We start from the raw sequence: 288358 nt of genomic DNA, 5'->3' as shown, positions 1-288358 counted from the left end.
CAAACATGCAGAGGTTTAAATGAAGGAGCCTGAGGTTAAAGGCTGAGAGCGCTGTGGATCCCAGATGCACCTCTATGCTGTGCTGCAAAGCTCTTCATGCACTCCAACACTGGCATGTCAGAGGGCATTAACAAGGCTCTGAGAAATGTACAGAGAAGCATTTATTTCAGGATTAGTGAAAAGAGCATGAAAATTTGTTTTTAAAAATTGTTAGTGTGTTTAGATACATAAACTTCAATAATTTGGGCATGCAGGTACAGTTTACCACTACTTCTCTTCTCCCCTGAGGTGCAACATTTCTTCAGCATAAAGGACATTCGCTGAGCTTGTTTGCTCTCTGCCATCTATGACTTTGAGTATTTACTGTCTTTCTCCTGTTGTTGTCCCTGTCCCTTCTTCCCATCCTTCTGTATTCACCAGCAGATATTCACCCTCCTCTGTGTTCCACAGTGTGGCCACATCCTTGGGTGGTCCAGCTTCCTTCAAGGAAACCAAAACCCCTTGAAAAAGAAAATGGAAGCTGCAGGAAGGCAGATAAAGCATCTTTCTTCCTCTTACTTAAAAGCCCAACAGCACTGGCATATTTTCCTTTCTTTAAACAATCTGGGGATGGCGACGCCTCTTCCAGCAACTGCACCTTTCTCTCTGATACTAGTCTGGTCTGGGTGCCCATGCCTGAAAAGTAGAGACCTGCACTATGACAAGAGCAGTGAGTAAAACAGCAGGAGAACAGTCTTTGCTGGTGGTGCCATTCTTGGGGACAGCAGGCATTTAAATGAGGGGAGAGGGGCATTATGCGCAGGTCAATGGGAAAAGAACCCACAGCCAGGAAAATAATGGAGCTGGACAATGAATGACCCATCTTGCAGGGGACCATTCCCATGGTGAGCAGTTCAGCTGCACTGGATGACACAACCTCATGTCATGCCTCTCTGGATCACATAACTGTTGTCTTCATCCAAGCCCAGGGAAAAACAGTGAGGTACATTTACATGAGTCTTTAATTCCAGGAAAAGAGCAAACATCTGTGCTGGATTAATTAAGAACCTGCTATCCAGGTACAATAATTTGCTGGCCTGAGAACTGGGAGATGCTACTCTGCTATTATGAGCTAAATTTCAGTTTTGTAATCTGAGGCTATTAAGCATGGCTTGTGACATAAGCTCTTGCTGTACTGATGGCATCATCCTGGGAAATGATGCATCTGGGTCAATGGCTGTGCCTGCATTTGCTTTCTCAGGACTGCTGCCAAGTGGTCTGAGAGTCCCAAGATCAGAGAACCAGCATGGAGAGATGGAAGGAAATGTAATCCCAGGGGTACAGCTGTCGTAGAGGCAGAGCATTTCTCTACCTCAGGTCCAGGCTGGACTGTGGAATGTGTGAAAGAGCCTGGTGTCATGTCCAGAACAAAACAAACAAAACTTGAACTGGAAGAATCAAACAGCCTACCAGACAGCTAGGTTAGGGACTAGGACAGGACTAAAGGATCTCCTCTCCTGTGCCTTCCAATGTCCTTCATTACTAGAGTGCCCTTAGCCCTCCTCTTCTTGCTTAGAAGCAGACAATGATTTTCAAATCTTCAGTACTCAGAAAGCCAAAATCCCCCAGAGAGTCAAGTTGTATTGTTAGCATCCATATCCTGTTTGAAATGCAGTCAAGCTCACAGCAGGATATTTCTGTCACTCTGGTGCTTCTGTCGCTTGTGACTGTCTGCAGCCACTCTTCAAATGCCCAGTTTCAGCCTTGGCCTCAGCCATGTCTGTGGTGAGGCATTTGCAGGGAACTTACATTTCAGGGCATGGCAGGGATCGCTAAAGGCACAGGGTGATGGTCCAAGGAGGCTCTTGTGGCTTTTCTGGGTGTCCCAGTGGGAGTGCCTGTGACCAGAATGGTTCAGGATGGGGGTTGCTCTTGCAGGTGATTTGTGTGCAGGGTGAGCCAGGTCCCTGGAGGTGCTGGTTTAGTGGGTAGACGTGGATGTCACTGAAGGTCATGGTGAGCTTCGCAGTAGGCAAAGAGAAGCCCAAATCCAGTGAGCATCAAAGTAAAGGAAAAAGCACGTGAGTTTAAGACAGTTCATAGTAGAGAGTAGAGGCTTCTGAGGGACATTCAGGAATGATTTCCACGAGTTAATGTAGGCCAGGAGTGAAAGCATCTGATCTAGAGCCCCACAGGTCCTTGGAGGATGGTAGAGAAGTGCTGAGAGCGCAGGAAATCCAGCAATTCTGCTGAAGTATTTCCCATGCTGTCAAAGGATTTCCCATTCAACCTTCCCATTTCAGTTTTGAGCAACAGTGATGGGAAAAACTCAGAGAAGCAAGTGGGAGCAAGATGTCCACATGACTGATGTCCTGTCAAATCTCTAGTGTTAAAAATCCCTTCCTCTTTATGCCTTCCTGCAGCTGGGATTATCTTTCTCACATTAGTATGGCAGTCCTGCTCTCTCCTTCTCTATCTCCAACAATAGCTGTAGGTAGAATCTGCCACCCAGCTGTGCTAATCCAGCTGTGCCTTGCAGAGCAGTCCTGGGCAGTGGGAGTCTGCAGCAGGGTGCCACTGCTGTGGATAAGCCTGTGAGCCAGGCAGCGCCCTCCACACTGCTCTGCTAAGCAGAGCATCCACCGGCTGCAGAGTGTACAGCTCTTCTCTCCTTTCCACAGTTTGTCAGGATGCGTCAGACAGCACTCCAAGCCACATCATCTCACTCTCTTGGAGAGAGGTTAGCACTGGAGATGTCTGCTCTGGGGACCTGGGTTGTAGCGCTTCCCAATGACTCACTCTGTAGAGATAAAGTGGAGTGCATTGTTACTAAAGCGATATATGAGAGGCTTTTGTAAATTACCATACACACCTGGTCTGTGCCTATCTGAGGTATGGATATGTTACAAGCTTAAGCCAGGACTGTGCTTCTGTCCTCATGGAATTTGCTAGACATTCAGCTCTCATGCAGAATATGTTCTTCAGAATCTAGCTTCATTTCTGTGTACTGCACCCATTTTTAGCCATGATGGGCAGAAAAAAATATTAGAAGGGTAACCAAGTGTAAATCTTTGTCATGTTTGCATGTTTGCAGGCAGCCTGGGAAAGAGCTCTGAAGTGGCTGAACTGTCTTGTTCATCTCAACAGGTTATTAACTTTGAGGCTTTCAGTCTGAAAGCATAAAAGCCAATGCTATTAATGGTTTACTTCCTGCCTATTGCTAGAAGGGAGGCTGTAGTGAACACAGCCTAAAATCACCCTGTTCATTGCTCAGAGAGCAGTCATGGCATTGGGCCCATCTCTGTATCTCAGCTTTTGCTTTAAATTCTGGGCCTTCTATGCAGCTAATGCACTGTTTTCCATTCCAGCATCTACCAAGCACAGACCAGACCACCAGAAGAGAGTCCAATTTCCTACACAAAGCTTATGTCTCCTCTGTTAGGTGGTTAGCTGCACAGAAACTTCACCAGCTGGACGCTGAGGGGTAAAAGATGCACACAGGTTTAAGGTAACCCTCTTCGGGTTTTGGTGTGACAGACAAGGAGTTGCTCACACCTTCAAGGCCAGTGAAGATGTGAATGGAGGAAAATTCCATTTTCCTCACTGCCTCTTGGATGCTGCCTAGGTGTGCACCTAACCAACATGAGCACGGCAGCAGGAGAGTAGGCCTGCTGCAACAGGGGCCTGACCTGTAATGCAGAGGTTTCTCTAGAAATACTATACTACCCCTCCAAGGTAGTTGTTGTATATCTCTGCCAACATATTTTGGTGCTGCAGTACAGTTCCTATACTCAGACCTTCAGCACTTTGATCTTCTGATGGAACTTGATGGAGGAATTGCATGTTAGTCCATTGACAAGGGATGCTGCTGTTTATGCTCCTAACATAAGTCACCCCTCTCCACTTCCCAAATTTCGAGCTGCAAAGCTGCCATGGCATTTCTGATCTGTTCTTCTTACAGTGCTGGAAACTTCTGGGTCTGTGCTGTGACACTTTAACACCTTCTTTGGGAGCAGGGAGAGAGGGATCAGTGAAGGATAGCAGAAGGCAGGGGACAGAGCAAGGCTGCACTCTGGAGAGGTGATAAGGGGTGAAAGAAGACTATTAAAGATCAAGTAGTGCATGTTGAGCAGAATACATAAGATACAGGAGAGTGGCAGTGGAAAAGGAGAAGAGCCATCAGGGCACACATAGCTGGGGTTTGCTTAATACTTTGCTTTCCACCCCAACCACAGGTATAATTAAAAGCACAGTTTGCTTCTGGCTTCCTTTTGCTCATTTTCTTTTTCTAGACCTGTTGCACAAGTTACACATGCAAAGCATTTGAAATAACAAGGCATAAGATCATCAAAGAGGCTCATGCCTACAAGGGGGTGCAGAGGATTTCAGCTGAGGGCTCCCCACCTCCAGGAAGCCCTGGGTTACAGATTGGCCAGCGCTGTGTGTGAGGCCCCAAGCAAAAGCGGCTCTTGCAGACAGCTGGGGACTGGAATCAAGCTGTGATAGGCCCCCCCCTGTGCTTGCTCTGCTGGAGACAGGAACAGCCTGCGTGGAGCGGGGTTTTCACAGGATGCTAGACCTCAAGGAGCTGCTGTGTTTTAGGGTCCCTCTGTCTGTCGTTTATGTTGCGGGATTAGACCACGGTGGATAATCAACACACAGAGAGAAAATAGTCATGCCGTGACTTATCAAACACACATGCAAGAACAAGCATGAAGTACTTTAGGCTTAACAGTGGAGTGGATGCTGTTTGAAATGTAGGCACTTGGCTAAGGAAACACATGGGCACAAAGGGGCAATACTGACTGCTGACTAATTACATTGTAAGAACCACATGCAGGGCAAGAAGAGCTTCTCAGAGTCTGAGGCTTTTTGATTTGCTTCCCCTGTCTTGTGATTCACAAGCCACAAAGGCTGCAAGCATCATTCAAATCATGGTGATAACTATCACCACAGGAAAGCTGCAAACGTTCTTGCTACATGAGAAGTTGCTGGTGATGATGGCATGAGTTAAACCAAGGATGACCTCAGAGTTACTGTAGGGCTCACCATCCTTCCTCCAATGCTCCCAATCGGCAGTGAAGACACTGACTAAAATACATGGAAAGGAGCAGGTGAGGAAATGGCATGCACTGTTGCCAAAAAAATAGCGTTTTTTTTTAATTTCTGCATCTGGCAGTGACATGATTTCTTAACAGAGGAGCATAATGTTTTTGCTCCTTATTCAAACAACTGTGGAGCCTTTCCCAATGACTTGTAACAGCTGAACTTAAGCATGGTCAAATAATTTGCTTATCAGAGACATTAATTTTCTACTTACTGAGTACAATCCTGTTATGGGCCGCATTACAGCAGGCTTTCTTTGGATCCTAGCATCTAGGAACTTGAGAGCGCAAAAATTTTTTTTCTGTTTGTTTCACAACAAGACTGTATCAGAATTTAGCATGTTGTGACTTTAATTTATTTCAGTTTTACTGTAAGGAATATTCCTGATGAGAGTAAACTTCAGATCTTGATGTCAGGAGTTGGTCTCCCAGGGGTTACATTGTGAAGTGGGGGCAGCAGTAGTGTTTCACCCTTCTGGCTATTAACAGCAACTGCGTTGTCTAGTCCTGTGCTGAGCAGCAGATTGGGGGTGTCTCATGGGCAGCACAGGTTAGGACAAGCTTTTCAACAAAAGGAAAAACCCACTCAAAAGAAACAAATCATGTAAAAGCCAATGTCTTCTCGCTTCCTTGCTCACTCCCCCTCTGTTCAGCTTTCATGTCGTTGGCTCAGTTAATTAAAATTGCAGTAATGGGGAGACTGGATGGTTTAGCAGATTGGTAATGGGATATACAGCCTTTCACCTCTAGGTCAGTGGTTCGATTGCAGCCCAAGTTGGTAGTGACCAAAAGTTGTTAGCATCGAATGGCTGCTCGGTGACCTCTCTGAGATGCGTGGGTGATTTCAGTGCTCTCCCACCCAGGCAGGTGTCCATCGGGCAGGAGCTGGTTCCATGCCTGGCACTAATTGGCACCCCAGCAGTGCTGGAGACAGCCTGGGCACAGAAGTGGCATCCATCCTCTCCATAGTGGTCCTGTCCCCTGGGCTGCTGTGGAGCTGCTTGCCTTGCTCATGCATTGCTGTGTGGATAGAGACACAGTGTTGTTGTCGCCCAGGCTGCCTAGGGATTACCTCTGTTCAGGAGAAGAGTGAGTGTGAGTCTGACTAATATAATATTTGAAACAAACAGATTGTGGGGAATGGTTACCATTTGCTACTCAGTTCTTACTAAGGGTAAGCAATCTGGGGCAGGGCACCTAGTTTTCTACATAGTAGAAAAGGCGGATGTGTAAGCACGAGGCAGAAGATAGGGTAGCACAGGTGACATGAATGACAGGTGAAAACAAGACAGCTGCAAGCCAGCAGGACCTGCCAGCATTCAAAATGGCCATCATGATGCTTGATTTGCTTTGGGGAGGGCACAAAGCTCTACAAAGACAAGGCTGGCCTGGGCAGCCTATACTGAAGAAGAGCAGACACAAAGATTTACAAGCTATTGCCATTCAGAGCTCCACAGTCCCTTGGGAGGAAGGGAGAACAGAGGCAGGCTGGTCAACCATGCCAAATTCAGCTCTCTCAGTTTTCTGACCAAATTGTTATTATCTAATTAGTCTCTCATTTAAAATATTAGTATGGCCAAGGCTTCTGTGGGTGTGAGTCACCAGAGCTTCAGGATGATTACACCAGCTGGCACTTTTCCTCTCAATATTGGTGACTCTTGCAGTAGTCAGGAAAAATGCAATCCATGTTTCTATTTTTCATAGCTGTGGCATGTCAGTTGAGAGAGGGAGGAGAAGAGCAATGTTTTTTCCAGCTTTCCTCAGCACAGTATTTGAGTTCCTTATTTTCAGGCCATTTCAATCCCCACAACTACACTTACAAAAGACTTCTTTAACAGATATGACACGCAAAATTACACAGAAAATACAGACTGGCATGACTCTTCTGAGTCTTCTTGCCCCTCAGTTGTCTGGGAAAAGCCTTTTCCAGTGTTATCAGGAATCTTGTGAGGCAGTTGTTTCAATACACAAGCACAAATCTTCAGTAGTTTGGTAGTCATTTAGTTGTAGCAGTGCTTGCAGTACTATTTCTGGTCAGAAGTGACCTTACACAGCAGTATCTGCTAAGTAGTTTACTGAGAAGGCAATACTTTTGGCCTTCTGCATCCAGAAGACTCTGCCAAAGCCCTGCCAAGGCAACAAATTTGCTTAGGAATTTGGCTCTCTCCCCCAGCACACATGTTGTTACTTGCAAGAAAGTGGAAATGTTTCCTTTTAATGTTCTTGCTCAGCTTCTTGAGGTCAGTGCAGAGTCTGAGTCTGTCCTCTTCCTTCCTCACAGTTTTTAGGGCCTCAGCTCAGACTGCTGGTTCTTTGATTCTACAAACAATGCCATCTGCTGTCACATTTTATAGTTCCTCTGCTGGTCTGTTTTCTCTTCAAAAGATGGTCCAGCATAGTGTGTTGCCTGACAGACTCTGTCTCCTTCCACCACCTCGCCAGCGAGTCTGTGTCCTAAAGCAATCCCGTTCTTGTGAGCTTGCCTGACAAGTGGTAGCCACTGGGCCACCAGCGAAGCTGCTTTGTTTAACAGCAATGAGAGGCGGCATGATCCTGCAAGCTCTCATTCCAGCCCGGTGATTGACCCAGTTTGTGCTTCTGGAAGTGTGGGATTTGAGCCTTGCCAGGGACAAACAGTCTCACCTTGAACTCATCATCACCTTTCCATTGTAGAAATCCAGTTCTTTCATCTGCATCCCTGAGTGTTTTCCAAAGTATTTTTTAACCATCGGTATTTTTCTTTTGCAGCTTCATCCTTTACCATGTGGTTTGAAAACCAGTTTTTCTTCACCACTTAGAACTCTGAACTCGGAGTGCAACCCATGCCTTTCCCTTGCTGGTACATCTCAGTGGAAGGTTTGCAAATAAATGGACGTTTCACATTCCTCAATTAGATGCCACATCAGTGACATTGTTCTTTGGTTGACATCAGTTTTCTTCTCCCTGTTCAATTTCTGTAAAAGATTTTCTTCTGTGTTTAGCTGTGGAGTTTATGGTTGTCTGTTGCAATTCATCTGTTCCTACTCTTTGGCATGAAATCGTTGCCTCTGAATCTTGGGTTGATGTCTCTGAAAAGTCTTTCAAGAGCTCTCTATTGATGAACTCCAAAACTATTTGCTTCTTCACAACTGACTCATATTTCAGATACACAAAAATAACTTTTTGATTTGAGGCTAAGGAAACACTGACTCAGTTTTTTTTGCTCTTGAGACCTTATTTGAAAAAAATACATTCCAGTTTTCAGTGTGATTTTCAGTTGTATTGTAGTAATTTACAGGTGTGAAAAATCTTCAAACACTTCAAATAACAGGCTTAAATACACACAGTGGTGAAGGAGGATAGTTTTTCTGCTTGAAGAAGTTAAATTTGAGCTATTATTTGTCATTGCAGAGCTTCAGCTGTCCACAAGGATTGCCTCACAGTACACAGAGGACTCTGCATGCAGTTTTCTCTGTAGCGAGCATGTTAGTGCTTTACTGACCACACATCCAATATTACCATATGGAGATCCTTTATTCTTCCCTTCAGAGATCAGTCATGCTACTAAGCTTCAATTTGATTATTAATACTTCAGCCTACATATGATGTACATTGCTGAAAAATGGCCTATAAACAGTACACATAGCTAAAAAGAGCCCATCTACGTATGATGTGTGTAAAACTAAGGAGTGAATTGCCAGAATTAGGTAGAGTACACAAACTAGTAGAGTAAGAAATATTTCTTTCACCTTTCAAAAATGTAAACCAAAATGTTCCAACAGGTGATGTATTGATCTTCAGTGTTAGTGGGCTAAAAAACCATTAAACAATGGAAACCCATAAAGATTTCCAAACTTTTTAGGCCAACAGGTCACTATAGCTCTTAGTGATAAGGGACCACTCTGCCTGCTTGTCATCAAACTTTTACATGAATATTTCTTTCTCCAAAACATTGCAGAGTATTGTATTTCCAAAGACTATATATCATGGACTCACTGTTTGTTGGCGATCCATAAATGTCAGTATGGAAATCACTGCTTTGTGCATAAAGTCTGACCAAAAACCGTATAACTACAAGGAACTAGAAGAATCCCCGTGTCCTTCCCAGATCTCTGTCCAATAGAGATGCAGCTCAGATGCAATTAGTCACTTTTCATTCATTCTGTTTAAATTCATCTTATTTAGTGGTCACTTTGTCTAGCCTTCAGGTTCTATTACAAGCCCTTCAGTCAAGAGCTTTTCTGGCACTGTACAACGCTGAGCACAATGTGATGCTGATTGATGAGCACATCAGTAACAGGGAATGCTGGCAAATTTCTGCTGTCTGTGTTACAGCCCCACAAGTCTATTATATTTATGTCAAAGATTTGTGTTTCCTTGAACCCAGTGCCTTTTCATCCATGCTTAATGCTTCTCAGAGTTGGACTCCCTACTGGAAGCTGTGGAAGGTACATGCCTGACATGACCAGGCCAGTGCTGTTTCACAGTTTCTTCTAAGCAGTCCTGGGGAGATTAAGGCAGGGACCCTGTACTCCATTTTCACAAGCTGTATGTACCTAAAAATAAACATCCTATTGTAGTTTTGCCTGTTGTACACAAGTGTTTAGTGGAAGGCCAGTCAATGTAACGGTACCCCTCCCCAAATAAAGAAAGAAAAAAAAAGATAATAAATAAAATACTTTGCTTCATGATGTTTAAGAACAGCATTCCACCAAGCCACAATATAGGTATTTCAATCTGTACAATCTTATTCAAGGAGTACAAATATTTTAAACATGACACACTCCTTCAAAACTAGGCAAATTGCAGTATTCTTTATTTTTGTAGTCTGCAAGAGAACTTGGAAAAAAGCCCGCCTAATGCCAGTATGATTTTTAGCACCCATTAAAAAAAATATTTTGTTAAAGTATCATGATTAACAGCAAACTCAGTGTAAACCACCAAAAACTTACATAATGAATGTAGGGATGATCAAACTTCATATTACTGATATTGCAAAGGTAATGAGTGTACAGAAATGATATTTCAAAAGGTTTTCTCAGGTTTTTTTGATGCACCATAATGAAATAAAATAGCATTGGACCATTTTTAAAACATTTTTTTTTTAATTGTCTTCCACCCAAAATGTTCATAGCTTCTAAACTGCCCAGCTACTCCAAATTCATTTGAATCCAGAGGCATAGGATTCCCTGGTCCTTCTTTTGTCCCACTGTGACATACCTGCAACTGATTTGTTCTCCTTCTATGCTGCACAGTGAACTGAAAGACAGGCAGAATTTCCATTTTTGCAAAGACAGAGGAAAATAAAGAAGAAATATTTTCTAAATCCAAATTTATTTAAATTAATTCATAGAAGTGGAAATCCTGGTAACCACTAATAGTTGGAAGGGAAAGGGTCAGCTAACATCAAGTGTAGGCAGTATACATTTAAGCTAGTTTTCTATAAAGAAAAACATTATTTTAAGTATGTTTTCTGCCAACTGGTGGTCACACACAACAGAAGTGGTCACTTAGCTGAGTCTTCTGTTCTGCCTGAGCTACTCCTCTGTGTCTCTGACCTACTTACTCTTTCATCCAGGGCTTGAAACAAAAATTAGCTGCAAACATTTTCTGTCTGTAGGCACATCCAGCAAAACATTTCATCATTTCCTACAGGCTGTTCCTTACGTTCCTGTGGGAAAACTGGAAAAATCCTCTTGCACCCAGAGTTGTGTTGATGTTAACCAAAGGTTAATTTGTGCCACAGTTGGAATCCATTGGATAGCTCAGTGCCCGCTCCCTCCTACAGCTCCCCTTCTCAGCAGCATCAGTGCAGCTCTGCTAATCAGCAAAAACATACCATCCTCCTTTGACTGCGCAGAGTCATGGTGCCAAAATACACTTTAATGTACCCTAGAATTCCAGTAACGTCACTGGCATAGTGAAATTGCAGCGTAGAAAATGAGAGCAGAGCCTGGCCCCTGGCTGAGGTCTCATATTGGGGCAGACGACAGCTGTGGGGTTTGGAGCATCAAGTTACTCAGAGGCTGAGCTGAAAGCTGAGACAGACAAAGTACTGACTGTGATTTCTACATTTCAGTTTTTCATAATAAACATAGACACCTGCAAAACAACACACAGTCTGCACATACTGCTAATAACCTCTCAGCAAGTTACATTACTAAGATTTTAGATATGTCTTCAGAGGAAAGATGGAATAATAATCATGATCTTAAGCAGGAAGCAGAGTATATAACAGGATGGATACATTAGTCCCCAAAAGGGGAGCCATTCATCTTTTTCCACTCTTTTTTTCCCCTTTTTTTTTCAAAATTGGATACAAACTGAGCAGCAAAAGCCTGAGATCAAACAATAGAATTTTTACACCAAAAGAAAACCAAAACCAAAACCAAACAAAACCAAAACAAACCTCTTTGTGTGCATTGTTCCTTAATATGCTGGATGGAATTTGTGACACTTGGGAGAAAAAAATAATGTTCAGTTCATGACAGTTTTGAATCTAGCTGCCTGATGAAAGGCAACATGTATGAACATCTGATATTTTACTATTTCTTAAAATATTTAGTCAAGTGTGCTAACTTCAAATACTAAGCCAGCATTTACAAAGAAATACTTGGGAGTGTAAAATCACTGCTAATAACAAAAAAAATGCCGTAATATACACCTTGTACCACTTGTAGCTTACTTATTTCAATAAACATTGTTCAATAAGTAAGTGAACTTCCATTAAAGATGGAAGAAGAAAGAAAAGTTGGTCCTTCTTGGGATGAAAACATTGCAAAAGATGGTTCTTGGGAATTCATTAACTCAGTCTGTTTTGTAATTTGCATTACTTATGATTTGCTGCGAGTAAATAGATTTTTCATTTTAAGAAAGTTGAGTTAGATTAATTGAGTCCAGCCCACCTGGACTTTCAGCAAATTAAAATCTGGCACAGATGCAGATTTAATTCTTAATCCAGTCCTGCCTAAATTCAAACACGGATTAGCATACCCCAGGCTTGGTAGCAACATCTATTGTGGACCAGATAGACACCTCTTATTGTAAAGTACAGTAATCTCACACTTGTATCATATTGTCGAATCATCTTCCTACATCAGTAACGTGTACCTCATAAATTATTTTTTGAATCTGAGTGGCTTCAAATAATGGCAAAAATCAGGGTTATGCTGTTGCTTATTAAAAGCATAGTTAAGATCTCATACAAATATACCTGTCTATTGGGTCTGCCTGTTTATTTTTAATAACTGTACTTTTAGTATGTATCTGTTTTTATGCGTGCCCCTTTATGGAAGGTTAGCTATCATAACAGGTTTTCTGTTTTAAAATGTGAACAGTCTGCCTCATCCTTGTGCTAATCTTCCATTGCAATGGGTACTTGTAAGCCTGGTGGGAATGCTGCAGAAGGGAAAAATGAGGATCCGAGTTACATGTTCCCACCCCAGAAACTACTACACAATGGTCAAATACAGGAGTGGGAGACAGGCAGAAGCACAGGACAAAGAAGCTCGTTTGAAGAACAGATGATGGGTGCTAGTGCAGTTTCAAAGTGAAACTGAAGCCCAAAGCAGAATGTTTTTCATTTCTGTATAATAAAAATGACCACTAAGACCTTGCAGATCCTTGCTTGCAAATCGTTTAAATAACTGACACTTGAGTTAAACCAGTTTGTATCTAAGACAATTGTGTTTGGGGGGAGGGGGGTGGAAAAAATTGTTTTACAGAAGTAGTTTTATGTACCCTATATCATTTCTGGCTGAGTTGGTTTAGCACAGTCATGAGAGAAGGCAAATGGTGCTAGAAATCATCTGAATCTGAGGATATTTTAATAGCAGAACAGTAATAAAAGACAACCATGAGACCACTGAAGCACATGACTGTAGATTTAGTCTAATTTTTAACTCCTTTTTACGCTTCTTAAAATTGAGCAGTTATAGAAAATGTTGCCAGATCATGATAGATCCACCTCCAACTGGATATCTGGTTTGATTTAAAGAGTTAAATAATGATCCTCTGCCATATGTTGAGTATAACTTGAGGTTTTTAGCAGAGTATGTCTTAGATTAAGCCTACAGTATGTGCCACAGCACCCTTGAGTTGTTTCTCTGAAGAGAAACAGCATTGCTTCTGCTCACCAGTTGAGAGGACTTTCCCTTCAGGCTAAATGAGACAACAAATTAGGGGTGGGCCCTTCAGTGTGGTCTTTTGCAAATGGAAGGTACTGCACTGTCTAACCAGGGAGGTTTCTGACTGGGGAGGTGTAATAAGATTAGACAAAAACCAGTTGAAAGAACTGAATTCAGTCATACAGATGCAGCTGCAGACTGTTCCAGTCCTGTGGGAAAGGGGAGTCTGGGCACATCCTGAAATGTGCATATCAGCAAAGAGGAACTGCTAACATCTATGTACATACGTACATCATACATGGTAAATAAAATAGCTATGAAAATAATATTTCCATAATAATTATGCTTGGTACTGCTTGGGATTTGAAATTTTTATGCAACAATTAACATGTAACAATTGTAAAGATGTAACAATTGCTTAAAATCTTAGAAAACCCCAATAAGTTACTACAGTTTCTTAAGCAGGCATTATGCAGACAATTTGGAAAAAGCATGTGAATTCCTCTGTTGGTTGTAGCGTCTCCAAAGGAAAGATTATTTGCATGTTTTATGTTATTTTATGTATTTTGAAAACCAGCTAACAACTTCTATTACTCCAAATAGCATAATATATATTTACTATACATGTCTGGAACTCATCTTGCTGTTGCTTATTTCTAATGTCGTGCCAAGGTACAACTACCTAAAAATGTTTGTTTTAATTAATTCAAACATATCTTCTTACAGTCTTAGCTAGCTGGATCATGTCTCTCTAGTGATTTCAGGTGGACGAAGTGAAATCCACTGGCAAGAGTAGGGCAGATCCAATGTGATCTTCATGCCTCTGTCATCCAAAAAAGGCTCCTCTCATTACTTCAGTGTGTTTTAATGAGAGGAGAATGTCTCTATGAACTTTTAATTTTTATTGTGTGTCTTTGTCCAACAACAGATAACCTAAAATCAAGTGTGGCTATTGTCTCAAATACTCTCAAGTGTGTCCTTCTGGATGCTGGTAGGAAAATGTTTTCAGCCTCTTACACAGCGACATGTTTTATCACTGCTGCTATCTTTCATCAACACATTTCATAGATATTTCAGCATTTCTGCATGCAAACATGAGCATTGCTGCAGTCTGTAGCCATCTCACTATACCGTCAGCAAGTAGCAGTGGTTATCAAGGATGTTTTGATTGAGCAGAGGAGTGATGGGTCTAGAAAACGACAAGCTAGATGCATTAGTGTGTCTAAACATCAGGCAACACTGAAGGTCACTGGGAGGACGCTGAAATGGATTCTTGGCATCCTGAGCAGTACAGCCTCAGAATAGCAGTGACAGCACAGATGTATGAAATGTGTCTGTGCCAATTAAAAGAGATGTGTATATGTTATATGTGGCACCGGAGGTGGCGGCAGAGTGAAGATATTTTTTCATGCATATGCATTACTGTACAAAGAACTACCTCCAAAATGTCTATACACTCTTCATTTAGGATTGTAATATGCAAGGGCAGCAGATTCTTGCTGCTGTAAATTTTGATGGCAAAGTCATAGGGGACACAAAAGATAAACAAAGAAGCCCTTTAAAACATCATGCTTCCACTGAATTTGTCCACTTAAAATCTACTCGGTAATCAGAACAAGAAGGTTTCAAGCCTTTTTGTGGTTATCAGAGGACTACTGGCACATTAGACATGAAATACCATCTGCAATTCTGTTTCTAAGAGCATCTTGTTGCTTTAGGTTATCCAAGGATAGCAATAGCTCAGCATGTGATGCTACATAAAGTGACGCAAGATGCCCTCATCACACTGCGCAAAAAGCACAAAGAAACCAGGTTTTATGTTTGACTGTTTGTTCTGAAAGTGAGTGAAAAAAAAGATAGGTTCTAACCATGACTCAGAAAACTCATATCCTTGTATGAACCCTTCCTTTCCTTTTTCTTAGCCTCCTGCTCCTAACTATTTCTCTACAATGAACAGGAAAAGGTAGCCTGTTTCAGGTGGCATAAATACCTGATAGACTGAAGATTAGAAAGGACTTTCACAATTTAAAGCTAAAACATGTTTAAAAAAAAGGAAGGTAAAATATGGTATTACCTATTATTCATTAGCTATTATTCCCAATTCAGAGGAAGGCTATCCTTTATTAAAATGGACACTAATTGCTTGATTGCTTGAGATAGTGATAATAATCATCATCACACCAATGCCACTATTACTAAGACATGATAGGGCACCACATTTGGTGTGTATTATAACTGTGCGTTCTGTTTCATGGGTAAGTCAAAGACAACATCCATATCTTGAAGAACTTAAAATCCTGTGGAGGATGGGAAAGGTCCTGCTAACTGTTATTTCCAGATTAAGTCCTTACAGGGTCATGTATCAGGCACTCTATATAGATCCTAGGAGATACTTGGATGTGAAATGATGACAAATAGAAAAATTATTTGTTTGTTTTGTTGGGACTTCACAGTGAAACCTTCCTTCCTTATTTTATTTTTTTTTTTAAGTTGCTTTGTCCAAAGAGAAGAGCAGGAATTGTTTATTGGTTTGCTTGATGAATTGCATGTTTACAGGGAGGGTTAGAGGAAACTCTGCAGGTAAAGGGCAGATGGAAGATATGGACTGATGGGAAACCTGACTAGGAGAGAGATAGAGGAGGGTGTAGTGGAATGTGCAGAGTCCAGAGACCAGCTGGTACAGGACATGAAATGCAACAAGAAAAAAAGCAGGCAGAAGTGATTAAGCATGGAACATGGATAAGACATGAAATTAGAATGTCATGTGAAAAGCCAAAGAAGCACACTAACAGAAGATGAAGAGGGCTGGCCAGAGATTAGGCATGTGGTCCCAGGTGATACAGATGAAAATACTGGAGAGTTATAAAGCAAGAGGACTGGTAACTGTGGGTTGTCAAGGAATGAAGTAATAAGGCTTTGAGGCTAGGGGAATAAAAATTGTGATGAATATGGAAAGGGAACAATAAGTCCCAGGGGATATGTGTAAAGTGAGGGCAACAAGGCTACCAGGGTCATAATAACAGCAATAGGCAGCAGGATGAAGGGAAAATAGAAAGGGAGAAAAGGGACAAGGGATGGGCCTCAGAACGAAAGGGAAAAGAGCTGAAAGACATGGGTGTGACCCCCAAGTCTGTTGTCAGTGTGGTTTCAAAGGAAGGTTGCAGGCAGCAAGAAGATAGTGGCTACCTATCACCTGAAGCAAGCCACTGACCAATGTAGGCACACAGGCTGCATGAGGGATGAAGGTTAAGCAAAGGTAGACATGAGATTCACAAAAGAGAAGAGGCTTAATAACAAATCCTCTAAGCATCTGCAGCAGAAAACCTGAACACATCTCACCACTCCTGCTCTGATTTCTTGGGGAGCACAATCAGTCCTTTAGTAGCAGACAGATGGAAATGAAAAGAGGTCTCTTTTTTTGGTTGTATCCTCAGCCCAGCAGATGGAACAAAGGGGATAGACAGAGGGGATTCCATATAATATCCTATGTCTGTGATATATGTTGAAATATCTATGAAATGTGTTGATGAAAGATAGCAGCAGTGATAGAACATGTCCCTGTGTAAGAGGCTGAAAACATTTTCCTACCAGCATCCAGAAGGACACACTTGGGAGTATTTGAGACAATAGCCACACTTGATTTTAGGTTATCTGTTGTTCGACAAAGACATACGATAAAAATTAAAAGTTCATAAAGACATTCTACCCTAGTCCATCAAAACCAATACCACCTAAGAATATCAGTGCTGATGATAACAAGAATATAAATTCACCATCAGCTTGTTGTCATAATTTTGAGTGCCTTGAATATACACACCAAACCAGCACTTAGAATTAGCAACAGAAAGAAATGATTGTGATGCTGATCAGCTCCTTTACTTTTTTTATGCCTATTGCATTACAAAATCACTTCCTTTATAAGTATACAAAGTGAGGTTTCTGTACTAGTACTGTGAGGCTTTATCCTACAAAGGAAAGCAGATATGTTTTCAAAACATGAACCACTGCCTGTTTTTCCTTGAGAGGAAAATCATCCCTGAAGAGGATGGTCCTATCTTTTTCTTTAAGGACATGCAAATGTTTAGTTTTAACACTTCTCTGTAAGGAAGGCAAATGGGGGCACCTTGCAAAACTTAAGACAGTCAGACATAAATAAATTTATGAACAGGATCCCTTTACAGTTCATAAACCTCTGGCTTGCTCCCCCTTTTATGCAAAGGGTCGAGCATAGTATAATTAATATCCTATGCCATAAATCTCACTAGACCACAAGAGGGAGCAGCTTTCAGCGGTGCAGGCAGACAGGCATAGAGGAAGAAACTCCAATTAACAAAAATAACCATAAAGAAGATGCTCTGTCTCAGAAAAGTAAAAAGAACTAGTGGCACTCTCCCAACCAGCTGGGTGGTATTTAAAATTTTGTAGCACATAACCAGCAGGCGCATCCTTCAGGCTGAAGTAGATAATAGGTAGATATTTGCTCTTCACAAATTACTCAGTTTAACAGATGTGTTCATTTTCAAACCTTTTCCTGGACTGATCTAAACACTTTCTCACAGTGGAAGACAGAAGTTACAGCCTTAACATCTCAAGCTAGGTAAGTGTAGGGTCACATATCTGAAAAATAAGTACTCTTTTGGAGAATAATGCCAAGTCAAAACAATGTCGTAAGAAATATCTGACATACAAAATTTCTGTCCATATTTCCAATTCATCTGCTTTATTTCAGCACTTTCTATAGAACCCATACTTCAGGGTTGGTTTTCCTCATTTTTTTTAAGGAAAAGCATAGAAACAAACACGACATGCCTCACTGGCTTTCTCTAATCTTAGTGAATAAATCTATTCACTTAAGCAAATTGCTGTGAATTCAAGCCTATTGCAATGGATCTCATCTCTTGCAAGAGCCATTAACACAGAAAGCTGGATTTTCTGCATCAGGTGAATATGTGTGCCCAAGCAGCCACTGCCCCCTTCACCCCAATCACATGATGAAGCAACATTTCTGGGTCAGAGAGGTAAAGGCATTATGTTGTGCAGTACCTTGAGAGCCACAGACTTAACAAGTGGAAGCACATATTTGTCTCCCCTCAAATCTTTACTGGTTTAGACAGTTCTAATGGGATGGAGTTACAACACTGTTTAGTCCTAATTTAGTTAATAATGTGGTTTCAGGTAGAATTTATCTTTCTGAACTTTGGCTTTCTTTATAAAACACGACAGTGTCAACATAAATGGGTTTTTTCCCTCTTGATTACCCATAAAGCACAGGAAAGATTCTGTTGGACATTCTTTTCTTAATGAATATAGTATCATTGCATTTGTAAACAGTGTGGCCCATGACATAAAACCAAGATGTGTCTTGGTTTGAAAAAAGGCTCCTGCTAAGGAAGGCAGGAGCCTTTTTTGAAATGGAAAATGTAAACCCCCTCCCTCCTGAATTATTATCATTTTGAAATTAAGGGGATCTCAGGCAAAGAGATGGGAGTAGGAATAACAGTTCTTTACTAAGTAAAAAAAATTGAAGAAAAATTTGCAGTAATACAAAACAGCACTGACAGAGTCAGAATATGACCTCATACCCTGTTGGTCAGGGTGCTGGTAGCAGTCCCATTAAGTGGTGGTTGCAGTGCCAGGTGCGGTTCTGTTGAAGCAGCGATCCTGTAGAAGGGTGCAGTTTTCCTCTGAAGGTCCAGCAGCAGTGTAGATGGCCCTGGTCTTCCTCTGGGAATCCAGTGGGAAAAAGCTGCTCTGGTGTTCCAAGTCTCAGATTATATCCAGGTAGGAATGCCTGGCTCCTCCCTATGGGCGGAGCATCTCACAATGGGATGATGTAATTTTATCAGTCATGCAGTGACACTCAATGGGCCATTAACAGAAGATATTTCCCAGAGGGAGGATTGGTTGTGGAAGAGATAAAGAAAACAGCCCCAGCTGGTTTTAACAGGTGGCCCAATTAACAGAGGATAACTGCCCCACCTCTAAGAGATGGCAATAGAATACACACCCCTGGCCAATCCTGCATTTGCAGCCTAAGACAACATGTCAGACTGGCGTCCCTGTCTCCTGCAAGGCTGTAATGCCTGATTTCACACTGGATCACACCCATCCACTGTCAGTCTGAACAGGGGCTCTATGTTTGCCTGGGATCCCTGACTCCTATGAAGAAAGGCACCAAGAGACAGACGTACCCAATGCACACTGGCATCCCACCCTTATTTGCAGTTCTTACTGCAACATCTGAAAGAAATGCAAAAGCCTAGGCAGTAGAGAGGCAGCCAAAGAACACTGATTCAGGTGAAGGATTCAAGCTCACATCAGGTATTAAATGTAATGATAGCATCTAAAGGCAGTTATCATTTTCTGGAACCCCTGTGGTCAATTTATAGAGTAAGAACAAGGATAGAGACAACAAATGTGTAACACTAAGGCTTGTGGTCCCTTTGGAGGCCCTTCTCACTTCCTATACACACCGTAGGAAAGTTTTATTAAATAAGAGAAACACTTTCATGGTGGGAAATGCTGGGGACAGCAATGTCTAAGGTATGCAATTGCATGACTCCCAGCTACATGCAGCCAGGATTCTCAACTACTGCCCCTTTTTTGAGAGAAGACAGCGAGTCTTCATTGCTACAGTATTTCATGGAGGAAGGTTTTTCCCTGCGCCCATTTGCATGCACAACCAGACTTAATGCCATGGTCCCAAGAGCAAAAGCTTACCTGGAGACAGAAACTAACTTTCAAATTCTCTATTGGCTTGATTCAGAGCAAGGAGTTTGATTCATGTCTCCCCTTCCCCAGGCTATCCCCAAATGAGCCTTTCTTCTCTTTAAGCTTCATAAATCCCTTAATATAAATAATTAAATGTTCAGTGAGCCACACAGGGGAATGGGAAATGTAAGGGAGTGTTTCTCCATCCTGCTAGTTGGCATGTTCATGTGGGAAGTGGGCAAGTCAGGTTCAAACCACTGCTGCAATGACTAGTTAATTATTCATACAGAACAGCTTCAATGGGAGTGAGGCAGCGCAATTATCCAACAGACTGGCAGTGGATCTACTCTCCTGGGATGTGGGAAAGCTTAGTCCAATCCCCACTCAAAATCAAGGTGAGGGGATGGTTTCGGGAATGGCCTGCTACTTTGGAATTGTCCCTGGGAGTACCCACTTGAGAGTACTCACCTGATGAAAGTGTGATGTTAATAACACCAAGGTTGTGGGTTCAGTCCCTGAATGGACCATTCACTCGAGAGTGGGATTGATCTTTGTAAGTGCCTTCTAACTTGGAATATTCTGTGATCTGGAAATAAAGTTAGCGCTAACAATTTGGCTGTTAGATGAAGTGCATGCATGCAGGTAATTCTGGTAAACTCCAATTCTCCTCCCCTTAGTGCACATGCTGCCCTAACATGAAAACACAACAGCTGATGGTAAGCTTCATTTGCTGTATAAAAATACTTTGTACATCAAGTACAATAATCTGTATTACCTTTACAGTAACGGTGAAAAAGAAGATCAAGGACATTTTTCTGCATGGAATTAATCTCACTAACCTAAAATCAGTGAAGTAATATCTTCTCCAGAAGCTTTTGGAGATGCTTTTTGTCCAGTTCGGATGCAGATGTCTGTCAGGGAGGCATTCAAAGCCAGCTGAGAGTAGACCCACTCAGGTTCCCATGATGCACCTTGCATCATGATGCAGCCAGCCATGCATCAGGGGGAGTGTCCTGATGCACAGCACTAAAGCAGCAGCAGAACCTCCCCTGGGGCCATGAGAGCCCCAGGCCTTGCTAAGTGGCACATGCTCTCCTTGCAGAGCTCTCTCCATTAGTCATCTAAAATTGCCCTTTCCTCTTTGCTGCCTTATTTACTTTGGTTGAAATACACATCGCAATACATGCCCTTTTTCCTAGGGCTTAAACACAAAACTCTAAAACATTGTTATCCTGCAAGGAGGTGGTGTAACTTAGCAGCATGTGATTTGATTTTGGTTTTAATCAGTTTACAAATTCTAAACACTGGGATACCCTAATTCGTTTGGGAATGTCAGTCAATGGAAGGGCATAGTCTCTCTTTGGTGCTGTACTAAAAATACCAGTAGTGTGCACATCCCACTGACACAGGCAGGGATCTGATCCATCCAGTATGCCTGTCAGAGCTCTCCTTAAGACTAGCTCAATGCCCTCCAGATGGGGAAGCCACAAGTGAGTAGAATGAATTTTTTTTTCATATTAAACAAGTAATAAAGTTACATGACTCTAGCCTGCATCATGCCTTTAAATGTGAAATTAAAATGTCATTGTCACCTCCCAACAGATGGGGCAAGGGTTTCCTCTTCACAGTAAAATTTCCTAGTGTAGCATGCTAGGGAGAACATTCTGTCAGGAAAACCCCTGCAGAAAATGTCATCCAAATGTGGAGGTGTTTCTGGGTGAGAAAGAGTGTGAGTCTCATTGGTGAGATTATGGGCATAGTACCTAGATCAGAAAACATAATAGGTTTTGGGTTGTTGCTCTGGCTGACCTTCAAGAGACAGTGCACATGGAGGTGGAAGAATGGGAAGGAATTAGAAACTTTGACATGTAAAAACACTCTTAGAAGTACTCAAATTCAATAAAATAATCCAGAAAAAGCCCACTGCATTAGCTGCAAAGTTTTGCTGCACTTTGAGTATTTATGCACCAACTTCTACATAAAAATCTTGTCCATGTCCAGTTGCCAGTGTGCATATAATCTCATGGTTTTGGCTGTAGGAGGGCTGCACAGTGGCTATGCAGGCTGTATTCTTCTGCAGCAGAGGTTGTGGCACTTTTCTGCACCAAAGTCTAAGAGATGTGCCTCTCTCTTCACAGGCAGTGTGTGAGTATCTCATTCTATATTTTGATTAACAGATTTGAAGGCTACCAAAGACAGCAGGCTTTGGTGGTTGTGTTTTAAAGAGAAGGATCCTGGCCGAGCTTGGCAGCCAAAGATTAAATCCCAAGCAATGAAAGTACTCCAGAAGGAATGGAAGCTTAGACACAGCTTTGCTCTACACTTGATGCTGGTGACCTCTCTGTAAGGACCTCCTCAGCATTTGTGTGTCATTGTGGCTCAGTTCCCTGTTATGTCTCACTCTTCACAGACATTGGGTCTAGACTTTCACTGTGAGTCTCTGATTGACACTGCTGAGGAAACTGATGCCTTTAGCTTTTATATTTTTAGGTTTTATATTTTTCATATATTCCTAATCCTGCAATTCTTTGGTGTGTAACTCTAAACTCCATATAGAGTGCTAGTTACTGCTTTCCCATTTTGGTCAGACAAAACAATTCCTCTCCAGGCCTGGTATCAAGGACTCCTCACTGTCTCAGGCCCTGAGAAATGTAGCCAAAAATGAGTTAGGGGTGGGAGCAAACTTGGGGTAAATGACTTCATTATCTGCAGCTATAATCGGAAGATTAACTCCCAAAATGCAAACAGACCAAATTTATATAAGTACAAAAACCCGTGACCCATCGTCCATTTTGGATGTAGTCCCTGGGGAGGCTTTGTCTGCCCTAAAAGTACCTGAAGGACCTTCAATATATATAATTGCTTTTTGTTCCCTTAATTTTTTCTGGTCTCTGTTTTTAGGTAGCCAAAAAGAGCATCAAAACAAGTTTCAGGAACCAAGAAAAAAATGCCTTGCCTTGTCTTTGGTGATTTCTCTTCATCCATAGGATGCAAGAAGTCATGGAGCACATCCATGTCTCTGATGCCCATTAGGATCCCACAGAGAAGTGCACACTCCTTCAGCTACTAACATACAAATGGGTGCTATGGCAACTTTACTTCCTTCTTTTGTACATATTTCTCCTCTAAAAATAGTACACAGTAGAAAGGCACAATACATACTTTTTTTTCTTTTTTTTTTCTTTTTCTTTTTTTCGTCCTTTGGAGCTGGATAACATAGGCTGTGCAGCAGATGTGTTCAGGAAAAAGTTTGCAACTTTGCTTAACCTAAAATTTATGAACATGGCTGCACAATTTTAGTGACAATAAATAGTTAATATGAAAATGAACTACACAAATGCAGGAATATGTGTACTTGAGTTCCAAAACTAGTACACATCTCTTTTTCTGTTTCAAGCTAAACACATTCAATTATCAGTGTAATTACAGGGCAATTCTCTCTCTTCCACATCATGCAATTTTATTTTAGATTTGAACAATACATATGTATAGTTTGTCTGGTTTTTAATAGCTACCATATTGCTCATCCATTCTGTTAGTTGTATAACTTAATTTAAAATTCCCTCTCTCTGCATGATTCTCAAGTTTGGATTTTTTTAAAGTTTCCTCTTGAAAGGATTTGCTACTTATTGGTAGCAATTGTATTTGTTTAAACACAGAGATGTTTTCCAGCTGTTGTTCTTCAAGCAGGTAGGAATTACCTCCAAAACCATCTTTATATGAATGACGTATCTCTTCTTTCATGGAATGCAAGATGGAAGTGAGCCTGGAATCACCTTACCATTATGTTACATTATTAACAGTGCTTTATTCCATTCACTCTATTCCTTGCCTTCAAACAGCAGATAAGGGGGTCTCCGCTCTTCCCAGCTGTCCTGTGAAGATATCCTCTCTGAGACCCACTTTTTGCTAGATATCATCCCAAAACACCCACACTCAAAACCCATTACATAATGTTTGTCCAGAGCATCTTACTAGGTTGTCTTGCAAATTCTTCCTGCTTTTACTTTTAATTAAAGCTTGCTGCACTATGGTTCTGAGCTACTTCCCTTGGTCATGGCTAAAATTGTATATAATATTCAATTTTCATAATGCTGTGAATCTCCTAGCAAGTGTTAGTGAATGCAAACCCACAAAAAAGATTGTCAGCCCTCACCATCCACTAAGATGGGGATGGTTCTAGCATTACCTGTATATTTTTGCACAGTGATTTCTTTTCTGGACACAAAATCTTGAAAGAAGAGACCATTAAATGCTCTCCCATAATTTCTATAGTGCTTATCCTTTTGTGCACAAAAGCTGCTCTGGTTTGTTTCAGTCTGTGTTTATGTCTTTACTTGATCTCATGTGAATCATCTGTTATTGCAGCTAGTTCTGTCCTAGGCTTATTTGTCTATTTGCTGTTCAACAGCACTGATGCAACTGAGCCCAGTGCCAATGCCATGACAGTATCAGCTTGGTAGCTGTGTGATTAATGGTTCTTAGCACTCCACAGTATATGAGAAGAATAGAATAGTTAATAGAAACATAATTCTTCCATCTTATTTCAATTGTATTGCCAGTGGATGTAATAAGAATTATGGCATTTTTCTTAGGTACTTATTACTTTTCCAAACTATACAAGATTTTTTAAATCTTTCATTAATTTAGCTCTAAAGACAGATGTCAAAAAGCCTCCTTTGCCATATGTTCTATGTTAAATGTGGCATCCTGATAACTGTCCTTCCTTCACCTATTTTGCACTGTTTTCCATGCTTCCCTGGTAAAAATTAATTTTTCACAAATAAGCCATATTGCACCAGAGACTGAAGTATTGCTCACAGACATGCCTGAAGTCATTCAGTCAGCCACAGCAAAGAAGTTGAGCAGTGAAATTTATTTCACTTCTGGCGCCACTCTAAGAGACATGCTCAAAATACATTTGCATGAAATAACATCAGCTTTAACAAATCTACTAAATTATGAGTAATTCTGCATATGCTAGTAGACATTGCCATTTATGATAATAAATAATAATGCACACACAAAGCTTACACCAATGCATGTATCTGGAACTCAGAAGACTACTGTTTCTTCCATGGTTATTGGTGAGAGGTTTTTGGTTGCTTGCTCAAATTATTTAAAAATATAGAGGTCAAAGAGAAAAACAGTGCAAAGTGGCAAGACAAATAACTGTGCTTCCTCAGAAGGCAGAAAATTTTCGCAAAATTTATAATTTGCTCAAAACAGAGCTATTTTTAAGCAAATATTAATCTTGAGGTGATAATATCAACCTTGCAATGCCAAGTGGCTTTGAAGCCAACTTCTCGCTTAGTCCACCACTGCTTACCCACTGGGCTTTTTGAGAATTTTGAGGCCATTCAACTAGCTTTTTCTGGGAAAAGCTAATGTGCACACCAAGTATTTAAACATTCTCTAGGATATGCTCTGCTGCAATGTGGATGAGCTTTGGAAGAATCTGCCAAGCCACATTACCTCCATGTGCCCCATTTGCCACTGAGACATTGTCATGACCTGGGACAGCAAAAAGTCTCTTGTTGAGTGGGCCACAGAAGGAGGAGCTTGCGCTTACACTGAGCTTATGATGTCTTTCAGAACATTATGAGGACACAACAGGATTTAGGAATGTTTCATGGTTACTCCGGGATCAGACAAATTCAGGCATGGATAACAAAACACTTTGTTTTCAGGACTTGCCTCCTCCTCATATTGACCAAGAAAAATCCCTTACATTTATGTTGGATTACTATGCATAAAATAATATTCCCTGCTCTGTGGAGGATTTTGGAACAAATGCATCATTGTTTCCTATTTTAGAAAGTATTAGCAGCAAGCAAAGATGGAGGTTCCTGGCACATGCCCAGGGCTCTGCTAACTTCATGAGCCCACTTGCATACACTCACACTCCCTAGACACCATCCAAACTCAGCCTGGTGGTAAAGAGTGACAAGAGACACGTCTACTCCATAGGCACAATTTCATCTTTCAATGCAAAATATTAGCAGTTATAGACTTCAAAGACACAAGTCATGAGGTGACTTCTCCCAAGCATAAACGTGGCTGAGCCTGGGGAAACAGCCCACAGTCCTATGAACTGACAAAAGAGCAGAATTAATCTTCAAAGCAATTCTATTATTCTCCTAGGGTTTAAGTTATATGAAAATAATTTCAGAAAAAGAAAACATTCAAAATTTACCAAATTTAGTATTATTATGATTGCTTCTTACAATTCAGTATTGACTCCATGACTGACACCTTTTTCCACAGTCATTCTTGATCGTGAGGAATATTTTGATAGAGGGAATGGAAGATCTGACTCTGGTGTCCAAGGTCTAAGAAAAGTAATCTAAGAAAAGTAATAAAAAAATAAGAATGTTATTCACCTCATGCTAGCCTACCAATCTATTATTGCAGTATTACTCACCTATCATTATCTTATTACTAGAAATGTTGAACCTTCGTGCCAAGTTGCTCAGGAGGCTATTGAAAACAGAAATCACTTTGGTTAATATTTTATATCATCTCTGTTCAGCATGGTCAGGCCTGAATTTTTTTTCACTGAACTTTTTCTCCTTAGAAATTCCTTCAGGTATTACAATGACACACTGAAAGTTTGAGCAGAGAATTTAGTGATCCTTTTATGTACAAGGAAACAGAAAGTTTTATATATCCTATGCAGCCAGTTGTTACAATTAACATTTGTGACTGACTGGAAGTAATCCTCTGAAGATATTAAAAAATCACAGCTCCACTGTCAATACTGGTTGAACATATGGACAATTACAATTGGAAGTTTGGTTCCGGGTCAGTCCAGAAAAATACCTAGAATGCCAAGGAGATGAGAAGTGATCTCAAGCAGTCATGACTAGGCAGAACAAATTGTCTTAATTATAGATGTCTCTAAAACTAGAAGTCACAAAGAAAAATACAAAATCAAGAAGTGGGCCTTGCATGGGCAAAACTCTCATTTGTTTCAGCAACTGCTTCTTAATATAAACCATTTCCACACATGGACCTCTCTCTCTGCATCTGTGTTTTTAATACCTTGCCACTTACACTCATGTTCCTTAAGGCAAAGCTCTGGTTTAGGTTACACAAGTAGAAATGCAGTAGCTTTCCTCTGTATTAATATTAGCATAGTGAAGAGCAAAAATTTGACCTAAAACTCTGAAACAGTTTTTATATGTATTTTTACTGGTGTGTCAGCAAAGTATAATAAATACCCTGCCAGCAGTTTCAAAATTCCCATGGAAAGAACAAGAATACAAAGCCTGTGCTGAAAGGGATTGTTTCCAGCACTGTAACCAATTTCACAGCTGATAACACACAACTACCAGCAGATAAGCAAAGAAAATACGTTTGTACAATTAAGTACGTCTCTGATGTACTGCACAGAGAATAAGTTGCAATTTTCTTCTCTTAGCTTTAAAGCTACTTAGAAGCTCAACGATGTTGTTCCCACATTATTGAACAAATTTCTACTGTCTTAGTGTGAGTATGTCTCATGCGACTAAGAATTTCAGATTGAGGAATGTCAGAAGTGATGTCAGAAAATCCAAGGGGAGACTACACAAGCCTTTAACATTAAATGTTTTTCTTCTATATTCCTAGCCTGGAGTCTTCCCTAAGTGAAGTGGTGCCATCATAAGGAAGGTTTTGGTCACCTAGCTCAAAATAAGCAACTTTCCAACACCATAAAGATCTGCATGGTTAATACTGACACAACACAGTAGAACTAAGGTACAGCATCTTTCCTGTGTGGAAAGGCCAGAAGAATTGGGATTGTTCAGGCCTTGGAGTGACCTAACTGCAGCCATCAATACACTACTTGATGCGATTCTACAAGAAGCACAGAGACTTGTTATAAGGTGACAGGACAAGACACAATGGATTCAAACTCAAAGGAAGTAGGTTTAGATTAGATATTAGGAAAAATTTCTTTACCATAAGGGTGGTGAGGTGGTGAACAAGTTGCTCGGACAAGCTGTGGATGTCCCATCTGAGGAAGTGCTCAAGGTGATGTTGGATGGGGCTCTGAACAAACTTGTCTAATGAAGGGTGTCTTTGCAGACAACAGGGAGGTTGGAACTAGATGATCCTTGAGGTCCCTTCTGCAAAACCATTCTATGATCCTATGACATTCCCAAGGATCGTTTAAAGTTTTCTCTTGAATTTCAGGAACATCACAAAACCCACTTAATTTTATTTTAAACTTTTAATTTAACTTCAAGTAGCAAATTTTCTATGAAGGTATATAAAGTTTTCATAATAAAGAAAATTAGTTTCAATCTCTATGTATTCCCATAGGTTCTGTTAGTTTGCATATATATCCATCAGATAATATAAAACAAAACTATCAGTCAAAATAAGGAAGGGACAATAAAAAGAAAGTAAACAGCTTTATGAATCTAATCTAAGAACCTCTTGCGGAACAAGGGAGAACATGCAGCTGAACATACTGCTCTGATTTAAGACCAATTCTAATAACAATGACTCTGGAAATTTTCTGATTTCATATGATCTCCAAATGAGCGTTTTCAATGAAGCTGAAATTGTTCATACTGAAAAGAAGCCCAAAGAACAAAAGATCAGAAATTTTGTGCTGCATCCCATGGCTTATATGGGACTTTTGGCTAGGGATAGTGGTAAATAATATGAAAACAGTTGTTGAATGTATTTCTCACAAATAATGTAATTCTCTGAATATACTATCTGGACTCTGTAGGACATCTTCCAATGAGAAAAACTAACAATGTTAGCACTAATTTCTGCTGGATTAAACTATGTTCATGGTTTGTTCTTTTTTTCAACACCGCGCTTTGGAAAATATTCAAACAATGTTTTGGTAACTAAGGCAAATTATTTCTAGTGTGGAGTAAGGTATGCCAGTCAACCAGTATCTTCCTGATAAAGGCTATTTTGGTCATGGCGTTTAACATGTACAATTACAGTAAAAGTGCCTGTTGGTGGTTTAGGTTACATCCAATAGCCCATTGTCAGTGATACATCTTCCCCACTATTCTTCTGTGCTGACTTGTGGCCACTCCAGGTCTTCAGCAACGCTTTCCTAGCACACACTGCTGTTCACCAGCAGTGTCCCTCTCCAGGGAAATCCCTTGCAGATTTCAGGAGCACTTCCCTCTTGCAATCCAGTGAGCCCCCGGTTGCTGTGGACTGCTAAGCAGGAAGAAAAAATATTAAACAGGCCTATATTGATGTTCCAATAGAAGGTACTTTATTAATCATCTCATGACCAACATTCTTAACTGTATATCATGCAAGAAGTATGCCAGATATCTGACTTTATGATTAAGTAGAACTGGGAGTGGTTAGGACAAAGTCCTGAGAAGCCCTAGATTTTCCTGAATTTAGGCCAAGTCAGATTTTCTGTCCATGATGGGCAATGCAATATATGCAAAAAAGCTTGTCTTTTTTTGAATTTTCCCTATTAACGCTCCCTGTCCTAAACAGTATTACAAAGTGGAAAAAAAAAAAAGATGGAAGGACCATTATCCCTGTCTTCAGGGTGAAGCAAAGTTCACTGTCCATGATTCCTGCAAATGTTTCCAGTTAATGTAATCAATGATACAGAGACTGAGAGGTATATTTGATTCTGGAAATAAAAGAGTGAAACATATAATTAGCTGCCTCAGATAACAGTTTCAGCAGATGGGTAGGAGAGCAATGCTTCTAATGGGCCTTTTTTTGACCCAAGGGAGGTTGTCAATTGCTTTTGCTGACTGCATGCAAAATTGAGGACATCTGGGAGATGAGTCCTTAACAAATGTGTTTATACATTTTGTCAAACAAGCACATTTGTGAGCAACACTACTTTTGTGATTATTCCCAGAATAGAATCAAAAAGTTCATTAATTGCTGTAAGTCACCACTCATGATCTGCCAAAGACATACAGGTGTATGAAATCTTCCTTTAATTCTCAAATAAATGCTGTACACATCTTCTGCAACAACATATAGACCTTTAGATGTCACCTTCTCCCTCCCTATTTTCTGTGCTCTTTCCCCTCGTCTCTTTGTTCAGTTATGGTACTGTTGCTCATATGATCCCTTTTCATTTCACAGATGCATTTTGAAAGTTCCTTACATTTTCTCTATCTTGCATCTTACTTTTAATACTTATCTTCAAGGTTTCCAAGGGTCCAAGCAACATTTTATGCCTGTGAGCACTCTGAATTCTCTTTCACCTTACAGATTGTAGTAAAACTTTGAATTTTGTTTCCATGGAATTAGGAAAAAAAATACAGATTTTTAATTCCCTGAGAATCCAAAATGGAAAACCACTTAAACTAAAATTGTTTCTGAAAATGCATTTTCTATTTAATTTCAAAATAATTTCTTGATTCAAAATTATTTTGTGAAGGTCCTATCTTGCTTTATTTCACTTTAATTCATGTTTTTCATATTGTAACAGAATAATTTTTTTAAAAATTTTGTTTTAAAATATTCTAAGGGTAGCTGTTACATAATATTGACTGAACCATTTTATCTCTAGATCAAAGTATCTCCAGTTCATTTAAAATAGTAAATTTTGACACTGATATTTTGATATAGAGAACAAGGAGATAAGCATCCGGTGCACTAACAGGAAAAGCAGCTGTTTTCAATATCTTTTTTCCAGGATACCAAAAACGAACACAGCAACATCTGTGGGCTGAGCGTGCCTGTAATACTCTGTTTTCTAGGTTATAATATCCAGCACATCATCACTGGAGCTGATCATAAACTACTTCAGGTTCAACAATTATTTCAGAATACAGGCTCCAACTGCAGTTAAGATGCTGACATCTGCTAAAGTAAATCCAATGGGATTGAGATAAAAGAGCAAAATTTATCATATTAATTACTTTTTAAAAATATTAATGCAGTTAGCTATATACCAGTGTTCCTTTGTCATGCTTCTACAAAACCATTTGTTGGAAATTAAGTTGAAGACAGAAAGATTTTAATAAAAGTAAGACAATTGTGTTAATCACTTCTTACTGTCTACCAAGACAAATTTTGCTTTACTGCTGCTCTAGGTTAATCCACACTGATTTTGAAGTCTTAAAACTTTGTTATCCATGCACTTGAGCATTTCTTTTTAGAAACAAAAAAAAGTGTTCTCTCACCTCAAGGTAAATGAAAGGGTTAGGGTTAGGGTTAGGGTTAGGGAGCTGTGGGGAGTAGATCCTGGCTGGACACTAGTCCCCACCAAAGCCTCCCTGTCACTCCCCTCCTCAGCTGGACAGAGTATTCTGAGAAGGCAGAGGAGACAGAGTATAACAAAAGGCTCATAAGCTGAGATAAGGACACTCACCAGTTACTGTCACAAGCAAAACAGACTTGACTGGGGGAAATGAATTTATTACCAATTAAACCAGAATAGGATAATGAGAAATAAAATCAAACCTTAAAATGCCTTGCCCCACCCCTCCATACTTCCTGGGTTCAACTTTAGTCCCAGCAGTGAAGAGGAATGAGGGTTGAGCACTGGGGGTTGTGGTCAGTTCAACACACATTGTCTCTGCCTCTCCTTCCCTTGTAGGAGGACCCTCACACTCTTCCACTACTCCAGTATGGGTCTCTTCCATGGAGTGCAGTCCTTCAGGATCTGATTGCCCTAGCGAGGGTACCCCATGTGGTCACAAGTTCTGCCAACAAACTTGCTACATAGTCTGGTCTCTCGCCAGTGGGCACAGGTCCTTTTGTCCAGCAGCACAGGCTTCCCATAGGGTCACAGCCTCCTTTGAAGGCATCCACCTCCTCTGGTGTGGGGTCCTGCACAGGCTGTGGGATCTCTGCTCCACTGTGGTCCTCCAGGGTCTTCAGGGGCATGGCTGTCTCACCATGATCTGCACCATGGGCTACAGGAGACAGAATCTCAGCTCTGGCACATGGAGCACCTCTTTCCTGTCCTCCACTGACCATAGTTTTGCTTTACATAATTTCACTCCTTTCTTCTCTGGCTGAAATTTGATCCTGCACAGTTGACTTCCCCCACTTTTTAAATATATTATCCCATAGGTTCTACCACCATCACTGACAGTGTCAGCCTTGCAGTGGCAGGTCCATCTTGGAGCCAGCTGGCATGGCCTTGGTTGAGGCAGAAGCTTCTGATAGCTTCTGACAGAAGCTGCATCTGTAACCAAACCCCCCACACTACGAAAAACTTGCCACACAAGCCCAAAGAAATGACACACACAAAATACAGATGTGCATCATGGTTAAAACTTAAGTATAGAAGTATTTCTTTGTAATTATGTATCAATTTATTCTTGAGTCATGTATTCAGTGTTTCAACTCAAAGTATATCATATGTACAGTTTATTGAAAAGATTCGACCAAACTCAACAAAAGAAAAGCATGTTGTGTTATGGCTTCAGCTAGAAGTTTGCAAAGGGAGTATAAGGTATTTTTCCCTCTAGCACATGTTGCAGTGATTTATTCTAGTTAGGAGGGTTGTCTTTTCCACTTGGCTCTAAGACTGGTTACAAGTAGAGGCTGGAGGAAAGTCTGGACTGGCACTATTAAAGTAGCACAGAGAATATCCTTTTCCTTTTTCTCCATGCTGTTAGATTTTGATTATATGCCACCATTTCAGATTCAGAGGGAACCATCAGGGTAATTTGTCAGGGATATTATCCATCCCTTGCTTTTCTGCAGGGACTTCAGACTGCCATGTTTATGTCAAAGCCCCCAAGCCCTGAACCTGACGCCAGGCATGAGCATCACCTCATATAACACAAACTGTGTGCCAGAAACTTTAGGGACTGAGAAATGAAAGACATGTATCACATAGTTCTGAAAAGAGGGAAACAGAGAGCACCTGAGATATGAGAAAGGCCAGCTGAAGTCCCACTGCTCCACTAGGAGACATGTCTGGGCAGCATTTGAAGATATGTCTCAAGATAAATCTGGTGTCTTTAGGATCTCCACTGTCTATTGTCTTGTATTTCATGGGGAATTTGGCCACAGCCAGCCACAAAACATCAGGCAGAAGAGCTGCACTTGTTGCTTAGACTATATGATTTGTGACACACAGATTTGAATATTCTGTTATATAATCTCTATTTCCAAGATCTCTTGGTGTTTTCTCAAGAGACATTATAATCAGAGAGAATTTGATGTCAGTGATTTCTTCCTGTGTTTCTAAATTCTCATTTCTGTGGGTATGGAAGCCCTCATGCAGACACTGTCCTGATTCCAAAGTTCCATCAGGATATTTGCATACATATATTTGCCTAACTCAGATAGCTACATTAGACTGTGAATTTCAACAGCACTTGCTGTCGCTCAGCCCTTGCTGCCACTCCTTTCTCAAGTCACTAATGCTTGGAGACCTCTTGCATCCCATTCTGCTCTCACTTGTGTCCAGGGAAATTTGCACAGGTATGTTTTGAGGATGTGTTGTGAGAGAAGGGTGTGCTATCAAAGCAAAAGAACACGAAAAAAAGGCAGAATTCAGTCAAACACAACAACAGATATGACAGCCATTCAAACAAATCTCAAATCAAAAAAATCAAACAAGCAAACAATACCAAAATCAACCCAAGACCACAACAACAAGAAAAAAAACAACCAAACAAAAACAGGGGAAAAATGTCTCCTATAGTCCTGATGTTTAATTTGAAAGTGCTTGTCATCTGCCCAAGCTTTAAAAAGGAAAAGGCTCTTTCTCCCTGTGAGTCACTGAACAGGTCAGAATGAATCTCTAAACAAGCTGAAACCCTCAAGGTGACAAAGTATTCAAAACTTTAAATAAATCCTTTAAACCTGTGTCCCTGATCACATCTGTGTCCATTTGTGCATGGCCAGTAGAGACAGTATGTTTGCAGCTGAAATGGAGGCTGTGAGTGGACAGGAATTGGGCAGCTGAACATACAGGGGTGTCTGGGGAATCTGCACAGGCAAGATATAGTATTGCATTTGGGGTAAAAGGCAGACTTTGACCAAGATCTATAGCTTTGTACTGGGAAATGACCAGTAATGTTCTTTTGAATCTGGAAGGGGAAAAGATTTTATTTTTATGAAATATGTAGTTAGTTATTTTTTTAAATGTACTATTTCAAACAGAACAACAGTGGAAAAATAAGTGAAACATTTGGTAAACATAATAATTTAAATAATACAATGGATTTACTAAGGCACATTGAGAAAAATATTCTGTACTAAGATTCCCTTCTGATATGGTTATAGAAAACACAATAGCAAAAGTGAGTTAATCCAAGATTTTTCATCTATGACGAATACCAGATTTTTCACATATTACTCTGTATCTTAGACATGTATCTTGTGGACAGTCTGCCAGAATGAACATGCCAGAATAACATCATGTCAGCAAAGCATCTCTTAACAACTGAGTAATGTCTGAGCCCATTGTTGTGTGTCTTATCTTACCTTTCTATTGTTTTTATTTAAAGAAATTTTACTGGCTAGAATTTCTTTCCCTTGTTATATTTGCATATAATTCATCTTTGTAGTTTCTTCTCTGTGGCCTGTGGCACCTGCTACAGCTAGAATATTTTTTCTTTTAGATCTCATAAGCCATAAAGACTGATTCTTCTTTTAAGTGTTTGCAGATTTTCTTGGGCTCATTTTTTCCAAATCCCGCTACATTATATGAAGATATACAGAAATACAATTATCTTACCTAGGCAAATTTTTGCTTCATGAGGATAACATTTATCTTTTACTCTAAAAAAACACCTTATTATTATAAAACTAGTGGAAGTTGAAAATAGAGTTGAAAAAGATTCACTTTGATCTCAAAATTATTTAATGCTTGGCAACTAGATTCCAGATACAAATACTGCTCTCTCTCTCTGTAATACCATATATTAAGTACTTGGCACAGGATGTGTGGTACCTATTCCCACTATTTTTTGTCCTTCAATGATAATAAGTGTTTAAAACAATTGCAGACACCAATAGAAATATTCACAAGAAAGTAGCATGTAGAAAGAATAAGGACAATGATATTTGGGCTACACAGTACTTTCACATAAGATCTCCCCTTTGTTCCTGCTAAGCAACAACTGAATTTTAATTCTAAATGGTCTAGCTATTGCTTTGAAGAATGGAGCATTTACTGAACTATGGCAAAGAGAAATGTGCTGCATGGGACTGTACTGTGTAGCTATTTGTATGTGATTAGATGGCAAATCTCTATGAGTAGAGCAAATAATTATAGCAACACTCTCTCACTCTCTCTGGATTGGTTAACCAGTCTATGTGACCAGTAGTGATCCTGCAACATATGGAGTTTGTCCATGAAATATCTCAATAGAAAATACTAATAGGGCCTCCTTTCTCTAGGAAACAAGGACTCTTATGTTGAGTCAAGAGACTGACAGCTAAGATACTGGAAATCCTGGCATGAATGGGATGGAGAACTACAAACAGTAAAGTTACTTATTTTTATATCAAGAATTTGATCAGAGGCTGTTAGGGCCAAAACGGTTTCAATATGTCAAGTCCATGGAAATTCCCAACCCAAAATAACTTCCTGATCCCAAGAACCTCAGGGGCTCTGTTACTGTATTATGTGCTGTCAGCCTTTCTATTTGGCGACAAAGACTGCATCTGTCTGGGATGTTGGTCTGTGAGCTGCTGTGCTGCAGCTGCTAATAAGGGTATTGTTGTTATACCACATTACCACCACCTCCTTGTTGGATCCAAGTGCTGCTTCTCACTGAGTATAAAATTTTAAAGTCTTTGGGGCTGAACCCACATCTTTAACTTTACAAGCTGGACACATACTATTTCAAGTGGCAAACTTTTTAACTATTTGGGGCTTGTAGGCATTTCCAAAGTAACAGTAAAACAGTCTTAGCCTTAGATGTCTCTTCAGAATTGCCAAATATTTACACAGCTACTTTATCTATTCTACTACAGGCTTGTCTTCTATTTTATTACAGATTCCTTTCATCCTATGGTTGCTGTAAAATCCACATTGCATTTGCTTACTTCTATGAAGAGTATAAACTCTGCAAGTACATTCTTACCAATAAGCTTTGCAATGGTTTTGCGATAATTTAGGCACTTCACCAAAGAAGACTCTTTCCAATGTATAGCTTCCCAAAGATCCTGCACAGCCTATGAACTCTGTAGGATGCCTTGGCAGAACACTTCAACAACCAAAACAAGTAAAGCTATTATTATTCTCCACAGAATCTCCACAAAAATCACAGGCCTAGTCAACTGTAAGAAGTGAGTTAGCCAAAATTTTCATTCTGTAATTCCAGTTGTTAAGATGCTGTTTGACAAAAGCAAACAAACAAGCAAATAAACTCTACAAATTTTCAACTTAAAAGCCTATTTTGCAATTGCTATCAAAGCTCTCACTGAAAGATCTCTGGCAAGAAATTTCCATGATAAAATACAAGCTGAAGGGAACCCAAATGACTTGGATTTTTGTGGCAATTTAATGCCAAAAGCAAATTTAATCTTAAAAACAAAGGTTACTGTTCTGGCATTTGTACTGCCTATGCACAGGTAATTCCAGTTTAGTTATATTATTTAACTGTTATGGCTTAAGCTTCCAAATGAAGGAAAGAAAAATGTTGCATGTTTGTGTTCTGGCAAACACCAAGGATTATAAAAGGGCTGATCGCAAGCTCATTTCAGTAAATTACTGAGGCTAGAACTTGGATCAGGATCTGGGAAGACAAGGCATACCAGTATTCAGTAGAGCATTCTAAACCCAAATATGTTCCCTCATAAGGAAATATTTTAAACATAGAGCTCTAAAAAATATGAGTGTTATTAGAGAGAAAAAGCAAATGCCATAAACAGTAAATTTTAAAAACTGATGGTCTGGGTAGTATGACTACCAGCCTGCAGCACACACTTTGAACAGCTTGGAACCTAGGCCTCCTCCTTTGGCTGGAGCGTCAGCTGAGGCAGCTGGCTCTAATACCTCCACAGGTTGTTGTCTGGGTTTACAGCACTCCAGCTCCTGCCCGTGCTGATGTCCTCTCTCTAAGGCAGTTTCCAGATATCTTATCCATCAAACTGTTTGTCTATCTTCATATTGCCACTGCTTCCACTACCTTCTCACTACTACTACAGCCTAACCTAGTGAAGAAGGTAATATTTTACTGTCAGTAGCATTCCAAAAATTCTTTCATTTATTTATTTATTTATTTGTTTGTTTATATGTTTCTGGTCTTGGATATCAATGCTTTCTTTTTCTCATCAACCAATCAGCACATCAATGTAATAACACGGTCCCATGGTCCTGCATAGTAAGTAAACATGATCTGGGCCATCAAAACATCTCTCCTCATCTGCCACCAGATTTTTTTTCTCCAGCTCAACACTTTTCTGCAGTGGCTGCCTTGTTGGCATTTATCTTGAAGTAGACCGTCTTTCCAATGGAAAATCCTTATCTCCACCTCTATTTCCTGGAAGATTTTCTTCTGTTAGACCTTAATCTTTTACTGTTAAAATAAGAATCACATCCATTACCCCAGATCTGCCTCTGAACAAACACACATTCATTTACAAAAGCTAGGATGCATCAAATGAAGATTCTCTAAGTCATAAGAGTGGTGGAAGCAAACAACTTTCAGTTTTGCATGCAGGCTTTTTCAAAGTTCCCATTCTGGAGATAGTGGAAGAAAGAGTATTCAACAAAATATGACCCAGATTTCATAAATATGGTAATTTTTACCAATATGTGTAATTCCAGAGTCCAGGACACACACTTTGTACAGGTGAGGAAGAGGTAAACTTGGAAAATAAGTATCTCTCCTTTAAAAAGGACTCATCATGATTTTTCATTTTCGAAAATATTACCTAGGTTTTCACAGATATGCGTGGCTGAAAGATCCTCATAGCTTCTAGCTTTTTTGGGGGGGTTTTCCTATTTTCTATTTCTTTTCCATACATTTAAGAGGATGAATTATTGAGGAAGTAACACAGAAGCATGATTCCTTGGAATGCTATTGCAACCTTACAAAATCATGGGGAAGACATACGAGAGGAGACTGCAGCACAAAAGGATCAGCCTTGCACTGGCTTGTTTATAGAACTATCCTCCATGGAATTAAGATATTTTCCTCTGTCTTCCTCGTAGTTCTCTGACTGATGTTGCCCATCACCTTTCTGCGCATGTGTGTGTACCTTCGAGGGGGTTTTCTGTTTTCCTTCTGCCACCCCTGCCAGTAATTACCAACACACAGTACCGGGGAATGAAGAAGGAGGGAGAGCTCTGAGGGGCCTACCAGCAATTCAATAGGGCTTTGATTTAACAGCTCCGAGCCCTTTGAAAACATTTTGCCAAGAAAAGCTTGCCATCAACACGTATAATCTCTTATCAGGGGCCATTGAAAGCCTGGGCTCCGAGGTTAATTCTTCCATCGCAATGAGTTTCAATCAGTTCAAAACTCACATCGAGATGAAAGCTACGAAGCCTTCTCGCCCGGTTTGTCCCGCAAAACCCACTGAGATCAACCGACTGGGGAGGATTAGGGCATGCTCATCTGCTGGCTCTCCAGCAGGACGGGCAGGCTCAAAAGAAAAACAATAATTAGGGATAATTGCTTGTGTCCAAACACAGGCATTAAAGCCCCTTTCCCCTTTGGTACTTTGTGAGCTGGAATGAAAAAGACACCCCCTGTTTTGACAGCTGGGCAGGCGAACAGAGCTGGTGACAGATGAAGCGAGACGTCCCCGGGCGCCCGCGGCGCGGCGGGGCGGGCCCGGGCGGGCCGGGGCCAGAGGGCCGGGCGGCCCCGCCTCAGGCCCTGCCCCGGAGGGCCGGGCGCTGCTGGCCGCGCCCCGGGACGGCTCCAACCCGCGGGGCTGCCGGGCCCGCGTGGCCGCGGGGCTCGGGGGACCGGCGTGTGCTTCGGGCCCGGGCATCGGGACCGCGGGAGGGACGGCGGGAGGCGGCGCGGCGAGCCCCGCTGCGGGCGGCCCCAGCCCCACCGGGACAGGCCCCGGCCCCGCTGCGGGCGGCCCCAGCCCCACCGGGACAGACCCCGGCCCCGCTCCGGGCGGCCCCAGCCCTGCTGCGGGAGGCCCCAGCCCCGCCGGGACAGGCCCCGAGCGGCGGCGGGGTCGGGCGGGTGCCGCGGGGAGCCCGTATCGGGACTCCTATCTACAAGTGTTACGTTCCTTGTACGCTTAATCGACAAATGCGGATCAGATGGGAATAGTAACGCGCTTCAAAACAACTGACTAAAATTACACTCTTGAGCTGTAATGTATACAACGGCATGAGTGATTAATTAGGGAAACCCACATCCGACTAGAATGATTTCTGAAAGGAATCTTGGAAAACACTGCAGATACAGCTGGGATCCAGATTAATACATTTATCTAATAAAGCTATTCCCGGTCGCCTTCTGTCTCTCGCCCAGTCCTGTCTACTTCTGGCTCGCATCAGGATCGGCTCAGCCAGCACTCTGCTGGCCTAATCGCGCCAGATGAACTTCTGAACAGATTATATTTGTGTGTTAATGGTCTATACACCAGATTAGGGCGTTCAACAATAAAAGAACAGGCAAATGCTTTGCTTTTCCACTGGGGAAGTAAAGCAAAGTTATGATTTCTCGTCTGTGAAGCAGAAATGAGAATGGAGCTATATTCCTTCAGAATCAAAATGAGGCACCTCAAGAGTGTTTTGTAAACTAGGTTTTAAGCAGCAGCACTACTGCTGTGGCAGAGCCATTTGCAGACTGCAAAAAGATACATTTTTTAGAACTATCATAGATTAGGTAGTGGGTACTACTGCTAGCTGAATTGGAACCCAGATTATCGTACAAAACTGGTCTAAAGGGTGACGGGAAAAAAAAGGCAAAGATGGAAAATGGTAACATATCTAATTCCAGCAGAGCAGACTCCACTGCTAGAGGTCAGCTCCGTTAAAAAAAAAAAAAAAAAAGAGAGAGAAAAGAAAGTAAATCTTGCTACTTCTTTGCAAAATCCCAAACACGCGGAACCTGGGAGACTTCAGAATACATCGAGAAATAACGTGAATAACAGGGGTTTTAATTCCCGATCTTATTTTACAGTGTTAAGACAAATTTACAAACGATACCAGATTTTCTTTCTATTTATCCCGGATTTTATGCATTCTTAGGAGATAATCCAGATCTGTCTTCATAGATAGACAGTCTATATTTGACAAAAAAAAAAAGTCATATATAAAAGTGTTAAGGACATATAAAATTACAGTCTGTTTCCAGAGCTCCAAAACAAGTAGGCATGTAAATTGCCCACATCCGTGCTCCCATTTCCCCCAAGCAGAGGCAGGCGCAGCACCACGCTGGGCAGGCTGCCTCTGCCTCTGCCTCTGCCTCTGCCTCTGCCGTGCCTTCGCCTACGCTGTCCACACCGGCAACACCGCAGCCCCACGCAAGAGTCAGGATAGCAAACTCTGTAGGGAAATATAGTTTATCAATACGGCACTGCTAGTGAGGGCATCCTCGGGTTTTTTTAAATTTGTTGCTTTCTTTCTTCAGCTGCACAAAAATAATGAGTGGAAGTTCGAATGAAGAAGCATTAAAATAAGTACATTACAGCACAAAATGCAAGCCCGGTCTCACGGGGAGAGATGCAGCACGTCTCCGTAGTTTTTTTATATCGGCTGCAGATATCTATAGATGGGAAAATGAAACAATTATTAAACCAAAGAATATTTAATTTTAAAGTATCTCTAAATTGTTTTAAGTGTACGAGACACCTCTTCGAGAGTCCTGGATCACATAACAGGTCGCTATTTATATGCAGTACTGTGTGGGTGTGTGGCGTGTGGTTTCTTTTTTCTTTCCCCAGGGGTAAAATCTTGACAGCTGTTTCTCACAAGAATCTTTTGGGTGATTTCTATGGAGAAAAATTAACAGCTTACCGGTGTTACTTCCTAGCCCAAATACCCACTGCAATCTCACAGGCGTGATTCTATCCCTAACCCATCTCCCATCTCCAAAGTTACATGGCGAAATCCCAACTCTTTTCTTCCTCACTTTCGTTTCCTTTGATTAGACAAGTTTTGACAAGCTGAAGAGCCCTGATAGAGACCCTGTTCTGACTCCCGGGAATCGGAGAAGTCTACCCGAATCTTCTATTATGCCGCCGTAATACTGTGTTCTCTGCTGCTGGATCGATACATTTTATTGGTAGTCGGTGCAATATTCGTGGTTGTGATTATAAGGGTAACAGTCATCAGTGTCTTGCTAAACGCCATAGTTCGTTCTGAAAAATAATTAGAAATCATAACCATAGGTATGAAAACACTGGCACTAAATAATGCACGGAGCTACCCTTCTCCAGATATTGCTGGGCAATCTTCCTACCTAGTGCACGATCAAACCCCAAATAAGAAACACTGAACTTTGGTGTAAATGGTACTCTGCATTTTAGGGGAGGAACAACAGTCCTCTCAATCTACTGCAAATCAGCATCAGAGCACAAACGAGAGGACACCACGGGTTTGTTCCTTCAGCTTCTCTGCTCCTAAGAAGCTCTAGAATAAATCAGTAAGAAACTAAAAGCAAGGAGGAGATAAGACTGCCATAAGTATGCCATTTCTCTTGTGCGGGCATACTTCCGATCTTCTTGTGCTTATTGCAAAGATAGAGAGGGAGGAAAGTGGCCTTAAAAAAACGAAATTTGGACCGATACTTTTACGTATCCTTTTAAAACGAGGTCACTTATTCTTTGACTATCACTGCGTGACAGTGTGTTACGGTCAGGCTCCTGCACACATCTGATTACAAATATGTGGATCTGAGCCGTAGGCTGTATTAGTACCTGGGGTTTTTATTCTAAACATTACACTGCGAGGTTTAGTTTTTAACTGGTTTTTTTTTTTTGTCTGTTTGTCTAATGCAATTTATGCCAGGTGGTATTCCATCAAATTAAGAAAGATGCGCTGGTAACTGTAAGAATTAGCTTATGTCAAGTTTTAGGTGGAAAAGGGAATTTGACAAGGTCACAGTCGAATATTTCAACAGCCATTCGCCACCAAAAAAGTTCAGCTTCCAGAGTTATATACCTTGTACTACAGTTCATAAACTTGATTTATGATGAAACAGAATTGCTGGATTTTACTGCTCTGGCCCTCCCAGCTGGTAAGAATTTGACTGCAACATGTGGGATTTACAGTGAGCGAAAGCAGCATTATATCGAAAGCTTCCCCTATATGCGTGATCCCAGTCAACAGGTAACAGAAGACTCAAAACGAAATTTTCGTCATCAGATGCCACGCAGGAGGTTTGCCTGCCTCGCTGCTTTCCTGTCTGCCCGGTGCCGCACGTACAGCAGGAGCGCCCCGGCGGTGCCTGTCAGGAAGCAGAGGAAGCTCACCCCGAGGACGCGGCTCTCGGGCTCGGAGGCTGCCGGCGGGGAGCCGATGGGAGTCGCAGCAGTGCTGGAGCAAGGCGGAGAGCCGAGGTGGCGGTGCCACGCTCCCCGCTCTCGGGTGCTCACACGCAGCCGGCGGAGGTCGAGGGGAAAGTGCGGGCGATGAATTTCCAGGAACAAATATTTTCCCGAGCATCCGCCGTTGTCCCAGTGCGATAGCATGGACGCAGGTCAGAGAAGGGGATGGAATTTGTGACAGCTTGACATCCCAATATTTGTGCCTGAAACGAGTGGTCGATGTAGCCATGAAACTTGGCGTGTTTTAATACATCAGACTGGACAATAAGAACTATTCAGTGTAAATCCCCGTGTCGCGGTTCAGTCCCTCATAAAATCAGCCCAGCGCAAGATACCGTGAAGGATGAGTGTGCTGTAACCAAAGCATTAAAGCGTTCTTATTAACAAAACGGCTGAGAAATCGGAACGCCGCCCCTCCGCAACCCCCCACCCTCCCGAGGGGCGCACGGAGCTCTCTTTGCTGTCACTGCCCCCGCGGAGCCGCTCGCATCCTCAGCGCGCCGCTACCGGCGCTCCGCCAGCCCCTCGGGGACACCGGTGCCGGTGGCTCGGGGACAGAGACCCTCAGCCCCGAGCGCTCCGCCTCCACCCGGACTCTGCGGCGGCGGATGCTGGAGGGGACCTCGCCTCTGCGGGACTTCAGCTATGTCCGCTCTGGGGTCAGCGGACTTCTGAGGGTATCCGCAGGGGTCCCAATGGGCACACCCCTGCTTTTTGTCCTCCTCCGACCCTCTCCTTTCTCCCCGCCGACCGCTCTGCGGCTCAGTCCTAAAATGTGCGGCGTCTTACCGAGGAACCTGGCAGAGGGCTACCTATGAACAGGAAGAAGAAAAAAGGTGTTTCAAGCCTGTGTGGAGGACATGGCATGGCCCAGAAAGAGCGAGTTTTGCTGTCTGTGCCACGAAGGAGCCGTGGCCCAGCGGCGGGAGCGGGTACCTCCCGTACAGCCCCCTTCGCCCGCCGGCTCCGAGCACCGCGAAGCGACACCCGGGGGCATTTTTGTGGGTGATCTGTACAAACCCGTGGAAAGATCGGAGAGGAAGGGAGGGAGAAAGGGAGGGAGGGAGGGAGGAAAGTAGGGAGGGAGCGAGAGAGGAAGGGACAGAAGAGGAGAACATTTGTGAGAGTGCAAAACCCGTGCTGGTGAGGGAGAACTTGGCTTTGGAAGCACGGAACAATATCTTGCCAAGGTGATAATTAGAAAAATATCCCTGCAAGGCGGAGTTTCTATAGGTTTAGGGGGGTTTTTTGGGCTTGTTTTTGTTTTTAATTTCCCTTACCCACCGCTCCCCTTTTCACCCCGCTCCCCCCGCACCATCCCCATACAGTACTAGCTCATGTAAGATTTCGACAGCTGAACTCGCCAGAGTTTCCATCCCTCATCCAGAAAACCCACTAATCCGAGCTGCTTTTGCAGTGGCTATTTACAGGCAATTATAGGATAGGCATATGTTACCAAAACCAGGAATGAACGTAGTCTTTAGTCTTCTTTCATGCTTTTAATTAAATGGTTCTCTCTGTTCGTGCACACTTAAACACTTCTTTTTTACTTGCCTCCAAAGCCGTTCACTTAAAAAATGCTGCCAAACCATAAATTTTAAAGATCTTGTTTTTCTTTTGCTGCAGTCCTCTCAGGGCTCAGTGAAAGGTGATGGTTTCACTTCAGATCATTCATATGCTGATAAAAAAGAGCCAAATAATGATTAATGACCATATTTCACTGCAGGGGTTCATAGGGAGGGGGTGAATATTCCGTGTGGCCAGCCACTGGTTGTGCTCCCCCTCCACAGCCCGGCTCTCTGGGTGAATGCTTGTAGACCATGGGAGTGTCACAAGGGGCAGAAGGTGCTGTAGAAACAGAATGTGAATCATTCTTCTTCTTCTTCTTCTTCTTCTTCTTCTTCTTCTTCTTCGTCTTCGTCTTCTTCGTCTTCGTCTTCTTCTTCTTCTTCTTCTATGTAAACAGGCATTTGGAGACTGAAGCGAGCAACTTCTGTGGTTTTGCAGGATTTATGGCTTCTCATGGACTCAGTATTTAGTTGTTTGTCTCTCTGTAGAGTTGTGGATATAACTGGGTAAAGTCAAGAAGCCAGTGAGAGACAATCACAGGCAGGACTGTCTTTTTCGCTGAGAAATAATAAAGGAAAACATTGCAAAGCCAGTGTTATAGTTTCAGCAGAAGTTTAACTCTTGCTCACCTGTGCTTTTACCATATAAGATACTATTTGTAAAAACTTCTCATATTAAAATGGTTATTTTTCATCTGAGGTCTCTATACGTGGTATTTCATGATTTTCTGCTGTGCACATTCTTTGTTTGGAATTCATAAAATTAATAAAACTGGATTTAAAAATAATCCCTTGCTGAGAATAAGTGTTGCATTCTCAGAATAAAATCTGCTATTGAATAATATCATCTCTCCTCCAGATGCACTGTTCAGAAGCATAGTATGAGGCAACTACTCTTTTGCAGCAACATGGGAAAGAGGAGAACACCCCCTCCCGCTAACTCTACTGCAAGTGATCAGGACTTGGAGAAATCTTCATGCTGCAAATGTGTTCTAGTAGTTGGTTGGGGTGTTTTTTGTTATTGTTTTTGTCTATTTGTTTTGTTTTGTTTTTAATCCAAATCTCAGTAATGGTGTCATTCCATCCCATTTCGCCACACCTTAGTTTTCATTCTATTCTCAGCTAAACCCAGCCCTCCCTTCTCTGGATGAAAATGTTTCTTTTCTCTTAAGCTCTTCAAAGCACACCTTTCTTCTTTCTACACACCTTTAAGACCCTCTCTGTCATTTCTGAGACCCACTTGCTATTAGGAGACATCCTTTCAGGGCTGTGCCTTCAGCCTTGACCACAGTCTGTACATGTCCAGTCTGACATACTGAGGATTCAAGGGGCACACTGTATGAAGATCCAGACAAGGAGGAGTCAATCCAAATGACACTGAAATTTAAATTGTAGTATTGTGTCTAAAATATTTATTGAAGGCAACATTTCATTAATTGGAGTAAGATAGGGTAACTATTAATGCAAGTGGCATACCACAATTTATAGCAATTACAGATCAGTGTCATAGCCAAATGTCAACTTAACAGAAACAGACATTTCAGCAAAGAAGAAAGTCTGTTATAGGATTGGAGAAGAAGGGAAAAGAGCTAGAGTTAGGGGGCAGATCTGATTGCATTTGAGATTTTGCCATTTCTTATTTTATCCTTGTGGTTTCCCAATTCCTCACTAAACAATAATAGACATTCCTTCATAATTTGATATTTAGCTCTTGAAACAATGCAACATGTCCTAGATATAAGTTAATTAAGGCCCCACCTTAAATCAAATGCTCATTTCTAACAAGCCCAAGTCCAGCATGGGACAATTTCTCTGCTGCTCTGAAACACTGGTGTGGTGTGTTTGCCCACATAACATGGGGCAATTCCTTGACTCTTTGTAGACAGTCCCTGCAGATCTGGGCCTTTCCCTTTGTTAGGCACTTGCCATCTGATCCTTGTGGAGGACTGGAAAGGGCAGCCTTGTAACAACATTATTTCAGGAGGATAATAAGTAGCCATCATAAATTCCTTTTTTAATAGTTTATTGCCGGTTGTAGTCTATTGACAGTGCCTGCTTTATAGCATGGAGGAAAACAGTTCCTTGTTGGCACTAGTCACTAAAACTGTTTGATAGCTGTGGCCCTTTTTAGTGCCTTTAGAGAAAACCTAGTGGCTCATGAAATGAATCATAAATAGCTGAGCTGAAGTTGAACAAAAGACAGAAAGAGGAAGGAAAAAACAGTCTTGCACTTAGTGAAATATGTTTATTTTGGACAATAATCTATTAACTAGTTTAACAAAGATATTTTAAAGCTCAATCCTGCTGTCTTAGCTGGAAGAAGAAAATAAGTTCTCTGATGATTGTATCTTGGGTCTTTATAAGGAGACTGTTTAGCAAAGACTGCTTTTCTTCTAGCTCAGAAATAGTACATACAAAACCTCTTATGTCCCAGACTTCACCTTTTTGAAAGAAGAAGCAACATATGCTAATGCTTAGAATTGTCTTACCATCACTGTCCTGTTGTGTAACATTGGACAATTTATGCAATCTCTTGGGGTAGTATACAATGCTATTTAGACAGGGCTGAGAAAGAACTCAATGCCCACTGGGTCTCACAAAATTCTAGACTAGGCTGCTGTACAACATCTGTAGAAATTTACATGCCTACTATAAATCATTTTACTCTAACCCCTAAGACCATCACTCTTACATAAGTTTGTTGAAAATCCAGAAACCAGAGTGTCCAGGCCAATACCAGGCTTCCCTGGATGTGTAGGAGGGCTTGCTGTCTTTAAGGGTGCCTCTGTATAATTTTGCTTAAGGTTACTACCCAGTCTTTCTTCTTTCCCTTCCCAAGGGCTAATGAATGCAATCCTGAGACTTCAGTTTCACTCTGAAATATTAATATAAATTCTTGTCAGTTTTGTCCCTAACCAGCACCTTCCTATGTGACCTATGAGAGCAGGGGAATTCTAAGCTCATCTAGGAGACACGAGGAAGATCTGACTTTGGATCTATTTATTTTGGATTAAGTATATTGCCAGATGCCAGCTTGAAACACAGGACTGAATGATGTAACTCATTATATATATGCAACAATGTGACAGAAGTGAGATACCTGAGTTCAATGTCCTTCTCAGTCTCAGAGGCTGAAAATTTTAAAATTAAATCTATGTTTCCCATTTGTCATGAGAATATCTAAGCCATTGCCCTCCTTAATGTGACCTGCACGGCCGTGCAAGGGGAGTACAGCTCTGGATCCTTTATTTTCAGGTACTCAATTATGCTTCTGGTACCTGCTTCCTATTCTGCTAATATTTCTAACTTAATGCTTTTGGTTTTAATATCTCAGAAGAGGACTCAAAGCCCCAGAGCTCCTATGCCTTCCAAGTGATGCTATTCATGAGGGTTCAGCAGGGCTTACTCACTGTGTTAACCTACATTCTTCACTCCACATAGCTAGAATAAGGAATGTTGATGCTTTTATGGATAAGGCAGATGCAGGTTAGAGCCAACAGTCACTGTGCTCAGGAAATGAAGCCATCCTTCCTACTTCCAGAAAAAATGCTGCAATCTGTTTCTTTAGAATTTTTTTAAACTATATAGCTAATGATAAGATTTTCTTCATCTGAGGTAACCTCATATTCTGTGTAGGTACAACATGATCCATAGGAGGTATTAAGTATTAGGCCATATTGCCCATGCAGTAAAGCCAGTTTCCTACAGATATATCCATCAGGTGCTTAAACAGCAAAAGGCTTGATAGGATTTTGGGTGCTCCCCTGTCCCTAGCATTCTTTGTAAGCCCCTTCAGTGTTCTCATCTTGTAACTGCTTAGACCCTCCTCTTATTCCTCTTGTTAGGTGTGCATGCACTGTAGAGGAAACCTGGAAAATTTAGGCTGAATTTTGGATTTCAGTCCAGAGAGACTGGTGTTTCCCTCGTTTCTGTCAGCTTTCATTTTTAATTGTGTTGCAGTCTCAAGATTTTGTTGGGTGAGAATCTGTGATTTTTATTTACCCCAAGTAGGCTGCCCATTGCTATATATCCCTGCACACTGATCACTTCAGGATTAGATTTCTCTTGAATCCTCTTCCTGGACACGTGTCCCAAACATCATACATTTCGATCTACTTCTCCACCAAAAAACTTTGTGCCTATGATTTATGATTGACAGTGGTTGTCAGTTTTGTCCTAAGGCCAACAGGTAGCATTGACTTTGTGTGATGAGTTGAAATCATGTCCCAGATTCTCATGTCACCTCTTGAGCATTGGCATTGGCTGAGGAAGAAGACCCAACATCTTTATGTTTGGTGCAAGGAAAGAGAGGTACCTTTCTTTAGAAACTTTTAGTGAAGAATCGTGATGGCAGAAATTGCCCTCGTGGTGCCCCCTAGGTAGACTTCTCTGAGAAGTGTATGGAGCCTGATCTGTTACAGAATGTGTTGGAAACTTGAGGATTGGCTAGGGAAATCCAAGCAGAAGTTGATAATGAATATCAGATCACTCCTTCATGTCTGGCAGGTTTTTTTATTCCCTATATGCTTTTGAGACCTCAGGGCATTAATAAATTCAATAAATATTGCAATAATCCTGTTTGCTATTTGTCAGCAATCTGAAAGTGCAGATGAAAGATGTGATGGATGGCAAAATGAGCATGCAATGCCTATTTGGCCTGGTTTTGCTGTGCCAAGAACAAGGCTCATATGAATGAATGAACCACTGCAGCCCCACACAGCAACAGCGAAACCAGCAGGGCAGCTGTTTGCATGCAACCGACCAGAGGGTGATAGCCATGAGTCCTAATTTGCACACACAAGTAACTTTGCACTGGTGAATGGTTCCTTTATTTTTATTACCCCTGGAGCAGAGGGAATTGTCTTCCTTATTTCATATATGTTGTAAATGCAAAGTTGCTTGTTATCTTTCAGCACTGGCAGGATCCTGGCCCCCAGCAATAAATTAAACAAATAATTTATTGTATGTCACAGTTTCTTTTTAAGAATTCCAGTCACCTGTGAGCATCTGGTGTAACAGCCCATGTTTTATTGGTGTGTTCTGCCTTTCTTTCTCTTGGGTTTCAAAGTCCACTTGCTAGACAGAGTCAGCAAATCCCTTTTTTTCCACATAGGATCCCTACAATTTTTAGAACTCCACAGAAATGCCTGTGCATGGAGAATGAGTACAGGTTTTTTTGTTTGTTGTTTTTGTTGGTGGTGGGTTTGTTTGCTTTGTTTTGTCCTGTTCTGGTTTTCCTGTGAGATAGTTTTTATATTCTGCCACCACATCTTGTCTTTGTAGATGGTTCATTCACTTTTCCATTTGATATAAAGTCTTAATAGTTCTCTATCCAGCTTTTCCTCCTCTCACTGGGACACAATAGGGCAAGGAAATGCTGTGCAATACTGACACCTGCCAATATCTGTCTGAAGAGCACTAATCAACTTACTACTGCTTCCTCATGACCTAACCCTTCTGTAGGGACAAAATTCCTCTTGACTTTATCAATAGTTTAAGAAGACAGGCAGAAATGTTAGATTCTTCTACTCTTTTCTCCTTTTTTTCCCCTTCAGCTGGGGAAAATAAGTTCAAGGAAGTCTTCCAAACAAAAGAGAAATTTAGAATCATAGAAGCTAAATACATATGCACCCAATCATTTTAGTGATATATTACTTTGCCTAATCACTAACTTAAAATGCTGTATAAGAATTTGTAATCCACAGTAAATCATTTAGTAAGAATGATTTAAATGTACTTCTGGCTAATGTAAAACAGTCTAGTTTCCACATTCAGTTGGCTGCCAAACATTGTTTAAGAAAGAGGGGGTGTGTGATCCAAGTTGACATAAGTTATAGCAGATATAATGCTCCAATATAGTGGTGGTTTGCACATTACTGGGTTTAAGAGATAGGAAGAAGATGACATATTAAGTACTATAAAGATTTCCAGACCTATTTTGTGCCTTAATTAGGATGCTTTGCAACTCTATGTTTAATTCTTCTCAAAGCCTGCTTGAAAATGCCTTTATGACTATCTTATCTGCAATGGCATTGGAAAAGTGAAATGCTGGTTGATTTACTAACACAGCAGAAAAATAAAGAGACTACTATTATGGTAGATACACAAAGTTGCTCTCTTCTGTGTGATGGTGGAGGAGTTAATGTTTAAAAAACAGTTGAACCAAGCATGCTCTGTGCTGGAGTTCAGAAGGAAACAGGGAGCAGTGAGAGGTGATATGTGAAGCGAATGCGTGGTTGAGGAGGAGACAGGGAATGGCCTTGGGTTTAAAGAACAGTAGTATGTGACACACAGTAATTAGCAGTAAACAGTGAGGGGGAGGAAGACACCTCCTGCATTCACAAGTTTTTTAGTTTAGATTTTTATTTGAAAGTAAAGGAGAAACCAGGGATATGTAAATACTGATTTTAATGTAGAGAACAGTCCCTTCTGTGAAGTGCTTGCTACTCACTATCTTGTAACAGATATATTATTTCTTCTGTTGCAATAATAATCTTCTGGAAAATGAGACACTTTTGGACTGGCCAGCATTTTATATCTTTGTATCTTTTCATAGACTAAGATTATATTTGCACCATATTGGTGCAAAAAGCCAGGGGAGATGTATTTAATAGCCACTGCAACATGATGCAGCACAGCCAAAAAATTCTGTGCCACTTTTCATAGTCCAGCTGTAGCACCATGGGTGAGCTGCTTGAATATTTACCTAGCTTTTCAAACAGTTTGATCATCCCTCCATGCTGCTCCCTCTACATGATTTCAGTACCTGAGGCAACTAGCTCTAGCCTTGCTGGAACTTCTCCCTCTTATAATGCAGTCACAGAGACCAGCAGCCTGGACGGGTTACTTATGATCTCAGATCGCTCTCATGCATTGGAAAACGCCTTGCCTGTCAGCAAATCACCCTGTCACAACTTTCCTTTTGTGAGGTCTGAGGGCACGTTCCCAGCAGAGGAATGATACGGAAACCAGCTCATTCTGCACAGTCTTATGCAGCTCCTGCAGACATTCCCCTGTCCCACCCCCTCCAACGCTCTTTTTAAAAATACATCACAGTCAAGTGGGTGTAAACACTGTGCTGGGAACAGCCTTTGCAAACTCAAGTGTTAATACAAGAGAATCAGTGGGTTTACAGAAAAGCAGATTTTAACAGCATGGAGAACACTGCATGTGAGGGTATGAAAAGCAAGACTGTTCCTTAGGAACTTAAAAATATCCATTTAATTGATATATTATATAGCTCAAATGGTCAAAAGTGACTAATGCCTTTTAAATTAATATTTTTTTGAGTACCCAGCTGGAAGACCTTAAAACTATGTATTTTTAGAGTGTTATTGAGCATTTTCTGACAGCTTTTCTGCTTGCAGCAGAGGTACTGAAAAAGCAGATGCATTTAAAATTAGTGTTAGGAGGCAGACACTAAAGAGAGGAGGAGACTTGTTAGTATCTGTTTGAGGGTAGGTGATGTTGCAAGGAGTGGGAAGGTTTTGTGCAGCAAGAAACAAGACATCCAGGCAATTAAAATGAAACTAAGATAAACAGTTTTAAGAGGGCTATTTGACCTGTTTGGACCTACTTTCTCCTGCCATCATCATTGATCAGCATCTGTACACCTAGTGGTAACTTACCTTCTGCATGGTGCATCATCTATTTATGTGGAGCTTTATCCAGCTGCTTGTGGGTCAGAAACCCCCAGCCAGCCTTACTTGATGCAAGGTTGTTTATGGCCATGGCTGGAGTAGCAGAGCAGAGCCCTGGGGAAGAAGACACAAACATGAGTCTAGCTGCAAACATCAAGAGTACTACGTGGACACTGGTACAAAGTATTAGTGCAGATCCAAAGGAGAGAGCACAGACAGAGGAAGCCAGACTAAGGCAGAGGACAGACAAGCCTGCCTTTGTGGCATTTATGTGTCAGGTCAGACACTGGTGGATGTGGGCACTACTCACATGGAGTGGGGAGGCTCAGCAAGGACATTTCTGGGGAGTCAGTCATCTTTGGGGAGGAGTAAGTCACTTTTTCCTCTGCTCTGGGCACTGGATAAGCACCTGACCAGGTCACTGCAAAGCTCCTGGCTCACATACATCATGGATTGTGAACTTGGTGAGTTTTGGTGCCACTGCCTCTCTTCCTTCTCTTCTACCCTCCACATGTGATGATGCAGCAGAGCTCTCATCTTGGCTTAGCTAAATCTAATAGGACCTTGAAGGTCAGGAGTTGGGCAGTGTCTCTGTAACTCCTGACAGACGGTGTCTGTTGGGCATGCCAGATTTACCTGCAGCAGAAGAGCAGAAATTGTTCTGCTCTGGTGCTTCAGCTCCCCCTAGGAGGATTCAGGGATTCAGGAGCTCTCTGTTAGGAGTCCAGGTCTGCAGCTGTCTTCCACACCATTCCTTCAGCACTATTTTTCAACAGTTCCTGGCTCAAAAGAAAGCCATCTATACAAGACATCTTCAAGGTCCCTCTGCCTGAAATTCTTGCTGGTCATTTTCTACTGTTTCCTTTAATCCTGTGTCTGAACCTGCCACAAGATCTAGCAGCAGAGGATTGTCCTTCCATCCCAGCATCCCGAACCTGTCATGCCCTAACTGCTTGGCCTGTCCCTATAGTTTGCACCGCCCCCCCCCCCCGACTGCAGGCAGGAAACCCTGCAAAAAGGCATTCCGGGCCATAGCTTTTCTTTGGCTGCCTCCTAATGTCTTACCTGCTCAGCTGATAACCTTGTTAGCTAGCTGTGAAAAAATTAACGTGTGAAAGGACTCATATCAGCAAAGGACTCATATCAGTACGTACACAACACTATTTCGTCTAAACAGCGACACCTCCTGATACCCGAGCTGCAGCTGTGCTAGGGAGTTACTGCTCCAACAAAGTTGTTGTTGTTGTTACACGCAGTAAATGACCTCCCGAAGGCCACCCTTAACAAGAACCATGTCTGCTCCTGCGTTTCATTCAGTGCCAAGCATGCTGTCAGCACTTAACAGCTATTAATAATAACAGAAGGAATTACAAAGCTTCATGGGATAGAATAAAGCCCGCTTAAAGGCAGTTCTTTGAGGGCTGTCCTACATTGCTTGTATTCATACATCCAAACTGGATCTATTTAAGATGACAAAGTTAAAATTACCAATGTAATGTGATTCTAAGTTTGAAGTCTTGCCAACCATTAACTGCTATGACTATTTCTATAAACAAAGAGCACTTTCTAAAGGAACATTCACTTCAGCTTTTAACTGTGATTTCCTGGGGGAAACAGTTGTGTTGGTGAAAATTCAAATATGCAGTTTATTCATATGTTAATTTAAAAGTGTTTATAAAAGCAGTGAAGATTTCTGTTTTGGGCATTTTCTGACAGCCATTTGATTAAAACGGGCTTGAAGCATTCATCCTATTCTTCAGATCCTATAGCTGGCTGGCAAATGACAACAAATACCTGATACGAAGGTAATTATTTTTCAGATGTCTTGCATCAGCTTGGTGCAATGTCACTGTGGGCAAATGACATTATTTTAATTGTCTGCACCTATGGAACAACGGCTGAATTTATTCCCATTTTGCTGATAATGAGCATCTTAAAAGTTTCTACAGAGGGCTGAAAAAGCATATTAATGCATGAAACATGAAAAGCAGTGTGTAATTTGTCACTTTTGAAACAGATGGATTTTTCTCAGTTTTCTGTGGCAGGTCAGGCAGAGTTTATTCTCACAATGGTGAGAGCAAGGAGAGCTGTGTAACATAATATTCTGTCACTGAAGGGTGTCAAATTAGGATTAGGTGGTTCTTTAGTAAGTGAAAAATGGGAAATTCAACTGCAAGGTACAAGTTATGAAATATTTTTACACATACTATTATAAAATGTATTGTGACACCAATTAAATGAACAATGAAAATAATTTTTCCTCTGATAATGAACAACGAACAATAACATCACCTCCTGAAAAACACCAAAGGATACTATTCCCTAGTATTTCCTCTCTTGCTTTTCAGTCTTCAGTGACTTAATACAGACCTGTGTCAATAGGTTAAATCAAGAGGTGAGCATTTGAGGCATGTCCGCATGTGATTATCAATTACATGCAATCACACAACCCAAGATGTTCCAAATGGGCTCGTGACACGACTCTGCAATCACACACTTTCTTCTGACCTCATTGTTTGTGTATTTAACTTGACTAAAATATGTGTCCAGTGCAGCAGAGAAAAATACAAGCAGAGATCCTGCGCTGTGTTCAGGAGTTTACTATCACTTGTATGCCTTTGACAGTGAGTTCTTCAGGCTACCCTACTTACATTTTCACATAGATTTTCATACACTATTGAAACAAGAGCAAAAATAGTAGCCAGAGAAAAAGGGTTATAATCAGTTCTGTTTGCTGGATGTATAAAAGCACACAGTGAATCTGGCAACCATAACATTTTTGTCAGTTGTTTTATGGGGTCTAAGGAAAATCTCTGATTTATGTTACTCTGTGACAGTTTAATGGTGTTGCTCATTATGAAAAATTGGGGGACCTAATGCTGCCAACACCAATATAAGCAACTAAATGCCAGATAAAATGAGCCTGAATTCATTAAGTTACACCTGCACCAACAATACTTATGCTGATGTTCATTCTGAGCTGATGATATTAGTGAGTGAATTATTATCCAGTTAGATCACAAACACAGCTTTGATTATGATGGCATGTTTACTCACATTAAAGTTTCACTAATTGTTTGGAAGCAGGGACATAGTTTTGCAGCTCATTTGGATTATTTTTTCCTAAACAGAAGGAGGAGAGGCTGTTTTTTGTGAAAATAACAGGAAGGTAACATAAAATACTTGAACATGTAATGTAAAAAAAACCATCTCAGTAATGCTACCCAAGGTGCTGGGTCACCACCTTGGACTGTATGGCTAAATAAACATAAAAGATTAAGACATTTGTTGCTTGATTTTGATTAACTGTCAAGAGCAACATACAGAGCACGGACTGAGAAGGCAAAGGCAATAAAACAGGTATCATAATATGTAAAAGGAGTTTATTTTTTCCCCCATAACCATAATCTGCCTGCCTCTCTCCTCTCCTCTCCTCTCCTCTCCTCTCCTCTCCTCTCCTCTCCTCTCCTCTCTCCTCTCCTCTCCTCTCCCTCCTCTCCTCTCCTCTCCTCTCCTCTCCTCTCCTCTCCTCTCCCTCCTCCCTCTCCTCCTCTCCTCTCCCTCTCCTCCTCCTCTCCTCTCCTCTCCTCTCCTCTCCTCTCCTCTCCCTCTCTCCTCTCCTCTCCTCTCCTCTCTCTCCTCTCCTCCTCTCCTCTCCTCTCCTCTCCTCCTCTCCTCTCCTCTCCTCTCCTCTCCCTCCTCTCCTCTCCTCTCCTCTCCTCTCCTCTCCTCTCCTCTCCTCTCCTCTCCTCTCCTCTCCTCTCCTCTCCTCTCCTCTCCTCTCCTCTCCCATGTTGAGTCTTTCTTTCTCTTTTTAACTTTCTCCTACCTTCCATTAAAAGCAGGACCAAATACTAACTAACTCTAAAATGGAGCTTGAACAATTTAGCTTGTGTAGTTGCCTACCACAGCAGGAGTCGTACAAATCTTTTCCACTTTGATGCTCCCAGTGCTGCACTCTCTCATCAACTTGCACATTAGTCCAGTTCCCACTGACACAGCCCTACAAAAGTTGATTTTAAACAAGTCATTCTACTCTTTGCATGTGTGTGCTGGGTTAATGTATATCTATGTTTGCTCTTTTGGCAGCACAGTGCTGATCAGTCCCTGTCCAGTCAGTGTGGAGGGCAAGAGGACAAAGCACCTGTCAGTCTGCAAAAGACCAAAACAACATAGAAAGTTCTACAATAGTGCAGTGTTGGCACATTGCAAAACACTCAAGTACCTCTGGTTTGAGAGCAAAATCTGGGGAAGTGGAATAGAGTAAGAATAATGCCTTATTTGGACTGATACAGGAAAAATAATAATCTTCTCTTAATATTTTATAAAAATAAGTAAGATCACATGTTGGTGGATTATGTATATATATTTCCAATAATTTATCCTTCCTTACATTTTCATGGAAGATTTTGCAGGGAACTGCTGTTTTGTAGCAAAAAAAAAAAAACTCCTACAGCACCTCTAGAGTTCAGAAGAGATTAATTTTTGCTGAAGTCTTAGTTTATTTTCTTCCCTCCCTTAATAGGGTTTAAGCAGAATGAGGCCAAATGGTTATCTAATGCATGTGTTTTTTGAAAAAATAATGAAACTGTTTTCATGATGCATGTGCTGTGGCAATTGTGGTTCTGCTCTACATAAATCCAGAAGGTGGCATGTTAAATGGTGAAAAACAAATGGGGACAAACAAAAATAGCAAAGAGGTGCAAATCACAGCCTTCTCTAACTGCCAGCTTTTGCGAGGCCTCTGTGTAAGGCAAAGCTCTGTCAGCTGACCACAGAGATGTGTGGCAGGTGCCTAGGGACAAAAGGCAATGTGAGAAGTCACTGCTGCTTTGAACACCACTGTTTCTGGCTGGGTTTGCCTTGCAGAGCAGCAGAGAAACAAGAAGGTTACCCCAAACAGTGCCCATTAACATGAAAGCTACAGCCACTTTCATGGTTAGAAATTTAAAAAGCACACCTCTTTGTTTTGGGTTTGATTGTTTGTCAGTTTGTTTTGAAAGTCATGACCTTGGACAGCATTATTGCTCTGTATTTCTTTAGGTATATCTTCAGCTGACAGAGCATGAAGCTTTACCTTAGAGCTAAGCTCTTGAGCAGACTCGCTGAACTGCAAGTAAAGAGGATGCTGCAGCTATGCAAAACATGAAATTATTGGGTCATCTACCCAGGGCTGTTAAATAGAATGCCCTGTTCCCTAAGAACCAAGCACAGCATCTTACATATAGAGTGATGATTTAGCTACAAAAATAAACACATTTTTAGAAATCTGACATGATATAACCCAAACAGGAGAGCATTAATCTCATCCTAGGATTTTATAAGAGATATACTGCAGCTACTCTGCTAGACCATGTCCCATGGTGTTTGCTAAATAGCGTGTGTAGATATAATCAATTGCTCATTAGAGATGCCACACACGACACAGATACAATCGTGCCACTACTGATTTACCCTTGACCCTTTGCTGTTATCACATCAGGAATGAGGTACAAGACCACAAGAGCTAGGGAGTAATTTTTCCTGTTCCCCCTGGGAAAACTTCTTCATCACTTTGAAATTATTGTTCAGGTAGGCACAAACCTGCTACATCTCAAAATTAGACTATATGTACCTTTGAAGGTGTCAAGAGTACACTGTGAGATCCCTCAAAGTAACCTCTGTCAGTACTGGGAAAGGCTCTCCCACGAGCTCACTGCTGTCAGGAAGCTGAGAGAAGCCTCTCTGCTCTACAACATGCAACTCCTGCAATTGCTGCAAGTCATCCCAGTCTGCAGGGCAACAAGTGCCTCTAAATCAGGTGCTATTTAAGAGATTCCCTACACTCCTCACCTGCTCTGTGAAGCTTTTCATCATATCATATCATATCATATCATCATATCATATCATATCATATCATATCATATCATATCATATCATATCATATCATATCATATCATATCATATCAATCATATCATCATATCACATTGCAGGTGTGAGATGAATAATTTCTATTGGATAAATCTGTACCAGAAAATACACCATAGGAGAACAACGTGTATTTCAACTGCTAATTAGTAGCATCAAGTCCAAAGGAATAAGTCTGATATAAACCTCTCCAACATGCAGTGCATGTGGTTACCGGCCTCTCTGCACCTGCTGTTTCCCTCTTCAGCCCCTCTCCCGCTGAGCAGCGCTGCCCAGCTAATGCAGGCACAGCCCATGGGATCCCACCTGGCTCTGCTGTACGCTTCTCTGACAGACACACTGATTCACAATGGGGATGGGGCAGCAACACCGACGTTCAGCACGTCCGGTTGATGTCTATTCACCCTGACGGCTAAAGTGGAGCCAGTAATGATACTTGGAGTAGGCACAGATTATCGTAGGTGCTGTATACAAACAGCATGCCCTAGTTCTTTGCAAATGACCCTTGGACTTCCCCCTGCTCCTTCATGCAGACAGAAGCCTGTCCCATTAGGTCACAGCGGAGAGGAGGAGGAGACGGGGGGGCATGTGAGTGCACTGTGCAGCGCCTACCCCCAAGCCGCAGTCCTTCCAGATGTCTCCAGCCCAGCGTCTCACACAGGGAGGGGTGTGAGAGCTGCTGTGAGGGCGGGCATGGTACCCTGCTTTTCGGCGATTTCACTGGGTCTGTCACCACGAGTATTTTGTTCCTGAGTAAGCCAGCTCTCGGTTGTGAGAGAGCACAGGATACTTTTCAACGGCATCTTGAGTATTCGAAGCTAAGAACAAAAGCTTCGGCTCCCCGGGTTGAAATGCCGAGTGTCTCACAACGAGGGGCCGCCGGGTCTGCGCCTCTGACACCCGCCGGGTCAGTGGGGGAAGAAATCTCCTTAAACCCGCACAGTTTTAGCTCGGGCGGGTAAGCAGAGGAGGGCACCGGGGCGCCTGCGGAGCCGCCCGCCGGCACAGCACCTCCGCGGCCGCGGCTGCTCCCGGGCGGCCCGGCGCCCTCTGGCGCTACCGGCGCGGCGGGACAGCCGGGCCAGCCCCGCTCCGGCCCGCGGGGGAGCGCCTCGGCCGCGCTCCGGCCCGGACGCGGCCCCGGGGCAGGGGGCTCGGTCTCCCCGCGGGATGGAGGCCGCAGCACCCTCCCCGCGGGGAGGGGCCCCGTGCTGAGGGCTCGCCGTGTGCGTCACTAGGGCTCTCTGGAGACGAACGAGCCCTACTTACAGGTTTGGTTTTTTGTTTTTTTTTTTTTTTTTCCCGAGACCCAGATTTCCTAAATCCCGATTCAGTTTAAAAATAGCTCTCAGAAGGATTTCAGCGCCCCCGCCCGTGCGTGCTCTGCGCTGGGGAACGTCCCTGGCGCGGGAGCATCGGCGCTGGGCACGGCAGCAGCCGGGGAAACTCGGCTGCGGGGGGAAGGTGCTGCTAAAGCACCGCGCCCCAAACCCTCCTGCTGGACCCCCGCACTGACCGCAGATACCGCAGCGCCCGTGTGAAACAGCAGACTTCCGATTTAATCCGAGAAGAAATTCGCACGCTGCACCATGTGGCATTCAAAGTCTGGAAATAGCTCCTCGATCTTAGAGAAGCTCTGTGCAGAGTTTTTACTGAAATTAATAGATCATGCTCAGTTTCATATCAATAGACATGCCTCTACTGATTTCATACATTAACTAGTTTATGATCAAAATCTTATAAATAGCATTATATTAGGAAAAATCCCAAGAGCCCACGCAGGGTTACATAGCTGAAAGTACAGACAAGATTCTATCACTATGACTAGAATGCAAGACACCTTAAACTATTAAATCCCCAATATTCTGCAGGTCTGCAATGTGGGAGAATGCAATTTTGCTTAAAGAGCACAATCTTAAATTAAAAAAAGATTGAGCAAAATCTCAAATACAGTCTTCCAGGTGTTTTCTGAAGTTACATCAGTATAATCTAGAAGGGCTCTGACAGCTGACCTTGGTTGAAGGCCAAAAAGATTTGTTCTTTCACTCATCATGGCACAGAAAGAATTCTTAATGCTAAGAAGTGAGTTCATGTGATGGTTATATATCACAGTAAAAACAAACAAACAAACAAAACCTCCAAAATACAAAGAAACAAAGAAAACACACATACAGAGCAACCCCCCACAAACTCTGAGGTTAAAAAGACTTAAAAAATAAAAAAAAGATGAAAGTTGAAGATGGAAAGAAGAGAAGCAGGAGGAACAGCAGCAGGAAAAATATCTGTGGTGTCTGACTGAAGGAATTTTCTTGGGGTGGGGGAGGGTGACCAGGCAGAAATGTTGACCCTAGTCTTGCAATTGGATCCATCAAGCCTGACCTCTGTGCAACTGCAGTGCCTGCTGGGTTCAGCACAACTATGTGCTAAGTTCAGGGCTCTGTACATGTGGAACTACCTGGGGATTTGGGACCATCCAGTTTCCTGCTGTGGAGGGAGGATGAATTCACCTCTGTGTAAATTCCAGAAAAGAAGTAAGACACTTCCGTGAGAGAAACTTGCATTTATTTTTAGATTCTCTGTTCTCTCACTCACTCCCATAGAGATCACAGTATGTGTCCCCTTCTCCAACTACACGTGCCTCCCCTTCTCCAACTACCGGCTAACACCAGGCCATCACTGCTGAAAAAGTGTGTTCCAGACTTGTCTAATGAGAAAAACTTCACACAAAGTTTGCAGTCACTGATCAGTAGCTGCTGCTGTCGTTGCTAATCCAGCTTTGAGTCTGTTTAAATGTTGCATCCCAAATATGATCTCTGTCAGTGTCCTGTCCATCACCATGGAGCACAGCGGTTGTCTTGTGTCCCTCCCATGCTTTATTTCTTGGCGACCTCTAAGTGTACAGGACAGGGGGCGTGCACCTGCAGGTCCAGGCAGCTGGACAATGTTCTGAATGCACATCTCCATCCAGAGCTATGTCTCCTGATTGCTAGAGCAGCTGCACAGAAACTCTGAGACTTTCAGCCAGCTGTCAGGTACATCAGGTTGGTGTGCAACTGTCTGTGCTCAAATGCCAAGCTTCTCCAGCTCCCAGGAATGAGCTCAGTCACAGGTGGATGAAATCTGGCAAGAGCCAAGACAGCTGCATCGACAAGTAAGAGAAAGTTGGTGCATTCCATAATGGATGCCTGCTTTTAGCTGTGCTGTGTCAGGAGACTGACCCGCAGGTACACCAGCAGTGCATTGCTTGGTTACCTGGGACAGTGACCATTGCCCTCCAGTGCGTTTTGTGTGGTGCTCACTCCAGCAGGTGAGAGCTGAGATCAGCTTTTGCTTTGAGGGAGATAAGCAAACCTAATGGGATCATCATAGGGAAATACTGGCTTGTTGCACTTCTTGGCACATTCAAAAGCAGAGCTTTAAATATATGTGGAAAAACAAAATAAAAATGTAGGGACTTGTAGCATTGTCATCGCTCTGAGGTTTAAAAAGCTCTTGAGCAAAGCCTCTTTGGATCTTCATTCTGGATTGCAAAATTTTAGAGCTAATACACTTTATCTTTTGTTAAATACAGCTGTAAATATATTTCACAGAATCACAGAATATTGTTAATTGAAAGGGACCTACAAGGATCATCAAGTCCAAATCTTAAGTGAATGGCCCATACAGGGATCAAACCCACAGTCTGGGTGTTCAGCAACGCCATTCTCTAACCAAATGAGCTTATCTCAAATTGTTGTGGATTCAATGCATGGAACCAAGCTGAACTTGAGCAAGAAAGTTTACTACAGGCCACAGTTGCCTAGATACTCTGGAGGCAACCTGCAGCCTGGGTTGTGTGCCTAAGATCAGATTCAAGTAAGAAGGGACCTCCGAGGTGTTTCACCACAGCCCTCCCACAGAGTGGGGTGCAGCAACTGTGATTGTCAAAGTCCTTAACAGTGGCAGGATCACACATCTTCGTCGAGGCTTCAGAAAGATGCCATTTTTTTTAGTGACACTAACTTCATAGTTATTAGGACTCCTGGTGGGAGACTGTGCTTTGCCTCCCATCAGGTTGGGAAGGGGACTGAATTTGATACATGCAGGATGTCTTAGATATCTTATGTAAAAGGTGTCATAAGTCACTATTTGTTTCCTCTGTTCTGAGATGCTGTGGTTCAAGCAGGATGCTCCAAAAAAAATGCCTACAGGACTGGGCTGTGCAATAGGACTGGTTGTCCAGGTAAAGCAAGCTGAGAAACTCTAATCTGTAGACTGGACTTATTAATGAGTAAGGTCTTCTAAAGAATCAAACAAAATTAAGACATAAAATGGACTTTCATGGATCAGACACTTGAGAACTTTTGAAGTTTCCCAAGCAATCAAGAATGAAAATACCTCAAGAAAAAATCAAGTATTTTCTAAAGATGCTGAATGTCCAGGAGCAATCATGATCTTCCACAAACATCTTACGCAGTCACAGCTCTCCCTGGTTTCATCAAGTCTGAAAATCAAGCTTCTTGTTGGGGAATCCTAATATGGATTTGGATCCTTGAGTTTAATAGCTTTGCTATTAATAGTTTAGCCACTGAATAATTAATAGCTCTGCTATTAAGCTGCACTGCAAAGGGCTAACAAATTTTGACAGAGAAAAAGGAAGGGGTCAGTTAAATATCTTCAGTGATACTGTGTATGAATATCAAGAACTTGTTCACACTATCTTATCACACAAGTGTTTAATAAAAAGATTTTCTGGGATTTTTGCTAGCATCTCTTAGGATTGTTGTCTCTTGTCCATGATGATTTTATGAAGAAAAAGGGTATATTTCCTCATAACGTGGAGGTGACAAGTTATTACGGGCATAGTCTTCCAGCAGTCCTTCTGGTTCATCAGAACTGTCTTCTGACCTGAAAAGAGGAAGAGGAGAAGATACAAAAAGAATTTACCAGACCATTCACGTAATTTCAGTGTTTCATCCTCCCAGCCTTATCTGGGAAAAGTACTCCCCAGCTTATGGAGAAAATGCTGTGAGATGAAGTTTTACTGAGATTCAGCTGTTTGCTGTGGTTTTTTCATGAAGTTTAGAAGTGTCAGGAGGTGACCTTTGTCTCCACCCTGCCTATGCCTGTCACTCATATTTGCGGAGAACAATAGGTTAGTCAGCACTTTTTTAAAAAGACTGTGATAAATGAACTAACAGTGACTTGTGTTGCACAAAGGATATAATTATGAGTAATTCCTATAATTGGAATATTTTTCCTTGGAGGAAAGAACTATATAAAATAATTTTGTGTACAATTTGAGCAGCTCCATACTGCTGTGCAACATGACCAATATTGTTTATGCCTCAAAACTAGGAAAAAAGGAGGGGGGAGGTTGTTACAGTGGGACAGCAGCATGTTGTGACCAGGTGTATTTAGGAGGGAGAGCATCTGGTACCAGACTGATTCTTGCATTGTTGCAGAAATGCTGTTTGTGTGCTGACTCATGTGTTGTGATTGCATTTGAGCGGAAGCCTCTGGCTCTACATGATGCCTTTTCCGGGTCTTAAAAATGGAGAGCCAGACACAGTTACGGGACAAGGGGTTTTACCTCAGTATTTAGTAAAGATCCTTATGGTGCACCACTTCACCAAGGTGGGATGTGCTGCAATGCACCCCCACAATAGATGGTGTATACAATTTATAGACCTTGAAAATCAGCATATCTAACAGGGGTGCCCCAATGGGAGGCCTGGATGGATGGTGTGATATTCCCCTATCTGTGGAATTCCCCCTGCATGGGCTGAATCTCTGGTTTACAGGATGTGTTCTAGAGAGGACCTTGGTTTCCCAAGACAGTGGAGGGTTTTCTGGCCTCCTGCCACAAGGCCTTTAGGATGTTTGGTCTCCTGGCCTAACAGAATACTCGGGCTATGCTAAGTTATCAGACTTAAGGAATTACAAGCATGCATGCTAAGAATACTGAGGATATATAAAAGTTCTATATATATATATATAAACGTATATCTTTATATATATATACGGTATATTAAAAAAAAGGCAAAAAATCATCTTGGTATCATACACATAATAACCAAAAGGTGGCAAGATAAACATAAGAAAACCTCCATAAACAGGAGCACATATATCTTAAAAAGTAACAAGAGGTTTAGTTTACTGAAAACCAAAAGGCATTTATAAGTGAATTTAAATTGTATAAAAGCACTTTGCAGGAAAAGTATGTTTCGTCACTCAAGAAAAATTCCTAACAAAGACAAAAAAAAGTCTGAGAAGGATAATATCCTGGACCAGCTGCAGTTTCTTACAAAAACCACACATTGTACTTAAAATATTCAGAAGCCTGTGTTCAAACACACTAAGGCATTTCAGAAGATGTACCTCTGACTCCTGGAATTCTCTGCAGGATAAGCAGTGTAGCTCTCATCTCCAGTAAAAGCCAGGTTGTCCAGGGCGTAGGCAGGGCAGAAGTGAGGAGAGCCCGTGGCGAGAAGTGGCGAGGTGCTGGGGGGAGCAGCAGCGCAGCAGCTGAGCCCTGGGTGAAGGTGGCCGGGACTGACGGCAGCACCTTCCTGGGACGGGTACGGCGGAGGGATGTACTGTACCACTGTGGCACCGTGGAAAGTTATAGGCTGGTTAATGCCAGTGAAGACAAAGGACTGTCCGCTTGCAGCCTGGTCAAGTTCCGACGTATTTTCCTCTCTTTCTTTACAAGGCTTGCACGTAAGCATGTTAAATTTACAAACAGCAATCAGAATAAAAGTCACCCCGACAGACAGCAGAATAGGCCCTAGTAACTGAGTCCACTCCAGGTGAGTAATGCCATCGTATTTTATCCATCCCATCACAGTGAAAGTGATCCCCACCAGTCCCAAAAACACACCTGAAAAGAGCAGAGTGGTGCCAGCTTTATCCCCATCTGACACCAGGGCATCAGATCTGTTTGGCTGACAAGGAGTGACAGAAAAAACATTCAAGGAGAAATCTTCTACACTGTTGTTGTTTTGCTCCATTACTGACTATAACGTATCCTCTCCTTCAAGAGAAAGGGGGCTTGTAAAGGACTTGGCAGAGCATTTAAAGTCGAAGGTTTCAGGTTAGTTATACAAGAACTTTGTGTGTGTATGGTTAACAGAGTCCATCACGTGAAAGAATAAACTTTGCTTGAAAGAACAAAGGTCTGGGAAGTGAAGCCTGAAGCCATCACTAAAGATTTCTTGAATTACCACCATCACTTCCGAAATGGATTCACCCCTGCATGACTGCCTCCTTGTGTTTCTTCTTTAATTTAGCACCCATGATACTGCGCTCATTCTGGATAGCAGAAAAAGCAAGCTGAAGCTATTGCAGCTTTTCCTTGGCCCCAGCTAGCTGATGCGTCCAACATACGGACAGCATATGTTTAGTCAACAGCAGCAAGAGATCCTTGCTCTTCACTTCCTGCTCAATTTTCTGCAGGAAAATTCCTCATGGCCATTGCTAGGACTGCTTTTCCATGCTCTGAAGCGTGACATTTATAGTCATGCCTGGACCTCTGTTGCAGCTCATTTTGCAGCTCATGGTTTAAAAAAAATATAAAAGTACACTTTCTGATAATTTTCTGGGGCAACCAGTAGGTGAGCAGGAGGGTAAGTGGCAACAGGATGGTGAGTGCTGAGAAGCCTGGGAGAACTGTTGGCTGTGGGAGAAACATTATTTCAAGGCAGCCAAAGCTTTCCAGCTGGTTGAAGTAATAAAATTACCCTATAATTTCCCCTTAATTTGGGACATATTTTGTTGTAGGTTTTAAGGTTTATAGAGAATAATGCCCAAATACCCTGAATAGCACATCACTGCAGGAAAGAGAAAGCACCTCCTGTAACGCTAAACTTGACAGAGTGAGGAATCTTATCCTGTACTCACAGATATCTAGGATACTTCATATCACAATGAATTGTTCTGCTGAACTCATGTCGCATATATTAAACAGACTATTGAATTTTGAAATTTTCTGTTTCCTAACAGTTTCAGACTAAAGCAATTGCTATTGAAAGGTTCTGGTAGAATGTCTTTGTATAATTCCTTAAGGAGGAAAAATCTCCAACTACTCTGCCTGTTTTGACTAGCATCGCAGGATACTACACACAGGACACTGATTACTGCTCAGGCAGTAGAACATATAATGCTATTTCCTGCTACCAGCAGCTCTGGGGAAGCAAGCTAATCCTGAGATTTGTAAAATTAAAAATAACTCTAGAACTAGAAAATTTATCTTTAAGATTGCTTCTTCAAAGTCAGTAAAAGTGCCTTTAGTCTACTGTGCATTCACATCACACTGCATGACAACAGTTCTTTCCTGGAAAGCGCTATTCACCAAATTTGGCACCTTTAAACTGATGCTGAATGCAATTGCAGATGTATTTCTCATTTTTTAGTGCATATACCTTGAGGAATATTAGTGTTGGATTCCTTAAAAAAAAAAAAAAAGCTGTGAAGCTTCCAAATGCAGCATTAATAAGTTACCCCTGTTACCCAGGGTGTCAACAAATTTTCTGACAAATACACTCAAGATTAGCCTTTCCCACAACACTAAGTCTGGTCAGGATTCTCTGCACCTCTTGAGCAAAGAGATCAGTCTTGCAATGCAGTGGTTTTGTATGATGACAACAAAACTAGACAGTGCTGAAATACTAGATAAACTGTCCTTGCACTGGCAATTATAGCCAAAGTCTACATCACCTTTAACCTTATATTTGTTAAACTTAATGGAATGAACTGTTACTGCTCTTTACAAGTCAGGTTTTTCCATACTATGAATCATCCTTGCCACTGCTGAATCTTTCAGGCTTTCCAACATGCTTTTAAAAGCAGCACTATATTATAATAGCTGTCTAGCTAATAGTTTATACAGATGTAGTGTCACCTTGCTCCTTTCATTCATTCAAGAACTCTGCAACTGCTATTTGCAATGGGATTGTGCTGGAGCACTTCCTCAATCCCACAGAGTGGTCCTTAGATCCTGTCTGGAATCAGAATTTTCCAAGTTGGGTGTTGTGTCATCCCACAGCCGCCTCTTCCTCTGGTCTAGGACATGACTTAATGTGTTGAGCAAGTGCACAGTAGAGCTGGAGAACACAGGATTCTTTTTTTCCTTCCAAACCCACATGCCACTTGAACTTTTAAAATAGGATGGAAAACACTCTCTGTTTGCTGTGCTGGGATCTACATTAAAATTAGTCCTTTCTCTGTAAACTGTCCCCTCTCTGTAAGACAGTTTCCTCTATGCATCCCCATATTTCTCCAATTATTTTCCCAGAGAGTGGTAATGCTGCGGTCAGGCAGCTGCCAAGGTCTTAAGAGACTACTGGATCACACTGATTTTTTTAAGACCAGTGCTTTTCTTTGCAAATAAGTGTGTGTTCCGGGGACTCACTTAAAAATGTCAATTTACCAAATGCATCCCTTTTACCTGGTATGACTCCTAAGCACAAGATTTTTGTGAAACCAAGGAAAATTGGTTGGAGTGAGTTGTTTTAGAATGAGTGCTGTTTTCAGATCTCAATACAGTTTTGTTCTCATCTGCTTCAGACCTTACCCTTGAACACAAGCACTGCTTTGCTTTCTGTTCTTCCACCTAATTTTCTATTACCAGGTGAAGTGGTAATAGAAAATATTGCCTGCAGTGCTTGCTGCTGGAAGCAGGTGCTCTGCACCCCCTCAGTTCTCTAACCTGTTTGATGAGTCATCCTAGTGAACACTGACAGGTTATCACTTAGCCCTTTTTTCTTCTCCTTATGTTACCTATTTTTACACAGTTGTCCACATTATCAGCCTCTTGTAGGAAGGTTTTATTTTCTTACACACCAGTTATATAAGCAGGGACTTAGTCAAAGAACATGCGAAAGAAGCTGCACAACACAGGGTATTGCACATTGATTAGCTTTAAAATAAGTAAGAACAAATTATCAGTCCATAGTTTAGGGAGATTAAGGAATCAGTGGTTTGAGTTAGTGGGACCTTTTCCTAGAGAAAGGTAACTGTCTTTAGTGGAAAACATTAATTACACGTGTATGAGCAGTACATGAAGAACCACTGTGAGTGGGCCTTTCACCCCTGAACTCCTGCACTGCCAGCCTCAAAGCACAAATAAATTGTGAGGAGCAGGTTCAGCCAGCTGTCCACAACTGCATTTACCAGCAAGGTGGCTTTATATGCTCCGGAAAATGTTGTCTTGTGAGCAGGCCCACCAAGATGAAGGTTTTTCCATGCCTAATTGTTGAGATGCATGCATGCGTGATAGAGGGGGGAAGCATGAAATCTGGCATGTTCAGTGGAAAAAGTGGGGTTATTGGCACTACAAGCCATGACTCTGAAAAGATATGATAGAAAAGGCATAAATGAATACAGCAACACAAACCACAAAGGTCAAAGATGGAGTGGGTACAATCACCCCCTTGCGATATCAAGTGCTGCTATCACAAAAACGTAGCAACATTGCAAAGACCTGTGCAATCTCAGTTTTTCAGATGAGTTAACTGTTGATTTTTTTAGCTGCTGTTGATGTAGGAAGGACTTTTCCTAGAGAAAAGGTATTAATTTATATTTTTGTGAATCTCTCATATGCAAAGGATTGCAGTGTTGCAGTTAGAAGCAGAGCAGTGTCAGTGCAGGCAGCGAGGAAGAAAGACCTTCACTTAGAGAGGGCAAGCAACCCTTACCTCCCACTTTGCCTGTTTAAGTAAGTGTGAATCAGTAACCAACTTGCTTTGCTCACTAGCATTTGTATGTCAAACACTTAAGCTAACCTTAGAGTAGAAAGAGGGTTATAGCACCATTAGTGGGACAGTAAAGTATCTCACTTCCTCAATAAAAATACTATTCCGTATTATTTTAAGCTACTTTTATAGTTTTACAAGGTGTTGCTTCCTTTCTAATGCAGACATTTCACTCCTACTCCCCACATCAAAAATTCCTCCCTCTACTGCCATTCACCCAGTGGTAGCCTTCAGTGGTGAGGGCAGACTTGCTAGCCTCTTACTCACATTTTCTGACCCTGCTACAACAGATTTCAACAGCACAGTCGGCAAATACTGTGGCACGGGCTATGTTAACTACTTCAGTGCTGAGCACTTCACGGAGAGGCACCCAGCACATCCACTGAGTTTTCAAGTAATGATTTTCTAAGTCAAAAATAGAAGATGCTAATACAGTTGTAAACAGATCTATCTCCTAAGCATCTTCTCAAAATCACAGAGAGAGAAATTCCATTTTCAATTCTTGTTTTCAGAGGTTACACCTTCTCAGGATGCCAAATCTGAGTCAGGTCAGCAGCTTTCTGAACCACATGAAGACTGCTTTTTTAGAAATAAAGTGACCCACACTGAAGACTCTGGAGTAGATGATCAAAATACAATAACCTTGAAGGAAAACAAGATTATGTTTCTGTTACAGAGAACTCAGATGAATCAACATATTCTGCTTGATTTGTCTGGTCTCTTGGGTACATTCTTGGGAACAACCAACTGAGCAAATTGAAGGCAGCAGAAGAGGTTGATACTTTTTCACTTTACCACCACATGCAAATATTCCAGATTTGTAAAAACATGTTTTGATATTTAGCCTTTTCAGAAAATGAGTGTTCTGGAAAAAGAACAGGATAAAGCTAACGTGGGCTTTGTTGCATGGGATATTTCCAGTAAAATAACCCAGCTTCTGTTCTTGTTATATGATAGATGGATAATTTGAGAGAGAAACAGGCCCCTTAGACACATGCAAAGCTATGTATGCACAAATGATACACAGCAGTGGGCCCCACTGTTTAAAGAGTAGGAGCAAAAGCTTAAAAAATAATCACAAAGATGGCAAACTACAGCTTGTATTGCAGATTGCGTATAAGGAGAAACATCTTTGAAAAACTTACTAGGTAAAAAATGTTTGAGAGAAGACAAAATGCCTACTGGCTTTTGTGGATTCCCTTTCTTCATACAGACATTTCCAGTGGCTGAGTCATGCCAGTTTAATCAGCTCCTACATACTAAATCCCCCTCTGTGCCGTGTTTGCTCATTACTCTGCATGCATAAGCCCCTCAGCTCTACTGCTGGCTAAATATACTTCCCTCACTGGCTGGTTTGTATTTGTGTGGCTGCACAAAGAACTGTCCTGGCGTAACTGAGGGAATGACACAGAATAGGAAATAAAATGGCAAACACAGGAGCTCCTGAACATTTCTCTGAAGCAGTCAGCACGTGAGAGGCACGTTCATAGCAAGATGACAAAAAGGCAATCACCTTTCCCTAGGCACAGGAGGGAATTTAAGTTCTTAATTCATAGTCCAGCATCCTGTTACACTCAAGTTCTCTGAAATTCAGCATAGTAGATGACAAGTGGAGATGTAACTGGGGTCCCAAGGCACACAGCTGTTCAGAGACTCAGCTGAACAATTCAGAGATCACTCTTGCAAAGTTTTAATGCTGGCAAATACACCAGGCCGAACCAAGCCTAAAGCCCTGCCACTTTTCTGAGCACAGAATCCTATTTGTTTTTCTCAAACAGCATTCAGAGTAAGTTGTAAGATGTCAAAGACAGCAGCAACCCAGTTCTTCCTAATTATCTTTACCTACTACAAGCTAATCCTTCAATTTGGGAACAGATGCAAACAAACACAAAATAGAATGAGAACCTCAACCCTGAAGGCAGGCCACTACCACTACCCTAGGGTTGCAGCAGGATGGAAGAGCTAAGAGGGTTGTATTTCTGAAGGGTCTGTGAAGTGTTATGTCAGTGAAAAACATTTGTTGCATGGGTTTCCATGAAACTGCCTCTCCCGCATCTGCTGGTAAGTAATGTCTGCACTTCAAAGATAGCACTGCTTTGTGGCACTCACTCTCACACAATAACCACTGCTTGTATAATCCATGAATAATGATATAAAACAGCAGAATAATCCCCCTGAAACCAGTGGTTACCACAGTTAAACTGTTAGCCTATTATCTATCCTCAGGGCTGCCTTTGGGCTCAACTGCAGCTAAAACTGATTTTCCTAGGGATTATACTTACATAAGGACCAGAGATAGCCTAAATTTGGAGTGTTTGTTACCAGGCAGACCAAAAGGTAACCATTGAAGCTCTTCATAGCATCATGGCATCTTCGTAGCAACCTTAACATCCCTATATGTGAATGCTCCTTGAATACTTGTAAAGGCCATAACTTTGCAAACAAGTATTTTTCACAAAAGTCATGCAAAAACAGAAATAAAAACACTTCCTAATTATTTCTTTCTTTCAAGGTCCAAAGAGATTTAATTAAAATAATCAAAAAAGTTGGTTTCTACTTAGTGGCTTCATTATAAAAAGAACAGCTATAAATAGAAACTGAACAGAACAAGACGAGCATTTAATGTTCTTGCAGTGAACTCCCTTCAGAATACTTTAGCAGAGCCCCAGGCTTCTCTAATATTTCTTGAAATCCAGGTTCATTGTTTATTCTTCCTGATGAAAAATTAGACACAGCCAACATTATTGCTTTTATTACAAAATGTAAATAAATTCAAAAATTGTAAATCTGTGTATATTTTATTAAAAATTAAGTGAACTGTCAGTCCTTTAGAAGCTGGTATCAGATGTGGCTAAGGAAACAGATGAAAAAGAAAAGGAAGATGGTGAATATTCATTATTTGTTATTGATGCTTTCTCTTCATATTTTGGTGGTGATTCAGAAGAAAGGTATAGCATTGGCAAAATATCTGAAGGTGAGCTGCTTCCAGAAATTGTATATACGGATTCATAGTCTCTAACAGCAACTGTTCTTTCATCATCACCAAGCTGTGCTCTATAAAACACAAAACTATATGTTAGCATAATTCATTTATCTACAGCGAGTGAAATTTGACTTGATTTATATAAACATGCACACACTTCCTAAAAATCCCTGAAGCAAAGAACTTGCATAAGCATTAGGATTTCATTCTGTGGGCTACATTATGACTCTTCATATAAAGAGTCTACAATTTCAGAGGGGAAGGGCAAAACAAGTTCCCTTCTAATCTTTCAGATTACCAGCCTGGCTTATGGGTATTAGCTACTTTTGGCTGCGCTGTTTCACAATCTTACTAAATCTTCTGATCCCTAGCTCCTAATGTATCTTCCCTTTTGTAGTTTATCACGTACACAGTCCCTCCCCTTCCATTATGAAAGACAGTTACTAGACTTAGAACTGCATCCAAAAAAAATCACCATCCCTAGCCTTTTGAGATCTTACATGAAAGGCAATCAAACTTTTACTAGGCATTCCAGCAATCCATGGCAGACTGAACATGACCATATTGCAAAGTTCCCAGTGACATTCAAGGTGAACAGCCAAGTACTCCATCCTCCTCTAACAATCATAACTGTATCAAAATTGGTTGAACCCACATTGTTCTGGTACTTTGCACATCTCACCCCGGACCTGGCACTCAGCATATTGCCTCAGTTGCTTCCTAAGGAAAGGGAAGACCTGCTTGGTCCTCATGATTCACTCCCAGAGCTGATTCATACATCTGTATGCATATAAATACTGAGTGAGAAGCACAAATACAGAGAACAGTCACCTCATCTTCAATGCTGTTACTGGTCTATGAGGGTTTTCAAAGGAGAGAGAAATACTACAAGACAAGTGCTGAGGTGCTACGTAACAGATTGCAGGAAAAATGCAAACAGTTCTGGGATGAGACCATGACTCAGCTTACTAACAGCTTTCATCCAGCACCGGCTACAGCACAGTGTTTGCTGACACTGAGCAAGGGCTTGAAGAGGCAAACCACCTTTGTCCAGCAGACACCAACATGAGAACTGTGTAACCCCTGCCATATCTGGGATCTTCAACCATGGCATTGTTATGAACAACGAGGCCATTGCTCCTCTTCCATGAAAGTGCTCAGGAAGCAACTTGCACAAGTCAAGATGCCCTAACTGCCAACAAGTGCTGAGCCATGAGAGAGCAGGATTGAGTGAAACACTCAGAGGTGGTATCAGCTCAGCAGGTCTCTGTGAGGATGCTGGGAAGCATGGAAGGGCACCAGCTAGAGCATCCCCATCAGAAAACACCACAGGGCAAGGTCAGGCATTCTGGGCTTGGTATCCAAGCCTGAGGTGTTTTATCCACTCCACTAGATACTATCCCAAAAAACTGCTTCTTTGTGTACATATGTTCACAAGACAAAGAAATCCACACAAGATTAAACTATATCCACATGATGTTCCAACAGGATGGTGACTCCACCACTTCTCCTGAGCAGCCTATTCCAATGCTTTACAAACCTTCCCACAAAAAAAACCTCTCCTAATAGCTAAGAAACCTTTCCTGGCACAGCGTAAGGCCATTTCCTCTTGTCCAGCCACTTGTTGTCTAGCAAAAGAGGCCAATCCCCATCTTGCCACAACCTCCTTTCTAGCAACTGAAGAGAATAATAAGGTCAAGCCTCCTTTTCTCCAGACTGAAAAACTCCAGCTCCCTCAGCAACTCCTCACATGACTTGTGCTTCAGATCCTCCACCAGCTGTGCTGATCTTCTTTTGTCACACTCCAGAACTCTCTCTCACCAAGAAGGACCCAAAACTGAACCACAGAATCACAGAATAGCCTATAGGTTAGAAGGGATGTTGTAGATCATCTATTTCCAACCTCCCATGCCTTGGGCAGTGACATCTTTCACTAGACCAGGTTGCTCAGAACCCTATTTAATCTGGCATTAAACACTTCTAGAGATGGGACATCCACAACTTCTCTGGGCAACCTGTTCCAGTGTCTTACCACTGTTACAGTAATGAAATTCGTCCTAGTATCTACTCTAAAATTTCTTTCAGTTTGAAACCAATCCCCCTTGTCCCATCACTATACGCTCTCGTAAAAAAAAAATGCTCCTCTCCTTCTTGTAGGCTCCCTTCAGGTATTGGAAGGCTGTAATTAGTTCACCCTGAAGCCTTCCCTTTTATAGGCTGAACAAACCTGATTCTCCTAGCCTTTCCTCACAGGAGAGGTGCTGCAAACCTCTGTCATCTTGGTGGCCTCTTCTGGACTCACTGCAACATCTCCATGTCCTTCCTGTGCTGGGAACCCAGAGCTGATGCAGCACTGCAGGTGGGGTCTCAGCAGAGCAGAGCAGAGGGGCAGAATCCCCTCCCTGGCCCTGCTGCCCACACTGCTCTGGATGCAGCCCAGGACACGTGTGGCTCTCTGGGCTGGGAGTGCCCATGGCTGGCTCATGTCCAGCCTCTCACCCACCAGCACCCCCAAATCCTTCTGGGCAGGGCTGCTGGGATCTGTTCATCCCCAGCCTGTGCTGGTACCAGGGCATGTCCTACATGTGCACAGCTCTAGAGGCATCTGTTCTGTTATATTCCCAGGCAGAGGTGGGGCTGATGGGTATTTCTCAGTATTTCTCCTTTCTACCCTTCTTAAAGGTGGGTACAATGTTTTTCCCTTTTTCCAGTCACCTGGGACTTGCCCTGACGGCAATGACTTTTCAAATATCAGGGAGAGTGGCTTGGCAACTACATATGACTGACATCTACTGACAATTCCCTTGGGACTCTGGGATGCTGATCATTGGGTCCCATAGACTTATGTACATTCCAGTTCCTCAGATAGCTATGAACCTGATCTTCTCTTACAATGGGAGGGACTTTTCCCCCTCAGTCCCCATCCTGCTGTCCACCCTGGACGCCCCTGAATAGGAGGAGAGGCTGCCATTCAAGACAGAGGTAAAAAAGTTGTTGAGTACACTGGCCTTCTCATCCACTGTCATCACTTTTCCAGCACTGTTTAATTGGGAGATATCCTTTCTTTGACCTTCCATTTCTGGTTAATGTACTGTACCTGTAGAAGCCCTTCCTGTTATTCTTTGTGTCCCTTGCCAGGTTCAGTTCCAGTTTTGCCCTGGCATTCCTCACAACTTCCCTACACAGCTGTGCTTCCATCTCCAAACTCTTCCTAGGTCACCTGTCCCGGTTTCTTTCCCTTAACTTTGACCAGCAAATTCCTACTGAGCCATGCCAGTCTCTTGCCCCCCTTGTCTGAGTTCTTGTTCCTGGGGATTGCCAGCTCTCATGCTGTGTGGAAGAACTGCTTAAAGATCTGCCAGCTCTTTTCTACTCCCTTGTCCCTGAGGGCAGTCTGTCAGGGGATCCCACTGATTAGGTTCCCAAAGGACTGGAAGTCTGCTTTCCTAAAGTTCAAGAGCTGAACTTTAACTCCTTACCCAACCCCCAACCCCCAGGGCTGCACACTCCACCAGCGCATGATCCCTGCAGCCCAGGCTGCCTCCAGCCCTGCTGTCCCAGTTAGCTAATGTGCATTGGTGACCAACAGATCCTGTACCACATTCCCTCTGGCAGGGCTGTCTGTCACCTGGCTCAGGCAGGTGTCCTCCACACATTCCAGGAGTCTCCTGGATTGCCACAGCCCTCCAAGCTACTTTCCCAACAGCTGTGAGGGGCTAAGTTCCCCTGCAGGCCACGACCCTCGGGCACAATGCCTCCTGTGCTGGAGCAGGAAGGTTTGGTCCACGGGCTCCCCTTGGTCAGGTGGCTGTAGCAGACCCCAGCCAAAGGTTCCCTTTGCTGCCTCGGTCTCTGACTCCTACCCACAGCTTTCCACCTGCTCATAGGTATTCTTCAGGGACAGCTCTTCACATTCAATCTCTTGCTGTAAAAAGCTGTCCCTCTGCCTCTACTTCTTTTCCTCTCTCTTCTGAACAGCCTTGCAGCTATTAAAAGTCACACTACAGAAACAGGATTCAACCCACAAAGTTTCAGGAATGGCAACAAAGTCATAGCCTTCCAGCAGTACCGTGGCTTACAATTACTTCAGTTTGTTGCCCATACTGTGTGCAGGTGTAAAGGCACCTTAGCTGAGATGCTGGCCATGTTGCCTTCCTAGAGGAACATCCCTTAGTTCCTTTGAGATAGCTCTCCACTGTTTTCCTTCTGGCTTCTGTTACCTTAGAAGCCCTTGCCTCAACTGCATAAGACTGCAAGCATGCTTCAGTGTGGCCAGCACACTCCAGATTCAGAAGCAGAGGATCCCTGCAAACATCTTGTTCTTCCAATCTTTGCCTCCCATCCCACAGTTTGCCAGGAACAAGCCACTTACTGTCCCCCTCCCCTTGAACAGAGGATTTAGATGCCCTGGTCCCACTAGCCACACTACTGTTGATATGGATGCAACTGGCTGCCTTGGCCACTTGGGCACACTTATGGTTCATGTTTAGGTGGTATTGACCACCATTCCCAAGTCCTTCCCTGCCAGACAACTTTCCCCATACTCATCACCAAGAGCAGTGATGGTGCTTCCAATTATTACCAAACCAGTTATATTTCTGAAAGAGGTCTGTGCAGCACTAGGGGAAGATGTTTGAAAATTCTTTTAACTTTAGTGTATGAAGTGTACTATCCCTATATTCATGGTTAATGCTTAGTTTTGTCCCATACGGTGCTTAGTACAAATACAGAGACTATTGTGGTCTTGTGTTAATTCCCTACATCTCTGACTAATAAGCCTTGTTCCAGTTAATGCTTCCTTATATCAGTGACTAATATGTAGTAGCTGATATCTTAGTTTTGAGAAAAGGGATTGTATGTCAGAGCAAAGAACAGTAAGAGAAGTACATTATAACCTGATGACTGATTTGAGACACTCTCAAGGAGAAAAGATTCATCAGAAGATCTGGAAGCATATCCAAATAAGTCCATGGAAATAATTAGCATATATATATGTATTCAAGAAATGTGATGAATATGTATTAGTTTCAGGAATATAACTAGATCTGTTAGGTTACTGAGCAAACATGATGTGTGGATTATTACCCATGCCTCCAGCACTGCTAATAAACGAATGCTGGCTTTGTAACCTAACAAATTGGTGGGAGAGTTTATTTCTCAGTTTTCAGTGACACAATGTTGCACACACAGTCTTGTGAATTAAAGTCATTAAATGACAGTCCCACGTAACTTACTCACAGCTGAAACCCAGGCAGATGTAGGACCATTCTAAAGATATTAATTCAAGTCATTTCTGAATCATTAAGGGCCTAAAAATAAGTTAGGGACTCTAGACATGTGACACCTAGCTCTGACTACTTCTAGTGTGCGGCCCTCGCAGTGACCTCTTTTACCCTCAGGTTAGCAGCCTAGTGGTGGCAACCCAGAGGGGATAAATAACCCTGCAAGTTCCTGTGGCACAGGCAAGTCTTTGGTAAGTTGGCAGCTCCTGCTCCCTGAGTCTGGTGGTGTCAATATCAGGCAATTCTGTTATAATCCAAGTATGTAAGGAACGCCTGCAAGGGTAAGGTACAACATTTTGAAATGAAACTAGCTTTGCAGCCTCCCTTATCAGCATGCTGGAGCCTTCTGTGACATCAAGGAATCCTTTAATCTCAACACATGGCCACAGAAGGAAGAAGGTCAATCAGCACCCCAAGCCTCACTTCCTCAAGGCAGAGATAAGGGACATGGGAGAACTGAACACATTAGTAGATAAATCAACGTTCCCAAGGTCTGTGGGTATGTGTCACAAAATACTTGCAGCTCTGTTTCTACAGAGGCTCCTAATATCTGCCAACATGCATATCTCATCACTACCACACTGCTGTCAATGGCATCCTCTCCGACAATCTGTGGAAGAAATCTACTATGGGGCATTGATTTAAGAACTTCAGAAGTTCTTTCCAGGCATAATAATAATTTAATCCTCATAAAGGACACTCCGCAGTTTGTAGTTCCCCTAGTATACAACAGTATTTAAATGCTAATTCAAGTAAAGTATCTGAAGTAAGTTGAGTTAAGTACTAGAAAACTTTGTCATGCCTAGTAGTTAATTCACAGTGATTATATAAGAATAGGGTCTTGGATACCTAAAGAATTCTTGGATACCTCAGATTTCTAAAGTCAGAGATAAACAATCTTACCCATCACTGAAGACAGAGTGGTACGGTGGTGGATTTTCACTTGTAGGCAAAACACTTGGCATAAGACAATGAGTCACAGTTGGTGACATAGGGTCAGCAAAATAAGGAGGTGGAGGGGGTGGGAATACCATCACAGCATCACCTAGGGAAAGAACACCAATTACTGCCTTTGAAGAACTGAGCACCTCTGGTTATATTAACAGCATCCTATAATTTTTACTTGCCTAGCTTTTAAAATAAATTATCCCACATACAGAATTGATACATTCTAGGCTGTTGGAGTAGGTTGAAGGTACATTCAAAACCTAAATAATCCCGAAATAAAGCTGCAGCATATTTATAAAAGAACGATTTAATTTAGACAATACAGCTTACAAAGGGGAGTGTTTATCTAGCTAAAGAACACAAATATGGTTGGCTGTCTACAAGAAGCCGAAGTGCAAAGCACACAGTTACTGTTGAAACATTTTAAGGATAGGAAAGTATTTTGTTTCCCTCCCAAAAATAAAATAAGCCATTCTAAGTTTCTCCGTAAGTACTGCAGTGCTGTAACAGAAGTCATTAATGGCTCTGAGAACTGGTTTTATGTGCTATGACAGTTTTCCTACTAAGTTACTTGTAGTTCAAGGCACACTAACCACAACTATTGATACACAGTTCACTACATCAATATATTGTACAGCAAAAAATCTACCAATTTCCACTCTGTAATTGAAGAGTTTAAACTCATAATTATATCTCTTACTGATTGAGGATGTGGCCACAATTTTAAAAATACAGGACATTGGTTACGAATCAGAATGCTCTATTTAAGGGGTCAGAGCTCAAGGCAAAAATAGATCTTAAATATAGTCACAGAAGTCTGATCTGCAGTGCCAATTACACAGTTTGAGAAGAGAACTGGGGTTAGACTCATTTGTGTCAGGTTATTACACAGTCAGACCTTACTTTTTATGCCAAAGAGAGATTTTCTGCCTTTTTGAGAAAGGTAACTGAACTGACCATACAGAAAGCATATGAGACCAAGTAACATTATTCTATTTCATCTGTCCTGACATGGCAGAACTGACATGCTGAGAGCTCATACTAAGTAAGTAATAATAATAAATAAATAATATCCAGCCATAAATTATTAGTGGAAAAAAAACCCACCTAATTCCCAGTGTAAAGTTCCAACTCAGTTTTTCACTCACCTAATGTAACCTGAAAAGATTCAGGGCTCTGAGGATGTTGTTCACTTTCACAGGATTCTTGGTTGAGATATAAGTTTTGCTTCTTTTTAACATGAGCTATCACAAAGAAAGACAACCCAGTGAGCACAATCAAAGGTCCCAAGATTTGAAGTGACAGGAATCCACAGCCCTGGAGGTCTGTGTCAGAAGTGCCAGTGTGGTTGAGCTGTATCGTATGCCAGCCAGGGCTGCAACCAGGAACCCAAATGCCCAGGATGCTAATTAACATTCCACTAGTTAAAAACAGGAATCCAAATATGAGAAACTGGGCAAACTGACAGTTCCCACGACAAAAAACAAGGCTGTACACCTGCTCATTTTGCAATTGTCTTTGTCTTATATACATCCTGGCCCTTGATCGTGCCAGTACAACACAAACCAGTCCAGTTACAGCCAGTACTGGCCCAACAGCCTTAAGGACCTCATTACAGTCACTGAAGCTTCCAGATGGACATGACTGGAGAATAAAGACTGAAAGAAGGAATCCAGCACAGAGCAACACAGCTCCAAAAACAAAAAGGCAAAAAATAAGTTTCCCATGTTGTCCATTACTTCCTTCACCTCCTGGCGCAGGAACAGCCACTGGATACATTACAACAGAATCTCTTCAAGCAGATGAGTTGTTAGAAATAAATGGCAGCAAACTACAGCAGATCTGTGAACATGAAAATAAACAAACTGAAAGAAGAAAACAACCCAGCAAGATTAGCTACATTATATTTCTTACTTTCAAATTTGTTACTCAGCCTTTATTGTGCATGCTCCTGTATTTTCTGTTTTGCAGTACCTCCACTATGGATTACAGGGCCTACTCAAGTTTGCTGTTAAATGCCAATGGAAAGACAGAACTTGCTTTACAATTCAACTTAAACATACTGTAACTGCTGTGCACAGCTAAATTGTTTCTTTAGAGAAATAATCTTATGATTAATAGGACCTTACTTTGAAAGGTTGAATATTTGGAATGAGGACAACTTAGCTTTCCCTGTGAAAAGAGAAAGCTACAGGAAATTTTTGTGCTGAACTGCAGAAAGTGACAGCTTGTGAGAGACAGTATGTTAATGCAAATGAACAATGACTACTGGACTTTTTAACCAAGTAAATATTCTATTACATACTTTCTCAAAGCATATAAATCTTGCTTCTCTTTCCACAGGCAGTAAAGACCTTTCTGCTTCTCTCTTTAAATGAGCTTCCTGTCCTACACTACTGCAAAAGCAAATACTGAGATGATTTTTGGCTCCATTCTGAAATAACAAAACAAAACAAAACAAAACACATTCTAAAGACCAGTTCAAATCTCATTGATTTCATAGTTAGAGTTGGTAAGCATAGTGCTCCTACATCTCCCTTCAACTCCCCCTACTTCTGAGAATTTTGTCTTTGCTCAAAAGATCTTTAAAAATAAATTAATGAAGATTACTCCCAGAAGACTTCTGAGCCCACAAGACTCTAGATTCAGCAGCAAAATAGAAGAAAACAGAAAACAGTTTTGAGGCCAATAACAGCCCATATGGTCACATGGATAACCAATCAGCTGGATGTGGATTTACTGGGGCAAGGGAAGCCTGACTGAAAGTTAGGACAGAGTTCCAGTCAGTGAGCTCTAGTACAAAAAACCACCAAACTCCGCTGTTACCTACAAAGAAATTTCTGCTACTTTGACACACTGGCCTACAGAGCCAGAGGGACACTAGCCAGCAGATGGTGACTAGCAACCATGGAAATCTTGGCTAACATCCATCAAAAGCCAACCTGAAACACAGGAGAAGTTTAGACTATGGAAAATAAGTCTCATGGATAGACCACAAGAAAGCTGTTCCCTACCAAGTGTAGGAAGTACTTAGGCATGCTTAGGCTGCAGCGTTCTGACACTGCCCTCTTCCCCTCATCAGCAGTTGCCCATGACAGACAATTTCACCTATGTCTTGGATATATAAGGACCGATATGCAGGGACTGGTGGAGTTTGCCATGGATGGAAACAGGGAATCAGCTTAGTTACTGCTGTTTGTTAGTTAACCTTCATTCTTTTCTCTATCAACTTCCACTGTCCTGTTACTAACTCAGATAAAACAACAAATCAGATTGGATCCTCCTTACATACGCCACTTGTACACTTATTCCACAAGAAAAACAAGGTACCGTGTGATTTCTGGAAGCAAACTGTTGAACATGTGGCAGCCAAAAAAAAGGTTTGTGTCACTCCCCAGTAACTGCAGTGTCCACTGGGATGAAAACAAAACACAATCATAGAACCAGCTAGTGACTCAAACACACAATTATTTACCTGCAATGCAAGGCAATCTATAGAGTCACTACTCAGCCACTTTTAAGTGTAGAATCCAGTTAAAGAACTGCCTGAGGAGATACATGAATGATGAAATTGTTACACATTCTACTGCTGAACATCAAATCAGGCCCCCCAAGAGCACAGGAGAAAGCAGACTACGTCTGGCAGGTGAAAGGCTCAATAAGCAAAGCACAAGATCTGAGAGGCAAGGAAACACAGCAAGGCAGCCACTGCAGGAAGCAACCAAGTCTCTTAGCTGGCCATCTTCAACAGCAGAACTGAGGGACCATCCCTTAATGTATCCCATTACTGTGCACAGTTAACTTGTAAACTATGACTGCTAAGTGCTTCTTCAGTGTTTTGAATTTAGTCTACTGAGAACCCTCTACTACGATAGGTTTGAAAAACTGCTAACTGAGGGTTCCTTGGTAGAAGAATCCAATTCACTCTGGGGAGGGGAAAAAGTTACAAAGAGCACTAAAGATTGGACAGTGTGTCATGAAAAGAAAATAAAACCAAAACAAACAAGAAAAATCCCTAAAAAATTAACGTATCCTGACTGATTTCAAACTGAAGATGTTTAGCCCAGCACACTTTCAATACTGCATGAGCTGAAGTCAGTCTGAAGGCTCTACTTCTGGGCAGAAAAACACAGACTGGAATGGTCACCTCTTCAATTTTAGTGGTCTTTGCTAAGTTAATAAAATTCTTTCTGATAACTGTATATGCCCCATTCTCATAAATTATCTGAGCTGGCTCAGGTTTCCTGACTTACTAAGTGTACATAGCTGAGTAAAACACCTCTGAAACACACATATACATAAATAAAACCCAGCAAAGCCTGGTTTCAGACACAACTGTCTTGAGATACTTTTCTGCTGAGGCACATTAACCATTATAACACCAACATTCTACAGAGAACCCTGAATCCTTTCTTCGCAGTTCCCTCTAGAGAAGAAAACATGGTCTTAAATACAAGCAAATCAAAACAAAATAAAATAATGTGAAGGCAAAAAAAAGTAAATTCAAATATATATCCATTACAAAGAAAAATCTAGAGCCTTGTCCTCCTTACTCCAACACAGTACCTGCTTCTCTTCCACCAATCTTGTTGTTATGGGATTAAGCTAAAACACATTAGAAATTAGGCATGTACACATTTTCTTCATTCTTTCAGGCCACAAAGAAGGAATATTCAGAACAGTCTGTTGTGGCTTTGAAGATGAAAGCCATGGATTTTATGCTGGAAAATCCAACGGAGGACTAATTTCCATTTATGCTACCATGAAATTTTATCAGAAAACTCAAAGCAAGATTAAATTTATTTCCTGTGTTTCAAGAAAAAGTATTTTAACAAAGAGGCAAGTATTTTATTGTCTATGTGCTTGAAATACTGCCACTAGATCTCATATCTCCACAGGCATATTTATGTAAAGGAATTTTCCCTTCATATTAAACTCGAGTCTGAAAGCAGACATGGACGTAACAGCTCAGAAGCCATTAGAACACAGTCCAGTAGTGTAGAAGCTGTTAAGTATGATGGGAAGAGGGAATTGTAAACATAGTTATAAACAAGCCTGGTTATAAGCTCAAATTATATAGTGCTCTACCTTTTTGTAAATCAGGCCTATGCCAGGTATATAGAACAGCAAATAACTTCACGATTTCTTGTTATTTTTCTGTGTAACACTTGTAATACAACTTTCTTATTATGGACAACTCCACTAAAAAAATACTTCACCTACAACTCTTCTTGAGCCTTCCAAGGTCATATTTTCCAAGATTTCCACTGCAAACACCAGAGCTATGAAGTTACTTGCCCTTAATCTTATGAAATTTGATAGCTTCTTGCAGACATTATGAATTCAGGAAGAGAATTAAAAGAAAAGCATTGTAACAATTAAAACACTGCTACCCCTCTGTTTTACCCTTCCCAGAGTAAGTCCCATTCCCCCTCTTGTGGCTTGCAAAAGCACACAAATAATTTCATGCAGAAGTTTCAGGTCTAATCTGTGTTATTTCAAAAACTATATAATCTGTCAGTTTTAGTCCACAATAGAAATCCCATTAGAATTTATAAGCTATCCTTTTAAAGGACTTGAATTTTTCCATTTTTGCACCTATGCTTCCAAGTTTTGAATCACTACTAGGAAGTTGCTATTGCCACTGTGCAGTTATTTCAGTGACATTTTATTCTTTTCCCCAGGTTTCAAATTAAACCGTGACTCCTTAATGGTCAAGCTACTTGTAAGGAAAAATGCTCTCAACTTCATTCAGTTTAACTTCCATATCAAAACGCTGATGGCTACCCATGTCTGAATTTCTTTCTTTGCTCATATCTGCTTCTGTACCTACACCATCTTCATTAAATCCCAGTTTCCACCTGGACTGGACTCTTAACCTAGCATCCAGAGACACTCATCCATGAGTACAGCTGGTTAAACTATATTGTAATGTGCAACCTTCATTCCAACGCTCTTTGCTCCCCATGATGTTTTTAACCACTTATTTGAAGACCTAATGGGAAATGCCCAACAGGATGTACTTTCAGTTTTCTACTTTTAAGAAACAAAACTACAAGCTGTAACAAGTTCTGAGATGCCAAATACATGCAATTTGGTCTCTTATGCACATAGTTACTAATTAGTTAACCTGACAGTGCTCTTATCTCAAGGAACATAAGACTCAGATAGCATAAAAGATTTCAGGATTTAGACAGCACATATAAAGACTTCTAAGCTAGGAGTGGATGCCACAAGAACTCTGCCCACTGGGGTCAAGAAAATTATTTTTTCAGTTTACAGTATAGGAAGAGTAATGCTGTGCAGTTATTTATGATCAAGGCAGGTGGGGCAGGAGCCACCTGGAGAAGTACTGGAAAGCAGCTGCAGTAGGAAATTCCAGAAAGTGGGATGAATCCTGCCAGTCTCCAGAGATATGTGCACCAGGGATCTTTCTTACCACAAATCAGCACAAATCAGGGATTCTGACTGTGCGAGACAGAACTGCATTCTGCAAAGCTGCCAATTCCTGTCCCTGCGGGCTACAAGAGAAAAGCAGCTACCGTGAAAGATGGCCCACAAACGTCCCTCACTCACTTCACCAGGAAGAATAATGACACCACAGTCGGACAGGAGGACCCCAAAAGTCTGTTTAAACAGTGAGGAGCTTGCAAAGCAAAGCTTGGTAACCCATTGACTGGATGCCATGTAGGCAACTAGGACAGCACCTAGATTCAAAAATGAGCTCTGAAGGGTCCCATGCTTGTTGATGGGATGCTTTTTACATGAGACACTAATGGCACACGAGCTTTGGCAAAGCAGCTCCTATATTGTGGAGAACCTGCAGGGAGACCAGGCAGAAAGCAGACAAGATACTTTTAACAACAGCGCTGATGTTTTTCACACAGTTAACACATGACAGACCAGTTTCTGGAAATTCACAGGAAGGTCTATCCCAGGGGGCTGATATATCTCAAAGCAGCAAAAGGCACAAAACAAAAAGATTTACACATCTTTGACCATAGGACAGGCCATGAAGACCATCAGAGAGATGCAGGGCTCCAAAAGCTACCTAAAGCCATCCTGTCCCATCTCCTGAGGCTAGCCTAGGGCATTAAGCCAGACAATTTAACGACAAGCGATTAAGCTCTACTCCATTTAGGAAAAGCAGCATTCCATGGCACACCCCTCCTCATGCATCAGCCCATCAGGCAGAGTCTATTCTAAGTCACTTAGTCTTAGTCACAGTAAGACCTTCAGGAAGATGAACCATGCCCCAAAAACTGCCATGCATCCTGTCAGAGAGAGGACCGATGCAGGGCAACCTCTCCATCACCTCTCCATGACGGAGCAGCACCTGAACCTCCTCACCTGTGCCGTCCCAGCTGCACGCCAGCATCAGCCACCGGAATACTGCACCCCAGAAAAACTGCCGAACCCCCTCAGAGATATTCCATCCTCCCTCAGGGATGGCTGAGGCCGCAGAGGGGAAGCAGTGTGGGGAGCAGTGGGCACTCCAGAGGGAAGACAGGACACTTACACCCCGGATAATTCTCACACACACCGGTAAGAGTGAAAACACGGGAATGGCGGCGGCGGCCGCGGGAAGACGCGGCGCGACCTCGTCCGCCCGCCCGCGGCGGCCCCTCGCCCCTCGCGGCGGCGGCCGGAGGACAAGCCGCCCGCCCGGGCCGCTCCCGAACCCGCGGACCGGCCCGGGGCCGCCTGCTCGCTCGCCCGCTCGCTCGCTCGCTCTCTGCCTGCCTGCCTGCCTGCCTGCCCCCCCCCCTCCGCCCGCCTCGCCACGGCAGCAGAGCCGCAGGGACCCGCGGTAGAGAAAGCGCGTTCGACGAAGGGCTCCAGGCCCGGCCGTCACCTCGCAGCGGAGCGAAGGACACAGCAGCGCGGCAAGCGCCGCTATTTAAGCACCTACGGCCGGCGGCGCAGGATAGGGCCGGGCCAGGCCCCGCCGAGCCGCCCTGGGGAGCGCGGGCGCGGCGGCACCGCCCCCACTGTGTCCGGCGCCCCGCCCGGCCGAGGCCCGGCCCGGCTTGCCTGTGGCTCCCGGCGGCCCGGCCTGGCTCGGCCCGGCGTCGCTGTCTGGCTCGGAGATCGCCTGGCAGTGTCCGTGTCCGTGTCGGTGTCGGTGCTACTCGCAGGGCACGGCTGTGGCACGTAGCTCTGGAGTGGGGTTTACGTGGCCAAAGTCAAGTGTGCCCCTGAAATAGCTGCGGCTTCGAAGTGAGGCAGCCGAGCAGCCCCCCTCAGGGTGCTGGTGCCACGTTTCCCATTTCGCAGAATCACAGAATATTCTGAGTTGAAAGGGACCCGTAAGAATCCTCGGATGCACCTCTCCAGTGAATGGCCCATACACGGATTTTACCCACAGCATTGGCTAGAGCCAGGCTCTGCTTCAGGAGGCTGTAGTAGTCCCTTAACAATGCTTGCCTTACTCCACACGCTTGGGAACTTGTTAGGAAAGCTAGAGACAGGCTGGGCCTAGATATGACAGATCTGCTTCAGTGATGAGCCACTTTAGCTGGTGGAAATGAAAGAAGAGGCTTTGTTGCCAGGTACAGTGGAAGGAGGAAGAAGCTGGCTTTGGTAGCTGAGATGAGAGAGTTGTGACATGCAAGAAGCAGCTGTGTGAGTAGACGAGGAGCCAGGGAAGGAAGATCAAGATGCAGATTTGTAAATGCTATAGCAGTGGCAGGACCAAGACAATGTGACTGAAGTTTGCCCAGGTAGTTAGCACAGCCTGGTAACCAGTGAGGTGTGGGTGAATCCATTTGGGTTTATGTGAGTCAAAATAAGATCAGCCAGAACAGGGATGGAGTGATATTTGGAAAATAGATGGCAGGAGGAAAAGAGTGATTATAGTCTTGCTTGACAGAGAGATATTTTGGTTAGACAGTATGATTGGGTGAAAATTCTTTGTAGCTTTTCACAGGAAATCTGCAAGCAAGGAAAAATTGGAATTGAATTGATAACCAAAGAGTGTATGAAGATATATGTTGGGTGTAGGAAGGAGCTTGTCAGGGGCTTTGAGGTTTCCAGAACTGTAAACTCCAGAGTGTTAATGACCCTTTGCTGTCTCAACTGCTTTACATCCTCCATTGACTGCATTGACTGCAAGGGCTTCAGTTGTATAACACTCACATTACTGCTGTGAAGGGTCTCAGGGTAAGGAGATTGGGAAGTAACAAAATAATAATAATAAATTCCTGTGTTCTATGATGAGGGAAATAGTCCAGTAAAGAGTTTTTTAAAAGTCTGAAGACAACAAAAAAAATGAGCTGTGCTTGTTTAAAAACACAAGCTGAAGACTAATTCTTGCCAAGAGTGACAAAGCATCAAAGGTAGAATCAGACTATTTTATGAAGTCGGACAGCAGTGACATAAAGAGATTTAGTTATGTTTATATGTCAGTGTTCCAATACCTGATTCTGGTTCCAATGTTTTTTCAACATAGAGCTTAAATAATTAATAAAAACACTTATGTGGAGCACATTTCTGGATGAAGTATTTTGTCAGGCTAAGCTTTCTTTGGTTCTCTGATACTAGTAAATTACTGGACCACTGCTGTGATATATGTTCTCTTTTCCTGTTACATAAATAGTTTTTTATTTTATGTAAATACTTCTTATACCAAACTTAAAATGTCAAGAATTTATCTTAAAAAAAAGGAAAAAAGCCAGTTGTAACAGTTAACAAGCTTGTTTGCTAGCATCTACCTAAAAATTATTTCTGTCTACGAAGACTGTCATCAGCTTTTCCCCTTCATCCACCACTTGGATTTCTCGTAGTCTTGAGCTTAAGGACTTGACATCCATAATGAAAGAAGGGTTTGAAAGAATATCATTCTTCAGTTCTTAAGATTCTGACTCAGCCTCGTATGAGTTTTCAGTGCATTAAGTGGCTGTTGATTCCTGCCATGGGACTGCGGTCATAAAACTGTAATCTTGAGCCATATGCTGTGATTTTAGATAAGAAATTTTTTTAAAACTATAATTTTTAAACTTTTAAAATAGTAACTGTTGAGCTACAAGTAATGCATATTTAAAGTCCACACCGTAAGTGATAGTATTTGGCAAAAACAGAGCCATATTGGTTTTTACCATACAGAAAGGTACTGAGAGAGTTTTTATGTTAAGACTGGACATAGCTGTATGACAGTAGTTTTTGGGTGTTAGTGCTAGTAGAGACAGTATTTTTGACTGGCATGGAAAGCAGTGCTAGAGCTAAGAAAAAATGCAGTACATTCACAGCTGGAATATGACAGGGAATCCAGAGGTACCAGAAAGTCACTGCTGTTGACAGTATTTCTGGGGTTACAGTCAGTAACACTCATGAAGATATTGACAAGAAGGTTACCATTTGGGATGGTGAGCAGAGAAATATAACTGCTCATGATTTATTTATTGGGAATTAGTTGAGGCTATTTTGATGGAAGTCACTACTTATAGCAATAATCTGATGAAATATAAATGAAATTATAACTTTGCATTAATTTTTTTTTTATTTAGCAAACATGTTTATAAATGTCAAAGACAACTGGTTTGAATTGTTTGCCTAAAGATGATGGTCTCTAGAAACAAGGGCACAAATGCAGCAAGTAAGACTAAATGCTGGTCACTTCTAGATTAAAATTCTACTGCATGGAAGAGATGGTAATATGTTGTATGCAATGTAAGATGGGTCAATAAAACCACAGCTGTTGCAATTAGACATGTGAAATACTGGATGTGCTGAGACAGTGCTTCAGCTCAAAACATTAAGTGTGATCTGCAGAATGTGTTCAGATGTTTGAACACTTAAGGAGAGAGAATCCAGACTGTTCTAAACTGTCTCGGTGAAAATGTAACCATCATAGAAATATCTAGTGTTTATAATTCACAGCACGCTTTGAAGCTTTGTAGAAGATCCTTTAATCAGCGAGGCTGATGCTACTCACTTTGTTTCAATGACAGCTGACCTTTTGTTAGTATACTCTGAAGGAGGAGCTGCTGAAGAGTGCATGGAGGAAATGCATGGTAAATTTCACTTTATAATCGCTATTTGCTTGCTGTGATGGTATGGTACAAATGAGCTGATGATGCAGAAGTCAAGAGTCATCCAGGTCTCCAGCTCCCGCCAGGTTCTGTGAAGCCAGTTCACACTAAGAAGTTGGTGTGCACAGAAAGTGTGAAGCTTGACTGAATAGTGAAGAACTGTGTGTTTTGGTTAATTTAACCAAAACACAGTGAGGTAGACTCAAAAGATTTACACTTAGAAATACAAGTATATAGAACACTTATTTTATTAAAACTGTCCATTTATAGGCTTAGAAATGACAAAATCATTGCTGCCAACATTCAGTAAGCTTTGGAACCAAACTTAATTAATCCTGAAATAGTTATTCTGGGTTATTCAGCAGATGGCTACAAAAGAACCACAGGAAAGAGTATGTTGCTGGGTATACTATAAGGGAGGATAAATGGGGGACTGACACCCTCCTCACAAAACAGCAGCAGCTTGGGTCTGTGGCATTTGTACACTCAGGCAGTGCATCCTTGTGACCTGTGATGATCCCATCTCAGGAGCAACAGAGAAATACACAATAGGATGACCAAGTTTACTGCTCTCTTCAGAGCCTGGGTATGCCAGGAGTGTCCATGACTTGGCTGATGGTCACCATCTTCTCTTAATAAATCATCTTTCCAAACCTCTCTAAAAGATGTGTCAACACAACTGTATTTCTGTTAGTAAATCATAGAATCACAGAATCAGAATGGTTTGGGTTGGAAGGGACCTTTAAAGGTCATCTATTCTAGCCTCCCTACAATGAGCAGGGGCATCTCCAGCTAGATCAGATTGCTCAGAGCCTTGTCACTTCTGATTGTGAATGGTTCCAGGTATGGGGCAGCTACCACCACTCTAGGTGACCTGTTTCAGTGCTGCACCACCATCATCATAAAATATCTCTTCCTTATACCTACTCTACATCTACCATTAGTTCAATTTAAAACCATTACCCTTCATCCTATTGCAACCAGCCCTGCTGAAAGGTCTATACCCATTTTTCTTATAAGCCCCCTGTAAGTATTGAAAGGAAGTGAGAGAGAAATGATTAAAAATTAATGAAATTCAGAGAGGTTAGGCATTAACCCTCATAAAAATCAAATAGCTTTGTTTTGGCCAGGAGAGGTAGATCCATATCTCAAATCTGTATCTTAAGTTGTTGGGATTGCTTACTCTGCTTGGATTTGATTTTTAAAAGAATGGCATGGTAGCTGTTTCACTTGGTGGCACCAGAAATCCATCTTGCACTGTGCTGGAATGAGGAAGTGAGCCCGAGACAACATATTGCACCCATCAGAAAAGGGGTCTGGCGCAGACAACCTTCCCTGGCTGAAGGCTATGCTGCTTCTCACAATCAGGAATTGAGTCCTGTAGAAGGGCACCTTGGTCTTGCAGAGGAAGGAAGGAAGGAAAGAGGAATGCAGAAATCTTCTATTTCTTCTCATTCAGTGTAGGTAGAGACCTAGTCTGGACTTGAGGAAATCTTTCCATGTGTTAGAAAGGCATTTTGGAAATTCTAAAACACATGTAATTTTCTGTTAACGATTTTACCATAGGTGCCCTTATTTAAAAGGATTACAAGACTGCTAGGCTGGATATACACTTAACCAGGAAAAAAATGCACATTGATTGTGTGACACTGACTGAGTTCCCTTAGCTTTTAAATGTAAATGAGGAAGTGGCTCCAGGTCAGGAGAAGGTACAAGAAAGACATTGAGGTGCTGGAGCATGTCCAGAGAAAGACACCAAAACTGATGAAGGGTCTGGACCACAACTCCTATGAGAAGCAGCTGAGGGTGCTGGGGTTGTTTAGACAGGAGAGAAGGAGGCTCAGAGGAGACTTTATCACCCTCTACAACTGTCTGAAGGGAGTGAAGAGCTGAGGGTCGGTCTTTTCTCCAAAGTGATAAGCAATAGGACAAGAGGAAAAATACTTGAATTGTTACAAGAGAAATTTAGATTAAAGAAATATTTTTTCACCAAAAGGGTTGCCAAGCATTGGAATGATCTGCTCAGAGAAATGGTGGAGAAACCATCCCTGCAGGAAATTTAAAGATATGCAGACATGGCACTTGGAACATGGTTTAATGGTGGACTCGCTGGTGCTTGGTTAGTGGTTGGACTCAATGACCTTAAGTCTTTTCCAATCTAAACAATCCTGTGATTTTGTGACCTCAGGGAGTTATTGTTCATTCCTAGGCTACAAGGTCAGACTGCTTACTTTGTGTGACCTGGGACATTTGTATTTTGGTTTGTTAGAGATCTGCATCCAGATGTTTTTGTGCTCCCACCCAAATCTGTTTTACAGAGCTGTAGATGCTGGTTTTATTCTTGACCAAATTACAGCATAGTTTAAATAAAAGTAAGACCTTGAATTCTCAGACTAAGAACAAGTCCCCAGTGTGAGGGAGGTGAGGATTTGTCTGGAAGTATACAATGAGATCTATAATTTTGATATTTGCACTGCCAAAAATGATTGAGTTGAGTGGTCAAAATGTGCTGGTTTTCGTCTATCTTAGTGCTTAGTGAAAGAATCAATGTTTATACAAGAGACATGGTCACCCACTACTATCAGTGTGCTAAGAGCATCCATCAGAGCTAAGGATGCTGTACTTGGCCCTCTTAGATTGACACATTGAATAGAAAATAGTATCTCTATTAAAGTATAGGGCAGAACTTCACAAGGTTGTGTGCCAGACATTATTGGCTTGATAAATATTTTGTTCGCTTCCTGGCTGGAAGCCATGCACCCACCAAAGCTGCTCTGTAATGCTCCTCCTCAGCTTGGCAGGGAAGAGAGGATATAACAAGTCTCATGGATTGAGATAAGGACAGGGAGAGATCATTCATTTATTACTGTCATGGGCAAAACACACTTGACTTGGGGAAGTTAACTGAATTTATTACCACTCAAATTCAGAGCAGAGGAATGAGAAGTAAATCTTAAAACCACTTTCCCCTTGGGCTCTACCTCATCCTCACAGCAGTGCAGAGAGATGGGGGACAAGGGTTACAGTCATACTTTGTTCCTGCCCTTCAGGCAGAGGTGTCCTTCTCCCACACCAACATGGGGTCCCTTCCACAGGAGACAGGTCTCCATGAACTTATCCAATGTGAGTCCATCCCACAGGCAACAGCTCTCCAGGAGTGGTGCAATATGGGTCCCTCTTCCACAGGGTGCAGTTCTTCAAGGACAGGCTGCTCCAGTGTGAGTTCTCTGCAGGGTCACAAGTCCTTCCAGGACTATGGATTTTAAGAGCCTCCATTCTACCGTGGTGGCTGCAACTGTATCTGTGCAATAACTTTTTTTTGCTTCTTAAATATGTTACTCTAGAGGTTCTGCCACAGTCACTGATGTCCTTGGCCTTGTCCAGTAGCAGGTCCATCTCGGAGCTGGCTGGCATTGGCTCTATAGGACATGGGGAAATCTTCTGACAACTTTTTTTCTGACAACAGTGCTTTTGCCGTACATGGAATACTATTTTGCTACCTAGGTTCTTATCAGCTGAGATGAAGTAACTCCTTAGGGTTTGATAGTATAAAATAGACTCAAATCACTGGTGTTCTATTCCACTGGTTTTGCATGTCCCACAGCTTTTTTTTTTTCAATAGCCTCCATATTGATTTTAAAGGAAGGTAAATTAATGGCATTAAGATTAATGTGTCTGCCTCTGCATTTAACATGTTAGTGCATTTTGTTTAAAAATTGTAAAAAGAAACGAGGATTTTTATCTCATTCATGACCAGTACTTTCACACATCATTATGAATGCAGTATAAGTTGTTTTGGGGTTTGGTTTTTTTTGTTTTGTTTTGTTTTTTTGAGTTTTTTTTATGGGGGCCTTGTCTAAGCTGATTTTTTGCTGATATTTTGCTTAATTTATCTATTTATTTTGCTGTTATAGATGATGACAATTAATTTCCATGCAATCTCAAAGTTTGTTTTCCCATATTGAGTAATTCATCATCACAGGAGTAAGGCAGGTTGTTTCTTTGAAGCGTTGCATGTGCATGTCTGTGCATGGATGTATCCAGGCACTAGAGCTGAAAGCCTTTCTTTAACTAATAGTATCTATGGGATGCTACTGCAACACACCTAAGCTACTTGCTGCCCAATGTTAAAAGATATTATATGTCTGTGTGGCACTACAGGTTGTTGAATTCTCTCAAACTCGGATTTCTCTTACTTATTCAGGAAACTTGAAGCCAGAAGTCATTTCTGAAAGTCTTGAGACAAAGGGAGAGGATTCATCTATGTGCCATGAAAAATTTATGAATATTGATCATATCTTTTTTTCTGACAAATGGTCCCTTTCCCTTTTTATACTGTACTCCAAACAGGGAATCACTGATACATCTTGCATTATCTGAGAAAAGTTTTCAGAAACATAAGAAAAAGGTGCCTAGGTGTCCTCCACCAAGGTTTGTATCTTCTCTGCAAGTACACAACTATATTATACTGTATAGAATTCAGTTTCATGGTAGAGCTTTTATTGGAGGGATAAGAACATTTGACTTGGTCCATAATATGTGCCTGAATCATATCAAACATCTTAATTGTCTTTAAGGGACTCATATGATCTATCATGGATGTAGGAAAACATGGGAGATTGCAGGAAATTTGGTAAAACTTTGGGTCTTTGTCCCTGCTTTGAGCTTGGGAAGTGACTAGGTGATGTTCAGAGTTTCTTCTAGCCTCAGATCTTCTGTGATCCCATGAAGATCTGCAGACTTCACAAGATCTAGTGCTGAGTGACTTTTTAAGAATAGTTCAGAAAAATCCTTAGTAATCCCAAAGGGATGCTTTTTTGTCCCTACTTATTTGATACTATATTGGATGACATGAAGTGGTTAAAAACTGCACTTGACACCTAGCTTATTTTTTTGTCCTTCAACCTCATCTGCAAAGTTTCAGCTTTTTTAACATCAGTAATTGGAAAAATATTAGATATTATGAAGTCTGCATGAATCCACCAGAATGGTGTTTAAAGTTGATTCCCTCTTCAGTTACATCTTAAGACTAATTTTTAAATTCTGTTCTTGCATTGCTCTAGTTATAAACCCAACGTTGTGTACTTCTAAATCAGGCATCTTACATAAATCCTTTTTTCTTTTGACCCTATTATTCTTATGAACCAGATTTTCAACCTAATCCTAAATTAGTTTAAGATCTTTATTTGGTACATCCATGACTGACACTAATTATCTTAAATGCTTTTTTAAATTTTCTTACCAAGTTCTATATTATAATTATTTGGATTGGCACCTTTTCTTTTTTTTTTCTTTTTTTTTCTGCAATGGTGTTATCTTTCTTTTAATCTTCTAATCCTTTCCAGTATCTGAGAATCACTGAAATAAAAATTAATGATCCATAGTATGGCTTATTCAACTTCCTAAATATTTGGTTTTAGTAGATGATGTATTAATATCTCTCTTTAGGTACTCTTGGATTGCAAAGTATTTTCACCATGTGACTACATGATCTAGATAGCCTTAAAGAGATATGGCAAAATATTTACAGAATATTTTCTTTCTCACTCTTTATTTTTACCAATTCTGGCATATCCAGCTAGTATGGATCCCATAACACAGTGAAAAGGAAACATTTTTGTTGTTTTTTAGAGCAAACACCTGTTTTTCACCCTCAGTGGAACTATCTCCATGGACTTTCCTATCCCTGTATTTAATTTTATTTTCTTATCAATCTTGTATAGTTTATAATTTCAGGATTTAAAGCCACTATTAGAAGTCTTCCCTTATGTCATTGGAGCCAGCTGCTTTTAGTTCCCATCTCTGACTGTGATTTAGTAGGCCCAGGCTGGTGATGTGTTGTTGTCTATATTGGGAGATCTCATTCCCTATTCCATCTCTACTCCTAGGTCAGGAATCCCTATTTGCCAGATCCTCCTGCAAGATGGTTCAGTTGGCTTAGCTTAGAACAGAATTTTCTTGCTTTCTGACTGTGAGTTATGTTTGGTTGGTAAGCTGAATCACAAGCAGATATGTACAGAGGTGGTACAGAGCTGATAAAAGGGGTGTTGAGTGAAGATGGGCAGCTTAGCCCATGCCTTTTGACAATGTTGAACTATTGAGGAAACTGGCTCATCACGAAGCTGTAGTGGAAACCAATTGGGTTGTGTTCATTTATGGTAGGCATCTCACTCAAAGGATTATTGAATTATGAGCATATCCAAAAATATAAAAGTTGACCATTTGTAGTAGCACCTGGCCATACTACTTGAATCTGATTACTAAAAACAAATGTAATCAAGTAATTCTGACTTGGTTGTCACTAGTGTTTGGTTTTGCAGTTCAGGTAGGCAACTTAAAATGAGGTGTTATTAATGATTCTTGGTCAACTGCATCAGAGAGAGTTTCATTTATGTTTATTTCTTTCCACAACTGCTATGCTCCCACCCCCACTTTTGAGCTCATTCTGGCACTACAAATGAATTGCCCATAACCTGCTGACAGCCAGCAAGTTTGCCAGTTTCTGCAGTCTAGGACCTTCCTAGAAGAAAACAGCTTGCTGTACAAGAGCACTGAATTTCTTAACCCAGGCAAGTGTTCCAAAGGAGTTCTCCAAGATTAGACATGGATGACAGAAGACCACTTGAAAGCTAACAGTAGCTGTGTAAATCAAGGTGTAAGCAGACTGTAAATTGCTCCAATATGATCCTTACCAGCTGCTGTGTGTTTTTCTGATTTAAAAACAAATACTGACTATAGAAAGGAGGTCTGATGCAGTGTGCCTTATTTCTTGAGGCTTACATCAGTTTCTTCACCATAGAAATAATCCCACATATTTTTAACATGTTCCTAACCTTGATAAGATTGCTACTACTACCATAGTTGGTTATAGAGATGACAGTGGAGTATATGCCAACACTATTCTCTGTAGAGCCAGTTACACATATGGAGAACAATGAAAGATACACGTGATGTGATCTAATACTCATTTGAATCATTACTTGCAAACATCTGGTTAGATCTGATTGTGTATCTGATGTAAACATACAATTCACATGTCTTTACATATAGATAGTGGCAGCAATAACCATTAAAACACCTGCCTTGCTGGGAGAGAGGCAAAGAAGGGCTTCCTAAACTTTCATGGAAATACAGAACAAGTGTGGAACACTTTTAAATGTTGAAGAGAATAGGAGATCCTTTAACTAAAGGCAAGTGTCCAAAAGAGACTTAACAAGAATTTTAAAACAATTGTATAACCAGTCTTTGTCTGAACAGATGAGTAAGATATTGTTCCTTACAAACACCAGCCAATGTCTTAACAATATTCTTATGGTTTTACAGTATTTTACAATTCCAGAAAAAACAACTGAAAAGATCACTGAATGGAGTAGCAGGAGATAGCAAGTTACCACTTAGCTTTTACAGGGGTGAAACAAAAATCTGTCTTCTGTTCAGACTCTGTTGTGCATGGCACCATATGCTGTGAATACTTTACAGCTTCTGTGAAGAGGACATAGCAAGACACTGGTGCTGCTTGTGTCATACAAACAAAGCATTTTTGCTCCACACACTAAAATAATGGCAACAGTAGACTGTTGTCAGTAATTGAAATAGTGTGCATGTCTTCTGGATACTACTGCTCCTCCTGTGTGTTGGTACAAACACCTTTACTGATGACCTAGACAGAAGGTATAGCTGAGTCCATGTTTCTGGGCCCAGAAGGACTCCAACCCGGTAAAACTCAGAACATTGTTTGCTTATAAATTGATGCTGAGGTAACAGTTACCACTTCAAGAACAGGGTAACACTTTTTTGAAAGCTTCTTTTACAACTTGTGACAACAGCTGGTTTTTCCTAACCATAAGTAGCATGGAAAGCCATAGACTGCACTGTTGCTGCCTACATGAGGGATGAACTCCTTCCTGAGAAACAGATTATTCAACGGTTTCACACTTCTTTATCAAAACCATGTTACTGTAGGACTGTTTTGAGCTGGAGAATCACTTGGAGGAATGACTACAAAATGGTATTTGCCAAAAACCTCTTGAATTCTAATGAATGTTTTTGTGGCATCCCTTGGGGAGCAGCTGGCAAAAGCAGTCACATTAAACAGTCTGGAAAAGTCATAGCTGAGGAAAATGGGGGTACAGGTTTCATATTTCTCTTACTGGGAAACTTATTGTTTCCTGTAAGCAAAGGCTGGTACTTAGGTGAGTGCAGTAGTGACAAGTTCTAGCTCATAGCTAGGTAGACAGAGAACACATCGTCCATGTTCTCCCATCATACTAAAGACACTACCTCTATTTTGAGAAGTTTGATAGTCTTCTCAAGTATCTTGCAAAAATGCCAATAAAGTAGCTCTAATGGCCCATCATCCTGAATTTTATAAAATTTTCAACTCCTCTGTTGGGAAGTTGTGGCAAATACATATTCTTCCCTTAATCTGCAGGGAACACCTGTGCCCACATTGATTTTTCCCTGTAATTTCCCTATTCTCTCTCCTGTGAGTGTAGTGTTTGCTCTATGCTACTCTATTCTAGCTAAAGAAATTATGCCAGACTAATAGTGGTCGTCTGAGGGCCAAGTTTCTTGTGCTAGATGTACAAGATGCAGTTTTTACATTGAGAAATCTTTTGCATTTTAGTCCCCAGATAAAACTAAATTTATTCTGTAATCTCACTAGAAGCAGGGATCCAATCTACTGTTTTCAATCAGGTGACTCAGAGCATGGAACTGTGATTTCAGCAGGGCAAAATGTGTGGCTGCGCTTGGCCCAGCCATGGGAACAGACTGGTGAGACTTCAGAGGGATGTCAGTTGCAGAGATGGCAGATCACAGACTACAACAGTCCTCCTGCATTCACGTACCCGAGCGCTTGGAGTGTGCTGTCAACCTAGGAACTGCTCAGAAGTGAGAAGGGACTCATGCACACAGGCCAAGGGATTCTCAGCTGAGAAGGAGAAACTTGCATTGAAGAATGAAGTCAGGTGCTTAGGGGCTTAATGTTCTGTCTGTTCTCTTGTCTTTGATTCTCTGTCTAAATGCCTAAATGGTCCTGTAAGGTGCCAGAGAAAGAGTTCAACAGAGATGGAAGGTGAACAACAGTTTTTGAGCTTTTGAGTTGGGCTTTGGTTTTCTTCCACCCCTGCATTACTGCATCTTAACTGGACGCAATTCATTGGTACTAACACCGGGCCAGCCTCAACATTTCTGTTATGACTGTTTCATATCAGTGATGACTGTTCATGTAACTTACCAATGACAAGAGTGGGAAACAGAAGGGAAGCCTGTGGATATTATAAGGAGCTTATCAAATAGCAAACCAGGAGGGGACATCTGGAGGGGAGAATCAACAATTATTATAAAAATGGGCTGCTTCCTTAACCAGGATGGAGTAATATATTACATAAATATAATACTATTTGAGTCATTGCTGAACACATTACCACTGCTAACTTTCTGGAGTAGAAAACATAACTTAAGAGCTCAGAACTTGAAGAAAACAGGTTGGGACATGATAAAAGGAAAAGCTGAATAATCAGAGTAGTGAAATTGGTATGATTTACAGCTTATGATAATTAACTTTTTTAAAAAACCTCCTGAGTAATAGTAACTAAGTTACAGAACAAGATCGTTAGAAATAAATTCAACTGGGACAATAGCAAACAAAGATATTTTAGGTTACAGTAATTAAAATAGCCATCTCAGATTGAAAAACAAAAAGAATTTATTCCAAAGGAAGTGAAAAAAAGCAGTTGCAGAAAATGCAGAATTAGAGTTCTAAATGTTCAGTAAGTAATCCAGAAGAGGCCTCTTCTTTTAAGACTGTATGCCTTATATTGGTTATTGAACAAATTAATGGAGAATCCAAAAATCAACATGTCAGTTAACATGGAGGTCAAAGTGAGCTGAGCAGGAATACTTATTGGTGTAATAATATGTGGAATTAAAGATAAAAATTATGTTTTCACTTGAGAGACTTTTTAATCAGTCCAATCAATGGCACCTCAACAGTAGATGTGTTATCTGATGCTTTAGTACTTTGAACTGTTTTTAGCTTATGCTATGCTTGGAGGAATTCCTGACTTTTTTTCTTGCACGCTCTTAAGTATAATTTCCCTTTCATAACAACTGAAATGGAAACCAATTATGTATGAATTGCAAAACTTAAGATAGGCATCTTAACATCTGTGTATCTTAAGCTTTGCAAACATACAAGACTTGAAATGTAATACTTTTTGCCATGATGCAAGATCTTGTTTTTATGTTAGATAGTAAAACTTGCCACAGTTGTAACTCTCATGCTGTTCCGGTTCATAATCAAATACCTTAGCTCCTTCAAATACCCTACATAAATGTTATTTGGCAATGCTAGAGATAGGTTTCCTTTAAAAACTACCTGATTGTGTACTTAGATAACCACAAACCTGACTGGACAGTAGAGATCCAGTTTGCAGCAGTTGTGAGCAGTATGTGGGTACAAGTCAAGTGTTAACAGAAGTGCCAGAGCAGCCTCAGTCGGATCTGTTACACCTTAAGTTCAACGAATACTAGAAGAACTGAGCAGCACCTTTTTACATTTCTAACCAATAAATGAGGTGCTGGGGGATCAGAAAGCAAATGACACATTAGCTCTCCAAGGCTCTAGCCTGTTCTTTGGCTGGTGTTGAAGACCAGACTACTGTGTTAGATGGACCAGTCTGACTACTAAGTACTTGTGTTCTTCATTCCTGCCTGCCAGGCAGAAGATAAGAATCAAGCCCTTGGACTATTGCTTTCCTGCATGACAAGAATGGTACCTCTATTGCAGTGATATCCAACTAGCTGAGAAAGTGAATTTAGTAAGTCATTACTTACTAAGCCTCTGCAGGCCTTGGGATTAGTAGGAACCAAACAGAATCAAAAACATTTGTTCAGTTTCAGCTTCTGTTCTGTGCTCAAAGCTTAGAAGGACTAAACCGTACAGACTGCTGGAGATGTACTAAATTGTCTACTCTTTTTGACTGGTGAACATTAGAAATCAGAAGGAATTACTTTAATCTTGTCACTAATTCTTCTCCTGCACACACAGCAAGATATAGGCTCATAAACAAAGACAATGTACAGCATTTGACAGCACTATTTACAGACAGTAGCTCATGTCCACGAGTTCAAGATTTTTCTCATAAACATATCCAGTTTTGCCTAATCTAATTTATTAGTGAAGTGAATCAATTTAGTAATGGTATAGGGCACTACAGACATCTCAGACATTACAGTTTAGTAAAGATGAAATGTTCTAGAGAAGTCATCTTTCCATCCACCTTCTCTGTGATGATTTTAAATATACAGAAGAGTTCATAATGATCTCTACCCTTTTTCACTTAAAATTGAAAATTTTCAAATGTTCAATGCAGGCATGGTTTTTCTCTATTACCTTATTGCTTAGAAGAACTTAATTGCAAAAGTACAGGCAATATAAATCAGTATTTAAATTATATATTACATGTTTATTATGGGTGCAAATTTTTAAAATTTACATTTTATGAAAATTCAGATTATTTACAATTTTTGAAAGATAAACTTGTATGTTCTAATTTACAGTCTAATGTAGCAACAATTTATAAAAATTCAGATCCTTTAGAGTTGTGTTCACAAATTAATTTTCTTAGGAGGCAGCTACAAGGGACATTGCTGTATACACAAGCAAGAACCAGCTTGCTACATAAGTTTTTTTTTTATTTTAAATCAGATAGCTACACATACTTTTTACATTGTTTTTGAGTTTCTTTACAAAATGTCTATATAAACTTGTATGGCTTCAAAATTGTAACCTGCACCCAAAGCAAATGTATGAAAAACACCAGAATGAAGGCTAGCTTAAAAGTGCTGAAACATTAACTACTTCATTTATCTTAGAAATTAATGTAATACTTGATTAAAAATAGCAATAATAGATTTGGGGTTTCATTAATAAAATATTGTTGTGTTAATCAGTTTGATTGTAAAACAGGTTACAATTAAAATTCCAATAAAAAGACCATCATTTTATGTAAATTTATCATCAATAAGATTAGCAAAATATAGGAGCCAAATATATTCTTCCAATCAAATCTACAGTACACTACGTCCTTAGCACTAACAATGAAACTCTCACTGGCAAAAGTGTCTAGAGTACATGACAATTTATGCAGCTTCTACAAAGGCATAATTTCTTGTAAAGCTTCAGCAGACCAATTCATTACTGGCTTTGCATGAATTAACTCAAGCATGTTTTACTGTTTTCATAGAGAATTTGAAATACATACTGGTATGCTAAATGTTCATTTGAAATTGCCAAATGCAGGTTATTGAATTATTTTGCCCCGATGCTTATCATTTCAACATTACAAAAAAATCTTGGTAATACAAATACATAGAAAATTTTCTAAATTAGTGACTTGCTTAAAAAAACTGTTACTGATGTGTCAATTCCCTGTGCTTAGGCTGTAGCAAGCAGATTAGATTACAATACAAATATTAAAATTGGTAGCTATAAAAAAATGAACACATGACAGGATTTGTCATCCTGCAGCCATAAAATATTCTTTACAATGTCTCCTGAAGTACTATGTGTACATTCACATCACACATCCCCAAAACCACTCAAAGTCTGAAGACTTATAGGCAAAGCAAAGAGTAATGCTGTTTGCTTTTAGAAGTTTGTTTTTCCTAGCCTCACTGATTTTTCAGATTCTCCTCTTTGGTGACATTAAAATTAGTTAATTAAAAAGTTTCCGAGTACTGCATGATGCAGCTCCCTTTACTAAAACCACATCTAATTGCAATTATTCATCGAGGAAACAATTCAGTGTTTTAAATTTCTTTTAAAACAAACTACAGTTTTTGCAAACCTGCCTTCTAAATAAATTGCAGTAAAAACAATTTTTATAAAGTTCTGTGCACAATACAAATGCCATGCTTTCTTGATGAAGAGCCAAACTTTGAAAAAGGAAGTGAGGCACATGAGTATCAAATTGGATAGGCACAGGCATTTTTAAAAGGCACAAAAGTTATGCAATTAATATAAAAATAAATTAAATCTACTGCATTAACTCAAACAATAACAAGGCCCAAAAAATTTTACTAATGGCAGAAGTAAATCTCTGCTGTGTTTTGCAATTTGTAACACATTGCACTTAGTTAAAAAAAACCCTATATGAAACAACTTAAATTTTAATAATATATGATACATGGGCATCAAGTTATTTTTATACATCTCTAACTCAGCTGTTCTTGTGGTATGAATGGAAAGAAGAACTACACAAGACATAGCCTCTATCTTTATAAACTGTCAATTAAAAGCTGGCAATAAAGAATCTGAAAAATGAGTATTACTTATGAAAAGCTCAAATATTTCTTACTAGATCCCCTATATTTTAGGTTTAATGTTTACAGTACAACATAAAATTTCATACTTCCATTACAACTGTGGATTACTATTTTGACTTCATCTATATAAAGTTACTAATTTTTCAACAAATTTTCCCAAGTATTGCAGTTGATCATTTACAGACAGTGTTGAAGTTAACTTCAGTGCTATTGTAAAGTAATAAAAGGTTTTCAAAATTACTCTTAAAAGTGCATTTACTTTCTGTAGTTTAGCCTCAAAGTAAGTCAATATTTTTAAAAATTAATGCATGTTAAACTAGTGTTTGAAAAATAGAGAGGGCAGAGTTCCTATCGTCACAAGTGTTTCTTGCACTCCTGATCCAATGACTTTCACAGGTACATCAACAGTCTGCCATATACCGTCCTGAAAAACAAAGGTAAATTTTTTGCAGTCAATAGATAAGCCAGATTTTGTAAATATTTTCCTTGGAGCAGTCTGAATAACTGTGGAAAAACAAACTGACTTGTCAGAAGTGTTTCAATAAAGAGTAACTATTTATACATCACTCATTTAACAGTTTCATATTTTAGAATTTAACACTAGAGAATATATAACATTAATTTGAATACATAAGCATGTCAATGCCTTACCAGTGGCAAATCTCTTCTTAAGAAGAGAAAGCCGATAGCCAGTGCCTACGAGTTCCACATCTGCTCCTGAAAGGGTGCTTCCTTCACTGATGAATTGCACTGCAAGTGTTGCTGGTTTACTGGGTCCTCCTGAAAGCTCAAATTTTGCCCTGAGGGATCCAGAACCTATAAAACAACAAAACTGAGAAGGTGATTGTTTTGCAAAAACAAAAGGATCTCTCCAAATTTTTAGTAGTGAAACTAATATGGTGACCTCTGACATCTATTCCCAGTGGCAGTCTATATACTATATACACTTTCAAAAGAGGTAAGAGTACAAGTCTGTTTTATCCAATAGTCTGCAAGATTATCCAAAATGTGGGTATCAGCCTGGTAGTCACTTACTAATCTGACTGGTCCCTATAATCATTTATACTTCCTGGTCTCTAAGTACTTACTACCATCTATCTTGTGGTAGATAGCATCTGATTGATAGATAGGAGACACTATCTGCCTTTCACTAGCAGAACATTTAAGATGTTCCATATCTGGATGAAAGTACATGAGCAAAAACATTGGAAGAAATGCAGTTCTACAGTAATGCACCCAGAGGAAAGAAATGACTATGTTTCCATTAAAGACAAGGTCTGATTAAATAATTCTCACAAATTTCAGTTGATTTTTTCAGAGACAGTGGTGAAGTGGTATCACTTTGATAGTATTATAAAGCAATAATAGTTTAAAATTACTTTAAATACATTTCTGTAGGCAATGAAAGGCATATTTAAAATCCCCACATTGCTACTACTTTTTAGTTTTAAAACAGGTCTTTTCTTGCTCTTGCAAAGTGTGCTGGGAAAATGAGACTTAAATAAAAATTAATGGAATAATTTTACTTTAAAACAGCTTGCTATTCCTACCAATAAGAACTGCTAAATTACAAGGAAAGTCAGTAAGAGAAATGGTACTGAGCTAAAAGCAGGAACTAAAAGATAATTGTTTCACGCAGTAGCTTGTTCTTCATAAATTTAGCTTAAGTTCAACTTAATTTCTTCAGTAGGTCTGCCTTATTCAGTAAACTGGAGATTCTTTCTACTCTAACTATGGAAAGTCATATATTCAAGTGCTTTGAAAGCTTGTTCTGTGTTTTATCTCTCTCCAGCTGACAGATCACATAATATGTTGGACAATAAAAAGCCCCCTTAAATTTTATCATGCTGTCCACTAGGAGAAGAGACTTGAAGACACTTGTCCTGACATTTGACAGTGTTTGTGCAACTTCTCCCTTTGCTTCTGGAAGTTCAAGATCAGCACAATATTGCCTCCTCCTGAACTGGGAGTACTATACATGTTTATACTCAAAGAAAAGGGGAGGAAAAGATGGTAGAAAGAGAAGGAATACAGCAGAAGCAGTGGGATATGTCCAAGTTTGCTTGTGAGTACAAGATACAAACTGAATCACTAGCAGTCAATTCTGTGCTGTTCTGCAGCTGTAAAATTCCTCTTCATCTGGCTGCATTTGTGTTTCAGTATGATTTTTCCTTCTAAAAGAAGTCACAAAGTTCAGAAAAGAGAGAGCGAAAAGAAAAGGAAGAGGGCTAATCCAGTGTAGTGAAGACAAATGGCAAAGAACTGTGAGGTTAGTGAAAGACAAAGTACACCAGACTAGAGCAATCACCTGTGTTCAATAAACTCTCTCTGATTTTGTTTCAGTGATAACTACAACTTTGCAGCCTTTGCAGAATAGAAGTTGTCTTCTCTTTCCATGCTTGTGGTTTCTATATGAAACCAGTCACATTTACAGGCAAATCTGTAATTTCACAATCCTCTTCACTAAATTCTTAAGAGGACTAAAGGCCTTTCCTTTACATTAGCAGTTCATTTCTCCACAGAGGCTTTGAGGATGAAATGTTTTAGCTGCTGTACTACTTCACAAAAACACTGCACCTGCAGAGACTGCAGGGGTTGTGACATCAACTACAGCTCAGAGAATGGCACTGGGCAGTGGACAACTATTGGTACCTTATGCAATATTGTATAAATTACCATTCTGAGCAGATGTGCATAGATGAAGTCTTTCCTTGGAGTCATTATGGTCAAAACCAAGACTCAAAATGTTGGTCAAAAATAATATATCTAAACTCAGGACTTTTGGATTTTTTTTTATCCCCAGTTATTCCACTTACCTCCTTCTAATGTATTTAAATTATCTGTGTGGAAAGACACAGATATTAAACCTATTTTCATTTGAATAGCTGCTCACTTCCAAATTGCATGACCGCAAAAATTTCTTATCCTATCTAAACTGTATTTTAGAACTAATAACTGTTTCCAGGGTACTTCATTATTTTCCCTAATAATTAAATTTATTAAATATTAAATTTTGACATCTCACTCATAATGGAATCTCTCAGGAGGCAATTAATTGAAAAGAAGGTGAACTAGTAAACAGGTGACAGCATAATAAAATGTGTAAAAAGGAACAAAGAGGGCATAGAGGCTAAAATAATCACCTGTTTACTGATAAAAATTGTCTGTACAAGAAAGCAAAACAAAAGAGTTCAACTTGCCTCCATTCTCAGACTTCTCTGAAATGCTAGATATTTTCCAACATGCTTTCATCTGGTCTGCATTCCTGTAAGAGAATGGTAGGTTAGTTAGAAACTACTGGGTTTAGAACTTCATTTCCCTTGATTTACAATGGTATATTACAAACATCTTTAAATGGAAGCCCATAAAAATATTTGCATATTTTAAGGTAAGTCTGTGGAAAACTACAGGAGGAAAGGACAAGGGTGTGTCTGCATCACTCCAGAGCAGTGAGCTCTGAGGAACACACTCCATTACACATTTTACACAGTAATTTTTTACACATTTAACACTGTCCTGTGTCCCCACCTATGGCTCCAAAATTCAAACCCCTCTGCAGTCTTAATGGGTAAGTTACTCCGGAAGCAGTCCGGAAGCTATGCCTTGATGCTTCATGATGAAGGTAGAATGGGGAGCAATGTTGACTGTTCTCCCCTAAGTGAGAGTCCTGAGAGCATGAATTCTATTCCATTTCCATTCTAGTAAAACTAGCTGGCATCAGCAACACTGTTTAAGCTAACTTCAGACACTGTAAAGGGCAGAAAGGGTACCAAGAGTTGACAGGGCATTTTAACTCCTGGAGGAGTTTCTAGCAGTTGCATTAAAGGAAAGTCAACAACTTAAAGCTGTGAGCAGCATGAAGTGCTGACAGGTTTGAAATTCCTCTTGCCATTCATGTAGCAGAATTTAAATGCTCACATAAGTAGCACATATGGTGGCATTTACTCACAGGAAGTCAAGCAATAGAGACCTTTTTTCCTAAAAAAAGACCAAAACCCCACCACGCAATCCACTAGATGGAACAAATACTATACCTGCCTGGGACATAACTGAATTTTTTTCCTTTAGTCAGCTTGCCAGGCTCAAAATTCTGGGTCTTGAAACTTGCCTACATGAATTCACTAATGCAACTGTCCCTAAGCCTTCCCAGCTAACACTGCGTGTTCTGGATGGGTGTTCCTGCTTTCACTCCAGCTTCATTACAGTGGGTTTGTGGAAGAAGTTTAGGCAGGGAGACTAGCTTCACCACAGTGTAGTAGTGTTGTTCAGATAGGATACTAAACATGTTGTTCAAAACAAGCTTACAGTATGGTTAAAAGTACTGTTTCTTTTAAATACCAAGTCAAGAAGGGTTCAATCCTGTAAGGAATTTTTTCCACTTAAAACTATATTACTACATTGTCCAATAAACGCCTGTAACTGTATTGCCTCCAGAAACATCAGAATCTACCCAAATAAATGCATAATGTTTATTTTTCTTTTAAACCTTGCTCTGTAAGGTAAACTGATCTATAAGAAATAAGGTTAACAAAGCCTAACTTTCTTCAACTTGGTCTTCTTTGCCCTTTTCACATTAAAAAGACCATTTTGGGAATAAATAGTCCAGGACTTATGTTACAGCTGGACAAGTATGTACATGCTGCACAGGCACAGTGATTGAATTCTGCTCACATTTGCTCCAGGGCTGTATTACTCTGCCTAGTCTCACTACCATCCGCTTGTTTCCACAAACTTGTAACATAATTTCCTACTATTTATGTCAGACTTTGAAGTGCTACTGTAAATGCAGGCTCAGAAGGTGGTGGCAGGTAGCTGCTAGTCTAATAATCTGCATGACACTTAAATTGTGGGATAGTGCTACCTGGCTTATGGAGAGCTCCTCAGTTACTCAGATTTGTTTTAAAACTATTTCCATTAGAAGTTAATTTTTATGTTAGAACTATCAGGAAATTTTTAAAAAACCTGCCTTTCTGCTACTTTTTCTATATAATCCCCTTATAAGAATACACTGTTACACACAGAGAGAAAATACTTTTTAACCACTTCCAATTCCTGTATTAAAATTGTCTATTCTATCAGACAAAAGAAAGCAAACATTGGAAAATTCAAAAAGGTTTGTATTATTACACACTTGGGATGGGTACTCACTGACTGTTTCAGTTTATGTGAACTGGAGGCACATGATCTCTGTTTTAGACCACAAAATATCTAGACATTTGATACTACACATTTTGCTATTTCTTCCTGTGAAATTTTTCAGGCTGTGACACTAAAGAATGCACTGAAATGTATCTGAAAAAATACTGAAAAGAATTAATATTACCATTTTGCAGGGGGAAGTGACTGCATGTTTATTACTCCTCCATCTACCGGTACCACAACCTGGACATTAGACAGCATACTAGGCACATTCATCGACTCTGGATTGTATTTATAATCCACTCTCACATCAGTAGTGCTAGCATCACATTTCCAGTAAGTTGCAAGATTCAATGGAGTGGACTGTATGCCATTTGAAGATACCTGTAAAAGAATAAACCATTGAAAACAATTAAGATATCCACCTTTTGGGCAGAATTTGGGGATGATGGTAATTAAGATAAGTCTCAGTGCTGACAAAATATCAAGAGAACAACTGACCTCTTAATCACAGAATTTGGAAGACTGTTGCCTAAAGGAATTCCTGTTATTTTAATTTTAAATTAAAATACTTGAAGAAAAGGTTTGAACTCCCTCTGGCCTATGAGGCTCCTTCCTGCTCTTTTATAACTTTTTGTAAGGTTTGTTTTTGTTGTGTTCTGCCCTATGCAAGATGCATGCTTGCAGCAAAATGACTTCATCCTTCGCAGTTGTGTGCTGTGCCAATTCAGCTGCTTAACCAGGCAGCACCAGAGAACAATACCTGTCACTGTGGGGCAGCCAGCCAGCAGAATAGCTCTTCCCTCTTCAAAGCATTATTTTCCTGCTGCAGGAGGGCTGAATGCTGCTTCTGTAGCCGAGCTCATTCTACTGTGCTGATGCATCTCAACCACCTTCTCAATCTATTTGAGGAACCTCCTCTATCCTGATGCACACTCTTGCCTTTTTTGTCAGCCCAAAACCTTTTTCATCTGTCTGTGTTTCCACAGGCCAATGCCTCATTTTTACAAGAATACACAGTACTCATTTCAGCAAACCAAATGTCTTTTTTCCTCCCACTTTTCTCAAGAAATTTGTGTGCCTAACATGCTTTTTGCAGGTACAGTATGCCAGGATTTTAAACAACACTAGGCAGATATGGAAACTACAGGTATGAACAGCTGGACTATTTTCAGGGTTTTTTCAGAGTAATTTTCAGGATAATTTTCAGGGTTTTTTTGTTGTGCAGACAGTCATCTCAGATGTTCAAACATTTCAAGGCAGGTCTAGAAAATCTCTGTTCTCCCTCTGAGGTGAGTATGTCTTGAATATATTTTATTAACAGCCAGAACATCATCTCACTGATGCACCAAATGGCTGAAGTTGACAGACACCTCCTGGAGGCTGTCTGGTCCAGCCCTCCAGCTCACACAGGACCAGCTCTAGCAGGTTGCCTACGCTCCAGACAACTTCTGAACATTTCTAAGAATGGAGACTCCACTACCCCTCTAGGCAACCTGTGCCCAGTGCTCAGCCACTGTCACAAGAAAAATAGTGGTTCTGCCTGTTCAGAGGGAATTTCCTATGATTCAGCATGTGTCCATTGTCTCTGATTCTGACACTGGTCACCAGTGAAAACAGCTTAACTCTGTCCTCTCTGTGCCCTCTCTCAGGTATTTATACATATTGATGAGATTTCCCTGAATTTTCCCTTTTCCAGGCTCAGGAGTCCCAATACTCGTAGGTTTTCTTCATGGGACAGATACTCCAGCCCCACCATCATCTTCGTGGCCCTTTGCTGAACTCTATCCAGTCTCATTAGCAATGAACCCAGAACTGAACATAGCACCCCAGGTGTGGTGTTACTAGTGCCGAGTGGAAGGATCCCCTCATTTCACTTACTAGCAACACCTCGCCTAATGCAGCTCAGGAGACCACCCAGAAGACCATCTGCTGCCTTTGCACATGAGCAGCGAGTTGTTTTGGCTCATGTTCAACACGGTAACCCACAGAACCCTCAGGTCCTTTTCTGCCATGATAATTTCCACTTGGTTTCCCCAAGTGTGCTTCTTGCTGAACTTCATGAAGTTCCTCTCGGCCCATTTCTGCAGCCTGTTGAGCCCCCTTAGGAGGGCAAAATAATCCTCTGGTTTATCCCAAGGGCTATCCCCATTTGGTATCATCAGCAAACTTGCCAAGGATTCATACACTCCGTCCCATCATTCAAATCATTAATGAAGCTATTAAACTGTAAAATCAATATGCCCCCTGGGGGTCAGTTCACCTCAGTGTCTGCTCATCCAGCCTGTTCTTCACCAGCTTCTCTATACGGATTCTGTGGCAGGTGGTGTGGAAGGGCATCCTGAAGGCTGACCAGACAATATCTATCTACTGGTCTGCCCTCATCCATCATGACTTCAGGGGAAGTCATGTCACCACAGCAGTTTGTCAGCTTGGTCAAGCCTGACTCACACTCAGTAAATCCATTCTGACTACTGTTCTATTTCTCATTGTGGGAAATCAGAATGTCATACATTCTCAGATAAAATCACAGAATGGTTTGGGTTGGGAGGGACCTTAAAGATCATATAAGTTCCAAACCACCCTCATCATGGGCACAGACAACTTTCACTAGATAAGGCTGCTCATAGCCCTACCCAGTCTGGCCTTGAACACCGCCAGGGATAGATGGGGAATACAAAATATCTCTGGGCAACTTGCGCCAGTGACTCACCCCCCGCTGAGTAAAGAATTTTTTCTTAATATCTAATCTAAACCTACTCTCTTACAGCTGCAAACCAGAACATGCATTCAAATTTATCAGTGACAGCATCCAAAACGTAGGCAATTGCAAAATCAAAGACAGTATGAGTACAAATGACAAGAAGTTCCCATCAAATTTCTTAAAGGAGAATTTGACTTTTCAAAAAAGCAGTGTTTGAAGCTTGCTTGTAGGATTGACCTGAAGCATTAGTAAGCTGAAACAAACCCTGTATCTTAGGGAATGACAAGAAGCATAATGTGCTAAGCCGGGGCAGCGTTCTATGCATTGTCAGTAGAGATGAGGGATGATAGTTCACCTCCATGCTGGCAGACAAAGAATAATTCTTTCTATTTCGGAGTGTATATACATATATATAAAATATATGTATATGTATGAGTATATATATACTATATATACTACATATATATATATATTAAAATTTTCAAAAGGATAAAAGTGTTTACCTGATACTTTAGAACATCCACGTTGTAATAGGATGCAGATGGATTCTGCTCTGATAATTTCTTGAGGTAGACAGTTATAGCTTGCATGTTCATCCAAAAGTCTTTAGTACTGGAGTCACTTTGTGACTGATCACTACAAAGAAAGATCACTAATTAGGGGTGAAATATTACACCAGTCATTCAAGAATACGAGACATTTTAACCGTTTTTGGCAAAATATGCTTTTTCAGTATAATTCACCCTGTTAGATACATCTCTGCTAACATTTCAGTTATAAACTGTCATGTCAAACAGTGATTAAACTTAATTTTGTATGAATTATTCATTACATTAAATATGAACTAACAAGAGGAAATTAAATACAAAAGAATACATGCATATGGTTTGATTTATTATTTTAGTAATTAAAAAAGTACAGCATTAAAAAACATTTAGCTTTGTGTTGAAGTAATTTCTCCAATAAATGAAACTACCCAATTTAAGTGGTTTTCTGCTAAAAAAAAATTCCAGCTTTTCTATTTTTTTAAGAATCAATATCTCCAAGTGCAATTTCAACAATTATCCTACTTGATCAGCAACCTTTTCTTCCTACAAATTCTTCCAAGCATGCTGCTACACATCTGAGAGATAGTTATGTAAAGAACCTGATTAATGTAATGATTCAGCTTTAAAATACACTAGTAGATGGCAAATGAGATTACATGAATCTCCTACTACTTGTTTTCCATTTAAGCCTACTATTTCATAATTAAGTTTTATCATTTATTACTACTGTAAAGAAATTATTTTTTAAATGCATATGAAAACACAGACATGTTTACAAATTATTTTTTATGGTTCCTGTTATACTCAGCACAAATTTTAAGTCTAGTAATCACTGAGATTTTTAATAGTGGCAGTGGAGAGAGAGAACTAAGCTGAACAAGATTAATTCAGAAAATTAAATTACATGTAATTCAATCAACCAGACCGCAAAGAATTCTGATTGACAGACACAACAATTCTACAAATTATGTAGCTTACAATTATGTTAAAAAAAAATACAAAACCTGTATACAAGTTGTGCATTTGGAAGAATCTGCTCTAGTTTGCTTGTGTTTTTCACCCTGAAGCAGAGCACAGCAGGAGATGGGTTGCTGGTGAATACTTTAATAATCCCACTTGGGAATGATATTGTCATATCACCAGTAATCTTCACAATACATCTAGAAAAGAATAAAAAATCAGCTTCATTGCAACTCATTAACTGCCTAATTTTACAGCAATCAATTCATTAACTGCCTAATTTTACAGCAACTCCTGTAATTTCATGATCATATGAACAGAATTTAAAACAGAAAATCAATCTCAAATGAGGACAATGTGACTAGTACTGCCACTTTCAGCTTGGAAGTAAGATGAAATAAGAAATAAAAAAATTCAACTGCTTAAGCATACAGTAGTCTTGGATATTTTTCAAGCTTTGAAAACATGGCAATGGCTCTACCTAGGCAAGGCCTAAGTAGTATAGCAATGGATGTCACAGGGAACGAAGTGCTTTCAGCTGCACAAAATTACATGTAATACCTACCTGACAAGGATAAAAATCCTTGTCATTCTCTGTGCTGTCACTGAACACATTTGTGTAAAGCAGGTGTATATGAACTCCTGGCAGGATACAGCCATTATAGAGCAATAAGCCCCATTCATACCCAGGGAAAAAACCCCTTTTAATTCCCCTTCTAATGCATACTCATTCCCCTCCCCCAGTATGAAAAGCAGACCCATTGTCTTTTCTCATTGTAACTCAATACAAGCAACACAATTCGCTATTTAACTAACTTTGTGGGATCTGCTCCTTTAAAGTAGGCGTTAACAGATTCAGTAAGAGCTACTGCAACAGGCAAGGTGTCCTGGTTTCCAAGGCTGACAGGGCTGGGACCACGTGAAACACCTAGAATACATACAGTGTATAAATTTAATTTTCAAAAAGCTTAGTAGATTTCAGAATGGTTGATTACATCTGTAATTTTCACAAGAGTTTACACCAACATCACAGTCTCAATGGAGGTATTACTTGTAAAGTGTGTAGAAATAGATAAACATAGTACAGTACAATAGTACCACCAAAATGCTGCTCAGCAGCATAAGAACATAGGTATGACTATTGGTATGATATTATGTAAACAGACAGAAGGAAATACATGAGATAGAGGAACACTGCATTAAAATGGCTACTGGTGGGGGTGAAGTCAACAGGCCCAAAGCAAATTGACCAGAATGCTTTAAAAAAAAGATCCCTACTGTATGCTTTTTATATGGAAAAATGCATGATAAAATGGTCACAGAAATGCAAAGAATTCTCTTACAATAAAAATGAACTTAAATGCAAATTCATCAATATTACCCCACATAAGTGAATGGTTTAACATTCTTTTAACATTTTCAGCCAACAAACACTGCAATTACCAGGCAGAAATTGTTGGAGAAGTCTTCACTTGTTGCCTGCGCCGACACAACACAATTTCAATATAGAGCTATATCAACCAAGACCTCATTTGAAGGCTTTTTGAAATGCGCATATACAGCTGATGAAACAGGTTGTCATGGGATTTCATACTTCACAAATTTTCTACATGTGTATGGAATATTAAAGACAATACTGGAAGTTTCTTCTTTTTTTCTTAGCACAGTAGTGTAGTAGATAGCATCTTATGTTTTTTGTACCATGAAAAAATGGTCTGTATCACATAGTATTACCTATCACAAAGGAGGTACAGTCTTTATCTTTTCATAAGCAAATTGAAAAATTTCTTTCATACCACAAAGCAGAGACAAAATGCTTCGGTATAATATTGCCCATGGCAAATTAAACCTATTTACTCTAAGTGGCTGTCCTTTCTGAGCTCCTTCAGAAGTAAAAAGAAAGTTAGGACCTTGCTCTTCACAGAGCACCTAATATCTCATATTAGATCTTAAATTAAGAGATAAGTGAATGAAGTAGTGACAGAAAGACAGCCAAAGACAGGAGCTGGTCTAATTCTGCTACCTCATACCTCTCTCTCCATTATAATTTCGCACATAAGGTAGTAAAATGTTCAGAATGCTTCTCAATGCCATAAAAACATTTGTGCAACACTTAGGCCTCCTTAGATCCAAAAGATCTAGTCAAAAGTGTTGAAAATCAAAAATTCTTAAACTAACTAATTAGTATGATTCTGGCTAAAAACCACTGATTTATTCTTTTTTTCAGTAGGTTGTTTTTGTTTATTCTTTCAGACAATACATGGATCAAGATTCTGAAGTTTTTTCTGTCCCTGAAAACTACCAATAAAAAGCTGTGATTCTCAATAGTCTCAGGAATCCAGAATCCATTATTTCAAGAGGCAAATATACGATAAAATAATGAATTGTCAATTACTTGAAATTCTATTTGGTGAAGTACTGAACTCCAGAATTATTCTTCACTAAAACCAAAGTGTACCTTCAATGAATGTGACACTACAGTTGCTGAGCTGTTTTAATGTCTTTTTCTGCCAAGGAACAACAAACTATTGTAGAGCAAAAGGATTACCTTGTATACAGGTGTATCAATCATTTTAAAATCTTTTACTTAATGGCCTTATGTACATTTTTATAGCAATATTTAAAAAATTATGCAGAGTAATGCAAACATATTCTTTATTTCATATTGGTAAAAGACAAACACTGTTTGCTTGACTGAAAAGTGAAATTTATCAGAAAAAATAACATGCTTTTAACTTTTTTTCAGGGAACACCAAAGCAAATATGTATGTATATACATTTCTCTGAGACCTATTTGGGGAATCACAAATGAGATCACTTCTCTTTTCTTTACTCTGCTCCCACTGTTCATCGCCCTTTGACTCAAAAATCTATGCATTCTCCTAGAAACCAATAAACTGAAAAATAAATAAATTACTATTCATTCAACAAGGCCTAGTGCTGGGTCCTGCCCTTGGGTCACACCAAGCCCACAGTGCCTCAGGCTGGGGCAGAGTGGCTGCAAAGCTGCCCCAGGAAAAGGACCTGGGGGTGCTGGTGACAGCAGCTGAACATGAGCCAGCAGTGCCCAGGTGGCCAAGAAGGCCAATGGCATCCTGGCCTGTGCCAGCAATAGTGTGGCCAGCAGGAGCAGGACAGGGATTGACACCCTGTACTTGGCACAGGTGAGGCCACACCTTGACTGCTGTGTCCAGTTTTGGGCCCCTCAATTCAAGGAAGACATTTTGGTGCTGGAGCACATCCAGAGAAGGGGAATGGAGCAAGGCAAGCATCTGGAGAATAAGTCATATGAGAAACAGCTGAAGGAGCTCAGTACATTTTGCCTGGACAAAAGGAGTGATAAGAGGGGGCCTTATCACTCTCTACAACTGCCTGAAAGAGGGTGTATCAAGGTAGGGGACAATCTCTTCTCCCAGGCAATCAGCAACAGGAGAAGTCAAAATGGCCTCAAGCTGTGCCAGGGGAGATCCAGGCTGGACAACAGCAAGAATTTTTTCACTTAGCACAGGCTACCCAGGGAGGTGGTGGAGTCATGATCCCTGGAGGTGTTCAAGAAATGACTGGAGTGCTTAGTGTTTTTGTTTAATTGACAAGGCGGTGATCGTTCAACGACTGGACTTGATGATCTCGGCAGTCTTTTCCCATCCTTCATGATTCTGTCATTCTGTCATATAAAACAAACATAACTGCTTGTCCTGATGCTGAAAGTCAGCAGTTTTGAAAATCAACAGTTTTGTTGCCTTGCTGCTGAGAGTACAATTCAATGCAGCAACATTCAGCTTCAGGGTTTTCTACACCTGTTGTGAGGTCTCAGACAGAAGGGAAGTGACAGAGATGCATGAAGGTATGCTAACTTCATTTCAGACTGCAGTCCAGATCAAAGCTCCAGGTCTATCACCTTTGGTATTGACGGCAAACCTGGCTTAAATGCCCGGCTACCTGTCTCAGCCTGATCACCACTACTAGCTCCTGAGCTGTGCTGACAGAAGAACTAGTAACATAACCATGCAAACAGTTGCACTGACACCTTCAAAGTGCAGACCAAAACTGCAGAACAAAAGACTCCATCACTGGTCATAAAAAGGACGGCTGAATAAAGCTGATCAAATGATTTTAGTTCAGTTTAGGAACAAAGATCCAGACAGTTTTAACACTGGCAAAAGAGCTGTCATGAAAATAAAATTTATTTGAAAAAGTACAGTCGTTATTATGTCTGTCTTCTAAGATCCATATTATATGTAAATATAGAAACATTCTCCTAACGTGTTAGGAGAATTAGGATTATCAAAGTAAAAATACATTCACTTTACTTGAAAGAAAGTAGTAATGACAAACTGAAGAACCAAGGCCAAGTTTCAGCTTGTTTATGGAACAGGGAAATGGATAGACAGAAGACAGCATTATATAAAAGTGTTTACATCACGTTTTGGTCATTTCAGCAACATACAACTTGTTATGTACTTGAGATGTCAAGCAACTTGTATGTGCCAGATACCAGAAATATCCAGGAAAACTTGTTTCAAATGAAACACAATTTTATTAGATGTAGTATATTAGGATGATTAGTTAAGACATAAATGTGCTTTGAGTACAATACCTGGCAGTGTCTCACAATGCTTTTCAATTGCAGGAAGATTTCGAATCAAAAGATCATCGTCTATTACAGTTAAATGAAACAAAACATTGCAAGAAAACAAAATATTTCAAGCAAAAATAGATGCTAAAAATTAATATTAAAAATATTTTGCAAATTAAATTTAGGCAAAAAGCACAAAAGAAGCACTAAATTACGCATGCCTTAAAGTTCACTCGGAAGAAGATAATCAGAGTCAATTCTCCATTATTCAGAACAAATGGGGTAAGGGGAACACTGGATTGTGCAAAAGTTAAAAGAATACAGAATGTATTGCAAACTATTCTCATGCCCCAAAGTATTTCATCTTTTTGTACTGCCCTTCCCATTTTCCCAGGACTATTTAATTCATAGTCAGTGCAGATGGAACTGGCCTTATCTATTTTTCCTAGGCCAGAATAATAACCAGATCAAGCTTCACTGTCAGCACACACCTCCTTAACCTCCTGCCTCACCTCATGATTTCACTCTGCCACTGTTTCCAACAACACACATACATACCTCCCCAGAGCTGGGGGATATTGATGCTCTTGCCACCAATTTTTGGTTCCTTGACACCAGAGCTCAGACCGGAGGATGTGAGCCTGGATAGACTCTGGCAACCAAAATATTGTTGTGTTTCTGCAATGCTTCTCAGCATTTGTGAAACTGGTGGATACTGAACTGTAAGAGCTAAGGTTGGGCAGAACTTAGTAGCCTTGCTTCTGCACAGGGTGGAAATGACTCCACTGCAGAACTCCCACTAGATGCTGCACAGATGCTCTTCAGAGCTGCTGAGCCTGCGTGAGGAATCCTTGCCATCAATAACATTTGCAGATAACTAAATGATAACTTGATAACTTGATTTAACTTGTGACTAAAGGTGTTACTGTGTCAGAAATTAAACAGTTCAATACTGTTAAATAAACAAGTTAAAATGTCTTAAGCCCTGCCCTTCCCAAACTAACAAAAATCCCCAATTAACTAAAAAAGCCCCTCTGTCTCCTTTTGATTTATGATAATCAAATATCAAACTGAAGTGCCTTCCTTTAAAAACAAAAAAAACCCTCTGAAATTAGTGACAACACATGAAGACTTTCCTTTCCGTCTTGATCTTTGTTTAATTGTTTGTTTTGCTGTTACTGCTTAGCTTATATTCTTAACTAACTTGCACAAAAATAAGCTTTAGAACATAAAAGAACTCAGTTCTGTGAACATTTGTATTCATTCAAATTTTTCAGTATCCCTAAGTATTTCCGCACCTATACAATAACATCTTCTGAACAAATATATGATAACATGTTGTACTTGATGGCCATACAAGCATACCAAATAAGAAGATTTCCCTAAAGAACATGCCATAACTGGGTCTATGGTCTAATCTCATTTAATCTACTTTCCTCTGTCTCAGTGTCATTTAGAAGCAGACAATGCAAAGAATGCTTGAAGTACCTGGACTCGCATATGAAAGAACTAACTCCAATAAATGTTTCTTGCAGCAGGTGCAGCCTAGTGGCTGAGTTGTCCTATTTCTCCAGTAAGATAAAATGGATAATTAAACTTACCAACTGTAGGTGTGTTTGCTGCACTGAGGGAAGCAGAAGAGGATATAGAAGAAATGCTCTCTGCACGTGCCAAAGGAGCTGCTGGAGGTGGACTTGAGTTAGCAGTCAATGGAGGGCTGAATGGCCTAGGCTGAACAGAAGAGATCACAAGAATAACACAAAGTGGTTTTAAAGACATGAAAAAAATATTGTAAACAGAAAAGTTCTTATTTCATGGTCCAATCAATTTCATAATGTTTCTCAACATAGTTTCTTTAATGTTTTATCTACACTAGTTTTTCATGTAAAACAGAAAACCTGCATTTTCCATTGGAGTAAATCCCGTTATTTCACAGATTATAGGCTTTTTTTGACAGAGTAGTCAGGTCTAATATATTGGATTATGCAACAGCCTGTCAATAATAATAACAGAATACAGTATCAGAAACTAAGACTACAGAGCTGTGTGTGTGGCAAACACAGATTTGGAGAGCTAAAGCAGAGCTACTAATGAATTGGAAGTGAGAGCAGCAGAGGGCAACTAAAATAGTTGGGACTGGAGTACAGGACCAAGAGAGGTACAGACTGTAGGACCAGGGTTTTTTCAGCCCAGAGAACAGAAGCCTAAAAAGAGATTTATTAGCAGGCTCCTACTAGGTAAAAAGGGGTACACAAAGAAGTCAGAGTCAGGCTCTTCTAAGAGATGCAAGAGCTACAGCGAACAAAATGCCAGCCAGACTTTGGGAAAAAGTCCTTCTTGCAACCTTTTGGTAAAATCCTGAGACAGGCTGCCAGATTGGCAGATTGTAAGATCTCCCACTCTGGAAATTTTCAAAACTCAGCATGGTCCTGAGCAACCTGATACAATTTTGAAGTCAGCACTTTTTTGAGCAGGCTGGCCTACAGAACTTAAAAGTCTCTTCCACTCTAAATCTCTAGATTGTTTTAGGATATACTTAACTGTTAAGGTATTTAACTAGTGATCATGCTGGGGTTAACCTATCTGAGAGGGACTGAAACCCCTGAAGCATCATTTTGCAGGATAACTGTAGAATCACAGATGACAAGGGGCTAATCTGTATGTCTGAAACACTGATAGCTGCATGACTGTGGAACCAATCAAGGATTGTTGGTAATAACAGACAAACTGTTGATAATGACCAAGGGCTGTTGATACTGATCAAGGACCATTGGTAATAACCAAGGATTGTTGCTACTAATAGACAAGGCTGGCTGGTAATAACCACAGATCATTGTTAATAACCAAGGACTGTTGGCACTAACTGATGATGTCTGCTGATAATAACCAAGGATTGTTGGTAAAAACAAAGTGAAAAAGAACAAAATGTGGATGGAGAAGGCACTATGCAGCGGTAGGCAGCACTTTTCTGTGACGTCTTGCTCCAGCTCCTGCAGATAAGTACAAGTGCAGGAATGAGGCAGAGAAATGGGTATGGACTGGGGGGGACAAGACCACCCAGGACCCCCAGAGCCCTCTAACTGAATTCCACAAAGGTCTGAAAGAATGAACTGTGCATGATGATTAAATTGCATAGAAAACAAGAAACTTAGTTCCAGGGTAGGGAAAACTGGTACTCCCAACAAGCTTAGGTGATACTTCCAGGATACTCCATCAGCTGAACTGACACTGAACTAGGATTGGTGATCTCTCTTTCTCCCTTTCTCTTCCTGTTTATTTCATATGTTCCTTTTTCTCTTCCTTTCTAATTCTACCTCTTTATCCAGAACCCAATCTCATGCGCATATATAGTAGGTCAGGGACTAACATACCAATTTCCATGTCAAGTGCATCATTTAATAATAAAGTTTTGTGAGTTTTGTGGACCCTCTGACTTCAGTCATTCTTTTTGACCCCTAGCATTTGTGAATCTTGGGTGTTTCCTTTCCCCTAAGGGCAGGATGTCACAGTAACTTTTTTTCCCCCATTTTATTGCACTTCTTGGCTTTGACAGAAACTATGAGAATTGTAAAAGGAGTCAACATATAATGAAGACAACTGACAACCTTCTACTTGTGTCCAGATAATAGTAAATTTCAAAAGCAACAGTATAAAATGATTGTAGCTTTGTTCAAGATCATACTTTATAGTAGAACAGATAAATGACATGAAGAACAGATTCCTTGGGCCAAGATCAATTACTACAATTCTGCATTGGAAAGAGAAAAGAATTTCAAAATGAACTCTGTTCTGATCCTACAGAAAAGCAAAACAGTTTTAAAATATTCTCTCAGTTTTGTCAAAGCATAAGATGAGAATTTTGTTTGTACCAAGAATATGGCGAAAATATCTTGCTACTTTAAAAGACAATAAGAGAATTTTACCACAGGAACATTTTTCCAAGTCAGGAAGTCAAGTGAAACCTGCAGAATACTAATATTTACAGAGGAAATTAGGCATGGCCTAGTCTGACAGGCTGTTTGGTTATCTGCATTCTTTAGCACATTCCTTATCGGCGGGCGAACCTGCATTGCAGGTACATGCAGACAGTGTGCAACCTCTCACTATCCTCACAGGCAACTGCTGCGATCTACCGCCTCCCTTCTCCACAAACCAGCACCAAGTGCAGGGAGAAGTCACAACTGGGCTACTTCTGTCAACATACAATCGAAAAAAATCCCACTCATTTCCCACAGCCTTGGTGATATCCCTAAATCAAGGGAGGTTTGTCAATAACTTAAATAGTATTTTGTTTTTCATTATAAAATTACTGATTTGCTCAATTAAAAAGATTCAGCTGTCGCAAAAATTATGGTTTGGACCTTAGTACTTGTGTTAATAATTATCTGTTGTAAGGAGATAGTTATCATAAACTATTACCACGCCTCTTTGGCAATGTTGAAAACCTGCTTATGTGAAAACTTGCTTAACTCCACTGTAACAGAATAAATGAATGGTGTATCTGAAATCAAGTCAAAATGGCAAATAAAAAAATAATACTCAATACATACTATTTCATTAATCCCACAAAGTTTCCCGGTAGACAGCTTTGGTCTTGAAGCAGGCCTTGGTGGGGGTACAATGGTGCTCACAGAAAGAGGAGTGGTGGGCCTTGCTGAAATAAAGCAAAGTTAAGAAAATATTAGAAAGATCACACTGAACAGAAATAGTTATTTACTTGAGTAGAATATCTAGAAGTGATGTTTCTACTAGAGGTTCCTATTGTACAAGTGCCATGTTTAAAGAGTTACCACAAATCGTAAGTGCTTTTAAAATAGCGCCATGTGATACCCTGAAAAGTGCATCTAAAAACAGCATCATGGGCTTTCTCATTGCTCTCAAGTGATTTTATACCAACCACTCTTGGAAGCTTGTATATAAAAAGAATTGTTTTTGCAAATGCAATTGGTTAATCTTTGAGATCTCATTACTGTCTGACATCCCACAAAAACACATTCCCATTTCTAGAAAAGCAACACTGCACAGTTAAGAAAAAGCAATGCCTTTAAATGAATAATTTGAATTGTCTTCTTATTTCAAGCTGAATATTTACTTCACTGTCCCAACTGGTATTAACAAGCAGTTTAGTACATTCTAAGTAAGAAGATGAGCTAATTTTAGCATCAGTTGAGCAATAGTAACAAAAAGAAAAAACGAATCCAAAGCTTGCTTTTTGGAGTCAGTTATTAGCAAAGAGCAGTACAAAATGCATGCTGGGCATACCCTTATTTGTATGAGCACAAGAAGACACTAAACTATAGTCCAGTAGTGCTGAAGATGATGCAGAAGATATTTCAGTAGCAGTGCCAGTTTCTTCAATGAATAATTGTTCATGGCATATAGAGTTATTGAAAAGGTCACTTTGATCCTCAGAAGCACAGCTGTTGGAAGAATTCCCAAGCAAAGCAGAAGAGGCAAGGCAGGCATTTTCAGTTTTAAAACGCAATCTTTGGGGCTCCTTCTTGTCTGTGCTTGTGTGTCTAATTGTAAGAAGTTCATCAGCAAAGGAAATCCACTGACTCTGAGACCATGAAAAACAGGATAAAGTACTGGTACTCCCTGATGGCGCTGCTGTAACACCAGATTTGCACAAAGTGCTAATGGTAAAGCCTGGTGAAGATGGGCTTGTGGACCCAGAATCTGTCTGGTGTCCAAGCAAAGACTGAGATATTCTACACCCAGGCAAATCAGTGGTAGACGATGAGGAGCTCCTATTGTGCTCTGTTAGGGTAGCTGAAGGAAAAGGGAAGAATTGAAACTAGGACCAGCAATGAAAAGATAAAATTTTCAATATTCAAAAAAGTATTCAATATCCACTGCACAAGGACTACTAGCCAGCATGAAAAATAACTGCTAAAGTAACAACTCACAAATACAAGAAGGAAAAAAGCCAGTCACATATCATATGTACTTCATTCATACTGGTAACCATGTCCCTTTCCATTTTTTAGTACATTAAAAGAATTATTGTGTATGTCTCCACTTAAGGCTCTATTTCTCACAACTTTCCTTATTCCTTTGACCTGTTGTGATTTATTTTTTTCTCATCTTTGTCTTTTCTTTCTTGCATCCTACTCCATTTTTGGTTCCTCTCCACAGCCTTCTGCTTTTAATTTCCTTCCTTATTTAATCGAACCTATCCTGTTCCTTCCAAAGACTTTGATCCTCTTAGTCCTAATATTTGTAATAGGAAGGTCCAACGGATTTGGCTTTCAGGTGAATGAATGAAGACAATGGAGCCACAAGATTCAGTCTGATAGTTATTCTGTCTGTATCAATCTGTGAGTAACAATATGGAGGCATTATCCACCCCAGTTTTTTTCCCCCTCTCTCATCCTATAATCTTCTGACTGCTGAAAAAAAGGAGTTTTCCACAAGTATTCCCTGCACTTGCTGTTGCCTGTTGCTCTAGATGACAACAGAAGCAGAAAATGCAGGGTTAGTCAATTCTCAACATCTTGCAGATTGGCAGAGCTGGGAGCAACAGAAGTGACAACCAAAATAAAAAAATGAAACACATCTAAAAGTTCAGATCAAAAGTACAGTTGTCCTTGCCACAGCGGTCCTTTCGCCATAAAAAATACATTCTTTAAGTCCACCTAACATTAAGAATTTTAACACACCTTTCTCTTTCAAGCAGATATTTTAACTATCATTCAAAAGCTTTAAAATACTGCTATAAATCCTATTTAAAAAAATGTGGACATGTTAAGAACTATTTTAAAAATACATATGGATGAAAATAAGGAAGATAACTAATAGAAGCATTTTTTAAATATCAAGAACTAGCTAAAAATGTCTGTTGTGTTTGTTCAAGATAACAAAGTTAGCTTGAACTTATAATAAAGTGGGATTATTCATGGATGACCAAAGATTACTTCTGTGCTGCATAAACCACTGTCTGCTCAAATACCAAGGTAGTTTAAGAGTTCAATGATTAACATGGTTATAAAACAATACTTAAACAAATGTTTAAACCATAAGAGACACATACTGTATTCCCCACAACTAACGTATGTAATTTAAGTTTGGGATTGAGATTTTCAAAAACTTAAAGCACCAGCTTACTACCAACCTTCAAGCTGAAGATAAAACATTGATTTTGAGGAATATGCCATCTGATAAGTATTTTTTAAAAACTTTAAAAACTTACTTGCAAGTTAGCAAGCATTAGAACTCAATTTAAACAACATGACTTACATTGATCCAGGTTTTTTTATCCCAAATGCATTAGAAATTTGTTATACTTTGGCACACTTACTTTCTATTTAATTCTACAGATTATTTCACAAATGTAAATATCTTAGTTAACTTCTAGAAAAACAGTCCTTGAAAGAATTTTTTATCAGATAAAGTTTGCCAAGGCACAGATGCATCTAAACTTGATTTATGCCCACAAGACCCTCTATTGCACCAATTTCAATGAACTGCAGGGCTCTGTGCATAAGCCTAATGGGTACGACTAGGGTATATGACTCCCTGCCAGACAGAGCTCCAGAGGATATTATGGATCTCTGTCATTACCCATCAGCCAGAGACTACTTTCTCCACAATTCTGCTGTCAGGAGGAACTGTATGATGACTTCCTAACCTGTTTTCACTTCTCATCCAGGCACAGCAATAAACACCTGAATACAGATACAGCCACCAGCACAAGTTCAGTATCCTCTGCCTTTCTCTGCCGACTCCAACACGAGACCAAAGTTATCAAAACAGAGTATTTTAAGAAAGCACCAATTTTTTTCAGAGTATTCCAGTAATATCTCTCTCTCTAGAATTTATTCTTAAATGTGTTACCACACACAGGATGGATTCACTTGCCAATACTACTGACTGATTATGTAAGTCAGGATGAAGGAGTTATAATGAATTCTGTAAGCCAGATTTATTAAAACTGAAACCTTTAAGGAACATTAATTTGTTGTGAAAGACAAAGTTCTTAAAATCTGAAGTGTTACAAAGCAATGTTGATTGCTGCTAAAAGAACATTACTTAAGCCAAAAAATAACACCAATTTTTCAGAATTCTCCTACTGATACATGTAATCTTCCTTATTGTTCTTCAATCTGCATGATTATGCACAGAAGAAAACCACTAGAAAGCCATAATGAACACAAAGAAGTGATGACTATTTTTGGAATACAAGTACTTAGTAAAAAAATCAGCGAACACACTTCCTTTCTCAGGTGTGTGGGAGGAGGAAAGTGTCTACATTAAGAAAAAATTAAGATGTTGGAATAAAGATACACAGCAGGTAGACTGAAAAGAAGTATGGAACTATTTTTTGCAATGACCAGGTTTCAGGAAAGCTTGCCAACTTGTCCTACCAACACTAATATCCTGCGACCCAAAATTCCCAAGCAACATGTGCTCTCTCCCTCCACCTTCCATATGCCACACACCATCATTTTTCTGGCAATATCCCTGCTTTCAGGATCTCAGCTTAGTTCATGTCTCAGTCCTGCCATTTTTATCCATCTCCCCTTGGATTATGCCAACTCCTAACAGAATCATGCCTTCCTCCAGGAAACAAGTTCCTCAGAGCAAAGCTCTGCAATGCCTTTGTACTACATAGCCCAGCCAACTTTCCTGGAAAGAAGAAATCCATCCCGATTCATTGTGCAAGCTCAGCTTGTCTCACAGTTGATGCAACAACCTCCTTTTAATCTCCCAGCCTTACCAGCTGAAAAAAAAATGGATTACATTCTAGATGGTGAGCAATTATTCAGTAAGTATGAGAAGGCAATAAAGAAAAGCAGGAGCAAAACAGAATTTTCCTGAAGTGTCCAGCACTCCCTCTTCCTTCTTGCTCTCTAGTTTGAAAGCCTTATATGCTGCCTTCTTAGTCATGTAAGACCTGTAACAGTATACTGCTTTATAAAACTCTATAATTTATGCATCAAAGCACACCCCTTTGCAATAACTGAAAAACCAGAACATCCAGAAATATAGTGAACACCATCTCTACCATGAAGATTTTACCTGAGGAAGATGAGGATGCCAAAGAAGCTGAAGAGGAAGATTCAAGAGAAGTGCTGAAGAATGGATCCCATGCCAGGAAGTCACTGTTCCCCTTTCTATATTAAGAGTTAAAATTGGAATAGAAATGAAAGATTTATGCATTCATAAAAATCACAAACTTCAGTAGCAGTTTGATAATATAATAATTATAATAATTACAGAACACTTCGGCTTCGAAGGGATCTTTAAAAATTCTGTTCCAACTATGCTGACATCCACTAGACCAGGTTGTTTAAAGCCCCTTCCATACTGGCCTTGAACATTTCCAGAGACAGGGCATCCAAAACGTCTCTGGGAAACCTGTTTCCACATATCACCAGACCTCACAGTAAAGAATTTCCTCCATATATTTAATCTAAAACTACTCACAGTTTAAAGCTACTCCTCCTAGTCCGATCACTACATAGTTCTTGTAAAAAGTCCCTCAATAATATGGTAAAAACTTTTGACAAATTAGTCTATATTAGTCTTCACATCTAAAAAGAAAAGAATTAGTCAAAATTTGCAGGTAAGGAGACTGTCTTAGCCAAAACCTTGGTGAAAATTTGTGTGTGGACATACTCCATAATGTCAGTTAAATAACTGTAATTTTTGAGACCTATATCTTCAAATTCATTCATTTCAGCATATATACGCATAAGCAATGTATGCAGATCATTGTAGATTTGGGTTTTGCAATCTTAAACATTGTACCATAGAACACTCTTGGATAGAAACTAAGTCTGTCTTATTTAAAAACATTGTGTAGCTATGTAATGATAAATACCAACTGAGATTGATCACAATAAATCAAATGTATTAGAAGGGATAAACAAATGAATGGAAATATCCATTGATACACTTAGGCTTATAATGCAATAGATGTACAACCTAAGATAGGACTCAGCTGTCATTTCCAATGAGTTTCTGAGTTTAGAAAAATAAGAACAAATTCCTGCAAAACAGCATTTGATGGAATTTTAAATTTTAACTTACTCAGTAGTTGGAGCAGAAAGTTTTGACTTTGTTAACTCTTCACCTAAGAAAAAGATACCATATTATCACTAAAAGTGTGAAATATAAAATAAAAATTTCATTTTCATTACAAGAAGATATTTAACATTCATGTTGGCAGTTCAAACAAATTACTATTAAAATGGAAAAAAGAAAATGTATCATTTCTGATAACTTAAGTTTCCTTTACTATGAGAAGACTACATAGACCAATGCACTTCATAAGGAAGTGTTGTTTGCTTGAAACTTCCTCCTTGAATTATACAGTTTACAACACTGTTCTTCAGCAAATCTGGTCTGGTTTCCCACTGGCCAAAAAAAAAAACCAAAAACAAAACACCTAACCCTGAATAATAGAAGCTAATGCTCTATCCTCTATGTCAGTATTTTACACCATAAACATGGTGTGCTTTGCTGGTTTATGGATCATCCTAAACTTGAACAGATGGAAGGGTTTCAGGAACTTGCACAGGAGTTTTTCTGATGGGGCAACCCCTTTGGTATCTGGATGTGTTCCTCATTACTGTCAGACAGGTCCCCACAACAGGGAACAGCCAAGTACACAGATAAGGAATGGTTATATAAAATTAACACGAGAAGCATTTTGTTCAATTTAAAATACAGATATTTAAGAAGTTTATGTCTCCAACAATTAAAAAAAAGTTTTGTTTTCATTCTGTTAAAAAAATGAACAGACTAAAAGATTCACACTTACTGGATGAATTTTGATTCATTTGTGCCTGAAACAGGAAAAAAAAAAAGGAATAAGTTCTTCTACTCTGAAATTAACCACTTAACAGTTCCACAGTTCTTATATCCACTCAACTTCCTACGTGATATTTTGTTTTCAGTGCCAGGTAAAAATAGCATGAACTTGCGGAAGACCATGGAACATGAGCCTGGACAGAGCAACCAGTGCACATCTGCCACACCAGTTTGAAAATGCAGGAATAAATACTGTAGAGCTGACAATGGAGCAGCATTTTTAAATCTCTTTACCATCTGGGACAGAGAATTAAACAGCCAACATATCTATCACATAGTACAAATGAAACGAAATATTCCTCATGTTTTCCCAACAAGTCCCCTCACACACTACACTTACTTAGTTTTAACTACAAATGCAAATAAAAAGCCATTCTCTACTTACAGGACTGTGCCTCTGCTTTCAAAATGTGATGAGGGAAAAAAGAGAAAAATTATTTTAATATGTTATGCACACTATTTTCCTTAAAATCAGAACCAGTCTCACTCTGATCTGAATACTGTACTAGCATACCCTAATATTATTTATCATTTGGTGGTATAAAGGATTATTCCATAAACTGGCAGGATAAATCAATAAAGCTGCACTGCAAATGTTACATGTATCCTCATTATATGACCTGTTTTAAAAGACTTGTGTGTTATTGAAAACTAATTTTCAAATTACGTTAAAAGCCATGCTCAGCTAACACTAAGATGTAATTGAATGTCTCATGGTCGCACAACCACAAACACAAGAACTGAGCACTCTAAAGTCTCAAGGAGACTTTAAATATGAGAAAAGTACTTAATGTTATATTGCAATATAAAAGTGCAATCTATATATATTGGAATATGAAATGTACCAAAAATTACTTAGTGCACAAGAAAAAAGAATTACTGAACCTAGAAAAATTCTGAACATTATAATATATGTTTACACTACTGTTTCTTTACCACTTTTCTACACAACAAAAATACAAGGAACAAAAGACTTACAGATATTGCTGGAGAAAGAGTGATGTTCCCTATGGATACTTTTAATTCATCCAAAGAAGGCATAGTGTATTGAGAGCTGTTATTTGGCTGGACAGGTTTTATTTCCACGTGGAACCTCCTGGGTTCATCATCTTCAGAGTCAGACTCACTGGATGAATAGAAATGGTTCTCTTTGGTATGTTTGTCTCAGTTAAGGTGGAAATACCTCAAAGTCATCTGCTTAATCTACTTTATAATTTTGATCCACAAAATGCTCATATTAAGTGACCTCTTGGTGCATTTACATATATCCACAGTCCAAAATGCACAATTCAGAGTTAAAATTTAGGAGTTTATTCCATTTATCTTCAGAATGATGATTCTGTTCAAAAAACATGATGTCACATAACTGAAGAATGGCCGTATCTGTCATATAAATGAATAACGGCATATTTGAAGGCATAAGGTTAAATTTAAGATTCTAAAGCAGCAACACTTCTACATGTAAAATTATAATTTGCAAGACTCCAACAGGGATTCTAAGGGATGTATGAAAAATCTAGAAGTCTTTTAAATCAAATGAAGAAAAGCCTAGGTTTTTTAATGATCAGTGAAATGCCCATGGTACCTGTACCTAACATAAACAGTGAAGGAAAGAGCAGGAGTCACCATTACATGTTCCTCTTACAGTGTGGCACTAAAAATTTTTTTTAGTAAGCATGCCAGTTAAACAGAAGGCTGCATGGTAAACTGAACAATGTCAGCTGCTTAAAGTACTGTCATCTTTGGATAGAAAGAAATCACAATGACATCTCAGACCTCAAAACAAGGAAAATAAACAGCACTTTATATGCACAGGACCTGCACTGAAGAAAAGCTCTGAAAGGCCCAAGCTAAGTCTTAAAACCTGCATTTGTTTAGACAAGAAAAATTTGAAAATTTCCCTCTACAGAAACACAAAGTTTTGTACCACCTGGAAGAAGTGTATATATTCTCTAAGTCACTTCTGTTATTTTCACCTGAAAATATGACAGACTTTTGCATTAAATTCCTTCAAACTATTCCCTAACAAAGTTTTAAATTCGACATTCCAAATCCCTTTCAGCTGAAAGGATCTGAAAGCCAAGTATCTTCATTTTACACCTCTCTTCCTTCAAAATGAAGCATTTATAGAAAAGGTTTCAAAGAAAAGTAATTCTAATTTCATCAACATATTTCTTGTCTTGAAGGTTATCACTGACCTTCAAGATTCATTTCCTACAAATAAGGAATACAGATTCCTTGGCCAATACAGATTTAAGTCAGACTTATTATGATTGACTGTCATTATAATAAAACAATGTCTTCCAACAAATTATCTCATGAGATCCCATCAACAAAATAAATTTCTAGAGGCTAAGGGAGGAAAAGAGAAAGTGAGCTGATAAGTTCCTGAAGCTGGTCAAGATTTTCAGCAGCTGAAGTACTACCTTATGAGAGATTGCAAATCATGGATATTTTTCAAGGAATGTATGCCTTTTCTTTTGTTTCACAAAAAAAAAAGAGATAATAAAAAATAGGATGTCCAAATGAATACGCATGAATGTTGTTCACTTATCATCATAAGCATGAATGTTATTCACTTATCTCTCACTTTCAGAAATACATGCAAAATATGAAAAAATACTCCTCTTAGAACTGGATAAAAGTCTGTCACTTTTGTATCATTTTTTTAAACAGAAGATTACATCAACTGCTTCTATTGTTACAGGACTCTTCCATGTGGACATTAGAGGAAAATTCTGCAAAGCTGATGAAAACAAAGAAGTTATGATGATGACCTGGCCACTGTAATGAGCTGTTAACTGCTTAAAAATTTTTGCAATTTAAGGTAATGACACAGCCCAAATTCACCTTTTATCTGAAGTACCCAGAAAATTCAGTGAATACATATCCAAAAATTAGCTATCTTGACAACATACTAGGCTTGCTTAGATCTATGGTAACTATTCCCAGCTCTTAAGTAGAACTTTCCTCTGTGGTGGTAGTAAAAAAAGTGGACAATAATTTTTCCTCCAAAGCAACAGGGGAATGGCAGAGAAAAATCTTTAGCCTCAATAAAGGTGACTCAGAACAAAATCTGCTCTGCATATGAAAGCAATAAAGCTTTCAATATGAAGTTATTAAATAGACAGTAAAAGCTAAAAGCACCAACTGGAAACAGCGTGTAGTGTAATGACTTCATTATGTAACAGAAATTTTATTTCTACACTGCTCTAGTGCTACAAAAAAAAGTGAGGGCGCAGGTACAGAACAGATAACCATTCAATATGCTTTAAAAAATTTGCAAACTTTATAAACTCTCTGAGAGCTTTTCATAAAGAGAGATCTGTGTGGAATTTTGGATCTGCAATGGATCTGGCAATTTTTTTTCCTTTTCATTTTTGCTGTCCTTTTGAAGTTCCCAAGAGATCTGATCCAATGTAATGTAATGTGAAGTAATGTAACGTAATGTAATGTAATGTAATGTAATGTAATGTAATGTAATGTAATCTTTAACATTTGCACACACACATCCAAGAAAAAATTTGGTTCATTTTACAAAAGCTATGAGTGTAAGAATACAAGGTTGCAACATAGGCATAAATATCATTCATCTTCCTTAACTCTTTAGTCAGTACTTCCTCTTTCCAAAGAATTGTAGTAGCATCAAATAATTTGGCGCAATAATAGTAAAAAGGATATCCTGTGTTGCTTCTGGTTTAATGCTGTATCCTTCATCATCTACATCAGGAAAGTTCTAAAAACAACAACAAAAATTACGCTATTGATAAATAACTAAAAAACCAAGTCATTCTTACATCAGACCGAATTTTACATCATTGACAAATTAAAATTGCAACTCATGAAAGTGATTTTTATTCAACACTCTTACAATTATCTGAAGTTACGATCTGTCATTCAGAAGTTGTATGACAAAGTATCTCACCACAAAATGTAACAAAACAAGCTCTAAATTTCCTGTGAAAACTGGCAAGTTTGAAATGCGTCTGCTTTAACTAATCAATCACTACTTAATTACTAATTGTAATTACTAATTACTCATTAATTATTAATCAATTACTTTATCAAAAAGGACAGAAATCAACATTATTTTAGCTCTAGTACTGAGTTAAATTAGGTTATAATTCTCTTGGCTCCAGAAAAATTTCCCAATTTTTACTGCTTTCAGCTAAGACACAAGGTGTTCTGATGGTGCAGAGCCAAAACCTTTCCAAAGTACTAGTCAGTATTTAAGTATGCTAGCCAAAGCGCTGCTTGCAAATTCCACTTCCCCTAGCAAGGGCAGCATGCCTGCACTGTTACTTCAGAAAAGAATATCCACACCATAGGTGCTCAAAATTTTATTCCCAAGTTTTCCTTTACGTATCTCCAACACTATCCTGAATCTTCAAAGCCAATAAGCATCTGGGAACTTAAGTTCTGTTTGTCTGTTCTTACAGGCAGTTAAACAGAAATTGAAAAGAATGATGTTAAAATAACTTAGAATGCTCAGCTAAGCATATTGTTTCATTAAAATAACTTTGGGACAGAGAGAAACAAGTCTCCAAGTTAATCTAAATTTTAAAAATGCATAAAACTCCTGCATCGTGTGTTACATACACAGGATAGACATGGATACATAGATACTTTCACCACCCAGTACCAAAATAATTCACTCACAACTTTGTATGCATAGGCAGTGTATGTGAACTGTTTAACATCTCAGTAAGTTTATCACAAAAAACCACAAGCAAGGTGTCTTCAAAATGCAGTGCTTTCAGTAGTTACTAATATGCTATAAAAATTAGAATATGTATACATATAAAAGTAATTTATTCTAGTGTACCATCAGAATATTCTATCAGAAAACAGGTACTGGGAACCAATTTGACCAACAGATATGTATACACAGTATGGCCAAAACATAATCTGTTAGAAGTCAAGAGATACAACAAAATGACTTATGTTGGTGATTTCAAGTGGACAAGAAAGGAACCTCATGACTTCAGATAAAATTGAAGCCAAGTTTAAAGAGAATATCTCTGAATAGCTTTGGAAGTATAGAACATAAACATTAAAATTATTCAAATGTAGTTATCCTTCTGTATCTTTTACAGGTATCACAAATGGGATGTCTGGTAATTCACTAAGAGAGAGTCTCTTCTGTACAGTTCCCTAAATTTAGCACTTCTGTAATAAATGGAATTTACACATAGCTCAAACTTTCTGCTAAGAAAAGTATAAGAAATACAGTCCTGTACAGATGTAAGACACACCAAATTAAATACTGCATCAAATAAATAAATAAATAAATACAACAACAAAAAAGTAATAACAGCACAATCATCCGGTCCAATACTTTAGCTCTACTTGCTCAAATCAAGGTTCTTAGCTACGCTTGACCTCAAGCTGACCTTGTTTATATACCAAAAACCACTAATGGAACTTGACATCAAAGTAAACAGAACAAAAACGTACAGCTACAGAGTAAGTTTATTTTCTTGTAATGCTACAAATTCTGAATTCTGAAATTAATTTAGTTGTCACACCAGGTGATTTTCCACAGATCAGGGACATTCATGGTTAAGATGAATTGAAAGTCAATAAAAATCTTTAAATATACAACATTTAATTTTTCTTAAAACTGGGCCATACATGTACAGCATATGATTACTGGGCTGACACAGTATGCACAATGTACCTGGCAAAAATCACTATTCTGATATAAAATTATGAGACAACTTAAGTTTCTAGAAGTTATTTTCATTGTATTATTTTTCATTTACTGAATAATCTCTAGGATGAAGAAAGAACCAAAATCTTAAAATATTAAACTTTCTTAATACTTTCATGACAATTATTTCTGATCTTGATAATATACTTGAATCATCTGTTCCTCAGAAACAGCCCTTCAGCATGCAATCTGTCTTCACAACTTCATGTATATAACAGAGATGAATACTGTACAGCTTAAGTTCTGAACACAAGAAAATTCCTTCCTTCTCTTTCAGCTAATCTATGCTACCACTTCTTTTCAAACTCTGAGTAGAAAACTTAATTTGTAGTTTTTTCCTATATATGAAATTTAAATATGTGGATTTAAATAATTTCAAACATCTGACATGAAACAGCATATACGCAGCACATAAATAATATGCCTTGTATTTCCAGCCTTGTCAGCAATCCAGATTGATTGGATCTTGTGCCAATTTGTGATCATTAACACTTGCTTTAATTAACTAGATACTGAACTTATATTTTTGTATAAACCAACGTAAAAAATGGGTGGAATAGATACTTGATATACCTTTGTATAGACAAAGGCAGATTGTGTCTGATTACAGATTACACAAGTAAAATGATACTTCACAATCTTACAAGTTGAGTAGTAATTTCAAAATACTGTTCTCAATATTATGAATGGTTGAACTGATGAATGTGCTTTCTGAAATACCAACATTTCATTTGCAAATCTACAATGAATAACAGTAGTAGATAACACAGCAATCTGAGAGAGACACATACTCATGAATCTGATGTTAATTAATGAAGGCATTTACATTTATTTGCCTAATGTTTACTACTTTTTCCACACTCCTACAATTATAGAACTACATATTATGTGATGAATAACTGTATCTTAAATATCAGGTACACAACAAAGGTAAAACCTGATTTGCCTACCATGCTGATCAGAGGTTAAGTTCACAACCTACATGTATAATTTTTGAACTTCAACACACAAAGATGATGATCTTTGCAAACTTTGGCCTTTGGGAAAAGTTACTATTAATAAAATGGGGATGGAGGTCTGCTTTAGCCCCCTACACAAATATGTGCAGTGTTCTTTGCAGAAAAAGCTCCCAACTACCTCATTATGCATGTGAACTGAACTCTGCAAAGCAACTAGAAAGAAAGCAACTGCAAAAGCAACTGGAACTGCTGGACTTCCAGGAAGCCTTTCTGACGTTCTGTTAAGCAACTAAACATGTAGCTATAAAAGCCAGTTTTCCCTGTGCTTGCAGATGTAATGCATTACTTGAGATCTTACATAGCTTTAAACATATGCCAGAAACTTAGGTCATATACCTTTGTCTTTGCTGCGGCATATTCTACAAGCTTCCTGGGGTTAATAAATTTTCAAAATAAAACATCCGACCTTGATAAATAAAATAAAATTTCTTGTATAAGAAGCTTGAGGACCAAGCATTCTATTAACAAAACACATTTTTTACCTTTGGTGAATAATTTATTTCAGTTTCCTTGCTCTGTCTCATCTGTCATCTAAAAGTGATTGAAGAAGCCACAGCATTACCATGTCATTAGTGTGTCTGGGCTACATACAGAGGACAGGGGAGGACCGTACAGAGCACTGTAGTCCAGCTACTCCATTTGGCCCTTCCTCTGCAACACTAGCGCTGCTGACAGGCTGGTCATCAGTCCAGAAGCAAAGAACCTTCACCACAACCCAGTTTGATTTCTTTATATTTTCTCTTCTCCTGGGATAACTACAGTGGTTATGAGAACTCTTTATCAAGTTTTCTTGAGGGTATGCTTCAAGATGGAGTGCAGCTGAACAGCTAATTCTATTTTTTTCTGCCAGAACTCAACTGGTTTCCTGTAATCCAGATGAGGACTCAAAGTAAGCAGCTGAAGCACATAGGCTGGAACAAGAGAACAAAAAGGCTCTCCACTTTTGACATATTTGAGGTGTAAATTTGACTCTGACATATACTTAGGTTAAGACAGAGGCATAATATTGGCCTCCTCTCCTTAGGGTGCCTATTAACCCAGAAGACACAGAAGAAGAGAGCAGACAGTCAGTTTCTCCTATTGTCAGAAATGCAGAAAGAAAGAAAAATGGTAATTCAAAGTGCCCCTCTCTTGTGCTGTAACAGAAAGCCTTGTCCTCAATAGCAACTATTTGAAAAATGCCAGAACAAAATGCTGTAGAATGCAAATAAAGAAAAACACTTGTATTTCAATAAATATTAGATTACACTTGTGTTCCACTTTTCAGAAATTGATGGTTCCAAATTCAACCAGTCCCCAGCAACAAAAAAAGGTCAATAATTCTACATAATCTCACATATGAAGAGGTTAATGAAAAGTTTTGGATGCCTTGATATGCGTTTGCATTTCAGTTTCCCATGAAAAAAAAACTTTCAGCATTATGTTCTGTACATCCGTGACTCCCTTCTTAATTACTTTTGAACTTACTGGACAATTTCAAATGGATTTGACAGAAAGAACAGAGAACTCAAAGATAATTACATTACTACAGTCTTCATGAAAATAGGCAGTGAAGTAGAAGAAGGAGATCAGCAAGCATCCTAACCAAGGGAAGAGTTGCAATCCCAATTCAGATCTTACTGGAAACAAGTGAAACCTTGTAAATGTTTCCCTGAAATAAAAGCTTCTTTTAGAGCTCATATCTTGCTAGAAAACATCTCTAGAGACATGGCAAACTCATGGGAAACAAGACATTTCAGCCTTTAGAAAAACGTTCTAAGGCAAAACCCCCATACAAAGTCAGTCTTCTATCTCTTTCAAGTGCATACACTTTCTACTACAGACTTTCCACTTTTCTTAATTATCAAGGTTTAGCTTAATGGAAGTTACACTATAGACTGACATATAAAAACCTCAGGAATTTTAAATCTCATGAGACACTGTCACCTATATTTAAACAGAGACTGCTTATTGAAGTGGTCAACTTTTTCAACAAATACAGTTCTCAGTCCACAGCTGCCTACTAATGAGCACACGAAAACCTCTTACAGCCATTACAAAAAAATACCTACTGGAATTAACGTCTTATTAATTTATTTTCCAGTATATATAAATTGGCAGCTACAAGAAGGATGAGCATAAGCATGTCTGTCTCACCACATATAAATGTGAGAGGATTTTGGGACAAAAGACATTTTTGACCCATCTCACCATTTTGCTTTTGGAAACAGCATAGAAGCTTGATAGACTGTGTTAGACTAGTGAGAAGGCCTTCATGGTATTGACTAAATAGTATGTTCAAAGATCCACAGTAGCACACAGAACTGGTAGATAATATACAGAAATCAGTTCTTGCTACATCCTTGACTTGAAAATTTGCAGTATTTTTACCTTGGTCTCTATAAATAATTGAAGACTGGTTATCTCCTACATTCCTTTCACACAATTAAAATTCCTGACAAACGAACAAAAGCCACCTTTTTAAATATGATCAATTTAATCATATATATGCCAGACAGGCTTTTTGTGAGTGACCAAAATTGACAAAATAATAACTGGGACATCTTAAGTTGAATTTCCTGAGGTCTGTTCCTCAGTATTTCTTAGCAATCAAACACAAATTAATATTGTTTTAATCTTTTTTGTTTAATAATAGTTTTCCAAGTTCAATTTCTTGAAATGCATAACTTGTTGCAAATACCCATACAAAACAAATCCTCCTAGAGATGACAGAGACTGTTTAAAGTATTTAGATTAGGTTTGAAAAATTAAACTGAAAGGAAACCTGCAAGTAAAAGCCAAGAAAAATTAAAAGCATTTTAAATGAGACCTTTCAGAAGAGGACTCTAACCTTAAAACATAAAAGCATTTGGATTGCTTGTTTGTTAGGGGTGAAATGAATCTCTATCATTTTTCACTACAATTACAGTAATGACTTCTGCTTTTAAAGCATTCAATCACTATACAGTATACTACTGTGGCTTGAAAAAAGCAAGGAGAAATCACAGACCAAATTTTAAATTCCAAATGCAGTCATAAAATGCTCAGCAGGCAAAAAAAACCAAACCAAACCAAAAGTATCAACAATTAATCTAGATGATCATATGGTGTGCCTCATGTAGCCAAACAGAATGCCAAACTAATTTATACTTGAATTTTTTGAACTCATTGTTTTCCAAAAACATGGAGACAAAATAAGCATAGAAAATAAAAACTGCAAGTCAAATCCAGTTGTGGTTCACTCCAGCGACTCAACCTGAACTGTCAAATGATTTTATTTCCATGAGAAGCCTGATAATTATAAGGATACTTCTATTGGTTACTTTCTTTTAAATGCACCCAAGGAAAGAAACCTACTGTAAGTCAAGATGACTGCACAATATAAAGTAACTGTCTTGGCAAGAACTACACATCTGTTCTTACACATATACTTCTCTTATGTGGCAAAACTTAATTTTCCCCATTTAGAAGGATAGTTTTACTAGATATTTCAAATCAAGTTTCTCAAAACAAATTTTAATATTAGGTACTAAAACCTCTTAGTTACCAAATAGAAATCAGAAAATTCACAAAGTAAGTGAACTTGGAAACTTAAGTTGTGTAATATAATTTGCACCTAAATGAACCAATGAAAAAGAAATAAGCCTACAGAAAATCACTTAGATTACTCTGTAAATGTTTCCCAAACATAGCTACAGGGAGTTACTATCTTTGTTATATGTTAATTCAAGAGAACATACATGTTTGCATAAAAAGAAAAGACTAAATTAAGGAAATTAAAATCTTTAACCTATTTAATTTAATTTGAAATGGTCACTTACCTGAATTGACTAAAAAAATTGGAAGACATATCACAGATCTAACAGTAATGAAAACTAGACCATTAATAAAGTGCATCTAGAAATGCTGCATTTAAAGCCATGTTTTAAACAGTATATTTCTACACTCCATCGCCAGCAGTAAAGCAGAACCCAGTCAATATTAGAAGGACTTCTCAAAAGAAACACTAGTAAGCCGAGGAATATGACAACACGAAGTTGAGTCCACAATAAACTACATCTTTTTTCTTTCTTAGAATCTATTAGCCAAGGAATTCAAACTATTAGCTGAAAAAGAAAGCAACATATATTTGCAGTGAAAACACCTTGCTTAAAACCAAATATTATTAGGAAACAAAAATGTATTACTGACACTTGTTTGTACATACTGCTGAAGATCATGTACTGCACAAAATTAACACTGAGTATGCAATGAAAATACTAAATCTTTTACCAGATAAATTATGTATTGCAGGGACTGTATATAAGTTAAGTTTCATCCGATTGTAGGGCTTGATAGTATAAGCATATGTATTTATTTTGGAAATAATCTACTTACGACTGAGTCTGCATCTGGACACTCCCTATTTAAAAAAAAAAGAAAATTTACAATTATAGAATGCACAACTTATTTTATTCACAAAAAATCTCCTTCAATATTTTCAATTAATTTAAAACAGTGCATTTGATCCTTTTGCCTCTCAGACTCTTGAAATTTCTGCTTTAAATAATCCATATTCAACTGAATGAGATTTAAGCAACAGCTGACAGTTTATGCTCAAAACACTGCAGAAAAAAAAAATCAGAAGAAATTATGAAAAATCAAACTCACATATTACTGAAAAGAATTAGACATAATAACAAAAACATCAAGGAAAGTGAGGACTACCACACTCTGTTCTGGATGAATATACTTTAAGTTTCAGATCTTCATGAGTGAGGGGTGCAATAAGCAGAAGTCACCAATCCTAATAAAATAGTCTACCTGCAAATGCAAAATGTTTTGGACAAAACCCAGTTCACAAAGAAATTAAGATTTTCTTCAGAGGAATTCAGAGCTTTCTCTTTTAGAGTTTCATTCTTAGTTTGTGTTTGTCAAGCACAGTTGCAGCCAAGTACTAGAAGATGCTGAACAAAATAACTGAGTACCCTCCTAAAAAGCACTTTAAAAAAAAAAAGTAAGTTATCTGCAGGAAGGCAGTGGTTGCAAGCACATTATTCACAAGTGTTACACTTTTCCACTGCAACATCAATTTGAGTAATAGTACCTAAAATAATGAATGACACTGATTCTCTCTGATGTCTTCAAAAAGCAGAAGCAATTACATTTACAGAACGTGGGAATACTTGAGTAGCATACAAGTCCTCTCTAATTTGCACCCTGACAAATCATGATGGTGCAACTGAACAAGAGTGTTTTTATATCATTAGTCTGAATATCCTACACATGCATGCTGTGAAAAAAGAATGTGGAAAAAATAAAATGCATTGTAATCTAAAACATCTTCTCTGAAAAAACAAATGGGTTAAAAGCAAAAAATGTAGCTTTTACTACAGTGTGTTAAAAACAGGTGCAAAAAACTTGCTAACATGGAGGTATTTACACAAAATTCAGTACAGCTTGTTAAGGAAATGACAGTGAGATGAAGGACTCCATCTTCTCTGAAAGGCCTGACACAAAAGAAGACATGTGATCAAATTTCTACTTGGTTTATATCTTTCATGGCAACAGAGCTGTTCTGAAAGATATTTCACTGCTTGAAAAGACAAAGCATATTCTTCTCTTGAGAGATGTGGTTTCAAAAAGGGTCTGTATGCAAACAAGATAGCCTGAGGTACATAACAGTTGAGAAATGTGAAATATGAGGCAAATGAATGAATATATTTCAGCCCACAATGAAGCTTTCCAAAATTAGTAAGCTAAGAAATCTTAAACAGAAACGGCAGATCTAGACTCAGAGGAGTACTACTGGCATCTCTCAGGATCTGTTCTATAGATGCAAGGAAAACACTGCAGTTTACAAATGTAAGTGAGGTGGAGAACAAGGACATCAAGCTGTAGATAAAAGTACTTTTAAATCACTAGATTTACTAGATCATTCTTTTTAAATTAAAGAACTGGGTCATGCTTCTGCTATAATGTAGTGTTTCAGAAAACAGATATTTTATAAGGGAATTCAAGGATTGTAGACAAAAACTGAAACAACCAAATCATGCAAAGCAGTGGTTAGAAGTGTAATCCCTGGTTAAACTACAGCAATATGTAAGAGAATGCACCCTGCATGGTATTTCCCTGAATTAAAACCATTACTAGACACACCTGCTCAGGCATCAACAGTTTAAAAACTATCTTGATAAACTGAAATATTGGCTATTTTTTATCCCCATTACTAGTTTTCATACAAAACAAGGCTTCAGGGTGGAAATATACTTACACAGATTCAGTATCTTTTTCTTTTTTCATTATTCCTGATAAACCGAAAGGCTTCCTTTTCCGTGGTTTTATTCCTACGGAACAAACACTTTTCATTCATAGATCAAAGAGATAAAGGCATATTTAGCAATGTCAAACACAAACACATATGAATCCAATGTTTTAAATGCTGCCACAGGTATGCAGTGGAGATAGGTATGGAGCCAAACTAAGGGAACATTAGTCCAATTTGCTTTAAGTGACATTTTAAAAAAATCAAAATAGGGTTCAACACATTAGTTACAAAATTCTTAAAAAACTGACTTGGATCTCCAAGTTGGGTATAAAGACTTTGTTTTCTTTAATAAACAGTTTTGAGGAAGAGGATTCTGCTCACAGAAACTCAACAAGAGCTGCTGCTCCAGGCGATCCTGAATAGTCATGGATAAGAAACTGAACATTGTCTTCCCCAGCTACAGCAGTTCAACAGCTACCCTGTTGTTATTTCTTTTGCCCTGTGTGCTCCCAGGAGCTGCAAGCTCCTGTCTTTCCTCAAAAGTAGGATCTTGGTCCCATTAAAAATAAGAGTGTTTCCCAGCTTTCCAGCTGATGAGAGTTCATGATTTCTCAGTGCTGTATTCAGCTCCAAGACAGCTTCTCACCGAGCTTGGAATTACACTTTTTCCGCTTTTGTTTCTTCCCTGCCTTTAGCACTGGATACATACAGCTACGGTACTGAAAAAAGTACTTTCATTGCTTTCATATTGCTTTCATTCCCACTTAATGTACTAAAACTAAAATACACTTAAATATTCCCTCAGACTTACTGCCACATCTGCTTCTTCACAATGTTTGCTGAGGCAAAGCAGACTGCCAAACAAAATGACTAAGTGCAAGCATCTGATCCAACTAGTCTACAATTTGGTTTTGATGCATGATACTACTGACAGCATGCTTTTGAGCAGAGTGGTAGAAATAATTTGGTTTCCAAAATTAAACCACTGTTAATTCAAGCACTTTATTATATTTACCTTTACAAAAATATATTACACAGCGCATAAGAAATCTCTCCACTCCTAGAAATTTTCAATAACTCCAAACTTCTCAAATCAGGGTAGCTGTAGAGTCAGTAATATAAACTGAGGAACATAATTTACTCCAAGATTATTTTTAAATGTCTGGGCTTTGTTTTTCCTCTGTGTCTTATGCAGACCAAAATAATGGCAAATGGAGAATGAGACTAATTTCTGAACATGGATCTTCTCTGCTTCAGTTAGAAGAGATTTTAAGTCTCAGCCAAAATCTTGGCAACTTAAAAAAGCTTTTGGATGCTATAACTTATACTGCTGACTCCTCTGTCCCACAAGTAAAGACATAGCTTATGGACAGAAAGCAGTTCTTAACCACTTTAAACAATCCCCTAAGTAAAAAAGGCTGCACCAACAAAGAAAGAATTTGCAACCATAACACTCCATTAGGCTTAGTTTAACTGACACAGTAACAATGGGAAGAGCCCATTGTTTTGACACTTGCAAATTAAGCTATAACACATTCATAACTGAATCAAATCCAAACTCTGCAAAGACCAAGTGTTAGCCGAAGTATACGTGCAAGAAACACTAAAATTATCTGACCTTTATGCATTAGTCTTATAAAGGTTTTAGAGGCCTTGATGCCTAGAAAGGCTGATCTGGAACAGAGACTAGACATAGCTAAATGGACAAAATAGGTATTTATTGAAAGCCTTAAAAGGATACACCCTGGACACTACAAGAGCCTGGTCAGGGCTACACCCAGGATGAATCCAAGATGGATTCCAGTCATGAGTTTTATACTTTTGTAAGTTTTGGTTTAACTGTATATTGGGTTCAATTGTCCAATGACAGCTCCAGGTCATGAAGTCTCATGGCTTGCCCCCTTCTCTTTGCCACTGTTTATGCTTTTTGGGTAATGGTTGTCCTTGATTCTCTACTTGGGAAGGGATTGTTTTGTCTAACTACCCTGTGAAGAGAACCTACTAATACCTAATATGAAGTTTCAGAGTTTGCCACTGTTTATGCTTTTTGGGTAATGGTTGTCCTTGATTCTCTACTTGGGAAGGGATTGTTTTGTCTAACTACCCTGTGAAGAGAACCTACTAATACCTAATATGAAGTTTCAGAGTTACATACCAGGTAGCAGAGAATCTGAAAAATTTAAAAGCTAAAACCCAAGGCATCAGTCTTATTGGCATTGAAGTTTGTTTCTCAAAAGAAAAACTGCATTTTAGTCTACTGGAGCACTTTAAAGTTATACACACTCACACACTGATGAGTACCCTTTGCTTCACAGTTCAAGTACTACTCCACAGAATTCTCGTGTAAATAACTATGCTACGGCAACTCACCTTCGGCTACACTGGATGTGTTACATTCTTCAAACTCAATAGGGCCTTAAAGAAATGACAATGAAGGTAAACATTAGGTAAAATTTCATCTTTTTTAATGACAACTAATATTTCCTGAAAATATGAGATAATCGAATTAGAAATGTTGGTAGTAAACAAAAGGCACAATTACTCTGCCAATGGCCAAAGATACTAAAAAATCACACACGTAAAGCAGTTTTTTCACTCCTTCATACTGAAAAATTAAAATACTAGTCATCATCTAACTAAAATTCAATTGCCTATATCTAATTGTGTCTTCATTCAAAATTGCATTTATAATATAGCATCAGTGTAAGGTTTTAAATTTACCTTCTTTTAATGAATAAGAACTGTATAAGTAGAAATGAAAAAGGAAAAGCTATAGCCCTAATTTTGAAAGTCACACTTTTTCTAACCCTGCATTGCTAGTTCTAGTGTTTCCTCTCCACAGCCAACTGCCTACACAATTAGAAGTGCCATGTAAAATCTTAAACACAGCAATAAATAATTTTTTTCCAAAAAATCATTAAGACCCAACAGGACCAAAACAAAAGAGAACGCTAGCTAAGTTCTAGATCTAAAGAAATTCCTCACATTATATTTGCCACAAATTAACAGTCTAACAGCAGTCATTTGCCACTAACAACAGTCAGTTGCCATTGCAAATTGATGTCGTAAGCCTTATTTATTCCTATATATTCCTAAAACTAGAATTTATTTAATTCCACTGTGAGACATTTTAGGAAGCATGTGTACAGAAAACAGCATGAGTTTCTGTAGGATCTTGTTCAGGGAATGATAGAATCACACCAGCACTTGTGGAAGTGCAATGACAACAAAGAGCACATGCAGGCAGGCACCTTTTCTTCCAGCCCACATTGGTTTACTTTGGATCTGTATCCACAGAAGAAGAAGTTCAGCCTGCTATCATGGTGCCACAGGGGTTATTACTTACCTTTCTACAAACATTTTGATAGCATGCACACAAGTTTATGTACCAGATATGTTACAGATAAGAGAGAGGGGAAAAAATACTTCTAATGACTTATTTTCTTTTTTAATTATGGCATGCTCAAAGTATTAATTTATATTTACTGTAATTAAGACTGAGTTTGCAAAATTTTCCCAATCAGTAAAAACAAATTTAAATGTCTGTAAACAGCAGGATCAGAATTTTGGACTAGAACCCATCAATATCTCACTTATCATAATGTAATTGTTTGGCCTCCAAATGATGCTCTTGCAAGCAGAATATTAAAAGACAAATCTCAAACAGCAGTCTTAACAGAACTTTAAATTTCAATTAGCAAATGACTTCAAATGCAAGTCTAATTATTCAATACAGAAAGACAAGATGCAAATTCCTTACAGCTCTCTCAAACTGTTATATGTCATAAATATATGCGCATTTTACACTGGTCTTCCAATACTTTCTTCTTTGCTCTTCACTAAATCTACAGTAACACAAAGTTAGCATGCTCCAAAATGAAGCAAACTTGGGTATCTTGTAAAATAAAAGAACAGAAAAAAAGACCAGGAAAACTGATTTTTAGAATGGTACATGTCTACACCTCCATATTGACTTAATCAACATTTTATTTTACAAAATTAAACTATTGTTCACAGGATATTAAGCAAGACATTCATAAAAATGCCATAAAATGTAGAAGCTGAAGAACTCAACTGTTACTTCTTCAGAACTACACTTCAGACCACATATTTTTCATCACTTTACTAATGATTCAACTGCTTCTATTTCTTGCTTCTATAGATATTTTCATTTTGCTAGGAAAAATTTTTTAAAAGCCAAAACAACGACAAACACTCATCCCTAAAGCAAAAGAAAGGAAGCTGTAAACACTAAGACTTAAATTATTTTCAGAGGAATAAAATACTCAGGCTTTTTCAGAATTCCACCATTTCTTTACCCTTTCTACTAACAGTGATCCCCTCAATTTTAAAACTTTTACACTAATGATTAAAAGAACTGAAGGCTCAAATACAGTTTAATAATATTTCAGATCAGTATCTTAACTTCCACTTCTAAAATAAGCAGAAAGGAAAGATCTTCTTCAACAACACATCCAAGTTAGTCTATTTTTTTCCATTATGCTTGCTTAAAACACTTGTCTTTAAAGGTGAGGTTTTTACACCTAGTAAGAATTTATATTTGAAGGCACATTCTTCCTTACTACAGAAACACACAGATATCATGTGAACCAGTTACAATTAAAAAACCTATTTTGGTAGAAACTTACCTTTCCCACTCAAATTTTTATAGGGCCCCTCTTCCTTCAGAATTTCAGAAATTCATGTCAGTGGCTGTCTCTAATTAGCTCAGTTGGTTAGGGCATGGTGCTATTAACACCAAGGTTGTGGGTTCAATCCCTATATGGGCTATTCACTTAAAGAGTTGGACTTGATGATCCTTGTGGACTCTTCCAAATAAGAATATTCTGTGCATCCAGCTTGCCCTTTTGAATGTAGTGAATTTTTTAACAGTTTTAGATTTTCTCACAAGTTTTGTTCTGTAACTTCAGACCTCCAACAGTTCTGCTTCCTATATGTCTGCCTAAAGAGCACCATATTTTGACTTGGGCATAGTATTTTTAATCAAAGCAACATTTCAGAAATAGACATTTCCTGCCTATTGTGGCACTCTATAGTGTACTAACTTAGAAAACAGGATAGCTGTGAGAAGCTTTCAACAGCCTGCATAACAGCTGGAGTCTCCTTAGGACAGATGCCTTTGAGTCCAAAGAGGTGATAATACTGCTGTCCAGCCAGAACTGTGTGTTGTCACCACATTGTCCTCTGCTAGAACTAGCTACTAGCTGCAGTCTCCTAGTCAGCCAGAAGGCCTTAGACACACATGCTGTTATAAGAGCATAGCATCAATAAGGAATTCAGACAGTTTCTGAAAAAGTTTTCCAGCACTGCTCACTGACTGTGTAGAACATGGAAACAAAAGCAGCTGCACTAGCACAGAAAAAAAAATCCCCCAAACCTCTAAAAAAAAATCCCACTCAGAAAGCTTTCTCCTCTGTGACACCATAATGCATATCTTTCTGATTCCTTAATCAGAAGTTAAGAAGTCAGAAGCTGCTATAGTCAAGAACTACCAGTGGTTTGTCATTAATGGAGATTGCCAGACAGATATAATATACAAATGGAAGTCAAAGCATGCAAACTGATGTCCTGGTATCTCAATAACTTCTGTAACAACTACATTAAGTTTTTAAGGTGGATGCATTACCTCTAGGAGGCAAAAAGTTTTCAGAACAGGCTTGTGCTCAATTATTGTACTGTAGATGAAGGCTTAACACCAACAAGGTGTCAGCTCAAAATGTGGATGATTACAATGGCTAAAATTTTTGATGCAAGTAAACAGATTCACTGTCCATTGCAGCATTAAAAGAAAGAAAAGCAGTTGCTTCACATTTAAGCAGTAGTATTGATGTTGGGGACTGAAGTCGTTCCCTGAAGCAGTCACTAGAGTTCATGCCACATGACAGCCTAAGGCACTGAAAGAACCATCTAAATGGTGCCATACTGCAGTGCAGATGATAATACTGGTAACACTGCTATTTGGCAGTACTGCAATCAAAGCACTAAAATTTCCTTTGTTCTTTTTCTCATAACAAGACAATAATGTGAATTGAGAAAGAAGCCCATTCTCAAGCATTCATATGAACACAAAACCAAATTCTAAAACTATGGCAGTAGTGTAAAAAACAAAAAGACAATTCAAGACTTTTTTCAGAGTAAATAAAAAGTTATAGCTGAAATCTAGTTCAATCCTTGTGAAGGTCTCTGATTTAATATTCTGTTGCAAGGAGAGCACAACTTTCAAAAGTCTACTCTCCCTGCTGCTATATTAATCCATACTTTGCTAACACTGGCTTTAACACCTCAAATACCTCTATATACACTTGCATGTATGTGATATTTAATAGTGTTTTTTTCTATTCTACACAGAATAGAAAAAAATTAGTAAATACAGTGCATAAATGAAGGTTAGCCTTTGTAATAGAAAGAGGCACAAGTATATAGTGGGATTTCCATCACTTAATATATATACCTAGCTATCTGGACACCAATGAGAAATAGTAGTATTCTACAAAGGAAGCAGACATTAAAAATCAGTAAGCTCCTCTGATTGTACATACAAATTCCTAGCAAGCATCACTGCAAGCTGCACGGAGTTTCTGAATGCTCACAGTATTCTACCAGGGGGGACAGAATAAGGACAAGAAGAGAAAGCAAATGGAGTATGGTTTCACAAACACATGGAGGCAGACAGCTGCTAATTGACAAGAGACTAAAGCAAATACACCACGATTGGATCAGTTCTTAGGCTCTTGAAAATAACCCAGCTTTTGTTTGCTGGAAGAGAAAAAATAATTCGTATAAATGTAATTTATACAATAAATAATACAGTGTAATTTAGATTTTAGTTATTTTCATAATTTACTGAATTCATAATTTCATGATTTAAGAAGTGACACTTGCATAAAATAAGCATCAGCGAGTAAGGGTGCATCTCAGGATGCATCTCCTAGACTGTTCAGTAACTACATGAAATGCTTCTCTTGTTACAAGTGGCATGTGAGTATATGAGCTTTCATGCCCCTAAAGGTACAGTATATAGCTAGCAATAAGGAGATAATATTCTTATTGACAGACAAATGAAAAAGATGTAATTGCACTGTACATTATCTAACAGAATCTCCTATGTATTTAGCTCACATCTATGGCAGCAGTACTTTCAGAGTATATTCAAGGCAACTAAACAGAAACTATCTTTATAACCACTATCTTATACCTGCTGCTTGAAAAAAAAAAAGACAAAACCTCTCTCCACAAAATCTTAGATACAGGTTTTCTAGCCTGTCTCTATAACTTTTATATAAAAGCTCTGTGAGGGAGAATATTTTGCTAATGTCAAAACAATAAAATAACTCCTGCTTTCCTCAACTGAGAGGAAAAAAGTATTTTACTGTTTGGATTCTTAAATAAACAAGTCAAATGCAAAAGTCAACCAATATACTAGCAAGGAAAACATAATATTATGTCATACCCTGAAAAAGTGCCCCCAGTAAGTATATCAATGAACTGGAAAATCCCACAGAGCTAAAAAGTTAAACAAATCAAGAAGTCAACAAATCAAATAAGAACTGCCTTACATTTGCATCTCCTTTTGAAAACTGTGTCCTTTCGATCCTAAGGGGAGCATGTATGACAGAAAGAAACATTATACTGGTATTAACTTCACATAAATTCTCAGTAACTAGAAACAATCAGACCCTCAGAACATCCCCCAAAACTGCTTTTCCCCGCAGCCTGAGGATTCACTTTACACACATGCACGCACACACATATCTGTTATTAACATATCTGCTTCAAGCAAAATCTTCTAAAAATACTCCATAAATCTGTACCTGTAGTTACAAATACAGTAACAAACCATATTCTTGTTTTCAACAAAAACAAAAGTTTGTCTCAGAGTGCAAATCATGCATGAAAGGAGAACAATTTTTTTAAACTGCATATGCTTCACATGCTGCTTCAAATGGCAAAGCTTTGCGTGCCTGGCTCAGTGCCAGTTGACAGCTCAGCTGGATATCAATGCACATTCTGACCCCCCTTGCAGCGTGTCACTTCTGAATTGTTTCCGCAGTAGAAAGTTTATTCAACCTCTCTCTCAAATTCAGTGGACCGACCATCATTCTGCTATTTAATCATAGCAGAACAGGTTATTTTTCTGACAGCACTAAAGCCAGACAGCAGTTCCTAATGAACAGCTTGATACAAGTGGAATTTCGACTGTTTTAGCCTCAATTAATTCTGCTGTCAAAACAAATGACTGCTTTTAGTGTTTAGATGTCAAGCTGCATCACAAAGGTCAATTTTGTATGTACACAAACATATAAGCAATCTTTTTCTTGCTATCATCTGATCCTGTGACATGTTTAGCAAAAAATTTCAAATTCAGATGCCAGAAAGCCTAAATACATTCCATCAACATCAGTGTTTCTAGCACTAATTTCCCATTTTTATTGCCTGTCCATACATAAGAAATGATTTTATAAAATTATAAGAATGGTTTTTTCCTAGAAAAGGATCTTTTATTCTACATTAAAAAAAAAAAAGAAGGAAAAAAACAAATAAAAGTGTATCTTTGGAGGAATGCAGAGTAAAGATAAGCAGCTGTTTTCTTTGAGCTAAATTTCATACATGTGATACAGTTATCATGCTAGTACCAAACTGCCACAAGCAAATCTTAATTTATGGATTTGGTCAGCTCTTCTTTGCCAAAAAAGAGCATAAGGGACAAACAAATAAAACTTGCCTGCTAACAGGTCAGTCTGAGGAAAAACACTGAAATAGTACTGGCAAAACCTTATCCTTTAATCTAATTTGATAAATACAGTCCCATCACACCAATCACTGAATTTCTGACTACTCGTTTTTACATCCTCCGAATGATATATCAGCCTAGCTGATACAGAGCCTCTAGAGATGTTGAATGCCTCACCAAATCTTCCTTTAAAAAAACTTTAAAAAAGAAAACTATAGCACAGTAATAGTATTAAATTAAAGAATATGAAAAAAAAAGTGAAAGGTAGAGGTGATACTGGCACCAGAAATAATGACAATTATCAGCAGCAACATGTAGCACTTCCTTGGGAAGAATTTTTTCAGATGAAAAATTTTAACTCTGATTCTGTTATTAGGCTTCAGCCCTGCACTCAGTTCACCAAATCAAAGGTAACATTATCCAGCTCAGGTTTTTCTGGTCCTCTGGCTGCAAACTATGTGAATCCAGCAAGTACTCAAGGGGGACACAATTATATTATTATTATACTCAAGGGACTATTTCTATGTGGCTTACAGACCAAAAACAAAGCAGAAAAGGATCACGATCTGAGTAGCCTTAAAATAATCATTATCAATTAAGATGTTTATCATCAACAGGAAAGACCAGATTTTTTTTTCTCTAAAATAAAAAGGTGGCAAACATCAGTCAAAAGTATTTTTCCCTGTTCTGATAACACAAGAGTTTTCAAAAGAGACAAGAAACATACCAAAAGCAATGATTCAAGGTAGAGATCTGTCTAGGCTGCAACACCTGAGTATGACAACAAACACTGCTATGATCTATGAAAGCAATGATCTACGAAAGTGTGAGGTCTGTTAGCAGCAAAATAATGCCAGCTAATACACCAATCTGCAGAGCATTATAACCCCTTTTCTCATCCTTTTCTACTCCTGCTTTTGCTTCAGCTTCACTCCATATTTTCTCTCTGCATAAACAACAGGATGTGAAATATGGCTGGTTTTAAGTACTCATAAGCTAAGTGGCAGACCAACATACACAATATGTACAAATACATACTCAGCTGTCTGCTGACTCTAAATGAGTAGTAGCTTGGAAGCTTCTTCTTCCTCTAGCAACCTCCTCATTTCTACACTCTCCTTTTCCATCAAATTGTGTAGAAAGTAGCAGTCTTGTGAAAATTGAAGGAGAGGTGTGGAAAAAGTACTAAACAAGAGCATAACTCTAGTCTATAAATGTAAGTATCTGTAACAAAAGGCTCTGCCTGTCTACACGGTACATGCAGATGCACCTGCTGCAGATGACCATGCAAGTATGCAGCGATGAAAGAAATGCACAGATACTTTTACTTTAAGGAAATTCAGCTAAGATTCTGGAATACTAGACACTGTAAATATGTCAAGTTATAGCCCACATATTCAAAGACAGTTTCAAAGAATCACATCTTCTTTAGAAGTCACACATTCTGTAAATGAAGAGAGGTATGGTTCCTAACTGAAGTTCTGAACTTCAGCCCATGAAATCATCGAAAGTTAAGATGTTTAATATGACCCTATAGAGCAAAAATAGGGTAATATATTTTATAGCATCCACAACTTTCAGGCAAAAGGATCTTTTTTCCATTAGAAAGCAAAGAACATTTCCTACCTTAAAAGAAAAACATACCCCAAATAAATAAGTTCAAAACATCAAACCTTTCCTAAATGCTAATTATATATAAAGTTATGTTTTTATGTAAGTAAAGTCCAGGTCTTTTTTACTTTATCAGCATAAAATACATCTCTGTGTTTTTACTGTTTTCAGTTGTTTTAAAGCTATTAAATTTTTCTCGTCATAGTAGAATCCATCATATATCCTACTGCATTTCGTGATGACTATCACCTACTTAAAATATTCCTCCTATTTAAGTTATTGAAATGGCCATTGCTTTGCTCCTGCAATCCCAAAAAACTCTTTTAAATGGCTGCAACTGAATTGTTTGCCTGTAGGAAAAAAAATTTGAGAGCACCCAACAGTACTTTATCTTACTGTGTGCTCCAGACCATTCACAATCTAACTCTTGCCCTATTATGTCTACTGATGTTGTCCAAGATATTTTTATCAATGCTTTGATTCCTTCACTTGCATTCAAATATTTCTTTCAATAAAACTTGCTCCTTTATAACTCTCCAGACCATTAAAAATCAATAAATTGCATTCTAAAACAAGTTTACAACTTAGATATATGTAATTATTAAAAATCTGTGCTGGCAGATCTTCAGACTAGAAGCCCACAGACAATTTGGCAGTTTCTTGAAAGGACCGAATTTTTTAGGCAAAATAAAACAGACATCTAGGACAGCAGTTAAGATACATTTGTTGGTACAGCTTTTTAGCTTGTATCTCCTCCTCGAAATCAGCTCCACAGCATAAGACCCTTAAAGACTTTTCAATCTGCCTCAAGCCCAGCTTCTCGTCAAATCCTCAAAAATATTCATACTTAATTTCTTTAATTAACTTCAGAAATACAGCAGTAGTCTGCCCTCTTTTACAAAGAATACTTCGCTGAATCCCACGGACACTGTCAGTGTTGATAAACTAAGCTCATTCCTCAGTCAGTCTTCTGTGTAGAACTATATGTGGGCACAATCTTTGAGAAATTGTGACATTCCAAGCTATTTGTCCATTTAACCACAAGCGTCAGCAGCACTAAAGTATTCACAGTATTTAAAGAAAATACAGAGAAAATAATTTATAAGAACATAAAATAAATACTTTCTTTGTTACCCTTCCCTGTGGAAAAGAAGCTCAAAGATGTCCTGCAGAGCTGTTCAAAAGTCAGTATTAACCATTTTCAGTGTTTATTTACATCTACTTTGTAACTTGTTTAGTGTCCTAGAACAGTATTTTTATATGTGCTGTAAACGACTATGTTATCAAACGAACCCATGGAAAAAAATAAATGCCACACCCAGCACTGTTTAAAGTCTTTCTTTCAAAACAGAGTTCACTGTTTAACCACATAAAATGCTTGTAAGCTCTAATCAAAGCAAACTTCAATATTCAGTGGCCCTTGTTTTGACTCTTAAAGTCTGGGAAAGGATTAACTTGTTTCTAAAAATTTTTAGGAGTAACACATTTATTCTTAACCCTCTTTTTTCCTGCACTGCTTAATTTTGTTCATTTGGTACATTTCTTCATTAGATACAAAACATGCCATTTAACAAAACACTCTAACTTAATAGAAGCATTAACATGGAGTGAGCACAACTGTGCATTAACACTACTAGCACTACTTTTCAGCTGTGGTGCAGCTCACTCTGACACTCTTGTATTTCTTTTGGAAAAAACACATAAGCAGTACTTTTCATGGACATTTAGGACAAAAGCGTTCACAATAGGCAACTACAAAAGGCCTAAACATGTGATAAACTCACACCAAACTTTGCACTAATGCCACCGCTAACAGACAGCCACATAGAACGTTATTCTAATCAAATAAGCAACAATTCAGTTAAGTTCACAGAATCAGAAATCAGTTGAATTAAAGGCTAGGTAAAATTTGGGGGTTAGATGTTTGTATTTATGAAGCTTTAATGCTTCATGATCTCTGCTAACAGGCAGAGCTCCCAAATATGTTCTCTCAGAACAGAAAAGGATCACCAGCACACTAAGAAAGATGACAGGGTATTTTTTTCTAGTATGTGCTACCTTGTGAAAAAGTAGTGATCCTGACATTATAGCAGTCCTAACTCACTAAAAATTGTATCAACTTAGTCTACTTTATACCATTTCCAGAAAGCAATTCAGGAATTTTTCTGTCATTTTGAAATTATGTCTCCACTTGACATGCATGACCTTACTCCATTCCATGACTGGAGTTACTAGGAGCCTTGAGACTATTTCTTCTGCATGGGCAAATAAAGTGAAATAGGTCTTCAACAGCTCCAAAAATCAACAAACCAAACTTTTTAAAAATCAGTATTATAGATTACTGACCAAATTGTCAATTTTTGCATTTGGTGTCAGGAAGAAACAGAATGGGAATATTACATCTGTCCTTTCTGAATCCTGTTATCTGTGGAACCACCATTTAATTAAAAATATTCATGCTATATTTCAGGTATCTAAAATGACAAGAGAAACAAAAGTCAAATACTTTACTATATGTACAAGAGCCAGTGATGGCTGACCAACAGCAACTGTTGGTAATATGCATTGTAAACTACTGCTATCATTTAATCCAAAGAGTAGATTAATTTCAGGAACAAATTTTCAATATTTTTAAAAATGCAAATCTCTTTCAGGCCCTGTAAAAAGCTCAAATTTATTGAACAGATAATGAAAAAAGACAAGAAGTATTTCTATGGGCTCTCAGATTCTGAAACATGGATTAAGGTAGCACAAAACCAATACTTTAAAAAAAATTACTACAGCTGAAAATTACCCAATGTCTCTCTCACTTACACTAAATAACAGCACAGCATATGTAATAATTGTCATCTGCACATCACTGTTTTATTGCAAAGCAAGGGAGCAAACAAGATTATGGCTTTCCATTTTTCAATTCACATTACAGTAAAAGTTTTTATTTCATCTTCAATTTTTTTTAAGAAAAAAGGAAAAAAAGAGAGGAACAAACTACCAGCAACCACTAACAATGACAGCACAACAAATTAACGAAGACAAAGCCTTCTACAATGGGATTACATCACTGGTGGATAAGGGAAGAGATACTGATGTCATCTACCTGGAGTTCTGCAAAGCATTTGACACTGTTTTGCATGATATCTTTGTCTGTAAACTGGAGAGAAACATAACTGACAGATGGACCACTTGGTGAATAAGGAATTGGCTGGATGGTTGCACTCTAAGAGTTGCGATCAAAAACTCCATGTCCAAGTGGAAAGCAGTGACAAGTGGTGTTCCCCAAGGGACAGTATTGGGACTGGTACTGTTTAACATCTCTGTCAGTGATATGGACAGTTGGGAGTGCCTGTAGCAAGTTTGCCAACGACACCAAGCTGTGTGGCATGGTGGACCTACTAGAGAGAAGGAATGCCATCCAGAGAGACCTAGAAGAGGCCCAAAACGTGGGCCTGTGCAAACCTCTGGAAGTTCAAAAAGGCCAGCGGCAGGACTCTGGGTCAGGGCAATCCCAAGCACCAATACAGGCTGGGCAGAGAATGGGCTGAGAGAAGCCTTTTGAAAGAAAGATGTGGCTTTTGTGGACACGCAGCTTACTGTGACCCAGCCAGAGGCACTCACAACCCAGAAAGCCAATTGTATCCTTAGAGCACTGTCGTGGGTTTACAGGAAACAAGTTTTCTGGGAATGGAGTGGCCAGAGGCCAATAGGTGTTCAGATTTTAAATTGACACCAGGCTTGGCCACTGAGGGTGGATGCGCCTCTGAGAACACAGGGGTTAGAAGCAGAGCACTCCCTTGGGCTCTCTCTTTGATTTCCGGCCAGCAAAGAGGCAAGGCCTCCCCTGCCCGGCTTCGAGCTGGGCGGGGGAGGGGAAACCTGCGGCCCGGCAGAGGTAGGCCTGACCCCTCAAGATGGAAGGGTGGTGGGGGCACCAGGAGGCGTTGGGCAGCCCCCCCCCCCCGCCAGGAGAGACAGAGGGAGAAAGGCCCCGAGAAGATTTGGGCAGCACCCCCCCCCCAGCTAGAAGATGAGAGAGAGAAAGCTGGTAGGGGCCTGTGGCCTTGAAGTGATATCGGCCTGTGAAGAAGGAGGGGGAAGGGGGGAGTGCAGCAAGGAAGGAGCCTGGCCGCATGCAGGAGTTTGTTAACCCCTTTCTGGACAATGAAGACCTCACAGAGCATTTGGACCTTTCCTGGAGGGGAGATGGAGTGGATGATAAAGAGGAAATGGGCAAGAGAATGACAGTCGGAGCAGTGAGTGAGGCTGGGAGAGTAAAGAAGAGGCCGGAAAGAGATGATGGAGTAGCTGGTTGCTGGACTCTTTTTGGTACAGCCATGGACAGAACCATGCTTCCTCGCGACACAGAGGCTGCATGCAGGGGGGAGGCGATGGCTCAGAACTGAGAGGGTTCAGTTTGGAGACCCCCCGGCCCCAGGGGGTAGACAAGTATGGGGGGGACAAGAGGTCCTGAGAGTGAGAGAAAACTGTGCTTTTTTTGGAACTGGTCAAAGCACCCTTAAAAGGATAACCCTCGAAGCAGCTCTGATCCATGCACAGTGGTGAGAGCACTGGGCATGCAAGGAAGAGGTCACTGTGGCCCCAAGAAGGACTCCTCTCCTCTTGACGGACTGAAATTGAGTATTTACAGGGTGATGGATGGAGAGTTGAAATTTGGAAATGTGGTGGGGGGAGGAGGAAATGTTTTTGTGGCGTTTTCATTTTCTAGGTGTGTGTGTGCGTGTGTGTGTGTGTGTGTGGTTTTTTTTTTCCTTTTGTAGTTTAGTTAATAAACTTTTTTTTCTAAGGTAGAGGCCTGCTTTGCTTATTTCCTGGTCACATCTCACAGCAAACACCAGGGAAGTATATTTTCATGGGGCACTGGCATTGTGCCAGTGTCAAACCATGACAAGCACCTTCCAGTACTTACAGTGGGCCTACACAAAAAGTTGGAGAGGGCCTTTTCACAAGGGCATGTAGTGATAGGAAGGAGGGAATGACCTTAACATGCAGGAGGACAGGTTTAGATTAAATATTAGAATGAAATTCTTGACTGTGAGGGTGCTGAAATTCTTTACTGTGAGGGTACAGGTATGGGTTGCCCAGAGAGGCTGTGGATGCCTTATCTCTGAAAGTGTTCAAGGTTGGGCTGGATGGAACCTTCTAAGTGAACCATGTAGTGGGCAAAAACTAATACAAGAACAAACACACACATTTAGTTCCCCATATACGAGAAGTGGACATGGTAATTCAGTAACTAAAATTAAAAATTACTCATTATCAACTACAGATATATAGGCATTCACTAACCTCTCAAAAGACATTTGATATTAATCTGAAAATTTCAGATATAAAATCTAAAAAGAACATGAGCTTAAACTTCTTAGCAGCTTCTATGTCTTGTGCACCAACACTGCACACTAAAACAAACCAATTTTTTAACAGATTAATAGATTAAGTATGTAGAGCTAGAGCTCATTGGTATCTCATTATTCTGAAAGAAGATTACTCTGGTAACACTTCCATTATTGATTTAAATATACTTTGGAAGAAAAGCAAGATATCTTCTGCCACACAATAAATTAATTTTCCAAGGAATATGAAGCAACAGACTACAACAAACAGGAAACCAATCAATCAGAAGTGGTTAAGTTTTGATGAACACTGCAGGACCATATGAGCGACTAAAGTATCTTCCAACTCATGGTATCAAATCTGCTATTAAACCTAACACTGGGAACATCATAGAATCCTAGAATATTTTGGGTTGGAAGGGATCTTTACAGCTCATCTTGTCCAATCCCCCCTGCAATAAGCGGAGACATCTTTGACAACATCAGGTTGCTCAGAGTCCTGTCAAACACGAAGATGAATAGTTCCATGGATGCAAAAATTACCACTCTGAGCAACCTGTTCCAGTGTTTCACCAACCTTCATGATAAAAAATGCCTTACTTATATCTAGTCTGAATTGACTCTCTTTTAGTTTAAAAATATTACTCCTTGCCATATCACTACAGGCTCTAATTTCTTGTCCCCATCATTCCTATAAGGCTATTTTAAGTACTGGAAGGCCAAAATCAGCTATTCCTGGAGCGTACTGTTCTCCAGGCGGTACAGCCTCAACTCCCTCAGCCTGTCCTCACAGGAGAGGTGTTTTAATAAACTTGGTGTCTCTCTTCTGACCACTCCAACAATTCCATGTCCTTCCTGTGCTGGGAGCCCAGAGCTGATGCAGCACTGCAGGTGGGGTCTCAGCAGAGCAGAGCAGAGCAGAGGGGCAGAAACCCCTCCCTGGCCCTGCTGCCCACACTGCTCTGGATGCAGCCCAGGACACGTGTGGCTCTCTGGGCTGGGAGTGCCCATGGCTGGCTCATGTGCAGCCTCTCAGCCACCAGCACCCACAAGCCCTTCTGGGCAGGGCTCCTGGGATCTGTTCACCCCCAGCCTGTGCTCTGCCAGGGCTGCCCTGACCCACGTGCAGCACCTTGCACTTGGTCTTGTTGAACCTTACGAGGTTCACATGGGCCCATTCCTTGACCTCATCCTGGCTCCTCTTGGTGTTAGAGGCTGTTCAGGGAATACATTAAATTCTCATCTAAAGCCTTACTGGTCCTGACAGCTTTGTTTTTTGATGTTTTACACTAACTTTATTTTCAGTTAAAACTGAAGATTTGCAACTCGATGTAAGTGGTTTGGTCTTTTGTTTTTTTTTCACTGAATGTAAGTCAGAAAACAAAAATTATTACTTCTCCAAATATTGTGTTATTAAAAACTCTAAATTCTAAACTGAATTGATAAAGAAAAAATTAAAACAAATTCAGTGAGAAGCAGGTTAAAAAGCTGACTAGATAAGTTATTTAGGTAGCAGTGCAAAAAGAGCCATTGTAAAGAAGTTCCTGAGTGAATTAAAAAACTCTCACAAAGCATTGCTGTTTGAAAGAAAACCTGTTATTTGTACAAGACAGACTTGAATTCTAGATATCCCTCTACATTCTGATTCCAGGTGACAGAAATTAGCCACCAGAGGGAGCCCATATAATCTGGTAAAACAGACATCACTGTACAGATATATTTCAGATATACAATTAACTTTACTGTAAATGGTTTGCAGTTCTCATCAGTTCTTCATTTCTGATTCATTCTTATTTTTACAGATATAAATAAAAGCAAGTGAACTCTGCCATGAATAACTATAAATAGCTAGAATATACCGAAATAAATACTTTGTTATGCACTGCTGTTTTATTTTATCTGAAAGTACCCACCACCTCACTTACCATAATAACCCACAAATAATATGAAAATGATTAAAAAAGGCTTACATAGTCCTGGGGAATTTGAAAATATTGCTGTTAAACAGATTTTAAGTTACAACCAACAGTGACAGTTAAAACCAACAGTGACAAACAACAAATGCAGTTTTTCTGCATTTGTTTTGTAAGCCAAGTCAGTATCATTTTTTACACTGAATATTTAGTTTTTCTGAGGAGCCATCTCCTTCTTCAACCTAATTAATAAATACACCCCACAGACTTTCAGCATTTGTTCCATGAATTATCTTTTCACCGTGAACAGTACTCAGATGCAAAAAAGTGTGAGTTTAATCAAGAAAAAGCAGTCCTTAACAGTGGTTGTGTGTCCTTTTCATTCTCAGAAGACTGATACCTCACTTTGCCTTCCAAATCTTCTGATTTATCAAAGTTTTATGATTCTAAGTTAATAAAACAAATATATGAGAAGCAATAAGCATAATTAACATCATTAGAAGACTGTGTTGTTACTCTTTAACACTTCAAAACTTCTTGTGAATTTATATTCTTTTGCTGCTGAATTTGAGTATGCTTTCTCCCTGCACTATGACTGCTTGACAAAGTTCATATCAATAAGATAATTTAATACTGTAAAAGAAAATTGAAGGTGCGTATATTTACACACTAAATGTGCTATTGTTCCTTAAAATACTTGGCTTAACTTTCTTAGAATATATTTGGAGAAGTTTTATTTGTCCTCAGAGAACACAGATGGGATTTGAAGAACTGTAAAGCAGCAAGAATAAATGTGTGTAATTTCTCCATTAAAGTGTGCAATGTTCTAGGACAAATTAGCAAGAGTCTTTGTAACCCAGGCAGTCAGAACCTTAAATGCAAGATGGAGATCCCTCCCACGACATCTTGGCAACAGCTAATCCAAGAGGTCTGAACACCAAATTGTTACATGTCTTTGTCCTGTTTCAGACCAATTGAACTTGATACCCTAAAGTTTACACATTTTCTTTTTTGACCTTTACTGAGAAATTGATAAATACACAGGAAACTTTCAAAAATCGTTCCATATGTAATCTTACCTCAGCCCACTTGGATATCAGCATTACAGGATCACAGAAAGAATATGAAACAATGTTATGTTAAAAACACCTCAAGCACACATTGCAAGACACCTAATAGTATTTAACAATTCATTATAAATTTTCATTATCTACTCTCGTATATACATTCTTGCTCTAAGAAAAAAACATCTTTGTGCGCCTCTACTAGAAGACAGAGACGCTTGTGAGGACTCGTAGCATTGGAGGAAACAGTACTACTAATTCCTTATTTACACACCTAGTGACTGTATATTCATGCCAATATTAAAGTGACACTATATAGGCAGTACTGTGAGAATGACTTTTTATGCCAGTCCAGGAAAGTCTTACCACACCCAATCAACAGTACCTTCAGAAAGTACTATTCAATTTGCTTCTTACTAAAGAAGCAATACACATTATTGTATATTAAAATACATTTTATAAAAAAACAGATATTGTGTATCTATTAAAATCATAATTTGGTAAGCTGAACAAACTGATGCAACTGTTCCAATAGTTCAATAAGCAGCTTTATAGACATCTGCTCTTAATATGTTTATATTCAACAAAGTTCTGAAGTACAATCTATGCAGAATCACAGTTTGTACAAGAAACACATAGCAGACAACACACAGTTTACATAAGGAACTACAGCTTCTTGACCAATTTCCCTGATGTTCCAGGAAACTGCATAGTTTAGTTGTACAGACCAATAAACTACCAAGCATCATGAACACAAATACTACATGCGCATAATGAATTCTGCATTACCAATTTCTATGAACCATTTAATATCAAAGTTAATGAATACTAAGAATTTGAACATATGTTAAAAATACAGTACATTAACAAATACAGGTTTGACATTTCATTAGGAATGGAAATTTCCAGTTTTAAAGCTAACATTTCCTATTCTGTGAGTTTTAATTTCTTACCAGGTCTTTCCTTGCCAGTTCCTTTTGACTCAGCAAATTTCTGTATTAAACTCTCAACTGTAGTATTTGTCATGTTATTAATAAACTCTTCATGCACCTTCAAAAAAAAAGTTATTAACTTTAAGAAGTAGCTTTTGCAGTAGTTAAAATTCTTAATCCTTCCCCTAAAATACATTACAGGACTCAGAAAAATCAACAGATATTTTATCTAGGAAAACCTTCTCCTTTCTGTAGTATTAGCAAGTGTGGGTACACTACAAACAAAAAATGAAATGACAGATCTAGCTTTTACTTCTATTTCTTCCATATACTCGTGTATATATATATTTTTCTAAATTTGTTGGCAACATATCCCACTATAATGTCAGGAAGACAGGCAGTTTTTTCAGCCAGCACCAGTTTAGGGTGTGAACTGTTATTAATGTATTATCACAACTCCCACCTGCTTGAGTAAAAAGCCTTACTCTTGTAATAGTTCTGGTCTAGCAACATGTTGTTTTGCTCTAACAACACGCTGTGAATAGGTTTTTCCAACAAGGAAGGATGTGTATATACTTTAGAAATAAACAGCATCACCCTTGTGATGATCATTTATTAGCAGAGAACCTCAATACTAAAGTGTAAGCAAATAAAGTGACACCTCAAAAAAAAAAAGGACTCCTTATAAAGATTATTAATTAACTCAACTTCCATCTAAACAAAAGATATTATAAAAGCTTCTGTTACTAAATATCTTTTGCTGATAAAATCCAAGAGTACAAAATATTTAGAAACTTCTCAGACTGATATAATTTCTAGTTCTAATTAAAAAAGCAGTATCCTAAATCTGTGTGAAATGAGTGCTAAATTAATATCCAGGGAGCAGAATTTAGAAATACACTAAAAATTCTTCAACTTTTGAATTCTTCAAATTGTCCAAATATTTTTTTTCTTGATGACAAAATTTATCCAGTCTTATTTGGCAAACTTTGTGGCACTGAACTTAAAAATGCAAAAGGAAGCCATGGAAATTTGACCTTATGTTGAATTTCACAAAGACATATTCCATTTAACAGTTAAGGAAAAACAAAGCATGATCCAAATATAGTATAAAAATACCTCTCCTATTTGTAAATGAATCTCTTTTATGGTATTTGACAATGACTGTATAATCTCTTTCATTCGAAGAAGGTGCATTTCTTCGATGTCTTGAAATTTCTGCAAACAAATATAAGCAATCAATAATAATAAAAATATTTCCTGAAACACTGAATCTTAAATTTCAATAATACACTAAAATGAAAAAATAACAAATAAGCCTCTTTTTTTCCTCCACATCTTAAACCTAATAGTTACATTTAAGAAAGTAAGGTGCAGAATTCAGTTCTGAAATAATGCACTTTAGAAAGCAAGCAATCATTTCAGAATTATTATTGAACTTTTTTACTTACTGTTTGAACTTTCATCTAGCCCTTCAAAAAATATGATCTATTTCTACCAAAAGATGTTTAGAAGGTGTTCAAGTTTCCTCTCTTCTCCATAACTGAAGAGTCTTGTTTTTTCATCTAAACCAAGAAATCTTATGTCTGGATCTATTTTGCACTTCCTTTTTAGAACACTTGTAAATATATACACTCTTTCTCTAGTTAAATCTATGTTCTTTGCTTCTTTAAATATGATTCGTTTGATCTTTAAACTCATCATACATAATTTGTACAGTTTGTTCCTTTTTACCCAGGCTGTCAGCTGACAGCCATTTTAAAATCACTTCCAAAGTTTTCAATGGCCTCTTCCAGGCCAAAAATCAGAACTAAAAATGTTCTCATCCTCCCCAACAGTTTCAGCCATAACCGTCTTGAAATCTTTGTTTACTTCTGCTCTTCCCTAGTTCTCTGCCTATTTCTGTAACTACCCTTTCAAGCGTGTCCAAACTTCAGTGCGCCACTTAATCCTCTCTCCAATTAGCACAGGGTTCTGTGAAGATCCCAATCTTGAACATCCTGCTACTCTGATTCACAAACTATGACTCCCTGCATACAAGACACGTATCTCTAGCTTCTTAGAACCTCAATCTTCTGCCATACTTATGTACCTCCGTAGTCATCACTTATGGAGATTAAAATTATTTTCTTTTTCTTCAGCAGCCTTCATCTTAATTACAGAAGACACAGTCATCCTCTGTAGCCTACCCTAGGATTTTACTTCTTTTACTGGACATTGTAAGACAGATTTAATCTAAACCAACGGGAAGAAATGAAAATACTCACACTTCTCACTGATTTAGCTTTGAGAATTAATCAGCATCTTTTCAAATGAAATGTATGCTGAATTAAGACAATACAGGATGTGCTTCACAAGAAGTGGGCTTCCATAGATTCATGGATGTCATTTTTCCTATCACATCATCTTTAAAGTAGCCATTGTGCAACCAAATCCTGAACGCAGCTACACCATTATACTTAAAATAAATTCCACACGTACATCTTTAATTGGCAGAATGACAATTTCATTTCCAATATGGACAAATGTGGAAAGTTTACAAGTGTCCATAATAACATTAAGTGAAAATTACTTTCAATTTTAAGTAAAAGGACAGCTACAGTTAAGGAGCTAAGGACACTTAGACACTTTAAATGTAGCAAGAAATGGCATATGAATTGATACAAAGCACCTGAAATCTTCTAGAATATAGTCTTTTTAAAAAACCCCAGAAACTTCAACAGCTGTAATGGCTTTTCATAATCTCAGGTAAATCCTGGGTAGGCATTTTAACAAACTGTAACTTTAGTGTTTTAGTGGAATAATAATGAAAAGCCACAATGGATCCCAATATTAAAATTCCTGTAAATGAGTCCAGGGTGCCAAGCAATTCAGACATTTTTTCACATAAACACAATGCATACACAATACTTCCAGAAGTTCATTTTGCTTTCTGCCAAAAATTTCTTCAAAACACCTTCTAAAGTGCCAGCACAGTGTCACTGAAGGACAGTGCTATCACAACATACATAGTCAGTGTTTGCCTTTCAAACAAATCCATTTCCAAAGGGATTAGTTTTTTTAAATCTTCAATTTCAGATCACTCTAGAAATTAAATAGAATACATTAACCAACTTCAAAAGTAACTCATTTAATGCAACACTTACCTGTGCTGTTTCTGTCATTTTCAGTTCAAAATCAGATTTAAATGCAGCATACTTCTCCACATACAGTTTATAGGTATCTGTTGCTTTTTTAGATTTAACTGCTGCCTATAGATCAATACAAAAATGTGGCAAATGTCACATACAAGTTTTTAAAGTTAATACTAAAAGAAAGCTCAGGATGATCTCTAAAAATTATCAGGGGCATGCCAAAACAGAGACAAGTCACACCAAAATTTGAACACCAAATATCTCAGATAAGAGCAACTGGAGATTTTACTATATATAAATCACATACAAGCGTAACAAATTAACTCAACTAAATCCCTTCCCCTTATAAGCAATGCAAATTTTTTAAAATATTTATAACAATACTTACTTTGAAATAAAATTTTTATTGATGAAGACAACTCATTAGCTCTTGTCAAATAGGAACAACAAAGTTATATTTGCAACAGCAAAATAGGAAAAAAAGAAGGGTTAGAATATAGAGCAAACAGTTACAAGTGCAATTCTGAAAGAATCAATGGCAAAAACCCCATGATGCTGAAGTTCTCTTAGAAATGAAGAAAGAAACTCAGAAGTATGGGAGTTACATCAATGGATTAACAGATATTTGAAAGTGAAGCTAATGCAGAGTATAGTAAAGGTCACATTTAGGCCGGTCAGTGTTATTATTAATAGTACTTTGCAGATTTATACTTTTCATTATTTGTTGCTAATAAACCAAAATCATCTTTCTGGGAATTAAAGTAGAACATAAAACAAAATACAGGAAAATCTCAGTATTACATGGAGAACAAAACTAAATGAAGTGACTGATTGTGGTAGAGAAAAAGTTATTTTCAAAGTTTACAGCATGATGCATGAGATGAAGTCTTTCAAACCACTGATAATCTATTTCCAAATTAAATGCCAATGAAAATCATCTTGAGCACCATTTTCTTTCCAAGCTTCTTTATTCAACATGCTTACTATCTCTCAGAAATTTCCCATCATTTGTAACACAAAAGTATTCCTGAATTGTTAATAAGATCAGTAAAGAGAATTGTATATTTTCTATTTGTTCTAGTTGTAGCCCTCCTCCCCCTTACAAATCAATTTCATCTGTCAAACAGGAACTATTTTTTTACTTACAATTATTTGTAAAGCTCACTGCTATATATGATTTCAAATGAGTTAACAGAAAGATGCCCATTGGCAAAAGAGAGAGATTCTGCAATTTCCAAGAGAAAAATAACTGATAATCATGAGTAACAGTATACCATTAGCACTTCAAAGGAATAGGAATCAAAAGTAGTTGCCCAGTTACAAAGAAAGCCTAATCATATCTTAGTCACAAACTCTTCTAAACTCAGCATAACAGATTGTGAAAATACGTAAAATAACAAAAATATGGATTATTCAGAAAAGCTGTATCAAACCAATCAGTTTATTATCCTGAATTTTACTTCATCATTCTCACTCATTCACATTTACACAGGAAAATCACTGAGAAGCACAGAGTGCTATCATATTTCTCAAATGCCATTTACTATGCTGAAAATACAACATGCTCCCTGAAATCTTGCTTTTAAATTATGACCGCTTTGAAGATGATTCCAAATTTAATGACTAAAAAGGAAAGTAATGTCAACCTAAAACATGTAAAAATGGGGTTTTTTTTGGTAAAGCATTTTTAATTGAACCCTATGTGCAAGGGAGTTTGGCAAAACAAGAACATTCTCTATTTCCCATCATGTTTAATGATGATCAGAATGCCAGTATTACATGTTGAAGAGTAATTAAAATCTAAGTACTCAGAAGGACAGAAAAAATATAAAACACATGGACACTGTATGATTAACTAGTAATCTCTTCTGAAAATAGGATTTGACTATTCTCAGGTACAGCAATTGCTAGAATTGTATTTACAGTTTGTGAGCAGATTTACAGTATGTGAAAGAATAAGGATCAGCCAACTGATTTTTTGTTAAGTCACTATAAAAAGAGAAGTTTACATGTCAGAGAACAACAGGAAATTATTATGCAAGTCAGTATTAACTTCCAGTTACAATGAGACTTGAAAGGTCTCAGATACTTCCTTAGATTCTTCAATAAAGTATCTCTCCAAACATTTCACTTTGTGATAAACTCTTAGTATACTGGTGCAGATCCCTTGTTTTCTGAGAAAGCAGTGAATCTGTGATTTTGCCAGCAAGTAGTTTTCACGTTGCACTGAAAGTAATACATCTATTTTCTACCAAAGGAAGAATAAATTAATACTATTTTTGGTCACTCTGTTTACAAAATTGCAAGTGTAAATTTGAATAGAGGCATGACTGAAGAGATGTGACAGTGTCAGTTACCTACTCCCACTAGAAACATATTTTAAATACTTGCATTCAATTACTATTCAATTACATAATTGTATCTAAGGAAGATGCATAAAACAGTAAAAAAATTACCCTTCTCCTACAGTGCTTCCTCTTTCCCCCTTCCTCCTTCCCCATACAGACGTCTGTCATGCTGAATATTTTTTTGTTTCCAAATGAAGGATAATGCTACATCTTAAAAAGCCTTCCCTCAAGTCAACCTTTCCCACTGAAACCCTATTTACAAGAATTTAGAAAAATTACACTTTGAACAGACTATCAAGAAAACACCTGCCAATACACATCTGATTCATGTCTAGAATCCAGCATGAACTCCCACTTGAGACAGAAGCTGGGGGGGAAAAAATCTAGATTTATACCAAGATAAAACAACTGAAACATAGTCAACAAAATAACTTTTGTCATCAGTGAAAAGACAATAACCAATACTATCTTCTCCATCAAGATAGCAGAACTAAAAGCAAAAACATCATTCTATCAAGAACAAAGTCCTACACAAACCAGTTAACTGAAATGGAAATAGGCAGAGGATTAACAATTTAATAAGAGAAGTTATAACTAGAGACAAGGAAAGGTGACTTCTTTCCTCTACTAGTTAGATTCCTGAAAATAGGAAAAAGTTACTATTTTCTCAGCAGGTCAAGGAAGGGGATCCTTCCCTTCTACTCAGCACTGGTGAGGCCCCACCTGGAGTAGTGTCTATTTCTGGAATTTTCATTGCAAGTGAGACATAGACATACTGGAGAGAGTCCAGTAAATGGGCATGAAAATGATGAAGGGACCGAAGCATCTGACCCATAAGAAAAAACAGACTGCTGGAACTGTTTAGCCTGGGGCAGGGAAGCTTGAGGGCAAATCTTACCAATAGATACAAATGCCTGGAGGGAGACTACATAGAAGACAAAGTCAGGCTTTTTTCAGTGGTGTCCAGTGATCAAACCAGAGAAAATGGGCACTAACAGAAAACAAAAAAGGTTCCATCCCTCTGAACAGCAGGAAACATCTTCCTGTGAAGGTGATTGAGCCCTGGTACAGGTTGCCCAAAGACACCATGGGATCTCCATCCTTGAAGATACTAGAAAGCAGTCTAGACAAGGTCTTGAGTAACAGGCTTAAGATGGCCCTGCCTGAGCATGAGGAACAGAGAGGATAACTTTCCTGTCAACCCTAGATATTGAGTGATTCTGTGAATGGATCAATCCCCCATCACAACCCAAGGACAGTACTAAATACACCTCAAGATACTAATTGTATCGACTCATTGCCAAGATCCCTTGAATCTCTGGTCCATGAGATTGGAACCTTTTAAAACAGTAGTGAAAGTGTTGATAACATTTTCTTTATTGAACAGACTTCAAATACTCATGTACTCAGCTACTTTATCTCTTTGCAGGGATAACACAATTATTCCTGAGTTCAGTTACAAGGGCATTTAGCATTCACATAGGAAAATATATTCAAAAATGCAAGAGATGCTAAAACAATTGGGCACAATTTCTGTTAAAGACACTACACAAAACTATCATTTGATGCAGATATTTACAAAGTGAAGAATTAGAACTACAGTACAGTAAGAACAGACAAGGAAATAAGTGTAAACAATACATATCTAGATATTCACAATATCATGCATATTGCAAAATAGTCACAACTTTCAACTATGTTTAATCCTTTCTGAGCATTCCACTAACAAATACAAGGTGAACATGTATGACAATTAGTAGCACTGTGGGAAATGGAAAGATAGAAACTTCCACAGATACAGGGGGATTTGATCTGCAGCCTTGGAAGGAGCTTGGATTGATGTAAGAAAAAAGTACATAGAAATTAAGTAGAAAAATCATAAACTTATGTCTCTACAGTTCTAAGTAAGAATATACCTTAAGTAAGAAACTGTATTGGGCAAGATGGTGAAGGGTCTGTAGGAGAGTAATATAATTGTATAGAGTAAGTTAAGAGTTTAAAAGTTATAAAGAGTTAAAAGTTTAGAGTTTAAAAGTTATAAAAGGGTAAAAGTATCTGCAGTGCAGTAGAAGCGAGTAAAGGTGATAGGTTAGAAAAGCAAAATAAACCTTGTGGCAACTGTATATTGGTTTAGAAAGTTATATATTGTCTTGTAACAAAGAACTTGTGACTACTGAGCTATGGCCAACAGCTTGCTCCTTTAAAATCTCATGACCTCTGAGACTGATGTTTATCTGAGCAATATGTTGTTTCTTAGCCCAATGGTGGTCCCATTCCTTCATTAGAAGTGGTGATAATAATATAGCACAATTAAAGAAAGATGTGACAGCTACCTTTTCAATTTCTCTCTGTGTTGCTCCTTCCTTTTTCAAGCGTTCTTGTTCCACACACTTTGCATTGTAGTTTTCTTTTGATTTCTGCAAGGCCTGAGTGATACTTTGAATATTTTGCACTGCTTCCAAAGTTCCTGAAACATCTTCTTTAGTCTGCCAAATATCATATGATTGTCAAAACCAAACCATTTTAATGTTAACAAGTCACTGGGCATACATAAGAAAAAGAATTAATAACCTTTTTGTAAGCTTTGATCTGTTCATCCCCATACTTGTGAACTTCTTTTATTAGCTCTTGTAATCTCCGCACAAGATCCAAGTGACAGCTTGCTAGTTTTTCTGTTGAGGTTTTGAAAACATCCCAAACTGGCGCAAATGTCCTGGATTGAGGAAAATAATGTTAATCTGTTTTTTCTTTTCTTTCAGTTGGCAATTTTTTTAGTAGTGCTACAGAATAATCAGTAAGTTTACAGTTCACTTCTCCTCCTAAAATTGAACAAACAAAACATCCAATATTTTACTTGTATTGGCTCTAATAAGTAAAACACTGCAAATTTTATTTAACACTATGATGAGCACACAACAATGCCAAGCATCAAGATGGTGCAAGAACAGTTTAAAATAATTTAACATGTAGTAAATACTATTATGTGCATACTTGAACAGAGTGAACAAATCAGGAATTCCATCATTAGTTACATTTCTAGTTGTCTTACATCATTGCAGCCACAAGATGGAGAAAAAATATTGGCAAAGATGGTCTGCCACTAAAAAGGATTTACTGATTAACGAAGATGAACAAAGAGGTGGGATCATTTCTCAGATTCACATTTCTGTGCTGAAAGGACTTTCTCCAAGCGTTCCAAAGACATACTTCTGCCTTGCTATTCTGGTTAATGCTGCTAAAAATCAATACTAACCATAGGCTTTAAAGCTCTTATGTTCAAAGGTTCTGTATCTGCCTGTTAATTTAAAGAGCAAAAACAACTATTATCAAATTATTCACTGATGAAAGCTCCCCACATTTCTAGATTACATTACTATAAATTAAAAAAAAAAATCTAGTTTTTCTCAGAAGTCTGAGTTTTCATTGGCCTAATCTATCTAATGGAAAAGTATCCATTAAACATTCTAGTTTTTAAAAACATACCAGGAGTATAAAACTTCCATTTAACTATGGAAAAAATCTATGGAAAAAGTTTCATTCTGAACATCTCTGAGAACAGGTAACACTCTAAAAACCAGAAATAAAATAAATAAATAAATTCATTGCCATATTTGCAGGCCATATGTTCTCTCTTCAAAATAATTTCCATACACTTGAGAGGACATAATAGAAGTAGCTATGTCTGAAAAGAACTCTGCTTTAAACACAGAAGACAGTTTATCTGTGTTTAGGCTTTGGTTTTTTTCTTCAGTTCAAAGAACTGTGCTGTCTTTGCACGAATTTTTGCATGGTTACTAAAGACCTAACAACCATTTGTAAAGGTAAAGTTATACTAATCTTCAACATCATCAATAAAATATTCAGAATCAGACTTGACTCTTACCATGTATACAGTGACTTATTTCTCTCTTATGTACACTTACTTACCCAAGTTGTGTGTAATTGCTTGCTGATTTGGCTAGTTTTGTCATCGACCTTGAATATGTCTCCTCTATTGTTGCCCTGCCAAAGAAAGCCACGAAAAGCACAATCAAAATTTTGAAGGTAAGAAGAAGACTGAATACGCATTCTAAAGGTAAAAACCAGAACAATTTTTACGTGAGCTAAAAATTATTCCATTTACACGATCTCTCAGAAGCTGTACATACATTGTAAAATATCCATCAGTATATTTTAAAAAATAATCTAAGAACCCTGTGACAAAATATTGCAGGGAGAAGAACAAGTCAAACTCAGAAACAAAAAATATTTACAGAGCATTCATGTAAAACAAAAAGAGGTCTTGTTTAGTCTTATTGTTGGGGGTAGGCTGTTCTTTCCTTTAGGTTCTTCACACAGTAATATTTGAATTTAGAAACTACACAAAGTGTTCTAATATCTTCCTTCACTCGAACATACAATTTCACTTGTCTTTTAGAGATGCAAAAACCAAGGGTTGGCACAGATTCCCTCCTCAGAGCCTCTGCAGGGACAATTGGCATGGAATCACCTATTACAGCAGTGACTCCCTGAAAGTCCTTCCCTATTAATCTTCCTCACCCTCCTATCATTAAAAGTACACAGTATTTTAATTTTTCACCTTAAACAATATTCACTATATAGTGTCAACTTAGATTAGGAAGCATCCTAGATATGAGTAAATACTGTAATTGTCTTTTCTTGAAAAACTTGGAGCAATTTCTTTCCTGCTGTGTAATACCTTTACCAGGACACGAGAGAAGAAAAAAAGGCAGATGAAGAATTCATCCCTCTCTGAAATTATACCATGACTATAACCTGAGACAGAAGTTTTCTTTTCTCCTGCACAACAACAGTTTACAAGCAAAAAGAATTGTCTTGTTTAAAAATGAAAACAAAGTAGGGGTATTCACATGAAACAGAAGAGCATGTGTTAAAACCTACTGAACTTACAAAATAACCATCCAGTTAGTTAGCTGGAAAACTATCTGGAGAAGGTGATTAAACTGCAACATGCAACAGATAAATTTAATTTTGAATATTATCTACTGCAAAGTTATTCACCATAAAAGAAAGTCAATTCACTTTATCCTTGTTCCACATATGATCATATCTTAGATGGCAAGAAAAAGTTCAACTTTCCAAGGCTTGGAAATCTTGCACAGTGCACAACGTCAAGCACACATGCACCAAGCATAGACAATGATTTTTTTTTTTAATTGCCACGGTGAACAATGTATTTTGACTAATAGTCTGTATAGTCTATCCAAGTTTTCCAGATTTTATAACTCAGTGACTTACTTTTCCTGTTTAAACACAAGAATTTTGACCAAAATCCATATCACTTTTCTTTGAACCAATTTACAGCATACTTCCCTGAACTATCTCCACAAAACTGGAGTTCTGCAATTCACTACAGAGTATTAACAGACATCAGTAAAAAAGACTAAGAACTGAAAAATGACCAATTAGTACATTTGTCGTATCAACTGACTTGGCAGAGCACTCTGTTGTACAGGTAACAGACTATGATTTTCTTAGTAAATTAATTTTCACTCATTTGAATGTGTGCCTTTGCCTGGGATCTGCCAAACATTTAAAAGTTAAATGGAAACATAGCCATTATTAGTTTCATCTGATCTAGAAGATTTTTTCTATGATGCTTACAGGCAATCAGTGCAGGAAAACATTAGAAAAATTCCTGGAGAAAAAACAACACATTTCTGTAACTACATCTCTCCTAGAAAAGTAGCATGATTTCTTAGATATAAGAAGTTTCGATTTTAAATGCATGCAAACACATGACAGTTCACTAACAAAATCTTCCACAAATATAAAGGAAAAGAAAAAAAACAACTATGCAGGCAGCTCAACCTTCTTATTTTGACTTCTTTAACAAACAAAAATTTCTACATGCTTTACAAGTGAAGCACGGCCTTTATTCAAGGCCAGGTTGGAAGGGGCATTGGGCAATCTGGTCTAGTGCAAGATGTCCCTGACGACAACAGGGGAGGTTGGAACTTGATCATATTGAAGATCCTTCCTAATCCAAACCATTCTATGATTTGATGATTTTAAGAACTGGTGTCTAACCTTTCAGCAGATAGATAACCTGTCGCACTCACGATTTACCAACATTAAGCAGACTGCCTGCCAGAAAACTCACTTCTTCAGATGACAAACCTCTGAACCACAGATCCAATTGCTCTTGGTTCTTTTAATACGTGACCAGTAACAATACTGTGTCACCGAACACAGACAAGGAAGAAAACTTCTGGTCCTTCTAGGATATCAGGCAGGAATGGCAGATACAGCATAGAAATATTATTACAAATTAATATGTTTCAAATGCTTGTTTTTCTCAGCAAAAAAACTTCACAATCTCAGAATGTTCTTACAGAAATTTTGAAATATCTTTTAAAGAAATAGTTAAGATTACAATAATTTTAAAAGTTATTCCATATCTTACACATTTTTTCATTACCATTTCTAAGGCTGGAGAAAAGGAAACAATAATTTTCCCCAATTAGGCTACACATAACCAAAACACTATTCTGAACAGCGCAAGCAACAGAGATGGGCTTCACAAACACATGTTTTTGTGCCCTAAGCAGTCTGTATATCCAAACACACTGACCCATCTCTTCTTTCCATGCAAAATCACTTCATAAAAAGTATATTTTCTGACTAGTCTGGAGACTCCAGCAAACCCAGGTGACCAGATGACTGCTCTACCTAGAAAGGGTAAGTACTCCAACTTGTTAAAAGTATTACCACCAACTCAGATCTGTCTCTGCCTATTCAACAGTTTTCACCCTCTTATGTATCCACTTCTGAAAAAAAAAGACAGAAAACAGCCAATGTGTAAAAAGGAACGGAAAAACAGATTTGAAATTCAAATGCATGTGAATTTCGTTTTCATAGGGAAGAGTTCAGAAATCAGGTACAAAAAAGCCAAGGCATAAAAACACTAGATCTAGATGGCTCCTAATATATGTTGCCCATTCACTTAAAATATTCCCAGCAGAAGACAGTACTGTAAAACAGTATTCAGACTATAAGCCACAGAAGGAGGAGAACAGATAACTGTGTGCATCATCTCTTAACTTCTTTGCAATTAACAAATATGCAAAAGAGATTACGGACAAGACAACTGAACCATTGTAAAATACTGCTCAAATACTGTCTAATCCAATTTCTTTTTGAGACCAAGAATTTGGCCCATGTGAAAAAATGTGTTCTATTGAACTATTTTTATTTTCCAGGAAGTTGAATGACATCCCACAGTAACTTCACAACAGCAGCAAAGGGCTTCACTGCACACATCTGGACTCTCAAATATTTTTATTAAAGGACACCAAGCATTTGAAGTCTCTCTATTTCTTTGAATCTAAACTATATGTCACAAACTACTGCTAGCTTAGGCTGTGATTGATCATTCATCCCTTATGGAAAAGAAGTATCAATTTGTTCCTCAACTGCTTTTTGTTAATTGTAGCCTGGCTTATCAAGAGGCAGCTGAAAAACAGGGCTGAAGAATACAAAACGCAGGTTTAATATCCCAATGGAATATAATGGAAGTCACTAGAAAGGACTGAATTTAGTGCAACTGATCTGCATCATTGACATGGGCAACTTACCCTTAAGGAAAAATAGTGCAGCTTTGTCAAGTAAATTGCAATATAGCACTCAGATTCTATCTTAGTGGTTAATGAGAACTGAATTTTTTCATAGATCTTACAAAAAATGCTGTAAGATGGCTGCATATCTCTGGCACATCCTGATCCATGCACAGAAAAAACATTTCTTGAACTCTCACTGAGGATAAAGTACCCATGGGGATCCTCATGTATTCATATACGGTCATTAATCTCTAAATGTTATTTAACACACTAGAAATAATTGGCAGAAACTTGAGCTGAAACATTTTAACATGCGGAAAAAGGTTCAAATATTTTCTTTGCTGACTGCAAAGGCTCATAACTTAAAAGTTATTTTAAAATAATTATTTAATTTCAAAAATATTGAAATTAAAAATTTAATTTACAGAAGCTTATAGATAAAAAAACCAGAATGCCATATTATTTTTACTAGGGATTTTGTGCAGAAAGAACTGTCAAGTTTTACTTATGTCAGTATTATAAAGCAAAGAAACCAAGTCAGATACAGTAGCAAGTTATTTTTTACCCATTTATGTAAGACCTTTCACCTTAGCACCAATATGAATAAATGGAGCATGTCCAAAGAATACAACATACAGGAGACAAGAAGCAGAGACGGTTTCTCATCTAAATATGGAGGTAAATCTAAACACAGAGGTTGTAAAACCAATAAACTTAAATGTGTCCAGGTAAGGTACAGCTTAGGTCCATCATGTGCTGGTATAAAAACGGAATGATTCCAAAAATTAAAGAAGCTATCCAAGGAAACATTCAAGAACTCAGATGATAAGAAGCAAATATTAAAAGTGCAAGTTTGTGAAGCATTAAGCATTTATACTAGATGTGAACAGTGTGATATCCCTCTGCTCAATCCAACTCAGGATTTCACTAGAACCCTTTGTGGCTTCATAATTCATTCTCTGATACTGGGGACTTGAAAAACAGAAGATTCCTTGGTTGTGTAGTCTTTACAAAAGGAGACATCACATTTGGACTCTGGAACTCACCCTTTTCAACTTAGTGAAATGGTTTTTTTGGTCATTTTCTCCAATTCACTTTGAAATGGCGCTAACGTTAGTGCAATGGAGTATCTGTCAGATTTGTGGTGGTTATATTTTGTGGAAATTTGAAAGTACTTTTTAAATTGAGATCTATTTGAGGCCAAAACTTAAATTTTGAAGAATTCCAGTTTGACAGCTTCTACTGCAAGAAGCCAGCTGTGAAACAGGTCCTCAATCAGTTCCTTGCAACTATTTTACATGTGTTATCTAGTGTCAGTAACAAAGGAAAGGCAAAATTCCGAAGTAGGCATATAAGTAATTTTGTTCAGAAGGGAAATCTGTATGTTCAGCGCAGCAGTCTTCTTTTACAAATAACTAAATGCAGCACTAGATCACCAGTTTTGAAAGTTGTCATATTTTCAGATTTCAGTCCTGTTCCTTCCATCCAATATAGAAGAACTTGTGTTATTTTCTGCATATTATTTTCTTGTCCCTATGTATTCTCTTTCTTTAACAAACCTGTCTCAGCTTCTGAAAGTATAACTTTTTAAAGTTTATACCAGCAGTTGCTAATAGCCTAATTCCAAATCTATAGTAACAACTTTGTAAGCCTAATAATTTTTGCAACTTTAACTTATCATTTTTCTTCCTTTTTCTTCCAAACGAAAAATTGGGATTGATTTAAATAAACTGCTGGACACCTAATATGACACTTCTAGATTTTTATTCTCATCTTTTAAATGAAACCTGAAAAATTAGAAGCTCATTATTAACTGATGCTTAAGAGTTCCTATTCCGTTCTAAACTAATGAAATAAGTATAGACATTCCTGTAGAATGTGAGAGGTATATTAAAATGATAATTGAATTTTGTTTACATATTTTGCACGCTACTATTAAACACAATGACAAACAATAAAACCTACAAATGCTATATTAAAAATATAGGATGAATACTTACCTTTCTCTAATAAAATCTGCTAAGTCCTTTGTTGACAAATGTCCATGTTTCATATTGTGATAGAGGACATCAAAGCCATTGTTCCTTTCTCCCTAAAGATAAACAGAAAATAAACTATGAAACACAACATGCTGAACCTATGCATTTTCATAACTGTTTTTCATTTTAATCCCCTCATCAGAAGTTTTTTTTTTTAATGCTTCTGCTCTTTAGCAATTGCTGTTAGTTCCCATGAATCCCGTATGTGTAAACTAAACTAAGATCACCTCAGCTGCTACCAGTACCATTCTATCCATATATTTCTAGGCTATAGTCAAAGACATTTCTGTTGTAGATTTCTAGGGGTCTTGTATTCTTTTACTTCCCATCATATTAAACACATCCTAAATACTGTACTCTCCATTTATCCTCTCATCTCTTTCATTATTTTACATGAATTAAAATTCAGTTAGGATTACTTGATATCCTACTTTCCCAATCCTTCACATGTCATTTCTCTTCCCTTGCTTTTCATAAAACTGGTTAAAAAAAAATCACGAATATTTTCCTTCTCACTAGTAGCTTCTCTATCTATTCTTAAGACATTTTCCAGTGAGTGAGGCACACCTCACTATTAAAACTGCAACACTGCTCTAAGCACTGACTAATAAACTCGGTCAGCTTATGACCTCTGGCATTATGATGAACTTCCTCCTTACAGCAAAAAGCAACAACAGAAATGAAAGAAAGGCAAGGCACAGCATAATAGCACTGGTACTATTAAAGTCTTCCTGTCAGACTATCCATTCCCCTTCTCTCTCACAAAAGCTTCAGATCCATAATGATGTTTCTATATAAGGCGTGAAGTGTGCCCTCAGGAAAACCGCATGCATGTTCAGAGTGGAAGGGAAAGAAGAACAGGGTGTATAGCATAGAATGGAATACACTAATTCAGCTGGAAAGGATCTACAGCAATCATTTAGCCCAACTGACTGAGCACTTCGGGAATGACCAAAAGTTTAATCATGGTGTTGATGGCATTGTCCAAATGTCCCTTAAATACTGACAGGCTCAGGGCACTGATCACCATCTCTAGGTATCCCATTCCAATGTTTGACCACCATTCTAGAGTAAAGAAATTCCTCCCAGTGTCCAATCTGAATCTTCCTCGGCACAGTTTTCAACCATTTCTACATGTCCTATCCTTACCTCCCAGGGAGAGGATATGGGCATCACACTCCCAATTTCCCATGCTCAGAAGAGAGCAATGATGTGACACCTCAGTCTCCTTTTCTCCAAACTAGACAAGCCCAAAGTCCTTAGTGGCTCCTCACAGGACATGTCTTCCAGCACTCTCACCAACCCTGTTGTCCTCTTTTGGATACATTCAAATAGTCCCACACCATTCTTAAAATCCCGAACTTTTAACAAAGGCAGGTGTATACTATCAGTGAGAAAAGCCCAAGAATTTGGTCTTATACCCTTTGAAACATTTCTGCCTGCTCAGTTCTGCAAAAATTTGTTTATGCAGCCATAAAGCAAACCTTATCAGGGAAATTATACAGCTGAGAAATAAAGCTGGCAAATAAAACCAAGAACCACTGATCCAGATCACTGCAAGGAAACAAACAAGCTGTACTGCTCAGCAGAAGAGGGGGGGCTAGGAGGAGAAGGCAAGCAGGGATCTGCCGTCTTAAATAAGGAGAAGTAGTCATGGGTGGATGGAAAAACTTCACAGCAGCCATGGTATTAAGACCATTTCCACTAAGTTTCAAGTTGCCTTAAAGGACACCATAGAGAGACACATAAATTTACAAATAAGAGATAACTGAAGGCAATTTGATACAGATTACGAGTCAGGATTATTTGCTTTACTTCTTCCAAGCATTGGGAAAAACAAAACCAGAGGGGAAAAAAAACACCAAAACAAAAACCACCTTAAAAAAATCATAGTTTCCATGGTTGCAGTAAGCCATAACCTGAAAAGGTGCACCAAAATTCAGATTAGTTTGGTGTAAGTGTAATTACAGCCTATAAAAAGTACAAACAAAACTAAACAGAACACATGAAAATACAGCAAACTCTAAAAGGACTCTCCACAGAGCAAGGCTTTCTCAAACTTGAAAAGTAAAAGAAAGATAACACCAATTAGTAGAAAATACAACTTTATTCAAATGTTGTCCTACTCAAATACCAGTCTAAATAGTTTCTTTCCCCTTTCACCCCTATTTAAACATTTTTCTTTGTAGTTTAAAGCCCACAATAACTCTGAATACTGGCGCACTAACTTATTAACTTTAGGTAGTTACTTAATATAAACCCGGAATGCCACTGCATTATAATTAAGACTTCACTGGTATTTTCAATTAGAATACAAAATATAATTCTTATTTAACTTCTCCAAAGTTGTTACTGTACCCAAATTTATAGATAAACATTTACAGATAAATGTTAGGCATTTCCTCCTGAAAAACTAATAAAATTCTCCTTTGTGAAATGTTCTTTGTTTTAAGGGGTTTCTTCCAGCTAAACCAACATGTTACCAAAATGTGCTGTACACAGGCCACTTATAAACTTTTCATAATGGAAGCTTTTAAAGGGGCCTTTTCTACACTGGAGTTCCTTAAATTTCCAGCCAATTTAGAAATGCAGGAAGGATAGCACAGCCATGACCCAGTCTCTGGCTGCAGCCTTCCTGATAAACCGTCAGAAATGTAACCACACAAATCTTTAGAGAATGAAATGAGCTTGAACAACCAACTGCCATCATTATCTTGTTCGTGAACTGTAACTGAAGGTTACTGCAAAGGAAATAATTTTACCACTTAAATTAGGTTTTCTAATGAGTCCTATTATTTTTCCTGACTTCACAATGAGTAGTAGAAAGCACGACAGAGAAACAGAACAGATACTTTCCTCAACTGAGTCCCCTGAAAGACTCATCTCTTATACACTATCAATGGTTATTGGAGTTTAAGAACCTATGTGCAAAAGACATTAATAAACAAAGAAGTAAGTCAAAAGCAGGCTCACAGATTTGAAGGCCTATTTCATTTAAGTGTGGCATACCAAAAAGACATGTCTTCATTTGTAAATATAATGTGAAGTACAATGTATATTACCTGCATCAGGCAATATCTAAAAGCACAAACATCCAGTCTTCAAAACTCTTCATATGACCAACAGTTCCGAAGACTAACCTGATGATGATTCTGCTCATGTTTGGAGACATACCCATAGCCAAACCAAATTAAGTACAGTGGCTTAATGCAGAAAGCAGATGTTCTGCTTTAGAAAAAGCTATACAGTCTTTCCACAACTTCTCCATTGCATAGTTATATTCATGAAGAGCAGCAATCAGAGTTAAGGCTTTGTATTTAGTATAACGAGACAGATGTATGTGGTGAGAAAAGGAGAACTTGTTCAATTTACAAAAGCTAAGTTTTTTATCCTCCTACACGCACATATGCCAGCAACACTGTGTGTTTTGATTGTCTTTTCTCAACATTTCTCCTTCCATACATACTGTATAGAATTCTGTACATGGAAATTTTGTGTCTCAGACACTTTTTCTTCATTGGGTGTTTCCACTTGCTCCTTTCTAGTAGCAGTAGTAATAGTTGTGATCACTGGAAGACCAGTACTGGCCTACTTAAAAATAAATTAATGCAGCATACAGCAGAGGGAACTGATGAAACCTTTCACTCCCATTCATAAGCAATTACCATTCACTGGTATAACAGACAGTTAAGTCAGATGCAGATTCTTCTTCCACAAATTGCATAGTGGAGAAAGACAACCTTCTGCTGTCATGTATAACATCAGGCTCTGGGTAACAGACTTCCAGATCAGTTTAAAAGACCATTCTGAATGTCATTTTGCAGGTAAACCACTGTCTGTTGAGGGTGATCCTGTCATTACTCAATTAAAAAACAAATGTAAAACTGTATGAGAGTGCAAAGTGTAAGTGGTCCTCTCTCCATATAGGCACCATTTAATTACTCTGAAATCCATTAGCTCCTCACAGCTAACAAAAGTCTCTTCAGAAGATTATGTTTGTTGTGAGATTTCCTATTCTATACTACTGTAAGAAATCTCTTCCATATCTACAGCATAGATGTCCCCTGAGAGCAAGCCATTAGAGAAAGCAAGACTTTAAATACAAGTAAACACTTAAATAAGCCTACAATGAAGCATTACTGACCAACTTTATACACAAAACAAATTAAGTCATGGAAAGCAAGAGCAACCAGTCCTTCCATTTCCCTTCATCAAGAACTAGTTGCAAAGATTTCCTCATGGAAATGAAAGTAGCCCTGTCAGCAAATGTGCAGTCAGAAATCAGTATTTCCATGACTTGTGCATAACAGGAAACACATTACAGGAACTCTGTGGCACTGAACTACTTAAAATACTTCACATTTTTAAGAATAGGTTTGTTTGTTGCAATAAAAATAATTCTGAATTTAAAATCTGCATTTAGTAAAATACCCAGAAATTTCTAGGCAATCTGCAGCAGCATTTATTTTCTGTATTTCAAATCAAATTGTTCGAGTACAAGCTCTGTCTCCTTTGGATCAAAACCATTCAATATTAACATCTCTCAGTGTAAAGAGGTTGTACTCTGTTACACCATTTCTATTTACCCAGTACAAATAAATGGTTACATTATGGTGACTCTGGTCAGATACTAAATTCAGGACTATGCAAACTCATTTTAGATGCTCTGACAAACACTGTTGTTATGTTCTTCAAAGTGTTAATCCTTGCTGCAGTTTCAAACAAATAACATGTTGTCTATACTTTCCATCTAGAAAATTATTTAATGGGTTCTGACTACATAAAAATACCCATGTGATTAATATTATGGTCTTACATTTTTGAAAGTTACCTATCTGTAAGTTTCAATTTCTGAGTGTCTGAAAGGGCTGTAGAAAATTGGGAGCACTGAAATGTGAAAGAAAAGCAGTCATTACCTGCTTACACAGGTAATGCATCTTCTTCAGTTCTGAAAGTTTTGAGAAGACTGGACAGAAAAACAACCTGTCAACTTCAATTTTCCCCTTCCTGTTTCAGCATATCAAATAAAGATCAACTCCAGAGAAGCTCCATGCATATGAGGAAGGACAGAGATTTCCCACCACATATAGGTAACTACAAATATTTAAATATTTTTAAAGTAACAGATGGAAGGCTGCCAACTCATGCTACACGCACAGGTACAGAGAGGATATTAAGTAAATATTGCACAACAGCTCTCCTGAAACAGAGCATCCAGCTGTATGCCCAGCAGATGAGTAGTGCTGCACAGACATATGAATGTAACTCCAGATGTCAGCATGGCAAGTCTTTGTGCCACTCATATACTCACAAGTTTGTAAGACAATACATTCTTAGCCTTAATAGCACAAACTTCTTTCAAAGCTGTAATTATTAAACTGGGATACTGCCAATCTTTATGCTCCACAAAAAGTATTTGGGAAAAAAAAAAAAAAAAAACGAGTCTTCAACACAGCCATTCTCAAAGGCTACCAGGAAAGCAATCAATTTATACATACGTTTTTATATGTCAGAACTTCCAAAGTTATCAAGCACAGAGTTAAACAGAAAACAGCTTCAGCTATTCACAGAACTTCCAATAGTTTAATTAATTTGGTTAACTTTAAACAATTCATAAAAAAATCACTGTCTGGTTTGGAAGGTGCTTATTTTTCTTGACTTGTCTTTAAACTGTCTTAAGAATCACCTGCACTGGTCAGTTTAAATACAACATCAAAGTCTAAGCAATATTTCCTGTTAAGAAAACATTAAGTCAATGATAAACAACACTTTCTATACTCCTATACCAGTAACAGTGTACTTGAAGTGACAAAATGTAGCTATGTTGAACAGAAATGGTTTATGATAGTGTTACCTTTAAATTATGACATTGTTTTGATGTAGCACATACACAGCAGCAAGCATGCCGTGTTTTATGACAATACTAATTAGGAGTTGGGAATACTTGGACATGTGACTTGAATGCACAAAACTCAAGTCATAAGAATCAAAGCCACTTACAGCCTGTACTACTAGTTCATAACTTTTCATACCCAAAAATATCCTCCTGGCTTGGAAAATTGCTCAAGAATGTCGTGCTGCATTAGCAGACCCTCACATTTTTGAAGTGACAGTAAATTTTTAAAGCGACAGTAGAGGTCTCTGCACTTCAGCTTTCCACATCCTGAAAACAGTCTTATTTATCTCTCATTGACCTCTTACAGAATACTGAAGACATAGCAGGCTCATCCAATTTTCTTACATCCTGTAACAACAAAAAAACCGAAATGTGCAATTATTTAAACACTTTCAAAAGCAGTGCAAGAGGAAAGCCTCAGGATAATTTTCAAGACTTACAACAAAGAAGGTAAGATTTGTTTTGTTTACATGAGCACATTTAGGAAGACAGCAGCTTAAATACTGTGTAAGAAATTGATACACCCATTCACATGTCACTCCCCTTTTCTGCAGAAATCATTAAAGTCCCTTCAGTTTCTGCTCTCTTTTCCTATTACTTGCAGCAAATTACTAAATCAAGGGAGAGCATCATACAGCTTAAGATCCAGACTTCCATTTCCAATGCACAATTTCAAATTTATGACAGCATCTATGTAAAATAATTGAATATTAATTATGTTTTGGACACATTTTTAAATCAGTGCTTTAAAAAGCATAACGATCCTATTCCATATTTCCAAAAATATTTTATCTGGGGTTACCTAGAAGGGCAAGGAAGAAATTACAAGACAATCCTTCCAAAGTTTTACATACTACCACCTTCCTTCCTCCTTACAAATTCCTATTCATTATTTTTAGCCATTATGCATTCAGTGCATTTTCGTGTATCTTCTAATTCCCATCTTAACCTTCTCACCACAATTCAGAGCCTACATGGATTGCTTCCCAAGTCTTCCAAAGCAGTAGCAATTCTGAACAATAACCTACTCTGAAATGTTAGTGCAAATGAAGATGACTAATGATTAAAAATGCACAAACCTATAATTTATGCCTAGTTCTGAGGATATACAGAAGCTCAATACTTTCAGATTTTATAAATCCATCATTACAGCTAATCTTGGAAAATATTCACACACAGCAGGAAACACAGAGCATTCCCTATGCCTTTTAATTTTACTTCTATACAAAACAAAACCCTGTGTATGGTATCACAAAAATTTCTTGGTTAAATTTTGAAAGTTAAGACCCTGTCTAATGTCTTTGTCATCACTGCAAGATAAACACAAACAAACTTCTTGTCCTACCTTGTGTCATTTCTGACGTATGAGAACAACCTGTACTAACAGAAGGAATCACCTATGTCTTGGCACTCATTGGTAAACCACACTAGGGGTTTTGCTAAGAAAGCTACTCTTTAAAGCAGAAAGAGAGAAATGGGAATTCGAGGTAGATATCTTCCACCTCATACTTGCTGGAAGCGTTTGTGAAGACACAGACGTGGAAACAGAACAATATGGGAATGGCCCACTGCCTCCGCCAATTTAACTGACTTACCAACAAAACAAAACAACTGATCAGATAATTAAATGAACATACCACAGTACATAACGAAGCTTAACAGAAAAACTCAATTTCAGTTGTGAAAGCTGAATAAACAACTTCTGTTTTGCTTTAATGTTAGAAGATAGAAGCTTTTCTAATCAAAATGTATCTTTTTATATTAATTTTTATCTTATTTTTATGAAAGATAAAATTCTTCCATGTTAGTTTAATACTGATCTCCAATACTGAAGCTTCAAATTAAGCAGATTTGTATGCCAAGAGAGCAAATCTAGTATCTTTGGTCATTAAATTTTAATAGTATGTTGAAAGCAAAGGAGTCAAAACTAAACACAAGACTGCAAATAAAGCATAAACTTGAGCTATGTCTTATATTCCAGAACAGTGTAATTGTGAAATTAGTTTTTTCCTTAACTTTAACTGCTGTTTACAACTGAAAACGCATGCGTCAAAAGATATTTTGTCTCTTTTTCACTTCAGGCTCAAGCAATAACAATTTTTGTGTTTCTGCTACTTCTTGGTAGAGAGGCACATAAAAAATTAAATAAGAAGCAACTTTGTAAACAGTCCGGTGACTATAAGAACACTTATTTTAAAGTTTCAAACTAGTAAAGGTCACAATGAAAACTGGTTGCATTTCACACGAAACTTAATCCATTTAACTTTTTTATCCATATATATTTACCCACTTCAAAAATCAGATATCTGCGCAGAGATGACTTACAAGACCGCATGTCCAAAGGAAGCTGGAAAGCCTGTTTTTTCCCTAAGCCGGCTGCTGCTCGGCTGTACCGCCTCACGGGCACACGGATACGAGCTACCGGTACAAAAGCGCGGCGCGCCGAGGCGCGGTATTCCCTTTGCCCATGCGGTTCCCCGTACAGCACCACGACTCACTGCAGCCCCAGTCACCCCCCGCACCGTGCTGACTGCGAGCGTCGGACCCCTGCGCACAGAGTGGCGTCCGCGCATCCCTCGGCCCAGCGCCTCATGGCAATACCCACCCCATCCTGTCCTGTCCCATACTATCTTAACCCATACCACCCCATCCCTCTTCCCGCCGTCTCTCCGCAGCGGAGCCCGAGCACGGCGGCGCGGGCAGGGCCGGCGGTCCCCTTGCCCTGCCGCGGGCTGTAGGTACCCCGCTCACCGCGGCCCAGCCCCGCCGTGGCGGGCGCAGCGGCCACGAACCGCCCGCCGCAAGGCCCCGGCCCAGTCCCGGGGGTGGCGTAAGAGCCGAGGCTGCTCTCGCAGCGGGGACTGCGGCTGCCCCGCGCCGCGCCCTGCCCGTTCCGCCCGCGGAGCGGCGTCACCGGCCCGCGGCGCTGCCCTACCCAGAAGCTCTCCACGAAGTACGCCATCCTTCCTCCGCCGCCCGGCTACCGGCGAGCCCGGCCGCGGCCGCCGCAGCCGCCGAGACGCGACGGAGGAAACGGGCGCCGCCGCCGCGTTCCGCCCTTCCCGTGACGGAGCAGCCACCGCCGCCGCCGCTCTCGCCCCGGCCCGGCCCCGCGCCTGCGCTCGGCCGACGCCGCTGCTGCGCAGGCCCGGCAGCGCTGGGGGCAGCGGGCGCCCTCTGGCGGGGGCGTCGGGTGGCGCGCGCCGAAGGCTCGGGCGAGCCCCGTGAGCGGCGGGGAACGGCCGCGCCCAGCGCCACCGCGCACCGCAGAGACGCGAGGCCTGCTGCTGGAAGGGTCTTCACCCGCAGCGGGGCTGGGCGCTGGTACAGGCTCCCCAGGGAAGCCGTCACAGCACCAAGCCTGACGGAGTTCAAGAAGCGTTTGAACAACGCCTGTCACGAGGACGCGATGCGATTCTTGAGGACGTCCTTTACAGGACTAAGAGTTGGACTCGATGATCCTTCTGTCCCTTCCAACTCAGAATATTCTGTAATTCTGTGAAGTGGCTTCACAACCAAGTCTTATTCCAGCCAAGTAGGGTAAGGTCCTTGAAAGCAAGGTCCTTGATGATGACTAGTCCTGCAGGGAATTTTGCTGATAAAGCATAGTCTGCCTTCCTAACAGCATTGTCCCACAGGATTTTACAGTTCCAGTGGCATGCTCCTAACAAAGATGCACCTCATCTAAAGCCAAAGTGTGTGAAGAAACTGATTAATTCAGGTCTTCACCTTCTTCAGTGATGGTTCAGTCTGTAGACCCTTCATTGACTCAATATAGAGTATTAGCCAGTGGGGGTGATGCCAATTATTGGTCCAGAACACAGGGCCACTCAAGTGCCTCCTGTGGCCAATCTGTACCTGGAGTGCTCCTTTTCCGTGTGTGTGTGTATATACATATATATGTGTAGATAGATAGATAGATAGTCTTTGTTGCAGAGTCAGCACCACTGGACTTTTTGTGGAACTCTGGAAAGTTCCTGTTCTACCTTAATAGGGCAATTCCTTGCCCAAGACAGCAGTTATGTTTTTATTATCGACTAAAAATAGAGGGCCAGATCTAAGCAGCAATGTGAGGGGCTGCAGCTCATTTCCCAATGCAAACATGTGGTAAGTGCTTTATCCCAACTTGACCTGTGGTTTTGTCAGCACAAAGTTTTATCCAAACCAGAAAAAGTAAGATGGTGATACTGTCAGATGGGTGTTCAAGGAGCTCCCCTCCCTTATGGAAACCCTGTTAGTTCTGGTGTGAAAAACCTTGCCTTCTTTCATGTTGACATGAACGGTTTTTGTACTTTTGTTCTGTATGATAGTAGGTAAGGCATAGAGCAGAACTTCCAAGTCATCCCTCAGAACCTGATGAATTCACCAACTTGTATAAAATTTATGCTGATTAAAGACTTCCATGAAAGAAAATGGTTAGGAAAAATGTAATTCAGAAGTTTACAAAGCTACAGAATTTCATCTACCTTTACTACAGATATTTTCATGGAGGATGAGCAGTATCATTCTGAAATGGTATTACAGTTATTGGTAAATGGCTGTACCTTTATTCCATCACTTCTGTAGCTCCATGGTGAGTTTAGAAGTTCCTTTCTTTCTGGCAATGTTCTCCCAAAGTTCCAGTGTATGCCAAGTTGATAAGTTGTCAATACAGAGAAAACTCCTGTATCTTTCACACAACAAATTCCTTTAAAAGTCCCAGGACTCTTAGATCTGGATCTCTTTTGATAAGAGGAGCATGTGTAGTGTCATTTTAAACATTAATAACATGCTGTCGTGATGCAGATAGGTAAAACTTTACAGAAGGAAGCCTTGTAAAATCATGGCTTGCTCCTGTTACTTTGGCTAAGTAGAAAAGACTGCTGGGAGCGACTCAACTGAATTAGAGATGGAAAAACAAGTTGTATAACCATTGTGTGTTCACATCGTTGTGTATGGTGGTTGGTTGGATGATGTTTGTTGTATGTTAGAAGTATGTAACTGATAAAAGGCTAACTGCTTAAAAATACCCGTTTTTTGCAATAAAGGAGTTGTCTTTTGCACCTGCCTGGGGACTCTGCTTTGCTCTGCTTTGTAACACTATAGGACTACATTTGAAGAACACTTCTTTAGTCCTCTTTTTACTTAATATAAGTAAGCAGTCTGCATTATGATCTGTTAAAACAAAAAAAGGGATATGATTATAGTATATTCTGCAGTGTGTATTGCAATCTGTAAGGATGTACACCAGGACATACAACAGATAAATGCCACATGAGCAGAGCTGAAGCTTTTCATTCCATAGCAGATACACATACACCTTTCACAGGTACAGATACTATGCTATGATGGAAGGAGTCTCAGGTTCACTTCTACGTTTCACAGAAAAGTTCCTGTCTTCCATATTTTCAAAGCTATATAGTTCTCCCTTATGTGCTGCTATACTAGATGTGAAGCAACTGTTGCAGTTCTTCAGCAATCTGAATCTATGACAGAAATATCAAACCCATCCTTAGGTTTTCAACCGCTTTCCACATAAATTTGAGTGAAATGCACAGTCTTAATGTAAAGGCACACTCCAACATAAGTACAGTTATACAGAAAAGCACTTTGATCTGTACCATGATCAGGATTGAGATTACGTTTTGAGATTTTTCTACACAGAGAAATCCATAATGGATTACTAAATGTGCAGACAATGTCCCTTATTCTGGAAGTCTCTGATCTGCGTGTTAGTGAAGTCTTTGAGAATAGTGTCTTTGCAATAGTGTCATTTACAGCTCTTTAATCTTATCTTCTTCTCTAGGTATGGGCTGCCAAGGACCAGACAGACACTAGGTTAGGTAGACTTTTTGTCCCAGTAGAGTCATTCTTTTGTTCTCCTTCTGTAATGGCGGCAGAGAGAAAGAGACATTATTTTGAAAGCCATAAATACAAAGTGAGTCCTGTATAATAAAACAAGAATTCCTTGCATATTTTCAGCAGTGTTCATGGAAGATCAAAATAGTTTTCTGGATTGCTGATTTTTTAATAGTTTAAAAAAGCAGTTCTTCTCATCATCTACATGAGTGTAAGGTTGAACCATCACCACAAACCTCCCTGGAAGGGTATGAAGAACTAAAGACACATCTTAGCTAGACTAGTTCACTAGTTATATTTTATGTATTGGTTTTACAGAATTTTAGAAGAAACACTCTGGAATGAGTTGCTTCTCCTTATAGGCTTAACCAACTCTTTTCCACCGATGAGGAATGAATACAACTAGAAGTAATTGAAAAAATTAGAATTTACTAACAATCACAACAGCAACAGGCAAAGAACAACAGTAAACAATTGCTAGATACAATATTGCTATACCTCACAGAGTACCTCCCCACCAAGGTGGCTCCCCCCAGCCGAACATGTCTCATGGACAAAGGGAAAAAGAGTGCCAGTCTTCCCTCTGCTCACTGCTCTGCTTATCTCCCCGATGGCTGGAGCTCCTACTGGCATTCTCCGGATCATGGGGCTAGAACTCATGGAAGGACTTCAATTTTCTCTTGCAGGAGATGGTAGGGCAGGCAAGGCAGGACAGCTGGGCTGGGGTGGCTTGTGGTCTTCTCTCCTCAGCCAGGTGCTGCTGGTAGAATTTGCCCTGAGGCAGACCAAGACCACTAACTGCAGCTTTGAGATGAGAAAAAACCAAACCCAAAAGAGAACCCAAACCTGAAAAGCCTCTGTCCACACAGCCTCAGCTCTATAGCAAGTAGCCAAGAGCCAAAAAAGCAGCCAGAGTTAGAGCTCTGCCTCAGCAAAATGAAGAACCCAGCAAGGCAAAAATCAGGCAAAGAGGCTGAGCTGCCTGCAAAAACCAATTTTAAAAATGCTCACAGTACCGCCCTCCCCAGTTCCATTTTCCGGCTGCAGGGTCTTAAAGAGACAGTAACAAAATCTGGGCACAGATAGATCTGGAATACAGTAACGTTCTGGGTTACCCATGGCAGAAAATAATACTAGTTTTTCTTTTTTAAAGTACAGCATTTGGCATTAATATGGATTGAATACATGTTCAAGGAGGCGTTTAGCTCAGTTCCTCTTACAGAAAGAGTATCCCGGATTGTGCAGTTTGCTATCTGCATCTCCACATACCTATTCTCCCATATTTCCAGCTTCTAGTTTTATAAGTGTTAATATTAACTTATTTTCAACAGAAATAAAGATTGTATTTTGGTTTTATTTATAGCAACTAATTTAATTTGTTTTATGTGTAAGCCATCTGAAAATGAATTATAAACTCTAGGTAAAATAACTATATTCAATTACCAGTAAAATCCTTAATACATGAATTGCACGTACTAATGCTAAGACTTAAAAAAAGAATAATCCAAATAATTACCAAAAATAACAGATTATTATGTAACTTATTGCCATAATGAATTGCCAATGAGCTAGTTGACATTTAAAGACTCTTATAAATTAAAAGAGTTAAGAAACAGATTCAGATAAAATGTATACTCTGACACTACACTTTCTCTTTAAAGAGGATCTGAAGAAGCAGATGGAGGTATTTTTATACATCATATACATATTTCATATACTACATTGAGAATACACCCTGAAAAATGCATTTTCTTTCTGTATTGTCTTTGCTAAAAGAACTACTCAAAAGTCTATAGTTGCATTTGGAAGACTGCAAGCAGCAGAAGGGGATATAAAAAGCCAGAGTTGTTTACCACTGTGGTGGAGAACAAAAGATGAAGTGAAGAGAGTGAATTGTTAGCAAAGTCCTTTTCAAGAGTTGTTTCAGTTTGGCTGGTACTGTCGGGCTACCTTGTAGGATTAAAAAACCACCAGGATTATATTCAAACCAAGAAATGGTACCTGCATACCTGCAGACACTACCAAGAAGTTTAATAATTCACTTGCTTATAACCTACACATTAACTTCATTACTAGACATTGACTGCAGCCTTTTCGTACAGAAAGTGTAACAAAATCCCGTAGGCAAAATGTTACCCCTGGTAAAACTTAGGGAAAAAAATTTGGAAGAAGATTAGCAGCAAAAATAAAGTTAGCATAAACACAGCTAAAGTATTTAGTGGATAAGGTTAGCAGCAAATACAGCTAACTTGAAATAATTTATTCAAAGGGAATTCCCCCAAATAATCTTAATACAGGCTAAGTCCTCTTCTGAAATACATGCATAAACTGAGAATGTAGTCTGATGAGAGAACACTGCTGGGATTATGGCCTACATCACACTTTTGGTACGATGGGCATTTCTAATATTATTTCTAAGTATTAGATGAACAAAAATATTTGTCAACAGAGTCATAGCCATGTTATTACAGTAAGAGATCAACTGAATTTTTTTAAACCTAGTGCAATATTTCATCAAAGTTATTTCAAAGTAAGGAATAATATACATGTTCTGTTGAAGATTTGTAGCAACTTTTAATGGCACTGTTTCCTACATCCTGGAATTATGGATTCCATTAGGCTGCATCATCTGACTCACTGTATAGTTAACTGCATGCTTCTATTGATCTGGACACCAAGCTTGATCGTATTCCATTCATTAACTCAATTACTTAAGATATGAAGCCAACAGCACTGTTTCACAATGAGTCACTTGGTGTTAATGGTCTGCCTTTATAACTCTTCTGCCAAAAGCATGTCTCAGTAAATCAACCATGCATCAAATGGAAGGCTCAGAAAGTGTTAGAAAACATTAGCCACAACAAACCAGAACAGCTGAGTGGTTGAAGATTCTATTTTGACTTCTTGTCCCATTTCAGTCCTGCATGAAAAATTCTGGGACTAACATATTCAGGAAGTGCATTATTACAGTAACACCACACTGAAGTTTTAAATCTATATTCTATGTAAGATGGGCAATTAACAGGATATTTTTTATACAGCTGTACCCTAAGGAGTACATTCAGAGGTTAGTTGAACTCATATTCTTGACACCTTAGTATTTTTAATATTACATACATGCTTACTTACCTGCAAATATGTCAATCCATTAACTTGGAGCAGCAGCTTATTTGCAGTCAACTAGTAATAATAACCTAAATGAGAAAAAGAAGACTGATATATTTGATACACTGAAATTCAATAAAAAGTGAAGAAACATGAAGTGTTTAGAAGAGCAAGCTCTGACTGTACAACTACTTAGCACCAAAGTGCTCCATAGTACACCACCAACTGTGGTGGTGTTCTGATCACAAAGATCTTCTCCACTCTTGTTATAATATACAACAGAAAAGATAATTGGTGGAAGGGTGTGAAGGCAAGCTAATAAGATTATGTGGTATCTCAAGAAAGTGCTCTTAGGACAACATATATAAGAATGGATGGTACTTGTGTTCTTAATAAACCAAAGACAGTTTTAAAGTATTACTATACTAACAGAAGAGCAACTGCCTGGGATTGAGTTCATGCAAGACAGTAAATGAAAAAATGAAAGATATTGGTCTGGACAGGTATTTTAGCTGCCTAGGTAGGAAGTAGCCAATGAAATATTGTGAAAAAAGTGAAATGATTTGGCTATACAAATCCTTAACTAAGACTTAACATTAAAAATCAGAATGTCAGTATGAACAGGATGGTCAGTGAATGGCTTGCATTTGGGCAAAAGTAATTGTATGTGAAAATGATTCTTACCTTTGATTCTCAACATCCATGACACACTGATGCCTACCTACTGGCAGCCACCAGCTTTAGCAAACAGAAAAAATATGTGAACTTCAGTGTCCTTGTCACTGAAATAAAATTCTTAAAGCCTGACCCCTTCTGAAGATGTGTAGTAACAATTTAGAAGGCCTTCTATCTGCTCACCCAGAAGACATTGGAGGTTTATTTTTTGTTGGTTTTATATTTGTTTTTATTTTTTCTGTGGGTTTTTTGTGCTTGTTTGTTTTAAAGGTACAAAAGTAGTCAAAATGCCTATGGGTCTTAATCAGAATAATTAAACTCTGAGTTATTACATCAGACAATCGTCTCTGTTAAACACTGCCTTTTTTCATGGAATGAGAAATTTATGTGACTGAGTGAATGCTAGCAACACAATTGAGAGCTATGGTCTAAGGTTTCAGCTGGCTTCCATCTGGTTTTGGCCCAATGATGAAAACATGTTTGGTGTTCAAGGATAAGGAAGATGGAGATAAACAAAATTAAAATTGCCTACATACTCCTGTGGCAGAGTACTACTAGAGAAAGTGATGCAACTGTCTTACTGCCTTATGCAAAGATACGCAAAGAATTTTTAAAAATGAACACTTTAATTTTTAATTTGTCCTGTGGTTAATGTGATTTTCCAAAGCTACAAGGAAAAGGTGCATATATTTACAAACATGATTCCAAAATGTTTATTTGAGCATGTATATTTCAGAATGAAAAACACATATGCAAGACAATGACCGTCATTACATTGAGGAAAAAACCCTACCATGTAAAATGACTCAAAACCTCCTTTTGAGATATGATTTTATTAAAAGATGACACTGAAAGATGTGTTTCTAGGAAGAAAAATACATTAAAATCTAGTTGTAAAACAGTTTTCCATTATTTTTTGTTTAGTTCATATGCAAAATCCTTTTTAAAATGGTATCCTTCACTATGTCTTGAGTTTTCAAACTACAGAACCCTTTAGTTTTTATACCTGTAAGTCACAGAAACTTCTCAGTAAGTCAACATAAATATAAAGCTAAAAGATATCTTGAGAAAACAGTAAATTAAATATACACTACCCTGTAAAGACATTACTTAATAATAATTCCAGGGTAAAAGGACAGGTAAATAAATCTCACTTCCCTTTGTGTAATTTATCAAAGAAATAAAATTCTATCTAGTATTTCTATTAAACAAAGAGGGTGCAGAGAGAAATAATGGAAAATTTAAAATAATTGGCATAAGTTACAGTAACACTGCAGTAGCTATGCATGCAAATTAACCTTTAAACACAGGAAGACTTTGAGTTCCTCTGTATATTTAATACAGGAAATTGATGACCATTCACTTTGCCAAGGGGCACAAAGAAAAGGAAAAAATAGGGCAAACTGTCATATATAAAATGTGTATATATATATGTAGCATAACAACATTTTTTCCATTTTAAAATATATTTTGAAGTATGGAAATACATATTTCCAGATATTTCAGAATTAAAATTAATATTTGAAAAGTAATATTTATACCTGAAGACACCTGCATCTAGAGAAAAAGATAAATATAGATCTATAAATACTTCCATTTTAATTTTCACAATTCAAATTGAAGTCTGGTAGACAAAGAGTTCGTGTCACCAAAAAAAACCCCCGAACAACTGTGACTCAGAAATAATTCCTTTTATGCCTTCACTTATACGTCTATTTATTAGTACATGTGCAGCATAATTAGCTCTGCTTTGCTTGAATTGGATGGATTATAAGAAACTACTTAATTTTAAGTCTGTCATTATTCAGATTAACATTTAGATGTCTTTTGATAGGAGGTTTTAATAGTCTATACTGTTCATTTTATGCAGAACAAGGATAAATGCCTGTGAAAGATCAGTCCTTTATAATGCAGTGTGTTTCATTGTGAATCATTCTGGGAAAACAAAAGTTACCAACAACTAGTCTGTGAGCACTTAACGTACATAAATTATTTTCTACACACTCTATGCCTACTGAAATGCCTCTTCAACTGAATACAACTTCAATTGTCTTTTTTTTTTAAACAGACACCATGACACAAAATTATGTTCGATCTTTTGCACTGTTCCACAAGCCTTGCAACATTCATTTCCTGTACTCAAAACATACTTCATCCTCTTAATGTTTTTAAATATAGGTAGTAATTAACCTCACAATCAAAATTAGAGGCCACAGCTTAAAATCAGGTGTTGAGCTGATAGTAGAAGTCTTGAACAAACTACTGACAGCAGTATGTTGAACATAAGGTGAGTGGGAATCCCCATTTGAAAGTAAGCTAAGCTTCTCCAATCCCCTCCTACACAGTCACTGATGTGTTCAGCCACCAGGAACTAGTATTTCTGCTAAGCAGCTTGGTCTCTACACTGCTATTCCATGGCCTTCTCTTGTTTCAGGAAATGGAAGTCCTTCATTTAAACAGAGTTCCAGCCAAGTGTGCAAGTAATTAGTTATATTAGTAATATTAGTAATAAATTTAATTATAGTGTTTATATGTATGCACTTTATTGCTGTATTAGTCAGTTGCTTATATAGTGTAATGACTAAGTTCAATAAAATTATGAATAGATAAGAAATCTGTGCTAGACACATGTCATGGTGTAAGTTGTCTACATGCTATTGACCAACTGTTAAATATTGGAAGTGAACATAAAATTTTCAACTCCACATTTGTGGATTGAAAGAAACTGTTGTTTCATATTTTAGAGACTTCTAATCTATAGAACTTTCTAAAGTTCTGTAAGGACAGCTCTTTAAATAGTTTGTATTACCATGATCCCCTGAAAGCTAGATAAAATTAGACTAAGACCACTGCAAATTTTGGTTCAAGGTCTTGAATAATTTTAATTTATTTCTAGTTTACTCATTGTTTAATTATTCACATTATTGATAGCCCAGGAAATAAGTACAAAATTTTTCTCCCCTTTCCCATTTGGTCAGACTTAGCAAGTATCAGCTGTTTCAAGAAACATATTTAAGGTAACAGTAGTAAAGCAGTTACTAGTTATTACCCAACAGGTTATGTCATCATTTCAATCCACCTAAACCTCCTTTTTCATACATTGATCTACCCTCAAGCAGCATGAAGTATCTAAACTAAGCTAACATTAAATTATCCAAAGACCATTCTCTTTCAGATACAACAAAAATTGTTAATTCAGAGATACTAGAATCTACACATGTGAATTAGAAAAGTGTACTACTGGGTCAGGCAAAACATAAATTGAACAATAAATTTCAATCATTCATCAAAAATTGGAATGCAACATCTATATTTCAACAACTTTATTAACATAATCAAGCAGTGATTAACATTCACATCTATTATGTCACATCATACAAATGTAAATACAAAATTACTACAGTACAATATATATTCTCTGCATGATCCAAAATATTTGGTGGCCCCAAAAACTCTTTTAAAATTCAGCAGCTTATCAAAAATTAAAACCATATTCTATTTAAAATGAAGTTCTGTTAGCACATAGGCAGACTTCAAGAAATATCACTCAATTTAGTACAGTTTGAGAGGTTGCAGGAGGATATGTTTGAAGGAAACATTCCAACATTGTGGCAGATACAGAAACATAAGATTTAAAGCTTTCAAGCAAAACTTATACAACCTAAGTTGTCAGCAGAAAGATCTGGTCTCCCTTCATTTAAAACCATTTTGTGTAATTAATCCAATTAAAATTTTAGAAGTCTCTAGTATCACTAAGTCAGACAATGTACAACATAACTATCTCTTTCCACAAAAAAAGATACTACACTGCAGATTTCAACAGCCAAATAAACCTCCTTATACCAACAGTTTTATTCTCATTGCTGTCCTCACAAAAAACACCCAAACCTTGTTAATTTTGTTGCTCACTCGAAATAAGGAAATTGATACCTAAAGTGAAAGTAGCACAACATAATAAGTTTATAGAAAAATGATACTATACTGTAAGTGCTGAATTCTTTGAGATGTGGATTTGGCTTACTTAAAACATACTATAACACCACACAGAGATTCATCCTCTAGAGTCATCTCAAACTTCCCTCATTTACATACATTCAAGCGAGTGAATATCACCATTTTAGCAGAATATACAAGGCAAGTAAGAAGAGTACTTGCCTCAGTTCCCCATTTAAAACTGGCTTGCTCCAACCATTAAGTGCAAAGAGCAAGCATCAGTGGCAGATAAAATGTAGTTTCTACTGGAGAATACATAGAAGACTGATGGATACAAATCATCCTGGAGAATGCATAGGTGAGTGAAATACATAGCTACTGAACAAGCTTGATTTATTTAAGGTGAGGTTATGTAATATTATAACAAATATATGTGCAAACTACATCAGCATCTATCTGACATTAACTGCAGGATATTTTGCCATTTCACTGTAGAGTTTAACCTTCATCTAAGATAAAAAGTCATACTTTAGACCCTGTATAAAAGCTTTCTGTCATCCTTATGAAAGAGATAGTATGGAATCAGTTAGTGTTAAGTTACAACTTCTTTCCTTGAAAATATCTGAAGCAAAAGATTTTCAATTTAATGTTGCATTTAAAGCATTTTTTAAAGAAATAATTCAGTTGGTTGAATATGGACGCGTTCTCCTTAAGGGAAGAATGTTTTTGCACCTTATCTGTTAATACATTCAATATGAATAATACAGGTGAAGCGAAAGTCATTATTGTCCCACAGTAGAAGGTTAATTTAGAGTAAGTTTAAGACAAGAGGAGCTGCCTAAATGAAATACATAAACTGATAAAATTACAACACATTTTTATAAGCATGTGTTCTCAACAAAAAGGGTACAAGAGTATTCACCTGAGATAAAGCTAGTATTTGAATATTTCTAAGTAGCATTGAGTTTTGCTTGAGGAAAGCCACTTGAAATTTTAAAATATACGTTTTACTATTATACAATATATGCAGTTTAAGTAATTAAGACTGATGCTAACATGAAAGTCCTAAAAAAAAAAATCACAGTGTGTATCAATATTATTAGTCACAAAATTTATGCTACTTCATAACTTTTAAAAATTATAATGATTACAAATTTTAACCTATTCTTCTAAAAGTGATCTTCTGAGTACAAGCTTCAAGAAGCAATGAACTAAAGCATAAGAATTAGTTTCTTACAATTTAAATATATACATACTCACTGATTAAGAAAATAATCAAGCTTTGGAAAAAAAATACAAAACTGATTACTTTTGCTTGCGCTGGTTAAAATAATGAACTAGTCTGTCTTCCAAAATGAAATGAGCAGTTTCCTGACTGTGCTATGAAAAAAATTTAATACTGAACTTCACTTAAGACTAATTTAACAGCAATTTGAACTGCCAAAAAGATGCATTTATAAGGATTTTAAATACACTTTCTGTTACCAACTTAGGTTGATCAGCAGCTTTTTTTCACTCTCAGAATCCTTCAAAAAGGGAAACTCAAAACAGGAAAAAGGCATATATAAAAACAGTAAACACTGACCTCCTGAGGTTCCTACAACAAAATTATTCAAGTAGAAAAATCTACACCATTACACAGCAGCGGCTATTTCTGTAGTTTAGCACACTAACAGCACTTTTTCAGTGTGTAAGGAGCAAATGAAGTAAGCCGTGCTTTTAGCATGCCAAGAGGCAGAAACACTGGAATGTAACAAAGACAAACTCACAATTCTACCAGAACATCCAGTCAACATTCAAGAACTGTCAAGACTACACCACAAGAATTAAGATGCTTTTTATATATCCCATGATGCAATAATTCAATTTTAAATATTAATGCTGTTTCAGAACTTCTCTTACCTCACATTACACCCTAAAAGGATTCTGCAAATCTCTGCACTATATTATGCATTAGGAATATGGTTTACTTGCTTTAAAATATACCATGAGAGAACTTACTGATACAAAACACTATTTTGTTTATTCCTGTACTAGTTATTCCTGTACTAGTTATTCCTGCCCTTTTAAATTATTTTCCTTGTTGTCGTAACAGATCAGTACAAAAGTGGCATCCTATGCTAATCCAAGGTGAGGTGGAGTGGTTTTATTTGGTTAAAGGGGCTTTCTGAAATTTAAGAAGTTTAGTTAAATGCAGATTTTAGTTGTTATGCTACTGTATGATTTGGGTAGGTTTTCTATTCTACAAACTTTTTAATGTCATTTCTCTGAAACTCTTCCTTAATGTTCAAACACACTTAAAATTAAAGCAAGTTTGGGTCTAAAATAATATCCCATCTTGCTAAATGTTGGGCAGGGATGTTCCCTTTCAAATTAAAATTTTTTAAATTGAATTTTACTAATTTATATCAGAATTATTAGTTGAGAAGGTATTTTTGGTTTGCTATCAAAGTAATGTAACTTGAAAGCAAGCAATCACATGCAATTTTGATCAAATTGAATGAATACTATGTACTGGCATTATCACATATTATTTCATACAATACATGTCCAAACTATGCTTCAGGCATAATCCACTAAAATTTGCAAAGCCAAAAAAAACCAAGGGGGGGTGAATGGGGACAGGACATAAAACATGCATGTGATCATGCACTGAAAAAGAAAGAAAGTCTAAACTCTTGAAATAGCATTTTAAAGTTCACACTCACACAGCTTCAGTGCAATAGCTAAATCATTCAACAGTCAAAGAACAGAACCATGCAAAGAAGAGCAAGTTCTTAAAAAAAGCCCCAACCAAAAAAACTTCAAACCAAAAAAACCAAAATCAAACCAAACCAAAAATAACAAAAAACCCCACCCCAAAATCCCAAATCAGAACAAAGAAAAAAACCAAAACCACAATCCCCTCCAAGACCCCCCAAAATACACAAAAAACCCCAAAACCAACTAACCAACCAAAGAAAGAAAAAATAAAACAAAAAATAAAAATAAAAAAAGAAAAACAATGCCCTCCCCACGCAAAAAAAAAACAAAAACAAAAACAAAAAAAAAAAAAAAAAAACAAACCCACAAAACAAACAGAAAACACCAACTAAACCAAAAACTGTTATCCAGTATCCATTCTGCAATGCAAAGGTGAGAAACTAAATCTACAAAAAGGCTGTTATGGCTTAATTTTGTTTTGCAGATTAATAATGCAGCACTTGAAAAATGGAAAGGTGTGGCTTCACCTCTGACCAGCAGAGCTAAAAATCTCTCCATTTTCCTTTATCATCATGGGATACTCTTTAGGCAATCTAAATTAATAAAGACTTGCCACTTTCAGATGGACACAAGATCAAGTGTACCAGTTAGGATTTCACATTCACAGTACATAAGAAAATACACATGGAAGGAAAAGTAAAGCGTTAACTTAACAAGGATTTATTCACAGGAATACATGTAAGTAGAGGAAAAAAAAACACAACAGAAAAGCTAAACAAATGAAATGAAGAGGATCAAAACCAACTTTCACTCTGTAGCTTTAAACTTGCACCCTTGTGCATTTAACTACATCACAAAGGGCCACCAACATGCGCCGATACAGTGTAGATACCCTGCATTACATCCATTAACTTAAACATCTCTTAAGATCATGCTTTGAACAAAAAGAAAGCATAGAAGATAATATGTTGAGTGGAAATAAACACAAATATAGCAATCTTGTCATCAACTTCTACAATTGTCTTTACGTGCCAACTAACACTTATGCAGCCTTTAACGGGTCTTACCATGTAATTCATTTTAGAGATTCTGATAAAATCACTAGTATATAACCATGCAGAAAGCACATCACACTGACAGCACAGAGGCAAATATTTTGCACAGCTATATCAGCTTTCCACATTGTGCAGGTTACACACAATACAATATCAATCTTAATCTTAACAGATCCTAAAAAGGTATTTCAAGGCCTAATTGTTAACTACAGTACTTTATATCTATATTCTTAACAAAAATAAATTCCACTGAATCTTAAAAAGGAATTTTAAATGCAGGGCTATATTGAATTGGTAAACTGCAACACAAAACTGGCGCAACATAGGTAAATGTATACCAATTTCACTCTATGTGATGCAAGCATGCTACTTTCCCACTAATTAAAATTACTTCTGATCACTATGAGCCAGAACGCATGCCTGAACCTTAAACTGCAAGTTAGGAATAATGCCTTACTCTAGAAATCAAAACTAACAAAGTACAATAATAAAATCATATCCACTACCTTGGTTGTTTCTCTTAACGTAAAAATTAAGATGTCAATCTTTCCTTTGCAGTGTACCTCTCCTTACCCCAAAAATGAAAGGAGTGACTTATTTGGCAGCTAGCAGGTTGCTTCATTTTGTCCAAGTTAACCTTTTTTATTTTATGACGGGGTTTCTATACTGTACACTGCAAGTGCCTGTTCCTAATACAGACACAAGCTGCATTTTAACTGTACTAACTTCGTTTGTGTAGTTCTTCATTAACATGCAAATATCTAGGAATCCCCAAGCAGGATGAAATAATGTAGAAAACCCTTACTTAAAAAAACAGAAAACAAAAAAGAAAGCCTTTTACTGTTTGTGACCCCCATTCTTAGGTTTCCTTTATTGTGCGCAAAATATTTTTCCTCTTTACGTATCCCTATGGTTCAATTATATGGTTTCTTATTTTGGTACAAATCCCCATAATATTCCAGAATGTGCTGTTTTGTGACTAGATTCTTTTTTTTTTTCTTCTTCACATCCAGTGCAGAGGTGTAATAGGAGACAGATTTCCACCCACAAAGGCTCCAGATGTTAAAACATTTCCCAACATCGACTTAATACAGTGACGGCAACACCTCCCTCCCGCCCCTCCCAGTAGGGTTGGGATTGTACTGTATTCCCTACTGGTTTACCCTTCCCCCCAGTAAAGGGTAACATTTTCCCTGGGTGCAGAGGCTCCCTCATAGTCTCCCAGACTGAAGGACCTGTAAAGGGAAAAGATAATGGTATAATTAAATCTTACCTGGAACCTCTGGCAGATAGGTACATAAACAGTCTTTTTCAAGCACTAAGTGCCAACCTCTAACTTAAAAATGAATTTATGCCTAATGTTCCCTTTTAAGTCTGTTAAGAAACTAGCCCATTTGTATCAGATAAATTACTATTCATAAAACAACAATATATGCTTTAAAGCTACATTGACAATTCCACTATTGTGTTAAGCTTAGATTTAAGATAAAAGCACCCTATATATTCTAACCAGTTTTTCCATTTTTAGCACAAAATTATGAGGTAGTTATGACATGGCAAAAGAATATTAAACATATCTGCACCTGACCTAGCAGTTTCTATTCTGAGTGGATTAAACAAGATAGCCATACCTTCTCTGCAGTTGAAACTGAGAACAATGGTGGATTTTATCACTTTTGTTTCCTTTTCATCAGGAAGAGAAAACATCCTCATGTCAGAACTAAAATGCTCTCATTGATAAGTATGTAGCTGTTTTATTTTTAATCCATTGTTCCGATCAAACACATAATTTTATGACACTGAGTTTGAAAAAATCTTAGGCTGAATTTTAAATAGTTGTCCATTCCAACACTAAACAGAACTGCATGACTCACTCTCATAATTTTAATACAAAAATTCTACTAAAAGTATCAAATTTGTATAAAGACTAAAAGAATAAACTTAATTCAGTCTTTTTTGGGGTAATATAATAATCTCTTCACAGTATCACACATGGGAAATTTGCTTTATACAGCATACACAGGTAGCATACAATAGAGGGTACTCTGGAATGCATTTTCACTGCTCTTTGCCGAAGCTGAATCATTCTCCACACAGAAGTGTCTAACAATTCCAAGTTGACACACAAAGTGGAACATGGCAATAATAAACACATATCAAACTCCCCAAACATAAAGCTTTACAGTTACTGTAGTTATTAGCATAGCATTTTTTATTCAGTGGAAAGATCATTTAGTATGTAGTTAGGAGGCCATTAGACTTCTCACAGCTAGTGTGTTAACAAACCTGCTCTCTTATCCTAGGAGAGTATTCTCTCTCAGACCACATCTGCCATCTATTAATTCATAACATATAAGGTAGCCTATGTCTTTAGTACGATGACTTGAGGATCATATTCATCGCTTTACTTATTAAACTTGAACCAGCACTTTGTCATACCTATACTTTCAACTTTCTTGATAAACTAATGTGTGTATCATAGACTCAGTTTTTCTTTCTTTCTTTCTCTCTCTGTAACAATAGAAAAAATGAGACAAATGCTTTTGCTACAATCCCCATAATTTAGGTATATTATCATCCCTTCTTTCTTTCCTTCATATACGAAGTAGTAGCTCAGCAACTGTAGACTGATGAATTAATGATGTTTCATATGATGCAAACAGGGAAGAAGTCCCAGTTCTCTCTGGCAAGCAAGACTCATGTGCTTACCTCTAATTATGGGACTGCAGCTACAGTGCATGAGGTTAAACTCCATAGTAAGCTGCAAGGCGCTCTTTTAAGGGAAGAGGAAACTGGTCAGAGAAACGCCTCCAATTCTCATCCCCAACTTGATTTTTAAATCCATGAAGAATCTACAAATGAGAAAGGGGAAGTCAAAAGAAGCAAAAAATAGAGGCTACATTATTTACTAGCCTCATATGCAGTAAGCCACAAACTGCTGAGTTGTACATCTGGTAATTTGAATTCTCCAATATCACACTGAAATGCTACAAAGAAGCAAAGAAGTAGAGCAAGGTCCTTCTAATGTGTTTCTTTAAAGGTGACATAAAGAATACAGCTACCCAAAGAAAGTAGTGTATGTATACATATTTATATATATTTTTAATAAGTAACTTAAAACCCAGGGTTAAGCCATTTCAGAATGTTTAATTGTAATTTTTTCAATTAATTTTCCATCCATCCATCCATCCATCCATCCATCCATCCATCCATCCATCCATCCATCCATCCATCCATCCATCCATCCATCCATCCATCCATCCATCCATCCATCCATCCATCCATCCATCCATCCATCCATCCATCCATCCATCCATCCATCCATCCATCCATCCATCTTATCAACTGACATATATTTTAAGATTACTGTGTTCACATTTATTTTTTAACAGATGTGAAGTATGTTGTGGAAAGTTGAGTTAAATGGCAGCCAGCTTTTGACAGAATGAATACTTGTCAATTTCTAGCACAAATATAAAATCTTTGCGAACTACATTTTCTGCATGGAACCTCTAAGACAACTTCACTAAAAATGAAGCTCTTAAAACCTTGCTTTGAATTAACAGGGATCCACAGTCAATGGGATTAAAAATTCAGTGAAAGTGGAAAACAAATAATCTACAAGATTCTGTCTGGACTGTTTGATGTAATAAACTACCTGAAAATGAAATTACGCTATTTAAAAAAAAATCTTAGTATGTTATCCCTCAAAACAGCAAGTAAAAGCGAAACATTAGAAAGGACAAAAGCAGAAAGAATTACTGTTCCTCATAGAAAATTATACCAAGAAAATCTAAAGTTTTGTTTTCCCTTTTTACACTCAGTGTAAAGAATTGTGGAACAGTCTGTCATGAACAAACCCTCAAATAAAAGGCAATGTCAAAATTCAGGCTCACAGAACAAACCCAACACAAGACTGTCAAGCAGAGCTGTTTTTAAAAAGATGTAGTGGTAACGGCATTACATGCAACCAGTTAACTTACTGCTTTTCTCCCTCCCACAAGCAGGCTCTTTACTAAACTCAAAGAGTCACATTAACCAGCTGAAAAATCTAAGGATCCTCAGTGATAGACAAAAGGTTATGAGTCAGATTTTAACACTGGCAGCTCATCTATCCATGCTCTTGAAAGTATCTTCTCTTCCAGTTCTAGTACTAAAGGATACATAAATTTTAAAGAAAATCCCAAAACCTGGACAAATCCAGTTTATTTCCCTTGCTCCTGAAGTCATAATTACTGTTTGAAAACATCTACTTGGACTACAGCAATCATATATTCGTGAAGAAGTTGTCTAAAAACCCTGGGTGCTATCACTGAAGAACGCTTTGTCTCCTTTTCTGTAAGGCAAATCCCACAAAACTACTTTAAAATTGCTTGCTTAAAAAAGCAAGGATGTCCTTTTGCCAAGTGACCAAGAACCACTCTGTTTAGGTTTGAATGCATTGTGTCCCAAACGGATCACCTGGAAAGAATCTGAAAAAGAGGAGTTTAACCTGCTGAAGGATTGGTGCAAAAACATGCAGTGAGACTGCTTTGGGCAATCATCACAGACTCTATCCAGGACCCCCTTTAAGCTGTAATTGCTGTTTCATTCTGCTGATGTTAGAATACTCATAGCTGCACCTTTTCTAGATGTAATGTTCCTTGGAAGAAAGCCGGTTATCTGAGATACTAACTAGGACAGCAAGATTTCTGCCTTTGCTCTTAAAGATGGGATAGAAAAGTTCTAGCTTCTGATGTGATGCTCACACATGTCATTAATTGAAGAAAAAGTGCCAATACCAATCCACAAGCCTATTAAGTACATAAGAATATGCTCCGTTTTTGCTTTAAGAATATCATGAACCTTACTTTTGACACAGAACTTTCTGAAAATGAGGATTTCACTTTAGAACTTGTGAGGTAAACCACTTTCTCTTTTTTTTTAATTTAAGACACTAGTGCCAAAATACAGTGTAGTGCATCCCGGGCGAGGCTTTTTTGTTTTTTACTAACTCAATACAAGGTACACAGTCCTTTAGTTTAAATTCTACTGACGCTTTGCCTAGGGATAAGCAAGTTCTTATACTCATTCTTGGGTATAACTGCATGTTAGTTTCTTGAAACTTACTCAACCAAGGGGGATTCTGAGGAGGATTAAGCAATCTCTTATTTTCAGCAGGAGTTATGAGAAACAAGATAGGACTATGATATTTTTAATTTGAAACTTATGTTGTCTCCAAAATAAAGTAGCCATCTTTGTGGCAAAAAACAGTCTTGAACCATACAAATCTCATTTTCTGAAAAAAAATCTTATATGTAGTATAAAGTTGCCTGTTCTTCTAAATGCAGGAAAAACATAGTGGGCTGGAAAGCTGTTTGAGGATCATTATCCCTTCAAAAAACACCTCAAGTGAACTTTGCAACTATTTAAAAAAGTTTGGAATAATCCAAATGCATATAAGAAGATACAGGTTAAAAAAAGAAGTCAGGATTTTCATGTTGCTTTGTCTCCATGACCACAAACACAGTAAGTGCTAGAAAGCACTTTTACTAGACAGTGAAACAGAAAGAAAGAAACCAGAGGATGTAAAATAAACACCACTAGGATATACTATTATCTTAGCAACCTTACCTTACAGAACATGTCTCGAAGATCATCTTTTGGGCTAATCCATGATGCAACAGCATCACAAAAAAAAATAAAGTCCTACAAGATTAAACAATCATATAGGTTAGAAATCACAATTTATACATCTGAAAACAATGCCTGATGTTCATTCTGTGAAGTGGATGGTCTTTGATCCTAATTTACAATTGCTTTTGCTTTTATGTATTTATTTTCCACTCAATTCAGACAACGATAAATTACTGTATGCCTAAATGTTTAGCTACAGAAATTGCTGAGTATCTCAAATTAAACCACAGTGAAACCAACCATAACTCTCCCCTCTGCACCACACTAGCCTAACTTTAATTCTTTCAGTACACCTACAAATGCAGTATCTACTTCCTTTACTCACAAGCAACAATTGTATCTCTCACATTTCCAGTTAGGGAAAAAAAAAAACTGTTCTATTTCTTAAAGTAATTTTTTTCTGGGACACAGAGAACATTTATCATACAGGTTCAAAACTAAAGCCACTTCAAAATCCCGATACCCCATTCATCTGCTGTCATGCATTACCTCCTCCTACATCAACAGAACACCAGTCTTTAAAAATAATGTTGCTAATGCAAGAAATAGGAACTGAGGATGATTAGAGAGAAAAGATGAATTAATGAAATGGGTCCTTATTTAATTCCTCTCTGTAAGCTACACGAATGAACAGACAATAGAAGACTGAAAGGTAAAGTACAGAATAAGGCCTAAATGAAATGAACCGCACATTTCAGAACAAGGCAAATGCTCAATTCTTATGTTTCAGGAAGAAGAATCCCAGGCAGAGAAAAGGGAAAGATCAATCGATCCAAAGTTGAAACAGAATATTCCCTACCCAAGTGTTAAGAACAAAGGGGTGGTTACTGGTTTTATTCTGTTTCTTGTTTTAAAAACCTAGGTTACATGTGGAAAATGGGTCTAAGAATGTCAACTTTCACCTTATATTTGCATATAGATTCTGACCACAACCTGACAGAAGTATCAAAACACCATTATTTTAATCAAAGTTCATTACTTACATATTCATTGCAAGTAAAAGACAAAAACTCATTTTAACATTTTAAAACTCATTTTAAGTACTTCTCCCCTTTCCTTTTTAGACGACAATTACTGAAGGATCATGACACACATCATTCACAATATAAACATTTTGGGCTCCTTGACTTCAAAATAAAGCTACATCATGTACTGCAGGGAATCTCTTCAAGGCAAACTTTTCATGCTCCATATACAGCTTTCACTAAATTTCACATAAGTAAAGGAAAGTTAGCATCTATAAATGTATCTTACTTGGACTACTCCACTGGGGTTGACCGTAATCATGGTACATATCCCACGGAATGCTGAATCCTTTTCTTCATTGTCTCTTATGTTTCGCAGAGAGGTGCACCTAAAAAATTGGAAAGCAAAACTTAGATCACTCTTACTTCTCTTCAACCAAGTCAAAACTAGATGACAGTATCTGATGGAATAAGTCACACTGATAAGATCATCTGAAATACAATTTTTAACACTTAGAAAAACACTTGTTCCACACAGTTTTTACTAGCATAATACCATTAGGCATCACCTCCAGAATCTGGCTTTCTATTATACTGTAGTCAGAAAGTGTGACCTCTATTCCATTAAATACAAAAGAAACATGTATCTGAAATACTCATAGAAACTATCATTATTAGAAGCGGAACATAAAATACTGTCACAGTATGAATTATGTCAGATACCACTTACAGAACAGTTATTGAACTTTTACAGCAGCAAGCAAGCTATTTTATACGTAACAAATCTATAAACATATATTCCCTACAGCATTTCAAGCCTCAGACTGAATTTTAGGTAATGCACAGTTTAAATTTTACAATATTTGCATGCATTGTATTATCATTCTGGTGGATTTTAAAATGCTCTTTCATAGTCAAGCTTTAACACAGCAAGCATGTGACAATCTTATCCCATGCATAAATTAGTCGTTAGCCACAACATAAAGAATACATGACGGTGCTACTAAAAACTCACAAACCTGATAGGACAAGATTAGTCACATGGTTGGCAATGATTAAGGATTGAGATTTTGTAACCAACTGAAAATATATCTAAAAGTGAGATAGAGAGAAGAAAGAAAGAAAGAAAGAAAGAGAGTGAAGAAAAATGAATTAAAAAAAAAAGATTGAATAATACACACCAGGGTCTTATAAACTGCTGTAGCATGGGGGCCACCTCTTGAGGACAAACGTAACCAAGACGACCAATTGTTATTGCTAAGGTAACGCAATCACGGTTATACACCACCAAACGCCAACCAAGACATGAGCAAATGAGGGGGGAGGAGAAAAAATAAAGAAAAAACAACAAATAACTCAGAAACAGAAACCAACAGAATCTGTGTATGATAATAAACATAAGATTTCACCAGTGCTGTTTATTACCACCCCCTAAATAAGAGGCAGCAACATATATGGTATACTCTCCAAGGTAAAATAAAAAATTTAAGAAGTATGAGAGAACACCAAAAACACAATTTTAAATTCAAAGGCTCTCTGATGTAAGCAGTCATTTGGTCCCTCTTTAGAGTAATCATTTACGGTAAATTTACCTCTACACATTTGAAGTTTTTAATTGAAATGTACTATAATGGATATTTTTTAAAAAAGGAAATTAATAATTTTCAGTATTAGTATCAAGTATTCTAAACATTTTATTTTATCCAATATTTAGAATTTAAGGTTTCTAAAGCCCTAATCTATCAGTAAAAATACATTTCCAAATACTTTTACGTAGAATATATTGTGGTCTGTCTGAAAATCCTAAATGGATGGAACACTTCTCAAATGTTTATGCCTTCTTCATAATCTCACAAAGAATTTAATTAAAAATGGTTGCTAACTCAAAGCAACTGACTGCAGAACATTAATTCTTTAATCCTAGTACTTCTCCTGCTCACAAAAGTTTTCTTCATAAGATGTACAAGAATCTGACTTCTGATACCAAAGCATGGGGACACACAAAAAGCAAAATTGCTTCATCACATGATCAGGTAGTTTGGTTCTTTGTTCCGAGGGACAGACCATGGAAAGTATCATTATGCAAATGTGTTTTAATGGTGTTTGCTCAACTCACGAAAGATTAATCTTTAGAAAAAGGAGAGGGTGGGGAATAATGTATCAGAATTACTTGAAGCAAAATACATGAATAATACTAAAATCCAGCAGATTTGTATGAAGCGGAAAAAGGAAACCTATGTTCAAGGGACATACTATGCAACACTCTAATTAACAGGCATTTGTGAACAGTTTCATGAAACATGCAATAAAGCAGATGATGCTTTCTCAAATAAAAGTTTGGTGTAGGATATTACTAGCAGTCTCAAACATGTTAATTTCATGTGACGCAGCTCACTGTTAATGTACCAGTATTACTCAATTTCCATAATGTCTAGAATTTTTTAGCATCTTACAAAATTTCACTGAAGTTCAAATGAAAATACAATTTTAAGTTTTATCTGTAAATTCTTACAGCTACAGCCTGAGCAAGGAACTAAAATCTCTGTTGAAGTGTGTTTTCACAATTGCTGTAATAATTAATTACACAGCAAGCTACAGCAAAACCAGTACTATTCTTGCACATAGTAGCGGCACACAACAAAATATCCCACAACAAACTTATAATAAGTACACCACACTCAACATTTATTTGCAGTTATCCATCCACATTTAAAATAACTACTAAGAGAATTGAAAAAAAAAATAAATGTTCAGATGCTTCCAAAAATTCTCTTAATGATGGAAGCATACATACATTTAACTATTGGGTGCCTCTCAGTTACAGGTATTACACATCCATCAGTGCAGAGGAGGGGAATCAGGGCAGGGGTAAGAGAACCTTATATGGTTATACTAGTACAGTATTATACTGTTACACTATTCCATGGTGTATTTCACATCTAGGTATTTGATTCAAAATTTTCTTTTCAAAAATAGTCCCTATGATATGCCATAAAACTAGGTAAATTTTCCTTCAAGTTCACCTTCCATACTAAATGAGACAGAGGGGCAGAGAAAGTGCATATTTTAAGTTTAGACAATACAGAAAGAAAAAAATGCTTTGAAAAATCTCTCTCCAAATTATCTCCTACTTTGCTCAAAAAGTATAACTGTACCATTGTACTTGCATCATATTCAATCATGTCAGATATAGCAACTAAACTGTCATTTTCTTACAAGATGGTTTTCAAACAGAAGGAAAAAAAATGCTCAATTAGTAAAATAGTAAACAATAAACCCATCGCATTATCTATAATTTTTTGCTCAAGTATGGAAGGTGCTTTTCATACCAGAACAAGCCCTCTATAAATGCAAAAGAAACAAGCCTCAGAAATTCCAATTCAGTAAGGCATTTGGGAATTACTCCCAGTTAGGAATGCAAAGTCAGAACATAAAATATGTATGCCATTATTTGAATTCTTTTCAGGAATTTGCTACTAAGTGACCAGGTAACAGAAATTAAACATTATTTCAGTTCTATTGTGGTAAAACTGCCATCACAGATCTAGATTTTTGTGTATGATATTTTAAGTTTATCCTACAATAAAAGTGCACTTTTTTGTAAATTCAAAGAGTTCATAGTTTTATATAGGCCAATTACATTTTTTCCAAACTGTAGACATATATATACAGTACACGTGTAAGAACATGCATACATCAAAATCAGTGAGAAATTAAGTCTTAAGTGTTACTGCATACATTTGTCATATATCATACATAAATAAAACTGGAAGAATGATTAAATAGATGAGAAATAGATATAATAAATGTTATAAAAGGAGAAAGCAATTAGAATCTAGATATATGATTTGCTGCAAGACTGAGACTTGTAAGAGCTTGTGCAAAACAGAGTTGCTTTTGCTTATAAAAGACAAGTACATAACAAAATCAGTTCTGGTGTGGTTCCCCTATGCAATTTCAAAAAATAATTATTAAAAAAAATCTTAATTCCCTTCACCATGTACAGGGTATTTTTTGGGTACCTGTGTTCTCTAACAATGTCTTTGGTGTGTTGGGTCTGTTAATTATTTCTACAAGCTGGTGCAAGACCATTGGAATATAAGGCTGCATTTCTATACCTGAAACAAAAATTAAAAAAAAAACAGAAGAAAATTACCATTAATATACACAATGTAAACAGAACACATACATGTAACTTACTAACAAGGACAAGGATCACAAGTGTAATTTAAATATTAATGTAAAGGTATCACTTAAAAAAAATTCACCCAAAACACCCAGACAAATAATTCCAAATGTGCAAAGATTTAAAAAAAAATTAAATCTTACCCATCTGGATAGAGATCTCTCCAATTGCCCAGGTGGCATTGTTACACACAGAAATGAATTCAGGGTTTAGGTTGGTTCCCAAAATTGGCATGAAATCAGCTAGAAAGAACAACAGTTTAAGAACTCATCATACAATACAACCATCTTGCCCCAATACTTTAGGACTGTGGGGGGGCAGGGGAGGAAGGGATGTTTCAGAAAAAGATAATGTAAGCTTATTTAAATACTTGGAAAGTGTTACATTCAGATTAACAAGAGCTATATTCCAGCTATTTATCAGATTAACCTGGAATTTAGAACCTAAGCAGATAAACTCAAATATTTTCAAATTATGCTTTTAGAATCTTCCTAAAAGGGTTTATCTTTATGTAACTTTTATGCAGAAATCTTCTCTCCTTCCTTTTCTCAGGTGAGAGAGAGAGGAAGAGAAGAAAAAAACCATAGCTACAAGTACTAGTTTTATCATATGACTGAACGTCCCCCAAATCACTGGGATAACCATGTATTCAGCTACCCCTGAAAAAACAACAAAGACTAGAAGGCTTTTAAGAATTTTAAGAAAAGTGAGTTGAAAAGGTCATCATAACATCTGTCAAATAATTTTAAATTCCAAGCCTATCCAAATACTCATTGGGCAAGTGCATCTCAACAGTATCTGCGGGAAGAAAGACCAAACATTGTGGAAGTGTATCACTGATGCTACTTTCCACAGAACTTAAAAAAAAAGCAGAAAAACAAAGTAAAACCTTATTCTCTACCCCATTTTTGGATTTATATTAGACATATTTTTACTTAAAAATAAGTTCAAGTAGAACAAAAAGAGCTATAAAAATAAAGAAGAAAAATGAACTTTCACACTGTCCACAAAAATAGGAACGTATTTTCTTAACACACAATTAAAGGGACAAAAGACTAGAGACTTTTGCAGAAAATTACCATGTATCACACCATAAAAAGGCAACCCACAGAACAGAGAGCATAACAATGGCTAATACAACCTCTTAGACATTTGAAAAACAAGTTAATAAACATGTAAAAGAAACATACCAATGCAAGGTTTAACATGCTGAAAACATGCCTTTGTCAGGTCACCTAACAATGCAAAAGAACTCTGCCGTACCTCAGGCATTTTGTCCTAAAGAGAGGAAGAAAAAAGTTACAATTCTAGAGGAGTTTCTGATTCTCTGAATAAAGGAAATGTGTAGATCAGATAGCTTATCATCTCACCTGCATGCATTGATACATTAACGTCAGGATATTGCTGCGAGCCACTAGCTGTTCAATGTTGCCTCCAAGTCCTTCAGCTAAACCACTGAGTAAATCAAGAGCCACAATCATGAAATCTTTATCTGGAGCCTCATATTGGTCTGGCTGAGCATTATGCAACTGCAACAAATAAGTACACATTTTCAAAATTATACTAGACTTTCTCAGGAGTACGATAAAAAAGCTGCAGAACTGCACCTTCATGCAGATATTCAATTTCCCTGCACATCTCTAATTTTACATAGTTAACACTTTGGTTTAGCAAAGTAACATTGGAATAGTTATAGCAAAATACCATGGCTTGTGCAAGTGTCTTCTGCACCAGATTTACACAGCGCTGGTACACAGGTTCACAGTATGGAAGAAAGCCAGATTGCAAGGCAGTAGCAACTGACGACAGGCACTGGAATTAAAAAAAATGGAGAGAGAGAAAGCAGTCACTACTTTTCTTCACATGCCTGTAGAGTCTTTTACTTGGGAGAGGGAATTTGGAACTTAGGATTTTAAGTACACCAACATGTAACTGATTAAGCAAACACAACCTAGAAAGGTGGTATCGATTTAGCTGAGCCAAGGCAACTATCAGCAAGTTGTTACTTGCTCCTGTGTACAACAGTTGAGAAAATTTCTCAGCAGCGGCATCTTCTTAAGAGTTAGCCAAGAAAATGCATACAAAACCAGTTACGAGAGTTCAGACAGCACTTACACTAAGCTGCAGTACCTTGACCATAAACAAGCCCCAATATAACCTAAGAGTTACAAAACTAATTTTTTCTAGAGGTGTTTTCCTCTAGAGGTACTTCACACTCAGCAAGTAGAGAGCATTAAACTACATGGCTTGGTTCATACCTTCAGCTTGTCTGACAATAGTTTAAATGGAGGGATGAAGGGAGAGCAAGGAGAGAGAAGACAAGAACAAAAAGAGTATAGAACCCTTTTTTGTAAAAGAATCCTATCAAAGAAAACACTCCAAAATGGCAGAAAAAAACCCTAAATTATTTCTGCTAAACCTAAGGATATTTATTCAGTCATAAAATTTTATTACCACGGTCGGAATACTTTTTCCCTAATGGAAAATAGCTAAAAATGTCCACTTTTATAGTCATATTTCCTAGGAGGAACACTTTTAGTAAAAAAAATAGTTTTTAGAAAACTTTATAAAAAATATTCACATTTTAACATTTACCTCTAATAAAGGGAAAAGATCTTTATCTTCATCCTTCAGCATGTTCCACTTCTGGATTAATGGAGGCATTAGCATCTGAATATATTCCTGTTTAGGATGAGAATGCTGCTAAAACACTTTACTGCATACTATTCTATTTCAAAGTTTAAAAAGAACTGAGATATATTCTACTTTTTCAAATAAAGGAACAAACAGGTATACTATAATTCAATCACTTGCAATTCATAGAAATATTTTAATATTAGATTTTACAATTTGCATTTTATTTTTTTTCCTAAAGCACATAAGCACCTTTACAAAGGGAATCTTTTCCTCCAGGTTTGGTTTTAGCATACCTGCCCAGGTTATCTGATTGCCACAAGGCATGCAGAAAACATTTTTATATTTACATTGTGGCTCTACATGTGCCACCTGCTATTCTCAACCATCTTCTACTGCCCGGATGCTACAACCCTATATCCATGACCACAAGTTCTGAAACTTCTTCCTCAAACTAACAATCCACAAAGAAAGTAATTTCCTATCCCTCGAGAAGGAGGCATTTAGTCCTTCTATATAAAGCTGGATTCTTTGCCACTGCACAGCCACAGTCACAAGGACACCAAGCAAGGCATCTCTGAAGTGCTGTTGCTCGCAGAAGGTATCCAAAGAGGCAACTGATTTTGCTATGTCCAAAGGTACAAAATTCTAACTGACTAAAGAAAGTCCCACCCCCATCAGGAGCTGCCATTTAGCTTCCTCCTAGTACTGTAAAATATCAAGGTTGCCAGGTTCAGAGAGAGACTGAAAAACAGGTCCTTTGCTGGTGTGGGGTCCAGATGGCAAGTAAAATGGAAACAATGAAAAATGGTTTTTTTCTAGGGTATATATGTAATTTGACACGCTATAGAGAAATAAAACAAGTCTCAATAACCATCATAAGATGCAAATACATGACATGTACATCTTCTACTAATCAATACATGTACACTAAAAAAACCCCCACCACATTTGTCTGTGTGTTATCCGTGCTTTGTCCAAATGGGGTATCTATAGTGGTATCTCCTCTGAGCTAAAAAAAACTTGAAGCATGAAGAAAACCACGATGAACAGCACATTTCACAACAAATCACACACTTTCACTTGTTTACTCAAAATGGCAAATATTTGTGTAGTGGGAGAATTATGTGAAGTCTATGTATTTTATCTGTAAGCATGTAGCACTAATAAAAGGTACACAGAAACATCAGCATTTCTAGTTTATAACATCTAAAGCACACTACAAAAAACACTGAACAAGTTTTTAAAATATAGTAAGTCCTTCTATAGAACATAAGGTATACTCACTGGTTTATTTAGATGATGTCCTACAGAATCTGCTAGAGTTCCTATAGCATCATAAAGAATGAGTAGGTTTTTATGCTGGTATTTACTAAATGCGAACACCAAAGTGTCAAGTATATATGCAAGATAAGGAACAAGCTCTGTACAAGCCTCCTCTTCTAGAGTAGCAAAGGCACTGAAGGACAATAAAACAGGTTAGTACCTTGGAAATAATGAAGCAAGACAACCCCAAAATGCCCTACTTAACCTCTATCTGTTTAAACATAAAGCTGTCTTTAAGTCCTCAAATTCATGTAAGATATACTTCCAAAAAGGTAGTACTTAAATAACTTTGATCTTTTTTAACAAAATCACCCATAAGGATCCAGCTCTTACATTGTGAAGAACAAAATTTTAAAGTATTGCCATAAAATTCCTTAGGGAGTCCCCCACTTAAAAGAAAAGCATTAGCCAAAAAGTTACAATATACTAACTAAAATAGAAGGAACCACAACAAAAGCTGATTATTTAAGTTAAAAATGGACCACTATCTTTAATGTACACAGTAGCTGCACCTAGATATTTTGATGCTGCTGTGCCAGTACAATGCAAACATCACCTTATACTGTCAGTTGTTCACGACATAGAAAAATACACAGAAAGACATGGAAAACTAAAAGCAAATACAGAGGATGAACAGTTTTAGCTGCTCTTGGTCAAAGTGCATATCATGACATCATGGAAACTTTTCAGCTTGTCTATCCAGTGTTTCAGCAGCAGCATTAAGGAAACCCATCCAAAATGAAACAAAATCAAAAAAATCCCCCCACACCAGAGACTGCTTCAGAGAAACATTAAGAAAAGGAAAGAATTATTGAGCTATTGAAGATATACTGGCCTAGCTCTCTCAACAAGATTATTATTAGCTAGTCTCTGCACTAAAATGCATGCATCACTGCATGAGATGAACACTCCACTGTGTGCTACCAAATACAGAAATGCAATTTTTTTAACACAAGAGAACTGTGAACTCTAAATAGCTAGCTTTCTCACTTTATTTATTGAATTATTTATTTTTTATTTTATTATGAAGTACTCTTTCAGAAAGGCATACAGCTTGAGCAGGAAAATAAATGTATTTCAGTAAAATATCATTCTGTGTGTCGCCAACTAAAGAAGCAGTTTCTTGAAAGTACAAAAGTGAATGTTAGACATCTGCTACCATACTGAATTTAGGAACAAAAATATACAGTATCCTGTGTTCAATCTTCAATTTGGTAGACATAAACAATGTATGCAACTACTCAGTGTTGGGATGAAGCTCTTTGTTGTTGTCCAAGAAGGTTCATTGTATTTCCTTACAATTAAAAAAGCTAGTAAATACTGTTTGACTTGTGACAACTCTACATTTTCCTTACAGTGAAGTTTCCCAGTTTATTTTTAGTTGTAACAGTAATTTTAGTGAATTTGTGCTCTAAAGAAAGTATCTCAACACACACTCCATGTCTGACAATGGACTTATAATAATTAAAAAAAATCAAGTGTACTGTAATTTTTAATATTTCCATTCTAGATTTCCTGGTTTCCATGGCCCATTGCACATCTGTCATAAGCACCAGGTGAGGTTATTTAACTACACCTCAACACAGCTGTGTTCAACTAAATGCAGATTTTCAGCCATGTTTTGGACAAGGAAAGCTTGAGGAGAAATGGAAGACTTTCCTTTGGGGATTTTTTTTTGGTTCCTTGTTTGTTTTGTTTGGTTTTTTGGGTTTTCCATTTGGGGTTTTTTTAATAGAATAAATACAGAAGACATTAAAGCTACCCAAACTTGCTTGCCAAATTTTTGCAGACGTTTGGGGACAAAAAAACCAGCGTTTAATTCCTAAATCTTACTAAGTACATTTCACAAAGTCATTGTATCTATCCTCAGGCAAGGATATATTTTCCTTTTGAGCAAAGCTTAGCCCAAGAACTCTGAACTCATCATTCTCCTTAGGCACTACTGACATTTGGGGGTAGCTGTTATTATGATTATGATGATGATGATGATTATTATTACTACTACTATTATTATGTTTCAGGTGTTCAGAGGCATATGCAACTGCTTCTTGAAGAAACATTGAAAGCTTGCTGTGTACACTCCAGTCTGACAAAAACTGACATGCAATTTTTTTTGATGCACAAGGGAGTGCACACATTCCCATTCCATTAATGTTGCGTCCCTTAATTAAGCAATCAATTTATTTTTAAGAAGTAGAAATGGGGGAGAAGGGCATTTTACCTCCCAACACCTCATTTCAAGAAAAAGATAATATCCCTTCAAATAATCATAAGCAAAATGTTTTGGTAATGCTAAGTAGAAACACTTTAAGTAATCTAATGATAGGACAGCTTTCCACTATATTCAGCTCTGACCCTGTTTGCAGACATTTTTTAAAAATGCCAAATTTCTGGTCAGTGAAACAGCATATATTGAAAGTAAGTGCTGCAAACAGCAAATTTAGTACAATAAATTTTTTAAGCTGGTGTTTTAGATACTCTGCAAACAAACTGCAAAAGAGAAATAGACATTAACTTTTTTCACGTTTTAACAATCTGGGAGAAAGTTGCATCTACTCTAATTTAAGAGGAAGAATACGTTAAGAGCTAGAAATAGAGTCATGCATTGACTGATAAGGGCATGAAAATAGCTTCCCATGCGAAAAAAAGCAGTGTAATGGATAGTGATATTTGCTTAAGCTTTGGCTTACCTGCAGGCAGCTTCTTGTACTCTCTTGTTGCTATCCAAGATACGCTTTAGCAACTCAGTCATTAATGGCTTCAAGTATGTGTCTGGGGGTTGACTAACTACCCAGTGTGCATAGCGACTAAGAGTCCAGCATGTAATGGAGCGCACAAGAGCCTTTTTGTCAGAGAGGCACTGAATAAGGTGAGGGATTAGCTCTGGAAGATATGGAATCATACCCTGCATGCAGCCTGGAAAGACAAATATAGCTATTGCAGTACCAGAATTAATGAAAAATTCCACTGTTTTCTGTTCCCTATAAGAGACATATTTTCATTCTCTATCACACAGGAACACAACATGCAATTAAAAATACAAATATTTTAACAAAGCAAGTCTAACTAATTTATATAAATTTATAATGAAATATTTTATTTTTTTAGGGTTCTAAAAAAACCCCTTCTACATAAATAAAAATTGTAGTTATTATAACACTGCATAATAATGAAATTATTAAAATTATTATATAACAGTTACATAATCAATTAATGTTACATTATTTTCAATTACATTTCTACTTCAGTGCTTCACCAATCTTCAGAAATGCTTTATTGAATGTAGTACAGCAAGTACATCCAAATAAAGTTTCTAAAGCTTTAGAAATTTAAAACTTCAGTCTACTCAGAAAAAGCAAGAAAATACCAAGCGGAGAAAGACTCTCTTGACAACAAATCATCACATGAGAAAGGATTCCTTAAGAAATTCAAATTTTTTCATTTTTCCTAAAATCATACCAATATTGACCAGGAATAAAAGCTGCACCCTTCAAGTCAGCAAGGGCTATTAGACACTGAGATTTGCCAGAAGTACTAACTTCCACCTTGCTGGACTTCAAATCAAAACCAACAAAAACTTTTCTATTAACAGTAAAAAAAAGTATGTTCATTAGACAGCGAGGGAAAAAAAAGATAATCCAGGCATGAACCCAAATCTACTTCTTCAGCTTGCAAAAGGGACAGAGATCAGAGGTGCTGGAGCTTCAGGCAAAAGCCAAGCAAGACTGTGAGTAAGTAAGTAAGAATGGAAGTTAGCCTATTTTAATTGGAGGACCATCTACAAAAGGCATCTTCGTGTACTGAAGTAACAGGAATGGTCTTCTCCATTTCTGAAAACACTTAAAATCTAAAGATAAAATTTATTAAATATTTATCTTCTATGAAATCAAGCTAGTATTTTGAGAGACATCAACATCTTTATACTGTAATGTTTAGAAAATGAGAAATAAAAGAAATTATGCAATCTGTTTAGCCTCCCAAATGCGCATAAATTTGAAAATTAAAAATAAAATAACTGCAGTCACCTATCAGTAGATGGAAGAGATTAATAACCAAAACCAAACCAGCTAAGGACATACATTTGTTTGCATTAGTATGTTAACCCAAGCTCCTTACATTCAATTTAAAAATCAGCAACCCGATATGAACTGCTGTCTTACCTTCAGCAATTGCACCAAGAACAAGGATACCGGATTCTTTAACTACCCACTCGGGGTGGAAGAGCAATTCCTTTAACAGTGGCAAGATGTGTGGTAGAAGTTCATCACGAAATACATTAGCTAGGACATCTAGAGCAGCAGCAGAACATTTCCCTGAAGAGAATTAACAGTGTTAATCTCTGCTTATTATACAAACAGTTGTAGTTAGGCAATATAATCCCCTTTTTAACTCTGAGCTGCCAATGGATTCTCAGTGCACTAGGAGGGAACATACCTCCAATCCATTACACTAAGAGGGATCCACTGTGCTCCTGGGCAAAGCCACAGCTCTTAGAAAGCTATTTTAATATAAATTATTTCTTAATCTGCCATAAAGAATTGCACTGGTCTCATTAGTCAGCAATAGTGGTAATTGTCAAGCTAGGCTGGTGCTTCATCTCTGCTCAAATTGGAAGTCAAATATGGAACACCAGATACAAAATAGGGCATGCAATTCTGATTTTCAGATAATACAAATTTTCTCAAATCCAGATAACATATGTTATTACATATTTCTGAAGTGTTCTACTCTTTCTCTTTTAGGCCACCATTCCTGAACAACTTCAGTTTTCTCACTGTTTTAATCAAAACCGTGCATCACAAGGCACCCTATGTCATTTGAGTTCCTTCTTAGAAAATGCATATTTAATTCTGCAATCTCTACACACAGCAGTGACAAAAAGAATATTAAGAATATAAAACTACACTTTTTTTCCAAGATGCAGCTTTACAGAAACAAGCATATTTGCATGCATATTTTGAACAGCAATAACTCTTCAGATATGTCTCAAAATTGTTCAGCCATAAGCCTGAAGTTAAATTCACCTGTTGTGAAAACTTGTGGTCTTGGGAAGAAAGTCCCTATGTAGCTATTCCCACATCTCAAAGCATTATTTCACAATGAGTTTGTTTGCAAAGCAAATTCAAATCAGATTTGTCAGAATTTCACTAGCTATTTTCTGTAACTGAACTTTAAAAAGAAGTTTGTGGTGTTTGCCTTCCTTATAACACAGCCTGTTAATCTAAAGGTCCTATGCCCCCACAACAGGACATCTGAACTCTGGTTTCCTCAGAGCCATCTCCTACCTTCACAACCAATGTACTGTATTGAGAAGCAAATTCCTCACTGAGAAAAGAAATACCTGTAAGGGCTATGGGCAGTAGAATGTTCACATAGAAATAAAAAACAACCCAAACCAAATCAAACACAACCCAGTTTTAGAGGGAAGACTGAAATTAAAGACAGCATTAATTAAGCTTGCTCCAGTTACCAATGTGCAAAGCTTTTTTTTCTCTTTTTAAACTGAATTTAACCAAGTGATACAGGATTTACATTATTTCATAGAATTAAAGTATTAGGCCTGAAAGCTCAATTGAATTGTATCAAATAAATATTTGTAACTCAATCTGCATATTCAAAATAAGCTTACAGATGGATAGCTTTTGCCAATATAGTTATAAAATCAAAGTGTCATCTCAAAGGCTCCCCCCTCCAACAAACCCACCAATTATGTCAGCAGGTTTTTTGTAGTGAAAAAAAAGCCTTGGTATTCCTTATATATAAACTTGTCTTTTTACTGTGGTCTTGTATTAGGTAAGTAGCTCTTGTTCAAAGCATTTCACACATTACTTTGACCTACTTAAATTCCAGTCAGAAATAGTATCATCATCATCAAGTTCATCATCATCATTGTCATCATCTTCAATACCATCTTCTTCATGTTGCTGAGCCACCGTCTTCGAACGATGGAAACGAGGCCTTATATCCTGCTCACTATCTGGAATAGCTTCATCTTCTTCAACATCCCCCTGTCACCAAATTGTTTTATTAGATAAACTAGTTCAACTGTATTGCTTAAGGAAGTTAACAATGCAGTTTTAGTTCAAGATTTTGTAAGTGTATAAAAGAGTCACATCCCACCTGAGCTGCTCAACTAAAAAAATGCCACTGTTCCTGTGTTCTACTGCTGCATTTGCCAGAAAAGCAATAGAAAGATACAAGGAAGAGAGGTATGTTCACCCCCAAAGTAACCTTCTTGTTAAGAAACTACTCAATGGGAATGAAATATAAAGAAGTGATTGAGAAATTGATACACAGACATAGGTAGCGATGGAAAAAGCTATGTATTCAACCTGGAAGGCATTAGAATTAGTAATGAACATTTTTTTTAATGCTGAATTCTTGAAGTAGTTCATGGTAACAGTATCCCAGTTCTGCCTAAGTTGTGTGGGAGGGGACTGGGACAAAGCAGGAGAACCACAGATTATTTTCCAACAAACATGGCATCAGTTGCATTTAGTATTTGGAACAGCCTACTTTGCCCCAGAAAGTTAAATCTCCACTGAAGAGATGGTAGGCTAGGTCTGCCCACTCTGACCTGAATCATTCTGATTTATAGGTCAGAACCTAACCAACTGTTCCAACAGAGTAAAAGAAACATATGCTCACCTTCAACAGAATAATATCAATCTCTGAATATTTCATACCATTTACCAGCACAGGTATCAGCCTACAAAGAAATATTTACACATATTAAAGTAACACATATAAAAGCAAAACAGTTTGAATTTATATGGGCCATAATTTTGGTTGTAACCCCCACCTCCCAGCTTATAAAGGAAATATCTTAGCCTGATAAAAAGAGCTATTACCTAAACCAAGTTCTAAGATTCATCAATACTTCGGAACGAGAAAAAGTGTTATTCCAAATTACAGACTTTTAAGTAGAAGTAGCCTAATGGCACAACTTGCTGAACAATGAACTTACTCGGAAGCACCTTTCAGAAATTACATCTACAGGTTTTCAGTAGGAACTCAAACTCCCATAATATGCGTGATAAGTTGACTCTTACCAATAGTGCTTGATAAATCCATATTAAGATTCACTTAATTGTTAAACAGGTTATGGCTATAGGGCTCCAACTGTACAGATGTACAGCTAAAAAAGTACTAAAGAAAAAAGCCGAATACTTCCCATTAAAACAAGTTGACCACAACAAAAGAAAAAACAAGTAAGCCTATATAAGCCAAATGAAACTAATAACCAGGGATGATGCAGCAACAGTGACAGACTCAATCTTGCTATATTCTGCAGGTGCGTATTGTTTTTGAAGGTATCAAGCTTGCTGTAATAATCACACACTGCAGTGCCACATTGTGTTCTAAACTTTAAATGAAGGAATAATAAGTATAAACATTATCACCAATCCACTGGTATTTCTGCAGCATACTTTGTGAAGTATACATTTTATAAAAAAGTTCACAGGCATAAAATGAAACAGATATTAGAAACCACATGAACAAGTTTTAAGAAGATCCTGTCCCACTTTAAACTTAACATACAAAATTTTAAGATTATCAAATGCTAACAAGCTTATATGGCTCCCTAGTCACACAGGACTCACCAACAAATAAGTTGCCTTAAACACATGACATTGAAAGATCATGGGAAAAACATGATGCGACTCTTAGTAATTTATTTTTCTAGAAATTTAAAAGCTTTTTTAAAAAATTAGTATGATGCTGTTGCAGTGTCAAGGTTCATGTAGGCCAAACAAGATTTAATACTAGTAGCTGTTAACCATGTGGTGTGTGTAGAGACTCCTTTTGCCTTTTGAACTGTAGGTATTAAATAAGAAAATTTTAAAATTTAAAAATAATTTCTTGTAACACTTATTCTCCTGGTTTTAACTCCTAGTCTTTCTCTGCAACAGTACATGTTTTAATCTCAAATTTCTACTTGTTAATTGGTTAGGAAAACCAAAATTTTGTTTTCTATTTTAATTACTTCACATCTATAATGCTATTTTCTGCTGAAAAGGATGTGTCTCCTGTCATTCTTTCACTCAAAATCTTGAGAGAACTCTGTCCCTATTTTAAGAGTCTTCATAAATGAAAAGAAAGAGTATTCATTTGACGGCAACACTGAAGAACTAATTTCCTGTTGTAAAAGATTTCTAATTAGTCTAGAGAACGTTGCAAGCACTGTTACAAACAAAAAGATATTTACACTACACACATGGATATTTGCTCCCATTCAATCAAAGATCTATCTCTTGAGGCATAGGAAAACTTCTTGAAACTTTGAAGAAGTAGGTTATGAAACTCAAACCATCACGCTGCAGAAGTATGACGGAAAAAATTGTACAGGCTTTCTTCAAGTTAACTTGTAAGAGTAATTTACACAAAATTGATTTCTAAATCCAAGCTATGTCACTTTATTTTATGCTTTTTTTAAAATGAAGAACCCTTTGCATGACAATGCACATTGAAGCACTGCATAGAGATGCCTATATAGCAGTAGTCAAGATGACATGTTCATAGTACACCAGATATTATGGGTAATGGCACGTAGGGTTGTTCACTTAACTGCATTTTACCATATCTTTGCATTCATGTGAAGTGTAACAGCTTGTTAAATTCGAGGTAAGCACTACAGTGACACAGTTAAATTGTTTCTGGAGTTCACGGGGTCTGAAACCCACAGATGTCTTTTCAATTTTACTATGCACACGAACTAGTTGCAGAATTCTTCTAAACATACTGCAAGCCATATACACTGTCTCTAAGAGTATCCATGAACAAGTCAACTGAAATTTTAAGAGGACTGTCTGAAAATAATATGAGCTGTAATTCTTGATACTTACTTAGTAAGATGCCGACATAATACCTCTTTACAAATTGGCTGTTCAGCCAAAGTCAGCCAAAATTCACATGCCTCCAGAGCCACATTTTCATCTTGATCCTGCGTCCTCTGAAGCATGTACTACACAATATAAAAATAAATTACTTGTATAAAATAGAATATTTATGTTCAAACTTTTTCATTAGCAGCTCAAAGAGCACCTCAACAATGTAAAATAACATGCTTTATCCTGGTTATAGTCAACACACCCGAAAAAGTGACAGCTTCAATGTGTAAACTTTAGCAGTTTCAGCACTAGTGCTAGATTTTTAACATAATCTTTGCACTTAGGGTCATGCAATGCCTGGCTGAGATCCCGGGCATTTTGGGATAATTGATTTAATGAAGAATAAACAACTGCCATATGCGCTGCCTGTCAAACACAATGTCAATTTGCAATTATATAAGAATAATGTTTTGCAATCTCAGTCTTAAAAGGAAACAAAGAGATAGCAAGCGCAAAAGCAACACACTTGTTCTGATGAATGCTTTTTATTTATTATTTCTGCAATGTCAAACAGGCGAATCTGCAGAACATCTAGGAAATGAGACTCACCTCAACTATACTAATCATATGAGGAAGGAGGCGATCCATTCGAACTTCCAGCAACATTACAAGAGCACGGCAAACATTTTTGCGTACTTCAGGCTCCTCATCACCAGCCAGTGCAAAAAGATTCTGTTAGAAAGTAGTAACAGTTGAAAAACCTCAATTTATCATGTTAAACTTTATTAGAATTTACATGACAGGCTGACAAAAGGAGATAGATGTATCTCTGTACTTGGTCCAATGCACACTTTAGAATACTATTTTAGTTTTTAAAGATATATGGGTTAGCAAATTAACTCTTCAGTCTCTCAGTGTGTATTTTTATACATAAATATGACACTGTGTATTAACACTGGCACAAGAACAGTACTTCCGGACTATATTTGGTCCTAATATAAATTGTGTCAGCACATAAGAGGGGCAAATAAAATACTCTAGAGAACCCAGAAACTTCTCATCCAAGTTCAGTAACACTATTCAGACACACAGACAGGCCCAGTGACGCGCACTTCTCAGGACAGGTATGGGACAGACTGCTGCCATTACTTTTGCACCTTTACACAACAAGAGCTTTCCCTGCTTAGGAAAAGGAAACATCTTTTGAAATGCACCTACTTCTTTTGCTTACATTGTGGTTAGCTCTGACCACAAGCATACAGAGTGAACTTCAATCCATGCGGGCTCAGCTAAGAATGGGCAATAAGAAATGGACAGTTTAGGGGTAGAGGTGGTTGTAAAACGTAGTTCAAACCTCTTGATAAATTAGATAGGTAATTTGGCTTAAACCTCCAACCAAGGATATACACCCACCTCAATAAAAGAATCTATGTGCAACATAAGAGCTTGAGTTCTGCTGATGATAAATTGATTGACACATGCCACTGCATGAGACCTACAACAGAAACAGTTAAAATATATATGTTTCATGAGTTAGAACATTTTGTAACATGTACTCAGGCATCAAAAGCATAAACCAAATATCTTCAAAGGCAAGAGAGAACAAATCTATGCATCTGTAGCATTACCAAGAAAAATTACTACACTACATTTTAAATACTGCCTTACACTCTGATATACCTAATAAATATTTAAAAATAAAGTATTCAGTAAATAGGCTAGGATGACTACAGCTGGCATATTTTTTCTGAACAGTATATATGTTCTTTTTGAGCATTTTAAGACTGTGATCTTCTCACATAATAATAATTCCATACAAATCAATATGGCGGTATTTTAGCTTGACCTTCTTTGTTGTTAAGTATGCAGCTGTCTTTGCAATATGTTTACAATTTACTGTGTTTATAATATAGATGTAGCTTAGAAAAAAACATACTTGCAGTTGGATACATATTAAAACAGTTGTGGATGAAACATTTTAAGAAATTAAGCACTCTTCTTCCATTCCATTTCATGCAAAGCCATTACTTACAGGTCTTTTTCATTCTCAGACACAAAAGTCTAATTCTCAAGGCAGAGGCATAAGGCAAAACTACCTGTAGAACCCTTTGTAGACTCATTACAGTATTTTTACTACTGTAACTTCAAATTTCTGTTCTGTTTAGACATTTCTTGGAAGACTGTGTCATGAAATATTGTTCAAAAACTGTCTTTTAATAGATTTTAAGTACTGTACTGACATTACTAGTCCTTTTTGCACCTCAGCATTATGTACTGAAACTAGGCTGTGGGCAGGCAGGTAGCCTTTAAACTTGAAACTGGTTTAAGTGTTAAAGCCATGAACATAGCAACACAGGAAAAAGTGAAAGACTGTACAGTGTGGTAAGGAAAAAAGCATGTTTTTCTGCCTCTCTCCCAGCTCCAGATAGTTATTAAGTTTATCTTGCCACAAAACCAAGTTCACATCTTGTTTCATAATGTCTTTACTGAGTATCTTTTATAGATGACTTTCTAAACGGTATTAGAATCCTATCATTAGTCCTGGTCCTCACTATCTACTACTCTTGGCAATAAAGAATTGCCATCTTAAAGCTGTCAAATATAATTTCAAAGAGAAGATACAACACATTTCACAGAATTACAAAGAATCATAGAATGGTTGAGGTTGGAAAGCACCCCTGAAAGTCATCGGTTCAACGCCTGTGCTCAAGCAGGGCCGTGTACAGCCAGTCACCCATGACCATGTCCAGCTGGCTATTGAGTATCTCCAAGCATGGAGACTCCACCACCTCTCTGGGTAACCTTTGCCAGTGACTGGTCATCCTCCCATTAAAAAAGCTGCTCTCTGATATTCAGAAGGAACATTCTGAGTTTCTGTTTGTGGCCACTGCCTCTAGTTCTGCCACTGAGCACCAATGGAAAGAGCCTGTGCCTTTTTTTTTCTCATTCTCTTCAAGTATTTACATATGTTGGTGTGTCCCAACTCTCTTGGCCCTTATTGATATGGTCCTTTGCTGGAGCCTTTCCAGTATATTCATGTGTCTCTTGCACTGAACAGTCCAGAACTGGACACAGTACTTCAGGTGTGTTCTCACCTGGAAGAATAAGGTAAGGATCACCTCCCTTAAACCAGCTGGCAATACTCAAGCCCAGGATACCATTAGCCTTCCTTGTGGCAGGGGCACTCCGTTGGCTCTATTCAGGGTAAAAGCTTTTTGTTCTTTGTAATGAATACTAGCAGTAACAATTTAATTCTGGAATTTTTCTTTTCTACTATTACTTTGGAGAGATTAATATGGTTTTAGAGTGAAGGGATGATGAATCCATTTGATTTGATTCAGCTGGAAGTTCAGTTAAATGCAGAGTTTTTTCTTCTGTCAGAATCAGAAACTTTTGTCAGCAAAAGAATTTTCACTCTTCCATTGCTGAAGCAAAAGGAATGTAAAATTGTTATTTCTAATCAGAATAGTAAGTTCTAAGCACAGCACTGAATTTTTTGTAATAATATGCAAAAACTTAAAAGAAGCTATTTGATTTTCAGAATCATTTACTGATTGTATGAAGAGGTGAGATTCTTGTATTAACTATGAAGATAAACTTCATAGTTTAAGTTTAGTTTATTCAAAGATAAAATGAAAATTACTGATGGACGGAATCTCTGCAGGATCATTTAAAATAGCTAAGCAGGTTTTAAATAGATCTACAAAATAGCAGCCTTGCTGCTAAATGTAAAAGAATTTTAATAGGTAACTGTAAGTACAACTCATAAACCTACCGTATTTTTGGGCTGCTGTGCTTGAAGAACTGCAAGAACTTAGGTATCATGATATTGAGTGGCCGGTCCAACACATCACTATCTAAAATTTCAGCAGAATCTTCACATATCTTCTGAAGAGCACCAAAAGCGCCCTGTTTAAAAATGAATAAACAAATAAGTATCTTCTTTCGCATTCTGAAGAAAACAAAATTTAAGACTTCATATAGAATGGGTAATTTCAGCACAACACAGTACATGTAGCTAATTTACAGTGTAAATGCAGATAAATAATTAATGATTAAATTGAAATATTCTTAAAGGCATTTTATTTAAACCAGCATCTGAGCATCTGTCAGCTCTCAAGCTAGCAGAGTCAGCAATGACTAAGTGATAATTTTATTTTGATTTGATGCTTATCTATCCAAATATATTTCAAAGAACACTTAAAAGCTAATTTTTATTTGAGAAGTAAGTAGGATGAGCAGAAGTATCCATATTAATTGCATATATAATTGTACTTCCTTTCATGATTCACTACGGGACAAAAGAGAGATATGGTCAATTTGAGTTTAATTTTCAAATGTGGGGTTTTTTTCCAGAGAGAAAAAAGTACAAAACCCTACAAAACAATGTGGCATCTTGGATCATTAGTTGTCTCTGAAGTTCACTTTATGCTACATGTTTCACACTTTCATGGAGACATTATTAAGTAATTCAAATGCTGTGATCACAATCTTAATTATTTTACATCAGACATAGTCTTATATTTTTTGTTAGTTTAAAACTGTTATTTACTTATTTCCCTTCATACAGACTAAACAAAACAGTTCATTTCACCTTGATATAGCAATTGATCACTCTTCCAGGTTAAGTTACAAAAAGAATGAACAGTACTTTTATGTAAGACAAAATTCAACACCAGCTCGATGATGCTAATGGTGCCTAAAAGATTAGGCATCACAGAGCAGTAATTTCAGTAGACTTCAGAGCTGAGATATGATGATTATCCATCTGCAATCTTATTCCATTTTTATGCACAGAAAATCAATTTGTTGGAATGAACAGTAAGAACATGGACCACATTTAGAAGAAACAGTATCAAATCTGAGCCAGTGCTCTGTAAGGAGAAGACATGGACATGTATAAATACATACAAACATACACGCAATACGTATACGTAGTGTCCCCAGAGAGAGAAAAAAATAATGACATTCAGATGGATCCTCTTCTGTTTTCTATAAATCTCCTTACCTCACAGGTATTGTAATCTTCAGAATCCAACAGGCTGCAAAGCTTTGGCAAGAGTTCAGGCCAATTCTGTAACTCCCCTTTTGAGGCAATGGTTGTTATCAGAATGCCTAAAAGAAACAGAAGAATGGAGAAAATGAGATCTCACATGCTTTCACTTCTTTCATATACATTTTTCATATTTTTCTCCTCTCAATATCTGAAGAGCTAAGAAAGTTATGGTTTTGTTAAGGACTGGCATGCATAAAAAGAGGAAGTATATTTAATTGCAAATGTTATTTGAAGAGCTTTGAACAGCAAAGGTGGGTTGCTCCTTCCTGCTGCTATGAAGGGCTCAAGTGTTAGAAATCAAGCAACAAGTAACCTCACTTAAGGAAACTGTAATTTATAACATTTATATATCTGTATAATTTATACCACAGCAGGGCAGTTTTGGCTCTAAATTTACTAAACACTGTGCAACTCTGGACCTTTAATAAATACAGAGTTTCCATCCCAAGTCACTTCATTTTTTACTATGATATGAAAGCATGAATGTGGGAATTTGTCATTCAATAAACTTACAACCTAGTGATAAATTACATGTTTACAACTTTACTGTATTCATGTAAAACATTAAGGACACAGTCTAAGACCAAGATACCTACTAAGAGCTTAAACAGTATGGTAGGTCATCCAGTTAGGAGTTGTAAGAGCCAGCAGAGGTCTGACACACAGGTCAGCCCAAAGAATCACTAATTGTGTTTGCAGCCATATAGAAATCCTGGGAAAAACTAATTAGGTGACAGGGACAGAGAAAGTTGCTTATAAACTAGGACTGAATTTGTATGAGTCCATTTTGCCTCAATGCAAAATGTAACAGCAAGCACAATCCTTAATGCTACTGGCAGTTACTTCTAATAAGTATAAACACAGAAGAACTCAACACTACTACAACTAGTAATCTCCCAAGCAAAAAGAGATGGAAGAATTTTCCCAAGCTTTTTCCTTGAGCTACTCACAATATATCATTTTTCTTTGGAATAAAATACAAAAATTCTGGTTAAATACAAAAGAATAAAGGACAATATTACAGAGCAAAGGACATCCTGGACAGGACACACAGTAACTAATAAATATTTCACGTTATTCCTTTGATGCAATATGCTGGATCTTTTCAAGGTCCCAGAACTGGTTTCAGAGGATGAAATGGTCTGGCCAGCAATTCAGGCCATACATGCCATTATAAACTTTCTGTACAGATGGTGCTTTGCCTCTGTAACTCCTGAAGCTGATTTCTGAACTTGTTAACTTCTAAAAACTGAACTTCATAATGAAATTCCCCCTTAAAGGGCAATCGTTATCTTTCAACTCTCCAGTTCCTCCACTACTTTAAAATACTTAAACTCTTTTCCCTCCTTGCTTTCAATTGGGAATTATGCTAAGGTCCTGCCCAGACTAGAGTCCCTAGAAAGCTTTAAGAACAGTTGCAGACACTTATCTTAAGAGATGTATTTATATCCTGGTGGATTTGTGGGTCCTCAACAAAGGCAGATTGAATCTGTATTTCAAAATTAGCACATGGGGTTTTAAAATCTATATGACTGGCTAACAGCACAGAGAAGATACACTGTGTTACTCATTTGGGGATTAGAATAAGGACAAGCTAAGTAAGGATAAAACAATGCGCAGCTATCATTTGGCCTCAAGTCATGTGCTCATTCTCCTCAGCAAGGTGACTTCTGAAGATGGGATTAACCAGCTTGCCTCCATCTGGGCCAAAAAGCACCCTCAGTCTGATTAGCACTAGATGCTAGAGACCACAAAGGAGAGTGAATACTGCATTAAATCTTCTCTGATGCCATTTTGAACTTCTTGCTCTCAGAATCCCTGAGATACTATTTGCAATTGACTCATTAAATTGATAGCGCTTGAACTGAAAAACATGTGCTCAGGAGAAAGAGCAGCTCTAATCTCCACATGCCAACTCATGCTAAGAAGGCTGTCTAGCTAGACAGTAACCTCTTTACACTTCACTAGTATCTAGAATCCAGTGGGTATTAGACCAAGCTCAGATAGCTACAAGGATCCAGCAATTTAAACAGAAAGGTGCCAAACACACGCGAAACTTATGCAAGCATGCAGCTCATCAGCTGTTACTCATCTTCAGAGTTCATATATGCCTAATAATCCTTGCAAAGATCACTTAAAACTGAACAATAATTAAGCTACTAATCCACAAGCACCTCCCATCAGGAAAAATTAAAGACTAACTGCTTGAAAACAAACAACCCCTAACTCCCTCAAAAAAATACCCCATAGACCATCACCAAACAACCCTAAGATAGCAAAACAAATGGAGCTGGAATACGTTCCTTAGCTAGTTCTATTGTACTCCACTGAGAACTTCCACGAACAAAGAAGTAAGCATGACTTCTACAACCTGAAATTCAAAGAGTACCTGCCACTCAAAGACTTATTTCTACTCTCATTAGGAACACTGATCATTAATAGAATTCATAGTAAAGCAGCTTCACAACTGGCAAGACAGCAGAAAATTACTTAAAGAAATGAGTAATTTCCTCTAGTCTTTAGTCCGTAACCTGAATGCCTGGAGAAGGAATCCTATAGAAAAAGCAAATGATTCTAAATAGTAACCGATAGATTATTTTAAAAGATGAGTCATCTGAGAAAAGCTGAATTTCTTCATGAACTGACACCCATACCCATTTCAGTATTCAAATACATACTTTATGTTTTTCTAGTTTTTGATTAGACCAGGAAAATTACTATAACATTGAAGGAAATCATACTATCAAAGAACAGACAGAAAAGCAACTTCACCTTGAACTAAGTAAAAAAAATACAAATATACATATTTTATGAAAGATGTGTATCAAGACAAGGTATTTACAAAATCAAAAATTCATGTAACAAATAAAACTTCTCACTGGAACTAAATAATCTTTAAGATCTCTTCTGAGATCATTTCAAGATTTTATGATACTATGAAGTTCTGTACACCACACCTACCTACTGTTTTCTGACAGAAGCTCTTTAAGTGAATGCCTTATGCATGGTATGATGATCCCCTGAGGGGATGTGCATATGTGTGCATATAGGGGGTGGGGTGCAGAAAATCAGCTAACAGAAGCATTTCATTGATGCAATCAGAGCACTGCAATAGCTTTTAAGTCAGGCCTTTACCATGTTTCTGCTTTTAGGTGTATAAGCTGCCAGCAAGCTCAATTTAGGAAGATTCAAATCTTAGATTTCAAGAAATATGAACAGAATTGCTACATCACTTCTAAGATAACAGGAATCTAAAGTATGACATCTTTATATTCACAATAAAGAAAAATTTCACTGAAACATGGTGAGGCTGTGACAATTATGAGAAACAAAAAATTTTACTGATTTAGTAACTCTTTGTGTCCCTACTACAGCTTTCACCCGTATCAGAAACATTTTCAGTATGCAGAGGACAGCATTAAGAACAAACTTACCTACAGTAGCTCTAATTAAGGGGGAGGAATCACCAATGTTGTTCAAACATTCACTTTTAATGAAGTCAGTTACCCCATTTGGAAAGTTGTGAAAATGTGCTTTTACATTATTCTTCAAGATAAGACCACTCAAGGAACGTGTTGGCTCATCTGCAACAGAAAGTAATTACAGTCAATTTTCAGTCAGCTCACAGAAATAAGACATATTTTCAGAAAATGCCACAAGATCAAAGCTTATATATAGATATTAATCTTCATTTCCTTATCTCTCCTTCCAGCTACACCCATCATTTCACCTAGCAAACCTTTTCGGGTTCAGAGTACACAAATTAATCACCAACCATATAAAGTTCAACATGGGTAAGTGCCAGCTGCAGATGGGGCAACCTTGAATGCACAGACAGACTGGGAAATGAGATGCTGGAAAGCAGTGCCACAGAGAGGGACCAGTGGGTCCTGGTCGATGGCAAGTTGAACATGGTCAGCAGTGTCCTGGCAGCCAAGGGGCATCAGGCACAGCATGGCCAGCCGGGCAAGGGAAGGGATTGTCCTGCTGTGCTCTGCACTGGGGCAGCCTCACCTCGAGTGGCGGGGGCAGCTCTGGGTGCCACAATAGCCTCATGTAAGGCTAGAGAGCATCCAAAGGAGCTCCATGAGGATGCTGAAGGGCCTTGAGGCGTAGCCCTACAAGGAGCAGCTGAGGTCACCTGGTCTGTTCAGCCTGGAGGACACTGAGGGGAGACCTCATTGCAGCCTACATCTTCTTCTGGTGAGGGGAAGAGGATGGACAGGCACTGATCTCTTCTCTGTGGTGACCAGTGACAGAACTCAAGGGAATGGTCTGAATTTGTGTCAAGGGAGGTTTAGGTTGGATATCAGGAAAAGGTTCTTCAACCAGAGGGTGGTTGGGCACTGGTAGAGGCTCCCAAGGGAAGTGGTCACGGCACCAAGCCTGACAGAGTTCAAGAAGCATTTGGACAATGCTCTCAGGCACATGGTGTGATTCTGCACATGGGTGTCCTGTGAAGGCCAGGAACTGGACTTGGTGGTCCTTGTTGGTCCCTTCCAACTCAACATATTGCGTGATTCTGTGATACATTATTTCTGTTTATACAAAGTTAGAATATTGGATTACAAACTTTACATATTAAGAGAAAGTTTTGAATAGACATACAAGCAAGGAAGAGATATGAAGCCATGCAATACAAGAAACTCTCTTAAAGGTGTTTGTCAGCCAAAGACATTCAGACATTCTGATTATACTGACAAGCTTGCTGCAATACTCTTTCTGTAAGGAACTGGTCACAAACCCAGTTTTGCCACAGGAGGATATGGAAATGATGTAGTGACTGTGCAGTAAAACCTCCACCCCTATTCCCACATGAATATAGTGTTCAATTTTTCTAAGAACTAAGGGACTTCAATCCCTTTAGAATTACCAAATTCTGATATATTAAATTAATAATTAGAGGAAGTAGGAAAAAAATCTTTAGACAATGTTAACAGGAAAGTGTTACACAGTATGAGCTAAAAAACAAATGCAACCAGAACTGGCCAGAATTGAGTAAGAATTTAAGTTCAGGCAACAGTTTCAGTTCTGTTTACTGAGCTTTCTCTAAGATACTGGGCCAAGTAGAGGAATGGAAAAGGAATGGTCTAGATTTTCCATTTCTAGTGGAGTAGATTCATGTTTCATTCTTAACCAAGGACATGAGTAACTTGGTATTACATCTGACATATGCTGAAAGTGAAAGATCTGAATGTTCTATATAGAAGGGGTTAGTTTACAACATAAACAAATTTAAATTTAGTTTACAGCAACCCTAATAAGACTGGAAGCTAATATTAATCAGCATTTTAGCCACTTGTTGAATTTTTGCTACGAAGTCCTGATTTGGACAAAATAAGGAATTCCTTTGTGGCAAGCACTAGTCCACACAGGGATCTATTCCAGCCCTTCAAAACTATTATTAACCTAACAGAAATAAGCAAAAAAGATATACAACCTTCAAATATAAAGTATTTTCAAACTAAAGCTACTGCGTCACAACACCAAGACTCTCACAACACTGTGATGTCTGACTGACAGCTGACAGACATTGGACACTTTATGCTTTTCAGAAGATAGGGGATTGTTTGGCTGATCAGAAATTAAAATTCACTTTTATCAACTGATTTTGAGTGCCAAAACCAGAGTACCTTCATAGATTTTTTAATCTTGTCTTTTATGTACATATTTCAGTTTTAAAGAAGCATTAGTTAGAATGCTCTGGAACTACAAAGGTATTGATATAGAAACAAGCACATCCTTTAGAATTCAATAACTTTATAAAGTAGGAAGCCATCCAATGAATATATATTTGAGACAATTCTACAACTTTACCTACACTATATGATTTAAATACCAACTTCTAAACAACCTAAAAAATAAAACTCACTTCACTTGCACAGCACTACATTTGCCAGCACCTCCTCTGGGAGAACGAGGGGAAAAGAGGGTTTATTATTTTAAATAAAAAACTAAAGATTGTATGAGTGGACAAACTTCTCTCAACCTTACAACTTAGTTGTGAGCCATCACAAGTATTACTATAGTTACCTGGCAAGTCAAATCAAGTAATTTTGAGATAGTCTTCAAATTAAAAGTAAAATCCTCACATCAATTCTTGCACCAATAAAGTATGTCAAACTCTGATTGCTTTACATAACTGTCATCCACTGGCAGGTACACACATCTTTAAGAAATTCAGTCACTCATAAATTGTGACGATGATTTAAAATTGTGCCTGGGGAGAAAAGAAGTCAAAGGAGTCCTCCTTTAATTTCCATGTTTTGAAACTTTTGCAAACCACAAAAAACCATTATCATTAACAGCCACAGACACCATACACAGTATTTACTGTAACTCCTTATCATCCAGCACTATCTTCTTGGTGTGAAAGAAATCAGTGAGAACCAAAGTCTGATTAGAATACAGTAGGTTAGTCACTATTGGGATATATTGTAGAATGAAAATATTAAGCACTGCATTACGAAAAACATTAATCCATTAGAATGCCTGGCTACAGCTACAAAAGGGACAAAGCCACAGCTTCAATTTAATCAAGCAGAGATACACACATTATTAAAATACTTTTGTCAAAAGCACACGGATTAGTCAACCAGTTTAGATAAAAATAAAGATCACATGCAGGTGAAACTTCAGGACCATTTTTTCTCTTCACGAACTATTCTATGGTATGCAGAAGTATGAAATATCTTTAATCCATTCTTTTAGCCAAGACAAGAGAAAAACTATTCTTTATAGGAAGTGATTATCCCACATATCTGCAACAAAGATTCCATGGGATTCATAATGGAAGTGGTATCTCTGACAAATGAACAAGAAATAACAAAATTAGAAAGAGAAGAAAAATTTTTAAAAAAGGCAAAACTTTTGATAAGGTTTTGATAAGTATCAAAGATTTGAGAGCTGACAAGCAGAAATCACAAAGGACTTTGTGCTAAACAAACACCAACCACTTGAGACAGCAAAGCAGTCCAGAATCTGATATCCAAGCATTAAAATAAAGAAAGATACAACACTGCATCTTAAAGTCTTAGTTTAAGAAAAAAATTCAGATATGACTGGACAAGGTTATTTATGGAATACAGGCTGTTCAACAACTTAACAGCTACACTGTCAGAAGATAGTAATATAGGTCTGGATGGAATTCTTGCTGTAACACCAAAATTATAGGCATATGGCTTAAGAGCTGAGCAAGACACCCCTCGGTCTTCATAGATTTTGTGATCAGTTCTGTCAGCCATATGCTTCTCCCATCAAAAAAGCTCACAGACTTGTCTCCTTTTGTCTCAGTCAACTTGGAAGTACAGAGTTGACAAGAACATATAGTACAAGAAAAAGAATGAATGTGAAGCAGACCTCTGGCATTTAGTATCATCTTTGGTTCCAAATCAGTTCATCAGTTGAAGATTCCTCTCCCACATTGCCTCACTTTAAAATAAAACCACATAACAATTATCATTTGTTTCTCAGTAAATTTTCAATTCTGTTTTAAGATTCTCATACTAGCTCCAAATTTTACTAACAGACAGAGCAAATGGATGCACAGCCACATTACACAAATTATTTTAGGGTTACCGCAGTGCTTTTAAGAAACAAAGTGTGTCCTCAAACAGCCACATTTCCTCTACCAAGGGTTTGTACAACAAAGGTTGCGTATGTGGAAGCAAGAAGCTTTTTGTAGCCCACCTGCAAGCCCAGGTAAGCACATGCTTCACCATGCCTTTTAGAATCATAGAACTATCTGGGTTGAGAGGTACCTTAAAAAGGTTATCTTATCCAACATCCTCACCATGGGCAAGAACACCTTCAATTAAATCAGGCTGCTCATGGCATCATCCAAGCTCACTTGGAATGTTTAAAGGGATGAGGCACTCACTACTTTCTAGGCAAACTGTTCCAGTGTTCTACCACCCACACTGTAAAAAACTTCTTCCATAAACGTAATCTAAACCATCCCTCTTTCTTAAAATCATTACACCTTGTCCTATCACAACAGGACTGGCTTAGAAATTTGTCCCTGTCTTCCCTATAGGCCTTCTTTCTGATATTGAAAAGCTGCACTAACATCTCCTCAAAGCCTTACTTTTTACATGCTGGATCACATCAGCTCTCTCAGCCTTTCCTTATTGTATAGGTGTTCCAACCCCCTGATGGTCTTTGCGGTCCTCCTCTAGACCCGTTCCCTGTCTTTCCCGTGCTGTGCCCCTACTTCCACTGTCTGTGCATTTCCTTCCTGCCCTTTAGTTTGACAAGCAGGTCAAACTTGCTAGGATTGCTAAAAAAACTGAGTGACTGGGATGAGAACATTTTTCCATTCACAAGCTGTGACATAATGATTACAATCATGGCTAATATTTTGCGCTGATATCTTGTGATATTGGCAACATTAGATGTGAGGGTGAGACTTTTTCTAAGGCAGAACTGTCTGTCTGTCAATCTCCATCTTAAAGCTGTAAAGCCTTTTTCAGAAATAAGCTGTCATTCTGTGTTTTAACTATCAATATGGATTTACTATATACATATACAAAATGTGTATTGACAATGACTAGTGTCACAGTTGCACACGAAAATTTCTGATGTATTAATAAGACCGACTTAAAAGAGATAAAACCCAAAAAATAAGAATCCCACCAGAACTGTGTAATATGGGAAGCAGAAAATGAACAATTTCTTTTGTCCTAATATATAAGAATACAGCACAAAAACAGCTTCACAAGCTTCCTAGCAGAAAAAGAATCCTGCTTTTTTTTTGATACTGGACTATTCCTTGAGTGCAACACTTCTGACATAAATAATTATGGTTACTATCACATCAGGATGGTATTTCAAGGCATTCAGTAATGTCAACATATAAATGACCTTGAAATGTGGTGACTAGACTGAAGTTAATCAGTGCTCTCCATTGACTTATGCGAGTCATGGAAAATAATTTAACTCAATTGCCTAAGCTTAGGAATGTCTGTAAGAGACTAAAACAAAGCTGGAAATGTTCTGCTGATACTGACTTTTGCATATTTATTGAATAGTAAGTTATGCTTCTTAAGATGATGGTGTAAGTAAAATTGAACTGTGGACAATATGGGAGAAGTATTGAACTGCTTACCAAAAATAAACTTGTTGGTTATTACATTTGAGTCTATGTGGCAACGTTTTGGTAGCAGAGTGGGACCTGCAGAAGTGACTTCTCTGAAAAGCTTCAAGAAGTCCCCCAAGTTCAACGGAACAAGTGCCAAATGGCTCCAAGATGGACCTGGCTGCTGGCCAAGGCTGAGCGCGTCAGCGATGGTGGGAAAACAGCAGAGGAGGAGGCGGCCACCTCCTCACTCTCAAGACGGGACTTGAGGAAATGGCATGAATCTGAGTCGGGCAAGGTTTAGGTTAGATATCAGGAAAAGGATTTTCACCAATAGGGTGGCTGAGCGCTGGAAGAGGCTCCCCAGGGAAGTGGTCACAGCATCAAGCATGACAGAGTTCAAAAAGCATTTCTGTAACAGTTTCAGGCACACCGTGCGACTCTTGGGGTGTCCTGTGCAGAGCTAGCTAGACTCTATTATCCTGACAAGTCCATTCTAATTCAGCATAGTCTATGATTCTCTGATTTAAGAAAGGAAAAAAATTACTATGCATGAACAATTGTAGCCAGAGAAGAGAGAAGTATGAGAATATGTAAGAGAAACAGCCTGCAGATATTAAGGTAACTGAAGGAGAGGCAGGAGATGCAGCCCATGGAGGTTCATGATGGAGGAGATATCCACCTGCAGCCAATGCAGGATCCCACACTAGAGCAGATGGATGTCCGAAGGAGGCTGTGACCCTGTGGGAAGCCTGCACTGGAGCAGTCTGCTCCTGAAGGACTGCACTCTGTGAAAGAGATCCACACTGGAGCAGTTTGGCAAGAACTGCAACCTGTTGAAAGGACTCATGTTGTAAAAGCTTGTGGCAGATTTTCTTCTGTGGCAGGGAACCTCTCACTGGAACATGAGGAAAGTATGAGGAGTGCTCCCCCTGAGGAGGAATGAGTGGCAAGAGAGAACATGTGGTGAACTAATAACAGCCCCCATTTCCTGTTCCCCTGCATCACTGGGGGAGAGGAGACAGAAAAAAGTGGGAGTAAAGTTAGGCCCTGGTGGAAACAAGGTGGTTTTAAGATTTGGCTTTATTTGTCAAAACCCTAATCTGATTTGACTGGTCACAGAGAAAATTATTTCCCCCAGTCTGTGACAGTAATCAGCGAATTATCTCTCCCTGCCCTCATCTCAATCCAGGGACTTTTGTTATATTCTCTCTCCCATGTCCAGATGAGATGGGGAAATATAGAGCATCTTTGGCAGGGATCTGGCATCCAGCCAGGTCAACCCACTACAATTAGTTTTGGAAGGTTTTTGTATTCTAACTAATAATTACCACATGTCAATCAAAATGCCAAATTCTGTACACCTCTACAGACTTGCAAAACAAAAAAAAAGATTAAAGAACTAATCTTCTGGTTTCACTTCTACTTTCAGCTTCTCTATCAATAATCTCCATAACCTGGTTGTCCCAGCACTTTTCTCCTCTCACGAAGTCTCATGTTGTCTCCTGATTCAGCAGCCAAACCACTCCCAGAATTCTATCAACAGCAGAATAATCATTATTAAGAAATTGGCATTTAACATGATTAGAACATGATTCACTGCAAGGTCCCAAACTATACAACAAATGCAAGACAGTGCTGTAGTTTAAGAACATTACATTCAAAAGTAATGTCATGTCTCTGGCATTTACTTTTTGAGGGTGAGGAGGAAGATGACAACATGGACTTCTGTGCTTAGTCAAGTGCACAGGAAAAGGAAACTATGACATTCCCAATGGAACTTGCTTAGACAGCACCTGGCAGTGAATGAATACAGATTTAGAGTCATTAATCTAACTGAAGAAATTGCATTGTCAGATGAGTAGAGGTTTTGGCACTCTCTGAATATATCAAAGGTGAATCTTTAAAATATGTGATAATCTGTTATTTGAATAGCTGTTGGTACACAATGATTACCTGAATGAGTAAACTAAGACTGTGTTATCAAAAAGAGTAACTCAGAACCTATTCAAACTGCTGAGTATTGGGAAACACAAAATACAGGATACAACATTGGTGTTGTACAGGGTGCTGCACAGTGGAAATTTTGATTAGTTTTCCTTCTGTCTATATCCTATAGGTATAGTTTAACAGAAAGTTGTGTGGTAGCATACAAGCGTAAATGTTCTAAGGCCAGACTGCTTTGTTTCTCTGATACCCTTACCAGCCAGTAAAGCTTCTTCCCCTAATGAAAGGACTTAATGAAAGGAAAACCTTCTCCTGTTTATTTACTAAGTCTGTACTCAGTGTGCTTCCATTTTTTTTTCTTCTTCCCTTCATTCTGGCTGATGTTTCTGAATATTATCATCAGACATTTAATTAGAAATATTAGGTTACACTCTGGTTAACATCAGAACATAGGTTTGGCACAACTGGAGGTGCTCTTCCTAAGCAGCTGTGTATCTAGCTAAAATAGGAAAATACACTTCCAAACATTTAACATTTTATTATTGTTATGATTTTAGGACCTTAGATTTTTTTTAACTTTGCTTCTTACCAGGAAGGTTAAGAATACCAGTGAAAATGAGACTTAGCTGAGATGCTTTGCTGGGTGACCATGCTGCTCTTCTGAGCAGTTATAAATCCATCTTTAGTCTCTTTAGTTTTCAGTTTCCACCTATGATTTCATCAGTCTTCTTTCTTTACAGAGGAATGAACACGTGGAAAACTGGGAGCTATTATCATTTTGTAAAGTTCAAAGCTCCTGACACTTACAGCTTGCCAGTCATAATTTTCTCTGATCAGTAGTGTATCTACTGATTCAGAAAAAAACATCCATCACTTGAAGTTATGTGAATGCTTTTTCCTTGGAGATATCAAACTAAAAATTTGTCCTGTTGAATCTGCACTTGTTTGAAGTGCCAAGTGTGTGACACTTTAGATGAAGCAGACAACTACTACAGGGCAAAGCAGTTATCAAGCCCCTACAGACTGGGGGATTGAGTGCTCCCTTAGCAGATTTGCAGATGACAAAGCTGAGCAGTGCAGCTGAACAGCACAAAACAGAAGAAAGGGATGCCATTCAGAGGGACCTGGACAAGCTTGAGAGATGAGTCCATGAGAATCTCCTGAGGCTCAACAAGTCCAAGGGGAGGTGCTGCCCCTAGATCAGGGCAATCCCAGATGAGTACAGACTGGGAGAAGAAACCAGTAAGAGCGCAGGACTAGAGGATGAAAAGTTGGACGTGAGACAACAATGTGTGCTTACAGCCCATAAAGCTAACCACATCCTGGGCTGCAACTAAAGCAGTGTGGCCAGTAGGGTGAGGGAGGGGATTCTGCCCCTCTGTCCTGGCGAGTCCCCTCCTTCAGTGCTGCATCCAGCTCTGTTGTCTCCAGCAGGAAGGACAACAAGTTGTTGGAGCAAGTCCAGAGGAGGGCCCCAAAGATGATCAGAAGGCTGGAACAACTCTCTTGCGAAGACAGCCTGAGACCTGGGGGTGTAAAGCCTGGAGAAGAGAACACTTTGGGGAGACCTCAATTGCTGCCTCTCAGCAGAGAGAGTGACTGTATTCACTGATAGACAGTGGTAAAACAAGGGAGAAGTTTTTAAACTAAAAGAGGAGAGATTTAGATTAGATGTTAGGAAGAAATTCTTTACTCAGTGGGTGATGAGGCAAAAGAACAGGCTGCCCAGAGAAGCAGTGGATGCCTCATCCCTGAAATTTTTCAAGGGTTAGATAGGGCCCTGAGTAATCTGATATAGTGGGTGGCATCCCTGCCCATGGCAGGGGAGTTGTAATTAATCTTTACTGTCCCTTTCAACTAAAACTACTGTATCATTCTTTGATGATTATGTAGCTCTGTCATGGCACAGTTGCTCCTGAATGCCTGTTGAAAGCAGAAGGCCTGAGCTTCATGGGGGTTCTAAAGAATGTGTACTATGTTATTACAGAAGGAGAAGCAAGGAGTTTAAAATGTTTGCAAAAGCCGTAGAAATGCTTATCCTATTACTGGTATTAGCATGAAACTGTGGTGTCAAGATGTGCCCCTTCCATGGACAGTAAAGATATGCAATTCTGGAGCTGGTAAAACATACTGTGGGTACTATTATTTGTAGCATTAGAAGTATTTTGGTTTCTTTCTTCCAGGTTTCACTCTCTTGTGACATTAGAGGAAAGATGTTTAACTTGTACATGAACACTGGTAATGGGCACTCCTTTACTAAAACAGATTTGGTGTTATAAAATGATTCGCTATCCAACTGCATCTGGCCCAGCACTGCAAGGTAATATACATGCTGAAAAGCTTTATCATCCCAATGCTTAACAGCAAGTATGCTTTCTAAAAACCTAGAAAGAGGTGGTGATATTGCTTCCAAAGAGCCTAAATCAGACACCAGCATACAGCCTTCCAAATAGGAGGCATCTCTGAACTGCATTGAATCAAACATTGCTTGGTGTTGGTTTGAACAGAATCCATTTAGAAACACCGGCAACACTTTGGTTTTCTTCAGGAAAACACGCCATAGGAATGCTTGATACTGGCATTTTAAGTACACTTAGATTTGATGTAAAAAATCAGCCAAACATCACTGAGTATGAGAGTTTACTTTTTAAAATAGCATATAAAGGAATACTCATTGCAGCCGGTAAAGAAACATTAAGGAAAGGTTTGAAACAGCTGATTACATACCTCCATCTTACACCTAAAGATTTATTTTAAGGCAAAAACAGATCTTATCCAAGACTACTTGAACTTCAGACAACAACATAGTAATTCTTTCCTTCTATGGTCTTCTGGAACAAGGAAAGAATTAACAATGAAGATTTCATATTCTTGATTCTGGATGTTCGAAGTAAGGAGCTCCAGGAAAGTGTTCCTGAAGCACTGAATCACATAAGATATCCACAATCAAATTCAGTTTCTTTCAAAACTCGAAATACATAATCTGTTAGGAGAAGACTTTACTTAAACCTGCACTACAAAATCCCTAAAGAAGCACAGAAAGGAATAATTAGTGAGCACATTGGGGAAAGCCATGGAATTTTTACTAACCTTACAAAACTAATCTGATAGTACGTATACTAAGTAAGTCCACCAATGATACTAAAGTGGGAGGAGCTGCTGACTTCTTCAAAGGTGGAAAGGCCCTGCAGAGAGACCTCAATAAACTGGAGGGCTGGACAATCACCAACTGTACAAAGTTCTAATGAGCGCTGGATTCTGCAGCTGCAGATGGGGCAGCCGTAGATGTGCAGGCAGACTGGGAAATGAGATGCTGGAAAGCAGTGCCACAGCTTTTCTGTGGTTCTAGCTGATGGCAAGTTGAACATGGTCAGCAGTGTCCTGGCAGCCAGGAGGGCCACCCGTGTCCTTGGGGGGCATCAAGCACAGCATCATCAGGCACAGCATTGTTGTCCTGCTGTGCTCTGCACTGGGGCAGCCTCACCTCGAGTGGCGGGGGCAGCTCTGGGCGCCGCAATAGCCTCATGTAAGGCTAGAGAGCGTCCAAAGGAGCTCCATGAGGATGCTGAAGGGCCTTGGGGGGGAGCCCTATGAGGAGCAGCTGAGGTCACCTGGTCTGTTCAGCCTGGAGGACACTGAGGGGAGACCTCATTGCAGCCTACATCTTCTTCTGGTGAGGGGAAGAGGATGGACAGGCACTGATCTCTTCTCTGTGGTGACCAGTGACAGAACTCAAGGGAATGGTCTGAATTTGTGTCAAGGGAGGTTTAGGTTGGATATCAGGAAAAGGTTCTTCAACCAGAGGGTGGCTGGGCACTGGTAGAGGCTCCCGAGGAAGTGGTCACAGCACCAAGCATGACAGAGTTCAAGAAGCATTTGGACAATGCTCTCAGGCACATGGTGTGACTTTTGGGGGTATTCTGTGCAGAGCCAGGAGTTGGACTTGTGACTTTGTGAATGAGTCCCTTCCCACTCGGGATATTCCATGATTCTACTCTTTCCCTTAAGATATTTAGGCAACTCAACTATTATATTTATGCACTCATTAGCAGAAGTTAGTCTTTTCGTAATTCTTCATGTATCTGAACTTCAGAGTATACTTTGCTGCTGTTAAGTAGGACACTATATAGAGTATGCAGCATTTTAAACTGTAAAGGCAGAGTAATCTGACTTGATTTCTGAATGGTAATGCAATCAGTTCCACTGCTTGACAATTATTTTTGTATATTTAATAGTGATTTGTAGGGTGGCTGTACTGGAGGGAAGTGGTAGGGGAGCTTCTGTTTTAATTTACCAATTAGAACTCCTGAATCACTTTTTTGGATTAATCCTTCTCAAAGGTATCTTCTTGAAATGGGTAACTGGCAAATTTACATGTAATCTCACACCACAGTCTTTTTCTTCCTCAGCCTCAATTATCTTTCAATACCAACATGGCAAGAAAGATCCTAATGGAATGGATTAATGAAAACTGCTCTCTGGATCAAGTTTAAATTTCAAGACTCAGCAGAAAACATTCACATCAAACTCACATGAACATTTCAGATTTCAGTAATATCTGATAAAAAGCCGTTTTGAATTATATGTGCAAAACTGGATTAATTATTAGTGTCATGATTACCCGAACATAAATTACGTTCTGTAAAAAGCTTTGTTGAAACAAAAACTAGGAGGAGGGAGGGGAGAGAGTAGGGTGGGGACAGGACCTGTCTCCATGGTAATGCTCCAGATCAAAGTACTCTGAGTGACCAGATCATCACATGAACAAGACCAAGAACTGCAGAGATCATGTTCTTCCATCTTCAACTGGTATATGAAAATCTGAAGTATTTTGGAAATAAGCCAAAAGACCATCCTTAAAGCCCGTGACAAAAACAGCACTAAAGCAGTGTTCTCAGTTTCAGCTCATTCACCTTCAGAGTAAAAGATCATTTTAAGGACTCTGATCCTTGACTGCAATAGCCTTACACCACTGACTGTGACCAATCAAACCACACAGATAACACTCTGCGGAGAATAAATAGTAGAGTTCCCAGGTTTGGATGGGGTGAAAAGTCAGTCACTAAAGCACCTTCACAAGATCACAGTTGTGTAACTGCAACAGAATAGACAACTGCAGTTTTACAAGCCAGCAGAAATTATCAGGACCATGATGCATTTCTCTCTCTATTTTCCCATTAGCGTAAGTACCTGCTGAGAGCCCAACAAACAAGGGGGGGAGGTGAATGAAGAACTTTATAGAAATAATGCAGAACTAACCATGTTCCATCAAATAACAATGGACATCTTTTCACAGTTCAGTGCAAGCCACATCCATCTCCCATTCCCAAAGTTCAGAATATTGTCTGAAATAAAAGTGTGGTGTAATTCTGGACTGAAACTAAGCAGAAAACACCAGGAAACTGATGTAGTTGCCCTACAACAGGACAATGCAAAATAAGAAGGATGCTATTTCTGCCTAGAGTAAAAGGAGAAAGAAATATCTTACAAATCTTGATTTATAAAAGGCATAAACAAAGCAAGTTTTCATATAGGCAACTTTGGAAATTTCATCATTGCAGTCAGCAAGGTCTGAAACAAACTCAGTACTTCTGTTTGCAGCATGAATTGTCCATATTATGACATCTAGAGGTTCTGACCTGCCTCAGGCTTCATATATCTTGAAGAACTACCTCAACACACCTTAGGCAGAGACTAGAACAGGCCCTCAGCAAGACAGCAAAGAGGCTGAAATTAGGAAAATACATTCTCATACTTTCCTTCAAAGAAACATACCTGGACTAGGGATGCAATAATGCAAACAAGGAAAGGGGGATATAGGTGCATGACTTGAATCAAAGAAGGGAAGTTGCAGTTAAATGGAAAAAGCAACAAGCAGAACTGATGCTTCCATGTCTCACTGGACTGTTTCAGTCAAACACACAAAACCCAGAAAATTATCTGAGAAGCAACATGCACACAACACTGCAGAAAACAAATTATTAACAGAATATGGAAGACTAGAGGATTCTGAGCTCACCTCAGAGGACACTGGAAGAACACAACCACAAACCCAACACTAAGGACAGGGCAGTATTACTACATTATCTGTGAGGTTTTTTACCTTCCAGTCCAAGAAGGAACAACTAGACTCACAGTGCCTACATGTAATATCTTCAATTATAGATAAATTAACAAAACAATTCTTTTTTTCATTCAGACTACTTTTCAGTTAATCCGGACTCCATCTTACGTACCTAAGGAAGATCTCTAAGCACCATACTTCGTGGGAACTACACTCTAGAGATCTATATCTTAAATTTTAATGGCTTGGGATCTTATTTTATTTCATCACCCTGCCTACTGTCTAACTGAATGCTGTTTCCTTAACAAGTTTTATACTGTGATATTTTTAACACTGGGGTTCATTCAGATTCCCAACTCTATCTTTAGAAATGCACATTAATTTTAAAATAATCAAAACAAACAAACCCTCAACAAAAACTAAAAAGCCCCAAAGAAACTAAAAACCAAACAAAACCCCCCACAAACAACCAAAACCAAACCAAACAAACCCCAAAAAACTATCAACCAAACCCAAAAAAACAAGAAGAAAAAATGAAGTACTTAAACCTTGGGCTATATGCTGTAGCAGCAAAGTACACCACGTATTTTCACTGATGAAATGGCAGCAGGACATTCCTGCTTCCAGGAAGACCCAAGCTTAATAAGCTTTGACAGGGCCCAGAAAAATTTAAAAACAAAACCAAGAAAACCCCTATTTACATGTAGGATTATCACAATAGGTCTTAAACCAGTAAGTCATAAGCATTCAGAAAAAAAAGTCTGATGGAACTATAACTAGAGGAAAAGAAGGTAACAGTTTTTTTTCAACTGAATAGTAACAGCACTAAAACAAAGCAAATTTCCTACACATAAGGTTTACCTTAGTATCTTAAAGGCAGGGCTCGGTGAAAGCCCTTTGTAAATGAAGGGTTGCAGAAGTTTTCTTGCAAAGTTAATTGTCCACAGAGGTGTAAGACTCAGGTCAAAGACAAATCAATCTTCACTGCAGTAGAATGACACCATTCACTGCAGTAGAATGATACTATTTAACACACATTTCAACTAACCAAATGACAGAATTCCCACATTCAGGAGCTGTCACCTAAATGTATCCTTATGCACTATTTTCTCAGCAGAAGTTTCAACAGTAGCAAAAAATTGAACCAAATCTCAGTTCCATCTGCTACCAAGCCAAGCTTTTTCTCGTGGACTATGAAAACACCTTAATTTTTATTGAAAAAGCTGTCAAATATGTTATAAGCCAATTTTCATTGTTCCTTCTGCTGGAATAGTATGGACACAATAAAAACAAACTTCTAACACTATGAATATCCATGCTTTGGTCTGTGGCCAGGCTGTAGAGACAGACAACCAACAGAACTGCTTCAGGAGGGAAGAAAACGGAATCCTTTCTCAGTCTTACTGAAGTCAGCTATCTACTGGGATGAGTCCATCCAAGTACTGCAGCTGCTGACCAGCAGTTCTAACAGTCTCATTACCTTACTTGAGCATGAGGGAAGGTGAAGGGCTTTTGGCTGGATTCAAAGCAAATCAAATCAACATTCTCCTGCTATTCTTCATTAGTCCTACTTAAGCAAGGTGACAGAATTCAAACATTTAGAATTTTGCAAACACCATGAAAAATACCAACCAGACTTGGTTATGGTACCTTCAAATGTTGCAAATTTCCAGAAATAGAGATACAAAGGTAAAAAATAGTTGCTTAGGACAAAAGGTTATGACCCTAAAAATGTCATGATGCTGGACAAGAGCATCACCGGAGTAACAGATGTTCTTCAACAGTCTCACAATATACCTGATGTATTTGTGAGAGATATCAGTGCAATCTGATCCAAAACACTGCTCCCTGGAAGTCAACTTGCTACTTCTTCCCAGCTTGCTTGGCCCCTCAACCTGCTGCAACCTGCTGTTTTCCCCTCAGATGAAACAGCTTTACACTCCATAACAGCTCCTACTCTTTATCAAATTCTACAGAGGTCAAGGTGATTAAACATAAGGAAGGGAAAAGATGACTACTGAATAACCAAAATAGTTCTGTTAGGAAGGTAGATTTTGACACACCACTAAACACCAAACATTTATGACAATCTAGAACCTCAGGCTCAAATGGTGAATGAAGAAAGAGAAATCAGGAAGTCGTATGTCAGAAAACAAATTCATAGAAAAAAAAAAGTGAAACATCCTTCTTATCACATCCTTTGTACAGATTCCATGTCCCACTACTGGAACTGCTCTGCTTTAAATTTTTCTGGTAATGGTATAAAGGACATGGTATCTACACTGGCACCTTATTCAAAGATACCATATCCTGGCTGACTCAAATCTTGAAAATGTTCTCAGACTTAAGAGACTTTACAGATTACTAGGTGACTTCCTACACAGAACACACAAAAGCACTTAGATATACTCTAACCTTGAAACAGGAAAATATACTTTCATACTCCTCTCTGTTTTCCTCCTCCTGAAGCAAGCTGATACAACCAAAACAGTACTTAAAATGTAGACAAATATTCTTGACAATTCTTTGAACATTACAGGGCCACACATAAGTAAAATCTAATTCAAAGGGAACACGCAACCATTCACAAACAAAGATGTGAAACATCAAGGGGCAGAAAAAGCACTAGCAGCAGAACCCTAAAGGAAAAAAACCTAGAAAACTACCCAAACAACCAAACACAATTACAAACACATGTAAAGAAACAGATGTGCTAAAGCACATCTTGAAACAAATTTTCCTTTCTCAAGCAAAGACACTTCAAAACAATAGCTGCAGTCCACTGAGAAGACAACCTTTCACATTCCCTGAACACAAAGTAATTGGCTGAATTTACCAACTGGTAAAGGCTATACAGTATGCCATATACAGTCTGTACTGTAATGTCCATAACCATAGAACGACATGATTGATGTCTAACTGTATTTTACTACAATTAAATCTTCAGAATCACAATTATGACAGACATCTTTGGACAACTCTAAATATGTAGTCTTCAAGTATTCAGCAGTCTCCTTACTACAGTGATAATTATCATAACTGAACTTAGCAGTATGTTTTACAATGTATATAGTCATGATTCACCACAGTTATTCCACAGCTTTACTGCAGTCCAACAGAGGTATGATGCTCTAACATTCTCAGAAGATTTCACAGGCCATTTAGAATGGATTCCATTCTAAGGCTGATACTGCAAGTACTAATAAGGTATCAGATTTTTTTTCCCCACAAAGACCACTGAGTGCACTGAATTCTACATGACTGCGGACAGGTCAACCAACCAGGAAGCTGACTAGAGCCAGTTCTTTTTTTCTTTGAAGCAAAACAATAAATTTATTTTTAAAGGCCAAAATATTAAAATAGAAGTCACTATCTCAAGAACTTACCTTCAGACTTCAACTTTGTAAGAACAAAAATCAGGTAGTTGTTGAAATCTGGATACTGATTAAGTTGTTCTAGTTTCTGAAGATAAAAACTGTTAAGGAAAGTTGAATCTTTACATACAATATTTATAGCTTTCTGGATACAAAGATTGTTATATTTGTTATGTACTACTACATCAATTCAATCAGCTGTGACTATATGCTCATGACATACAGAGCATGAACAACCTGAAAACAGTTCCTGTAATTTTCTCACTGAAGCTATAGCTTTTAGTTATGGGGAAGTCTAAAAAATAATCCATGGGCAGACATAAAAACTAACAGATCCTTAAAGATATCTGTAAAGCCGTATCACTGGAACAGGCAGCTGAACATTACCAACAACTGTGCAGTCAAATGGATCAAAATGTAACAGAAAGGAGAAGAAAGAACAAAAAGAGCAGTATTTAAGAGAAACTTAATGAGAAAACACTTAATTGGTCTACGAAATTAAGACTAGTTCTTGGACCAATTTTCTTAGCAACTTCACCCACTTAACTTTTCCTTTTTCATTCCATGAAACATACAATAAATTAAATTGAAAAATATCTGAAACCATACTAATTTATAACTTTACTAACAAAGGGTTTTAGCTAATGTATACTTCCCACTTCATTGTATTTGACACCTGAACACCCAAGTGTGCTAAAACAGCATCATAAAGAAACAGCACTGCAAAATAAAGGCACAACTTTTTTGATTTTTCTACAAAAAATCATGGAGTAAGTACTTTAAATTTGAAACCATTAATCACAACCCCGCTTGGACATGCTATTAAACAGCATCCTAGAACACAACAGACATCACAATTCATTTCTTTTTGTGTGTGGAACCTTTACACACACACAAACAAAGCCTTCTACCTCTAACCTTTACTAGCCAACATTGACACAGCAGGGAGTTTTCACTATCACTTAAAAAGAATTTCAAGCATCAGTTGAAAGGACTTTTGTTCAGTTAAGTTCTATACATGATCAAGACAGACAGCATCACTTATACTGCCCATCATGCATATATGATGCTATAGCTCAATAAACAAACAAGATGTAATCAAATTATTTGAAGCAAAACTTTAAAGTGTAATTTTACACTAAAGCCACATTATAAACATTTTTCCTATAAACACTTTGATATGTTAAATACTAAAGAGCATCGGTTTAAGCTTGGGGCATTATCAGAAGACTACTTCTTTAGACTCTTCTGTTTAGGGTTTTTCAAAGAAAGCAATCATATTCTAAAAATTTAGAACACAGCTGAAAGAACAAGATGATCAAGATGCAATTAACCTTCACTTTTCAGACAGGAGTAGAAACCTTCCTGATAGTCACTGCATTTGCTACAAAAGTGTAGAAATGGAGCAAATTTGGCTTAAAGCTAAACTCTTAATATAAATGTATACAGACATATGTTCTTACCTACTTAAATAAACTCTGCTGCCTTCTGTGGAGACCTTTAAGAAAATGCCTTAAATAAAAAGAGATTCAGATAACAAACTCCTCATAGAATTTCAGCACTTCTGTAAATTTCATAGCTCTTATGGCTAGTGCAAGGAGCAGGAAACAATAGATGAGGCCTTTATTTTTTAAGGCCTATGCTTCTATCAGTCTTAATGTAAGATTTTGGCTTCTCAGTCCTTACTCCTTAAAACCTTGGTAATCATTACTTCCACAATGAAGAGTAACCGGCAGGGAGGGGTGGGGGGGAGGCCGCGGTGGGAAGAGGAGGGATGGGAGTGAAAAAACATCAATACACAACACCAAATCAAAGCAATACAAGAAGCTACGTGCTGTAGAGCTCCTCATTTTCGTGAATTTTAAAGAGCCGAGTTTCAGGATCAAGCTTCCAGACAAATAAAAACATCCTGGACCACGCACCAAAATGCGCAGTGTCACAACCAGCAGGCCCACGAGGGCGCGCAGGCAGCGGCTCTGCCAGCGGCACTACCCCCACCAGCTACGGCTTTCACCTCGAATCCCGGCGCCAGATTACTTCGAGAGGCCCCAGCTCGCCCCCTCTCTGCCGCGGAGACAGCGGGCACACCCCGCAGGGCACTCCCGGCCCCTTCGGCGGGACCCGCCGGGCCGAGGGCCCCGTTCCCGCCTGGCCGCCCTAGAGGCTGGGCGGGGGAACCCGAAAGAGCGGCGGATATCGGCGGAGACGCGCCCGAGCACAGGCTTTGAAAATAAATAAATAAAATTTTAAAAAAGGCCTCCTACGGTCAAACCCAAAGTGGCCCTTGTCTCTGGGCTAACAGGTGCCCAGCGCCCGCCGGGTGAAGGCGGCCCCGCGGCCCACAGGCCGCCTCGGAGGTTCAAACGCCGCGCCACGGCTGCCCACTCCGGCCAGGGCTCGGCCTCCCACGCTGCGGCGGCTCCCCGGCCGGGCCGAGCCGGGCAGGCCCAGCTGCCGCAGCGCCGGCCCCGCTGCCGCGCAGGCCACGCTCCCCCCGCCCGCCCACGGCCGCCCCCGGCCCACTCTCGGGGCCCCGCCAGCCTCGGCCAAGGATACTTGTTGCACGGCTCTCTGCGTGGTCGTGTCCGGGGACTGGGACTCCTTGAGCAGCTGCAGGATCTGCTGGAGCCCCTGCTCGTCGGGCTTCCACTCGTACTCCATCTTGGCTGTCTGGAAAACAGCAGACAACAGGCGGCCGCGGTTGGCGGCGCGGCAGGGCCCAGGCGGGGGCGGGCGGAGATGAAGGAAGGCCGGGCCAGGGAAGGGGCGCGGCAGTGCCCGCTCCGTTCCGGCTCTCGTGCCCCCACGCACCCTAGCAGCCGCTGGAGAGACGCAGGACACCGACCTGCTCCCGCTGCTTCCGCGCCGAGCAGAGACTGAGTCACGACGAATTTGTGATCCGGCCCGAAGAGCCGCCTCGCCTCCTGCTGGGTCCTAGCGCCGGGCACGGCTCCGCCCGCCCGGGCCGCCTCGGGGCCGCCGGCGCCGCCGTCCGCCTTTCCCCGGTGCGTCCCACACTGCCAGGAGCCTGCGGGCGACAGAACGCGAGCACCTCAATCCTGGCCGACGGGAAACGGGGAGCCCACGCCGCCCACCCGAGAACAGACAGAAACCTCCAGCGAACGGGACAGGCGAGGAGCGGAGGGACGCCCCGGGCCCGGCCCAGCCCCCTGGGATAGCGCCCGGCAACGAGTGCGAGGCTCCCGCCTTGCCACGGAAGAGACGTGCGGGCGCGAAATCAGAGCCCGGGGTCAGGAACGTGGTACCTGCTGCACATCTACGTCATTTGGCTGAGTGCTAAGCAGATCTCAGAAGTTCCCAATTCCACATGTAAAGAGGGAACAGGACAAAGTACGCAGGGAAGCAGGGGAGGTTGGGGCGTGCAAACTCCAGAGAAACTGCTTTGAATATCCACTGTATCTTAAACTTAGACCCAAAATATATCACGGGAGATCTCGAGTTAAAATTGATAATTTAGATACATATGTATATATGTAAAATATGCATTACACATGTATGCATGCAGTTATTTTTATGTAATATACTAACAGAATAATACATGCTGTTTAAAACTGGTCTAAAACGTGAAAGTGAAAGACAGTAATTCCCTGGTTTTTATAACCTTACTTTTAGGCACTGTGTAAGCACCTCACTTGGCATGAAAACTAGTTTCTGCTGCAGTACAGAACTCAATTGAAACATTACAATCTCAGCTGTAACAACTGTTCAGAGGCATTGGGGACAGGGAACAATACTGATTCATAAGGGAGCATCCCAGATAATTTGCTGTAGGGCTCTTTGTCTCACCTCCCCAACACTGACTGTCCAGTCAAAGGTTCTAAGAAGTGTCCTTAGCTCACTTTTCTTCTATTACTATGTGATGATATTATTGAAGGAGACAAAATCAGTATTGCAACTAGTGTTGTAGTTATCACAGGACTTTTTGGGAGACTACAAAAGCTGAGCACCTCTTGAGAGTTTGCAGTACCTAAAGATGAAGTCAGTAAGGCAGGTACATAAAGACATGCCACTACTTAGTAGGAAAGAATAGGCACAAGATTTACTTGAGATTTTTCTGATCAGGGTGAATCTCCATTCATTTCCCTCCAGTACAGGAACATGTCAAAACAAAAGGATTTTGCTACAGACCATTAAAACTGATGTTAATGACTCCCACTGTGTGGGCAGGAGAGATCTTTCTGGGATGTGTGAATAGCTGGAACAGATGAAAGCTGAAGTCCAACAAATCAGGAAAGAGCTAATGTGGGCCTAATTCACCTAACTGTGCCTTAGAAGTAAGGTTGTATGAACTTGATGTTTCTTTGAGACTTCTCCCACATCTGTCAAGTTTGTTTGAACTTGATTAGAGCTTCAAAAGTTACAATTCAGAAATTTTGACACAAGGATTATATCTGTCTAATATTATCTGCAAACCAAGCATGCTAAAGAAGAACAACATTAAAGATGGGAAACAAGGGCAAGAAAGGAAGATTGAGAGACAGAACAGGAAAGAGCAGGTAGAGAAGCACGGCATGGATCCATAACCAAGAAGAATGTAAATTTCCTTTCCAAGAATATAACTAGAATTCAGTCCTGGTAAGAATTTCCACTTCTGCAGTGGAAAGGACAGAAAAAAGCCTACAGCTTGAAGTATGAATGGGAGCCTCTACAGAAGACCTCTAGTGGAGATAGGTCTAAGTGCTTTACATGCCCATCCTCCAAGACAGGTTAGAATAATTTATGAGACATTGTCAAGATGAGAAGGTATTCTGCAAGATGAGGTGTCTCCTTCAGCTTCTATATATGAAACCTGTATGAAACCTGAGGAGGAACTTATCTCTAGTCCTCCAAATTATGTAAGGAAGCAGAAATCAAAATAATTTGACTGAGACAAGGAAAAAACCTTCGGGTTGAAAGCATCACAGAAAAAAAAAAGAGAAAATTGTTTATTTCTGTATTGCATTTATATATCTGTATGCTATGCCTTTTTTGTTTTCTACTACCTGTTTTCCCCAAGCAAGAATCTCCTTGTATAGAAAGGAAATCAGAATCTCCTTGTATAGAAAGGAAATCAGAATCAATGTTCAACAAAGTACCCAAGGCATGAATGCTACCGTCCAAAACACAGCCTGGTTCATCCCACTTGATCAGCAAAATGCAGCAGAATTAAATTTGACACACTTCATCTATATAATTTAAGATTACAGAAGTTCTCTGAAGAGAGAAGCCTTATAAATGCTGAGGAATATTTGATTTCTCTGTTATCCAGACTTCAGATGTCATGCACTAGCCATAATCCACTACTATCACAATGTGTAATACTGAAAACAAACAAACAAAACAATTACATGCCCAAACACCTATATCTTTAAGATATTTATCTCTTCACAGACCTTGCCATTTTCTACTTAAGTGTCCACAAAAAGCCTATACCATTTTTTTTCTTCTGTTTTTTTGACCTCTTCCATTTCCCTCCCAGAATTCCCCATTAAGGCTGAAATGACACATACCTGGCACACAAAGAAACAAAAGAAATAGCTACAATATGTACTGCTGCTAAATTATTCAAAATCCAGGGTTTTTTTAGAGTAGTAGCTGTGAATATATGAGACAGACTTTGATTCTTGCTTCTTCCCAAGGTGATTAACCCAACTTTTTTTCTGCAAAGTCTGCTTACCCTCACATTGGAATGCATTTGGTTCTAGGTCTTTTAATCTCTCCTGTTGCTTTTCATTGTGTTATAAACAGATGCTAACAGGAACTTGGATTAGAATCTGGTTTCTGGTCAGCAACATGTATTAATTGACACTCAAAACACAGACAGAACAAATAGGAGATTCATAATAGAATACCCACCCCATCCCTCCATAGTCTCAGTGTACTTACAAAAGGAACAGGAAACTGGTGCAAATCCCCCCCAACAATCAACCAGAAAAGAGACTGAGATCTGCACTGCTAGGAAGATGTCCCATCCCTCAAATGTCATAAATTCCAAGCTGTACATTTGGAAACTACAACTTTCCACTGGCAGTGGTTTTGAAACTAGTTTCAAGTAATTATTCTCTAGTAAAAATTAATTCTCAAAACAGTCCTAATTTCAGAACTGTTAGACAGTTTCAGCCACTTAATCCTTCAGAAAATTTTTCCCATTCTTTAGTTTTATTCCATTGATAATATTGGAATTTTTTTTAATTTGAGAGAATTCTAATAGCATTCTTCTTGCCATAAAATTCAGGCACTGTATATTGGTATTTAATAATACCAATAATATTGGTACCAATCCATAATATTGGTATTTAATGATCATTCATGGTAATCAATCATTCAATCAATTGCTAAAATCCAGCCTTCTGAATTCCCACACAAACTGCTTACAGTGTTTTTCTGCAAAGGATTATATGCACTGAGGAAATAACATATATTCCATAATAGATTTCTGTGTAAACCCTCTTATGTCAAGCTAAGAGTGATGTAGATTAAGAAAAGCAGAAAAAAAGCTCTCATAACACAGGATAAATGTGTTTATGTGAAGGAGCTCATGCAGAATAGCTACTGCTATACTGTTTTGCAATGCTTTGTGCCTGGAGACATGCCTTAAGCTTTCACTTCAGAAGAATACTGGTAGTCCTCACATCCAACATATCAAATGAGCATCCATTCTGAAACATTTGATGCAGTCTGAGTTCAGCCATATGATACAAGATTAACATTTATTACACAATTAATTTGAATAGTCTTAAGAAGAAGACAATTTGACCCTGTGAAGCACACCAGAGAGGTTACTAAGGAGATGCTATGAAGCCAGTTTGAAAGGATTTTGTGTGCCTGAATGAAATGTCTATGAAATTAATTTTCTACTTTTTCAGGGCTGATTGGTTATGATATAAGGATTGTTTTAAACAGAAAAAAAGCAAAGTTTAGAAAAATATTTTTAAGATGGAGTCTCAACATTAATTTGTGTTGTATAAAAATCAGAGACAGAAGAGGCATTAGGCTTTCTGTTTTCTAATGCAACACTAACCAATTCCACTACTGCAAGTGTAATTCTGTTGAAGGTAGAACTTTGTGGTTAAGACTAGCACAAAGGGTATTAACTTGCCAAATGGAGTGGAATCTCTTCCTTGTAACTACGGTTGCAAAAAACCCCTCATTTTTCAGAGCTCTTCAATGTCACACTGGATGACAAAAGACCAAGAAGAAAATCACCTACCAGAAGATTAACCAAATTCAACATGATGCATTATATAATCATAAGCCTTGGTCTAAAGAAAAAAGTTTTGTGAAATGTACCAAACTAAGAATGTGCTTCATTGGTAGGATTAAGACTATCTTAAAAAAAACCTTTTTCTTATCTATAGACAGAATTTCTTCTACCTTTGAGGAGCAATTTGACAACAACATTCAAGGCAGAAAATATCTGGGCTTTGAGGTAATATAACTTCAGATTTGTGTACCATTAACTGACCTTTGTTTCCTACTGTTATTAATTTTCTCTGGTCAGTAGGTCTAGGAGCCGCATAAGCTGAAGAAACTGAGAGAAATGTTAGCTTTCTACCCTCCTGAGATAATTCTAGCTAGAGTTCATTCTGTCTTATGTTGTGTATGAAACTAGAAATTGTGTATGTGTACAAATGTTCCCATAGTACAACACCTTGTAATGAAGCTGAACTCAAATTTCCTGGAGCACTGGGATTTCAATATTCGAGGCAAATAAATCTGTAATGTGATTTGCTGTCTATAGAACACCATCAATTTGATGACAGACTTTTTCTGGGGGTATCTACAGTTACAACAAGGTATCTGCTCATGAAATTTGTTACACTGTTGCCAGTGTGAAAGGGAGAGATGTTATGGCTCATTATTGTTGCAGTCACCGTCCATGATTTCACGGCTTCTTTTCTCAAAAGTGAGGAGCAGTATTTCTTTTTGCAGATAATGTCTGTAAAAGCCTGCACTGTGGAATCCCACTGAACAGAGGAAATAGTACTCAGGAAAACTGACAGCCTGGAATTCCACTCTACTGACAGAAGTACATTCCCTCTTTATTTAATGAATACCTCTGCTTCTCATGCATCAAATGAGCACAGAGAAAAGAGCACAGCAATACGGTTTCCATATATATGAAGGTACAAAACCATCACACCAATGCAGATAAAATGGATGACCAGCCTCAGCATGCACTAATATTCCTTGTTTTGTAGCACAATTAAGACTTAATTCAAATTAGGATAACAAACACCAATATATAGCACAGGCTTATTACAGGTCAGAACTGAAACCCAAATCTCTTGCTGTTTCATGGGTTCAATTAAACACAACATTTTCAGCTACAGGGACAAAAACCAGCCAAGCTTTCACCAACAACAAAATCATTACAAGCATTTTGATTTCAAATTCTGCTTTGACAGGATGAAACACATTAATGATAACACCATTGTTATCATTAATGAAATGTCCAGCTGAATGAAGTTGTAGACAGTGCAAAACTGCAAAGATCTAGACTTAAAATGCCTTTGATCAACTAATCTAGACAAGGACGCACCATCTCTTCAAATGTATCAGTATGAGAGGACAAGAGGAAATGACCTTAACTGAGACAGGTGAGATTCTGATATTAGAAAAAAAATTTCACTGTTAGGGTGGTCAAGCATTGTGACAGGTTGCCCAAAGAGGTAGTGGAGTCACCATCTCTGGAGGTGTTCCACAGCCATCTGGACCTGGCACTGGGTGATATAGTTTAGTGGTGACAGTGATGGTGCTGGATGGCTGCTTGGACTGGATAAGCTTTTAGGTCCCTTCCAATCTTGATGATTCTATGATCATTTAATTTCCACAGCTAGAGATACCAAGTGGAAAAAGAGTGTTTGGCTAATATTTGCCCCACTGTATTCACACACACTGGATACTAAAATGGCAATACATGCTTTTAATGCTGGCAGTCAGAAAACAATCTAAAACTCAGTGGAGAGCTGTTTGAGAAAAACATCACCTCATGAATTTGTGACAAAGAATACCAGATCAATCAGATAAAATCTTAAATGGTAGAGGGAGTAAGTGGGTGTACAAAGGATGAAAGGCATCATTCTTGCGAGTCCAATCTTATTTAAACCTCTACTGTCAAATTTTATGTCTGAAATACAGCATGTGCTTTTTGCCTGCTTAAAACTGTTTTAAGCATTGTTAGTGTCAAGTGCATATGAACCCTATTCTACTCCCTCCTTAAAGTATACAGTAAGATTTCTTTTGCTGAGCTGTAGGAGGCAAAGCAAATGGTATCTGTTGGAGGATTTTTCCTGAACTTCAGTTTTTCTACTTGGTAATTCAGGCTTCCCCAAGATGCAGACAAAAATCAAAACGATACACAGCTTTTGAACCTGTTCCTTGTGACAGATCAGAATGCAGACTTTTGAAAACATCTGAGGAAACTAGCAGATTTAACTTACAAACAAAGTTACAGCTGAAAATAACCATGGATGGGTATAAGGCTGTGAAAAAAGAGATGCAGTCCCTGAAACTCTATCATTCACTTTCTTTCAGGTATACATTCATTCTTATCAACTAACAGAGATTAATAAAAATAAAGACACTAACAGATGCAAGATTCCTGTTTTGACTTACTGCATGGTTGAGCAGGTGGTCCATGCAAATCTTGGAAGGAAAGTCATACAGTGAGAGACTCCATGGTGCCTGTTCCTCTCACAATGGCTCAGCCAAGACTGACAGGGCCTGTGCGTGAGCCCTGGTGGCATAGGCACATAATAAACATCTGTTGCTCTTCTTTTACAATAATGTTTGCGGACAAAATCATCCCTGCTATTAATTGTAATGGAGATTACACCTCATCATGGAACAGTGTCAAATCTGAGGAAGTTCTTGGCCCTGAAAAGAATGCATTGTTTATTTAAAATAAGGTTATTCACCATTATTAAAAAAAACACTTAATCTAAGTAAGTGGCAATCTGTTTTTAAGCTAGTGTTAAAAAAAATCTGCACAATGATGAACCAAAATACATCATAGTTCTCCAACTGTTGACAGTATGTAGGTGCTTATAAACCAACCAAATTTTGTGCAAAATATATATAAAGTACTGATATATACCCCATGAAACAGTTCACTAATTTAAATTCCTTTTTGTACAATGCTATCTTAACAATCATAAAAAATAATGATACATTAGAGGGTAAAAATTAGGAATCTCACTAAATAAGAAAGAGAACTTGTAAAGGTGCTGAAGACGCTTTGCTAGTAGAAAGAAGTAACAAATACAATTCAAATGGCATATTTATTTTAAAGTATGTTTTGATGCATGAATGAGATAAAAACAATCTATTGTGGAAAATAAAAGCTAAATTAAAACCGAATACAAAACACTAAATCTTTTGGCCTTCCAATTTAAATTATTAAAATTAGTTATTTTACACTGTTTAAATCATACCACTGTCTTTTCATAGTATGCACCCACTATAAACAAGCCAACTGTAAAGAAAACTCAAAATACTGAGAAGTCTCCTCTGGAAAGCCCATCAGGCATAATTTGGAATTCACTACAGAGTTCAAGGCAAAAATTATATTGGGAGCCTTAAGACCTGATTAATCAGGATTAGGTGTTATTTTTACTTCTTGGCAAAACAAAATGTCTTGCATCCCAGGGTACACAGAATTCAGAACCACACACTCATCTACTTTCCTCCCAGTCTTTTTCTGAACTCTGTGTGTTTTAAAAACTTTACACACAGAACATGCATTAAGACATGCACCTGTCAGTGACACTACCACTGTCTGATCTGTCATTGGTAACAACACTGGTGCTTTGGTGATACTTGCAATTCTGACAACAGTGCTGGCTAGAACATCATCACTGATTCATTGTAATGGAATGCTAGCGTATTTTTCCCTGCATAGCTGATGAATTTCCTTACTGCAGTGAGTGGCTTATCTAAGGTTCTTAAGATGCTGTTGCCTCAAGGAAATGGCAGTATTTCAGTTTCTATTAGTCCTTGTGTGTCTCCACTGAGCAGTTATCTGTCCTGCAAAGGGATAAATGGGTGGAGTCACATATGAGCCGGCAGGAAGATCTACAGAAAGCTTCAGAAAGAAACTGGAATTAAATCTTATCCAGTAAGCCTGAGTTCAGGGTGCTTTCTAATCTCTAATGTCAGATAAATATTCCGAAATTACATCCTTGTGGAAAAGGGTGAGGAAATAATTGCTGATCTGGAGTGGAGCTCCTTCCAAAAGAGAATGTGTTCATCAGTGAGAGCAGTCAACTGCTCCAATCATACACATAAACAAAAGGATTACACACTACCCACCCTAATCAGAGGAGCAAAACTTTTAAGGTAAATAAGGAAATAGGATCTATTGATCTTAACGAGAATGCTAAAGAATGACTGCACATTCCTCGGAAGCCTCAGATGAACAAGGGAGAAAAAACACTGATGGATAAATGCAAAAGTACTGCCATCCCCAAACTGTTCCTGCATCTATATACACAGTGGAATTTGCAGACACATCAAAACCAATGTTTTTGCCTTCTCTGAATACCAGGATTTTCAGATGGTAAGAAATTATATGAGTTGAATGTATGATTGTTTAATACAACATTTACAATCCAAGTGCTTCAAGATTAACTTGGCAGAAATTTTGTGAGACAACTACAAAAGAACAGACAAATGTCTGTCTTATTAAAGACAGATTATTGATACAAATTAAACAGTATTAAAAATTCCTAAAGAAAATGTTCAGTTTTCATCTGACCAAAGAAATAAAACTGACTTAATATTGTGGCAAGGAAAGATCTTAGGAGTGAAGACTGTTTCAATTATTAGATGCACAGTGAATATCTAATAGAATGGCCACTGGAAAAATGCTTCAACTTTTTCAGTTTAAGCATATTAAGTCATATTCTAAATGCTCTTGGATATGGCATCTGAAGATGAGATTTTAGAGAGGTCTCAGATTTCCAATTAAAAAAGATATTCAAGTTGCTATAGTTTGAAGCCAACAGACATCACAGAAGAAAACTGAAGAAGTTCCTCTACACACATCTTCATGGCCCTTTCCAGCAATGAATGTTAAGAGATCACTGACTAATTACAGGTAGACTGTGGACTCACACTGTCTAGTTTAAAAAAAGGCACAAATACAGGAAGCAATTTAAAACCAAAACTATAACAGTTTAATTCTTACTGTATCGTCTCATTTCTACCCTTGTTTTTTTTAAAAAGTATTCTCACAACTGTAGCTGTGAGATCAGTTTTGAAGCAATATCAAACCAGTGTAAATGAAATTGCAAGCAAGTCTGAAGGCAAGCAATTCACCTTACCTAAAGCTCCTGTGCTGAACTGGCTACATAGCTGTTTCTGCACAGATAAAGATTGTTACTGTACAGATGAATGATCCCATAAAATTCCTTGGGCAGTTTAATGCAGCCTTAATCAACTTGCTACCAGTGTCCTTAGCAATTCTTTAACCTTTCTGGTTAAAAGGCAGCATTTCATGAAAGAATAAACATTAGAAACCAAAAATTAAATTAGAAGTACATTGGCATTTGGGTTAGAAAAGCAACACAGGCTTAAAGAATCTGAACATTTAAAAATGTAATTCAGGCTGAGGATGAGGAATTTATTTGATGAGGAATTTATTTGTAATTCTTACTTAAGTTGTAAGTTTTTTATATTTTAGTAATTTAAATACCTTTATTTTAGTTTGTGGGGGATATTAAAATGTATTTAAATCAGAGACTACTTGCTGTGATCAGTTCCTTAGTCTAAATGATACATATGTAAATTAATTCTCTTAAAATGCTACAAACAAAACAACCAATACAAAACAAAAAATTCAAGGTTTTAAAGGTTTGGTTTTCTTTTTCTCTTGCACAAAAATAAAAGAAATTTATTTAGTGGAGAAAATGTAATTTAAAATAATTCAATCTGCCTTAAATGCATAGGTCATATAATAAATTGAAGCCCGCTTAAATACATTTTTAATAAAAACCAGTTGCAAATCACTTCACCAACTCCACTAAATAAACTTGCTGGCATTCTACATATCATCTTTGTCTTAAAAAAGTAATGCAATCAGTACATGAAACATAAACCAATGAAGAGTTTAAACTACAGTCACAGGCTAAACTGGCTATAGCCAAGAGAATAAATTAATATCTCTCCCCTATATAACAGTTCTTATACATTATCATAATGCAGAACATGGTCTTTTTTTCCTGCTAGTGATTTTATGATCTTCACCTTGAGGATCAATTTATTGACTGCACCATGCTTTCTCATATGACACCCTTTAAAATGTGTAATGCAAAAGGCATTCCAAGATACCTTCTACCCTTTCTCATATTTTATGTGGAAATTCTCTTTAGGTGAAATATTCACAGAGGTCTTAAGTCTCTGTCATACTTCTTATTCTCCCTGTATTTGCCTACTGGAAAACATTTATATTCTATTTTGTAATTCAGTTGTAAACCATAAGCAGAAAGGGCTGTTTTGTTACACACCTGACATGTTAGAGCCTCATATATTTGCCTTCTGGGCACTACCATAAGTAAAAATTAAATACAAAATTATACATTAAATTGAAAAAAAAAGCTATTTTCTGCATAATATGGCAGCTGAGTTTTTTTAACTTCTTTCAAATTATCTTCAGTAACAAAACTGACTGTTTGACAATGTACTGAATGTCTTATATACAGTGTCTTATATACAAATGAAAGCACTTCTATAAAAAATGGTCTTGCCTGATGTTTTAACACTGAGAGTGTTAAAGCTGTTCAGCATGGATAAAACCAATATTGACTTTAATATTTTTTCAGAATTTCAAAATCAAACATAAAAGTCTAACTGAGGAAAACAGAGGTTAGTTTCAAATACATTTTCAACTAAATTAGCATAATCTTAAAGGATGTTTGTATAATAAATAGTTTTCTCTATTTATCACTTACTGAAAATGTGAACAGGATAGCTGAACTTCACTAAGGTAAACATTTGTTTGCCTTCTTTCAGACCTACCTATAACAGGGATGAAGTAATTAATCTACATACTACTGTTGCAATGGAGTAATGAATTTTATTATCTTACATTGATATCATCTTCTGGAGGACCCAAGGATTAAATTGCAATGAAAATATTACACTATATCTAACCACTCTGAACTTGAGGTACCTCTTTGTAAGCTCCACAGAAGACACTAGAAGGGATGTTGCAGAGCTCAGAACCATGTACTACAGCACCTTTTCTAGAATTCCTTCTGACATGTAATATTTTATCAGCAATATCAAATTCTCAAATTAATTTTTAATGTCTTTCTTATTTATCACTTTATCACACTTAATTCTAAGACTTAGGATTTTTGCTATTATCCCTGATAAAACAAGAGCTAATGTGAAGGAAGAAAAAGAAAATGTGAAGAAAAAAAATATTATTTTCTATTATTGTTCTTCCTACTTGTAAAATTTTAGAACCAAATATATAGAAATATCACCTTTTATTTGCAAAAATACCAAGTCAGATTGTGAATAATTCACTGGCCAACATTTAAAATTTCCACCACAGTCTAGGTCCAACTTGTATGTCCTCATACAATTCAGGATAGTTATTTGTTTCCGGGGAATACTATTTCTCCTATGCAAATAATTGTGGTTAAGAAATTGCCCTTATGTTAAATTGAATTGGCACTATTACCCAAAGCAAGATCTTCAAAGAGATCGTCAAAAGGCAGCCTCTGATATCTCATTTAAACAAAACAAAACAAAACAAAACAAAAAAAAAAAAAAAAAAAAAAAGAGAGAGAGAGAGAGAATCGCACCCCAATGGAGCTAAAATTGTCAAAGCCTCAGTATGATCCATTAGCTGTGTTACGCAGAACAAAAGACACAAGGTAAGGACAGTATTCACCATGTTTGGTAATTCTCAATCTCATGTGCTGATACAAAAATTCATATTATTAACTATTAAAATACTTAAAATATTAAAAATGCATCTTCAAATAGTCTATTAATTTTCTTATATCTAAAATAAATATTTATTTTGAAAACATTATACAACAATAGCTGAAAATAAAAATAGAAGCAACAAACAAAACAATCCACCCAACAGCTGAACTCAGTGGTGTTTATATTCAAGACTAACCTAGAATTCCCTTATCAGCATCATCTTTTCCACCCCACATCTGAAAAGACTGCAACTGGAAGTAGCAACCAAAACACAGCACACCTTGAAATGTACAATGCAAATGAGGAATGCTTTGAATACTGCCAATTGTGCTGTATTTGATTTTTGTTTGCTCTTTTGATTCTGTGTCATCACCAAGAAATTAAGAGAACCACTGGAATGGACAATGCTTAAGATAGGATTCCTTGCTAAACTGAAAAACATACTATCATCACAGATTGTAAAATATATTGCAAGTACACATTGGCTCAGAAAACGAACAGAATTATCTCCTGGGGGAATAGGGATTCTCAGAAGCAAAGAATTGTGAAGCTACAGTGTGTTACCCACTTTTTGGTGGAGAAACAGAAGGTGACTATACAAAGTCTTCTACAGATGCAGGGAAGATTTTGGAAGGAGGGTGTCTGAAGTCATTTGTCAATGTAATCAAATGACCAAATAAATTTTTACTTATGGAAGGTTAAAAAATGTTAAGACAGGAAGGTATCTGAAATATATTTGCACTTAGGGCATACGTGCTCTCAGTGCTACAGAGAATAATGAAACAAAATTAAGCTTTTTTAAACCAACCATTTCCCCTCATCAATTGACCTACTTCCATTCTTTTTTCAAGGGTCTCCAAAAGAATCTCTGCTCCAGACACCAATGTGGAGTCTGTTTTCTCACATGCAAGCCAAGGACGCAATTACATGCATCTTGTGTTCTTGTTAATATGATTCCCATTTGTTCAAAAGCTCTCATTCAAATCTTGTCTTGCTTGGTTTTAACTACTTTTCATGGGCCAGATTCAACAACTGAAGCTTCTGCCTCCTATGCAAAATTCATCTATTTGCATTACATTTAATGGACTGCAGTCACTCCTGATTTCCAAAGACAGGCTTGGGGCCTGTCTGCACAAGAAAAAATAATTTATTTTAATTTAAGGTTGGCTTTTTTTCCTGATAAATTGACAAAAGCAAAACTCATGTAAAACAGACTGAAATATCTGTTGGGATTTTTGCACTGATTTAGCTTATCTAGTAGAAGAAGCAATGCGTGCTTTTTAGTCTTTGATGAAAATTACTCTGGCCTTTCCATGCTTGTCTGCTACTGATTTTTTCTTCCTCACCTATAAAAAAAGTGGCCAAAGTGTAGCACAAATGCCACTTATGCCTGTTTCAAAACTTAACTGAGCCACAGATTCTGGATCTCACTGCTCCTATACAGCCAGCACAGCAATGGCCCCCTGGCCTCCATAAAACCCGAGGAAACAGTTAGGAACTACTGCAGCCACCACCCACATTCAACACAATGAACAGCTCTGCTGTCCCACACAGAGTGCACTTCTGGTTCAGGACAGAGGAAGAGGACCAAGACATGGTAAAGTAGGAAGAACAGGATTAAGGAGGTACATGAATGCAGGGGAAGCCAAGGTTCCACTTTTTCCTTCTGGAAGTGAAGGTTGATGATATGGGTATGTGGAGGAGAAATTATGTGACTGAAGTCTGAAATAAAGAATAAACTTTTGTGGGTGCAAGAACAGATAGAAAAGCTTAAATATGACCAGGGAACTGCAATCCTAGCTTGAATGATAGGAACACACAGTAGGAAAGGTGGGAGAAGAGCCATAGATGAGGCTCTGGTTTGGCATGGTTGGAAAAGCATGACCCTGGATGCCAGAAGTAACTGACGATGATCATATATCCACTAGGTTTGGGAATATCTGGTCTGTACTATCACAACATCATTCCTGTGTTCTTTTTGAATTCTAAGATAGTAAGTTTTCTTGCATCTTTGTACCACCAGCTATCTATTTTCTATTCTCTGACAAAAACATTTTGTCTCGTCTTTTCTTCTTTCATATATAGAACTGACCTAATATTTAAACTAATGCACTTTGTGGAAGGCTCACCATAAGCAGCACGTTTTCAGTGTTTAAGGATATCTCACAATGACTTGTAGAAAATACTCTACAAAATTAAATTACTTAATAGGAGAATAATATAAGAGTGTGATTCTGTTCTATAATCAAGGTTTAAAAAGCAAAAATTTTCTTTAAACACAAATTTTATTTGATTTTATGCCTTGAGATATGACTCACATAGACAAGGACATACACACTAGATGCAGACATATGCCCAAACTCAAAATTTCAAATGCATTCAGTACATGGGAAATTAACAAACAATTGTTTTTAAATTGTTTAAATTTCACTGTGGAGCCTGGTTTGGAAAAGAAAACCCCCTAAAGGCTAAAAGGGACATTTGGAGGTTTATTTCATATTGTTACTAGAAAAAGCCATATTCCAAGGCATCCATGTATACATGCATATATGTGAACAGTGTTTTATCATGTACATGACAGGTCAGATACATAAACCAAACAATGGATCTACACAACTATATCTCTTTCAATGAGACATTTAAAATAATTTCAGTATGACTTGCAGAATATAGCTATACTAGTATCTTTCTGTATATGAATATATTATTATTTATAGATGTACAATACAGGAAATAAAAACATTGTATAGTATATATCTGAAATCTATCAATGTATGTAGAAAAGCTACCTCAATTATCCAAATCAATACTGTAAAACAGGGAGTGGAAAGCAGTGGATTCAGTGATTGAAACATACTACTATTACATGTACTTAAATAATTTAGAATTTGGAACCAAATTAATGGGTAAAATTTACTTCTGTGACCAAAACTGATCACAACATATTAAGGCATGAAAGTAATGGAAAAGCAGTCCTAGCCTTTCAAACACAAAACAAAGAAAAAATCCTCCCTATTTCATGTTACCAGCACAACTTGATAATAACGCACTGATCAGCGCATATCAAGTTCATAAAACTGTTGTAAACTTTTTTATGACAAAAACCTTTTTTATGACTGACAACATTGGATCCCTGACAGAAGATCTTTATTACTAAGACATTTAAAAGATAAAATATCAGCCACTATTTCAGCCCTGATCTTTAACTGGAAAGATTCTGAACATCAGCTTTGATGGAGGAAGATTATACTTGGCCTTCCCTCCACTCTCCTTTGTAGCCAATAGTATCTTGGTGTGCCTGAAGTATCAACAGGATATACTCTACCACAGCTCTGCCAGTCTGCTGAACAGTTCTGTGCATACCTATCACCTGACTATAAAAGGTATCAGGACCCATCCCTGAAGCTAAAAATCAGGCACACATATCTGCTTTATTGAATACCCACATACAAGGACTCCTAAACTGGATTCTAAATAAATATAACAGAAAAGTGTATCAGATAATCCAGTAAAAGCCTACATTCTTAAAGCCATTATTATGCTGTTTTAACCTCCCTGTCACAAGGCATAGCTCAATTTAGCAGCTGTGCTTGCACCTGTATTAGTCAATGAAACATGTCACCGCCTGTATCCAACAGTATTCATGGTCCTTAGTCAATATTCATTCTAACCTAAGCTCTCCTCCTTTAACACAGTCAATGAACTGCTTTTGTAATCTGTCTCTACACCATCATAACTATTCTTTTGTCTTATCCTGCTTTGAGTATAAGCTAGCTAAATCTTGAAAAATGCATTCTTAAGTAATTTTGATCATACAGAAACTATTCTTCCCAACTGTAGGCACCTTTCCTCCATCCTCCCACATACCACTCAAAAATAACTACAGTTCACACAGCAGATGTAGAGTGAAGACTTATGGGCTCAGTTTCCAATTCTATCAAAGGTTCCTTTTAAGAGTTTGGGTATATGTCTATTTTTTTCTGTTCAATTACTCATTTATAGAAGGAACAAAGTCAATTTTTATTCAATGTGTGTTGTAAGGATTTAACCACACCTTTGATGTATTCGAATGCCACATTAAGGACTACTTAACTATGCAAGAGGACAAGCAAACAGGTTAAGGAGCTGTGGTGGCCTGAATTCATCGCAGAACAATCCTCACAGTAGTAGGAGAGTTTCTCAGGTCTTGAGCAGAAAGTCAAGTGAGAAGAGGAATTGTAACCTTCACAGCAAGGAGACAAATATCTTGCAGACTAATCAACCTAGAAAGCGTTCCTGTCCTCTGTACAGTCGCCCCACAGAAGGTTCACAAGTTCCACTGTCAATTTCCACTGAGTACCTAAATTAACGACCTTCCCATGCAAACGACAGTACTAGACAATCACGAGATTTCTCACCTCTCTAATATTTCGGAACAAAAATTTAAAACTCCGCCTAGGCAAATCTATACAGCAGGGACCCTACACACGCCAGAAACCACGGTAGGAAACAGCACCACGTTCCTCTGTCCTGAAGCGACTTTCACTTTCCAGCACAATGTTGCAGAGACGGCGCCAGCCGTGACACCGGGAGGAGCCGGCGGAAAGGGGGGCCTGGAGGGGGTATCTCGGGGGTCTGCCCGGACCCATCAGGTTTCAGCCGCTGCCTGCCCCGTATCTCCATCCATCCATCCATCCATCCATCCATCCATCCATCCATCCATCCATCCATCCATCCATCCATCCATCCATCCATCCATCCATCCATCCATCCATCCATCCATCCATCCATCCATCCATCCATCCATCCATCCATCCATCCATCCATCCATCCATCCATCCATCCATCCATCCATCCATCCATCCATCCATCCATCCATCCATCCATCCATCCATCCCCAGTACGAGCGGCCGAGGCAGCCCACGGCCGAGTCTCCACGGCTCCCCGCCGAACAGCAGCGCGGAGGCCCCTGACACCGGCCGGGACACGCGGCGGTGCTGGCGACTAACCGGGGATGGGACGTCCCACCCCGCCCCTCACAACCCGGACACATACCCACACCATCCCAGAGCCCGGCGGCAGGGGAGTGGCGAGGGAGCGGCCCGACCTCTCCCTCCACAGCTCCGCGCGGCGCCGCTCCGGCCCCCGAAATGGCTGAACAAAGGGAGCCTCGCTCGGCCGCCGCCGCCCCTCGATTGGCCGCGGGGCGGGGCCGGGGGCGGGGGCGCCGCTGCCCCGCTCACCCTGGCAACGGCGGGCGGGATGGAGCGGCGGTGAAATGGCCGCCACGGCGCGCCGGGCCCCTCGCGGTCCCGGCCGTGGCCCGTCAGCACTAACGGGCTCCTCACAGGAATCCTTTCCCTGGGCTCCGCCAGGCTCCCCAGGCCGACCCCCTCTACCCGCAGCCCCTCACGCCTGCAGCCCTCCGGCCGCAGCTGCTCTACAGGAAGTGTCTGACGCATGAGCCAAAAAAAAAAGAACAGAAAATAAAAAATGAGGCTGAGGGTAAAGGTACAGTATCCTGGCTTTCATCTTAGGCAGGTAATGCAAGTGCATACGCAGGGTCTTCCCAATGGATTGAGTGAATGGATTGACAGCAGCCCTCTGAAAAAGGACTTGGCAGTACTGGTGTATGAGAAGCAGGACATGATCTGGCAAGGTGCATTTACAGCCCAGAAAGACAATTGCATACTGGGTTGCGTCAAAAATCATAAGGCCAGCAGGTTGAGGAAGGTGATTCTTCCCCTCTGGCTTCTATATCCAGCTCTGGAGCCCTCATGCCAGAAAGGCACGGACCTGTTGGATCAGGTCCAGAGGAGAGTACTCCCAACCCAAACCACTGTATTCTATAATTCTTTGATGTGTGGCCAGTTGTCGTGGCAAGAAGACCACTGCACATTTGTTCATGGCTGTGGGCGTCCCAACACGTAACAGTAGCAATCTCTAATTGTGCAGCAGTCCTATCTCCTTGACTGTAAGCATTAGCTACATTTTTATTCAACAGTGAAAGCTGATAATTTTGACCTGATTTCTAAAGCTTATAGGCCATTTAGAAAAGCACGTTCTTGAGACAAACTTTGCTTGTGGTCCCGTTGTGTGTCTTCTGCTCTTGGAACTCATGGTCTTCTCTCAATCCTCGTTAAAACAATCCTCTCAGTCTGCCTCTTTGGCATACACATACCCTTCCACAACCCCACATGCTGCTGTGATTGCACAACAACAAAAGCTTTTGACAGTGCCTTCCATAAACGGGGCTTCCCAGCCACTTGTCTAAGTCAGCAGTCCAATGTTGCTGCGCAAGTTCAGCTCTAGTATTGCACCGCACTATGTTTCCTAATTATTGCAAAGGAAAACTTGAAAACACAACTGGTCTGAACACCAGAATTTTATACTCATAATACATTCATTGTCCATTACTCCAACAGTTACCTCAATTTGTTCATTTTCATAAGATCTGTTTGGTAATCTTGCAAATATTAACACTTCCGTACTATGTGCTGAAGGAAGATCTCATGCAGGAAGATCTGTTATATGCACATTCAAAATGCTTCTTCCTTCTATTGAAGCTCCTGCCCACAGTCAAATTAAATATTATTTTCTTGAATAATATTTTACTGTGTATTGTTATGAGCAGATTGTAATATAGTTATATACTGAATTGTGATTTAAACCTTAATACTTACACCTGCAACAGTCATTGTAAATTCATTATCTCAAAATCTCTGAGCCAACAGGAAAGTAGGTATGTGGGGCTGTATCTTCTAAAGTTCAGCCTTCCTGAGTACAGAACATATGTCTTATGGCTTACTTACACCTTTGTCAGCAATCTACTGGCAAATTCCTGGCCTGTTTGCCTTCTGAAAAGATTCTATGTAATCATGGTCTGCCTGGATGCCCAATCCTCTGCTATTCTCTTTCTGATAGTTTTCAACGTGTTAGTCAGCTGCAGTCAAATCTAACTGACACATGAGGGTCTCCAAAAGATAACAAAGTCCAAGTCATGAGATAAAACAGGAGGGAGCCATCAGAAGAGGGGCTGTGCTTATGAGGAAATGTTGGAACTGATCAAAGGAAGGGATAGTTTCTGCCTGTTTGACATCCTGCCAGTTCATCAGTACCAACATACTGGTTGGTCCAGCCCACACACATAATTTAAAATGAGTTGCAATACTGTTTCTGGCCCAGCTGTCTGCCCAAAGATGTGGGAGTGAGTTCATGGTAACAGGGTTTATTTGGTATGGAGAGGAGAGCTACAAATACTCAAATTGTGGTGCATGTTCTGGTACCTCTGTCGTGGGTTTACAGGAAGCAGGTTTTCTGAGAATAGAGTAGCCAGAGGCCAATAAGTGTTCAGATTTTAAATTGACACCAGGCTTGGCCACTGAGGGTGGATGCGCCTCTGAGAACACAGGGGTTAGAAGCAGAGCACTCCCTTGGGCTCTCTCTTTGATTTCCGGCCAGCAAAGAGGCAAGGCCTCCCCTGCCCGGCTTCGAGCTGGGCGGGGGATGGGAAACCTGTGGCCCGGCAGAGGTAGGCCTGACCCCTCAAGATAGAAAAGTGGTGGGGGCACCAGGAGGCGTTGGGCAGCCCCCCCCCAGGAGAGACAGAGGGAGAGAGGCCGAGAGGATTTGGGCAGCCCCCCCCCCCCCAGCTAGAAGATGAGAGAGAGAAAGCTGGTACGGGCCTGTGGCCTTGAAGTGATATCGGCCTGTAGAGAAAGAGGGGGAAGGGGGGAGTGCAGCAGGGAAGGAGCCTGGCCGCGTGCAAGAGTTTGTTAACCCCTTTCTAGACAATGAAGACCTCACAGAGCATTTAGACCTTTCCCGGAGGGGAGATGGAGTGGATGATAAAGAAGAAATGGGCAAGAGAATGACAGTCGGAGCAGTGAGTGAGGCTGGGAGAGTAAAGAAGAGGCCGGAAAGAGATGATGGAGTAGCTGGTTGCTAGACTCTTTTTGGTACAGCCATGGACAGAACCATGCTTCCTCACGACACAGAGGCTGCATGCAGGGGGGAGGCGGTGGCTCAGAACTGAGAAAGTTCAGTTTTGGAGACCCCCCAGCCCCAGGGGGTAGACAAGTATGGGGGGGACAAGAGGTCCCGAGAGTAAGAAGAAACTGTGCTTTTTTTAGAACTAGTCAAAGCACCCTTAAAAAGATAACCCTTGAAGCAGATCTGTTCCATGTCCAGTAGTGAGAGCGCTGAGCATGCAAAGAAGAAGTCACCATGGCCCCAAGAAAGACTCCTCTCCTCTTGATGGACTGAAATTGAGTATTTACAGAGTGATAGATAGAGACTTAAAATTTAGAAGATGTATTAGAAATGTAATGGGGGGAGGAGGAAATGCTTTTTGTAGAGTTTTCATTTTCCAAGTGTGTGTGTGCGTGTGTGTGTGTGTGTAGTTTTTTTCCTTTTGTAGTTTAGTTAATAAACTTTTTTTCTAAAGTAGAAGCCTGCTTTGCTTATTTCCTAGTCACATCTCACAGCAAACACCAGAGAAGTATATTTTCATGGAGCACTGGCATTGTGCCAGTGTCAAACCATGACAACCTCAAACAGCTATTTTAAACCATAGTACAAGAAAGCTACAAAAGCAGCATAGTCAGCTACTCAAATATTCCTCTAAAGGGGACAGAGAAGTCACTGTGGTCACGCTGCTGTTGTACATCACAATCTCCAATTGCCAAACTGCTTTTTTGGTGGCCTTTTTCAGGTCAGAGGTGGACGAGAACCTGGCTTTGGGCACTATGTTTGAATTTGGTGTCACAATGAAGATCTGTGACATGTGGAAATGGACAAAGTATCCACCAGGTTTTTTGGTGGTTTCTCAAAATGGCCATTTGACAGCAGTTTTACCTGCAGTTTTACCTCTTACTTAGATGGGAAAATAAATCCAGCATTTGTTCTGGTCTTTCTTAGTTGTCTTGCTCAGTTAAGTATGCTCATGGACTCTGATGTCTGATTAATGTACTGTAGTACTGAAATTACTTAATATGTTTACAGGTGAAGGGTGAGCATCTAATGTGGCAAAATGTGTGACTCTCCACAAAATGTGAAGAAAAGGCATTTTTACATATTCTTCCTTGTATTGTGATGTTTCTTACCTTGTTAAGTCTGATAATAGAACTACTTCTTCTGGAAACCTGACACTCTATCTCAAGATTAATTTGAAAAGAGTATGAATTTGTCTTTTTTTTTTTTCAATCAACGTCCAGCTGCTGTACGCTTTTTGTGCTTTAGTTTCTGACACTTTTCCCAAATTATCCAGTGATTGTGCTACAGCTGAAGTTCTGTGGGCACTTTACAAAAGCCCTTTCTGAGAGCAAAATGAAGGGGTGCTACCTAGTGTTGCGCCTCTAGACAGTAGAGCCAAAAACTGTAGGGAAATGTGTACCAACCAGTGGGCAAATTGAATTCCTTATACCAGTGTGAATGGTGCTAAATTGTGTCTCCAAGGCTTCCTTATAGCCTGAGGGAGGGAGGGAGGGAGGGAGGGAGGGAGGGAAGGAAGGAAGGAAGGAAGGAAGGAAGGAAGGAAGGAAGGAAGGAAGGAAGGAAGGAAGGAAGGAAGGAAGGAAGGAAGGAAGGAAGGAAGGAAGGAAGGAAGGAAGGAAGGAAGGAAGGAAGGAAGGAAGGAAGGAAGGAAGGAAGGAAGGAAGGAAGGAAGGAAGGAAGGAAGGAAGGAAGGAAGGAAGGAAGGAAGGAAGGAAGGAAGGAAGGAAGGAAGGAATATTTAAGTAGTAAATTAAAATATACATATTCATGTACAGTTAATTCCTATCATAAAATAAAGCAGGATTTGTTCAACACTATGCAATTTACATATTTTGGAAGCATAAGTAAGAAGGTAAGTAGATAATCTTGTCCATGATCTTGTCACTAAATGTTAGAAATACAGGATTAACCAGCTTTGCTGGTCAGACAGAAATAACACAAATTACTTAATTGATTTCATAGGCATGATTAATTAATATAATAGACAAAATTTTTGAATAGATTTTCAGTATGTGCAGTTACAAACTTAAGTTTTTCCTGGTTTGCAAGAATCTGAAAATATCACTGCTATTTTGCCTATTCAAAGAGTATTTATTTTTAGTGACTTTCATGAACTATCTTTGTTCTTATGGGGACTCAATGTTAAGAGAATTTACATATAATTTTTTTTGTGTTTGTGTCATTGCTTGTAGGTATTTGATAATTTTTTTAGCTAAAAATATTTTTTCAATTACATACTCGCAAGATGGTGTTTAATGTTAACTGTTGAGATATTTTTCAACTTAGTTTCTATTTTGTATCACTACAAAGGAATAAGCTGCTTTCCTAAAGGTTTTGCTTCACAACTGAAGATAAATTTAGCAGTAGCAACTAAAGCTGTTATTGCCTGAAGCAATCTACATCAGCCATTTCTCTGGTATTAGTCATAGCACGCCAAGTACATGTTAAGTGGAATTTAAAATATAAATGTTCTGGAATAAATGTCAAATTGTATTGATTATAATGTGTTTAAACTTTAAAACAAATTAAATATATGCTTTAAAGTATATATTTCATTGGGCTAGCTGAAGGTCAGAAGGGTTGAAAACTGCCATGTTAAATAAATGAATGGGAAAAAAATTGTGAAGCAGGCCATCAACACATAAATCAAGGTCATTAGCAGTTGCAGACAAAAGAACCGTTATCATCTGTCTAGGTACCTTTTTTAAGAGAAAATTATTTATGAACATTTTCTGAAATCTTCATGTTGTTTTTGGTTGGCCACTGAAGTTTTTTCAATGGAACACTGAAACCTTTGATTCATGTTTCATGAAATTAGTTTGTCCATCTGGAAACAGCAGGAATTCTGAGAAGAAATCCTTGGAGATATTTGAAGGACCTGAATAAGCTGCATGAAGAATGTAATCTGTTTTCATTGTGACTTTATTTTCCAACTACTTTGCCATGAGCATAGAATAGTAGAACCAGCAGAGAAGATGTAAGCGCTTACTGGTCAAAGATTTGTTTTGTGGGGATGACAAAATTTACAGAGTGCTGTACAGACACAGGCATAGTCCTCTTGCTTTTGTCTTTACAGGGAGTGGAGGCAACAGCAGTAAGAGTGCTGAAAGCACCTTTTCCTCTTTTCAGGATCAATGCCAGTGACTACTTTAACCAATAGTGAGGGTCAGGATGTGAGTTATCTCCGAGATAGTTGGGCTAGAGATTGAAGGAAAATATTATGAGAGGTTAGAGATCAGCTAATTTAAAAAAGATGAAAAAATTATAGAAAATAACTAGAGTTAATTAGTGAAGATGTCAGGTAGGTGTCTAAGATTTGTGAGCAGTGAAGCTGGGAATAACTGGGAATAAGGACTCAGAGAAAGGGAAGAGAAGTATTGCCAAGTCTCTAATTTCCTTTTTACTTTAGCTAGTTCTTTCTTGTGATAAAGAGTTCTATAACTTAATTTGTTATTCCTTGATTACCATTTTTATGAATTGTTAGAACCTAAGCCTAAAAAGAGCTTAATTTCAACATAATTCAACAACAAGACTATTAATCTTCAGTAGTTTTATTTGTTTGTTTGGGTCAAGTTTTAGGGTAGGATTTTCTCATATTTTCAGTTACTTGCGTGTGATGATTTAAGTTTTACATTCAGAATTATGATGCATGACAACTACAAATTCAGAAATATTTAAATTACTGATTTTTACAATTGGATGTCAACTTAATTGAAAACTGTATAGGAAATGGAGATCTTCCATGAGATTTTGAGAGGTTGCTTATTTTAATGCCCATTTCTATAATTATTCAAGATAATGCCTATGGTAACAACAGGAACCAAAAATTATTATGCCTCACTTAAGTTTAGTTGAAGATGCCCCTGCTCGTTGCAGGAGGGCTGGACAGGATGACTTTTAAAGGTCCCTTCCAATACAAACTATTGCATGATTCTGTGATTTTATGAAAGCACCGTTTTGCAAATGATGGAGTATACTTGGTGAAGTTGTTTTGGCCTGGAGAAGCAGCCTGGACATTGTTGCATTTGCTCCTCAGACAGGTGTGCTGGGGAGCCTGGGCAGACCTGTCTGCAGTGCTGCTCCTGTCTGCCTGCCTGCCTGGTCAGCCTGGCTGGCTGAGAGTTCTCTTAGCACCAGCAGTACAGCTGGCAGGGAAAAGCACAGGTGGTGACAGGAATGGGATGCTGAATAAGTGCTCTGGAATGCCACTAATTTTTTTATGAGAGTCTTTGACTAAAAGATTTGGGGAAAGAGTGGCCTAGAAATTGCAGAGGTTACTGGTTTGTGTGATAACTGGAAGTCCCACACACAGTGCACTGTCTTTGGCATCTAGAGTGAATACCAAACACTTTAAAAATTATCAGAGGTATTTTCAAGGTTCTGAATACAAGAGATACCCAAGGACACAACTGTATATGCTCCTAAAAGTTCTGATAAAAATGCATACTTGCAGTATTTTTCTCAAGTAATATAATAATTTTATTTCTTTCTCAGAACTCCGCTTAATGAATTTTCATTTAATGAATGAAAAAAAATCCAACCATAAAATTCTATCTGTAGACAGGTCAGCTAGATTTGTGCCAGGTTTCACACAGCTGTCATTTGTCTGTCCTCTCACACATTATGCTGCATTAAGAAAAAATAGAATTACTGAACCATTAAGATACATGATCCCAAGTACTTAGCCATGATGACATAAAAATAGAGAAATCAATTGTTTGCATTCCAGCATATCATGTTTGCAAGTAACTTTGTACTAAAAGCTAAAATGATGACATAGCATGACATGTAACTTTCAATAAGTATAAGAACTATATTATCAAATCTCCCAGTATTATAAACAAACTTAAGTTGCTTTTTTCTTCTGTTTAAATTGTTGGGGGATTTTTTGTTATGCTTACAAATATAAAGAAGATAATATATATGTTTCACAATTGCAATTTAAAATATGTTACAGCATTCAAGTCACAGCTGGTTCTAGATAGTCAGGAAAGTTGTATAGTAAATACAAAATTATGACATAGTCCCTAAATAATTCTGACTTCATCAAAGGCATTGGCACCATTCCCATATTTTATGTGGTACTAGGATTTCATTCAGTGCCCAGTGTAGATCAAAAGGACAAAGAATTGAATTTTTCAAGGGCATCAAGTTTTTAAACATGGGAATATCCACCTAGATATAATCATAAGGTCAAGTATTTATACAATTCTTATGTTTAAGTCAGAAAAATAATTCCAAAAGAACTGTTATCACAGTACTGCTGTGGCAACCACCTTTGATAAGTCTAATAGCATCTCTTTAGCAAGACAGAATCACTGTAATTGAAAAGCATCACTCTCTTTTCTTCCCAATAAAAATGAAACGCAGAATTAAAATTGGCTTTAAAAAAAGGAAGACAGAATTATGAACATGTTAGGCATGAGGGAAAAAATCTTTCTCTCTCCTTAAGCCCCCCAAAAAAAGAATGAGTAATTTGACTTAAGTTTACTTGAATATTGGAACTTTGTCAAAGGACAAGCATTGCTGGAAAGCATTCCAGTAAAAGCTATCAACATTCTTGCTGAGGAAACATGTTTAGGAATAGATTTACTGACCTTTCCCTGGCAAAATATCTTTTTATAAAATATCATAGTCCTTAACAGATGTTAACCAAGCTAAGTTAATTTGCAATATACGAGACATTAAATTTGGCTTAATGGCAGCAGAGCTCTTGATTTGAAATGTATTTCGTCCTGATCTCCAGAGGCATTATGACTGCTGTCCAGAACCATTCCAGAGATTACTGAGGACATTTATTGCACAATCTCCCTTGAACTCACTGTGGAAGCTGGAAAGCAATGGTAATTTCACTGTTTGTGAATAAATTGTACCTGATCATATTGTAGATATAAAAGGAAGGGTGGAGGTTACATGATAGCCTTTCATTCCCTTTGCATATATTTGGACATTTAATATGGCTGGTTTTCACTTCATTTCAAAGGTAAAGGAGTGAGGAGGACATGGCAGCTGTGGTCCTATCCCACATGCCTTTTCAATGCTTCTGAGAACCTGGACTTTGGAAAGGATACTTCCAGGAAGACACACAAATGCCCTCAGGGTGGTATTTCATTCTGCACACTTCCCTTGGAGATGTGGGAGCTGAGGAAAGGAATGTGCCCCATCAGGGATGACAGTCAGCTGTCTGTATTTTTCAATCTTCATAGCACTGTTATTAGATAATGTTTTTATTTACAAAAGAGAAAATATATATGCTTAATCTATTCTTATGCAATGTCTGTGGCTCTCTTTCACTGGCCTACAGTAAAAGGCTCCCATGACCTTCATCCAGTACTATTTTCTAATTTTGGTTGTTGAAAGGAAGAGCAGCCACAGTGGGCAAAATTTTAGAATACTGGAATTTGTTAAAAAGAAATATAAGCATAAAAAATTTAACCACTAACATTTCTAGTTTGAAATCTTTCAATGCTGTGAAAACATATTTTTCTTCTCCAAGTTACTAACATAGTAGTTTTAAGTCCCAAGCAATTCTCTGTTCTTTAAGAAGATTCTTTAGGTGTCTTGAGATATTCTTTCATATCTCATCCCTTGTCATATTCAGATGGTGAATTTAGTTTATATGTAGATCCTCTTGTCATAAGGGGAGCTTGTAATAATTTTGCAGACCTAAGACTCTATCAATTTCCTGGCATTACTGCAAACTCTTTCCTACAGACTTTGACTGACTTCTGTCACCTCTCTAATTTTCATGTGGCCTTTTTTCCCTTTTTTTGCACAATTTAACATTACATTTTTAATGCTACATCTTTGTTTTTGCTGGCTTACATTGTTCCTTCCCTATATGTCTGTGATCAGTTATCATGACCCCATGGATCATCAGTAGTTTCATGTTGGAAATAATTTCCCTAGACATCAGCTTGCTGCAGAGCTCAATAGGCAGTGTGCTTACTCCATAGGAAATACTACATTCTAGTGAACCTATTTGTTTCTCTGCACAGAGAGGGGAGCATCCTTTCCACCTGTCATCTTTAAATTGAATTTATAGTCATCAAATATAAATATATTCACTTCCCTTGCAATTATAAATGAAAGAGTTACTGAAGTTTCTTCTCACAAGATTTGCATTACTACCCACTTGGAGAAGGGCTTCTTCTTCTTTCTTTAAAACCTATGCTTAGAATTTTCTTCATAGATATAATTTTCAAGATTGCTTTCCCATGTTTGTAACTTTGTACTACATCCTTTCTGAAAAATAATAAAACATTCCCTCAATATACCGATTAGAAAAAAAATTTTATAAACCAGAAAATGTGTTTAGGTACAGTAAGTCAATTTAATATGCTTCATTCATTTCTTTGGTATGCTTAATTTTAGAACTGAGGAAGTGAATAATTTGCTGTCAAGAAAAGAAGCATATGGCTATGGCAGCTCTAGGTGAGAAAAATTTCATTTCTGAATGCATAACAGCATATGATTCCATATAAACTACAGAAATGGCTTTATTCTAGAGATATTTTTCAAATTTAATGTATTTCATAGATAGAATAGTTGATGTTAGAAGGCAGTTCTGTAAGTCTGGTACAACCTCTGTGCTCAAGCAGAGTCATATAGAGCTGGTTCCCTGGGACCATGTCCAGATGGCTTTTGACAATCCCCGAGGATGGAGATTCCACTACTTCTCTGGGCAACCTGGGTCCACTGCTCAGTCATCCTCACAGTAAAGAGATTTGTTCCTTACATTCATGAGGAATCTTCTCTGGCCCTGCCTGTGGTCCTGTCACTGGGCACTACTGGAAAGAGCCTGGACCCCTCTTCCCTTCCTTCAGGTATTTATATACATACATTGATGACATTGCCCTTGAGCATTCTCTTCTCCCCTCATCATTTTCACATCCTTTCTCTAGCAATACTTCTAATACAGCCCAGGGTATCATTAGCCTTCCTTGCAGCAATATCTTTACATGACAAATCACATTCTTGTACTGTTTTGGTTTTTTTATAAGAGACTTGCTTGTAGAAAATTAGCTTCCTTTCCCTCCCCCACCATCATTTAAAATATTCTTTTTGTTACTCCTGTGCTTTCCTCAGGGACAATGTAATGATAGTGATTTTTCTAAAAACAACCATAAACAGGATTTACTTCACTCTTTAACCTGTAGTATATAATTAGAGATAGTTTCCAAATAATACTCCAACTCTAATGTATCAGTTTTGTAGTTCAGCACAGCTAATAATTTCCCAGAACAAGATCTATAAATTAATTACTATTGACATGCAGAATTTAGTGCTGAAGTTCATACAGTGCTGTGGAAACTTGCGCCAAGGTAAAACTGACTTTATCAGATCTATCTGCACTTTATAATTACAAAGCTGAGAATGCTTTATTCATATCTGTCACCAAGTTTTAGCCTCTGTCTTTTCTTGTTACAGTGTTTTCCATTATTTAAGAATTACAATATGACACCTGGCAGATGCTATTTGTGTTTATATTTTTGTTCTTTGCCTCTGCCACTGAGAGCAGTAAGAGTCTTAGTGCTTGTATGCCATTTGTCCTTCAACGAAGGCAGTTGATTCTTCCCCCACTTAGATAAAGAGCAGTTTAATGAGATTTACATGCTGTTTCTGGTAAGAGGCCAGTGGCTGATTAGTAAACTAGCAGTATACTGACCTCTTTCTTTAACCTGCTTTATATTCACTGCATGTTGACCTACCAGTGTAAAGCTTAGAGCCAAATATTTAATGATGTGTCAATTATTCCACACTCAAATTTTCACTCACAAGTACTTTTATGCATGCAGCAGGCTTACTGACTGTTATTTGATATCCTCAGTTCATCATTGAAACAGAATATGTAAACAAAAATGCTAGTTGTGTAGAGATTCTATGCTTCACATTCTAGACTTTGCATATTTTGAAGTACTTTTAAAAATATTCTGATAATTAAGATTTCTTAAACCATTTTTTCTTTAAGCACTTCAGGATAACTTGAAAAAAATATAGTGCATTTGGATTATTCTTCACATGATGAATCATACCTATGCTATTTTTTCATATTTGCAAGACAAATTTCAGAGGAATACCAGAATCTTTTTAAAGCCATTAAACTGATTTTCTGACTTGACTTGTATTAAGTAGTGGGTAGAAAAGGGTTACAGTGGAACACATCTAAAAAAATTCTGCTCTAAATCAAACTATGGTGGAATGTAACAGTTGCTGCCTTCGTGTCAATGTTATTTGCTGATGCAGCTCAGTGCAGTTGAATCACCACAAGGGAGACATTTCAAGAGCTTGGTATTCAAGCACCTCTTGGATGAAATCCATAAAAGAGCGGACATGAGCTGAGTAATAAATCCTGTAGACATGTATGCTGGTGCCATGAAATGGTATCAGTAATCTTATCCAGAGTAGAAATTGAAATATCACAGTGGTAGTCTGCCAATACTTTTCCTTTTAATAAAAATTCTAATCAAGAAAACAAGAAAGTAAGAGATAATAGAAATTTTTATGTAACAATGGTGTTCTCTTTCCAGTTAATAATATATCACAATGGTGAAATATATGACTGCCTTTCTCCCTGTAAAAGCTGAAATATAAATATATGGCAGTGAAGTCCAGGCCATTAAGCCTTTTATGCATGGAAACAAGCATGGAAGATCCTGCTTACATCCATTGATGTGCTGGCATTCTCAAATTCTGTAGTAGCATCTAACAGCTGGTAGTATACACTGCAGATTGAAGGCTCTTAACTTATTAAAGTCCGCATAAGATTTTCAAGCTTAAACAGCTACAAAATTGCAGGCTAATTTTTGCAAGGTTATGAGCCAAAAAACTCAAGTTTTCCGGCTTGATCATAATGGACAAATAACTCAGAATTTCATGACCACAGGCTATTACAGGAGAAAATCCTGGATCACCTCTGACCCCCTCAGTCTCTCCCAGGACTTCTGAGGTTCTGACAGCTGTTGTCTTGGACAGAGTACTTCCTAAAGATGACATCTGGGTATGTCAAAATTATTTTGCCAAAAACACAAGCGCCATGCCAATTAAAACAAATAGTAGAGAAAATCTTCAGTGGTAGATATGTGAATAGTAATTAGATTGCATTAGAAATAGTGAAATAATGAATAAATCACACATAGATAAGTTACAAATAGCAAGTAGTTTTTAAGCATATCCAGAAGAGCTTTCAAGTTGATTCCATCGTGGTCCATTTATGTGTTTCTCTATTAACCTTGCTAACCTAGGGACTTTGGGCCCAATTATTTGGGCAGGAGGAATACATTTTCCTTCACATGGAGTATTTAATGATTAAGAACAGAAAGATATTATTTTAATATATTTTCATGTCATTCAACTGTCTCTTCTGAGAGACAGTTGAAATTGTTCCATTGATTTCACAATTGTTTCATTGTAAATCTGACTGAACTAAATTTGACCTTCATATCTAAGTCAGTATTTTCATGTAGCTCCTTTTGTTGGCTGAGGCCCCATACTGCACAGTCAGAGCAGTATTAAACATCTCTGTGCTTCCATTTCCCAGTACATATCCTATTTAAAGAAGTGATCTTAGCAATACCATTGTTACATGGATTGTTTTCCTAGTGAAGAGTGCAAGGAAATTGTATAATTAATTTTGAAGGTCTGTTTCAATTATTTTCCAGTCCCTTATTAAAAAGGTAATTCTTGTTACATGATAGGTGCAAAAAGAGTTTCAGTATCTGTGCGTATAAATGTTATGTGCACAGTGAAGAACTCTGTCTTCATCACAATTTCATCAAGTAATTTCCTCCCCAGAAGAGGAATCAGTGAATTTTGCACTCAGCTGCTGCAGAATATAATTTTTTTATGAGCCAGACTTCTTGGAGAATCCCTTGAAATGGACTTGCTTCATCTGGTCAGAGCATGAGATCTTATGGAAGGGTCATTTTGGTTCACAAGAACTCCAAAGGAGTTCTTTGCCTTAATAACATTTTTGATCCATTACACTGAATTTCACATAGCTGGGGAAATGCCGGAGCCTTTTTCTGTTCTATATTCCAAGGAGAATCAAATCTCCAACTTGCCAAGTAAAAATGAAGTTGGCTTTGTTAGAAGTGTTGGAAGAATGTTGTAGGAGGGAAAAATGGTCACGATAAAGACATATTTGAAATTCACTTGGGAATGGAAAGGGTAGTAACAGCAAAACCCCTATACCAAGACTACTCAGTATAGTCAGTGCAAGACTTTTTAAAAATTTGAGCTTTCTTTTTATGCTTCACTGTATTATTGATCCAATCCACACTAAAATACATCATTACTTAAATACATGTAGGCCAACATTTGTTAACTTGACTTAATAATAGTTTTTGTAGAAATCTGATTAATTTTTAATTTGTAACACACCTACATTTCACAGGGGTAATCATGTAATCCTGATGATCTGGAGATAATCTGTTGATGACCCTAACCCAGACTGCACTGTGTTATACTCTGTGCTCCTGTCCATTCATTAAGCTATTTTTAACAATGTAATTAAGAGAAAGGTCTTTACTATAAATAAAAAGGCACAGATCCACATCAGAATTTGAAAGAAAAACTATACTGGTAATAAATTAGTGAAACAAAGGCTGAAAATAGCCTATCAGGAAAGCCAGATGACAACAACTTAGATGCCTTTATTTATGACAGAGCACCTTGTCCCATTTTATCATTTAAAAAATGCTTATTTACATATCTTTTTCTTACTTAATGATTCTTCTAATTTTTGAGTCAATAAAGAGAATGTTTGGCCATGGGATAAGAAATAGCTTCACTTTCTAAAGATTAACTTGTTTCAGCACATATGAACACATTGACCTAATTGCTTGAATAGATTTTACCCCCTAATAATAGGATGAATGAGACTTACAACCTATAACTTTTTGAACTCTTTTTAGGAACATTGTAATATACATAAAAATGTAAAGAAAGAGAAGAACGACCATTTGTTTAATATAAGAAATTTGCATTATTTTTTGCATAAAGAAATTGCAATTAAATAACTAATTTATCCTTCTAAGTACTCTGCTGTTTCCCTGCAAGTAAATATCGGAGGTGTCTCATCAAATCTGACAAATTATTCTGTGGTTTGTTTCTTAGGACAATAGTTCAACTGTTTTTCAATAAATCTGAGACACTAAAAATGATGTTTGGATTTGCAAATTCCTAAATATATTTTGGAAATCAATACAATAAAAATACCATAAAAATTTAGGATGCAGTCTACGTGAAAACTGGCATAATTTTATTACATAAAATAGCATATGATTCCAATTATTAATTTGAGAGTGAAAAATTGCAGTGTTGATAGCATCATTAATTGTTTGCTGAAATGGTAAATGTTTTTAAGAGCATTTTTTCCCTGATTGTAGCTACCTGGTAATTAATGAGGCAACCAAAGAGCTTGTATACTAAAATGACCCAGTAATTATTAAAATTATCATTTAGTATCTTCTGCAGGAGTTTCTTGGGAGTATAAAAAGGGAAAAGCAGTTTTAGACAAATTGGCAAATTGATTTTTTTTTCCAGTTACTTTGCTTAAAAAGTTTACATTGGCTCTGTGCTAAAGGATTATTTGAGGCTTTGGAGCAATCAGGAATGAGCTGATGAGGTTTTGAATGAAACCACAATGAAAATTTTAAATTTATGGACCATTCAACTGTGGGACGTTCCATCTGAAAATAAATGGTTGGGAATAATATTAGACAGACTATGACAGAGGTGTACATAATTACATTGACTCAATTGAACAAAAAGATACATATTTGCATTACTGGAAGAATGAGACACCAGGGACTGACTAAGTCTACAGGTATAGTTAGTTTCCTAAAAAATTATTTCCACCTCTTTTCCTTTTCCTCATACATACCTATGCCCATTCTACCTCCTTCATGTATGTCCTGTTTTCTCTCTGTCCTTTGCAACTTCAAGAGGTCAATTCTGAGGCATCCTATATGCAGCATAATGCTGGGAAAACCATCCTACAAAAGGGTTCCCAAAATATCCCAAAAAATCACAAATAAGAGTGCTGAAGAACACAGAAAATGTGGTCTGTGAAAGAAAAGGAGGTACTGTTGCAAATGGTGGGTATTTAGGAGGTTGGCTTCCAATAGTATAGATCTCTATTTACAATAACCAGAATAGCAAATCCAAATTCTATTTCGTTACAGCTAACACACCCAAGCTGGGAAAATTAGTTCTCTAGGAATGTCAACAATGACACATCGATGATGTATGCCAGTAGTGTGAATTTTTACTTCCTCTTCATGTGCAGTGTTGTGTTACATAAGATGGCTAGAAGAGGAAGACTTTTACTTTTCAGCCTTCACTCTATTCTCAGCACTAAATTTGCTATGTTAGACTCTACTAATAAATCATAGGACTTCTTTGGGTTTATTAGTCTTCTGTTTGATGGAGCAAATTGAACATTTACAAGACACATGTCTTTTATCTATTCAAATTAAGGAAGAAAGAATTAGCCTAACCCTGGCTATAGCTGTTTAAGTCATTAGTCAGGCAAGTTTGTCTCATGCTGGTTAAATGCCACTCTGATCCCAGAAATTGTTCTGACATAGGCTTACTCTGCTCCTTTGAAGAGAGGTTAGGGTTCTCAGTGAAGAAAAAATTCATAAGGCTCTGATCTCTTACACCCACTGTAACAAAGTGCTTCAAGGATTTTATTCACTGTATTTCACTGTATTCACTGCTTTAAGAATTCATCACTTAATGGACCAGGATCTGTACAATTAAGTGAAGGAGAACAGAGAGCAGGTAAAATGAAAGGATCTATCATTTGACATGCAAGGTTGCCTTCAAAAACTTCTTGGAAGCTAATTTTGTTCTAGAGACCCTGCAAAAACTGTGCTCACAGCCAAGCGAAAGCCTGCTTGCTCACTTGGTGCCAGAATTACCACCCGTATCGACCTTCTTTTCTCACTCTGTTAGTCTCTTTCCCACCAAAAATGTGTGAAAGGGTTGAAAAGACAGTGAAGGGTAGTAGCTGCTGCAGCAACTAGGGATCTCTTTCTACTACCATTTTAGGATTTTGATCTTTGATGGTGATGAAAGGCATCTCAACTTCCACTCTGTCTTGATGACTATGGAGGTGTATTATAAAACATGTTTGTTCAGACAATTCCATGGCCTGTCAAAAATCACATTTAGTTTCACATTGTGTCTGATGCCCCAGCTTGACTCCTTTGGCTACACTGAGTCTATGTCAAAAAAGGAATGAGTGAAAGCACTCACTACAGATAATGTTTTCAGAATTTTATTTTCAACATGGAAAATAGAACAGTATTACCTGCTTGCTGTTGCAGGAAAATATTTATTTTGATATGGGCAGACATGGCTAGTGACAAGTGACGTGCTCAGTAGGACAAGGGATCTCCAGAATCCAGTAGGTAAAGAAATGGAGAAATTTGCCCCTTTCCAAGATTTTGTGCAGTTAAATTTAAAAAAAGCCTAATATGCAGACCTGGTACTCAAGATTGTTACAGACAAGTGAAGTGATACTGGTACTCTGATCGTCTCTTATCTGTCTAAAACATGAAAAGTAGGTGTGAATTTTTGGAATTGGGACTTCAAAGAAATCTTCTCTCCCACAAAACCCCAAACCAAACGCATAGAAACAACAAAAAACTACCAAACCCTAAACCATAGGAAAAAAAAAAAAAAAGAAGTTAAAAAGTTTATTTTATAGTGGCTTGCCTGTGGTGTGCAGAGAGGCTCCTCTCAAGTAAACATGCTCTCCTGTCCTCTGAAATTACCAGCTGTGAAGTGGGAAACTCCATGATGCCACAGAAACTAACCCTACACACGTGTTTCCTCTGCTGAGATTGAAAAGCTTACCTGTACTTTGCTGTGAGAATGACTTCATGCTAAGATATGTTTGTCTTAGCTGTTTTTTTCTTAGAAGGAATGGGCTATGTGTACCTTAGAGTTAGACCTGCCACTACAGTTGCCATTGACTATGTGTGTTGGAATGTATTGACTATGTGTACTGACTATCTAGTACAGACAAGAGATTTGTACTGTACTGTTTTATGTTGTTTTCTTAAAATAAGTTACTTTTTAGTAACTTATTTCCACTTGATGCATTGAAAATATATGTGCTCTGGGAATAATTAAAAAAACCCACTAATTCAAGCATCTCATAAAAAAGTATTAAATATCAAATATCAGCCTGAAGGAAGTGTCTATACTTAGTTTTTAGGGTGAACCTGTAACCCCTGAATGCCCTTCAGTTTTGTTTGTTTAAGCCATTGCTTAAGTTGGCCATACTCTGCAGAATTTCTTTGAATGTGTCACATATTTTTTTCTATCTCCTAATAGATTTCCTAGATTTCCCAAAGAAATAAATCTGTAATCTGTAATCCTCACAGTCCATGAGTTCAGCACTTTCTGAAGTACAAATACACAATATTCACAGCTACAATCAAACCCATGGTGCATCACTGTGGCATTAGTACCAAACATAAGGGCCTTCCCACTGGAAAGCTGGTGCAAGCAGGCTTAGGCAGACTGTTCATCTATCCATTCCTTTACTGTCATATGTGTCATGCAAAACTGACACAACAACTTAACAGGCATAATATCACTGCAACATCTCGCTACTACCATAACTACAGAAACACATATGTGCACCAGATTGTAGGAAATACAGCAGGTAGACACATTAGGAGCAAAATTCTTGGCCAACACAGTTTATCTTAAACTTGCATGTTTAAATATCAAGTAATATTTATAAAGTATCAAATAATAATTTTATCTACTTCATCTAGCTCTCTTATGTCTAAATACCAGACATTATCACAAATATTCCTTTTAATACTACTGAAGGAAGACTGACGGAGAGATAGATTTAGGTTGCACTCTTTGGAGTAGCACAAAACAGTGTCATCACAGAGAGGAGGTTCGTACTACCTGAATGTGTAAAAGTGAGGGGACAAAACCCTTTCCAGTCTCTTTGAACTCCCATCAAAGCCTCAGCTAAATAATGTTGGAGAAGAGATTCACTTTGTATTTTCAAATATTTCTTCCCACACTTTCAAGCTCTAACTATGACTTGATTAAGAAAAACAGAATAGTAAAAAGCTGTTAAGATAGCACGACAAAAAGAAAAGCATTTAATTTCTATGCAGTTTATTTCCTGTGACAGGGGGAGTGATACCAAATTTATGCTTATGTAAAATGTGAAAAAAATACTTCGCATGTTAAACCCATCAGTGCCAAATGTCACAGTCCTGTGGGATATTGTCCTGGTTTTTGCCAGGCCAGAGTTAATTTTTCCACATGAGCTGTGTGACGGTGTAGCCTGCAGCTATGTGGGCATGTCTAAGTTGTTATTCTATACCATGAACACACCGCTGAGGGTGGAACTGAGGGACTCTCACTTCCAAGGAGAGGTGTCTTGCAGTTGGAAAGAAAAGTGTGGGCGGGGAGGATTGGTTCACCACTCTGAGCATTGTTCACCACTCTCAAGGATGTGCTACAGTGGGTCAGGGTGAGCATATTTTGCATGTAAATCACCCTCTCTTTGTACACTTTTTTCTGTTAATATTATGTTGTTCCAGCTCATTTTCTTATTTCACTGTCGATTTCAGTAAATTGTTCTTATCTCAGCCCTTGATCTCTGCCTTTTGTCTGTCTCAACGAGGTGGGGGAGGAAGGGCAGCTGTATTGCTGTTTCTAAACCATAATAGATGTATGGAACTTTTTGCTGCTGCTGCTGTTGAACATGAAGGGTTGTAACAATAAACGCTTGAGAGCTGTTCTGCAGCCCATTGCCTGGCTCTGATCAACTCTGATAGCCACAAGTCAATAGGACTCAATGGGATGTGTCAGAGACTTGAGGAAACTGGCTGATATTTTTGCCAAGCCACTCTTCATTGTACTTGAAAAGTCATGGATGTCAGACGAAATCCCTCGTGACTGGAAAAAGGGAAACAGTTTTCCATATTTAAAAAGAGAGGGAAGGAAGATCCAGGGAACTACAGCCTCTGCTCTGTGCCTGGGAAGATCGTCCTAGAAGAGATATTAAGCACATAAAAGAAGGGCATGATCTGGGGCAGCCAGCATGATTTGTCCAATTTGGTGGTCTTCTGTGAGGGAATGGCTACAACTTTTGACAAGGGAAGACTGACCAATGTCATCTACCTATGACTCTGAAGGCCTTTGATGCAGTCCCACTGGACATGCTTATCTCCAAATTGGAGAGAAATGGATTTGATGGATGTACTATTCAGTGAATAAGGAATTTGCTGGACAGACACAGCTAGAGACCTGTGGTCAGTGGCTCTTGTGAACCCTCCAGGTGGAGGCTGGTGAGGAGTGGTGTTTCTCAGGGCAGACAGAGGTCTGGGGTCTCGTGCTCTTCGATATCTTCATCAATGACACCAACAGTGACACTGAGTGCACCCTCAGTAGGTTCATAGATGACACAAAGCTGAGACACTGAAAAGGCAGGATCCCATCCAGAGAGATTTGGACAAGCTTGAGAAATGGGCCCATGGGAATCTCTTGAGGTTCAATAAGTCCAAGTGTGAAGTGCTGCCCCTGGGCCAGGGCAGTCCCAGATATGAGTACAGACTGGGAGAAGAACTCATTGTGGAGAAGGGCCTGGGGGCTCTCCTGGATGAAAAGTTGGACATGACCCAGCAGTGTGTGCTCACAGCCCAGAAGGCAATCCTGTTCTGGGCTGCACCATAAGGAAGCACCAGCAGGGAGAGGGAGGGGATTTTCCCCCTTTACTCTGCTCTCATGAGATCATACCTGGAATGCTGCATCCCGGTCCAGGGTCCTCAGCAGAAGACATTGACGTATTGGAGTAGGTCCAGAAGATGGCAAGAAAGATGATGCAAAGGATGTAACATATCTCCTATGAGGACAGGCTGAGAATCTCTAGATTGTTCTACCTGGAGAAGGCTCTGGGGAGGCCTCAGTTGTAGTCTTTCAGTACCTTAAGTGGGCTTATAAAAACAAGGGAGAGAAACTTTCTATATGGGCAGATAGTGTCAGGACAAGGGGTAATGGTTTGAATGAAACTCAAATATGGTATGTTAAATTAGATGTTAGAAAGAAATTCTTTACTCATAGGGTGATGAAAGACTGGAAGAGATTGCCCACAGAAGCCATGGAAGCCCCTTTCCAGAATAGTTCAAGGCCAGGTTAGATGGGACTTCGGGCAATCTGATCTAGTGAATGGCATCCCTGCCCATGGCAGGGGCTTGTAACAAGACAACCTTTAATGTCCTTTCCAACTCAAACCATTCTATGATCCTATTCTGGTTGATCCTGGCCTTCTCCTGCCTGTGTCCTGCCTGGCTTCTATGCCCTGTTGTTTTCACAAAGAGTAGTATCAAAAGTAGAATTTCAGTACTATAAACTGTCAGAATGCTGTTTCTTTTTTCCCCTCCTTCCCTTTCTACAGGTAAAAATGTGTTGTTGTCTCAAACTTGTCTTTCTGTAGAATTTACAGTATTCTTTTTTACCATAATTAACTTTTGGTTATTATTTTGGCTCTGGCTTTTAAACAAATAGCATGCATTGTTCTGTGTTTAGATGACTAAAACAATGTTTCAGTTATTTATTAGTAATAGGCACATCAACTCGGCCCAACAAACTTCCTTTTAACAAGAAAAGCTTTCTCCTTCTGAATGAATAATGCATATTGGAGAAATAACACCACTCCCGCATTTTCTGTGTAGGCTGATAATGTCCTGTCTTTCAGCAAATGCATTAGGCAAATGAGATCCCTTTGGGAAAACAGCCATTTCCCAGAATAGAACATTGTGTCCTTGCTATAGCAGAGTTAGCAGCTCCATGGTTTAAAACTCTGGATGGCTTGTTTTTGCAGTCCAAACTGGAGTTGTGCAGCAGGAGGAGTTACATGTTAATGGTCCTCCTTACTGTCAGAAGCAGCAGCTGGCTCCAAAGGGCTCACACC

The 288358-nt window shown here is 38.5% G+C and overlaps 4 protein-coding genes across 13 annotated transcripts; all 4 read right to left on the bottom strand.

Annotated features, from left to right (window-relative positions):
* Positions 1–62189: 62189 nt before the first annotated feature.
* TMEM174 (transmembrane protein 174) lies at positions 62190–64461 on the bottom strand. The gene is made up of 2 exons (XM_030969345.1): positions 63766–64461; positions 62190–62292 (listed from the first exon to the last, which is right to left on the bottom strand). Exons 1-2 carry the CDS (start codon positions 64395–64397, stop codon positions 62190–62192), a joined length of 735 nt encoding a protein of 244 aa, XP_030825205.1. The 5' UTR covers positions 64398–64461.
* Positions 64462–70656: 6195 nt separating this feature from the next.
* On the bottom strand, positions 70657–85339 carry TMEM171 (transmembrane protein 171). Of its 2 annotated transcripts, none has more exons than XM_030969150.1 (4): positions 85207–85339; positions 78500–79193; positions 77307–77448; positions 70657–71192 (listed from the first exon to the last, which is right to left on the bottom strand). In XM_030969150.1, the coding sequence occupies exons 2-4, from the start codon at positions 79128–79130 to the stop codon at positions 70967–70969; spliced, it is 999 nt and encodes a 332-aa protein (XP_030825010.1). In that variant the 5' UTR covers positions 79131–79193; positions 85207–85339; the 3' UTR covers positions 70657–70966. The 2 variants fall into 2 exon arrangements, with proteins under 2 accessions (XP_030825010.1, XP_030825009.1); XM_030969149.1 differs by lacking the exon at positions 85207–85339 and adding an exon at positions 84702–84861.
* A 12773-nt stretch (positions 85340–98112) lies between these two features.
* On the bottom strand, positions 98113–183107 carry FCHO2 (FCH and mu domain containing endocytic adaptor 2). 5 transcript variants are annotated; one of them, XM_030969143.1, is made up of 27 exons: positions 182969–183107; positions 174099–174190; positions 168446–168520; positions 167090–167231; positions 166852–167004; positions 162183–162287; positions 160156–160254; positions 159058–159154; positions 141787–141831; positions 139423–139495; positions 137547–137571; positions 130140–130194; positions 127437–127615; positions 126844–126858; positions 126409–126433; positions 125676–125718; positions 124662–124756; positions 120903–121412; positions 120191–120294; positions 117242–117371; positions 111881–111992; positions 111109–111264; positions 110060–110192; positions 107037–107236; positions 104914–104978; positions 102365–102529; positions 98113–102137 (listed from the first exon to the last, which is right to left on the bottom strand). In XM_030969143.1, the coding sequence occupies exons 1-27, from the start codon at positions 182993–182995 to the stop codon at positions 102115–102117; spliced, it is 2943 nt and encodes a 980-aa protein (XP_030825003.1). In that variant the 5' UTR covers positions 182996–183107; the 3' UTR covers positions 98113–102114. The 5 variants fall into 5 exon arrangements, with proteins under 5 accessions (XP_030825003.1, XP_030825005.1, XP_030825007.1 ...); XM_030969145.1 differs by having other exon boundaries at positions 126844–126855; XM_030969147.1 differs by lacking the exon at positions 120903–121412.
* Positions 183108–196984: 13877 nt separating this feature from the next.
* Positions 196985–266593, bottom strand: TNPO1 (transportin 1). 5 transcript variants are annotated; one of them, XM_030969430.1, is made up of 26 exons: positions 266455–266593; positions 249289–249505; positions 249034–249147; positions 246490–246571; positions 229451–229600; positions 225969–226075; positions 224736–224869; positions 222374–222455; positions 221570–221692; positions 220976–221094; positions 218778–218838; positions 217969–218137; positions 216290–216442; positions 214820–215045; positions 212091–212262; positions 210765–210851; positions 209874–209981; positions 209540–209698; positions 209360–209447; positions 208313–208411; positions 208006–208101; positions 205165–205240; positions 204273–204372; positions 202956–203030; positions 200052–200194; positions 196985–198577 (listed from the first exon to the last, which is right to left on the bottom strand). In XM_030969430.1, exons 3-25 carry the CDS (start codon positions 249136–249138, stop codon positions 200087–200089), a joined length of 2679 nt encoding a protein of 892 aa, XP_030825290.1. In that variant the 5' UTR covers positions 249139–249147; positions 249289–249505; positions 266455–266593; the 3' UTR covers positions 196985–198577; positions 200052–200086. The 5 variants fall into 5 exon arrangements, with proteins under 5 accessions (XP_030825290.1, XP_030825288.1, XP_030825291.1 ...); XM_030969428.1 differs by having other exon boundaries at positions 249323–249505; XM_030969431.1 differs by having other exon boundaries at positions 246490–246565; positions 249323–249505.
* Between the last annotated feature and the right edge of the window lie 21765 nt (positions 266594–288358).

Source organism: Camarhynchus parvulus, chromosome Z (genome assembly GCF_901933205.1).
Source record: "Camarhynchus parvulus chromosome Z, STF_HiC, whole genome shotgun sequence".
NCBI classification, from domain to species: Eukaryota; Metazoa; Chordata; class Aves; order Passeriformes; family Thraupidae; genus Camarhynchus; species Camarhynchus parvulus.
Note: the sequence above shows the minus strand (reverse complement) of the source record. Positions and strands in the feature narration are given on the sequence as shown.

What these genes read in the sequence shown, in the direction of transcription:
- TMEM174 (XM_030969345.1), bottom strand. Translation starts at nt 64,397, where the DNA reads ATGGAGCAAAACAACAACAGTGTAGAAGATTTCTCCTTGAATGTTTTT. An exon ending in GAGAATTCCAGGAGTCAGAG is followed by an intron (nt 62,293 to 63,765) that starts GTACATCTTCTG and finishes TCCTCTTTTCAG; the next exon opens with GTCAGAAGACAGTTCTGATG.
- TMEM171 (XM_030969150.1), bottom strand. Translation starts at nt 79,130, where the DNA reads ATGTATCCAGTGGCTGTTCCTGCGCCAGGAGGTGAAGGAAGTAATGGA. An exon ending in ATCTTTTCAGGTTACATTAG is followed by an intron (nt 77,449 to 78,499) that starts GTGAGTGAAAAA and finishes TTCTTTCCCTAG; the next exon opens with GTGATGCTGTGATGGTATTC. An exon ending in CACTCTGTCTTCAGTGATGG is followed by an intron (nt 71,193 to 77,306) that starts GTAAGATTGTTT and finishes TGTGTTTTATAG; the next exon opens with AGCACAGCTTGGTGATGATG.
- FCHO2 (XM_030969143.1), bottom strand. Translation starts at nt 182,995, where the DNA reads ATGGCGTACTTCGTGGAGAGCTTCTGG. An exon ending in TTGTGCTCATACAAATAAGG is followed by an intron (nt 120,295 to 120,902) that starts GTATGCCCAGCA and finishes GCTTTATTTCAG; the next exon opens with CAAGGCCCACCACTCCTCTT. An exon ending in AATGCACAACTTGTATACAG is followed by an intron (nt 110,193 to 111,108) that starts GTTTTGTATTTT and finishes CTTTCTTTGTAG; the next exon opens with TGATCAGTCACAAAGTGACT.
- TNPO1 (XM_030969430.1), bottom strand. Translation starts at nt 249,138, where the DNA reads ATGGAGTACGAGTGGAAGCCCGACGAGCAGGGGCTCCAGCAGATCCTG. An exon ending in AAGATTACAATACCTGTGAG is followed by an intron (nt 224,870 to 225,968) that starts GTAAGGAGATTT and finishes ATTTTTAAACAG; the next exon opens with GGCGCTTTTGGTGCTCTTCA. An exon ending in GTACAAGAAGCTGCCTGCAG is followed by an intron (nt 212,263 to 214,819) that starts GTAAGCCAAAGC and finishes ATTGTCCTTCAG; the next exon opens with TGCCTTTGCTACTCTAGAAG.